We start from the raw sequence: 288,358 nt of genomic DNA, 5'->3' as shown, positions 1-288,358 counted from the left end.
AACTTTGTTTTTCATTACCGCTGAGTAGAACTCCATTGTACAAATGTGCCACATCTTCATTATCCACTCATCAACTGAGGGACATCTAGGTTGGTTCCATTTCCCCACTATTGTGAATTGCGAGGCAATAACCATGGTTGACCAAGTATTTCTAAGGTAATGAGATGAGTCCTTAGGATATATGCCTAGGAGTGCTATAGCTGGGTCATATGGTAGATCAATCTTTAGCTGTTTTAGGAACCTCCACACTGATTTCCACAATGGCTGGACCAGATTGCATTCCCAACAGCAGTGTAGAAGGGTTCCTCTTTTTCCACATCACTGCCAGCATTTACGATCATTTGTTTTCATGACAACAGCCAATCTGACAGGAGTGAGATGGAATCTCAATGTAGTTTAAATCTGCATTTCCCTGATGACTAGTGACGTAGAACATTTTTTTAGATGCTTATATGCCATTTGTATTTCTTCTTTTGAAAGTGCTTTATTTACCCCCATAGCCCATGTTTTGATTAGCTTGTTTGATTCCTTATTATTTAACTTTTTGAGTTCTTTGTATATCCTAGATATTAATCCTTTATCAGATATATAGCTGGTGAAGACTTTTTCTCATTCTGTAGGTTGCCTCTTTGCTTTTTTCACTGTGTCCATTGCAGTGCAAAATCTTTGTAATTTCATGAGGTCCCAGAGATTAATCTGTGGTTTTATTGTCTGAGCAATTGGGGTTATATTCAGAAAGTCTTTGCCAAGACCAATATGTTGAAGGATTTCCCTACTTTTTCCTCTAGCAGTTTCAGAGTTTCAAGTCTGATATTAAGGTCTTTAATCTGTTGGGACTTCATTCTTGTGCATGGTGAGAGAGAAGAATCTATTTTCAGCCTTCTACAGATATATACCCAGTTTTCTCAACACCATTTGCTGAAGAGGCTGTCTTTTCTCCAATGAGTATTTTTGGCATTTTTATCGAATATCAGGTGGCTATAGCTACTTGGGCTTACATCTGGGTCCCCTATTCTGTTCCACTGATCTACATGTCTGTTTTTGTGCCAGTACCATGCTGTTTTTGAAACTATGGCTCTGTAGTATAGGTTCAAATCAGGTATGGTGATACCACCAGCCTTATTTTTTGTTATACAGTATTATTTTAGATACTCGAGGTTTTTTGTGATTCCAAATGAATTTTTGGATTGTTTTTTCTAATTCCATGAAGAATGCCTTTGGAATTTTGATAGGGATTGCATTAAATTTGTAGATTGCTTTAGGTAAGATTGCCATTTTCACAATATTGATTCTTCCAATCCAAGAACAAGGGTTGTTTCTCCACATTCTAGTGTCTTCTGCAATTTGTCACTTGGGTGTTTTACAGTTCTCATTGTAGAGATTCTTTACTTCCTTCATTAGGTTTATTCCAAGATACTTTATTTTTTTTTTGATGCAATTGTGAATGGGAATGATTCTCTGATTTTATCCTCTGTGTGTTTGTTGTTAGCATATATGAAGGCTACTCATTTCTGTGTATTTCGTTTGTATCGTGCTACGTGGCTGTAGGTTTTGATCAGCTCTAACAGTTTGCTAGTAGAGTTTTTAGGGTCCTTTATATGTAGAATTCTGTCATCTGCAAATAATGATAACTTGATCACTTAATTTCCAATATATATCCCTTTTATGTGTATGTCTTGCCTTATTGCTATGGCTAAGACTTCCAAAACTATGTTAAATAAAAGTGGGGACAGTGGACACCCTTGTCCTGTTCCTGATTTGAGTGGAAAAGTTTCCAGTTTTTCCCCATTTAGTAATATGCTGGCTGTAGGCTTGTCATAAATAGCTTTTATTATGTTGAGATATGTTCCTTCTATTCCCAGTCTCTGTAGGACTTTTATCATGAAGGGATGTTGAATTTTGTCAAACACTTTCTCTATATCTAACGAGATGATCATGTGATTTTTGTCCTTCAACCCATATATATAATGTATTACATTTATAGATTTGCATGTATTGAACCATCCCTACATCTCTGGGATAAAGCCTACTTCGTCAGAGTGAGTGATCTTTTTGATTTATTCTTGTGTTCTGTTTGCCAATATTTTGTTGAGAATCTTTGCATCTATGTTCATGAGAGAGATTGGTGTGCAATTTTCTTTTATGGTTTTATCTTTGCGTGGTTTTGGTATCAGGGTGATGCTGGCTTCATAGAAGGAGTTTGGTAGAATTCCTTCTTTTTCTATTTCATGGACAAGCTTAAGAAGCAATGGTGTTAGCTCTTTTTAAAGGTCTGGTAAAATTCAGCAGTGAATCCATCTGGGCCTGGGCTTTTCTTAGTTGGGAAATTCTTGATAACTGTTCAGATCTCCATGCTTGTTATATGTCTCTTTAAGTGATTAATCTCATCTTAGTTTAATTTAGGTAGGTCATATAAATCAAGAAAATCATCCATTTCTTTCAGGTTTTAATACTTTGTGGAGTATATGCTTTTATAGTATGTCCCTATGATTTTTTGAATTTCTCTGGAATCTGTTGTGATGTTACCTTTTTCATCTCTGATTTTATTAATTTGTGTCTCTTCTCTCTTTATTTTGGTCAGATTTGCTAAGAGTTTATCAATCTTGCTTGTCCTTTGAAAGAACCAACTCTTTGTTTCATTAATTCTTCGGATTGTTTTTTTCTTTTTTTTGTTTCTATTTCATTAATTTCTGCCATAATCGTTATTATTTCTTCCCATCTACTGATTTTTGGTTTGCCTTGTTGTTTTTATTCCAAGGCTCTAAGGTGAAGCATTAGGTCATTTACTTGCCACCTTTCTGGTTTCTTAATATAGGCACTAAAGGGTATAAATTTACATCTTAGAACTGCCTTCATTGTGTCCTAGAGATTTGTGATGTTGTGTTCTCATTATCGTTTGACTCTATAAATATTTTGATTTCCTTCTTGATTTCTCCATTGATCCATTCATCATCTAGTAGTGTATTATTTAGTTTCCATGATTTTGTGTATGCTCTATAGCCTTTCTTGCTACTGATTTGTAGTTTGATTCCATTGTTGTCAGATAGAATGCAAGGAATTATTTCAATTTTCCGGAATTTGTTAAGATTTGCTTTGTGTCCTAATATATGGTCTATTTTAGGCAATGTCCCATGTGGTGCTGAAAAGAATGTATATTCTGCAGAATTTGAATGAAATGTCCTGTATATATCTGTTAGGTACATTCCTTCTATGACCTCATTTAGTCCAGATGCCTCTCTGTTTATTTTTTCTCAGGATGACCTGTCAACTGATGAAAGAGGGGTATTAAAGTCACCCACCATCACATTTTTGGTGTTATCTGTGACCTTAGTTCTAATAGCATTTGTTTGTTGAATTTGGGAGCCCCCATATTAGGTGCATATATGTTTAAGATTATAATGTCTTCCTGTTGGAGTGTGCCCTAAATCAATATAAAGTGACCTTCCTTATCTTTCTTGACTAACGTTGGACTGAAGTCTACCTAGTCAGATATTAGGATAGCAACCCCTGCTTGTTTTCTAGGCCCATTTGCTTGAAACACCGTTTTCCATCCATTCACCCTAAGATAATGTCTATCCTTTGTAGAAAGGTGAGTTTCTTGGAGACAACAAATTGTAGGATCCTGCTTTTTAACCCAGTCTTCAAACCTATGTCTTTTGGTTGGGTCATTGAGGCCACTGCTATTAAGATATATTATTGAAAGGTGTGTATTTATGTGTGCCTTTTTTTTTTTTTTTTTGTGTGTGTGTGTGTGTGTGTGTGTGTGGTTTTGGTTCTACCTTTGGTCTCTTGTTTTAACTAGTATTTCAGTATTGCTTGTTTTTTCCAGGTTCCTTATATGTATGCTTTTCCTTTTCTTCAGCATGGAGGATTCTATCAAGTATTTTCTGTAGAGCTGGTTTTGTCTTCAAATACTCCTTTAACCTGCTTTTGTCATGGAATGTCCATATTTCTCCATCTGTTTGAATGGATAGCTTTGCAGTATAAATTAACCTTTGTTGACAGTTGTTATCTTTCAGAATTTGGAATACATCACTCCAAGCCCTTTTGGCTTTTAAAGTTGTGTTGCATAATCTGCTGTAATCCTGATGGGCTTGCCTTTGTAGTTAACTTGTTTTTCTCTTTAACTGCTTTCAATATTTTTTCTTTGATTTGTGTGTTTGGTAGTTTGATTATAATATGACGATGAGAGATTCTTTCCAGGTTTTGTCTGGCTGGGGTTCTAAAGGCTTCCTGTATCTGCATTGGCACCTCTTTCCCAATTTGAGGGAAGTTTTCTTCTATGATTTTGTTGAAGACGCCTACTATGCCTTTTGAGTTCTTTGGAGTTCTTCTCCTTCTACTATGCCCTGAATTCTTATATTGGATCTTTTCATAGTGTCCCGAATATCTTGAAATTCCCACTCATACTTTTCTATAAGTTTGTCTTTCTCTTTGTTGGACTGTATTAGGTCTACATCCTGGTCTTCTAGCTTAGATATTCTGTCCTCTCCTTCATCCATTCTACTGGTGATATTTCTTCAGAGTTTTTTATTTCATTAACTGTGTTCTTCATTGCTAGTAATTCTGACTGGTTTTTTTTTATTATTTCTATTTCCTTATTTATGTCTTCTATTGCATTCTTTATTTCATTAAATTGGTGTCCTGCATTTTCCTTGATTTCCTCTTTGATTCCTGTGATTTCCTCTTTGATTTCTTCTTTGATTCCTTTGCTTTGTTCTTGGACTTCTTTGAACATGTTTACAATCATTCTTTTGAAATCTTTCTCAGGCATTTCCTCTAACTTGTTCTCACTGGAGGTCATTTCTGATGCATTAATACTTTTAGGTGGATTTATATCATCTTGCTTTTTAGTGTTTCTTGTGTTATAATGTATATATTTTTGCACCTTTGATTAAGTTAATTCTTGGATTTTATAGCTAGCTGGGTATTCTTAGCTGTATCAATTGATTTGATGTTATATATCTTCAGGGTTGGAGCTTAATGTGTTAGGTGTGGTTCTTAAGGCTCTCAGAGTATCTACAAAGGCGTTCCTAGGGGTTGAGTTTCCCTGCTATGGGAGTATTCAAGTAGCTCAGTGGAGTAAAATACAGGTAGATTCTAAAATTTAACTAAACACTGTACACATTCAATCAAAAACAGCCCACATATTTATGCAAGAGGAGTTATTATAACAACCAGATCCTCTATCGACAAAGAAGTTAAGATTTCTGGTCTGTTGAGGGATCCAATTCAGCTTGTGACCAAGCGAGACCCTTCCCTGATGCAATCGCAGTTACCTTTTTGGATAATTTTTGTCTTAGTGAAGTTGCTGGCTGGGTTGTTGGCCTGCTGTTCTGATTTCTGGAGCTGGGCACTGGCTTTTCCTGCAGGGCAAACCCAGCCTGGCAACTGTGGCCCTGCAGATCGTCACCCCCACTGCTGGAACTGCTTCTGCTACTGCTGAACCTGCCGCTGCTGGATCTGTCACTGTTGCTGCTAAAGCTGCTACTGCTGGATCTACCGCTGCTGCTACCTCTGCTGCTGCTACTGCCACTTCTGGATCCACCACTGCTGCCACTGAAGCTGCCGCTACTGGATCCGCCGCTGCTGGGGCTGCTGTTTCCAGTGCTGGAGCCACTTGTTCCTGCCAGACTCTGCTCCTGCTTGGGTCCTGCTCTCAGCTCAAGTTGGGGTGGCCAGGTCCCTGGACCACTGCTCTGTTCGCTGGGACTGGGCACAGGTGGTGGGGGAGGGGAGGGAGCTGATGTTGCACTAGTTCTCTTGCTGTTCCCCGTGTTCTTTTACCTTGTGATCTGTTCCTCCATTGTTCACTGCCGCTCTCCCTTCACGTTTCTTGAGTTGTGGAGAGCCTCTGGTGTGAGTGGAAGCTCCCCTCACTGGCTTTTGCTGCGGCTTGAGCCGAGCCTGGTGGCTTTTTGGTGTGCTGCTATCGCCATAGTCAGCAGACCTGCCGGGGCCACTTTTGCCAGCCTGTGCGGGTTCTGGATGCTCTGGATCTCTTCTACTTCTCCACTGCCATTTCAGGTTCCTATACACCTCACCTTTTAGTAAAAGTGTGTATTTTGCTGAGTTATTTTGGACTTTTTCTCCCCTAGGCTGCTTTGGCATGGTACCATGCCATCTTAACCAGAAGTCTCCAAGCTTTCTTCTATCTATTCACATGCCCTTCCCCTGTCAAGATTTCTCTGCTAACCAGATCTTCCTGTTATGCTCCCCCCCCTCCATCCTTCCTCTGTCCTGGCAAGTGTTCCTACTTCCCCACCCACCATTTCTGATTTTGAACCTACAGAAGATCTCCCTTTTTACCCTTCTCCTCAAACCCCAGCCTCTTCAGAATCCACATCTCCCTCCCAGGTAACTCCCTCTCCCAACACATCATCAACCTTCACAACCACCCCCCCCACACCGCCACCAATCCCCTTCCATCTGTCTCCCATACTTGTTCCTGAGTCCAGTACTAACATCGTACACATATGTCCCCTTCATGGGAGGCAGCAGGGCCAGAGGGCCCTACCTGGGTTCATGTCCCTTTGTTCTTCTCTGACATGAGTCAAATTAAGGAAAATCTAGGCTCTTTTTCTAAAACTCTCATTAAGTATCATAAAGAATTCCTCTGTTGCACACAGGTATACCATCTAGCATGGGGTGACATATATTATATCTTCACCTCCACCATAACACCACATGAAAAGGATTGTATATGGCACTCAGCTCAAACCCAACCATATGCTCTGCACAAACAAGATAGGGCCAACACAGTAGCTGAAAAGGTTGTGCCTACCACTGAAACACACCAGACTTACCACCTGGGGATTTGGGAACTGTCAAACTAAACCTGATGATTTCTTGTCTCCTTGAGGGCATGCAGAAAAATGCCCACACTTTTCTAAATTATAAGGTCAGAGAAATAACCCAGGGCCCTAATGAAAATCAAGCCTTCATCCTAGTTTTTCTCACTGAAACTTTTACTGAAAGTACAAATTTAGATATTTCCAGCCAAGCTGGTTCCTTTTCCTACATGTTCAATTCATCAGCCAGTCAGCCCCAGACATTAGGTACAAATTTTAGCAACTGGAAGAGGGACCCAAGGCCTCTCAAAAGGAACTTTTAGATATTGCTTTCAAGGTCTTTAATAATGTGGAAGATGAGGTCAACCTAGAAAAGAATAAAGAGAGGTGAGTAAAGTATCAATTATATACCTCTGTCCTCAATAGCTTCCGGCTTCCAATCTTATCACCCCCTAATAAAAATCACCTGAGATTCTCTCTCTCTCCCTCTATCTGTCTTTCTCTCTGTGTCTGTCGCTCTCAAATAAATAAATAAAATTAAAAAAAAAAACATTTAAAAAAAAATGGGCTGGAGAGATGGCTTAGCGGTTAAGCACTTGCCTGTGAAGCCTAAGGACCCCGGTTCGAGGCTTGGTTCCCCAGGTCCCACGTTAGTCAGATGCACAAGGGGGCGCACGCGTCTGGAGTTCGTTTGCAGAGGCTGGAAGCCCTGGCGCGCCCATTCTCTCTCTCTCCCTCTATCTGTCTTTCTGTGTCTGTCGCTCTCAAATAAATAAATAAAATTAAAAAAAAAAAAAACATTTAAAAATCACCTGAGAAAAGTCACCTGAGATCAGCTACAGATATAACCAGTATAAGCAGTCAGGACTCTGAGTCAAAGCATGCCCTAACCCTAGGCCACCTAAAAAAGCCTGGCCTAAATGTGGGAAATGAGGCCATTGGAAGTGAGACTGCCTTCAGGGATGCTCTGGATTCCTCCCACAGGACACCTATCATGTATCTCTACCTCCACCTTACAGCCAGTACAATGAAGGGGCTTGGTTTCCCTAATCCTGGTTGGGAATCTTGACTCATCAATCAAACTCAGGGTGTTTGGAACAGTTGATGGGCATGAAGTCCCCTGTGTTGAACACAGGGGCTTCTTTTACACTTTTTACTTCTTAGAAGGAAACAACACTAAGGTCCAACATCAGTCATGGGGGTCTGGAGTGTCCTGTCCAGTTCCAAAAGTACAACTCCTTTATTGTATTAGTTTGGGGCCTTAAGCTTTACTTATTGTGGTGGTTTGATTTAGGTGTCCCCCATAAACGTAGTTGTTCTGGATGCTAGGTTCCCCAGCTGATGGATATTTGGGAATTAATGCCTCCTGGAGGGAGTGTATTGTTGGGGGCAGACTTATGGGTATTATAGCCAGTTTCCCCTTGCCAGTGTTTGGCACACTCTCTTGTTGACATTGTCCACCTTATGTTGGCCAGGGGGTGATATCCACTCTCTGTTCATGCCATCATTTTCCCTGCCACCATGGAGCTTCCTCCTTGAGACTATAAGACAAAATAAACCTCTTTTGTCCCCATAAGCTCTCTTGGTTGGGTGATTTCTACCAGCACTGCAAACCTGACTGCAACACTCATTTTTTCTTGGTCATGCCTGGATGCCCTATACCTTTCCTTGGCATAAATATGTCAAAACTCAAAGTCTCAGTCCTCATTCCCTCTCCCAATATAATTACCTTATTTTACCTTCAGCTGAACCTGGATGAGGCTTCCTCTGAAACCCATCCCACCTCCTTTCCCCTGCCATTACCATGAACCCCTCAGTTGGGGACATTGAACACCCCTTAATTGATCAATACCATGATCCTCTCTGTGATGGCTTGATTCAGGTGTCACCCATAAACTTATGTGTTCTGAATTCCAGGTCCCCAGCTGGTGGCAATTTGGGAATTGGAGCTGCCTGGAGGCAGTGCATTGTTGGGGTGAGCTTATGCATGTTATAGGCAGCTTCCACTTGTCAGTATTTGCCATATTCTCCCTCCTCCTACTGTTGTTCATCTGATGTTGGAAATAAGGTGATGTTCACCCTCTGCTTGATGGATCATTCTGGTCAGAGTTGAAAAACCTGAATGCAATAGGAACTGTAGAATGTGGTGTTTGGTTTATGAGGGGTAGAAAGTACTTTGTCTACACTGGGATAGACACAGTTAGGGTGAAAGACTTACTGTTATGTCCATGTCCTGAGAATTCATGCAGGGTTTCATTGTATAGGAAGAAATGAAATGTTTGGGCTGAATCTTCTGCCCATTCAGCTGTAATTGAGAGATTACTACTGTTGAGATTGGGCCAGATGATTTGCATTGGGACAACAGGAAGAATGCAGACTCTTTTGAAAGGGCCTGAATGTTGAAGGAGTATCTTGTTCTTCAAAGTTTATTTTATATCATTACGTTCTTTTTTTGGGGGGGTGTATTATGGCTCAGTTAAAAGACCTTGGACTATGAGAATGTATTAACATCATTGGGATTTATAAAAACTGTAGACCAGGGATGGAATGTGATGATTTGATTCAGGTGTATACCACAGATTTATGCCTTCTAAATGGTTGGAATTTGAAATTGGAGTCTTGTGGTGGTTTGATTCAGATCTCACCCATAAACTTAGGTGTTCTGAAAGCCATGTTCCCAACTGATGGCAATTTGAGAATTAAACCCTTCTGGAGGCAGTGTATTGTTGGGGGAGGGCTTATGGGTGTTATAGCCAGCTTCTTCTTGCCAGTGTTTGACACAATCTCCTGTTGCTGTTGTCTACCCGATGTTGGCAAGGAGGTGATATCCAGCCTCTGCTCATGCTGTCATTTCCCCCTGCTTTCATAGATCTTTCTCTGTAGTCTGTAAGCCAAAATAAATGCCCTCCACAAGCTGCTCTTGATCCATTGTTTTCCACCAGTAATGCGAACCTGACTGCAACGGTAAAGTTGCTTCCAGAGGAGTGGGATAGTTGCTGCTAAAATCCTGATTCTGTGCCTTTGGCCTTTTGGAACTGCTTTGCTGGAAAAATGTGGACAAATTTGAAATCTTGGCCTAAGAATTGCTTTCATTGCTATAAGTACAGCTTTATGGACTATTTTGGTCAGACTTGAAAGACCTGAATGCAGTAGGAACTATGGACTGTGAGGTTTGCCTTTTGAGAATGAGAAAGAGCTTTGTAGGGACTGGGCTAGAAGAAGTTTGTGTGAGAGCCTTGCTGTTATGCCCATGTTCCAAGAACTTGTACAGTGTTGCATTGTATAGAAATGTACTGGTGTGAGCAGAGTGATAGGGCATTAAAAAAAAAAAATCTCTGGGCCCAAACAGCTGCCTATTCAGCTGCAATTGTATGAGAGATTGCAACCATTGTGATTGGGACTACTGACCTGTGTTGTGACAACAGAAAGAATGCAGAGTCTTTTGAAGGGTCTGAATGCTGAAGGAGTGTCCTGTTATTTAAAGTCTGCTTTATTCTCCCCTGGACTAACAAATTGGCAGTCCACTTGGTATTGTGGAGTATAAAAAATGCAGGAAAGAGGGCTGGGGAGATGGCTTAGTAGTTAAGACACTTGCTTTCAAAGCTAAAGGACCCCAGTTCAATTCCCCAGGACCCACGTTAGTCAGATGCAAAAGGTGGCAAGTGCATCTGGAGTTCATTTTCAGTGGCTGGAAGCCCTGATGCATTCATTCTGTCTCTCTCTCTCTCTCTTTCTCTCCCTCTCTTCCTTCCTCCCTCTCTTCTCCTCCCAAATAAACAAACAAAAATAAAAATTTAAAAATGCAGAAAAGAGACACTCATTGAATTTGCAACATGGTCTTGTGTTTTGGAAATGACCATGGACAGTGTGAAGCTGGTGTGTTGGATGCCTTCATGGAGACCCAGTGGAGCCATGAGGATAGACTGTGGGTTTCAGTGTGGACACAGTGGAGATGCTGGGACCACAAGACAGCTGCTAAGCAGAACTGCTGGCTCTGGATGAAGTTTTCCAATACTGTGAGTAGCCTAGCTAGAGGGGCTGAACTAGAACTCCAGATGTGGGAAGCCATGCTGGCTTTATCAGGCTTTGCTGTGTCAGCTACTGTGGGAAGCCATGCTGGCTTTATCAGGCTTTGCTGTGTCAGCTTGTTTACTGCTTTTGTATCCTAATTGTCTGTGCATGAGCACATGATGTTATCCTAACATGGCTGCTCACCTATCCCGATTGGGTGATGCATAGTCAGCTGATGAGACTTAAGCCAATCAGACGACACTGCACAATCATCTGACCACTAGTATATAAGCTTGGGGCTCTGTAGGGTCAGGGTCCTTCTCTCTTTCAGTCTGGAGCTCCCAATAAAGTGTGCTTGAGAAGAATCCTGTTGTTGTTGTTCTTCCTGCTGGCGGGAGGGGCGCAACAAGTGGTGCCGAAACCCGGGAACTTGTCAACAAACGGCCAATTGAGAGGACCCCTGAGGATACTTCCGAGGGAGGATTCAGAACTCAACATACGGAGCGGCGGTACCGGTAAGTTCCCCTGGTGCTATATGATAAGTTTTGGCCTGTAACTGATCTCTAAGTAACATACATAAGGTTACAAAATGGGACAACACCACTCCACCTTTTTGGAGCCACTTCAGGAAGTACTAACACAACGTAGACTTAAGATTTCAGATAAAACTCTTAAAGGGTTTTTGGAAGAAGTGGCTATGATAGCGCCTTGGTTTGAGCTGACTGGAGGTTTAAATTTGACCTGCTGGGATAAATTAGGCAGAGACATTGACCGTGAGTCAGAAACGCGAAAGTTGCGCGCAGGTACACAGCCCTTATGGCGTTTGGTGCGATCCTGTTTGGAGGACAAACATTGTGAAGAAGTGATCAGGGAAGGTCAACGCATATTAGCACATCATCAAGATAGTATGTCAGAGTCTGAAGAAAGTAAAAGGGGAAAACAAAAAAAGGTTAAAATAAAAAGAGAACCTAGGTTTCAAATAGAACAGAATAAAAGTGCGCAGAATAAAAATGAATCACAAAAGGAAGGGCCAAATTCAGGTCCTAAGTTATATCCAGATTTAATGGAACTTGCAAATTTATATATAAAAAGTTCTAGTAAATCTGAGGGAGAAGAATTAACTCCAGAGGAAGAACAGGATTTTGAGGAAGTAGAGACTGAATGTGGTCGGGAGTGTTCTAGACCCAGACAAGATGGTGTCTTTGCTTCTCCTCCAGCTTATGCTTCTATGAGTAAAAAGTGTAAACAACAAGATGGCTCTAAGATGGGTCTTGGAGCTTATGTTATTCAGGGACAACAACCAGTTACTGTACAATTTGAACCGAATACTACTCAACTAGTAGAATGTCAAATTGTGTGTCATGTATTTACACTTTTCAGTGAATCCTTTAATCTAATTTCTGATTCTCAATATGTAGTTAATGCTGTTAAAAATTTAGAAGTAGCAGGTCTTATTAAGGATACTAGTCCTGTTGCTGTACATTTATCACAGCTGCAACGTTTAATTTGGTCTCGAACTAACCCATTTTTTATTCAACATATTAGAGCTCATTCTATGCTTTCTGGTCCCATGGCTGTTGACAATGATCTTGCTGACAAAGCCACCAGAGCCTTTTTTTTATTCTCTTCCGATACATTGTCTAAGGCTCGTGATTTTCATAATTTGTATCATGTATCTTCTGCAGTATTACGCAAAAAATTTCATATCTCTCGGGCCATGGCACGTGACATTGTAGTTAACTGTCCTGCTTGCGTCCCTTTCTTACATTCTCCTCATGTTGGTATTAATCCCCGAGGACTACGTTCAGGAGAAATTTGGCAAATGGATGTTACTCATATCTCATCTTTTGGTAAATTGCAATATGTACATGTATCTATTGATACTTGTTCAGGTATTGTTCATGCTTCTCCCCTTGCTGGTGAACGTACTCACCATGTTATCACTCACTGTCTGGAGGCCTGGGCAGCTTGGGGTAAGCCCCGGGCATTGAAGACGGATAATGGCCCTGCTTATACTGCTAAAAGTTTTCGCCACTTTTGTGATGCTATGAGAGTAGTTCATACTACTGGCCTTCCTTATAATCCACAAGGGCAGGGCATTGTTGAACGAGCCCATCGTTCTCTTAAGGAATACTTACAAAAACAAAAAAGGGGAATAGGCCAAGGCCACACCCCCAAAAATAAATTATCTCTAGTACTTTTTACTTTGAATTTTCTGACAATTGATGCTGCGGGTCTGACGGCAGCTGATCGTCATGTGACCCAATCCCCTCCTTGTTACGAAGATGCAAAATGGAAGGATGTACTTGAAAATGTCTGGAAAGGCCCGGATCCAGTTATAGCCAGATCCAGGGGAGCTGTTTGTGTTTTTCCACAGGGCCAAGCTGATCCTATCTGGGTGCCAGAGCGGTTGACTCGAATCGTGCGTCATGAGACAACAAGGAATGACAACCTCCGTATTACTACTGATGATCCTGAGCCTGTTCCTGCCGATGATGATAAAGGGAATTAAGATACAGTTTTGGGCTGTGGCCAGAACATGGCCTGTCCCTATGCCAGTTCATTCATATTCTAGTGTCTTACCTACTCTATTTTCCACATCTTGCCAAGGGGAAATGCCTTGCATCAGGGATCCTATGCAAACACCAACAATTTATAATCAAACTTCTTTTCATCTGAATGGCACTTTGTGTTTTTTCCAGGGTAATAAGAACCTAGCTCCCCCATGTATTGTATTACAAAAACAAAATCTTAGTGCTTGGCAGGACCCATTAGAAAAGTCTAAAGTTGATATGAGTATAATACTTACAACTTTAACTCAGATTACTAAGGAAAAACAAAATGGGTCAGGAGAGGGAGGTAATGTTACAAATGTTAATATTACCACATTATTGATACAGAGTGAAGTGACTGTCCCTTCTAGACAGCCCAATCTTAAGATATATGCTAGTAATGTAAAAGGTGCTCCCTGGTGTGAACCTAATTATGCATTTCCTCCGATTTTTACTCCATGTCAGAGTTCAGATAAAATCCAGAAACAGATCTTACAGGGATTTCAAATGACCCCTCCATTAAGGCGTTACCAATTTAAAAGTAAAAGAGATGATACTCTTAGTAATAGTGCTGGTTGGCCCTGGTATAAATGGCTTCTGTCCAATGAGGCCGGTGCAATGGCAGATGTGTCAACTTTAGCAGGATTATTGGGAACTAAACATACATTATGGAATGTTTCAACAGTTAGAGTTAATATAAATGATAAAATTTATATTAAAGACATAAATAAAAATCACCAATGGATTAATAGTAGCTTTAATCCAGCCTCAATTTGTGTACAAGCTCCATTCTTTTTTCTGACAGCAAATGTTAACACTAACATCTCTTTGATAGATTGTAGAAATATCACATGTTGGCTTGCAGAGTGCTGGAATGCTAGAGTTAATCTAGCTTTAATAGTAATATTACCTACTTTTGTCCCCATTCCAGTAGAGGCGGATCCAAATACCTTTCCTTTAGTAGGACTTATTCGTCATAAAAGAGATTTTGGTATTACTACAGCAATCATTTCCGCCATCGTCATTTCAACTGCAGCAGCAACTACTGCTGCTATTGCCATGACATCTCAGGCCCAAACTGTGGAAGTTGTTAATAATATAGTAGAAAAGACTTCTACAGCATTAGAAACACAAAAAGCAATTAATACACACCTTCTTGCTGGTATTCATCTAGTCAATCAAAGAGTAGATTTGGTACAGAATCAAGTAGAGAAATTATATAAAATAATACAACTTGGATGTGTGTCTCAGTATCAACATTTGTGTATTACTCCTTTGCAATTTAATTTTACTGCTTCTTTTAATCAGAGTCACAAGCTAGCTAAATTTTTGGCAGGAAACTGGACGCGTGAAGGAGAACAGCTATCTCGGAAGTTACTGTTCCAGATTGTACAGCTGAATGGAACTCATTTGGAGCCAATCTCTTTGGGAGATTTTACTTCTTGGTTATCTTCTGCATTTTCTTTCTTTAAGGAATGGGTGGGGGTGGCTATGTTTGGAGCAGCCCTTTTGTGTGGTATGGTGTTCTGTCTCTGGCTTATCTGTCGAATCAGACGACAACGTCACCAGGATAACATAAAGATTGTTCAGGCACTTATAGCTTTGGATCAAGGAGCATCTCCACAAGTGTGGCTGGCAAGCCTACAAAATGGTTAGTTCCACCCTGCTTACTGTAAGGCCTTTACACACCAAGTGACCTTGTTGTCATTGCACCTTGGAAGGCTTACATTCCTGCATGAGCAGCCTTTGCACCCTGAAGGGATTTTTCCATTACACTCGGGAAGGTGCTGAAGCAGGCTTTTGGTCTTGGGCTCTACCCTTGATCGGACTGGCCATCATGAGGGCTGGTCCTGGATCGGGTATCCTGAGGTTCAAAACAATTTTTAAAGGGGGAACTGTGGGAAGCCATGCTGGCTTTATCAGGCTTTGCTGTGTCAGCTACTGTGGGAAGCCATGCTGGCTTTATCAGGCTTTGCTGTGTCAGCTTGTTTACTGCTTTTGTATCCTAATTGTCTGTGCATGAGCACATGATGTTATCCTAACATGGCTGCTCACCTATCCCGATTGGGTGATGCATAGTCAGCTGATGAGACTTAAGCCAATCAGACGACACTGCACAATCATCTGACCACTAGTATATAAGCTTGGGGCTCTGTAGGGTCAGGGTCCTTCTCTCTTTCAGTCTGGAGCTCCCAATAAAGTGTACTTGAGAAGAATCCTGTTGTTGTTGTTCTTCCTGCTGGCGGGAGGGGCGCAACATCCAGAGACTTGTTGCTGGTTAGAATTATTAGACTTGGAGGTTTGTCACTGACTAGAGATTTTGGACTTGGAGCTACAGAGTTTGATGTTCACCCTGTTTAAATTTTATATGGGTTAAATATTTCTTTCAAATGCCTAGTGCCATCTTTTGCAGTGTGAATGTTTGTTCTGTGCCATTATGAGGGTTTTTTTTTTTTGTTTTTTTTTTTTGTATTATGGCTCAGTTAAAAGATCTTGGACTATGGGGATTTTTGAATATCATTGGGATTGATTAAAAACTATGTGGACTTTTAAGGTTGGATTAATGCATTGCATTTTACATCATGTATGGTTATCAGTTTATGGGGGCCAGGGGCAGAATTTGGTCATTGGATTCAAGTGTTCACATAAACTTAGGTGTTTTGAATGTCATGTTCCCTGCTAATGGCAATTTGGGATTTAAACCCTTCTGGAGGCAGAATATTGTTGGGGGCAGGTTTATGGGTGTTGTAGCTAGCTTCCTCTTGCCAGTGTGTGGCACAGTCTCCTGTTGCTGTTGTCCACCCGATGTTGGCGAGGAGGTGATGTCCACCCTCTGCTCATGGCATCATTTCCCTCTGTCATCATGAAGCTTTCCCTCAAGTCTGTAAGCCAAAATAATGTCCCCCCTCAAACTGCTCTTGGTTCAGTGTTTCCTGACAGCAATGTGATTCTGACTACAACATGCCTCCTGAAGGTGATGTATTGTTAGGGATGGGCTTATGTATGTTATAGCCACCTTCCCCTTGCCAATGTTTGGCACTTTTTCCTGCTATGTTGTCCACCTAATGTTTATCAGGAGGTGATATCTACCCTCTGCTCACACCAACATTTTCCTCTGCCCTCATAGAGATTCCCCTTGAGTCTGTAATCCTAAATAAACCCTTTCCTCCCACAAGCTGCTCTTGGTTTGATGTTTTCTGATAGCAACACAAAGGTCATTGCAGCACTATGTTGTCTTAAAAAAAAAAAAAAAAACAACAAACCAAAAACTCTTATTCCTATGTAACCTAAGGCCAATACACCTTATTCTCATCCACCTGCTTGGGACTTAAGCCTGTAATTACCCACTTCCTAAAAGCCCAACTTCTGGCTGCCATCAACTTCCCCACAATACTCATACTTAGGGTTAAAAAATCCCAAAGGAATCCTTCACTTAGTTCAGAATCTCAGAAAAATCAGTGAGGTAATATATGCAAATACCTGGTCATCTTCAACCCTTACACTCTTCTTTCTTCCATCCTACCTAAACCTAATGCAACCCATTTCATTGTCTTATGCCTTATGTTTTCTTTATCATTCCACTACACCCAGATTCACAACCCATTTTTGCCTTTACCAGGGAGTACCCAGACACCTTTTTAGCCCAACAAATGACTTGGGGAGTTCAAAGCTTTAGGGAAAGCCATTGCTACTTTGGTCAAGCTCTCCAAAAATATCTCTCCTCCTTAATCCTCCACCCCAACCACTTCTTACAATATATACATGACCTCCTTCTATGTAGGCTCTCCTAAGAAATATGCCTTACACATACTGCTGATCCCTTCAGTTGCTTAGCCTCCTGGGTTAAGAAACTCAGCAAGACACCAAATGGCTTCTTGCCTGCCACCTCCATGTGGCAATTGTAACTACCATTTCAATAGTTACAGAAAAAAAAAAAAAGTTACAGGGTTTCAAGAAATAAAGCCCAGGGCTGGAGAGATGGCTTAGTGGTTAAGCACTTGCTTGTGAAGCCTAAGGACCCTGGTTCGAGGCTGGATTCCTCAGGACCCACGTTAGCCAGATGCACAAGTGGGTGCACATGCCTGGAGCTTGTTTGCAGTGACTGAAAACCCTGGTGCACCCATTCTCTCCCTCTTTCTCTCTCTCTCTCTCTCTCTCTCTCTGCCTCTTTCTCTCTCTGTCACTCTCAAATAAATAAAATAAAATGAATAATTTTTTTTAAAGAAATAAAGAAATAAAGCCCAGATGTGTCAAACTGCCATAATGTACCTGGATCTCTCTGTTTCACATCAAACTCCATTCATGCAGACCACATAAAAACTCTCTTACACTGTCCTCTGCCTAGGGAGGAATACTCCTGTTTTTACTTGGCCTTTTTGACTTTCCTGCATATGGATACACAATTTCTGCCTTGTTGCTTAGCCCCTCTGTGATGCCACTAAAGGCCCCCTATGGAGCCCCTCCTTGACCCTTCCACACTGATCTCCCCTATAAAGACCTTAAAACAGACTTTAGCTAGGGCTTCTTTTCAAGGTTATCTGACCTTTCTAAGCCATGTTTCCTATTCCTTCACACTAATCAGAGCTAAACACTAGCACTTCTCTGCCCCTGTAGCTTTTCTATCCAAAAAAATGGACTGAGTCAACAAGGAATGCCCCCCTTTCTACAGGTTATGGTAGCTACTGCTTTAATCATTTAAAACACTGACAAGATCTTGTTACATAGCCCATTAACCATCTGCTCTTCCCATTCTCTTAAAGTCCTCTTCAGCCACACAGCCTTCTTGGCCCTACCACCCTCTTGAGTCCAGATTTTGCATGCATGTCTCCTTGCAACTAATCTGCCCTCCCAGCCTTGCTCAACCCTCAATCCTGCTACCCTACTCCCTACCTCTACCACCACTGCATCCTAAGCTTCTCCATACTCATGTTCTGAGATATTTAATCTTTCTCTCAGCCCCTTTACACACCTCACCAACTATCATCTCCCTGGACCCAAAGCTCCAAACTGGAGTTTACATTTCAGGTTATCTCATCATTCAGGGTCACCCCAAGTTTCCAAAGACATACACCCTTACTGAAGCTAAGCCCTTGACCCTAGGTATTTCCTCCCAACAGGGTTAACTAGCAGCCTTTATTTGGGCTTTAATGCTGGCTAGAGTCCTCTCTGTTAACATTTACATTAATTCAAAATATGCCTATAATATCAGCGATTCAAGTGTTCTAAATTGGAGGGAGAGAAATCTCCCCACTCAAAAGGGAACCCCAATTATCAACATTTATTTGGTCCAGGAACTTCTAAACAACAACTTTTTCCCCTGGAAAGTAGCAATTATCCATTGCAGAAGTCACCAAAAAGGCAAACAATACAATTCCCTCTCAAATAACCATGCTAATAAAATGGACCATGAAGCAACTCTAACACACCTAGATCTTCTTTTACTTTTTGCTGGGTCCTGAAAGGCCCAGGCGTGAGGCCTAGTGGAGCTTCCTGAGCCTAGCTAAACTTTGGTGACCTGTCTCTGGCCAGCTAGGACTCAGCAAGACACCTAATGGCTTCTTGCCTGCCACCTCCACGTGGCAATTGTAACTACCATTTCAATAGTTACAGTTTACTACTGGCCCTTACCTCTCCCCCCATCCTAAAATCCCCATCTATGTCCCCAACATGATATAGGCAATGGCTCATAGCAATAAAGTGAGTTCCAGTGAGTTCCAGTGTGTTCATGCTTCAAAAAGACTCCCAACTCAGTGTGTTTTTTCTCCAGTGGCTAGGAGAGGTTTCTGAGTCACTGTATGCTCATCTTCCTCCTTAACCCCTAGGGAGGAACCAGCAGGCCTGGTACTTCATGCCCGTCGAAGGAGCCTGGCATCTGGCACCCAATGTGGGAGTCTGGGAACCCGGCAGACTATTGCCCCATGAGAGGCAGTTGTTGAAGAGGTAATCAGTGTACATGTGTGGGTGAGCATACCCTCATTAGTTATAAGGCAATCTTCATATTTAATGTGCTAACCTTTGCTTCTGTTGCAGTCAGGTTCGCATTGCTGGTAGAAATCACCCAACCAAGAGCAGTTTGTGGGAAAAAGAGATTTATTTTGGCTTACAGGCTTGAGGGAAAGCTCCATGATGGCAGGGGAAAACGATGGCATGAGCAGAGGGTGGACATCACCCCCTGGCCAACATAAGATAGACCACAGCAACAGGAGGGTGTGCCAAACACTGGCAAGGGGAAACTGGCTTTAAAGCCCATAAGCCCACCCCCAACAATACACTCCCTCCAGGAGGCATTAATTCCCAAATCTCCATCACCTGGGAACCTAGCATTCAGAACACCTAAGTTTATGGGGGACACCTGAATCAAACCACCACATTCCGCCCCTGGCCCCCATAAACTGATATCCATACATGATGTAAAATATAATGAATTCAGTCTGACTTTAAAAGTCCCCATAGTTTTTATCAATCCCAATGATGTTCATATATCCTCATAGTCCAAGATCTTTGAACTGAGCCATAATACCAAAAAATAACCTCAAAAAACCCATAATGGCACAAAATAAATATTCACACTGCAAAAGATGGCACTGGGCATAGCAAAGAAACATTCAACCAATACAAGATTTAAAACAACCAAGGCAAACATCAAAGTCTGTAGCTTCAAGTCCATCAACTCTAGCCAGTGACAAATTTTCAAGTCCAATAACTCTAACCAGCAACAAGTCTCTGGCATTCCAATTCTGCCCCTCCAGCTAGGCTACTCACAGTCCTGGGAAACTTCATCGGGGCTGGCAGCTCCTTGGCAGCCATCTGATGGTCCCGGCATCTCTGCTGGGTCTCCACTGCAAGCTACAGTTCATCCTCATGGCCCCATGGGGTCTCTATGCAGGCATCCAGCAAACCCGCTTCACACTGCCCATGGCCATTTCCAAAACACAAGACCACGTTGCAAACTCAATGACCCTCTTTCCAGCATTTCTTATACTCCACGATATCAGGTAGGTGCCAATTTGTTAATCCAGGGGGGGATTAAAGCAGACTTTGAAGAACAGGACTCCTTGAGCACTCAGGCCCCTTCAAAAGAGTCTACATTCTTCTTGTTGCCCCAGCACAGGTCAGCTAGCCCAGTCTCAAAGGTTGTAATCTCTCAGTTGCAGCTGAACAGGCAACAGTTCACCCAAATATTTTTCTTTCTGTGCCATATCCCTCTGTACACACCAGTTCATTTCTACGCAAAGCAACCCTGCACAACTTCTCAGGACATGGGCATAAGAGCAAGCTTCTCACACAAACTGCTAGCCCAGTTCAAGCAAAGCTTTTTCTCACCCTCATAAGCCAAACCTCACAGTCCATAGTGTTTACCACATTCAGGTCTTGCAGCTCAGACCAGAATAGTCCACCAAGCTGTACTTACAGCACTGCAAGGCATCTCTTAGGTCAAGGTTTCAAATCCTCCCACATTCCTCATGAAAATCAGCTCCAAAAGGCCAAAGCTACACAGTCAGGTGTCTAGCAGCAATCCCACTCCTGGGTACCACTTTACTGTTGCAGTCAGGTTCGCATTGCTGGTAGAAATCACCCAACCAAGAGCAGGTTGTGGGAAAAAGAGATTTATTTTGGCTTACAGGCTCGAGGAGAAGCTCCATGATGGCAGGGGAAAACGATGGCATGAGCAGAGGGTGGACATCACCCCCTGGCCAACATAAGATAGACCACAGCAACAGGAGGGTGTGCCAAGCACTGGCAAGGGGAAACTGGCTTTAAAGCCCATAAGCCCGCCCCCAACAATACACTCCCTCCAGGAGGCATTAATTCCCAAATCTCCATCACCTGGGAACCTAGCATTCAGAACACCTAAGTTTATGGGGGACACCTGAATCAAACCACCACAGCTTCTATAAACTGTACTTACTTGTTGACAGCTCTTTCATTCTCTTTCTCTTTCCTTTCACTTTCAGTTCACAGACAAGCTGCATCTGCAGCTTTTGTACAACATGGTTACCTATCTTTTGGATCCTTGTGGTTGTATTGTACTCATGTGTACATGGGTTGCTATTGCCCTAACTTTATGGACATTTCTCTCTCAACTTTATAATAAGGGACAGTCTACCTCTAAATCTAATCCTGCCTTAGAATCTCTCAGGGCACTCCTAAAGAGTAGAGGGCTTAATTTGACTGATAATCAGGCTCAACAGACCTGGGATTGCCTTCTTAAGCTGGCGCCATGGCTGCCACTGGGACACATGGGATAGGGTAGAGGCCCTTGTTTGTCAGGCACATGTGGAAAAGGGTCAAATATCCCCCTCATGGCCCCTCCCTATGATCTCGACCCTCAAGGACTGCTTCCCTCCAAGGCCAACCAAATATAAACAAAAGACAGAGAAAATAAGATAGTATACAGCCTGATCCAGGTACTCCTCCTGGAGATACACCTTTAACCCCCCCCCCCAAAGGGTACATCTTTATACTTCTCCCTCAATCCCTTTGAGAGTGCTCCCTGGCCTTCTGGGGGACCTCCTCCATCTCCTCCATTGGATTAACCCTTTCTGGACCCCTTCGGCCCCTCCTTCATATTTGGCCGCCAAGACCCCCTTGACCCCTCCTTCATATTCGGCCGCCAAGCCACCAGAAAATAAAGCTACTTTTTTATTTCCCATCAATCTAAATCTTGGGAGCAATAACCCTGCTGCCTGGTATCCATGGAAGCTCAGGACCTTAATGAGCTTAAAAAGGTAGTCTAGGAGGATGGACCCAACTATCCTTGGGCTGAGACCCTATTTCAGGGACTTGCCCATCAACCATGTACAACCCAAGATTAAAAAAGCCTAGCCAGGGCTGTCTTGTCAGGTCCCCTATACATTAAGTGGTGTGCCTTTTTAAAGATGAGTGCCATACACAGGCAAAATGAAACCAAAGTCAACAGCCCCCTGTGCCAATAACTTTTGGGATGCTCTCCAGTACCTCTGATCAATATGTTACAGACACACAACAGGCAGCTATCCCTGACCTGTATAGGGACCAGATTAGGGCACTGGGCTTGGCAGCATGGAAAAAGCTTGATGAGGGATCCTCTAAAACCCCCATTGTGAGTATTACTCAAAAACCATCTGAGGACTTGGCTATGATTATAGATAGGGTGAAAGAAAGTCTCCAAAGAAAATTTCCCCCAGGGGCATTACAGGATCAGTTTACTAAAATGTTGGTCTGGGAAGGGATGATGGCCGATCACCACCTCACCTGTGTGGATCCCAAGTACAACTCCATGAGTAGATCGGTTATAGCCACCAAGGATGTTGGCACTATCTCCCATCAGGCTAGGGCCATGGCTACTGCCCTTAAGGAAAATAAACAGAGAGATTTGGCCACTGTGATCTGCGCATTACAGTTAAATTCTAAGAAATCAACATGTTTCAAATGCAAGGAAGGGGGCCACTTTAAAAAGGAGTGGCCCAACAAGACAAAGCCTCCCCCACCCTCTGTGGGGATAACCAATGCCCCTTGCACCCATTGCCCTAAATGCAATAAGGGGTTTCATTGGGCTAGGGAGTGTCAATCAAATTTTGACATACCAGGAAAGCCTTTAAACTCCTCCTGGGGCTCCACCCAGCCCCATTAAAGAAGGGGAAAGGGACCATCAAAGCCCATTGGACCATCCCCCTGGTCCCCAGCCTTAGACCCAAAATTATTTTAAATATTGACAATAAAAAATTCAAACTTCTCATTGACACTGGAGTGGACTGAATGGTCCTGAGAAAGGAGGAGTGCCCCCTCCTGGGAGCTTGTGCCAGCCCTTCCCTACTGGGAGTTGGCAGGCAGTCCACCTCCTGGGAGACTGCCATATGGCTCCCTTGGACTGACCCAGGTGGGGACAGAAGAAAAGTTCGCCCTCTCGTGGTGACTGGGCTCACTGCTAACTTATTGGGGCAAGACATCCTTGGAGATGCCAAGGCTTTCATCACTACTGACCGTAAGGCCTTTTATAATGATTTGTTAGATAAAAGAAATATCAACAACAGTTTGTGGAAGGGAGGGAATGTCATCCCAATTACTCCAATGAACACCCCCAATTCTAAGGGCCACTGCCCAGCTAACCCCCCAGCACTTAAAATCCAGTGCATCCTATATGGGTTAAGCAGTGGCCTCTATGTTATACCAACTCCACATACTTATTGATCAACAGTTGGAGGCCAGACATATCCATTCCTCCACTAGTCCCTGGAACTCTCCTGTCTTTGTCATAAAAAAGACTAATGGGTCCTGGAGATTTTTACATGATTTAAGGAAGATTAATGAACACATGATACCCCTCGGAACTCCCCAGAGGGGACTCCCATGGATCCCAGCTATTCCCAATATATACCATATTACTATCATTGATATTAAAGATTGCTTCTTCTCTATCCCTCTCCATCCAGGACACATGGAAAAAATTTACATTCTCTGTACACGCCGTTAATTTTTATGGCCCAGATAGGAGATTCGAATGGACTGTCTTATCTCAGGGCATGGCTAATAGCCCACCCATTTGTCAATATTACCTGTCATCCATTTTCTCTTCTCTTATCAATCTCCACAATACCCTGTTTTATATTTATATGGATGATATTATTCTTGGGTGCCTAGATTCCTCCACACTCCAGGACCTTACCCACCAAGTCTAACTATCCTTCATACTCACAGCTTTAAAGTAGCTCCTGAAAAAGTTCAATCTGCCAACCTTTAAGATCTTTGGCTCGATCTTTACCCTAGATACAGTTTCACCTGTTAACCCACAACTTTATATTCAGGATTCTTACACCTTGCCTCAACTCCAGAAGCTCTTTGGAGAAGTTAATTGGATGAGGCCCTCAATACCCATAACTACTGAAGAGCTGTCCCCTTTATTTGACCTCCTAAAGGATCTTAACTTCCCCTCTCATGTAATTTTGTTCCCATGTCATCAACAAATTTTTCATAAGGTACAACAGGCTATAAATGCTGTGACCCTAAAGAGGTTCAATCCTGATTTGCCCATCTCCCTCTAAATTTTCTCTGTGGAAACATTATACACTACATTGTTGGCCCAGGAAGGTGAGCCCATCCAATGGATCTACCTCTCAATTGGTGGGGTTCCCAGAGTTTATTCTATAACCAACCAAGTTGCTGATTGCATTATCAAGGGCAGAGACACCTCTGTCCGGTTGTTTGGCGCAGAACCTCACCTTATTGTCACTCCCTTTAAGATAACAGATTTCACCTGGCTTCAGAGAAATAGTAACAGAGTTGCTATGGCTCTCCAGAGGTTCCTAGGTAAAATTGATTGCCATTATGGCCCCCACAAATGGATGAGTTCTTTCTGCAGGTTAGAATGGAAGTCCCCCAGGCTCTTTCTGTCTCAACCTAACCCTGACTTTCTTACCGTGTTTACCAGTGGAGGGTGCCTGGGGGCTTCCCTAGTTGTTTAACCTCCCTTGAAATAGGAAAAAAAAGCCTATGCCCATAAAATCAGTTTCCCATGAGGTTGAAGGGTCAGCACAATTCAAAGAAGTATTTGATTTCATTCTAGCTTTGGACACTATTCAAGAGCCATTTAATTTATTTCTGACAGCCTTTATGTTGTTAATTTATTACCCAACCTGGTTGAAGCCCATATTAGACTGGACTCCAACCCTATATCTCCTTTGATGATTCAAGCTCGTTCCCTACTCAAACAAAGAACCAACCCCAGTTTTCTTCAACATCTCTGGGGTCCTCAAAACTTACCGGGGTTTCTCTCTTGAGGAAACAATTTGGCTGATAAAATGGCTTCTATGCCTCAGTGTAATACTATTACAGAAGCTATATGCTTCCACTTATTGACCCATGTCAACTGAAGAGGTCTCAAGCACAGGTTTCCACAGGTACCAGTCAAGGACATTAAAAAACTTGTCTGGACTTGTAAGTCCTGTCAGCCTTTCCTCTATGTACCCCCTCCCCTTCAAACTACAGGAAGCAATCCTCGAGGGCTCTGCCCTAATCATCTTTGGCAAATTTATGTTACACACTATTCTCCATTTGGAAAGCTTAAATATATTTTTCTTTCAATGGATACCTTTTCCCGAGCCTGCTGGGCATCGGCACATGCCAGGGAAAAATCTAAACATGCCGTTAGTCATATGCTTCAATGTTTTGCCACTCTTGGGCTGCCTGATCAAATTAAAACAGATAATGGCCCTTGCTTCATAAGCAAGGCCTTTATAAATTTTCTCTAGACCTGGAAAATCTCACATTCTACAGGCATCCCATACAACCCCCAGGGCCAGGCTATCATTAAAAGATATAATCAGACTCTCAAATCTCAATTATAAAAACAAAAGGGGGAATCCTTACCCCCACACGACCAACTAAAAAAGGAATGATTTACCCTAAATATTCTAAACCCTTTTCAAAAACATTGGTCCTCATCCGTAACGTACAGTTCTATCTGGCTAAGAGGGAGGGACCCATTGACTGAGGCCTGGAGAAGGCCTGATCTGCTTCTCACAGCAGGGAGAGGGTTTGGATGTGTCTTCCCTCAAGATGATAAAAGACCCATTTGGGTACCAGCAAGAGGCCTAAAATATTTGTCCCAACAAGTGGACACTGACAATCACTTCTCTAGGGAGTGTCCTGTCCCTGAGGGCTGTTCCTAAAATGCTCCTTCACCCTGCTAAACTAAATAACTCCCTCCCTTGTGGAGGATTGCTGGCTTTGCCTCTGATCTGGGCCTCTCTGGCTGCTTGCAGTACAATTGCCCTTACGACCTTAAAAAGTTGCTCAGCCACCTTCCCCATCCCAGTCCAGCTTTTCCCAATGTTTCCTCTGGGCATTTGGGCCCCGCCTTCCCCTAATAATTCCAATATAGATGTGGGATACATTCATCCTTCCTTCTGTACTTTTAACACAACTGAGCCCAGTGCTCAACGCTGCCTGCCTTCTGGAATGGTTTATGATTGTGGAGGTGGGATGGCCTATAACTTTCTGCCCACCAATTGGATGGGTCCTTGTGCCCCAGCCATCTTCATCCCAGATGTACATATCATTCCTGGAAGCTAGATTCCCTGGATGAGGTAGTACTACAAAACCAGACCTACTAATGGCCAAAAAGGAAGGCGTATGTTTGTTTTTATAGGAAAAATGCCACTTTTACGCCAATAAATCGGGAATCATCCAGGACAAGATTAAGAGGCTACAGGAAGACTTGGAGAAGAGATGACAGGACCCCCAGGACAACCCGCTGCAGATGGGCTTACATGAGTTTTTACCCTACCTCCTCCCTCTACTTGGACCCCTCCCCCTCCTTCTCCTTCTCCTCACTGTCAGGCCTTGTGTAATTAACAAAATCACATAATTTATTCACCAGTGGCTAGAGACAATAAAACTTCATCAGTTTGAGATACATTATCACAGGCTGGCAACTCAGGAATTAAGTTCCTCAGATGACCCACTGCCACCTCCTCTGCCCTCCATGAGACCAATGGTGGGTAAGATCCCCAGAGAGGGACAACCTAAAATAGGGGCCACGGTGACTAATGCTCTTACAAAAACAGAAGGGGGAGATGTTGGGTCTTGAAAGGCCCAGGCATGAAACCTAGTGGAACTTCCTGAGCCTAGCTAAAGTTTGGCGACCTGTCTCTGGCCAGCTAGGACTCAGCAAGACACCTAATGGCTTCTTGCCTGCCACCTCCACATGGCAATTGTAATTACCATTTCAATAGTTACAGTTTACTATTGGCTGTTACCCCTCCCCCCCCACCTCATCCTAAAATCCCTGCCTTCATCCCCAGCATGATATAGGCAATGGCTCATAGCAATAAAGCAAGGTCCTGTGAGTTTCTGCTTCAAAAAGACTCCCAACTCAGTGTGGTTTTCTCTGGTGGCTAGGAGAGGTTTCTGAGTCATCGTCATATGCTCATCTTCCTCCTCAACCCCTAGGGAGGAACCAGCAGGCCTGGTCCTTCCCTCAGTGCTACCTGCCAGTCGAGGAGCCCGGCAACTTTTCCCATTCTTCCTAGTCTGTCAGGCTTCATATACTACTATTCCTCTCATGCAGGACACTTACCTCTAACCCTCTCACTCAGACCCCTTCTACTCCTACTTTTCTCACTCAGAGCCTCTGCTGTTCCTCTCACTCAGACACCCTTTACTCATTCTCATTCAATCCACCTACCCCTCCACCTCTCACTCAGAACCCTACAACTCCTACCCCTCTCACTCAGAACCCCTCTACTCCTGCTCCACCCACTCATATTCTTTCTACTCCTACTCCTCACTATGCTCCTCTAACTCAAGACATTTCTACTCCTGGTCGTCTCACTCAGAACCCCTCTACTCGTACTCCTCTCACTCACTACTCCTGTTCATCTGAATCAGGTTCCCTCTAATCCTGCTTCTCTCACTGAAACCATGTCTAATCCTACAACTTTCACTCAGACACTCTCTACTCCTGCTCCTCTCACTCAGGCCCTACTCCTGCTCTTCCCATTCAGACCACCTCTACATCTACATCTCTCACTCAGAACCCAACTACTCTTACTCCTCTCACCCAGACTTTTTTATATGCCTGCTCATCTCACACAGACCCCTCCATTCCTGTTCCTTTCACTCAGTTTCCCTCTACTCCTGATCCTCTCACTCAGACACACTACACCTGCTCATTTCACTGAGGCCCCTCTACTCCCACTCTTCTCACTTAGAACATGTCTACCCATACACCTGTCACTCAGACACCATCTAATCCTGCTCTTCACAATTGGGTCCTCTGTACTCCTATTCCTCTCACTCAAACCCTCTACTCTGGTGCCTATCACTCAGGCACCCCTCTACTTCAGCTCTCCTCACTCAGATCTGATTCTTCAGGTCCTCTCAATCAGATCATCCACTATAGATCCTTCAACTCAGACCCTGTACTCCATATCCTTTCACTCAGAAACCTCTTCCTGTTCCTCTCAATCAGACCCCCTGTACTCCTGTTTCTCTCACTCAGACACATCTACTCCTGCTCTTCTCACTCAGACACCCTCTACTCCTGCTCCTCTCACTGAGACACATCTACTCTTGCTTTTCTCACTCAGACCCCCTCTACTCCTGTTCCTGTCACTCAGACACATCTACTTCTGCTCCTCTCACTCAGGCCCCATCTGCTTCTGCTTTCCTCACTCAGATTCCATGTACTCCTGACCCTGTCACTCAGACACATCTACTCCCGCTCCTTTCAGTCAGGAGTTCATTTCATATCTACATTCTCTATTCCATCCATCTAATCAGATTCTATTCTGTTTGCTATGAAATCATACCTCCCTCAAACACTCAGATAAGCAGTTCTTTAAAACTCTAATAGATTTCTTTGATATATTTCAGAGGACACACCCCAAGTTTAACATCAGACTTCCTCAATTCCTCATCCACCAGATAAGTAGCCTCTTACCAGCCATAGATTGGTAAGAAGACTACACCCATATGCCCCTGTGAATAATTCCTAGTATCACTTTTAATGCTTATTATTATTATTAACAAGATGTTTCACATTCATCCATCGTGTGTTGGTACCCTCTTTTCCCTCATCCCTGCCCTCATTCCATTGGGAACGCTCCTCAGTGGAGTTCCACGTATTCCCTATGGGGTTGTGGTTTATACATTGTGGGAGCAGTAGTAGTTAGTTAATTTTGGGGGGTGGAAGGAACTGTCACCAGACCTTATGTCTCAACTTGTGGCTCATACAATCTTTCTGCTCTCCGTTCTGCAAAATTCCCTGAGCCATAGTGGGTGAGTTTTAAGTCTACTTCAGTGATAGATTCTTAGGAGCCTCTGGATCTCTGTTTTGGTAGGTGTTGAGTATCCTCAGGGTCTGTCTCCTACACCCTGGTGCTGATTATCAGGTTCAGCATGGAAGCAACAATCATGCTCATCTCCCCATTCTTCTGTGGATTCAGCTGTGGCTTGACTGAAGTACAATGGGTACTTTACCTTCTCCAGTCTCACCACCTTCTGAAAAAGAACAGATTCTCCAATGGAGAGTAAAGCCAACATAGTTTAAGTGGGATAAGCATTATTAATTTAGGAAGAATTTGATGAATGTAGCCCCTCTTTTATCCAAAGACTAGTGAGAGCTTTACACTGGAGGACATCTTTGTCTCCATAGTATTCTGATCTGGTTCCCAATTCCAGATATGGGTCCCTTTACACTGAATGGATCTCTTAGCCAATCAGAAAACTATTAGTTACTCTCTGAGACTGTGTGCACTATTACACTGGTGTGTACATCATGTGTTTCTTTTGAGTGGCTTCGACCTCTGGTTGCTCATACTATTATTGGCCATTTTCTCCCAGTAGCTCATGTAGTGCTTTCCAGCACTAGACAGGCTGTCTGGGGACTGCCTTTATTTTGAACTCCAGCCAGGTCTCTCCATGCTCTGTGTCAGCAGCATATGATATCTTTAGCAATAGGGTCTTACCTTTTGCCTCAGGCAGGTAATAAAGTGACTTGACAGATTTGACAGGAAACTTTCCTGATATAGGGACCATGTAGATCTCTCTGCTAAATAGCTCAACCAATCTCTGGTACTGGCAGTTACAGGTCAGAGACAGAAAACATTTTTTTTTCCTTTTAAGCTTAGGCTTCATCCCACCCTCACCAGAGCCCTACTTTTCAGGTGATTACTCTTATTCCTTTTGAGGTTTATATTTCTTAGGCTATCACCAAGAATAAAGATTTCTATGGTACCAGATCATTTTGTATTTAATTTTGTGTTTGTTTCCCCCCTCTCCTACCTCTCCCTCCAAACATTTCCATCACTATTGCCAGGGCCTTGGGTTGCCTATCAGGTATGTCAACAGGTCCAGGTTAGGAACTTCAGACAAGTAACTCCATATGGCATTTGTCTTTCTGTGATTTTGTGAGTTCACAGAGTATGTTCTGTTCCAAGCCTGTCCATTTTTCTACAAATTTAATTGTATCATTTTGTCTTACTGTTGAGTAGAATTCTATTGTATGAATGTACCACAACTTCATTATTCATTTATCCCATGATGAGCATCTGAGTTGATTCCAGTTCTTAGCTCTAATGAGTTGAGCAGCTATAAACATGGTTGTGCAAATGTCTCTGTATTGATGAATGGAACATTTATGATAAATGCTCAGTAAGGGAAAAACTGAGCCTATTGGTAGCTCTATGTTCATCCTTTTCAGGAATCTCCACATTGATTTCCATAGTGGTTGTACAAGTTTACATTCCCACCAACAGTGGATGAGAGCTCCTCTTTCTCCATATCCTCATCAACATTCATTGTTGCTTAATTTTTTTTTTACTTATTGCCATCCTTTCTGGAGTAAGGTGAAATCTCATAGTTCTTTTAATGTGCATTTCTGTGATGATTAGGGATGTTGGACATTTTCTTAACTATGTGCTAGCCATTTGTGATTCTTCCTCTGAGAACTCTCTATTCAATTCTCTGCCACATTTTTAGAGTGGGTTGTTTGTTTTTTTTGTTGTTTTGTTTTTTAAAGTTCTTTCTAGATTCTAGATATTAGGCTTCTGTCAGTGGTATAGATGCCAAAGATATTTTCCCATTCAGTGGGTAATCTACTGGCTGTGCTTATGCTATATTTGTCTGTGCAGAAGCTTTTTAGTTTCATGAGATTCCTATGGTTGCATGATTGTTTACTGGGGTTTTCTTCAGAAAGTCTTTCCCCACTCTTATGTCATGGAGAGTGCCTCCTATTATTTCTTATATTGTGGTCATTAATGAATTTGGACTTGATTTTTATGTATGGAGAGAAGAGGGGTCTAATTTCATTTTTTTACATCTGGTCATCCAATTTGTCCAACACCACTTTGATGATGATGCTGTCTTTTCTTCAGTCTACATTATTGGCTGGCACCTTTGATAAAGATCAAGTAGCTTTAGTTGCCTGAACTAAGGTCTGAGACTTCAATTCTGTTCGGTTGGCCTATGTTTCTGTTCTTATTCCAGTACCATGCTGTTTTTGCTACTTTGGCTTCATAATATAGCTTTAGATGAGGTATGGTGATTCCTCCAGAGGGTTTTTTTTTTTTTTCTCCTGAAGATATGTTTGGGCATCTGAGGCCTGCTGCCATTCCATATGAATTTTGAGATCATTTTTTTTTTTTTTACCTCTGTGTAGAATGATGTTGGTATTTTTATTGGTATTGCATTAAATCTGTATATTGCTTTTGGTAGAATTGTCATTTTCACAATATTACTTCTACCTGTCCAGGAGCATGGGAGGACCTTCTATCTTCTCAAGTCCTCCTTGATTTCTTTCTTGAGTTTTTTTTTAATGTTTTCATTGCATAGCTCTGTCACATCCTTGGTTAGTATTATTCCAGGTTATTTAAATTTTTTTGTTGCTATTGAAAATGGGACAAGCTCATTCATTTCTTGCTCTGCATATTTGTCCTTTGCACATAGAAAGGCTAGAGATTTTTGTATATTGATTTTGTATCTCACCAACTTACTGAAGGAATTAATCACCTTTAGAAGTTTTGAGATGGAGACATTTGGGTCACTTATGTATAGGATCATGTAATCTGCAAATAGGGCTATCTTCACTTGTTCCTTTCCTATTCAAATCCATTTTATTTCTTTCTCTTAATTTGTTGCTGGGGCTAGTAATTATACTATTATCTGGAGGAGTAGTGGTGAGAATGGGCACCCCTGTCTTGTTCCTGACCTCAATGGAAACTCCTTGAATCTTTCCCCATTATTATTTGGGCTTTGGGTACTTTACATATAGCCTTTATTGTGTTGAGATATGAGCCATCCATGCTGATTCTTTCCAGAGTTTTATTCATGAAATGGTATTGTATTTTGTCAAAGGCTTTCTCTGCATCAATTGGTATGATTATATGGTTATAATAGTTAAGTTTATTTATATGGTATATTACATTATACAATTTCTGTATGTTAAACCATACCTGCATCCCTGGGATGAACCTACTTGATCAAGGCAGATAATGCTTTTGATGTGTTGTTGAATTGTTTATGAGGATTTGTTCAGTATCTTTGCATCTAAATTCATCAGGGATATAGGCCAATAGTTTTCTTTCCTTGTTTCATTTCTGTCTGGTTTTGGCATTAGGAGGATGCAAGCTTCATAAAAGTAGTAGGAGCCAATTCTCTTGTCTCCAATTATGAAAATTAGCTTGAGAAAAATTAGTTTCAGTTATTCATTGAAGGTTTTATAGAATTTGGCTGAGAAGCCATTTAGTCCTGGACTTTTATTTTTCAGAAGGTTTTTTTTTTTTAATATTACCTATTCAATGTCCATGGATGTGATAGGTTTGTTTAGGAGATTAATCTGCTCTGAGTTTAGTTTTGGTATGTAGTATTTGTCTAGGAATTCATCCATTTCTTCCAGATTATCCAATTTTGTGGAGTAGAGGTTTTGGAAGTGTGCCCTGATGATTCTTCCAAAGAAAATTAATGGCCATTGTGACCTCTCCTTTTTCATTTCTGATTTTGTTGATTTGAGACTTTATCAGTTCTATTTTATTTTTGTTTCCTGTTGTGTTATTTTGCATTGTGTCCATCTCCTTTTTGAGGAGATTTTAGTTCAAGTTCTGATTTTCTTGATGCTTCCTGGAATTCATTCTTATATTTGATCAAGTCTTCAGTAAGATGAATCAATTGGTTACTAAGATCTTCCTTTTAGTGACTCACCTTCAATTCATACATATTTCTTTTGAGGGTTCTCATGTTTTCTTCATTTAAGTTAAACCTACTGCCAAAAGATGGACTGTCTAAAAGACAATTGTTTTTCAATTTCTTTGATACAATTATTGGCTATTTTGATGGTTTCCTTCAAGTTCAGCAATTATTTTGATCAGGGTCTTATTGGTTGTTGTGTTTTCATTTTGGGATTGTATTTCTGTTGATTCCTCCATAATTCCACTGGAGACTTCCATTGTGGGAATAGGCATTGTTGGTGGAGATCTCTGTTTTCTGACTTTCATTGGCTTTTTTTGCATTGTGGTTTACCCATTGTGGGGAGACACTTTGTTCTATTGAGGAGGAATATTTTTGTTCTTGTAAGATCTTAAGATGGTGTTCTGTTTTAGACGTGAACTGGATTGGTGTACTGGTAGGGATGCATGGATTGTGGAGATTGTACTTACATCAAAGGGACCTGGCCTACTAACTCTACTTAAATGTACTCTTCAGCATACATGAATCAAGAGCCAGACATCATGAAGCTGAAGAGCCAGAGGCAAGAGGCCTGCTCCTACAATGGCCTGTGCACTCTCTGATTCAGGGTTATACAGATACAGGTACCAAGGGACCAGTTGGGATACCAGAGCAAAAGCCTGTTTCTGTAGCCCCCAGACAGGGACCAGGCCTCCCCAAGCCAGGTTCTGAAGGACTTACCTGTTAGGTCAGGACAAAATGGAGTTACAGCAGGAGGGCAATAGTGAAGTGAAGCATCCACATTCCCCAAGAAATTGCCCAGCCATGATCCTTCCCCTGCCTAACAAGGCTCCTGGTCCAGATTTATTATGCCCTTATCTCTCACTGGGTCACTTCTGGTCTCACCCTAAGGCTAATGTAAAGAAAAGAGATTTACTACCCCAACAAAATTCTTCCTTCCCTTCCTCACCTTCCCCCAACTGAAGAGCCTATAAAGCCCACTATCTGTAACCCCAAGATGACTGCTCCACTCTTGAGAGTCAGTCCTGGCAGCTCATGTTTTTCCCCAAAATTAAAACTTCCCTCTTTGCCTCAGAGTGGTCTCGGTGGTCCTTGGTCACTCCTGAGTCTCACACTACACAGAGGGACCAGGGAAGTGGGAGGATCCAGGGAACATGGATGTGGCCTACTTAGTCCATGCTGCTTGAACCCTCTGGGACAGGGTATCTGGCAATTGGGGACCCACGAGCACTTTGATCAGGAATGTGGAGCAAGGGGCCTACTTCCACAGCAAGCTCCAAGGGTCCAACCAGCCCCAAGCCAGCTGCAGGGGGACCTACCATGAGGGGCCAGGAAACTGGGAGGAGCTGGGGAACATGTATCTTGCCTACTCACTCCGTGCTGCCTACCACAAGTATCTTTTAGTTATTGACACCTTTTCTGAGTGGACTGAGGCCTTACCCGCCACTAATAAAAGAGGTTTCACTGTAGTCTAGTAAATAATTATACAACTCATTCCTTGATTTAGCCTACAATCCATAAATGGCCTGGAATTTATATATTCAATCTCCCAAGATGTTCCTAAGTTCTTACAAACCCTCTGGAAATTCCACATGCCCTATCCCCTTAAATCTTCCAGAAAAGTTGAAAGGGCAAATCACTCCATCAAAGAAATCCTTACAGGACTCACCCTAGAATTAAAATGAGTTTGGGCTAAACTTTTACCCCTGGCATTGCTCAAACTAAGGGTTCTGCCAAAAAAAGAAAAAAAAAAAATCTTTCCAGACTAGTCCTTTTGAACTCTTGTATGGGAGACACATAGTCCCTTTAGGGCTCTGTCTTAAGATACCTTTGCTTCCTTCTTCATATCTAATAGTTTTCTTCCATTCTTCAGGACAAAACTTTGGAAATAAGCTAACACTACCCTCCCTTCCCCCTTCCCAATGCTCCTCTTCCTACCCTAGAAATAGGTGAAATAATCTATATCTCTGACCTTGCCCACCAATCCTTGTCCCCCAAATGGAAGGGACCACACAAGATCATCTTGATAACCCCCATGGCTGCCAAACTCCAGTGCTTCCCACCCTGTGTTCATCTCTTGAATCTAAAAGAGGCACCTTCATCATTTTTCTGGGTGACACCCACAGACCCTACTCCTTGAGGATAACCAAACTTCCTTATATACCTGAAAAGGGCTACCCTGATAAAGATCAATCACATGTGGGCTGTAGATATGACTTAGCAGTTAATGCACTTGCCAGCAAAGCCAAAGGATCCAGGTTGATTCCCCAGTACCCACATAAACCCAAATGCTCAAGGCAGGACATGCATCTGGAGTTCATTTGCGGTGGCTAGAGGCCCTAGCGCATCCATTCTTTTTCTCTATTTGCCTCTGTCTCTCAAAAATAAATAAAATATTTGAAAATTTTCGATCAGATGGCACACACTCCCTCAGTTGCATCTGTTCCTAACTCACATACAGGAGGACCTATTGTTGATGCTCCAACAGCAGTTCATCTCCACGTTTGATCAACTTGTGGGTTCCATGGAAGAATTCTGGCTACAAGGAATCTTTATTCCCTTAACACTGGGACAGATACAGTTCTTTAACATTGTTCCTATTTCCTTATCTTTCCCTGTAAAGGGTGCCCTGTGATCCATTCCTCTTGAGAAGAAATGTTCTCTGTACTTCATTCCTCATGGTGTGACTGATTACTATAACTCCTGAAGATTGGTCCCATACAGAAAGAGTCCTCATAATTATCCTACTCTGGCTAATAATAGTACTCTTACATTGCCACCAATACTTGAACCCTTCTCAGAGAACTACAACATACCTGCTCAGATCATTCTTACTCTCTGCCCCACCATCCTACTAACCTGTTTCTTGTCCTGTATTCAGACAGACCCATGCTTCTCACCTCTAGTCTACCTCCTTAGGCTCACATCCTCACTGGGAAAAATGTTCTCCATCCAGACTTGGACCTCCTCACATCATAAAGAGGTTGCTTTCCAGATAGATTTACTCAATCTTTTTCCTCACCTCTCTCCCTGCAAGACAGGTGAGATCTTCATACAAGACCTAGGGGGAGTAGATGGTGACTAAAGCACCTAAGAGATGACTTCTACATGTCCCCAGGGGACCTTGAAGACAGATACTGTGAACAACTTGACAAGTTATTTTGTTGCATCTGGAAGTGTGCCACCATAGCCACACATGTAGGCAGCCCAAATCATACATGAGCTCATAGTCTATAAGCCACCCCACCACACCACCATAGGTTGTATGGACAAATGTGGTAGTTCTCTAGTCATCACAAGCAACAACCCTACACACTGGAAGTGGATGGTTGGATATACTTGGGACATCTGTTTTTATATTTCAGGATTCAGGGTTCAGTGAGGGCTCCTTATTTATTTTCCAAGGAAAAACCATTAGGGGCTAGATCTGCCAGTCAAAGCCAATCAGCCCAATAGAAACACTGGGGGAACCCTCTTTTGGCCACTCACCCACAACAAGTACCTGCCTTTCACCCACAAGTACCTAACTCCTCACACTCTCCTCCTTTGTCCCATCCCATTGGAACCCCACTACCTCTCAACCTTTTTCCAATGCTACAGTTGCTTAATGCTATGCAACCAGAACTTGCTGAAGACTGCTGGCTTTGCCTCAAACCCAAATCCCCTTACTATGTGGGTCTGGGTGTAGAAAAACCTATTACTATAAGAACAACATAAGTAGCTGATGTTCCTTTAACCTACCCTTAATTTTGGGAGATATTGCCATAAGAGCTTCTTGCCTAATAACTTCTAGTTATGACTTCTACTGCTCCCCTTTGCTGGCAGCCTGTAATAACACTCTGAATTCAACCCTGACTGAATTCAAGGCGTTCCTTGCACCCAGTGGGACCTGGCTGGCTTGCTTCTCTGGACTTACCAGATTTATCATCCTCACAGAGTTAAATAAAGCCCCCACTTTGTGGGTCACAGTCCATGTCATCCCCCAGATATCAATCTACAGTGGAAGTGAGGATGAACACCTCATGCTATATCCCAGCCTTGGGTCATGTAAATAGAGGGCAACTGGTGGGATTTAATGTAGCACGATCAGCAGCCTTAGGTACAATGGCTCTAGTAAAAGGTGAAATTGGAATGTCATGCATGGCACAAAAACTTGACACAGATCTGGAATTCTTATGAGACTCCATTAGAATGCTCCACAATCAGTTTGATTCCCTGGAAGAAATGGTATTACAAAAGTGAAAAGGTCTTGATCTAGTGTTCATGTCACAGGAAGGGTTATGTGTGGCCCTGGGAAAGGCTTGTTGCTTTTATGCCAATAAATTGGGACTCATTAAATACAGTCTACAAAAGGTCAAAGAAAACCTAGAAAAATCCCGGAAGAAATGGGAAGCCAGTAATTCCTGATTCCATCAACTGTTCCACTAGAACTCTTGGTTAACTACCCTGCTTCCAGGTCTTGCTAGTCCTCTAGTCCTTTTACTTTTAGGACTACTAATTGGAACCTACCTAATCTATTGGCCACTTAAGTTTATCAAATAAAGGGTTTCCATTGTTAAACTAATGTATCTAAGAACATAGTACTCCTCCTTGCCACAAGCATACCAAGAATCAGGCTGTTAATAATCAACCTCTAGCCTTTCAGTATCTCCCATCCTTCTTGCAGGGCTAACAGTAAAGCAGGACAACAGGTGACTATATGTCACCAACTCAACAGAGACTCTTGCTCATTGCAAACTCTAGAGACAGGCCGCAAAGCTCCTGTCATCACCCCTAATACAGCAGGAAGTAGCCAGAGACCTGAAGATATGACCACCCATAATCTTACTTGTCCTCTGGGTCTGGAATGAAGGGTTAATATGTCATAAAAAAATGGGATGAACTGACACCAGCGAAGTCTCAGATCAAAAGCCACCCAGAAAGTCCTTAGGCTGAAAATACCTTATCTGATAAGAACATCTGTCACACAGAAATCTCTTCCCCTGAACCATAAAGAAAACAGGCCTAAACCAGGAATGCTGGCACATGCCTTTAATCCTAGCACTCAGGATGCAGAGGTAGGAGGATTGCTGTGAGTTCAAAGCCACCCTGAGTCTCCGTAGAGAATTTCCAGGTCAGCCTGAGCTAGAGTGAGACCCTACCTCAAAAAATAAATGAATAAATAAATAAATAAAAAAGAAAGAAAGAAAAGAAAATAGGCCTGACCACAAAGATAAAAAGGCCTACTGGGTTGAATGACCCCTCTTCCCTTTAATCCCCACCCACCTTACCATTTGTTCCTTTTTCCTGCTCCTGAGCCATAAAACCTAAGTTCAACTGTGCCTGGGCACACAACCTCCATTTCTGCAGTGAGGCTGTTGCCCTTCATTATTCTAATACAGAACAATCTATCACTGTTGAGATCAATCCTTCTTTCCTTTTCACATTGCCCCAGTCAATTCAAAGTCCAACACTACACTTGTTGACTTTTATGCCTTGGAGGACAATTAAAAGGAGACCCAGAAGGGCAGGTGTATCAGTCTGGAATATTTGGCTTTCATAAAACATTTAAATAAAGAAAGCTTAAAGAAAAAAAAACTCAACTGCTTTGAATTATTGTTATATCTTTTATACTGAAAATATAGAAAGTTGTATTTAGAAACACTTTTTAAAAACTTTTCTATTGACAACTTCCATAATTATAGGTAATAAACCATAATTTCTATCTCTTACCTTCCCCTTCACATATACACTCTCCATAATATTCCCTCCCACTCTCAATTAGTTTCTCTTTTTTTTTATTAGTTATGTACACAGTATGTATATAGTAATGTTGATACCATTGTCAGCCTCCTTCCACCTCCACAGGGCCCCTCCTGGTTGGGGAATTTGGGTCATGCATTGTGGGGTTAGCCATCAGTTATGGGTAAGAGGCAACATCTCTGTGCATAATGACCCAATGTGTGGCTCTAACATGCTTTCTGGCCCCTCTTCTTCAAATTTTCCTGAGCCATGTTGCATTCATTTTAAATCTGCTTCAGTGATAAAGTATTGGAAACCTCTGTGTCACTGGATATCTCATTTGGTAGGAGTTGAGTGTTCTCTGGGTCTATCTCCTTCACCCTTGTGCTGGTACCAGGTTCACCAAGAAAGCAGCACTCTTGTTCATTTCCCCAATTGCTCTTAGTTTCATCTGGGGCCCTGTTTAGGTGTGATGGGTTGGTTCTCTCTTTAGGATCTGTGTCCATCTGAAAAATAGAAACAGATTCTCCAATGAAGAGTGAAGTTAACACCAGATAAATGGGATAATCATTGTTATTTTAGAAATAATTTAATAGGCATAGGCTCTGTTGTAGCCTGTGATTAGTGGGAGCTTGACAGTGGAGAGAAGGTTCATTTTTTGATATGATTCTGACTTGTTTCCCAGCATCAGCTATGGGTTCCTTTCCACTAAGAAGATCACTTAGACAAATCAAGAGCAGTTGGTTTCCCACTATGGCTGTATGCCACTAATGCACTTGTACGAGCATCACATCAGGTTGTTTGCTGCTGAGTAGCTTAAACCATGCATTACTTGGACAGATGTTGATCATTTTCCCCCAGTTGCTCATGTAGCACCATCTGGCACTAGACGAGCTTTCTGGTGACTGACTCTCTTTTAGATTCCAGCCATGTCTCCCCATGTTCTGTACCAACAGTATATGGTGTCTTTGGCAGTAAGGATTTACCACTAACCTTTGGTGGGTCATCAAGTACTCTGACAGAAATCTGTCTTCTTTTGGGAAGCCTTGTAGGTCTCTCTGATCAACAGCTGATTGTAGATATTAGCCACAAGCTGGTACTGGGAGTTAGAGACCAGTGCCAAGGAAAAGAAGGAAAAAAACATAGTTAATATAAAAGAGATAGAAGACAGAGAATCAGTAGAAAGAGAGAGAGAGAGAGAATAGGAGAAGATTAAGGTTAAGATTAAGGTCTTCATCATATCTTCTCCAGGGCCCTGTGATTCAGGTGTTCCCACTAAGGACCTGATGAAGGTTCAACCATTTAGTCTATCTTTTAGGATATAGAATTTTATGGTACCATTGCCATTTGGGTCCAGTTTTATGTACCTCACCCCCACCTTTGCCCTCCCCTCTTGCCCCACCCACTCTGTTGTCAGGTCCTCGAGATGGTTATCAGATATGTCAGCATCTCAGGTAGATTCAGGTTAGGAGCCACAGATGAGTGAGACTATGTGATTGGGTAAGTTCACTGAGAATGATCTGTTCCAGATCATGTTTTTCCTTACAGCAGTGTAGAATTCCATTGTGTAGGTATACCACATCTTGGTTATCCATTCATCTAATGATGGACATCTGGGTTGATTCTAGCTCTTAGCTATCATGAATTGATCAGCTATAAACATGGTTGAGCAAATCTCTCTGAACTGAGACATGGAAATTTTAGGATAAATGCCCAGTAAGGGTATAACTGGGGCTGTTGGTAACTCTAGTCAATGTTTTTAGGAGTCTCCATATTACTTTCCAAAATGGTTGTACCATCTTACATTCCCACCAGCAGTGGATGAGGGTTCCTATTTCTCCACATCCTCACCAGCATTTGTTTTCATTTGATTTTTAATATTTGCTATCCTTACTGGGGTAAGGTGGAATCTCATAGTAGTCTTAAATTTTTTTTATTTATTTATTTGAGAGCGACAGATGCAGAGAGAAAGACAGATAGAGGGAGAGAGAGAGAGAATGGGCGCACCAGGGCTTCCAGCCTCTGCAAACGAACTCCAGACACGTGTGCCCCCTTGTGCATCTGGCTAACGTGGGACCTCAAACCGGGGTCCTTAGGCTTCACAGGCAAACGCTTAACTGCTAAGCCATCTCTCCAGCCCTCATAGTAGTTTTAATTTGCATTTCTCTGATGATTAGGGATGATGAACATTTTCTTAAGTGTGTGTTTGCCATTTGTATTTCTTCCTCTAAGAACTGCCTGCCCAGTTCTTTGCCCCATTTTGTAAGTGGGTTGCTTGACTTTTTATTGTTTAGGTTATTGAGTTCTTTGTAGATTCTAGAAATTAGGTTTCTATCAGTTAGATAGCCAATGAAAATTTTCTCCCATTCTTTGGGTAATCTATTGGCTCTATTATTGTATGTTTGTCTGTGAAGAAACTTTTCAGCTTCATTAGATCTCAATGGTTGACTGACTATTTAAGATCCTGAGCTACTGGGGTTTGGTTTAGGATGTATTTTCCCATTCATATATCATGAAAGTTCCTCCTATTTTTTCTTCCAGTAGTAGCTGAGTTTCCAGTTTTATGTTGAGGCCTTTGATCCATTTGGACTTGATTTTTGTGCATGGTGAGATGTGTGGATTGAGTTTCAATTTCCTGCATAGTTATCCAGTTTGTCCAGCACTATTTGTTCAAGATGCTGTCTTTTTCAGCCTATATTGTTAGGGCCTTTGTGCTGAGGATATGCTTGGATATCTGAGGCCTTCCTTTTCATATGAATTTTGAGATCATTTTTCCTATCCCTGCAAAGAACATTGTGGGAATTTTTTTGGTATTGAATTAAATTACCTTTTGTAAGATTGCCACTTTCACAATGTTAATTCTGCCTATCCAGGACCATGGGATGTCTTTCCATATCTTCAAATCCTCCTCAATTTCTTTTTTGAGTGTTTTTATATATTCATTGTATAGGTCTTTCACATATTTGGTTAGTGTTATTACAAGGTATTTTTTTTTGTTGTTGTTGTTGCTTTTGAAAATGGGACAATGTCACTTATTTCTTTCTCTGTATAATTGTCTTTTGCAAATAAAAAGGCTACTGATTTTGTATATTGCTACTTTGCTGAAGGAGTTAATCACCTTTAAGAGTTTTGAGATGGAGGCTGTCAGGTCTCTTATGTATAGAATCATGTTGTCCGTGAATAGAGACAACTTAACTTCTTCCTTTCCAATTTGTATCCATTTTCTTTCTCCCTGTCTTATTGCTTGAGCTAGGACTGGAAGTCCTATGTTGAAGAGAGAGGTGAGAGTGGATACCCCTGTCTTGTTCCTGATCCCAATTAGAATTCCTTAAGTGTCTCTCCCATTAAGTATTATATGGGCTTTAAGAGCTTTATATATAGCCTTTATTATGTTGAGATATGAACCGTCCATGCCAATTCTCTCCAATGTTTTGGCCATGAAGTGATGGTGTATTTTGTCAAAGGCCTTTTTTGCATCTATCAAAATTATCATGTGGTTTTTGTGTTTAACCTCATTTACGTGGTGTATTACCTGGACAGATTTCTGTATGTTGAACCACTCCTGTGTTCCTGGGTTGAAGCCTGCTTGATTAAGGTGGATAATGCTATTGATGTGTTGCTGGATTCAATTTGTGAAGATTTTGCTCACGATGTTTGCATCTAAGATCATCAGGGAAATAGGCCTATAGTTTTCTTTTCTTGTGGCATCTTTGCCTGTTTTTGATACTAGGGTGATACTAGCTTCATAGAAAGAGTTGGGGAGCTTTCTCTGTTCTAATTGTATGGTTCAGTTTGATAAAAATTGGTTTCAGTTCTTCCATGAAGGTTTGATAGAATTCAGCTGAGAAACCATCTGTTCCTGGACTCTTCTTTTTGGGGAGGTTTTTGTTTTAGTTTTTTAAATATATATATTTTTATGGACAACTTCTATACTTAGAGACAACAAACATTGGTATTGTCCTTCCCTCCCCCACTTTCCCCTTCATAACTCTGCTCTCCATCATATCCCTTCCCTCTCTTCATTAGTGTCTCTTTTAATTTGATGTTATCACCTTTCTCTCCTACTATGAGGGTCTTATGTAGGTAATGCTAGGCACTGAAAGGTCTTGGATATTGAGGCCAAGTTCTGTCTAGACAGTTGTATGTAAGGAGTGGTACCCTTCCTTTGGCTCCTACATTCTTTCTGCCACCTGTTCCACAATGGACCCTTAGCTTTGGAGGGTGTGAGATGTGTTTTAGTGCTGGACACTCCTCCATTACTTTTTCTCAGTGCTATGTTGCCTTTTGGGTCATCCCAATGGTCATTGCCATCTGAAAAGAGAAGCTCCTCTAATCAGAAGTAAGAGTAGCATTAATATATGAGTATGAACATTAAGTGTAGTGTTTTCAGGGCAATTTGGTTAGAGTAATGTATGTGTTTATCCAGACAAGGGCAGGCTTTAAACCCCTAAGGCTTATGACATATTTGGGGAGGTTTTTGTTTAACTTTTCAATCTCAATGGGTGTGATAGGTTTGTTTAGGAGATTAATATGCTGTGAGTTTAGGTTTGGTAAGAGGTATTTGTCTAGGAATTGATCCATTTCCTCCATATTATCCAGTTTTGTTGAGTAGAGGTTTTGAAATAAGTCCTGATAATTTTCCCAATCTCACTTATCTCTGCTGTGATCCCTCCTTTGCCATTTTTGATTTTTTGTTAATATGAAGCATCTATTTTTTCTTTTGCTTGACCAAATTGGCCAGGGGTTTATCAATCTTGTTTATTTTTTCAAAGACCCATCTCTTTGTTTCATCAATTTTCTTAGTTTCTAATTCATTAATTTCTGCTCTGACCTTAATTATTTCTTTCTGTCTGGAGCTTTTTGTGTTGGATTCTTCTCTTTTCCAGTTTTATTATTTATTATTAGGTGAATGGTTAGGTTATTGATTTGGGATCTCTTTGTCTTTGTTCTGAATGCATTTAGTGCTATAAAATTTCCCCTGAGGACTGCCTTCATTGTGACCCATAAGTTTTAGTATGATGTGTTCTCACTGTCATCCATTTCTAGAAATTTTGCAATTTAATTTTTTATTTCATCCACTACCCATTTATTGTTTAAAAGTGTGTTGTTCAGTTTTCAGGGGCTGATGGGATTCCTGGTGTAACTTTTTTTGTTAATTTCTAGCAATACAGCATTGTGATCTGATATCATGCAGGGAATTATGTCAATCTTCCTAAATATATGGAGGCAGGCTTTGTGACCCAGTGTATGATCTATTTTAGAGAAGGTTCTATGGGCTGCTGAGAAGAATGTGTAGTCTGTGGATTTTGGGTAGAATATTCTGTAGATGTCCATTAGGTCTAATTGTTCTATGGTTTTGTTGGGTTGCTCACTTCCCTGTTGATCTTCTGGTTGGATGATCTACCTATTGCTGATAGTAGTGGAGTAATGAAGTTCCCAACTATGATGGTGTTGGTGGTTATTTCTGCCTTGTTGTCAAGTAGGTTTTGTTTTATGAATTGTGGTGCCCCTGTGTTTGGTGCATAAAGATTGATGATTGTTATATCCACTTGTTGGACCATTCTCTTGATAAGTAGGAAGTGGCCTTCTTTGTCTTTTTTTTATTAGTTTTGGTTTGAAGTCTATTTTATCCAATATTAGTATAGCTATGCCTGCTTCTTTATTATTCCTGTTTTCTTAGTCTTTAGTCATGATGTGAGTTTCTTGAAGACAACAGATTGAGGGGTCTAATTTTCTTATATACCCTGTTAGCTGATATCTCTTGATGAGTGAATTAAAGGCATTAATATTTAGGGTAATGACTGTGAGATTTGACTTGGTCCCTGCCATATCATGGTGGCTTATGTGGTTTTCTGTTTTCCTGGATTTTTGTAGTTTCTTGTGCCTTGTATGAGTTTGATTATTCTGATCTGCTTTTTGTAGGTACTTAAGGTTGATTATTTGATTCTTCCTTGTGGCCAATTTCCTGAAGTGCTCTCTGCAGATTTGGCTTTGTGTTCATATAGTTGTAAAGCAGAGTTTTTTCATGGGAAGTTTTTCTTTCAACATCTATTATGAGGGATACTTTTGCTGGATAGAGTACTTTGGGTTGGAAGTCATAGGTTATTAGAATTTGTGGTGTGCCATTCCAGGCCCTTCTGGCTTTTCAGGTTTCCATTGAGAAGTCTGAAGTAATTCTGATGGTGTTACCTTTATAATTTTAACTATATTTTTAAAATATTTTATTTATTTATTTGAAAGAGATACAGAGAACCAGACAGAGAGAGAATAGGCATGCCAGACCCTCTATCCTTGACAAAAGAACTCCAGATTTATGTGCCACCTTGTGCATCTGGCTTATGTGGATCCTAAGAAATCAAACCTGGGTCCTTACACTTCATAGGCAAATGCTTTAACTGCTAGACAATCTCTCTAGCTCCCACATATCTATTTAAAATTTTTTATTATTAGATATGGATATATTTTGTATGTAAACATCATATGTTGGTACCATCCTTTCCCTCCTCCTTGCCCCTTTTCTGAAAGCCCTTCCTCACTGGGGATGCAGGTCAACCCCATGGGTATAGTGGGTCATGCATTATGTAGGAAGCAGTCAGTTATGAAGGAGAGGCAATGTCTTTGTGCAAAATGTCCCAACTTGTGGCTCTAACAATCTTTCTGGCCCCCTCTTCTGCAAAATTCCCTGAGCCATGCTGGTAGTATTTTAGGTCCACTTCAGTGATAGGCATTTCTGGTTTGGTAGGTGTTGAGTGTCCTCAGTATCTTTCTCCATCACCTTTGTGCTGATATAAGCTCAATAAAGAGAGTAGCATTCTTGCTCATTTTCACAGTTCCTCTGTGCTTTCAGCTGGGGCTGGGTAGAGTGCACTGGGTTGGTTATCTCCTCAATTCCAGTTCTCATCTGAAAAACAGAATTAGATTTTCCAACAAAGAGTGAAGTCAGGGCTGGAGAGATGGCTTAGCAGTTAAGCGCTTACCTGTGAAGCCTAAGGACCCTGGTTCGAGGCTCAGTTCCCCAGGTCCCACGTTAGCCAGATGCACAAGGGGGCGCATACATCTGGAGTTTGTTTGCAGAGGCTGGAAGCCCTGGTGCGCCCATTCTCTCTCTCTCTCTCCCTCTATCTGTCTTTCTCTCTGTGTCTGTTTCTCTCAAATAAATAAATAAATAATTAATTAAAGAGTGAAGTCAGTGTCAATTAAATGGGATAACCATTATCAATATAGAGAGAATTATAAGGGTTTAGATACTTATATACTGTAAAGTTAGTGGGAACTAGACAATGGAAAGCAGAATCATTATCTGCATATGGTTCTGACTTGTTTCCCAGTTACAGACATGGTTTTCCTTCCACTGAGCAGATCTGTTAGCCAATCCAAGAGAAGTTGGTTACCCATCATGGCTATGTGCCACCATTGCACTTGTGTGAGTATCACATAAGGTTGTTTGCTTCTTAGTTGCTTAGACTTTGAGTTGCTTGGACAGATGTTGGCCACTTTCCCCTGGTAGTTCATGTATCACCTTCCAGAACTAGATGGGCTAATAATCTGAGGACTGGCTCTCCTCTGGATTCCAATCAGATCTCTCCATGGTCACTGTGCCAACAGTGAATGGGTCTTACCATTAACCTCTGGTGGGTAATCAAGTGCTCTGACACAAGTCTGTCTTGTTTGTTTTGGGAGATCTAGTAGGTCTCTCTGATGAACAGCTCATTGTGGATGTACACCACATCCTGGTACAAGGAATTACAGGCCAGTGCTAAGAGAAAAGAAAAAAGAAAAACCCAGAGAAGAAAGAGAAACAGGAGAAATTTGAAGTTAGGTTTTGTCTCACTCTCTCCAGGACCCTTTGATTCATGTGCTCCCCCTAAGGTTTGCTTGAGTGTTCCAACTTTTTGTCTGATTTCCAGGATATAGGATTATATGGTACCAGTTCAATTTGTGTTCAAGTTTTGTGTCCCTCCCACCTTTTCCCTTCCCCCAAACCCCTTCCTCCATACTGTCCAAGCCTCAGGATGCTATTCAGTTACATCAGCAACTTGGGATATTCCAGGATAGGAACTACTATGAGTGAGAGCATGTGACAGTTGTCTTTCTGTGATTGTGTGAGTTCACTTAAAATGATCTGTTCCAAGTTTGGCCACGTTTTCTACAAATTTCAAAGCATATTTTTTTGTTTTGTTTTGTTTTTCCTGCTGCTGAGCACAATTCCATTGTGTAGATATACCACATCTTGGTTATCCATTCACCCACTGATGGGCACCTGGGTTGATGCCAGTTTTTAGCTATTATGAATTGAGCAGCTATAAACATGGTTGGACAAATATTTCTGAACTAAGATGTGGAGTTTTGAGGTAAATGCCCAGTAAGGGAATAACAAGGTTTGCTGGTAAGTCTATATTCATCCTTTTCAGGAGTCTCCAAATTGATTTCCACAGTGGTTCTACCAGCCTACATTCCCACCAACAGTGAATGAGGGTTCTTATTTCTCCACAGCCTTGCCAACATTTGGTTTTTTACTGTTTGCTATCCTTACTGGGGTAAGTTGATTTAATTTGCATTTCCTTAATGGTTAGGGATGTTGAACATTTTCTTAAGTGTGTGTTAGCCATTTGTAATTCTTCCTCTGAGAACTCCCTATTTAGTTCTCTTCCCCAATCTTGGAGTGGGTTGTTTGATTTTTTTATTGTTTAGTTTTTTGAGTTCTTTGTAAATTTTAGATATTAGGCTTCTGTCAGTGTTATAGCTGGCAAATATTTTCTCCCATTCAGTGGGTAATCTACTGGTTCTGCTTATGGCATGCTTGTCTGTGCAAAAGATTTTTAACTTCATGAGATCCCATTGGTTGAGTGCCTGTTTAATTTCCTTGGTTATTGGGGTTTTATTCAGGAAGTCTTTTCCCAGCCCTACAATGTGGAGCATGTTTCCTATCTTTTCTTCCTGTAATTGAAGTGTTTCAGGTCCTATATTGAGGTCGTTAATCCATTTGGACTTGATTTTTATGTATGGTGAAATGATTGGGTCTAATTTCATTTTTCTACTTATGATCATCCAATTTGTCCAGCACCATTTGTTGAAGATACTGTATTTTCTCTAGTCTATGTTATTGGCACCTTTGTCAAAGATCAAGCAGCTGTAGTTTATTACCCTAAAGTCTGGGTCTTCAATTCTGTTACATTGGTCTATGTTTCTGTTTTTATTGCAGTACCATACTGTTTTTGTCCCTATGGCTTTGTAATAAAGCTTGAGGTCAAGTATGGTGATACCACCAGAGATGTTTCTTTTGTTGAAGATATGTTTGGATATCTGAGGCCTTCTGCCATTCCATGTGAATTTTGAGATAATTTTTTCAGTCTCAGTGAAGAATGATGCTGGTATTTTATTTGTATTGCATTAAACCTGTATATTGCTTTTGGTAGAATTGCCATTTTCACAATATTAATTCTATCTATCCAGGAACATAGGAGGCCCTTCCATCTTCTTAAGTCCTCCTCTATTTCTTTCTTGAGTGTTTTTATGTTTTCATTATATAGTTCCTTCACATCTTTTGTTAGTGTTAGTCCAAGGTATTTAAATTTTTTTGTTATTGAAAATGGGACAGTCTCACTGATTTCTTTCTCTGTATATTTGTCCTTTGCATATAGAAAAGCTAATGATTTTTGTGTATTGATTTTGTATCCTGCCACTTTGCTGAAGGAATTCATCACCTTTTTGGGATGGAGACTTTTGAGTCATATATATATATACCTCATATATATATATGAGATCATGTCATCTGCAAATAGGGCTTACTTGATTTCTTTCTTCTTGGGATCTCTTTGTCTTTGTAAAGAAGGCATTTAGGGCTATTAATTTTCTCCTTAGGACTGCCTTCATTGAGTCCCATAAATTTTGGTAGGTTTTGTTTTCATTATCATTCAAATCTAGGACTTTTATAATTTCTTTTTATGACTTCTAGAATGAGTCATTCACTGTTTAAAGGTGTGTCTTTTCATATCCAGGAGTTGGTCGCATTCTTGATGTGTTTCTTGTTGTTAATCTCTAGCTTTAAAGCATTGTGATCTGACATGGTACAAGAAGTTACTTCAGTTTTACTTACTTCATGAAGGCATGCTTTATGGCCTAATATATGTTCATTTTTGGAGAATGTTCCATGGGCTGCTGGGAAAAGCATGTATTCTCTACAGTTGAGGTGGAAAGTTTTGTAGATATCCTTTAGGTCTAGTTGATCTATGATGTTGTTGAGTTCTATTAGTTCCCTGCTGATTTTCTGTCTATTGATGATAGTGGAGTATTGAAGTCTCCAACTATGATGTGTTAGTGTTTATTTGTTTTATTGTTGAGTAAATTTTGTTTTATAAATGGTGGTGCCCCCATGATTGGGGCATATATATTTATGATTGCGATGTGCTCATATTGGATCATTCTCTTGATGAGTAAGAAGTAGCTTTCATTGTCCTTTTTGATTACTTTTGGTTTACAGTCTCTTTTTTTTTTTATCAGATATCAATATAGCAACACCCACCTTGGAATATCATTTTCCAACCTTTCACCCTGAGGAGGTATCTATCTTTAGTGGTGAGGTGGGTTTCTTGAAGACAGCACATAGAAGCATCCAGTGTTTTGATCCATCCTGATAGCCTGTGTCTTTTGATGAGTGAGTTAAGACCATTTTTAAGGTATGATTTCAATTTGAATTCTGATTTTCTTAATGCTTCTTGTAGTTAATTCTTGCATTTGATCAAGTCTTCACTAAGCTTAATCAACTGGTTGTTGAGGTCATCAATGTCTTGACTTACCTTCAATTTATTCATATCTCTTTGGAGGGTTCTAATGTTTTTTTCCATCAAGTTCATCCTCCTGTCAAAAGCTGAATGCTCTAGGAGATGTTTCTGTTCAATTTCATTGATACGATTGTTGGTTCTTTGATAGTTTGCTTTAAGTTCAGCAATTTTTATTATCAGGGTCTCATTTTTGTTGTGTTTTCATTTTGGGAATGATTTTCCGTTGATTTCCCTGGATGCTTCTGTAGTAGGACTAAGCATCCTTGGGGAAGATCTCTTGTATTTCTGACTTTTGGTGTCTTTTTTGCATTGTTGTCTACCCATTTAAGGAAGACTATGTTATTGCAGAGAAGCAAGTTTGTGTCATGTGGCTTGTTCACCCTCTGACTCAGGTGAATAGGGATGGTGGTACTTAGTGTCCAGTCAAAATACCAGAACAAAAGGCCTCATTCTACAGCTCACACAGGGGCCAGGCCTGCCTGAGTAACTTGATGGGCCTTTCTTTTGTGAGACTGGGAAAATTTTCTTCAATAATTTTGTTGAATAAGTTCTCCATGCCTTTGGTCTGAATTTCTTCTTCAGGTATTCCCATGATCCAAATGTTGGGACATTTAAGGATATCCCACAGTTTCCTCATGGTCTCTTCACAGAAAGTTTTGAACTTATTGAAATTCTTGGACTCACAAACTGTTTCTTCTGTTTTGTCTTCCAGTTTGAGTTTTTGTCCTCCACATGGCTGACTGTATTCTTGAGAGCTCCTATAGTGTTTTGCGCTTATACTTGCATTTTCTACTACTTTTTAAATGTATAGATTCCATACCTCTGTTGAGTTACCTTTTCACATCATTTTCTGATTTTCTTAATGCTTCTTGCAGTTCATCCTTGCATTTCTTTTTGTCTTCATTGAGCTTAGCCAGCTGGTTACTTAGCTCCCCCTTTTTTTTTTCTTTCTGGTTTCCTTCAGCTCATTTAACAGTCTTTGGAACCCTTCAAGGTTCTTATCTATTAGGTCTAGTCTAGCGAGGACAGCATTCTTATGATTATTGACCTTTTGTTGATTTTTTGCAAGTTCTGCTATTTGCTTGGTCAGGGTTTCATAGCTTGTATCTTCATTTTGGAGTTCTAATCCTAATGTCTTTTCTATGTTTTGATTAGAGACATACATTGTGGGAATGGGTGATCTTATTTGATTTACTTACATTTGATTTTTCGTGTTATTCCTTTTGTGGTATGGTCTGCCCATCACAGTTTAAGAGTCTTATTTATTTAATTAAAATTATTATTTATTTTATCTAATTTAGAAGAAAGCTGTAGTCTATCCTTGAAGTGTCTTCAGTGGTTATTACCTTTTATGTTTGCTTCCACTAGGTTTCTGGTGGAAATTGGGCCTGCCTACTCAGAGGGAAGGAGCCCATGAGGGCCTGGTGGGGGCCTGAGGACCTGATGTAGATGCTTGTTGTTCTGTGATTTGGGGTATGGGACTGCATGGTCAGGTGGCCCAAAGTGCACTGGGGGATGGATGGTGGTGGGGAGTGGGATGACCTTCCTGAGCCTGGATTCATGGGTGGAGTTAATCTGGCCTGCCTGAGCCTACAAGGGCATGGGGGGGGGGGCAACGGAGAGTGGGATGGTGTTCCCCAGCCTGGAGGCATGGGTGGAGCTATGATGGCTTGCTGGATTGGGTCTGAGCATGGGAATTGTGTGTAGTGGGTAGTGGGATGGTGTTCCTGAGCCTGGATGTGTGGGTGGAACTATGTTGGCCTGTTAGCTTGGGTCTGGGCATGGGGCTAGGCAGCAGCAGCAAGTGGGATGATATTCAAGAGCATGGAGGTGTGGGTGGAGATATACTGGCCTGCTGACCTGGGTCCACATATGGGGATGGGGAACGGTGGTTAGTGGAATAGCATTCAAGCATGTGGAGGTACTGGTGAAGCTACGCTGGCCTGCTGGCCTGGGTGCCCTTACCTGCAGTTAATGCAAGAGGAACCTGCTGCTGGCACTATGGCTAGGACAGCTGCTTGAGGGGATTGGGGGGCTGTTGAGCTACCCCAGAGCACGGGAATCAGCTGATTTCCTTTTTTTGCTCCTCAGCGCCCTCCTTCCCACAAGGGTTCATCGGATCTTCTAGAGTTATATTAGAGTCTGTGCTCCCCCCAGAAGACCCAATGAACCATTAATATCTTGCCTTTCCTTCCCCAGGAGGTGTAGCACAATTAGGCAGATGCCATCTTGACCAGAAGTCTGGTTTCTCTTTTATTTTTATGTCATTATCTTTTCCTCCTATTATGAGGATCTTGGGTAAGAAGTATCAGGCACTGCCAGGTCATGGATATCCAGGCCATTTTGTGTCTGAAAGATTGCACTGTAAGCAATCTACCCTTCCTTTGGCTCTTACATTAGAAACACATTTAAATAATTTTATTTATTTATTTATTTGAAAGAGAAAGGGGAGAGAGAGAGAGAGACAGAGACAGAGAGAGAGAATGGGCATGCCAGGACCTCCAGCCACTGTAAATGAACTCCAGATGCGTGCACCCCCTTTCTCATCTGGATAACGTGGATCCTGGGGAATCAAGCCTTAGACAGTATAACATTAACATATAATGGGAGCACAAGGCCTTTTTCTTTAGATTTTAGTTATATTTTAAATGAAATGGAATTTGAGCTAACTTAACTTTTTTGAGCTGATATAATTATGCAATTATAAGCTCATATAGAGGAATTTATGTTGTCTTAAATATTTTTGGAACCTTAGAAGTAAGCATCAGGAGACAGACGGGGAGAAACAGCCAGGGCTGCTCATTTGCTTTTGGGTGTTCCCTCTGCTTCAGGGTGTCTCTCCCCACGTTTGTGTCTTTTTTAAAAATTTATTTGTTATACGCTTATGGGGGCAGAGAGGATTTTTAGAAAGTTTTGTTAGAGTACAGGTGGGTTATAGGAAAAAATGTCTAGTTGAGAATTGGGAATGTAATTTAATGGGGGAATAGGGTACTTTCTGGAATCCCCAGACCCCCAGTTCATATCTGCAAAGTAACCAAAGAATTGGTAGTTTCAGATTTAAGGAAATGATTTTTAAAATACCATATTTTATTCAGATCTTACAGAGGAGTGGGGAAAGGAGAAAACTGGGAGGTAAAATGGGGAGAAGAGAGGTGTACTACATAGATCCCCAAAGCCCATGCATGTCACATGTATCCCAGGATCCAATGCAAACAAACATGGATCTTAGGGTAAAATAAACATGGAAAGTGATTTTAAAAATGTGTGCTTCCAAAAATATTAGAAGTGAAGATGTTATTATCATCAAGACCCTCAGACTATATCAGATGCTACAGTGCCGTTCGGTGAAGAGCTCTGGGAGGGAATCTCTAGTTTGTCATGGGACTCTTACTACCCCAGCATAGCTGCTGGGGTGGGAAGAGAACTTTTACTTGTCCAAACACCCAAAAAGCATTGCTGCCAGCTCCAGAGAGAGAAGAAAAATGTTCCCTCTCTCTCTCTGTGGATCCCAGGGGGATATAGAATTTTTTGCCATTCTACCTGGACACACCTATACCAACTGTCCCAGCCAATTGATCTGGGCTTAAAGGAGAAATCCACTCATACCTGGGCAGATTGTGCACTTGAGAGAAATATAACTGGGTGAAATGGGCAAACACTAAATCCCACAACTGGTGCAGGCAGGGTAAGCTGAGATATGTGTGGACAACTGGGATAGGCTCGGCAAGGGTGTGATGTTCTAAGATCCCTCCCTTTAAGGGCTGTCATGATCCCACCTAGGCCAGTAAACTAAGTAACTGAACATTATGCCCCCCCCCCCACATTTTCCCCTCTCACAAGAATACACTTTAACTGCTATCAGAGGAAAAGGGTCAAAGACGAGATCTTGAACTACTTTCTGATGAATGGGACAAGGAGATATGACAGCTACAGTGCTTCCCAGAAAGGAGAACTATTCTAAAGGCCTAAGGAAGAACAAACTTAGCAGCCAGACACCCATATTGCTTAGATGTTTTGGGGCTGCTATAAAAAGTATAAACATTAGCAACATTAAGTACTAGGGCTTATCTCAGAGATGAAGGTGGTTAGCATTGTGAGGGATGGGAAGTGAGTAGTCCCGTCAGAAGGGGCAAGTATCCTGCTCTCAGTGGGTGCTCAAGTGGGCATGTATAGATGGAGTTGGATTGCTGTATAACCATCTGGGTATGAGCTGCCTATAAGTAAGCAGAGATAAAACTAAAATAGTAGCTAAGTATGCAAGGGCTAAAGATTAACAAAATTACTGAAAAGATAGATTATAATGGGTATGACTTTCTTCTATCATGAAAAACTTGAGATTCACTTCCAGAATTGTTCACTGAATGGCACAATAGCATATGGTATGGCCTGAATCTGTTTGTGCTGGTCTTGGAAAACAGAAGAGACATTAGCAGAATTATCAGGAATGTGTACACAACATTCAACCTTGATAATGGCACACATGCCACCTTAGGTTGCAGTGAGTATGTCTAGAGCATGCAGTTTTGTATGATGGCTTTCCTCATCATTTGAACCTCAGAATTAAGAAGGAAGATTCCCTCATCTGTGTCATTTTATGCCTTGTCATCTTCCAACCCAATAAATGGAAGAAAGAGTGATACTAAGTGATAATACCATTGAAATATACACCTAGTTCACCAGTGTTTTAAAACTGGTAAATTGGCTGGGCATTATAAGGGTTTTACCTGTTACCCTTGCATCCAGGGAAGAAAACCCCAGGGTTCACCTTCCCATCCATCCTTAAGGTGGTCAGGGCCAAAGGTAGGTACCACAGAACTACTGGTTGTCAGTGGGGGCTGCTCAGCATACATCTGGCCTCAGGGACCATTCTGTAGCAAACCATTCTGATGGTTGGAAGGTAATGATGTTCTGGCACAAGTCTGAAGGAACCCACCCTAGAAAATGAAATGGGATATTTTGAGAGTGAATGGTATTTTTGTTCTCAGTATAAGAATGCCTTTTGACTTAAGCAAGCTTTAGTCAGAGTCATCCACATATATGAATCCCAGATTTGAAAATAACCATCCTGACATAGATGATTATTCCCTTATCATGATGTTTGAACTGTCAGAGAGGGGGCCAACATACCTGCTGAGGACTTTGTCAGTCTCCTCTTTTGAGAAACTTTTTCTGTCTCCTAATTCATTCCTGGTAGAGTTGATAGGTCATTGAAAAACATCCCATCTACTAATCTGGGTTAGGGTAGGAAAGCTAGCTCTTTCCTGGTTAATATATATTTGGAATTGGTTCCAATCATCTCCTTGGAGAGGAGATCTACACCCCGGAAGTCCAGAGCTGCAGGAAGTGAGCAAGAACCCACAAACCCAGCAGTCAGTCTGATTACAATCCTGTGCATATTTTGGGGCCCATTTTAGGAATGATTTTCATCCTGGTATAGGCAGGTATAAAGCAAAGGCTGAACAACAGCAAGGATAGAAAGTGAGGCATGCTTCGTAGTGAAAGAAAGAGTAAACTTATCCATTTGTGTTGTGTTTTACTTTCTGCAGTACCCATTTGTGTTTACCTTTAGGTCTGGGTGTTTAAGACTAAGCAGGTAACTAAAATTTAATTTACAGTGCAATTTTTGTTTTGTTTTGTGAGGTCACTAATGGCTTTCCAAAGTAGACTTTAGGGACTTGGAAGGAGCACTATAGCTTCTCCAATCCTGGTGCTGCCTGTTAGAATGAATCAGGGCTGTGGTGGCCAACAGGTTTTATCCTCAGGAAAGCAAGAGGATTAATTTTGTTTTTCTCAGTTGTGACTCTCCTGTTTCAGAATGGACACAGTTTTTTTTTTTTTTAAATAAACATAACCAAGGAAATAAAGGATCTCTACAATGAAAACTTTAAAACACTCAGGAGAGAAATTGAAGAAGATAGTAGGAAATGAAAAGACATTCCACATTCATGCCCAGCTCTGTTCCCCACAGGTTTCTTATAGAAATTGACAAGTTGTTTTTAAAATGCATAGTAAAGGGCTGGAGAGATGGCTTAGCGGTTAAGCGCTTGCCTGTGAAGCCTAAGGACCTCGGTTCGAGGCTCGGTTCCCCAGGTCCCACGTTAGCCAGATGCACAAGGGGGCGCACGCGTCTGGAGTTCGTTTGCAGAGGCTGGAGGCCCTGGCGCACCCATTCTCTCTCTTTCCCTCTGTCTGTCTTTCTCTCTCTGTCTGTCACTCTCAAATAAATAAATTTAAAAAAATGCATAGTAAATGCAAACAGACTTAGCATGGCCAAAACATGTGAAAGGAAAGAATAGCACTTCCTTTAAACCTACAATAATGAAGACGCTATAGTTTTTATTGTGTATATGTTTATATATTGATTGAAAGAGCAGAATAAAGCCTGGAACAGTTTGCTTAAAAAGGATGAATATATTTTTGGCCAAAATACCAAAGCAATTCAATACATAAAGAATAATGTTTTCCTGAAGCAACACTAGAACATTTGGGCACTCATACACTGTGATCCTTAAACCATTTCATAGCATACACAAAAATTACATGACATGTACCTAAAATTACCTCCTTCTAAAACCAAACTTAACAAAAGAACTCCCTCCCCACATTTTTTTTTTCTTCTGTCTTTGGGGTAGACAAGGTAGCGAAAAAAGCAAAACGAAGCAGAACAACAAAATAAGCCAAAATGAATGAACAGAACTTTATCCAAATTTAAAACTTTCTGGCTTTTGAAGGATAGATTTGAAAAAAACTTATACAGTGGTAGAACATATTTTTAAAAATGCACATCTTATGAATGAACTGTATCCAAAATATTTAGAAAATTCTTACAACTCAGGAAGACAAGCAACCCACTTAAAAGTAGGAAAGAGCATCTGAACTTCACTAAAAACAAAAAAATACAGAGATACTCATAAACACAATGAAATCCAGAGGGAGAGTCTCTGCGACACTCACTGAAATGACCAAAGTTGAAAGAACTAACAATATCAAACGCTGTGGCACAAATGACCCAACTGTGGCTCCATCTCTTTACGAGTACAGAACAGTTCCTTTGGCAAGCAGTTTGGCATGTTGTCATAGCATCAAATATACATATTTGATAAATATTAAGATCCAAAATTACAAGGAGGGGAAAACACATGCTCTCACAAAAAAACCTGTCTATAAATATTCAGGAAGGTTTACTTATAACAGTCCCAAATTGGAAAGAACCTTAATATCCATGAACCAGTAAAAGGCTATATATTCAACATTCACACAATGCAATTCCACTCACCAATGAAGAGAGAAAAGCTATTTCTATATGAAGTACCATAGACAAATCTCAATGCATTGTGGTAAATTAAAGGAGTCAGAAACAAAAGGCAGCATATTGTATGGTTTCACTTACAAGACATCCAGAAAAGGCACTATTACAGAAAGAGAATATAAATCAATTGTTTCAGGGTAGCTGAGTAGAGGGAGAGGTTTGATTTCAAAGGGCAATAAAGGAAATTTGGGGTGAAAGAAGCAAATGTTCTGTCTTCATTGTGGTGGTTGCTGAAACACCTATAAACTCTTGTTAAAATTCATTCAACCATATATTTTGAAATAAACATGAGCAAAAAGAAAATGCTCAGTCAAGACCAAGTTTATGAAAAAAATCAAGACAACAATTTACATTATTCATACAAATCTCTTTACAATTTGCTGTAATACTGTTTACAGAATAGGCTGGTGTGGTGGAATGGTTCAGAGCATTGCTAAAGAAGTCAAGCCAATCACATTCAAGTATGCCTTCTGTCATCTATTAGTGAAATGACTAAGTGGCCAATTCTTTCATTTGTACTTCATAGGATTATGGTGGGGACTAAATGTTTCATTTTAACCATTTCACAATAATCTGACTCATAATAAACATTCGTTAAACACTAATTATTTAAAGAACATTTAGAAATGGCCCAGGTGAGAAGATATTCCTACACCAGTTACATTATTATATAAAATAGCAGAAATTGGGTTTGAAAGATGGTTTAACAGTTAAGGCACCTGCCTGTGAAGCCTAAGGACCAAGGTTCAATTCCCCAGTATTCAGGGAAACCAGATGCACAAGGTGGCACATGCATCTGGAGTTTGTTTGTGGTAGCTAGAGGCCCTAGTGCACCCATTCTTTCTCTATCTGCATCTTCTCTCTCAAATAAATATGATAAAATAAAAATAGCAGAAATAGAAGGATTCAAATAGTATACAATGGAAATCATTTATGTCTGGAGGAGTCAGTGAAGACTTTTGGAAGTAAATGCTTTTTAGACTGATTAGGGGAGTGAAGGACATTAAAATGCCATTGTGTAATTAGTTGAGAATGATGAGAAGGTTGCTATTTGTTTTTTGAGCAAGAAGGAGCTATTATGGAAGGGAGGAGTTAATCAGAACACAAAGGGTTTTGAATGTCAATTGACTGTCTTCTTGCATCTCATTCGTGTAGCAGAGCAATTGGAGACAGCGACACGCTAATTAGATTTGTATTTACAGAGATAATTTCAGTCATCCCAGAGAAAAGTAACAAGAAGAGAAGGAGAAGAGGAACAAGAGGAGCTGGAGGATGAAGGACATATCAGAAGGCTTCTTACAGGTAAAAGACAGTAATATTATGTACTTGGGCTATGAAGACAGAAAAGTAAATTCAAGAGACTTTTAGGATCTAAATGCTGAGGGTGAGTGAGAATGAGTGTTAGATTTCACATTTGTGCAGCTAGGTAGGTGCTGGTACTGCTTGGAAAATAGAAAAAAAGATGTCTATACTGGGGAAATAATGAATTCAGGTGGTCCTTGTGTGTGTTTGAGGTGCTTGTGAAACTGTCCACCAAGTGAAAGGATTATAGTTCAGAATCAAAGTCTGATGGGGTCTAGGTGTATGGAGAACAGTTTGAAGTTGTCCTGGTATAAATCAAATCACTCCAGAAAGTGTTTATATAATGTGAGAAGAGAGCCAAATTCAGCTCACTGAGAAATATCATTATTTTATTATAACATAAAAGACATAAAATGTATATGAATATAGCAGAATCAAGAGCAACTGGCATCATGGAAGTCAGTGAGGAATTTTAAAAATGAATTGACAGGATTAGCCTGTCAGAACCTCACCCAACTTGGGAGATTTCTGCTCTACTTTATTTCCTATAATAAATCTTGCTTAACTTACCTTTCAAAAAATTGAATTGTTATTAAGATTATCTGCTAATGCACAGCAAGGATGTATTAGGTATTTTTCTCAGTTTTGTGAAAAAAACAACTTAAGGATGGGTTTATTTTTGGCTCAGTCAAGGGTACAATCTATTGTGGTGGGAAAGTCATGGTGGCAGAAGCATAATGAAGCTGGTCACCTGCAGTCCAGAAGCTGTGAACTATGGTGATCATATTCATCCAGAATCCTGGCTCAGGAGATGAAGCTTCTGCCAGTTAGGGTGGGTCCTCCCATCTCAATCTAATCTAGAAATTCCCTCACAGACATACCCAGAAATGTTTCCATGGCCAGTGTAAATCCCATTAAGTTGACAAGATTAACTATCACAGAAGACCAAAACTAAAAAAAAAAATAATAATAATAATAATAATAATAATAATTAAAAAAATCCAATGTATTTGGGTAGTTTTAGTGATAGGACAAAAATACATGACTATAGTCTTTTAGAAGAAGAGTTGAATGAGCAATAAACTGTGAAACCATCTAATGTGGGCTACTCTTCTGGAAAGTAATGAGCAGGAGCTAAAAGTGAATACAATGATAGCAAGAAGGAGATATGAGAGTGCTGTGGCTTAAGTGTTCCCTAAAGGCCCAAGTTTGGGTGCCTCACAGAGGACAGTATGACTCTAGCTCTCTTCCTGCCTGGCTTTTTGGCATTGTTTTCCCACACACTCCTTCCATGATGTACTGCTCTGGTTAGAGGTCCAAGGAATGGAACCTCCAGTACCATGATCCAAAATAAATCTATTCTCTTTATAAGCTGACTGTCTCAGATATTTTATTACAGTAAGAAAAAGCAAAGTACCAACCATTGAAGGAAGATTTGTTTGTTTTCTTGTAAGGAGGCACAAGTGACATTTGATTATATACTTAGCAGAAAACACTGGAAGAGAGGAAGAGCCTGAATATTCAAGATAGCATTAGTTAAGGTGCAACCAGAAGTTAGAAATCATGTCAAATATTTGGCCATAAAGACTTAAATATAGAAGTTGTTAAATGTGAATCAAGTTGCCTTCCGATAATTTACAAGATACAAAGAGAACACAGAAATAGATGAAAGCAGTGACTGCAAGCAGCACCTGGCACGTTAGAGTTGAGACACCAATGAGATGCTGTCTGCACAGGTCTGTGGATGTGGTGGTTTGAACATATACGGCCCTACAACCCCAGTGATTTTAGTGATTTTTGATTTAGCATCCTACTTAGTCTCCAGCAGGTGAAGGGAGCCCCCCCCCCCCCCCCCGCCCCGCAGTAAAGGTGTGCCACCAGGGGCAGACTTTGAGTCTAGCTTACTGTTTGTTCAAAGCTAGCTTGAGCCCTAGTATTTAGTTCTTTCTTTGCTCTATGGATGAAGCTTCCCCTGGAAATTTTAAGTCTGAAATAAGCCCTTTCCACCCATAAGCTGCTTCTACTGGGGCATTTGTCCCAGCAATGAGAAGGTGCCTGCAACTGGGGGTGAGAAAGTGGAAGATTGGTATAAAGAACCAAGGATTATTTTTATAATGATTGCATTTGAGCCATGCTTAGTTAATAGAAACAAACAAAGAAACAAAATTTCAGGAGTGCATGCAAGCTAGTAGGTACTTAAATAATTATGGGGAATGACACAAGGAAATAGAGCAAAAATTTAGAGGAAAAATGCATGGGGAAAATGGGGTGCAAGAGAAGTAGAGAATGATGGGGATAGTAAGAAATGAGACTGCAAGAATTAAATAGGGATGGGCACTCAGCCTTTAGTACTGGGCAGTGTGTTAGTTTATCCTGGAAAGCCACTGACACTTCATCAGATAAGCCCAAAACAGTGATTTCTGGAAGGCTGATCTGTATGTGATAACAGAAAGACCTGGAATGAGAAATAAAATTCATCCAGTATAAGGCCAAACGTGATGACCTGGATTGGGTCGACAGTCAGGACGAGTGAGTGAACAAGTGAGGGAAGGAGTCAGCTCATGTCTTAATTGCTTATTGTGTCAGGGGAGGCAGAAATCAAACAGGATCTTCTGTATTTTGGCGATTGTGATGAATATCGAAAGAGACAGAAGGGAGGAAAACGAGGTTTCGAGGTCCAAGATTAGTATGGGGAGAGCAGTTTGTGACTCCTCCAGCCACGATGAATCCGCCGCCATTCCTGGGCAGAAACGCGCAGGCGCAGAGCGGCGTCGCTTAGCAACCAAGGGCAACAGCCGGCTTGCGCGGCCAGAGCAGTTTGCTGTGGGCGGCGCTGCTGAGAGACTCCGTACAGGTAAAGACCGGCCTGCTGCCTAGGGCTGGGTAAGCTTCGGTAATTAGGAGGCCCTGGGTGGGTGGGGGCTGCGGGAACCACTGAGAGAGCACCTTTGAGGGACTGGCTCTGCCCAGTGGGTTTCCTAAGCATCACGGCCATTTCGATTTTAACACATGACAAGACAAAACTGAGGCTCCAAGAGGGACGCGCACGACTAAAGAAGTGGGTCTAGCCCTCTTCTTCCCTTTTAAGTCTGCTCAAAGCCAGTCACCTTGGAAAACGTTTTCGCTTGTAGGTTGAACTTGTGCGAGGAAGTATGTGACCAATAAAACAAACAGAGGGAGTATAGGGAATGTGCCCAAAGTATAAAAATTTAAAGCCAACTCATTTTCATACCCAGTGTCCTGAACTTGGTACTTATTCACCCAGTTATTCATTCCTGCAAATTCATCCTAAAGGAACAGTCGGGGATATGGGTAAAAGTTTTGTCCAAGCATATTCATCAAAGTCTTGCCTATAATTCCAAAACCTTATTTTTTGAAGTAGGTTTCACTCTAGTGCAGACTGACCTGGATCTCACTCTGTAGTCCTAGGCTGACCTCGAACTCACAACAATCCTCCTATCTCTGCCTCATGAGTGCTGGGATGAAAGGTATGTGCCACCACTATGCCTGGCCACAATTCCAGAAACTTTGAAGAGATTAGGTAAATTATGGATTCTAAAGCATTATTGAAATGATACGTTGCTCCATTGGCAATGACTATAGGATAAATGGACTGAGGTGTCATGAACTTGTCCACCAAGTCTTTAGTAGGAAAATGGTCCCAGAATGGAAATTGGGAAATAGAAGTTGAGGTAAGATGCTAAAATCACACTAGCATGCCCACACAAAAAGGAGCTATACTGATGTAGTACTGATCTAGTTGAGTTTATCTTTGGTGGTTTTTATTTTATTCATTTTACTATTCTTTGTTTTCTAAATACTCTAGAATGAAATACTTGCCTTTCAAAAAAAAAAAAAAAAAAAGGCTTTGTGGCTTACCACTTCTGGCCTATAGAGTTGTTTACCCCTCACCCCCCAACTATCATACCCAACATAGTAGTGAATGTAGCCACTTCCCACTACATAACTAATCCTCTGCACTCTTAATTATACAATTACTTTAAAACACTAGCCTGATACTTGATACAGAAACTCACATGACTTAAAACTGGGTGCAGATATAACTTTTTGCTTCCTAAATATTATTCAGATGGAATTATTTGCATGTGAGTATAGTGTGCATTGTGTGTGTGTGTAGTATATTGTCTGTGTGTGGTGTGATGTGTATTTGGAGTGTCTATATATGGTGAATGCATATGTGTGTGCCCCTTGTCCCTATGTGCAGAGGCCAGAGGAGAACACTGTATGTTCTCCACTATCCCTATTTTGTATTTTTACTATTTTGTTTGGTGCTATATTTTTATTTATTTATTTGCAAAGGGAGAGAGAGAGAGAGAGAGAGAGAGAGAGAGAGAGAGAGAGAGAGAGAGAGAGAGAGAGAGAGAGGGAGGGAAGAGAGAGAAGAGAGAAGAGAAGAGAAGAGAAGAGAAGAGAAGAGAAGAGAAGAGAAGAGAAGAGAAGAGAAGAGAAGAGAAGAGAAGAGAAGAGGAGAGGAGAGGAGACAGAGAGAATGGGCATGCCAGGGCCTCCAGCTGCTGCAAACAAACTCCAGATGCATGCACCACTTTAGGCTTCTGGCTTTATATGGGTACTAGGGAATCAAACTCAGATCATTAGGCTTTGTAGGCAAGCCCCCTAACCACTGAACAGTCTCTCCAGCTCTGTTGTTTCCTTGAGATGGAGTCTTTCTCTGGATGTGGAGCCACCATTTTTGGTTAGTTTGGCTGACTAGAAAGCTCCAGTAATTGTCTTATATCCACTTGTTCCTGCTCTGTAACCACAGGTTATAGGTGTGTGTGGCCATGCATAACTGCTGGGGATTGAACTCACATCCTTGTATTTATGTAACAAACACTCCTATCTACTGCCTAGGCAACAAAAAGGAAATCTTGGGCTGGAGAGATGGCGTAGCAGTTAAGCGCTTTCCTGGGAAGCCTAAGGACCCCGGTTTGAGGCTCGGTTCCCCAGGTCCCACGTTAGCCAGATGCACAAGGGGGCGCACGCGTCTGGAGTTCGTTTGCAGAGGCTGGAAGCCCTGGCGCGCCCATTCTCTCTCTCTCTCCCTCTATCTGTCTTTCTCTCTGTGTCTGTCACTCTCAAATTAAAAAAAAAAAAAGGAAATTTTTATAAATAAAATAACTTCCTATAATTTGTAATTTGTTATTAAGACCTATAAACTCATTTTTATCCCCTAGTGATTAAATAAAGGATAACTTACCTTCTAATTTGTTCAGAATTGTTTCTGTGTGTCTTCCACACAAGGTCAAGGGCCCATGTACTTTTCAAGTGTATAAAAATGATATTTGAGATCTAAAAATACATTGACTAATATATGGCATTACATTTTAAAACAAGTTTCTCACTTTACAAAAATTTACAAGTACATAAACTAATTGTTGAGAAAATTCAAAAGCAATTTTTATTATGAAAATTATATTTAAAGGGGAATGGAGTCTTATTTTAGCACTTCAATATATTGGATAAAGTGTAAGGTAGCCCATTATGGGGTCAGCCTACCCAATTTCTCAATACCCTTATGTAGCTTGACATTAGATGTTTTTCAGAACTCTAAGAATTTTTTGAGCATGTGACTTTTTAATGCGTGAAATAAATTCTGCTGACTGTCTCTAATGCGAGGAGTTGCTTTTGACTTTTGACAAGTGATGAACTAAACTTGACATTGCAGTCTCTCTCCAGGGATTTTCTATATCCCAATTTCTCTTGAGACTTTGACAATTTCCTTTTTGTTAAAAATATGTTATTTTTATTTATTTATTTACTGGAGATAGAGAATGAAAAAGGTAGATAGAGAGAAAATGGGCATTCCATGGCCTTCAACCACTGCAAACAAACTTTGTATACATACGCCACCTTGTGCATCTGGTTTATGTGGGTACTGGGTAATTGAACGTGGGTCCTTAGGTTTCAGAAGGAAGTGCCTTAACTGCAATGCCATCTGTCTAGAATTATACACATACACACACACACACACACACACACACACACACACACATATATAACTATATATTTAGATATATGTATCTGCATGTATGTATATATAGTGACATATATATACATATATAGAGAGAATATATATATATATACTCTCTCTATACATATACATACATATATAGAGAGTGTATATAGAGAGAGTGCTGGGATTAAAGGTATGCACCACCACAACACCTGGATTCTTGCATTTTTTATTAGGTAAAAATATAAAGTAGAAAATATACATCCTTTGAAGAACATAGATAACTAAGAGATTTGGAATGTACAAATGACACCGTAGTCATTTTTTTGCATTTTTCCCCAGGATGGGTAAAAAGATCAAAAAGGAAGTTGAACCCCCTCCTAAGGATGTGGTAAGTTTCTGATTTGAATACTGAGCACTTTAGCCACCGGTTGTAAAAATATATTGTTCTAACAGTTTGGCATGTACACTGTATACATGGATACATGGTGGCAAAAGTCCAAAGTCTGACTAATGATAAGATTAGTGAGAGAACTCTGACAGTGTATAAACAAACATTTACAACATTGTAATTACATAATTATACAATTAGAGGGCAATTATTAGCTTTTCCAGTCTGTGGGTGGTATGTTTATCATCTAGCTAATGAATAAATAGTTTTGTTTTTTTAAATAGTCCATATTTATACTCTCTAAACTCCTATTAATATGGATTATTCAATGAGTCTTCAAAAACAATGATAAATTATGTTGTAGCTCATATACACACACACACACACACACACACACACATATATATATATACAGGTTTATATATATACACACATATAGGTTTATATATATATACATATGTATGTGTATACATATACATATACATACACACACACACACACACACACACACACACACATATATATATGTAAGGTGCTGGTGATGACCTTGGGCATAAGAAGCCTTTTATTTTTCAGCTTATTGAAAGTAGTCTGGGGTCACCAGCTCCTTTTGCTCCAAATGGTAAGGAATACATTACTTGTTATAGAAAGCCCTTTTCTCCATTAAACACATGCTTTATCTACTCTCTTTGATAAATGACTGAAATACTGTGTTAAAAATTGCCATTAACAATTTTCACCTTGAAATTTCACTTTAAGACATATGTTTGATATGAATGCCTTTAGATAGAATATGAATAGAAAAAAAAAGGATGTCATGCATAGAATCACAGAATTTGAAGTTTGCAAGGACTTAACACACTGCAGAAATGTCCTCCATAAGGGAGCACCATGGTCAAGACTAAAAGCTTTGGCCCAGCTTGACTTCTCATGAATTATGTTACTACTTTGGCCAACTTGCCAAATTTGATAAAGCTATTTCAGTTTCTTAATCTCTTAACTAGGAGTTGAACTCTCCAATTCTTCTGGATAGTTGTGTTCTTAAACAAAATAAATTAAGTGAAGGTTTTAGTGCTTGGCACAAAATTATTACTTATTAAAATATCTGTTATCATGGGAATCCCTTGGACTCTGCTTCATATGTACTGTACAAAGTCATTATTGTAGATTCCTAATGAAGTTTTATCATTCTTATTCTGGCTGCTTTCCTTTGTACCTCCTCCAAAAATGTGGCAGACTCTGTTTAGTCAACTTATTACTAGTTTGCATTACCCCACATAACACTGTTGACAGCTCCTTAGCAAAAAGTGAACCGATGAGCAGGAGTGTTGGTGCATGCCTTTAATCAAAGTACTCAGGAGATAGAGGTAGGAGGATCACTGTGAGTTTGAGGCCACCCTGAGACTGCATAGTGAATTCCAGGTCAGCCTGGACTAGAGTGAGACCCTACCTTGAAAAACAAAATAAAAAAAAAAAGTGATCTGATGAACAGAGTACTTGGTAGTAAGTACATTTTGATTAATATTTGAATCATAGGACTGGTAGAATTAATAGATAGCCTTATATAATAAATTTTCTATAATTAATAATATCTGGTGTTACTCTATATGCCAATCTTTGGAACTCAACGGAAGACTTAAAAAATGCAGTCCTATTAAGTATATTTCCTCAGCTCACAATTGCCTTCTAGTTATCCGAAGACATATATAACAATCAGGAGCTGGGGAGATGGCTCTGAGGTTAAAGGTGCTTGCTTGCAAAGCCTGCCAGCCCAAATCTGATTACCCAGTACCCACATAAAGGCAGATGCACAAAGGGGCATATGAAACTCAAGTTCATTTGCAGCAGCAAGAGGCTGTAGTCTGCACACTATCTCCTCCCCCTCTCTGTTCTCTCTGCGTGCAAAGGTATTTTAAAAATACTCAAAAAATAAATAAATTTCTGAAATAGCCAGGAGTAGTGGCTCAATATCTATACTATCCATTACTATCCAGTACTATAGAGGCCAAGGTAAGAGGATCACAGTGAGTTTGAGCCCACCCTCAGGTACAAAATGAGTTTTAGATCACCCTGGTCTAGAGGGAAACCTCACTTCTTAAAAAAAGAAAACGGACATATATGACAATTTATAATGATCCCTGTCTGTTTGTTGCTTTTCTCAAGGGCTTTCCATCCTTTAATTACCTTTGTACCTTGTATTTTATTTATTTATTTATTTATTTATTGGTGTTTCGAGGTAGGATCTCGCTCTAGCCCAGACTGACCTGGAATTCAGTACGAAGTCTCAGGGTGGCCTTGAACTCAAGGCAATCCTCCTACCTCTGCCTCCTGAGTGCTGGGATTAAAGTTGTGTGCCACTATGCTCAGCTTATACTTGTAAATTTTAATGCACAGTATACCACAATTTATGGTATCTGGACTTGGAGCCTATTTCATGCTCTACACTTCAAAGTCTGTAAAAATATTGTTCTATAAATTGCAAATGAGAACCAGATTTTAAAAGGGATTTATAACTCTTAAGAAATTAAGCTATTCTCAATTTACTAATGATATTTTTTTATCTCCTAACAGTATTTTAGGATTATGATTTTTAGTAGTCTTTTGTCTGCTGGTTAAAATAGGTTGGTAGAGTTACACTAGGCTTTGGTGACTTAGAGGTGGAATAATGTAAGGACTAATATTAACTTTGAAAAAAGATGGGTCAGGTAGCTGGCAGAGGGAAGTAGAGTACTGTTAGTTTCCACAGCTATTAGAAGTTGAGTCTATGGAAGATTGTTGTTATGGAGAATAAGGAGGGGGAAATGAGGAAAGGGTGTGGATAAGGGGTTGAAAAGAGACAGAAAATAAACAAGTTGTGGGTAGAAAAAGTTGTAGAATGATTTCAACAGTAGGCTGGGTAGAGAAAAATACAGTGCAATTCTAAAATCTAGCTCAGCAATGTACACACACAAACAAAACCAGCATGGAGTATTTATGTATAAGTGGGGATTACAACAAACATGTAAATTAACAAAGCCAAATGCCTTAAACTGGCTGGGCATGTTGGCTCACATCCTTAATCCTGTCAACTGAGAGCGAGAGATTCCTGAGTTGCAATGGGTTCCACATCTTCCTGGGCCACAGAGAGACCCTGCCCCCAAGAAAGACAGAAGAAAAAAGGGGGGCTATAGATCAAGAAATATCAAAAGTGACAAATTCAACCCCCAAGCACAACTTACTGAAGAATGACAAAGCAAACTAAAAGTAGATCAGTCAAATCTAACACATCAGTATTTTTGTCTTGGTGGGCTAGATTTCAAAATCTTTCCCTCTCTGGGATTATTATTTAGCAACCTGCCCTGACATGGAAGGTGCAGTTAGCACTTGCAATGCAGGCCTATATATCTGGCTCTGGGGTAGGTATTGTCCCTGTGTAAAATGGCCCTGTTACCTTTTGGGATGGCTTCTTGTCTCATCTATGCTGAGTGTGAAGCTGGTTCCATCTTTGTTGCACTGTGGGCTTGGCCTGGCTAGTTAGGTCAGCAGATCTGCTCTTAGGTCAGCTATGCTGCATGCTGTGTTTAAAATAGGTTAATAGAGATAGCTAAAGGTGATATGATTAAAACAAGATTTTTCCTTTGTTTTTCTTAATTTCTTCATTAGTCAGAACATATATTAATATATCCATTTCTGGTTTTCAGACCTATATTCCCTTCCTGTGGAAGAAACACAAATTGTGAATGTACTTAGATGTAAAAAGATATACCTTGAAGCCAGGTGTAAGTGGTACATGCCTTTAATCCTAGCACGCGAGAAGCTGAAGTAGGAGGATTGCTGTGAGTTCAAGATTACACAGTGAATTCCAGGTCAACTTGGGTTACAGTGAGGCTTTGCCTCAAAAACAGTAACAAAAACAAAAACAATATATCTTGATTGACCAACCCAACTATATTGTACCTTCCCAAATCATTTCCATGTCTGGATGAAAGATTGCTTTAATGAAAGTCAGACTACATATGGGACAATTACAGAAAAGAATTTCTAACAGAAAGGCATTATTAAGTACAAGGCAAGGAATTTAGTAGGACAATAAACTGTGTGATTAATTGCCTTAATTGAATTCCCAATCCACCAGCTATAATTTAGGCAAATTTCCTAATCTACTATATACAGGGAGGATATAAGGATACTCAGTTTTTAGGAACACCCATTTACAGCAGTGAAGGTTAGATAAGAATCAAATGCGTAGAATAGTGCTAGCACCAATGAGGAATCTATCACATGTAGACATCAAGGATGCTGTGGGAGCTGTTCATTATCTTATAGAACTGAGAACCATGTGCTGTGTAGGGAAGCAGGGATATCAGCTATGGAAGACCAGCTAATCACTAAAGTTCCCTGAAGGATGATGTAGGGCTCCCATGATTCATGGTTAGACCTTTGAGTTTGAAAACATAGAAATTGTGTTCTCTAAATATTTCAGAGGCAGTTGAGTTTCAGTGGATAAATCCACAGTATCTAAATTCTCAAGGGTCTATGACCTTGCCCCAGAATCCAGTGTCAAGTAAAGGGGCCAACTCTGTAAATCGATCACTTTTCCTCCCTAGATAAATTCACAGGGAAGGTAAGCACAGAGATGACTGTGTGACAGCAATAGAGCAGAGTAGAATGTAGCCCCTCAACTGGACTCCAACTCTATTTCAAGAGTGGGATATTTTCTGAAGCTTGTTTTTCCAAGACTTTCTTCATCAACCTCAGAACTTAACATTTCATCATTTGTCACATACAACACTACCATTTTTTAAACAAAGAATCAGAGACTTATCCTCCTACAAATTAATATAACATATCAATCCATAAATAATATGCATGTATAATGATGTATAGATTGTTATCATGTTGCTTGCTTGACTAAACTTTTGCCAGACTATATTCATTTTAGCCTTTAGTTATTTTAACAATTTTTACTGATGTCTATATATTTTCTATTGAAAGTTCATTCGCCTTCCTCTTGCTTATTTATTGATCTCTCCTCTATAATTGGATTTTCATTATATGACACCACTGATGTGATAAATATATCCCAGTAGAAACCAAAAGAACCTTTGATTTGCACTTAGGTCCCCATAATACTCACTCAGTTCTCATACTGTGTATTTTCATTGCATCTGACTTAATATTTTTCTTTAATTTTTTGGCTGGCTATCTAATATATAATATAGTATATATAATGTAACATAATAGTATAGTATAGTATAATATAGTATCTAGTATAGTAGCCAACAGCCACCTATGGTCAAGTTTTACTTTATAATAATTGAAATTAACAACTAAAAATATTAAAAATTCAGTTCTTTAGCTGTATTAGTTACATTGCAAGTGATTAAGAGCCACTTACTTGTGAACCAGATGTGGTTGTATGCATTTTTAATCATAGTTCTCAGGGGACTGAAACAGAAGCTTTCAAGTCCACATTGCTGGGACAAATATAAAAACATGTAGTGTGATAGGAGGAAGGGATTCATTTCAGGCTTACAGATCCAGGGGCTGTTTCATCAATGGTGGAAGAAGCTGGCTCCCATTCATAAATCCAAGCAGAGAGGGAAACCACCAGTAGCCAGCAAACACTAGAAAGTAGCCATTACCTATCTGTAGCAAGCAGAACCACCCCTTTCCCCAAGAGCACAAACATTTCTGTGTACCTTTGGGATAGAATTCAGATCCACCCCCAGTGGCACCTTAGGTCTGGGGATCTGTCCCCAGTGGCAGCCTCCTCCAGCCAGGTGGCTAGAGATCCAAGTTATAAGTTTAACTTTAGCACCTGAGTCAATTGGGGACACACATTCAAACTACCACAACTCTCATTAGTTCAAGGCAGACTGGGCTACATAGAGAGACCCTGTCTCAACCAAAAGTAATCTAAGTTTGGCCTCTGAGTGGCATATTGGAAAACACAAAATTGGAATATTTTCATCACAGAAGTATCATGGGACAACCCTTCTCTTCAGAGTTCTATAACAAAAATATGAAACTTTCTCTATAGGTCTCTGGTCTCTTCAACTGACTGGTATTAAAAAGCAAACTGTAGGGCTGGAGAGATGGCTAGCGGTTAAGCGCTTGCCTGTGAAGCCTAAGGATCCCGGGTCCAGGCTTAATTCCCCAGGACCCATGTTAGCCAGATGCACAAGGGGGCAAATGCATCTGGAGTTTGTTTGCAATGGCTGGAGGCCCTGGCATGCCCATTCTCTCTCTCTCTCTCTTTCTATCTGCCTCTTTCTCTCTCTGTCACTCTCAAATAAATAAATAAAAAATAAACATTTTTTTTTTAAAAAGCAAACTGTAGCCAGAATGATTCCTCTTTTTTCATTCTTTTTTTTAAAAATAAATATTTTATTTATTTATTTACACAGAAAAAGAGCGAGTGAGCGAGAGAGAGAGAGAAAATGGGCATGCTCGGACCTCCAGCCACTACAAACAAACTTCAGATGCATGAGCCACTTTGTGCATCTGACTTTAAGTGGGTGCTGGGGAATTGAAGCCATGTCATTAAGCTTTGCAGACAGGATCCTTAACCACTGAACTATCATCTTTCCAGCCCTTCTTTCTTTTTTTATATAAATAATTTTGATTCATTGTTTATTTTGTGCCAAACATGAAATTATAATTTCACAAGAAGCTTGTTGATGTCTGACTTCCTCATAGAAAAACAGACTGGATATGTAATTACAGCACAGTATTATTTATTTAGTTATGTGGCATTGTGTTATAGCTATCATTTTATTCTCAGTACTGTCTTAAATAAAAAATAACTATAATGGCATGGGCTGGAGAAACAAATGTCATGCCAAATGTCTACTCTTTGCCAAATACTTGTATTTCTAGAGGAATGGAACTCTTTAGATTGTGAGTCTCAGTCTTGCTCTTCCCTTTATACTCCTTATAACTTACATTGCATTTTCCTTAATGAAGATAAAGATATGGATATTGGAATGTGTTCTAAACCTCTATAAGAAATCAAATGATATTTTTTATCATTTTTGTTTCAATATGGATTTTGTGTACCACATTCCTTTGAAAATTGTAGAGAACACACATATCTTTATAATGTTTGGACAAAACACCCCACCAAAAATAGCTGATTGGAGGAAAGAGTTTATTCTGGGTTAAAATCTCAAGGGGAAGTATCATAAGTATCATCATGGCTGGGAAAGGAGAATAGAGAAAGGGCTAGACATCACATTTTGCCATAACAGGTGGAAGATAGATTCAAGATTAAGATACAGCAAGGAAAATCTGGGATATAACATCCCAAAGCCTGTCCCCAGCAACACACCTCCTCCAGCAAGGTTCCACCTCCCAAACTGCCACCAGCTAGGGACCAAGCACTCAAGACACAGGTCATTGGGGATATTTAATATGCAAACCATAGCCATGTATAATCATAGAATATTTAGTCACAGGCTTATAAAACTAACTTTAAAATATTGAATAGTAATTTTGACTGGATAAGATGGCCTGTTACTGTTGTCTTACATTTGACCTAGTAAAGCTTAAAAACAGGCCTAAAGTATACCAAGTCAATCCATTAGTAATTCTGTCTGCTAGTAAAGAATTCAGTAATCTTGAGGACTTCCAGTTAAGATGGTGGAGTAGGTACCACACCAAAGCAGCCTAGGGGGAAAAAAGACCAAAAAACCTCAGCAAAATACACACTTTTACTAAAAAGTGAGGTGTATAGGAAATTCAAGCAGCAGCAGAGAAGTAGAAGAGATCCAGAGCATCCAGAGCCTGCACAGGCCAGCAAAAGCGGCCCCTGCAGCTCTGCTAACCGCGACGGTGGCGCACCAGAAAGCTGCCAGACTCGGCTCTAGCTGCAGGAAAAGCCAGGTGTGGGGAGCTTCCACTCACACCGGTGCTCTCCGCAACTCAAAAACGTGAAGGGAGAGCAGCAGTGAGCAACTGAGGAGCAGACCACGAGGTAGAAGAACACGTGGAACAGCGAGAGAACTAGAGCAGCTGCGGCTCCCTCCTCTCCCCCACCGCCTGTGCCCAGCTCCAGTGAACAGAGCAGCAGTCCTGGGACCTGGCCACGCCAACTTGAGCTGACAGTGGGACCCAAGCAGGAGCAGAGACCAGCAGCAAGATCAGCAGCTCCAACAGCAGCAGATCCAGTAGCGGCAGCAGCGGCAGACCCAGCAGCAGCAGACCCAGTAGCGGCAGCAGCGGCAGACCCAGCAGCAGCAACTTCAGTGGCAGCAGCAGTGGTGGACCCAGTAGCAGCAGCTTCAGCAGCAGTGGTGGCTCCAGCAGTGGCAGCTACAGCAACAGCAATTCCAGCAGTGGGTGTGCTGATCTGCAGGGCCACAGTTGCCAGGCTCAGTTTGCCCTTCAGGAAAAACCGGTGCCCAGCTCCAGAAATCAGAACAGCAGCCCAACAACCCAGGCAGCAACTTGACTGAGACCAAAATCATCCAAGGAAACTGGGATTGCACCAGGGAAGGGTCTCACTTGGTCACAAGCTGACTTGGATCCCTCAACAGACCAGAAATCTTAACCTCTTTGTTGATAGAGGATCTGGTTGTTGTAATAACTACTCTTGCATACATACTTGGGTCTGTTTTTGATTGAATGTGTAAAGTGCTTAGTTAAATTTTAGAATCTACCTGTATTTTATTCCACTCAGCCTACTTGAATACTCCCATAGCAGGGAAACTCAAGCCCTAGGAACACCTTTGTAAATACTCTGAGAGTCTTAAGAGCCACACCTAACACCTTAAGCTCCTACCCTGAAAATATATAACATCAAATCAATTGATACAGCTAAGAATACCCAGCTAGCTAGAAAATACAAGCATTAATTTAATCCAAGATGCAAAAATATATACATTATAACACAAGAAACACTAAAAAGCAAGACGATGTAAATCCACCTAAAAGTATTAATGCATCAGAAATGACCTCCAGTGAGAATGAGTTAGAGGAAATGCCTGAGAAAGATTTCAAAAGAATGATTGTAAATATGTTCAAAGAAGTCAGAGAACAAATCAAAGGAGCCAAAGAGGAAGTCAAAGAGGAAATCAAAGGAATCAAAGAAGACGCAAGACACCAATTTCATAAAATAAAGAAGGCAATACAAGACATAAATAAGGAAATAGAAATAATAAAGAATTCAATAATATTTAAGATCCCTTCTCCTCATTACCAATTGAAAAATCTGTACACTCAATTATATAGTTTTCACAATGTGAAGCAAGTATCCAATCAAATATTATTATGGATGCAAAAAGGTGAAATATGACTCACAACCAAAAAACAATCAGTAAGCCAGTAGAGGAGATAAAATAGAAAGCTTAATGCATTACAATTATTCAAAAGAAAACAGAAAAAAGTAAACAGGAACCAAATGAAGAAAAGTAAACAGCAAGATGGTCAATTAATACTCAACCATAGGCCATATAAATGGTCTAATATTTTTATTTTTTTAAATTTTTTATTTATTTATTTGAGAGCGACAGACACAGAGAGAAAGACAGATAGAGGGAGAGAGAGAGAATGGGCGCGCCAGGGCTTCCAACCTCCGCAAACGAACTCCAGATGCATGCGCCCCCTTGTGCATCTGGATAACATGGGACCTGGGGAACTGAGCCTTGAACCGGGGTCCTTAGGCTTCACAGGCAAGCGCTTAACCGCTAAGCCAGCTCTCCAGCCCGGTCTAATATTTTTAAAGTAAGAGACTACCAAACTGAATAAAAAGGCAAAACTCATAAAGCCATCTTTTAAAAAACACTTTTTAGAGATGGAGAGATGGGTCCATGGTTAAGGTGCTTGCCTGCAAAGCCAAAGAACCTGAGTCTGATTCCCCAGTACCCACATAAATCCAGATGCAGGTGGCACATGCATCTGGAGTTTCTTTGTATTGCTTACAGGCCCTGACACATCCATTCTCTTTCTCTCCTTCTTTACCTGTCTTTTTATTTCTCACTCTCTCTTAAATAAATACAAATATTTTTAAAAATCACAATTCAGGTAGGAACAGTAACCCGCTGGCTATCAGCTGGCTATCAACAATTGAGTGGATTCAAACTATAAACCCAGTGGACTCTTAATTCAACTCACCACAAAAATATTTTAATACCCATGTTCATTGTTCCACTAGTCACAGTTGCCAGAAAATGAAACCAGCCCAGAGGTCCATCAACAGATGAATTGACAAAATCTGGTAAATATGCAGAATGCAATTATATTTAGCCATAAAGAATAAAATTATGACATTTTCAGGAAAATGGATAGAACTGGAGATGAGTACATTAAGTGAAATAAGCTATACTCTGACAAATCTCATGGTTTCTCTCACATATAGAATCTTGACTTACATGTATGTAGGATATGAAAGTTGAAAGAGGACTATGAGAGGAGAAGAGGAGGTCAAAAAGGAAGGGCAGGAGGAACAAGAGAAGATAATAGACTACATGTAACATAAAAGCAGAAAGTGGGAATGTTAGGGCAGGAGAAAGGGGACCAACAAGAGTGGGGAAGGAGCAAGCAGGGACAAATAAGAACAAAGTACAGTATGAATAAATATATATAAATACCAAATTGAAACACAATATTTTTATTGTATATAAATAAATAAATGTAACAATAAAAAGTAACTATTCATAGATGTAGAAACATAGATGAATCTCAGAAACATTCTGCCAAGTAAGAAAAGCCATATATAAATAATTTCATTAGTACCTAATTTTAGACAGACAAAAGTACATATCATGGAAAGCAGCCAATTGATGGTTGCCTGGGGCCAGACATGGGCAGGATATTAGTGCACCAAATGTTTGGTAGTAATGGAAAGTTGCACATATTATTAGGTGTGTTTTGTTATATATATATGTGCAATTCTCAAAATTCAACTGCAACACTTAAAATGGGTGCATTGCATTGAATCTAAATTGACCGTTTGTAAAGTGTATTCAAAGGAAACAATGGAAAGAACTCAATTTGTAGAAGTTGATTATTCATGAGAAAAAGGAATTATTAAAGTATAAAGTAATTGAGAATGTAAAAGTTCTGTGCAGAGACTCTTGGGGCATTTGGCCCGTTTTAGGGTTGAACAAATGTTTAATGAGTAAATGAGTGAGTGAATGTCAATGGGCTAAGATTCCAAAGTGCACATTAGGAACTAACCTTAGATAGTTAGGAAACACATTTTCTCTATCATAACAGAAGAAATACTGCAAATGAAGATAAATATGAATTTATAAATTGGAAATTGTTGCAGTTTCCAGGTGATGGCTTTAGTTTTTTCTTAAAACATTTGCTGGGGCTTGAGAGATTGCTTCATTGTAAAGTTGCTTGCCTGTAAAGCCTAAGGATCCAGGTTTGATTCCCTAGAACCCATGTAAGTCAGATTAACATGGTGGCATATGCATCTAGAAATCGTTTGCAATGGCTGAGGCCTTGGCATACCCATTCTCTCTCTCTCTCTTGAATGAATAAATTAAAATAAAATTAACAAATAAAGTTTGTTGGGTGAGGTGGAAGAAAAGGGAAATGGCAATGTAAAATATTCATGGATATTATAAAGCTTGATATAATTTTTTTTTTTTGAGGTAGAGTATCACTCTCTCCCAGGCTGACCTGGAATTCACTATGGAGTCTCAAGGTGGCCTTGAACTCACAGCAATTCTCCTACCTCTGCCTCCTGAGTGCTGGGATTAAAGGCATGTGCCACCACACCTGGCTTTGAGATAATTTTGAAAGGGGAAATATAAAAGCATGGCTTGTACTGGGGCACATTGGGAACTGTGGATCATCAGGATATGGTGATAGCAATTTTTCTGGCACCTAACCTTATTAAGCAGAGGCAAGGATGCCTGAATGCAGATACAAAGAAAGTAAATAACTAGTGTTCAATGACAAATTTGATGAAAAAAAAACCCAGAAAAGCAAGAAGTCTTAGGGTCACAAAAGGTATAATTAACATAACAGATCTTAAGAGCTAGGCAAGAGAAGAAGTGAAAAAGTGAGAAAATGAGAGAATATAGATGAAATAAATCCATTGAAAATCAGTAGTAGTGGTAGTGGGAACAGCCACTCAATGCGGTAACATCTTTTACAATTGGTTGGTTGCCTACCAGAACCTGAATGTTGTCACTGCTTAAGGGAAACTCCTCTGTGAAGTCAGGAGTAGATAAAAGTTGATGAGATATCAAGAACAATAGCATAGTCCTACTATGGGGAAATCCTAGCAGTCCTGCAGTGGGGAGGCTAAGACAGGAGGATGGAGATAAAAAGTCAACATGGGCTACCTACACAGTGAGAACCTGTGTCAAAAATGAAAGAGAGAATTCAGTGAATGGAGGATGCTACTGAATTAGTAAAAGAGTCACAAAGAAGCATTCAAAGAAAAGAGAAGCAGACTTCCGGTTAAGATGGTGGCTTAGGTACCATGCCAAAGCAGCCAAGGGGGGAAAAGACCAAAAAAACTCAGCAAAATACACACTTTTACTAAAAAGTGAGGTGTATAGGAAATCAAAATGGCAGTGGAAAAGTAGAAGGGATCCAGAGCTTGCACAGGCCGTACAAATAGCCCTGGCAGGTCCAACGACCATGGTGGTGGCAGTGCACCAGAAAGCTGTCTGGCTTGGCTCCAGCCACAGGAAAAGCCAGGTGAGGGGAGTTTACACTCACACTGGCCCTCTCTGCAACTCAAGAAATATGGATGGAGAGTGGCAGTAAGCAACTTGAGCCAACAGTGGGACCCAAGCAGGAGCAGAGTCCAGCAGCAACATCAGCAGCTCCGGAACCAGCAGCAGTGGCCCCAGCAGTGGCAGATCCAGTAGTGGCAGCAGCAGCAGATCCAGCAGTGGTAGCTAAAGCAACAGCAGCAGCGGCAGAAACAGTGGTGGGCCCAACACAGGTGACAGACCCAGCAGCGGCAGCTATAGCAGCAATGGCAACAGATCCAGCAGCAGCAGCTTCGGAAGCAGCAGTGCCAGTTCCAGCAGCGGGGGTGCCAATCTGCAGGGCCACAATTGCCAGGCTCATTTTTCCCCAAAGGAAAAGCCACTGCCCACCTCCAGAAATCAGAAAAGCAGCCCAATGACCCAGCCAGCAATTTGACTGAGACCAAAATCATACAACAAGGTAACTGGGATTGTACCAGGGAAGGTTCTATCTTGATCACAAGCTGACTTGGATCCCTCAACAGACCAGAAATTTTAACCTCTTTGTTGATAAATACTAGGTGCTGTTTTTGATTGAATGTGTACAGTGTCCAGTTAAATTTTAGAATCTACCTGTATTTTATTCTACTCTGCCTACTTGAATACTCCCATAGCAGGGAAACTCGACCCTAGGAACACTTTGTAGATACTCTGTGAGTCTTAAGAGCCACACCTAACACCTTAAGCTCCTACCCTTAAGATATATAACATCAAATCAATTGATACAGCTAAGAATACACAGCTAGCTAGAAAATCCAAGCATTAACTTAATCCAAGATGCAAAAATATATACATTATAACACAAGAAACATTAAAAATAAAGACAATATAAATCCACCTAAAAGTATTAAAGCATCAGGAATGACCTCTAGTGAGAATGGCTTACAGGAAATGCCTGAGAAAGATTTCAAAAGAATGATTGTAACATGTTCAAAGAAGTCAAAGAACAAATCAAAGGAATCAAAGAAGAACTCAAAGAGGAAATCAAAGGAATCAAAGAGAAAATCAAAGAAGATGCAGGACACCAATTTAATGAAATAAAGCAGGCAGTACAAGACATAAATAAGGAAATAGAAATAATAAAGAAAAATCAGTCAGAATTACGAGCAATGAAGAACACAGTTAATGAAATACAAAACTCTGTAGAAAATCTCACCAGTAGAATGGATGAAGGAGAGGACAGATTATCTAAGCTAGAAGACCAGGTGGCAGATCTAATACAGTCCAACAAAGAGAAAGACAAACTTATAGAACAGTATGAGTGGGACACTATGAAATGATCAAATATAAGAATTGAGGGCATAGTAGAAGGAGAAGAATTTCACTCCAAAGGCATAGTAGGCATCTTCAACAAAAATCACAGAAGAAAATTTCCCCCAAATTGGGAAAGAGGTGCCAATACAAATACAGGAAGCTTTTAGAACCCCAGCCAGACTAAACCTGGAAAGAACCTCTGCTCGTCATATTATATCCAAACTACCAAACACACAAAACAAAACAAAATATTGAAAGCAGGTAGAGAGAAAAATCAAGTTACCTACAAAGGCAAGCCCATCAGGATTACAGCAGATTATTCAACACAAACTTTTAAAGCCAGAAGGGCTTGGAGTGATGTATTCCAAGTTCTGAAAGGTAACAACTGTCAACCAAGGTTACTTTATCCTGCAAAGCTGTCCATTCAAATACACGGAGAAATAAGGACATTCCATGACAAAAACAGGTTAAAGGAGTATTTGAAGACAAAACCAGCTCTACAGAAAATACTTGATAGGATCCTCCATGCTGAAGAAAAGGAAAAACACACATGTAAGGAACCTGGAAAAAACAAGTAATACTCAAATACTAGTTAATACAAGAGAGCAAAAGTAGAACCGTAACCAAAAAAACAAAAATGGCAAACATAAATACACACCTTTCAATAATATCTCTTAATAACAATGACCTCAATGCCCCAACCAAAAGACATAGGTTTTCAGACTGAGTTAAAAAGCAGGATCCTACAATTTGTTGTCTCCAAGAAACTCACCTTTCTACATAGGATAGACATTATCTTAGGGTGTAAGGTTGGAAAATGGTGTTTCAAGCAAATGGGCCTAGAAAACAAGCAAGGATTGCTATCCTAATATCTGACTAGGTAGACTTCAGTCCAACTTTGGTCAAGAAAGATAAGAAACGTCACTTTATATTGATTAAGGGCACACTCCAACAGGAGGACATTACAATCCTGAACATATATGCACCAAACATGGGGGGCCCCAAATTCATCAAACAAACACTATTAGAACTAAGGTCACAGATAACACCAAACACAGTGGTAGTGGGTGACTCTAACACCCCACTGTCATCAATTGACAGGTCATCCCGAGAAAAAATAAAGAGAGATGCATCTGGACTAAATGAGGTCATAGAAGGAATGGACCTAACAGATATATACAGGACATTTCATCCAAATGCTGCAGAATATACATTCTTTTCAGCAGCACATGGGACATTGCCTAAAATAGACCATATATTAGGACAAAAAGCAAATCTTAACAAATGCAGGAATATTGAAATAATTCCTTGCATTCTATCTGACCACAATGGAATCAAATGACAATAGCAAGAAAGGCTATAGAGCATATACACAATCATGGAATTTAAATAACACACTACTAAATGATGAATGGGTCAATGAAGAAATCAACAAGGAAATCAAAATATTTATAGAGTCAAACGATCATGAGAATACAACATTCCAAAATCTCTGGGACACGATGAAGGCAGTCCTAAGAAATAAATTTATAGCCTTAAGTGCCTATATTAAGAAATTAGAAAGGATGCAAGTAAACGACCAAATGCTTCACCTTAAAGCCTTGGAAAAAGAAGTACAAGGCAAACCAAAAATCAGTAGACGGGAAGAAATAATAAAGATTAGGGCAGAAATTAATGAAATAGAAACAAAAAAAAAATCCAAAGAATTAAAGAAACCAAGAGTTGGTTCTTTGAAAGGATAAATAAGATTGATAAATCCTTAGCAAATCTGACCAAAAGAAACAGAAGAGACACAAATTAATAAAATTAGCGATGAAAAAGATAACATCACAAAAGATTCCAGGGAAATACAAAAAATCATAGGGACATACTATAAAAGCATGTACTCCACAAAGTATGAAAATCTGAAATAAATGGATGATTTCCTTGATTTATACAACCTACCTAAATTAAATCAAAATGAAATATATCTCCTAAATAGGCCTATAACAAACATGGAGATCAGAACAGTTATAAATAATCTCCTAACTAAAAAAAGCCCAGGCCCAGATGGATTCACTCCTGAATTTTACCAGTCCTTCAAGGACAAGCTAACACCATTGCTTCTTAAGCTTTTCCAGGAAATCAAAAACTAAGGAATTCTACGAAACTCCTTCTATGAGGCCAGCATCACCCTGATACCAAAACCACGCAAAGATAGAACAAAAAAAGAAAATTACAGACAAATCTACCTCATGAACATAGATGCAAAAATTCTCAAGAAAATATTGGCAAACAGAATACAAGAATATATCAAGAAGATAATTCACCCTGACCAAATAGTCTTTATGCCAGAGATGCAGGGATGGTTCCATCTATGCAAATCTATAAATGTAACACATTATATAAACAGGTTGAAGGACAAAAATCACATAATCATCTCATTAGATGCAGAGAAAGCATTTGACAAAATACAACATCCCTTCATGATAAAAGTCCTAGAGACTGGGAATAGAAGGAACATATCTCAATATAATAAAGGCTATTTATGACAAGCCTACAGCCAACATATTACTAAATGGGGAAAAACTGGAAGCTTTTCCATTAAAGTCAGGAACAAGACAAGGGTGTCCACTGTCCCCACTTTTATTTAATATAATTTTGGAAGTCTTAGCCACAGCAATAAGGCAAGAGACACACATAAAAGGGATACAAATTGGAAAGGAAGAGATCAAGTTATCATTATTTGCAGATGACATGATTCTATACATAAAAGACCCTAAAGACTGTACTAGCAAACTGTTAGAGCTGATCAAAACCTACAGTCAAGTAGTGGGATACAAAATAAATACACAGAAATCAGTAGCCTTCATATATGCTAACAAGAAACACACAGAGGGTGGAATCAGAGAATCACTCCCATTCACAATTGCCTCAAAAAAAATAAAGTACCTTGGAATAAACCTAACCAAGGAAGTAAAGAATCTCTACAATGAGAACTGTAAAACACTCGAGTGAGAAATTACAGAAGACACTAGAAAGTGGAGAAACATCCCTTGTTCCTGGATTGGAAGAATCAATATTGTGAAAATGGCAATCTTACCTAAAGCAATCTACACATTGAATGCAATCCCTATCAAAATTCCAAAGGCATTCTTCATGGAATTAGAAAAAAAAAACAATCCAAAAATTAATTTGGAAAAACCACGAATATCTAGAATAATACTAACAAAAATAAGGCTGGTGGCATCACCATACCTGATTTTAACCTATACTACAGAGCCATAGTAACAAAAACAGCGTGGTACTGGTACAAAAACAGACATGTAGATCAGTGGGACAGAATAGAGGACCCAGATGTAAGTCCAGGTAGCTATAGCCACCTGATATTCGATAAAAATGCCAAAAATACTCATTGGAGAAAAGACAGCCTCTTCAGCAAATGGTGTTGGGAAAAATGAATATATATCTGCAGAAGGATGAAAATAGATTCTTCTCTCTCGCCATGCACAGTAATTAAGTCCAAATGGATTAAAGGCCTTAACATTAGACCTGAAACTCTGAAACTGCTAGAGGAAAAAGTAGGGGAAACCCTTCAACACATTGGTCTTGGCAAAGACTTTCTGAATACAACCCCAATTGCTCAGGCAATAAAACCACAGATTAATCACTGGGACCTCATGAAATTACAAAGATTTTGCACTGCAAAGGACACAGTGAAAAGAGCAAAGAGGCAACCTACAGAATGGGAAAAAATCTTCGCCAGCTATATATCTGATAGAGGATTATTATCTAGGATATACAAAGAACTCAAAAAGTTAAATAATGAGGAAGCAAACAAGCCAACAAAAAATGGGCTATGGAGCTAAATAGAGCATTCTCACAGGAAGAAATATGAATGGCATATAAGCATCTAAAAAAATGTTCTACATCACTAGTCATCAGGGAAATGCAGATTAAAACTACATTGAGATTCCATCTCACTCCTGTCAGACTGGCCACCATCTTGAAAACAAATTATCATAAATGTTGGCAGGGATGTGGAAAAAGAGGAGCCCTTCTGCACTGCTAGTGGGAATGCAATCTGGTCCAGCCATTGTGGAAATCAGTGTGGAGGTTCCTAAAACAGCTAAAGATTTATCTACCATGAGACCCAGCTATAGCACTCCTAGGCATATATCCGAGGGAATCATCTCATTTCGTTAGAAGTACATGCTCAACCATGTTTCTTGCTGCTCAATTTATAATAGCTGGGAAATGGAACTAGCCTACATGTCCCTCAACTGTTAAATGGATAATGAAGTTATGGCACATTTATACAATGGATTTCTTTTTTTTTTTAAATTTAATTTATTAGTTTTCTTTTCAGTAAATACAGGCAGCTTGGTACCATTATTTAGGCTCATCTGTGATCTACCCCCTCCCATTAAACCCTCCTTGTTATTGAAAATGGGTCGTGCACTGTGGAGTTAGCCCCCAGTTATTAGTATGATAAATGTCTCTGAAAATCATGACCCAACATGTAACTCTGACATTCTTTCCGCCCCTCTTCCACAAGATTTCCCTGAGCCATGTTGGGTTCATTTTTGGTCTGCTTCAGTGCTGAGGTGTTGGGGGCCTCTGAGGCTCTGGCTCTCTGATTTGGTAGGAGTTGATTTTTCTCTGCATTGATCTCCTTCCCCTTTGTGCTGGTATCCAGTTCACAGGAAAACATCACCCTTGCTTATTTTGCCAGTTGTCCTTAGTTTCAGTTGGGCCCCTTCTGAGGTATGTTGGGGCAGCTCTCTTCTTAGGATCTGCATCTATCTGGAAAAGAGAAGCAGATTCTCCAACGGAGAGTAAGTTAGCACCCAGAAAATTGAGATAACACTTACTTTTTTGATAGACAGTTTGATAGGTGTAGGCCCTCTTATACCCCGTGATTGATGGTAGCTTGATATTGTAGAGTGGGCTTGTGTTTGGGTATGGTTCTGAGTTGTTTCCCAGCTCCAGCTAAGGGTCTAGTACCACTGAGTGGATCAGTTAGCCAAATCAAGAGCAATTGATTCCTCACCATGGCTGTGTACCACTATTGCACTTGTGTGGGTATCACATCCGGTTAATTGTTGCTACTTAGGTTAAACAATGTGTTGCTTGGACAGATCTTGGTCACTTCCCCCAGTCGCCTATGTAGCGCCTTCTGGCACTAGACATGCTGACTGTCTGGGGACTGACTCTCTCCTGGCTTCCAGCCATGTCATTCCATTTTACGTGTCAGCTGCGTATGGAGTCTTCAGCAATAGGGTCTTACCACTGGCCTTTGGTGGGTCATCAATTACTCTGACAGAAGTCTGTCATTGTTTTGGGAAACCTTGTAGGTTTCTCTGATCAAAAGCTCATTGTGGATTGTAGGCCCAAGCTGGAAGTGGGGGTTACAGGTCAGTGTCCACTAAGAAATTGAGGAAAAAGATAACTAATATACAAGAGTTAGAGAGGAGCGAGATAGAGGGGAGAGGGGAAGAGGGAGGGAAGGAAGATGTAGGAGATTTAGGTCAGTCTTGATCCTACCCTCTCCAGTGTCTTGTGGTTCAGGTGTTTCCTGTAAGGGACTAGTGAAGGTTCAGTCATTTGGTCTGTCTTTTAGGAAGTAGAATTTTATGGTACCATTGCCATTTGGGTCCGGATTACTGTTTTCCACCCTTTGATTCCCTCCCCGCCCTCCCATCCATCTTATTGTCTAGTCCATGAGGTACTTGCTGGGTATGTAAGGCATCTTGGGCAAATTCAGGTTAGGTGTTGCAGATGAGTGAGACTATGTGTTGATTTTTTTTCTGTGATTGGGTAAGTTGGCTGAGAATGATCTGTTCCAGGTTCAACCATTTTTCCTCAAATTTCTTTATGTCGTTTTTTCTTACTGCTGTATAGAATTCCATTGTGTAGATATACCACATCTTTGTTTTCCATTCTTCTAATGATGAACATCTGGGTTGATTCCAGCTTTTAGCTATTACGAATTGAGCTGCTAAAAACATGGTTGAGCAAATCTCTCTGGCTTTTGTTTTGAAGGTTTTAGGGTACATGCCCAGTAATGGTATAACTGGGTCTGTGGTATTTCTATAGTCAGCTTTTTCAGGAGTCTCCATATTGCTTTCCAAAGTGGTTGTACCATCCTGCATTCCCACCAACAGTGAATGAGTGTCCCTGCTTCTCCACATCCTCGCCAGCATTTATTTTCATTTGACCTTTTGATGTTGGCTATCCTTATTGGGGTAAGGTGGAATCTCATAGTTGTTTTAATTTGCATTTCTCTGATGATTAGGGATGATGAACATTTTCTTAGGTGTGTGTTTGCCATTTGTATCTCTTCCTCTGTGAATTGCCTGTTTAACTCTGTGCCCCATTTTGTGAGTGGGGTATTTGTCTTCTTATTGTTAAGACTTTTGAGTTCTTTGTAAATTCTAGAGATAAGGCCTCTATCAGTTGGATAACCTGCAAATATTTTCTCCCACTCTGTGGGTATTCTATTGGCTTTGTTTATTATATGCTTATCTGTAAAGAAACTCTTCAGCTTCATATGATCCCAATGGTTGAGTGACTGTTTAAGAACTTGAGCCACTGGGGTTTTATTCAGGAAGTCTTTTTCCATTCGTATATCATGGAAAGTACTTCCTAAATTTTCTTCCAATAGTTTTCTAGTTTCTGGTCTTATGTTGAGGTCTTTGATCCATTTGGATTTGAGTGTAGTGCATGGTGAAATGTGTGGATCAAGTTTTAGTTTCCTGCATGTGGTTATCCAGTTTGTCCAGCACCATTTGTTGAAGATGCTATCTTTTTTCCAGTCTGTATTGTTTGGGCCTTTGTCAAATATCAAGTAGCTATAGTTGCTTGGCCCAAAATCCGGGTCCTCAAGTCTATTCCATTGGTCTATACTCCTGTTTTTATGCCAGTACCATGCTGTTTTTATTACTATGGCTTTGTAGTATAACTTTATATCGGGTATGGTGATGCCACCAGAGGTATTTCTTTTGCTTTGGATATGTTTGGATATGTGAGGCCTTCTGCCTTTCCATATGAAATTTGAGATCATTTTTTCTATGTCTGTGAAGAACATTGTAGGGATTTTAATTGGAATTGCATTAAACCTATATATTGCCTTTGGTAGGATTGTCATCTTCACAATGTTAATTCTGCCTATCCAGGAGCATGGGAGGTCTTTCCATCGTTTCAAGTCCTCCTCAATTTCTTTTTTGAGAGTTTTTATATTTTCGTTGTATAGATCTTTTACTTCCTTGGTTAACGTTATTCCAAGGTATTTTATTTTATTTTTTGCTATTGAAAATGGGACTATGTCCTTTATTTCTTTTTCTGTGTCTTTGTCATTTGCATACAGAAATGCTTTCGATTTTTGTGTGTTGATTTTGTATCCTGCTACTTTGCTATAGAAGTTAATCACCTTCAGGAGTTTTGGGATGGAGTCTCTCGGGTCTCTTACATATACAATCATGTCATCAGCGAATAGAGCTAACTTAACTTCTTCCTTTCCAAATTGTATCCCTTTTATTTCCTTCTCCTGCCTTATTGCTTGGGCTAGGACTTCCAGAACTATATTGAAAAGCAGAGGTGACAGAGGACATCCCTGTCTTGTTCCTGATCTCAATGGGAATTCCTCCAGTCTCTCTCCATTAAGAATTATTTGGGCCTTTGGAGCTTTGTATATTGCCTTTATTATATTAAGATGTGAACCGGCCATGCCGATTCTCTCCAATGTTTTGATCATGAAGTGATGTTGTATCTTGTCAAAGGCCTTCTCTGCATCTATCAAAATGATCATGTGATTTTTATGTTTAAGCTTGTTTATGTGGTTTATTACATTGACAGATTTTCGTATGTTGAACCACCCTTGTGTTCCTGGGATAAATCCCACTTGGTCAAGGTGGATAATGCTTTTGATGTGTTGTTGGATTCGGTTTGCGAGAATTTTGTTGAGGATCTTTGCGTCTATGTTCATTAGGGAAATAGGCCGATAGTTTTCTTTTCTTGTGGCGTCTCTGCCTGGTTTTGGGATTAGGGTGATACTAGCTTCATAGAAGGAGTTGGGTAGTTTTCCCTGTTCTTCAATTGTGTGGCACAGTTTTAGGAAGGTTGGTTTGAGTTCTTCCATGAAGGTTTGATAAAATTCGGCTGGGAAACCATCTGGTCCTGGACTCTTCTTTTTTGGGAGGTTTTTTATTACTTTTTCAATCTCCATGAGCGTGATGGGTTCATTGAGGTGGTTGATCTGCTCTGAGTTTAGCTTTGGTAGATGATATGCATCCAGGAATTTATCCATCTCCTCCACATTTTCCAGTTTTGTGGAGTAGAGGTTTTTGAAATAAGTCCTGATGATTCTGCCGATTTCACTGATGTCTGTTGTAATCTCTCCTTTTTCATTTTGAATTTTGTTAATTTGGAGACTCTCCTTTTTTTGCTTGATCAAATTGGCGAGAGGTTTGTCAATCTCGTTTATTTTTTCAAAGAACCAGCTCTTTGTTTTGTCAATTGCCTTAATTGTTTCCTTGGTTTCCAATTCATTAATTTCTGCTCTGATTTTAATTATTTCCTTCCTTCTGGAGCTCTTTGGGTTGGATTTTTCTTGTTTTTCCAATGCCTTTAGGTGGATGGTTAAGCTATTGATTTGGGATTTTTCTGTCTTTTTTATGAAGGCATTGAGTGCTATGAATTTTCCCCTGAGGACTGCCTTCATTGTGTCCCACAAGTTTTGGTATGATGTGTTCTCATTGTCATTCAATTCCAGGAATTTTGCAATTTCATTTTTTATTTCATCTACTATCCATTTATTGTTTAAGAGTGTGCTATTCAGTTTCCAGTTGCCGTTGGGGCTCTTGTTGGTTTTTTTGTTGTTGATTTCTAGGAATATAGCCTTATGATCTGATATCATGCAGGGAATTATGTCGATTTTCCTAAATATGTGGAGGCTATCTTTGTGACCCAGTATATGGTCTATTTTAGAGAATGTTCCATGGGCTGCTGAGAAGAATGTGTAGTCTGTGGATTTGGGGTGGAAAGTTCTGTAGATGTCTGTTAGGTCTAAGTGCTCTACGGTTTTGTTGAGCTCTCTTACTTCCCTGTTGAGCTTCTGTTTGGATGATCTGTCTATTACTGATAATGGTGTGTTAAAGTCCCCAGCTATGATGGTGTTGGTGGTTATTTCTGTTTTATTGTCAAGTAGGTTTTGTTTTATGAACTGCGGTGCCCCTGTGTTTGGTGCATACAGATTTATGATTGTAATATCCTCTTGATGGGTTGTTTCCTTTACAAGTAGGAAGTAGCCTTCTTTGTCTTTTTTGATTGTTTTTGGTTTGAAGTCAACTTTATCTGATATTAATATAGCTACACCTGCTTGTTTCTTATTCCCATTTGCTTGGAATATTGTTTTCCACTGTTTCACCCTGAGGAGGTTTCTATCTTTAGTGGTAAGGTGGGTTTCTTGAAGGCAGCAGATTGAGGGGTCTAATTTTTTGATCCACCCTGTTAGCCTGTGTTTCTTGATGGGTGAATTAAGGCCATTAATGTTTAGGGTGATGACTGTGAGATTTGATTTGATCCCTGTCATTTTGTGGTGGTAGAGGTGTGTGTTGGCATTTCCATGGAATTTTTTTTTTTTTTTTTTTGTATCTACTCTGGGTTTGATTGCTGTTATCTTCTTCTTTAGGCATTTGTGTTTGGTTATTTGTTTCTTCTCTGTGGAGAATTTCCTGGAGTATTTCTGTAGGTTTGGTTTTGTGTTCATATAATTGTAAAGCTGAGTTTTATCATGGAAAGTTTTCCTTTCACCATCTATTATAAGGGAGACTTTTGCTGGGTAGAGTTGTTTAGGTTGAAAGCCATAGTTTCTTAGAGTTTGGAGAGTATCATTCCAGGCCCTTCTAGCTTTCAGGGTTTCCATTGAGAAGTCCGAAGTAATTCTGATGGGGTTTCCTTTGAAAGTGGTGTGCTGTTTTTCCCTAGCTGCTTTTAGGATTTTTTCCTTGGTGTCAGTGTTTAGAGTCTTAATGATAATATGCCTTGGGGAGTTTCTCCTTTGGTCTAGTCGGTTAGGAGTTCTGTTTGCTTCTTGAATCTTGATGGGCCTTTCTTTTAAGAGACGGGGGAAGTTTTCTTCAATTATTGTGTTAAATAAGTTCTCCATGCCTTTGGTCTGAAATTCTTCTCCTTCTGGTATTCCAATGATTCTGATATTAGGACGTTTAAGTGTATCCCACAATTCTCTCATGTTCTGTTCACAGGAACTTTTGAACTTACTGAAATTTTTGGACTCTCGAACTGTTTCTTCCATCCTGTCTTCCAGATCAGAATTTCTATCTTCCACTTCGCTGACTCTATTCTTGAGAGCCTCTAGTGAGTTTTGGACTTGTTCAATTAAGTTTGCATTTTCTACTACTTTCCTATGTATCACTTCCATCACTTTGTCCAGCTCCCTTTTTGTCTCATTTTCTGAGTTTCTTGATGATTCTTGGAAATCATCCTTGCATTTCTTTATGTTTTCATTTAGTGTGGCCAGCTGATTTTTAAGGTCCTCTTTTTTTTCATTCTCCCTCAACTCTCTTAGCTCTCTTTGAATTCCTTCCAGTGTCTTATCATATTGCTCTAGCTTAGTGATGGTAGCATCCATACGATTATCTATCCTTTGTAGCTTTCCTGTCAGATCTAGCAGTAGTTTGGTCAGGGTTGCATTGTTCATTGCTTCCACTTGATGTTCTGATCCTAAACACTCTTCTATGTTTTGGTTTGTTGTGATCCTTTTGGACTGGGTGATCTGTCTGGATTTTCTTCCATTTTATTTTTCGTGTTATTTCTTTTGCGCTGTGGTCTACCCATGTCAGTGTATGGGCAGGTAGGTGGGTGGAGCAACCTGGGATCTAGCTTAATGCAAATCCAAGGCAGCCTGGGGCAGTTGTAAGCAGCCTGGGTTTTTGCTCACTCTTGCCAAAGCTGCCTACCTATAGCCTGACTGGGGCACCAAAGTTGCCTGAATTCTCACCCAGTAATGCACCTAAGCTGCCTGCCTTTGAGCTTGAAAAGGGACTGAGGTAGCAAGACTTGAAGGTGCCTAGATTCTGGCTGGGTACACTGGGGTCTGTAAACAGTCTGTGCTCTTCCGCCTCAGGGGAGTGGGGGATGGGTGGCGATGTACAGGTAGGGGATGGCACCTGCGCTGGCGCTAGTGACTCAGTGTGGACTTATGTGGCTCTTGCTGTGGGACTGGGCCCACTGCACGTGCAATTGTAGTGCAGAGGCAGATGATGTGGGTACGGAATCAGGACACAGCAGAAACTGACCGGTGGCAAGTGATGTGAGAACAGCAGGGCGTGAAGGGAGGGGGGGCAGCTAGGAGCGTGTGGCGCTGTGGGATACCGTGGGGTGCTCTGGACTCGCAGGGGGGAGGGGGCGGATCGCGTGGGGGAGGGTGGCGAGGGGGTCCAGGGGGTCGCGGTAGCGCAGGGGGCGTGGAGCACGCTGAGGTAAGATGGAATGCTGGATGCTGCGGGACGCTGTGGGGCAGTCTGGACGCGTGGCAGGGGTGGGGTGCATGGGGGGGGGGCTCGAGGAGCACGGGGGTGGGGTGCGGGGAGTCTTGGGGCACGCGGGGGGATCGGGGCACACCTGGGCGCCCGGGCGCTGGATGCTGCGGGGCGCTTTGAGCGCCCCTGTCGCGTGTGGGTAGGGAGCGTTGGGCGCGCTGGGAGGGGAGGCGGGGGCGGGGCGCGCAGGGGGGGCTCGAGGCGCGTGGGGGTGGGGCGTGGGGGTCTCAGGGCGCGCGGGGGGCGCGGGGGTGCGGGGCACGCCTGGGCGCCCGGGGCACGGGGCGCTTGGGGTGTGCCTGCTGTGTGTGGATAGAGAGCATGGAACGCGTGGGGGGTGGGGTGCGCGGGAGGGTGGGGTGGGCGTGGGGTGGTCTCGAAGCACGTGGGGGTGGGGCGCAGGGGTCTTGGGCACGCGGGGGCGCGGGTCAGGCCTGGGTGCCCGGGGCGTGGGAAGCCTTGGTTCGCTTGGGCCGCGTCTGCCGTGTGTGGATAGGGAGCGTGGGGCGCGCTGGGGGGGAGGGGCGTGCTGGGGGGTGCGGGGGTGCGGCGGGTGTGGGGCACGGTGGTTGTGGGGTGCGCTGGGCTGCTGGGGCGCGTGGGGCTTGGTGTGCACGGGGCGCCAGGCCGCTGGGCGCGGGTTCGCGCCCGATGCAGTTATTCGCGGCGGGCGGGGTGGCGGGGCGTGGGTCGCGGGGGTGTGTGCTTCCCTCTTTTATCCCAATCTGTGCCCTCCCTCTTCAGAAAGTTCCTAATTTCCCTTGAATACTTGCCTTATTTCCCTCGTTGTTTGTAGTGCAGCTAGGCGGTCGCCATCTTGACCGGAAGCCTATCTATACAATGGATTTCTACTCAGTGGGAAAGAAAAATGAAGTTATGAAATTTGCAGAAAAATGGATGGATCTGGAAAAGATGATACTAAGTGAGGTAACTCAGGCCCAGAAAGCCATACACCACATGTTCTCCCTCATATTTGTATCCTAGCTAGAGATGACTGGGCTTCTGTGTGAGAAGGAAAATGCTTACTAGCAGAGGCCTGTAAGTTAAAAAGGGGATATAAAGCGAAGAGAAATGAAGGGAGGAGGGTACTTAATATGTTGGTATTGTATATATGTAAGTACAATGATTGAGATGGGGAGGTAATATGATTGAGAATGGAATTTCAAAGGGGAAAGTGTGTGGGGGGGAGATGGAGGATATTACCATGGGATTTTTTTTATAATCATGGAAAATGTTAATAAAAATTTTTTAAAAATCACAAAAAGGAAAAAAAAAAAAGAGAAGCCCTCTGCTTCTGTCTGGGATGTAAAGGTAGTCGGTAATAACAAGGCATTGCTCTAACTTCAGTGGGTATGAAAAGTAGCTGGACTTAAAATATACTTGGATAGTTGTGGAAAGACAAGTTAAAAAGATGGATCGTATCAAGTGTTGGCCATAATGCACAGCTATTGGAACTCTCCATAACTGATAGGAATGTGAGTTGATAAAACTACTTTGAAAGTTTTTACATTTGCTAATTGCATTCCATGGTGTATACCCAAGAGAAGTCAATAATACATTCACAGAAAGACATGTATAAGAATATTCATTGTGGCTCTCTTCATGATTGCCTCAAACTGGAATAAAATATATAGCCATTAGTTATGACTTAGTTATATAAACCAAAATGTCAATCACTGAGCTGGATTGTTGGGTTTCAGAGTTGAACTACTCCATACCTGCCCTGCTGGCATGTAGCTAATATCCAGTAATAGGCACGTTTCTTTGACTTTATATATGCTATCTTCATAATTCTTTGCTGCACTGTTCCTTTTTGAAAAAGTTGAGACATTGGCCATAGTTTCCCTACCATCACTGCTGCAGTTCAGACAGAATCTTTTATAATTCTTCCTTGTCTTCTCTCTAGATAACATAAACTCCTTTGATGAATAACTTTTTGAAGCAATTGCCATGTGTATTCTCTTTAAGCTCCCTGGTTAGTTATCTGCCTCTTGACTACAACATTGACAATAGATAGATATACCTTCCATTGGTTTTACATTTCTTAGTTAGCTATTACTATTTGAACTTCCACCTCTAATCTTGAAAATAGAAGACAAGCACCCCTCTGTGCTGTGGGATTCTCCACCTAGAGTTTCCAACCCTTTGAGGCAGCTCAAAGACAGGTTTGTCTGAGAGATAAGTTGTCTGAGACTCCATCACTGAATGAAGAAGGTTGAATACTTTCATGTGTACTTAAAGAAAGTTAATTGAAACCAGGCATGGTGGCGCACGCCTTTAATCCCAGCACTTGGGAGGCAGAAGTAGGAGGATCATCGTGAGTTTGAGGCCACCCTGAGACTCCATCGTGAATTCAAGGTCAGCCTGGGCTAGAGTGTGACCCTACCTCCAAAAACCAAAACAAATAATAAAGTTAATTGATTACTTTAAAAGTCAGAATAAAGGTCATCATTCACAGGTGATAAGAAAGTCTGGAGAGTGAGTGAATCTTCAGATGTGCTAGAAATCTTCAGAGAGACCTGAATCACTGCCCTCAATGATCAGGGCTGGGAGATGAGTCAATCCATTAAGTGCTTGCTATGTAAGTATGAGGACTCGAGTCTGATCCCCAGCAATCATATAAAAGCCAGGTTCAACAGTATGAGTCTGTAAACCCACTTGGGGAGGCAGAGACAGGAAGACCCTCAGTGCTTCTACTCAAATTGGTGAGCTCCATATTCAGTGAGAGACCCTATCTCAAAAAATAAAGTGGAGGACTGGAGAGTGGATCAGCAGTTAAAGGCACTTGTTTGCAAAGCCTGAGGACACAGGTTCATTTCCCCAGTACCTCCATGAAGCCACACAAAGGAGTGCATATGTCTGGAGTTCATGGAGGAAACCCCCACATGCCCATTCTCTCTCTCCTTCTTTCTGTCTCCCTCTTTCTCTCCTCCCTTCCTTCAATAAATAAAGTGAAGAAAATCTTAGGAAGACGTCTGATGTTGACTTCTATCCTCCACATGCACACACATGTGCCCATGAATCCACACACATATGCATGTATCTACCACATGCATACTGCATGTACTCAAAGATCAAGTAGAGGAAATATCTAATAATACACAAACCAGTATATTTTGTTTGTAAATCCAAGGACAGTTTTAGTTGAGTTTTATTTACCTTTTTGATACTTATTTTGATTACTGACGTTTGATTTTAACCTTATCATTTTAGATGTTGGACTTTTAAAGTATTTTACTTTTTTATTTTCTTATTAGAGAGAGAGAGATTGGGTGTGCTCAGGGCTTCTAGCCATTGTAAATGAACTCCAGATGCATGTGCCACCATGTGCATCTGCCTTATATGGGTACTGGGGAATCAAACCTAGGTCCTTAGGCTTTGCAGGAAAGTGCCTTGCTAAGTCATCTCTTCATCCCAGATGTTGGAGTTTTTATTACAGTATTTTCATGTTGTATTTCTTCTGTATTTTAGTTTTTCTAAATTGAGGTATTTTTCCCAGTAACTTTCATTTCATAATTTGATACTTTTGTTATCTGTCTGTGGTCTATTAAATACACACAGATCTTTTTCCTTCACAGAGCATATTTTTTCTGGGCGTGTCCTTTCAGGTCATTACTTACTGGCATCATTTCCTTCTTCATTATTCTAGTCTCAAACAGTAATGTTTCCTTATATTTCCAAACACAGTAAGATGTTAATAGGAAAAGCCAAAACACACACACACACACACACACACACACACACACACACACACGCACCCCTAATATTTGAAATCCAAAACTTTTCCCTTTATCATAAGCAGAACTCCCTCTTAAACTAGATATTGGAGATGGCAGAAATTAGTATAATAACTTGTTTGTCTCTTAACCACAGAAAGCTCAAGGGGTAATGAGTTCATTAGTGCTCATTTCAGCTACACAAAAATTGCTCATAATCATAGTATGACACAGATTTCCAAGGTTCTGTACATTTTTTATGCTATACTATATTTCCCTTGTTCCTGAACTTACTCATGTTTACATCTGTTCTGTTGCCTTGCTATTAGCAGTGGTTGAGACTCCCAGGGCATCAAATATATATCAGTGCTCAAGGATTCTTTTTTTTTTTTAATTTTTATTTATTTATTTGAGAGCAACAGACACAGAGAGAAAGACAGATAGAGGGAGAGAGAGAGAATGGGCACGCCAGGGCTTCCAGCCTCTGCAAACGAACTCCAGATGCGTGCGCCCCCTTGTGCATCTGGCTAACGTGGGACCTGGGGAACCGAGCCTCGAACCAGGGTCCTTAGGCTTCACAGGCCAGCGCTTAACCACTAAGCCATCTCTCTAGCCCTCAAGGATTCTTAAGTGTTGACTAAGAATAATAGTAATATGTATTATTTTAGTGGCCATGATGCTTAGTGCTTCATATACAAGTTCTCTAATCTTCTCCTGGTCATTGCAGTTAGGTGTTCTTATCACTGTAACATAGAAAAAGAACCTGACATCCTAGAAATTTGAGTAACTTGTTTTATTCCATTTGGCTAAATGAGAATTTATATCTGTCTAACTAAAAGGTGTTTTTTTTTTTCCACTCTACTCTAGGGACTCTAAGGCCTTCAGTGAGGATGATTGTTTCTCTATCATTCCCTTAAAACACATAAGAGCACCTATTAAAAAATGACCACATCCTTTTGAAATACTGTGGTCTCTTATTTTAAGACACCATTCACTGTTTTTAACTATTCATTTTATATGACTTTAAAGATAATATATGAACCTGATTGTCTTTCCTTTATCATTTTAGTTTGATCCACTAATAATTGAAAGCAAAAAGGCTGCAACTGTAGTGTTAATGCTCAATTCTCCAGAAGAAGAAATTTTGGCTAAAGCATGTGAAGCCATCTATAAGTTTGCTTTGAAAGGTTTGGATTATTTTTTTCAATTTATTTTGGTTTCACTGTTTCTTAAAATATTTACTACAGATTTGGCACTTTCTTCTCTAGTCTATTTTATTCTTACTCTTTTTGGGACAGGGTCTTATTGTAACCCAGGCTGGCCTTTAATTCTTCAGCTAAAGATGACCTTGAACTTCTATACCTCCTTAATGATGGAATTACTGGTATGTGCCACCATGCCTGTGTTTTCTTTCTTTGTTTGTTTGTTTTAGTGCTGCAAATTCAACATAGGGCTTTGTGAATGCTAGCCAAGCATTATACTGAGTGAACTTAATCTTTATTCTTCTTCCATAGTCTTCACCTTACTTCCTGATAGAGGACTTTTTTTTTCAAACCACCAGAATATCATTTAATGCACCACACAAAGTCATTGTACTTTCCTAAGTGCTTAATTTTCAGGAGCTAGTACTGGGTAGAATATTTAGAAAATTTCATTGTACTTAAAAAAATCACTGGGGCTGGAGAGAGGGCTTAGTAGTTAAGCACTTGCCTGTAAAGCCTAAGGACCCCGGTTCGAAGCGCGATTCCCCAGGACCCATGTTAGCCAGATGAACAAGGGGGCACACTCATCTGGAGGTCATTTCCAGTGGCTGGAGGCTCTGGCATGCCCATTCTCTTTCTCTCTCTATCTGCCTCTTTCTCTGTCTGTCACTTTCAAATAAATAAAAATAAAAACAAAATAAAAATAAAAATATTTAAAAATCACTGTACTTTTAAAATCTGTAGAGGCTGGGCATAATGGCATGTGCCTGAAATCTCAGTACTTGTGAGGTGGAGGCAGGAGAATTGTGAGTGCAAAGCTAGTCTGAGACCCTTGTCCCCTTCTCCAGTCAATTTTCATTCACTGAATAAGTGTATATGTCATAGGAGCTAAAGGAGACCTTAGTGGTCAAAGGTGGAACAATTTGAGAAAAAAAAATTAAGCCGTATTGGATTATGACCCAAAATATAACATAAATATCCATGAGTACTGCTATAAATAACATAACATAAGTATCCATGAATACTGCTATAAATAAATAAGGGGTTAAATAAATCAATGAGTAGAAGAGAAAAAAATCTCCATAGATAACAGGAAAATGGGCATATATTTCATGTGAAAGCAACTAAAAAAATTACTTAGGTGTTTTATGCCAGCAATATTTTCTGATAAAAGAATTTTAAGGCATTAATGGGAGAAAATTCTCAGGCTGGCAAGACTCTCACACCCCTGCAGTTTATGCAGAGCCTGCCTAGGGCACTTCAATCCCATACCATCAGGGGACTTGTATTGGGCCCAGGGGGCAGGGCTCCTCAGCCCAGAAAACTGACTAGAAATTTACTGCTTGACTCTCTCACCTGAACAACCCACTCACAGGCTTAGTTGGTACATTTTGGAACTACCATTGCAAACTGTAATCCCAGGAAGGAAGAATGGAAGTTTGTCTGTATCCCCTGTGGTTTCCATTGGCTTTTCTTGTTTTTTTTTTTGTTTATTTATTTTTGGTCCTTTTGTTGTTGTTACAGTTGACAGTGTTGGTTATTTTTGCCTCCTGTATTTCTTTAAAGTTTCTTACATTCTTTTCAGGTTTACTGTTTTTGCTGTTGTATGTTTTCTGCTATTGAAAGTGTCTTGTCTGTAGATGTCTCTGCCCCAGCAGTCCAGCCACTCTCATTAATATTGACATCAAAACCTACAAGTATACACATTACCTATTAAGTGTCTACAACCTCCATCCTAGCAAAATAGTCTTTCAAGATTGGAAAAGAGAGAGGGGAGGGTTCCATCTCCACAAATGCCCAGGACAAAACAAAGGAGCACAAAAAGTAAAAGACAACAATCCACCACATCACATTCCCCAAACCTTGCAATGGGAACAGAATACAAGATAGCTGAAATTTTATTAAAAAAATGATGGGCTGGAGAGATGGCTTGGTGGTTAAGCTCTTGCCTATGAAGCCTAAGGACCCCGGTTCGAGGCTCGGTTCCCCAGGTCCCACGTTAGCCAGATGCACAAGGGGGCGCACGCGTCTGTAGTTCGTTTGCAGAGGCTGGAGGCCCTGGCGTGCCCATTCTCTCTCTCCCCCTCTATCTACCTTTCTCTCTGTGTCTGTCGCTCTCAAATAAATAAATAAATAAATAAATAAATAAATAAATAAATAAATAAATAAATAAAATTTAAAAAAATGAAAGTTATACTTCTAAAAACAGCCAAAAACCATATATGGACACTTCAAATAGGTACTTAGGTAAGCTAAAAATGCATATTCTATATGCTGACAAGACCATCTCCAAGGTGAATGAAACAGTGAGTAAACTGGAGGAAAAAGTCATAGACATGAAAAAAATTAGCAGTGAAATTGAAATGCTGAAAAAGAATCAAACAGAAATTATGGAAATAAAAGCAATGATCAATCAAATAAGAACCACATAGTAGGAAGGTAACACTGATGAAGGAATTTTGGGGTTTCTCACCAATGCACCAATACAGTACAATATGCCAATGCACTGATAATTTGGGGGTATCCCAAGATTCTTGTCTTATGAATTTTAAGAATGAAATCCACAGGCAAGAAGGTAAGTTCAGGAAGACTTTATTATAGCTTAGAGCTTTAGGAGGGAGCACTTTAAGAGAAGAGAAACTTAAGGGCAGAAAGGAAGACACTGAAAAGCCCAGAATTTAAAAGAGGAAAGAAGACAGAGCTCTTGCCCATGGAGGTAAGAAGGGATTTGAGAAGCACACCTTGGCAGTCAGGTTTTTGTTTATGAGCTTCATAGGTGGGTGGCTGGTTTAACCAGTCTAATTCTGATGTCATGTGTCTGGAATCAAGATGGATTTGGAAAGAATTATATTAAGGGAAATGACTCAAACATGTTCTCTCTGATATATAGGTCTTACCATGTAACATCTATAAATATGTGGATATAGGGGAGCAAATGGGAATTAAACCTATAAAGTAGAAGCATAACTGAAAGTGCAATCAAGGAGATGAGCTGGAAACTTGAAGAGGGAAGGGCAAAAGTACATATGATGCAGGGGACAGGGGAATTGGTGGGAAAGAGGGTAGGAGGTAGGGAGAGGAATAAAAATACCATACTTAAAAATGCCAGAATGTATGCTACCTAAATCTCTATATTCCAATTAAATATATTTATTTAAAAGTTATAGGAGAAGAAGGATTTAAAAATATCCTTGAAAGATTGTCAAAAAAGAACAAAAAGTTTTAGATAGTTTCAACAAGCTCAACATGTTAAATCTACCTACAAGTTTATGTATAACCTTTAAGTTAACCAATAGTTGGTAAACATAAATAAACATAATAGATCATGTCAATAATCAAATAAAACTTAAATGATTTATGCCCCTCTATTATCAGGGAGAAATTGTTTTATTGAATTAAAAATCAAGACCAAATTGCCTTCAGGAAATTTACTCAGAATATAAAGACACCAATAAATGAATGACAAAAAAATCTCATGCAAGAACTACTTAAAATTAACCCAGAGTGATTATATTAATATCAGAAAAGTAAACAGTGAAAAGAGTTAGGTGTAATAAAGGTCATCTTATAATGATAAAGATGTCAATTAATCAAAAGGCCATGAAAAATATTATGTACTTATAAACCTCAAATTAGACCTTCAAAATACATAAAGGTAGTATTACAAGGGGTAATATACATCCACAAATTTCCCATATGAGGGGGTTTCAATCTCTCAAATGAAGAACTAAGTAGATAGCAAGTCTGAATATAAAAGATTTGACAATAACAATAAATTTACACTAATATTTTAGAACTCTTCAAGAACTAAAGAATATATTACATTAATTTTAAGTGCATACAAGAACATTTATTCCAATAGATTATATTCTGTTCTATAAGGAAAGCTTAAATACAACAAAGCTACAGATGGCAAATAAATATATAAAACCTGCTCCATGTCATAAATCATTAGGGTATTTCAGATTAAAAGAGTGAAAAAACACTTCTTCTTATCTATAGAAGAGTTAGAATTTTAAATTATCCTATTCCTGCCATGCAATTTTTAAATGGCGATTAATGTCTTCAAGTAAATAATTAACTCATTATGAAAGCCTCAGGATGAAAATCTGAAGAGAAAACCTATTTTTATAGAAATCAGATATAAAATATTTTTATTTAAGTATTTAAAATATATGGTGAAACACTTTTACCTAAGAAATTAACTTTACAACTTCAATGAAATGTAAATATTGAAGAGTACTTGAGAAGTAAGTTTTGTTATCCAGTAATACATATTTCAACATATTCTTTAACATATTTTAGACAGTATCTTATGTAGTCCAGGCTGTCTTTGAACTCTCTATGTAGTTAAGGATGACCATGGATTTGTATATTTATTCATTTGCAAGGAGAAAGACAGAGAGAAAGAGAGAGAGAGAGAGAAGAAATAGGCATGTCATGGTCTCATGCCACTTTGTGTGCCTGGCATTACATGGGTACTAAGAAATTAAACCTGTTCTGTCAAGTTCTGCAAGCAAACTGCTTTAACCACTTGACAATCTCTCTAGCCCCTGATCATGAATTTCTGTTCATCCTTCATCCAGTCCCCCAGTTCTGGGATTACTTGCATGCACTACCATGCCCAATTTATGCCTTTATGCAGTGCTGGAGATTGGACCCAGGTTTGTATGCAAGCTTGGCAAGCACTCTGCCAACTAAATGTATTTCAACATATTTTTGTCAGGAGGTAGATCTAGTCATCTAAATACAGGGCTATATGGGGACATATAAGAAGATATATAGTATGTTTTGAGAACTGTAATTTCAGAATATGAACTCAAAAGTGTAAAAACTTGAGTAAAAAATTAGGTAAAAAGAGTAACTTGGGACTGGGAACATTGCTCAGTGGGTAAAAGTGTTTATTATGCAAGCATGAGGGCCTGAGAGGACATAATTCACCAAGTTCTATTTCCCAGAACTCACATAAACAGTTGGGCATGCCTACCCATGCCTGTCACCTTAGTCCTGTGGGAAGTGGAGACTGGAGAATCACTGTGGCTTGTTGATCAGCCAATCTGACTGGAAGTGGTAGTTCCAGGTTCAGTGAGAGAGACTAGTCTCAAAGAAACATGCAGATGAATGATAGTAGAGGATACTGGATGTTATTTTCTGGAATTTGCAAGCATGCACATGGAGTATGCACACATGCATGAACATACTACATCACAAACTACACATACACACACATGAGCTTAAGTACATTATTGTACTCTAAAATGGATTTTGAAACTGCAACCTATGTTTTTAGTCCTGTGAAATTGAAGAGCTGAAATTAATTCTGACTTAAATATTATTTGGAATTTTGCAGTATGATAAACATACTCATTAGGAGACAAATAAACTACTCCTAAGGTTAGAATAACTTCTGGCATCACAAAATTTCTGCTTCTGGCATTTCTTTCTGCAATTCAAGTCCTCAGTGAATCTAGGATGGGCAGTGGTTCTCTGTGTCCTCAGCATCTGGCCTCAGGGTGTTGCTGTAGGTTCATTCACCTTCTAGGACCTGTAACCTCATTGATAAAAAATTAGCCATGTCCCCCAAACTGACTATACACACTTTAACTTGAAGTAGTGTGTAGACATATTAATCTTAGTTAAATAAACAAATGTTTATCAAGTGCCTATTTCATGACTGGCTTTGCACTAGGCACCAAGAATGCAAGAGAATAGGACTACAATATTTGTTCTTGTAGAAAGTTCAGTTACAGTGGAGCAGGCGAGTAAAACTCATTGAGTGGTTTGATAAAAATAGGGCAGGTTTACGAGACATAAGAAAGATATGATAACCACAGACAGTGTAATGAGTAGACACCCTTGTGAGTTGCAGTGTGAGCTCTCTGCTGAAGATGGAAAATCCAGATTTGCAAACATCAGGGGGAATAGAAATATTAGAATACTAGGTCTCTCTGTTTATTCTGAGAGTAGAAGCAAAAAGGAATGAAACCATCACATGAAAAATAAGAAACTAGAATTATGCAAATCAGAATGGAGAAGAGACTAATGACATTCATGTCTGATTTTGTTTTACCAATAATGTCAGGTGAGGAAAATAAAGCAACTCTCCTTGAACTTGGAGCTGTGGAACCTTTAACCAAACTGCTCACCCATGAAGACAAAATTGTAAGAAGAAATGCCATTATGATATTTGGAATCCTGGCATCTAATAGTGAGTATCAACTTTGGAAATTAACAAATTATCCCTCCTATAAATTTAAATTTAAGGTATTTACTTAGATTTTCCTTAAATTATGTTTAAAAAATTATTACAAAAAATAGCACAAATGATTTCACATTTTAAGAAATACTTTAAAATTTAAAAAATTTATGTAGATGAATACATATAAAAGTTTGTCCCAAAGTTGGTGATATATGTAGTATATTCTAGTCTAACATGCTAGAAAAGAAATCATTATTTCTTTAATACTTCATACAAACTTCATAGGGATGAAGCCCAAAGTAGAATTTTGATAACGTTTATTGACATTTCAAAAAGCAAACTTGCTAGCATTTAACAAATTTAGCTGTATATAAGTCAGCTCTATTGGTTGATTGACTATTTTTATATATTTGATAAGATTGGAGGCATGTTTAGGGTGGTATGGTCATATTTTTTGATATATTTGAGATTGTAGCATAATAGTATTGCATACAGAAGTGCTTCTGCTTATTAGAATCAGTCTGGTCTTGAAAACAGGATGCATGTGCCTATGTGTAAAGTCGTTCTTCTGTGTTTTAAGTGTAGTTTTTGAGCCAAACAACAAAAGCTATGTACCTTACAAAAAGTTCACTGATGCTCGCTTTTTTATTTTTACATTTTAGAAAGAGCAAGAGAGAGAGAGGGAGAGAGAGGGAGAGAATTGGCGCCAGGGCCCCAGCCACTGTAGTGGAACTCTAGACGCTTCCACCTCCTGGGCATATGCGACCTTGTGCTTGCCTCACCTTTATGTATCTGGCTTATGTGGGATCTGGAAAGTAGAACATGGGTCCTTAGACTTTGCAGACAAGCATCTTAACTGCTAAGCCATCTCTCCAGCCCAATTCTCCTTTTAAAAAAGTCACTTTTTTGACCACTTTAGTTATAGCCCCTTCCTCACTTTCCCCTTCACAAATTCACTCTCCAGCATAACTCCTCCCTCTCTCCCATTAGCCTCTCTCTCATTTTTTTTTAAATTTATTTATTTACTTATTTGAGAGCGACAGACACAGAGAGAAAGACAGATAGAGGGAGAGAGAGAGAATGGGCACGCCAGGGCTTCCAGCCTCTGCAAACGAACTCCAGACGTGTGTGCCCCCTTGTGCATCTGGCTCACGTGGGACCTGGGGAACTGAGCCTCAACTGGGGTCCTTGGGCTTCACAGGCAAGCGCTTAACCGCTAAGCCATCTCTCCAGCCCCTCTCTCTAATTTTGATGTCATCTTTTTTCTCCTACTCTGAGGGTCTTGTGAAGGTAGTGCTAGGCACTCAGAGGTTATGGATATTGAGGCCAATTTAAGTCTGAATGATTGCATAGTAAGCAGTCCTACCCTTCCTTTGTCTCTTATGTTCTTTCTGTCACCTCTTCCTCAGTGGACCCTGAGCCTTGGAAGATATGATAGAGGTATTTCAGTGCAGAATACTCCTCTGTCACTTCTCAGCACTATGGTGCCTTTTGGGTCACCCCAGTGGTTACATCCATCTGAAAAGAAAAGCTTCTCTAACCAAAAGTGAAAGTAGCATCAATATATGGATATTAATGTTAAGTAAAGTGCTTATAGGGCAGTTTGCATAGCATAATATATGCATTAAACTAGACAAGAGAAGGCATTATACTCCTAGGGCTCATGACCTCCCCCACCATAAGCTTTTGATTATGTTTTCAGTGCCAGGCATGTATTCCCTCTGATGGAGTGGGCCTCCAGTATCATCAGAGAACAGTTGGTTTTTCCCATAACAGACATGCCACTATTGCACACATTCAGTCATTTGGTCTGGTTGGCCAAACTTAAGGCTTGCAATGTCCACTGATTTCACCACTGATAAATTCTGTCCCTACTAGGGCTGCATGCAGTGTGGTTTTTTCCAGCTTTCTGTCAACTGGTCTACAGCGATGAGGGTTTCAGCCCAGCTCCAGCTTGATTTCTCAACGACCTTGTAGTTCAAACATGTGGGATCCTCAGCAGTTGGGTCTTACCACCTTTTTCTGGTGGGAAACTATGAGCTTTGGCAATGGCCTGTAATGTCTTGGGGGCATGAGGGACTGACCTTACCAACAACTCACTGGAAGGTATCCCATCCCTGGCACTGAAATTTTTCTAGTAGTAGTCTATGGCTTCTGGGTATGCCATTATCCAAAAAAGTAGGTTTCCATATGGCTCATTCACAACATCTTGAATTTTTATAAAACCTACCCCACCCTTCTTTTACTAAATCTCTTCCCATGATGTCACTTAGGCCATTGTATCCCCAGTAGTCTGTTCATCTATTTACATATACACAATACCATCCCCTTAAGTCCTTCCCTCTCCTCACTCACTTAAAACCCCTTTCTAGCTTACTGGCCTCTGCTACTGCTTTTTACTCCAACTTATACATAAGTCTAACCATTTGTAGCTAGGATCCACATATGAGAGAGAACATGTGATGTTTGGCTTTCTGGGCCTGGTTACCTCACTTATTATAATCCTTTCCAGATCCATCCATTTCCCTGCAAATTTCATAATTTTATTTTTCTTTACCGCTAAATAGAACTCCGTTGTATAAATGTCCCACATTGTCATTGTCCACTCACTGGTTAAGGGACATCTAGGCTGGTTCCATTTCCTAGGTACTGTGAATACAGTGGCAATAAACATGGTTGAGCAAGTATTTCTAAGCTAGTGAGAAGAGTCCTCATGATATATGCCTAGAAGTGACATAGCTGGGTCATATGGTAAATCTATTTTTAGTGGTCTTAGGAACCTCCACATTGATTTTCATAATGTCTGAGCCAGATTAGATTCCTGCCAGCAGTGTAGCAGGATTCCTCTTTTTCCACATCCTTACCAGAATTTATTATTATTTGTTGTCTGACAAGAGTGAGATAGAATCTCAAAGTATTTTTAATGTGCATTTTCCTGATGGCTAAGGATGTAGAACATTTTTTAGATGTTTATATGCCATCTGCATTTCTTCTTTTGAGAACTCTGTATTTATTTTCTTAGCCCATTTTTTAAAATTGGGTTGTTTGATTTCTTCTTATTGAGTTTTTTGAGTTCTTTGTATATCCTAGATGTTAATCCTCTGTCAGATGTATAGCTGGCAAAGATTTTTTTTCCCATTCTGTATGTTGCCTCTTTGCTCTATTCACAGTATCCTTTGCTATAGAAAAGCTTTTTAATTTTATGAGGTTGAGTGGTTTTGCTTCCTGAGCAACTGGGTTATATTCAGAAAGTCATTGCCTATACCATTATATTGAAGGATTTCCCCTACTTTTTCCTCAACAGTTTTAGTTTTAGGTCTGACATTAAGGTCTTTGATCCATTTTCACTTGATTCTTGTACATAGACAGAGATAAGAATCTATTGTTATCCTTTCACATATAGAAATCCAGTTTTAGGGCTGGAGAGATGGCTTGGTGGTTATGGCATTTGCCTTCAAAGACAAAGGACCTTGGTTTGATTCCCCAGTACCCATATAAACCAGACGCACAAGGTGGTGCATGTGTCTGGAGTTCATTCACGGTGGCTGGAGGCCCTGGCATGCCCATTCTCTTCTCCCCCCAACCCCCCCCACCCCACCTTTTTCTCTCTCACTCTCTCAAATTAAATAAAAATCCAGTTTTAATAGCACCATTTGTTAAAGAGGCTGTCTTTTCTCCAATGAATATTTTTGACATTTTGTCAGAAATAGGATGCCTGGAATAGCAGTCTGGATTTATATCTGGATCCTCTATTCTGTTCCATTGATCTGCATCTCTGTCTTTGTGCCAGTACCATGCTGTTTTTGTTACTCTGGCTTTGTAACATAGCTTAAAATCTGATGTTGTGATACCACCAGCCTTATTTTTATTGCTCAAAATTGTTTTGGCTATTCAAGGATTTTTTTATGCTTCCCAATAAATTTTAGGATTGTTTTTTATATTCCTGTGAACAATGCCATTGGAATTTTGATGGGGATTTCATTAAATGTATGTATTGCTTTTGGTAAGATCGACATTTTCTATCTTAGAGAATGTTCCATTTGTTGACAAGAATAATGTATATTTTGTAGCATTTGGATAGAATACCATAGATACCTGTTAGGTCCATTTGTTCTATGACATCAGTTAATCCAGATGTCTCTCAGTTTATTTTTTTGCCAGGATGACCTGTCAATTGATGAGCGTGGGGTCTTGAAACTGCCCACTACAATTGTGCTTGGTGTTTTCTGTGACCTTAAGTCTAGTAGTGTTTGATGAAACTGGGAGCATCCATTTTAGGTGCATATATGTTTAGAATTATAATGTCTTCTTGATGAATTGTTCCTTTAATCAATATAAAATGACCTTCTTTTCCTTTCCTCACTAATATTGGTTTGAATTCTATCCTGTCAGATATTAGGATAGCAATACTTGCCTGTTTCCTAGATTCACTTGCTTCAAATACCATTTTCCATCCTTTTACCGTTAGACAGCATTTGTCTTTTATGGAAAGGTGAGTTTCTTGGAGGCAACAAACAGAAAGATCCTGCCTTTTAATTCAGCCTGCAAACCTGTGTCTTTTGGTGGGGGCATTGAGGCCATTGATATTATTATTGAAAGGTATGTATTTATTCTCACCATTCTTGTTTTGTCCTTATTTTTCCATCAATTTGGATGGATAGCTTTGCTGGAGAAAGTAGTCTTGGTTGAAGTTGTTATCTTTCAGAATTTGGACTACATAATTCCAAGCCTTTCAGGTTTTTAAAGTTCTTGATGAGTAGTCTGCTGTTATCCTGATGGGCTTACTATTTCTCTCTAAGTGCTTTCAATATATTTTCTTTGGTTTGAGTGTTTAGTAGTTTTATGCCAAGGAGATGTTCTTTCTAAATTTTGTCTTTGTTGTTCTAAAAGCTTCCTCTATCTGCATTGGCATTTCTTTCCCAATTTGGGGAAAATTTTCTTCTATGATTTTGTTGAAAATACCTACTATGCCTGGGAGTGAGATTCTTCTTCTACTATACTCTGAATTCTTATGTTTGATCTTTACATAGTGTCCTGAATATCTTGAAATTCCCATCATACTTTCCTATTAGCTTGTCTTTCCCTTTGTTGGACTATATTAGATCAGCCACCTGGTCTTCTAGTTTAGATATTATGTTCTCTCCTTCATCCATTATATTAGTGAGACTTTGTACAGAGTTTTTAATTCTACTTACTGTGTTTTTCATTTCTAGTATTTTTGATTGGTTTTTCTTCAGTATTTCTATTTCCTTACACATGTCTTGCATTGATCTCCTTATTTATTAGGTTTGTTTCCTGTGTTCCCTTGGGATTTCATCAGGAGTTTGTTTGCTTGTTCAACTCCTTTGATTTCTTTGGACATAGTTATGATCATTCTTCTGAAATCTTTCTCATGTATTTCATCTAAATCAGTCTACTGAAGGTCATTTCTGATGGATTTATAATTTTGTTGGAATTATATTGTCTTTATTTTTTGTGTTTCTTGTATTACAATGTAAAGGTTTTACATCTTGAGTTAATTTTATGCTTGAGTTTTCTAATTATCTGAAGTATCCTTAGATGTATAAATCTGATATATATCTTCAGGGTAATAGCTTAAGGTACCAGGGTTTGGCTCTTAAATGACCCCAAGAGTAACAGCAGAAGTGACCTTAGCTGTTGAGTTTGCCTGCTATGCAAGTATTCTAGTAGGCTGAGTAGAGCAAAATACTGGCAAATTCTAAAATTCAACTGAACAATATATATATTCAATCAAAACCATCATAGAGTGTTTATGTAAGAGTGGCTATTGAAACAAACAGACAGTCTAACAAAGTCAAAGTCCCCATGGATGTGTGTTGCCCCACATACTTAATCCTGTCAACTGGGAGGCTGATATTTCTGGTCTGTAAAGGGATCCAGTGTGGGGTTAAGTGACACTTGCCCCCATGAATGACAGAGGGAGAGACAAAGGCACTATAAGTCAGGAAGCAACAAAGGACAACCCCAAAATATAGCTTATTTAAGAATGGCAAAGTCACCCATCAATCAGATCTAGCACATAATGTATCCTGGCACAGAAAGTGCAATTAGCTTTGTTGACAGGTACTGACCTGGTGAAAGTAGACCTGTTACTTTCTCAGATGGCTTTTATCTCAGCTGTGCTGCATCACTTGAATCCTTCTTTACTGCACTGTGGGCTCAGCTAGGCTGGCTCAGTCAGTAGGTCTGCCAATCTGATCATCTGTGCTGGATACAGTGTAGCTCATCTCTCTTCCTCAGGTCTCCTGTGGTTGTTAGCACTGGCAGTTGGGGGATGGGGGGCTGTGGAATGTGCCTAAAGTTGTGCCAGAGCTTCCTGGGTGGTCCCCAAGATGCTGTTCTTCATGAGACACTCAGCTGGTCCCTGCTGACTTCTCCTTCAGGTTGTGAGGAGGTTGCTGTGAGTGGAAAATCCCTTCACCTGGTTTGTCCTGCAGCTCAGAACAGCCACATGAACTGGCACAACTGCTGGATCCTCTTCTGCTTGGTTCTGTAGCCTCTAGAAGCTCTGGGTCTCTCCCACTTCTTGGCTGAGATTGATAATTTCTTATACACCATTACTTTTCAGTACAAGAGTGTATTTTGATATTTTATGCTTATATCCTCCATAGTCTACTTTGGCATGGCTACTATGCTGCCATCTTACCTTGTAGTCCAATAATACTCTTAGTGGAGCTGAATTCACACATGTATATCAGGATGCTAGGAATAAATCTGTCATGGCACATTACAGTGGTCTTAATAGCACACAAGCACAGATTCTTTACTCTCTTTCTCCTTACACTTTGTCTAGGTAATGTGTGAGATACACAGATACTTATATTTTCTAATTTAATATTTAAGTCTACATGACTTCTTTCCTGCTTGATTTTGTTATTAATTTTTATCATTTAGTCTATTAAGCTATAATTTTCCAGTATATAAAGGATCTATAACAATGAGGCTCTCCAAATTGTTTGTAAAACGTTTCATATTAAGATATACAAACTGAAATGCATGAGTTTCAAAGATCATGTGACTCTAAAAGTATTAAGAATTAGACTTCTGGTCAAGATGGGTGGAGGAGAGGCTCCAGTACTAGTAGTTCTTAAAAGACCTCCACTGCGTGAGCACAGGGATGCATATTCCAGAATCAGCCAATTCCTACATGCTCTCAGGCACAGCTAGGGTGCAACTTCAGGCTGAGGTGGGATGATGCCTAACTTCCCTCTTAGTTTAGGGAGGCAGGGCAGTCTGGTCTTTCTCCACACCCAATGCACTGAGAGATTGACCATCTTCCACACCCAATCCACTCAGATAGGGAACCAACCCACCAATAGCCACAAAATATGCCCTGGAATAACAATAACCAAGGATGTGAAAGACCTATATAATTAAAACATAAAACACTCAGGAAATAAATTGAGGAGGATATGAGAAGATGCAAAGACCTGCCACACTCCTGGATTGGTAGAATTAATATACTGAAAATGGCAATTCTACCAAAAGCAATATAAAGATTCAATACAATGCCAATAAAATTTCAAACATCATTCTTCATAGAGATAGAAATGGTAAACTCAAAATTCATATGGAAAGACAGAAGCCTTCAGATATTCAAAATTATCCTTATCAAAAGAAACACCTCTGTAGGTATCACCATACCTGATCTAAAATTATACTACAAAGCCAAAGTAACAAAAAAGCATGGTACTGGCTTAAAAACAGACATATGGACCAATGGAACAGAACTGATGACCCAGCCTTTAGTTCAAATAACTACAGCTACTTGATCTTTGACAAATGAGCCAACAACATACAATGGGGAAAAGACAGCATCGTCAACTAATGGTGCTAGACAAATTGGATAATCTCATGTGGAAAATGGAAACTAGACCCACTCCTCTCCCATGCACAAAAATCAATTCCAAATAGATTAAAACCTCAGTATAAGATCTGAAACTCTCAAACTACTGGATGAAAAAAATAGGGGTACCTCTCCACAATATAGGAGTGGGGAAAGACTTCCTGAACAATAACCCCAGTGGTACAGGAAATGAAACAATTACTCAACCCTATTGCTGGAGATACCACATACTGACAATGCTAAACACTGAGAGATGCAGCTGAATCTTGAAGGAAGCCAGGTCCCAAATCATTAGCCCACATATTGCTGAAAAGTATTGCATGAGCTCATGGAGGAAATGGCCAATAATGTTGTGAAAAAGTAGGAGACAATGCTATATGAAAAACAACCTGCCTGACAAAATGTACACACTTGTGCAATAGTGGCACACAGCCTCGTTGGGTTACCAGTGGCTCTCTGATTGGCTATAAGACCTGCTCAATGGCAAGGAACCCTTAACTGGAACTGGAAACCAAGTCATAATCCTGTGGAGACCAAAATTATGGACTCCAATTAGAAGTTGCCCAAAAGTGGGGTGATATCCATCAAAGTCTCTAATGAACAAAGTCTAGATGAAAAATGCTTATACCCTTTAAACTACCCTGCTTTCAGTCTCCACTGGAGAATCTGTTTTTCTTTTTTAGAGAGCGGTAAGAACCAAGGACAATGAAAATCTATTAACAAGACAAGAATAAGTAGCTGACTCCTTTGTAGGAGACTAATAACCCTCAAATAGTAGCCAGGGCCTAGGGGAAACCACAGGGGAACTGGTGAGATGAGCAAGAGCGCTGCTTCCACAGTGAGCCAGACAACCTGCACCAGCACTTTCCCATTTGAAATTCCATTCTCTATCATATTACCTCCCCATTACAATCATTGTAATTACATATATACAATATCAACCTATTAAGTATCCTCCTCCCTTCCTTTCTCTACCCTTTATGTCTCCTTTTTACCTTACTGGCCTCTGCTACTAAGTATTTTCATTCTCATGCAGAAGCCCAGTCAATGTAGCTAGGATCCACATATGAGAAAGAACATGTGGCGCTTGGCTTTCTGGGCCTGGGTTACCTCACTTAGTATAATACTTTCCAGGTCCAATCTGCAAATTTCATAACTTCATTTTTCTTTACCGCTGAGTAGAACTCCATTGTATAAATGTGCCACATCTTCATTATCCATTCATCTGTTGAGGGACATCTAGGCTGGTTCCATTTCCCAGCTATTATAAATTGAGCAGCAATAAACATGGTGGAGCACGTACTTCTAAGGGAATGAGATGAGTCCTTAGGATATATGCCTAGGAGTGCTATAGCTGGGTCATATGGTAGATCAATCTCTAGCTGTTTTAGGAACCTCCACACTATTTTCCACAATGGCTGGACCAGATTGCATTCCCACCAGCAGTGCAGAAGGGCTCCTTTCTTTCCACATCCCCGCCAACATTTATGATCATTTGTTTTCATGATGGTGGCCAATCTGACAGCAGTGAGATGGAATCTCAATGTAGTTTTAATCTGCATTTCTCTGATGACTAGTGATGTAGAACATTTTTTTAGATGCTTATATGCCATTCGTATTTCTTCCTTTGAGAACTCTCTATTTAGCTCCATAGCCCATTTTTTGATTGGCTTGTTTGATTCCCTATTATTTAACTTTTTGAGTTCTTTGTATATCCTAGATATTAATCGTCTATCAGATATATAGCTGGCGAAGATTTTTTCCCATTCTGTAGGTTGCCTCTTTGCTTTTTTCACTGTGTCCTTTGCGGTGCAAAATCTTTGTAATTTCATTAGGTCCCAGTGGTTAATCTGTGGCTTTATTGCCTGAGCAATTGGGGTTGTACTCAGAAAGTCTTTGCCAAGACCAATATGTTGAAGGGATTCCCCTACTTTTTCCTCTAGCAGTTTCAAAGTTTCCGGTCTGATGTTAAGGTCTTTAATCCATTTGGACTTAATTCTTATGCATGGCAAGAGAGAAGAATCTATTTTCATTTTTCTGCAGACATATATCCAATTTTCAAAACACCATTTGCTGAAGAGGCTGTCTCTTCTCCAATGAGTATTTTTGGCATTTTTGTCAAATATCAGGTGGCGATAGCTACTTGGGCTTACATCTGGGTCCCCTATTCTGTTCCACTGATCTACATGTCTATTTTTGTGCCAGTACCATGCTGTTTTTGTTACTATGGCTCTGTAGTATAGGTTAAAATCAGGTATGGTGATACCACCAGCCTCTTTTTTGTTGCTCAGTATTATTTTAGATATTCGAGGTTTTTTGTGATTCCAAATGAATTTTTGGATTGTTTTTTCTATTTCCATGAAGAAAGCCTTTGGAATTTTGATAGGGATTGCATTAAATGTGTAGATTGCTTTAGGTAAGATTGCCATTTTCACAATATTGATTCTTCCAATCCAGGAACAGGGAATGTTTCTCCACTTTCTAGTGTCTTCTGTAATTTTTCGCTTGAGTGTTTTAAAGTTCTCATTGTATAGTTCTTTACTTCCTTGGTTAGGTTTATTCCAAGGTACTTTATTTTTTTTTTTGATGCAATTGTGAATGGGAGTGATTCTCTGATTTCATCCTCTGTGTGTTTGTTGTTAGCATATATGAAGGCTACTGATTTCTGTGTATTTATTTTGTATCCTGCTACATTGCTGTAGGTTTTGATCAGCTCTAACAGTTTGCTAGTAGAGTCTTTAGGGTCCTTTATGTATAGAATCATGACATCTGCAAATAATGATAACTTGATCTCTTCCTTTCCAATTTGTATCCCTTTTATGTGTGTCTCTTGCCTTATTGCTGTGGCTAAGACTTCCAAAACTATTTTAAATAAAAGTGAGGACAGTGTACACCCTTTTCTTGTTCCTGATATTAGTGGAAAAGCTACCAGTTTTTCCCCATTTAGTAATATGTTGACTGTAGGCTTGTCATAAATAGCCTTTATTATATTAAGATATGTTCCTTCTATTCCCAGTCTCTGTAGGACTTTTATCATGAAGGGATGTTGGATTTTGTCAAATGCTTTCTCTGTGTCTATTGAGATGATCATGTGATTTTTGTCCATCAACCCGTTTATGTAATGTATTACATTTATAGATTTGCATATGTTGAAACATCCCTGCATCTCTGGGATAAAGCCTACTTGGTCAGGGTGAATGATCTTTTTGATATACTCTTGTATTCTGTTTGCCAATATTTTGTTGAGAACTTTTGCATCTATGTTCATGAGGGAGATTGGTCTGTAATTTTCTTTTTTTGTTCTATCTTTGCCTGGTTTTGGTATCAGGGTGATGGTGGCCTCATAGAAGGAGTTTGATAGAATTCCTTCTTTTTTTTTATTTCCTGGAAAAGCTTAAGAAGCAATGGTGTTAGCTCTTCCTTAAAAGTCAGCAGTGAATCCATCCAGGCCTGGGCTTTTTTTAGTTGGGAGATTATTGATAACTGTTTGGATCTCCATGTTTTTTATAGGTATATTTAAGTGATTAATCTCATTTTGATTTATTTTAGGTAGGTCATATAGATCAAGGAAATCATCCATTTCTTTCAGATTTTCATACTTTGTCGAGTATATGCTTTTATAGTATGTCCCTATGATTTTTTGAATTTCTCTGGAATCTGTTGTGATGTTACCTTGTTCATCTCTGATTTTATTAATTTGTGTCTCTTCTTTCTTTCTTTTGGTCAGATTTGCTAAGGGTTTATCAATCTTGTTTATTCTTTCAAAGAACCAACTCTTTGTTTCATTAATTCTCTGGATTGTTCTTTTTGTTTCTATTTCATTAATTTCTGCCCTAATCTTTATTATTTCTTCCCGCCTACTGATTTTTGGTTTGCCTTGTTCTTCTTTTACCAAGGTTTTAAGGTGAAGCATTAGGTCGTTTACTTGTGACCTTTCTAATTTGTTAATATAGGCACTTAAGGCTATAAATTTACCTCTTAGAACTGCCTTCATTTTGTCCCAGAGATTTTGGTATGTTGGGTTGTCATTATCATTTGACTCTATAAATTTTTTGATTTCATTTTTGATTTCTTCATTGACCTATTCATCATTTAGTAGTGTATTGTTTAGTTTCCATGATTTTGTGTATGCTCTATAGCCTTTCTTGCTACTGATTTGTAGTTTAATTCCATTGTGGTCAGATAGAATGCAAGGAATTACTTCAATTTTCCTGAATTTGTTAAGATTTGCTTTGTGTCCTAATATATAGTCTATTTTAGAGAATGTTCCATGTGCTGCTGAAAAGAATGTATATTCTGCCGCTGTTACAGTCCGGTTCGCATTGCTGGTAGAAATCACCCAACCAAGAGCAGCTTCTGGGAAAAAGAGTTTTATTTGGCTTATAGGCTCGAGGGGAAGCTCCACGATGGCAGGGGAAAACGATGGCATGTGCAGAGGGTGGACATCACCCCCTGGCCGACATAAGGTGGACCACAGCAACAGGAGGGTGTGCCAAACACTGGCATGGGGAAACTGGCTATAAAGCCCTTAAGCCTGCCCCCAACAATACACTCCCTCCAGGAGGCATTAATTCCCAAATCTCCATCAGCTGGGGAGCTAGCATTCACAACACTTAAGTTTATGGGGGACACCTGAATCAAACCACCACATTCCGCCCCTGGCCCCCATAAACTGATATCCATACATGATGTAAAATACAATACATTCAGTCTGACTTTAAAAGTCCCCATAGTTTTTATCAATCTCAATGATGTTCATACATCCCCATAGTTCAAGATCTTTTAACTGAGCCATAATACCAAAATATAACCTCAAAAAACCCAGAATGGCACAGAATAAATATTCACACTGCAATAGATGGCATTGGGCATAGCAAAGAAACATTCAACCAATACAAGATTTAAAACAACCAGGGCAAACATCAAACTCTGTAGCTTCAAGTCCAGCAACTCTAGCCAGTGACAAATCTTCAAGTCTGATAATTCTAATCAGCAACAAGTCTCTGGGATTCCAATTCCACCCCTCCAGCTAGACTACTCACAGTCCTGGGAAACTTCATCGGGCTGGCAGCTCCTCGGCAGCCATCTCATGGTCCCGGCATCTCCACTGGGTCTCCACTGCAAGCCACGGTTCATCTTCATGGCCCCATGGGGTCTCTATGCAGGCAACCAGCAAACCTGCTTCACACTGCCCATGGCCATTTCCAAAACACAAGACCGTGTTGCAAACTCAATGACCCTCTTTCCAGCATTTCTTATACTCCACAATACCAGGTAGGGTGCCAATTTGTTAATCCAGGGGGGAATTATGCAGACTTTGAAGAACAGGACTCCTTGAGCACTCAGGCCCCTTCAAGAGAGTCACTCCTGGTACCACTTTACTGTTACAGTCCGGTTCGCATTGCTGGTAGAAATCACCCAACCAAGAGCAGCTTCTGGGAAAAAGAGTTTTATTTGGCTTACAGGCTCAAGGGGAAGCTCCACGATGGCAGGGGAAAACGATGGCATGAGCAGAGGGTGGACATCACCCCCTGGCCAACATAAGGTGGACCACAGCAACAGGAGGGTGTGCCAAAAACTGGCATGGGGAAACTGGCTATAAAGCCCTTAAGCCTGCCCCCAACAATACACTCCCTCCAGGAGGCATTAATTCCCAAATCTCCATCAGCTGGGGAGCTAGCATTCACAACACTTAAGTTTATGGGGGACACCTGAATCAAACCACCACAGCCGCCTTTGCATGACATGTCCGGTATATATCTGTTAAGTCCAATCCTTCTATGACCTCATTTAGTCCAGATGCCTCTCTGTTTATTCTTTCCCGGGATGACCTGTTTATTGATGAGAGTGGGGTGTTAAAGTCACCCACCACCACTGTGTTTGGTGTTATCTGTGACCTTAGTTCTAATAGTGTTTGTTTGACGAATTTGGGAGCCCCCATGTTAGGTGCATATATGTTTAGGATTGTAATGTCCTCCTGTTGGAGTGTGCCTTTAATCAATATAAAGTGACCTTCCTTATCTTTCTTGACTAACATCGGACTAAAGTCTACCTTGTCACATATTAGGATAGCAATCCCTGCTTGTTTTCTAGGCCCATTTACTTGAAAAACCATCTTCCAACCTTTCACCCTAAGATAATGTCTATACTTTTAGAAAGGTGAGTTTCTTGGAGACAACAAATTGTAGGATCCTGCTTTTTAACCCAGTCTGCGAATCTATGTCTTTTCGTTGGGGCATTGAGGCCGTTGATATTAAGAGATATTATTGAAAGGTGTGTATTTATGTTTGCCAGGTTTTTTTTTGTTTTTTTTTTTTGTGGTTCTGGTTCTACCTGTGCTCTCTTCTGTTAACTAGTATTTGAGTATTGCTTGTTTTTTCTAGGTTCCTTATATGTGCGCTTTTCCTTTTCTTCAGCATGGAGGATTCTATCAAGTATTTTCTGTAGAGCTGGTTTTGTCTTCAAATACTCCTTTAACCTGCTTTTGTCATGGAATGTCCTTATTTCTCCATCTATTTGAATGGATAACTTTGCAGGATAAAGTAACCTTGGTTGACAGTTGTTATCTCTTAGAACTTGGAATATATCACTCCAAGCCCTTCTGGCTTTAAAAGTTTGTGTTGAATAATCTGCTGTAATCCTGATGGGCTTGCTTTTGTAGGTAACTTGATTTTTCTCTCTAACTGCTTTCAATATTTTTTCTTTGGTGTGTGTGTTTGGAAGTTTGATTATAATATGGCGAGGAGAGGTTCTTTCTGGGTTTTGTCTGGCTGGGGTTCTAAAGGCTTCCTGTATCTGCATTGGCACCTCTTTCCCAATTTGGGGGAAATTTTCTTCTATGATTTTGTTGAACATGCCTACTATGCCTCTGGAATGGAGTTCTTCTCCTTCTACTATGCCCTGAATTCTTATATTGGATCTTTTCATAGGGTCCCGAATATCTTGAAATTCCCACTCATACTTTTCTATAAGTTTGTCTTTGTCTTTGTTGGACTGCATTAGGTCTGCCACCTGGTCTTCTAGCTTAGATATTCTGTCCTCTCCCTCATCCATCCTACTGGTGAGATTTTCTACAGAGTTTTTTATTTCATTAACTGTGTTTTTCATTGCTAGTAATTCTGACTGGTTTTTCTTCATTATTTCTATTTCCTTATTTATGTCTTGTATTGCCTTCTTTATTTCATGAAATTGGTGTCCTGCGTCTTCTTTGATTCCTTTGATTTCCTCTTTGATTTCTTCTTTGATTGTTTTGATGTGTTCTTTGACCTCTTTGAACATATTTATAATCATTCTTTTGAACTCTTTCTCAGGCATTTCCTCTAACTCTTTCTCACTGGAGGACATTTCTGATGTATTAATACTTTTAGGTGGATTTATATCATCTTCCTTTTTAGTGTTTCTTGTGTTATAATGTATATATTTTTGCATCTTGGATTAAGTTAATGCTTGGATTTTCTAGCTAGCTGTGTATTCTTAGCTGTATCAATTGATTTGATGTAATATATTTTCAGGGTAGGACCTTAAGGTGTTAGGTGTGGCTCTTAAGACTCTCAGAGGATCTACAAAGATGTTAGTAGGGGTTGAGTTTCCCTGCTATAGGAGTATTCAAACAGGCTGAGTGGAATAAAATACAGGTTTATTCTAAAATTTAACTAAACACTGTACCCATTCAATCGAAAATAGCCCCAAGTATGTATGCAAGAGTAGTTATTATAACGACCAGATCCTCTATCAACAAAGAGGTTAAGATTTCTGGTCTGCTGAGGGATCAAAGTCAGCTTGCGACCAAGTGAGACCCTTCCCTGGTGCAATCCCAGTTACTTTGGATGATTTTGGTCTCAGTCAAGTTGCTGCCTGGTTGTTGGGCTGCTGTTCTGATTTCCAGAGCTGGGCACTTGCTTTTCCTGCGGGGCAAACCAAGCCACTGCTGCTGCCTCTGCTGCTGCTGTAGCTGCCACTGCTGTAGCGACCACTGCTGCTGAAGCTGCTGCTGCTGTGTCCACTGCCACTGCTCCCTCTGAAGCTGCTGCTGCCGAGTCTGCCGCTGCTGCCACTCCTGGGTCTGCTGCTGCTGCAGCCGCTGTTACCGGTGCTGGAGCTGCTGATGTTGCTGCTGAACTCTGCTCCTGCTTGTGTCCCGCTCTTGGCCCAAGTTGGCGTGGCCGGGTCCCGGGCCGCTGCTCTGTTCACCGGAGCTGGGCTCAGGCGGTGGGGGAGGGGATGGAGCTGCAGCTGCTCTGGTTCTCTCTCTGCTCCAAGCGTTCTTCTACCTCGCAGTCTGCTCCTCTGCTGCTCGTTGCCGCTCTCCCCTCACGTTTCCCGAGTTGCGGAGAGCACGGTGTGAGGGAAAGTTCCCGCACCTGGCTTTTCCTGCGGCTGGAGCCGAGCCTGGCAGCTTTCTGGTGCGCCGCGGCCGCGGCGGTTGGCTGAGCTGCTGGAGCCGCTTTTCCCGCCTGTGCAGGCTCTGGATGCTCTGGATCTCTCCTACTTCTCCGCTGTCGCTTCAATTTACTATACATCTCACTTTTTAGTAAAAGTGTGTATTTTGATGAGTTTTTTTGGTCTTTTTCCCCTCTAGGCTGCTTTGGCATGGTACCTACGCCGCCATCTTAACCGGAAGTAGTAGTTTTGGCATTTTTAATAATTAAATGGCATGTAAGCAATCAGGGTCAAAATAAATTACAATAATTCTTTTTTTTTTTCACTTCATTAGTTATACTTTATTTCAAACCAAATTAGTTTTCAGGACCTTGTGTCATTTTCAGCACTGTGCACACACCTTTACTGGCAAGTGAAATCCCCACAGATGATGTTTTCATTCCTGTAGTTGCCTCACATATCCTTGGGCCCATCACTAGTAGGCCTTCATGAGAATTTACTAAGAAACTGTACATGCTCAACGTGCCATCTTCTGGCAATGGGTCGCAATAGGTGACTCTAGGATGCCTATGAGCCGAAAGGTGCCCCCTAGAGGTTGCATGGTGAACAGCAGGATCATTTTCCTGAAAAGAACGTGTTGCCAGCTTTCTGTCCTTGCAGCAGTCTGGGCCAGTCACCTCAGTGTTATTCAGCCTCCATCCACATAGGCATTCTCAACAAGTCACGCTTTTAAATTTCTGCCCTGATAGTCTGTAACTGTCTGTGTTCACGTCAATGAACAGATTTATTATATAATTTTGTGAAGTGATTCATTTGGGCCACATTTCTATAAACCCTATGAAGATGGTCAAAGAACATCACCAAGTTGTAAAACTCACTGTGCACACCTGACAGTCTCGGGCTACATCTTCGCTTCCCTACCTCCCTTATTGCTTTCACAGTGTACAGCTTCACAGTGGGGCTTTCAGCACTGCAAATGAACTCCAGATGTGTGTGCCCCTTGTGCACATGTACCACATTTCACACTTACATCACTGTGTGTTGGGCTTACATGGGACCTGGAGATTAGAATATTAGTTCTTAGGTCTCACAGGCAGGTACCTTAACTGCTAACCCATCTCTCCAGACCAGGAACATTTTTTTTTTTTAACCCTTCTTCAAAGAGGAGGGTTTTATTTTTTTTTTTTTTATTTGACAGCAACAGACACAGAGAGAAAGACAGATAGAGGGAGAGAGAGAGAATGGGCGTGCCAGGGCTTCCAGCCTCTGCAAACAAATTCCAGACGCGTGCGCCCCCTTGTGCATCTGGCTAATGTGGGACCTGGGGAACTGAGCCTTGAACCAGGGTCTTTAGGCTTCACAGGCAAGCGCTTAACTGCTAAGCCATCTCTCCAGCCCCCAGGAACTTTTTTTGTGATAGTTGTAGGGGGTAGAACTTGGAAGCTCCAACGTGCTGCAAAGAAATCTTTGTTATTCCAACAGTTCCCTGGCCTATGATGACAACTAGCTACTAAACGCCTCCCACAGGTGAGGCTCATTCCACCTTTAATCCTCACTTGTGGTTCATTCATCAATCATTGGAGAAATGAAGAAAATTAAGTTGAAAAGGATTCAGTGGTGGAGTAGTGACTTTGCCCAATGTCTCAATGATGCCAAAAGGCATATATTTTTTCCATTCCAGCATTCTAGCCCTCTGATAGGAGCAAAATTGCAGCTGGCTTTTGTGGATGTCAGGTTGGATAAAAGTTTGCAAAATGAACATTCATGAGGAGCTCGAATACAATTCTTTTGTCTCAGAAATAAAATACGGAAAGGTGTACTTCATACCACTTGCTCCTCTGAGCTCCAGAGTTCTTAGGAAAAAGTATGATGAGGATCACAAAAGGCAGATAAGGGGCCTGATGTTCAAAGGAAGAATCTTTTCCTTTTCTTCACATCTTTTTATAGTGATGATAAAATGTACCAAGGAACAAATTTACCATTCCAAGATATGGTTTTGCTAACATGCCTGCATCATCACACCTGGCTTTTCTTTTCTTCCAGACAAGGTTTCACATAGGCCAAATGGGCCTTGAACCTACTATGTAGTTGAGGTTGCTCTTGAATACCTGATCTCTCTGCTTCTATTTCCCAAGTGCTGGGATTACAGATTTGACACCACACCTGGCTCATTTAAACCATTTTTTTAAGTGTCTAATTCAGTGGCATTGAATATATTAAAAATGTAGTCCACATATTTATTTGCAGAATACCTTCAAGCAAAGAGTCTCTACCCATCTATGCTACAGAGGTAAAACAGTAACTCTCTAATTCCTGTCTTCCTGTCTTCACTTCTGCCTGATAGCCTGTCTTTTATGGTTGTCTCTATCTCTGTCTCTGTCTCTGTCTCTCTCTCTCTCTCTCTCTCTTTTGAGGGAAGGTCTAACTCTAGCTCAGGCTGACCAGGAATTCACTCTGTAGTCTCAGGGTGGCCACAAACTCATGATGATCCTCTTACCTCTGCCTCCCTACTGCTGGGATTAAAGGTGTTCATTACCATACCAGGCACCTCTTTTTTTTGTTTGTTTGTTGTTGTTGTGTTTTTGAGGTGGGGTCTTACTCTAGCCCAGGCTGACCTGCTAATTCTGTAGTCCCAGACTGGTCTTGAAGTCATGGTAATTCTTTTTATTTTTTTCTTGCTTTATTTATTTATTTATTTTTATCTTTTCACAATTTTTATTAACATTTTTACAATAATTCTTTTTTTTATTTTTTTGTTTACTTTTTACTTATTTATTTGAAAGTGACAGAGAAAGAGGCAGATAGAGAGAATGGGTGTGCCGGGGCCTCCAGCCACTGTAAATGAACTCTAGACACATGCGCCCCCTTGTGCATCTGGCTAACGTGGGTCCTGGGGAATCAAGCCTTGAACCAGAGTTCTTAGGCTTCACAGGCAAACGCTTAACCACCAAACCATCTTTCCAGCCCAAATTACAATAATTCTTGCTTGCATTCTTTTCAAGTTTATTCTAATCTTTTTGATTTCTTCTAAACAAAACAAAAATGTGAATTATTATCATATGATAAACAATAGGACACCATAACTCAACTCTACTAATATGTTTTATGGGTACCTTTGACACATCTGTTTACAGTTTTTAGTGTTTGAAAGGCCAGATAGCTCAATGATCAAGTAGAAGAGGCTGGATGGAGTCTGGTTGGGGTCAGATGAACCTAGGCATGAAGTCTGGATCCTCTACTTCCTTGCTGTGTGGTTTTGCACCTTATTTTCCTTGTCTGTGAAATTAGACAATATTATACATGTCTTAAGGGACTGCTTAATAGACATTGGCATTATTATTTTAATAAACATCACTGTTCTGTTTTTTCTTTTGTAGGTGATGTTAAAAAACTGTTAAGGGAATTAGATGTCATGAATTCTGTTATTGCTCAGCTTGCTCCAGAAGGTAACTTTGAATCCTACATCATTTTTTTTCCCTTATATCTTTTTAAAAAATGGAACTGACTTCTTCTTCATTTTTCATTTTTTCTTTTTCAAGGTAAGTTTTCACTCTAGCCCAGCCTGATCTAGAAATAAGTCTTACAGTCCCAGGCTGGCCTTGAATTCATAACGATCCTCCTACCTCTGTTTCCCTAGTACTGGGATTAAAGGTATTTGATTTCTTTTTCACATATTATTAAGCTATATATTGAAAAGAGTTTAAGAATCATCAATTGTGAATTTTTATTAAACTCTTACAAATCACAGTTTTATTTTAGCTTTAAAAGAAAGTGCACTGTAAGTGAGATGTGTTTAGGCTTTCAAAGTGTATTTGTGGGTGTGTGGGTGCACAACCAGTACTGGAGATTGAACCAGGGTCTTGGTTTCAGAGATCTTAACCATTGAGTTATTTCCACATTCCTTTTTTATTATTTCGAGACAAGGCCTCACTAGATGCCCAGGTTGGCCAGGAATTTCTGAACCTCATGCCTTTACCTCCTGATTAGCTGGGATCATAGATGTGAGCTGTCAATCCCAGCCTAAAAACCTAATGCAGAAATTGAATAAGCACCTAATATTTGTGTCTTGTTTATTTTTAAAATACAGAAGAAGTGGTAATTCATGAGTTTGCTAGTCTTTGTCTCGCAAACATGTCTGTGGAGTACACTGGTAAAGTGCAAATACTTGAACATGGTGGACTGGAGCCACTCCTCAGACTATTGAGCAGCCCAGACCCAGATGTGAAGAAGAATTCCATTGAATGCATCTACAATTTGGTACAGGTAGCTGAACTTCTAAAAACTGTTTTAATGGCTGAGGCTATAGCTCAGTAGTAGAGCACTTGCCTAGCATGAATGAGGCCCTGTGTTCCATCACCAGCACTGTTTAAAGAAATGTTTTGACATAATCTGATTTTAGAATTTATTTTCTCATTAAAATACATTTAGTACTTATCATTCAGAAAAATATAATAGAAAATTAGTGTCACTGCCTTTCAATTTTCACATTTTATAAATATTTCCCACAGAAAAAAAATGCATTTGCTATAAAAGAAGAGAATGGCCGCTGGGCATGGTGGCACATGCCTTTAATCCCAGCACTCAAGAAGCAGAGGTATTAGAATCACTATGAGTTCTAGGACACCCTGAGACTACATAGTGAATTCCAGATCAGCCTGAGCTAGAGTGAAACCCTACCTAGAAAAACCTAAAAAAAAAAAAAAAAAAAAAAGTCATGCAGAATAAGATGAGACTCAATTAAATTAATTATAATCTGTACTAGGAAGATGCTCTATGGCTAAAGACACTTTCTTACAAGCCTGTGGACCTGAGTTCTGTCCTCCTGAATGGTGCGACATGTGTATCGACATAGTTGGACGCACAAAGTGTTGTACAAGTCGAATCCCAATGTGCCTAAAACAATGAGAAATGAGAGAAGGAAGCTCACAAGCACTATTGGCAAAACAAGAGAGATCCTGTCTCTAAAGAAGGTAGAAGGAGAGAAGAATTACCTGGAGTTGTTACTGATCTCAACACAAGCACCACACATATACATCACATACACATACATGCACATACCAAACACGCATGTATGTTATGCACATATACAGATGCATGCATCATATGCATATACATATCATGCTTATGTTTACATCATGCACATATGCATACACACCCATTAAATAAATACTACGCGCTTTTGCTAAAACAGAAAATCTAACCTAAGATTCAAGTTGAACCTAGAAAGTGATCTGCTCATATAGCCTCATGTACTAACTAAGACCAAGTCTTTGAACCATACTTGTTTATTGGTAGAAACCTAATGATCTGAACATGCCCAACAGAATTTATTATTTCCAATAGCAAGATGATACCTCACTAGACTGTTTATTTGTAATGGAATGAAAGTGAACCAGGAGATCCTTAATTAGACCAGACTGGCTAGTCAACAAGCTCCAGGGGTCTCTGTCTCTGCCTCCCCAGCACACTGCCATGCCTGGCTTTTACATGGATGTGGGGATTCAAGCATAAGTCTTCAAGCTTGTGTGGTAAACACTTTACCAAATGGGTAATCTCCCTAGCCTTTTTAATCTCTGCTGTGTTCCTAAGAAATTACCACATATGTTTTATAAAATCTATGTCAGCTGAAAATCCTAAAATACTATTTAAATAGCCATCAGCCAAGCATGAAAGAGAAATATTAAGTGAGAGGGAGGACAAGAAAAGGATTCATTGAAAGGAAATTGTCTAAGAAAAAAAAAAAAAGAATAGACTAAAAAAAAGTTCTGTACATTTTAGCTGGAACTTATAGATGGATTTCATCAACATTCCTAAGAGACATCCTCAGGAGGAAGCTCCAAGACTTTCTGCCTTCTCTGATTCCTTGGGCTTTCAGTAGGCTTAAATTTTCTTGTCCATGGGTTTGCAATTTTAGTCTCAGGGCTTCTTATAGCTATATTTCTCTCTCTCTCTCTCTCTCTTCGAGGTAGGGTCTTTCTGTAGCCCAGACTGACCTGGAATTTATTATGTAGTCTCAGATTGGCCTTGAACTCATGTCAGTCCCCCTACCACTGCCTCCTGAGTGCTGGTTTAAAGGCATACGCCAACATAACCGACTTATAGCTCTCTCTCTCTCTTTCTGTTTTTAATCAAGCAGAAATAAGAAGCCTTACCTACACAATTCTTCATTACAGAACTTCTGGTGGTAGGAAGACCACAACTTGGGTGATTCCAAAGAGAAAGTCATAGTTCTAAGACAAAAAGTTCAAAATCAAGATATTAGGAGGTTAGGGAGATGGCATGTAGTAAAGCCCTTGCTGTGCAAGCGTGAGGAGGTCCTCAGGTGAGTCAGATCCCTAGAACCCACCTAAATGATATGATATGATAGAACAGGCAGAGGAAGGAAATTCCTGGGGCTCACTGGCCAGCTAGTCTAACCTTATTAGTGAGTTCTAGGTTTAGCAGGAGACATTACCTCAAAGAATAGAGTGACTGAGAAAGAAAACTGACATCAATCTCTGACCTCCACATGCACATGAACCCACGTACTTTCACATAGTGTGCCCATACACATTCAAAGACACACACATATGCACACACATTACACCCATTTAAAAAAAAATGGTGTCAGTAGAGTCACATCCTTTCCTAGCTTTCACCAGCTTCCTTGAATCTGTGGCTTGAATACTGCACCACTCTCATCTCTCCCTGTGCTATTTCTATCCTCACAAGATGTCAGTCTTAAAAGGAAACCATCAAAAGTCCAGCCCACTCCAGATGACCTCATATTGCCTAATTGCATCTCCAGTGACTCTGTTTTCAAATAAGGTCATATTTGGAGTGACTGAGGGACACAATTCAACCCATTAAAACACCACCTGCGGTTGTATGTCTGAAGAAGGCTGAATATTTGAGGTACAGTAAAAAGATGGATCACGAAAGTCTAAGCTAAAAGTGGGGTCTTTTCCACTTTTAGTTGTATTTTTATAATAATCATGTTTGAATTTAAAATATTATGATTTAGTAGCAGTCAGAGTTTGGGGATTTTTATGGTTTCTTGCTTTTTTAAAATGTATTTTTATTAGTTACGGACATACTTAGTATGGAAACAACACGTGTGGGCATCATCCTTTCTCTCATGCCTGCCCCTTTTCTGAAGTGGCCCTCCTTGTTGGGGATGCAGGTTATCCCCCGTGGGGACTTTTCTGCACTGCTCAACACAATCTGCCCCACCCCTGAACCGATTCACAAGTAGAACACCTCAACTTGGCTATAATGACTTCTTGATATCATATATAGCTTATGTAAAGATCAAGTATATGAAATAAACCTGTTCTAAATTTACACAGGCCTGACCACAGTACCGTGTAATATATAACTCTTTCACAAACAATCCATTTAGAGATAATAAGGAATCAATGGTATCATTTCATTTTATTACATACCATTTGAAGCAGCATATTAGTGTGAGAAGATCTGTATTGTGCATAGATTTTATTGTAATGCTGTTTTAAAAACTTGCTGCATAATAGATAAGTGTAAGTCACAAATGGTGTTGATTTCTTGTTGACAGTGTCCCCAGAGTTAAAATAAATATTTTGATATTGTTGATTAAGTTTTCTTTTTGTTTGTCAGTTGTTTTGGAGGAAAATCAGAAATAAAAGATGGGAAAATTATAGCATAATAATTTTGTTCATTAGAAGATAGTTTCTCAATTTGTTCGTTTAATAGTTTTTGTTTATTTTTATTTATTTATTTGAGAGAGAGAGGCAGAGGAAGAGGCAGATAGAGATAATTGGTGCGCTAGGGCCTCTAGCCACTGCAAACAAACTCCAGAAGCATGCGCCCCCCTTGTGCATCTGGCTAACATGGGTCCTGGGGAATCAAACCTCAAACTGGGGTCCTTAGGCTTCACAGGCAAGCTCTTAACCACTAAGTCATCTCTCCAGCCCCTCAATTTGTTTTTGGGGGTAGGGTCTCATTCTAGCCCAGGCTGACCTGGAATTCACTATGTAGTCTCTGGCTGACCTCATACTCATAGTGATCCTTCTAATCACTGTCTTCCAAGTGCTGGGATTAAAGGTGTATGTTACCATACCTGGAAAGTTTATCCATTGTTAAGATTATATTTTGTTGTAGAATTTATAATGTGATAATTTGTATTTCGTGGCAGGATTTTCAGTGCAGAAGCACACTTCAAGAACTAAATGCAATCCCCTCAATGCTAGAACTTCTGAAGTCAGAATATCCAGTTATTCAGTTGTTGGCACTGAAAACCCTAGGCATTATTACAAATGATAAGGAGTCCCGGATGATGCTGCGAGACAACCAAGGTCTGGACTACCTTATTAAGATCCTAGAAACCAAGGTATTGGCAATGTTCATTCCATTGTGTGAGAAATGTCTCTCCTAAATGTTGTTCTAAAATATGAATCTTTTTTGATGTGTGCTTGTATGTGTGTGCATATGGTGTACATATGTATGTGTATGTGAGGATACATATGTCCTGTGTACATGCCTGTGGAGGCCAGAAGAAGACATCAGGTGCCCCTTCTATCTCTTTTCTAACTTGTTTCCTTAAGATATAATCTCTCACTGAGCCTAGAATTGCCATATTTTTCAGCCAGAATTGTTAACCAGTGAGCTCTAGTGATTATCCTCTCTCTCTCCCTCAGCACTGGGGTTACAATTGTGCATGGCCATGCCAGGCTTTCACGTGGTGCTGGAGATTATTTTGGGTCCTCATTCTTGTACAGCAGGTACTCTTAGCTGTTGATCCATCTCCCCAGTCCAGATATATTCTGGAAATGAAATGTTATTTAAGGAAAGTATATAAGACAATGTCATTAATTTCTGCATAAAGTTTATTAGGTTTATTAAAGCAGACCATCTTAAATATTTTAATAGAGACCATTTTAAACAAACAAAAAAATCGGTTTCCCATAATTTTCCATAGGATAACACAAGATGGGTAAGTTGCCTTCTAAACACATTGATATCTAGTGGAATTTAAGTTCTATAGCTCCTATTAAATTCCTCAAAAATTAACCTCACACTTCAAAAACGCTTTCTTCTCACATTTCCTGTCAATACTAACCCATCAGGTTATACCATTTAATTGTGGTTCATATAGTTTCTAAGAGTGTCCCCAATCTCAGCTCCAGAGCAAATCATATCAATATATTATATTACATATTATATAATATATATTATATAATTGATATATAATATCAATATATTATTATATATTATATTTGGTATAATATATTATATTATAATATAATATGTTATATTAAATGTGCTTTTATGACAAAAACTTATTCTTCATGACCCTTAGAAAATATAAAGGCTTCCTGAGTATGAACTTAATATTAACTTTTATACCATCCAGTTTTTAATTTTTAATAAAAATCTAAACCTCACAGCTTAATAAAAAGCTGGGAAAATAAAGTAAAATCTAGAAGGGCAGTACTGACACAAACATATTCCCTAGCCATGTGATCTAGCAAGCTTTTGATTTCACAATCCCCATGTACCAACTCTGTGCCAGGCATATAATATTTTATTTGATTTTTTTAATTGAAAGTGAAATCAGAGAGGTAATTTGCCTTATATCCCACAGGTAGAAAGTGATTAATCACAGCTGAGTATAGCTTTGCCTGATATGTTGTCTTAATCATAAAATGAAATGGAAATATCTGCTATGCCATAAACATTAGATAGTGTTCTGCTTTTATCAGCTTCTAATTATTTTAAGAGTGTGACAATACTTTTTTATAAAATAAGAATGACAATAATTACACTATACATGATAATCCTATATGATGTTCATTATATATAATTATATCAACCCCATTTTATCTCAGCTTTTAAATTTGTCTGAAAAAGTATTCCTTTTGTTCTTAGTTTTGTTTAACACAAATTTCCTAGTTGATATTTTTTTCTGCTTAGCTCTTTGCTATTTCTTTTCAATTTCATTATTTCTGATACAAATGCAACCACTAATTATAACATTTTCTTGACTATAATGTGTATTTTTCTCTTGAGATTGTACTCACTATCTTGGTTTTTCTTCATTTCTGCTCTGCAGAAGAGTTGTATAACTTATGTCTTCTGCTTGTGGTCTATATAGCTTTAGATTTGTGAATGATGTTTTCCACCAAAAATATTAGCAACTTCAGTTACTTATTCAATATTTTTTTCTGTTCTCTTATTCCCTCTAGGATTCAATTGTTCTCATGTTATCTGCATGTTATTAATTTATAAGACTTTATGACACTATTAATTTCTCTTTTATATGTTTTGGATTAAATAATTCTTTTGAGTTTTATTCAAGTTATCTGATGCTTTTGCCATCTTTAGTCTGCTGGTAAGTCCATCTATTGAAGTTTTGGTTTTGTGCTTTCAAGTTAAAAATTTTTATCTTTTTGGTATTGGTATTTGATTTCTTCCAACAATGGAGAGCAGGGTTTTATTGGGTATCTTATTTTTTTTTCAAGTTTGACTTACACTTCTGTTTGAGGGTGTGTGTGCTCCTTGTCTAGTAATTTTTGGTTCAGAATGAACAATATAGGTAATATATACTCACATTCCCGGATTCTGCTACACTTTTCTGAGGATTGTTCCCTCTTGTCCTTGGACACAGTTAACTGCAAAGCTGTTTCTCTAGGTCTCTTTAGGGAATCAGGCTCTGCTTAGCTCTCAGGGTATTTATTTGGTGCTACTTTTAGCTTGATTCTTCTAGGGTCTCCCAGTGCTTCTGTAGCTTGGACTTGTGGCTTACCTTTTCTCTGTGCACCCATTGTTTATGGGATTTAGCTTTGTGCAGCTAAATTGACTATACACTGAAAAATGCTTGGAAAAGCATTGCACTTGGAAAGCAGAACCAAGTTACCTAGCATGGTTTGTCTCTCAGGGATACATGTCTTACTTTCTAGTCCCTGTGTGTTTGTATTTACCAAAGTCCACTCTTCCATGCACATATAGCTGAGTGGTCAGTCAGAGGTCTGGGCATAGTTTAGACTCAGATTTGGGTTACATCATATTTTAATCAGGGTTCTTTAGAGACACAGAACAAAAAAGATACTTAGGGAATGGGTTTGCTTGTTGTGGTATTGTGGCAAGTCAAAAATTAGTAGGGCAAGCCAGCTGTATAGTCTACAGCCCTAAAGAAAAGTAAGGAAGCATTGAAGTCTATGATGAGTCTAAAGATCATCTGCTAGCAGATGTTCCTATTCACAGGGAGGCCATGTTTTCCAATTAAGGCCTTCAACTAATTTGACAAGGACCACCCACAGTATAATATGAGTAATCTGCTTTACACAAAGTCTACTAATTTACATATTAATCACATCTAAAAATATCTTTCCAGAAACATCTAAGACCATGTTAGACTAAATGTCTAATAGAAATACACACACACACACACACACACACACACACACACACACACACACACAGTATGTGCACATGCGTATTTTACTAATATATGCATATATACTACTTGTTTTTCACATAAAAGCAAGAATAATGTCATGTATCCATTTACCATGGTATAATTATTCTGTATCGAGCCCTTTCCTAGAATGAGGCCAAATTAGACCTACTGAATCTTACTTCTAGAGCTTAAATACTATGATTTAAAGTTAACAAACAAAATATCTCAAGTTGCATGAAAGAGAATAGGGAAGGAAAACCAAAGTTCACAATATAAATTTACATGTCAATAGATATGTGCAAAATATTTATAACAAAACAAAGAAGAAAGTTAACAATTATATTTTTAATATCTATAGCTGCCTACATGGTCATAACAGATATTCACAATTCCCTTCTTCCACTACCTATTCCATATTCTGTTGGCCTTCAGGAAGAACCTAAGTGGTCACAGTCCTTTACTCATAGGATGATACAAACTTTCAGTCCTAAAAGTTCTGGGCCATTACAAGTTTATTTATTTATTTATTTGAAAGAGATAGACGGGGCACAGATAGAGAGAGAATGGGCCCACAAGTACCTTTAGCTGCTGCAAATGAACTCCAGAAACATGCACCACCTTGTGCATCTGGGTTATGTGGGCCCTGAAGAATCAAGCCTTGGTCTTTTGGCTTTGCAGGCAAATACCTTACTGCTAAGTCATCTCTCTAGCCCCTATTACAAGTTGTTGAACAGACTAGGTCATTGTCCTTTCCACTGACATTAAACACTTAGTGAGTAATACCAAGAGATACCCAAAAATATCTTTTTTGCTACACTCACTCATCCTTTGGATAAGAAGTTCATCTTCCCTTTCCATGGTAACTCTTCTCTTTGCTTGTTGATTAAGAGGCAGGGGGAAGCCCAGTGTAGCAGATGGCAGTCTTCTAGTTCAATGGCATCATTGTTGTGTCTCCTTGTGGAAATGCTCTTCATTTTGGAATTAAGATATCTAGGCCAGCAGAGTATCAGAACGCAGGCACAAAGTCAGAAACTTTCCCTGCAAGATTAGTGGGGCCAACTCCACTGTCCATGTCTTGTTTCTTTGGCCTATGAATCCTTGTAAGGAGAAAAAATAGGACAAGATGTCAGACCCTAATTTAACACACATAGAGCTTCATTGAGAGAACTATAACCCAACCCTGAAAGCTATTTCCACCTATTTGTGCTATAACTGAGTCTTATAAAGACCATTGCAACATTTTCTCAAGCTATCTGCTTTGAGATGGTGGCAAATGTGGTAGAACCAGTGAATTCTATATGTATGGGCACCTCATTACATTTTTCTGCAGTGAAGTGAGTTCCTTGGTCAGAAACCCCTCTCATTTCCTGGACTGAAAGCTGCAGGTTTATACTGATTGCTGAGGGAAGTCAAGTGATTGCTCCATCAAAAAAGTCAGATTCATAAAACTACTTTTTGTAGATTTTATGAGTTTTCTTTCAGTTTCTGTTCTCTTTCAAAAAACTATCTTCATGGGCTGGAGGTTATAGAACATAGTAAAGTGCTTTTCCTTTCTTTTTCTTTTAATTTAATTTTTTAAAATTTTTATTAGCATTTTCCATGATAATAAAAAAAATCCCATGTTAATTCCCTTCCTCCCCCCCACACTTTCTCCTTTGAAATTCCATTCTCCATCCTAATACCTCCCCATAACAATCATTGTACTTACATATATACAATATCAACCTATTAAGTACCCCCAACCTTCCTTTCTCTTCCCTTTATGTCTCCTTTTTAACTTACTGGCCTCTGCTAATAAGTATTTTCATTCTCATGCAGAAGCCCAGTCATCTGTAGCTAGGATCCACATATGAGAGAGAACATGTGGCGCTTGGCTTTCCGGGCCTGGGTTACCTCGCTTAGTATCATCTTTTCCAGGTCAATCCATTTCTCTGCAAATTTCATAACTTCATTTTTCTTTACCGCTGAGTAGAACTCCATTGTAAAAATGTGCCACATCTTCATTATCCACTCATCAGTTGAGTGACATCTAGGCTGGTTCCAATTCCCAGCTATTATAAATTGAGCAGCAATAAACATGTTGAGCACATACTTTTAAGGAAATGAGATGATTCCTTCGGATATATGCCTAGGTGTGCTATAGCTGGGTCTTATGGTAGATCAATCTTTAGCTGTTTTTGGAACCTCCACACTGATTTCCACAATGGCTGGACCAGATTGCATTCTCACTAGCAGTGTAGAAGGGTTCCTCTTTTTCCACATCCCTGCCAACATTTATGAGCATTTGTTTTCATAATGGTGGCCAATCTGACAGGAGAGAGATGGAATCTCAATATAGTTTTAATCTGCACTTCCCTGATGACTAGTGATGCAGAACATTGTTTTAGATGCTTATATGCCATTCGTATTTCTTCCTTTGAGAATGCTCTACTTAGCACCATAGCCCATTTTTTGATTGGCTTGTTTGATTCCTTATTATTTAACTTTTTGAGTTCTTTGTATATCCTAGATATTACTCCTCTATCAGATATATAGCTGGCGAAGATTTTTTTTCCCATTCTGTAGGTTGCCTCGTTGCTTTTTTCACTGTGTCCTTTGCAGTGCAAAATCTGTATAATTTCATGAGGTCCCAGTGATTAATCTATGGTTTTATTGACTGAGAAATTGGGGTTGTATTCAGAAAGTCTTTGCCAAGACCAATATGTTGGAGGGATTCCCCTACTTTTTCCTCTAGCAGTTTCAGAGTTTCAGGTCTGATGTTCAGGTCTTTAATCCATTTGGACTTAATTCTTGTGCATGGTGAGAGAGAAGAAACTATTTTCATCCTTCTGTAGATATATATCCAGTTTTCCCAACACCATTTGCTGAAGAAGCTGTCTTTTCTCCAATGAGTATTTTTGGCATTTTTATCGAATATCAGGTGGCTATAGCTACTTGGGCTTACATCTGGCTACTGTATTCTGTTCCACTGATCAACATGTCTGTTTTTGTGCCAGTACCACGATGTTTTTGTTACCATGACTCTGTAGTATAGGTTAAAATCAGTTATGGTGATACCACCAGCCTTATTTTTGTTGCTCAATATTATTTTAGATATTCGAGGTTTTTTGCAATTCCAAAAGAATTTTTGGATTGTTTTTTCTTTTTCCATGAAGAATGCTTTTGAAATTTTGATAGGGATTGCATTAAATGTGTAGATTGCTTTAGGTAAGATTGCCATTTTCACAATATTGATTCTTCCAATCCAGGAACAGGGGATGTTTCTCCACTTTCTGCTGTCTTGTGCAATTTCTCGCTTGAGTGTTTTAAAGTTCTCATTGTAGAGATTCTTTACTTCCTTGGTTAGGTTTATCCCAAGGTACTTTATTTTTTTTGATGCAATTGTGAATGGGAGCGATTCTCTGATTTCATCCTCTGTGTGTTTGTTGTTAGCATATATGAAGGCTACTGATTTCTGTGTATTTATTTTGTATCCTGCTACATGGCTGTAAGGTTTTGAACAGCTCTAACAGTTTGCTAGTAGATTCTTTAGGGTCTTTTATGTATAGAATCATGTCATCTGCAAATAATGATAACTTGATCTCTTCCTTTCCAATTTGTATCCCTTTTATGTGTGTCTCTTGCCTTATTGCTATGGCTAAGACTTTCAAAACTATATTAAATAAAAGTGGGGACAGTGGACACCCTTCTCTTGTTCCTGATTTTAGTGGAAAAGCTTCCAGTTTTTCACCTTTTAGAAATATGTTGGCTGGAGGCTTGTTATAAATAGCTTTTATTATATTGAGATATGTTCCTTCTATTCCCAGTCTCTGTAGGACTTTTATCATGAAGGGATGTTGGATTTTGTCAAATGCTTTCTCTGCGTCCAATGAGATGATCATGTGACTTTTGTCCTTCAACCCGTTTATATAATGTATAACATTTATAGATGTGCGTATATTGAACCATCCCTGCATCTCTGGGATAAAGCCTACTTTGTCAGGGTGAACGATCTTTTTGATATACTCTTGTATCTGTGTGCCAATATTTTGTTGAGAATTTTTGCATCTATGTTCATGAGGGAGATTGGTCTTTAATTTTCTTTTTTTGTTCTATCCTTGCCTGGTTTTGGTATCATAGAAGGAGTATGGTAGGATTCCTTCTTTTTTTAATTCCTCAAAAAGCTTAAGAAGCAATGGTGTAAGCTCTTTCTTAAAGGTCTGCTAAAATTCAGCAGTGAATATATCTGGGCCTGGGTTTTTTGTAGATTATTGATAACTGTTCGGATCTCCATGTTTGTTATAGGTCTATTTAAGTGATTAATCTCATTTTGATTTAATTAAGGTAGGTTATATAAATCAAGGAAAGTATCCATTTCTTTCAGATTTTCATATTTTGTGAAGTATATGTTTTTATAGTATGTCCCTATGATTTTTTGAATTTCTCTGGAATCTTTTGTGATGTTATCTTTTTCATCTCTGATTTTATTAATTTGTGTCTCTTCTGTTTCTTTTGGTCAGATTTGCTAAGGGATTATCAATATTATTTATCCTTTCAAAGAACCAACTCTTGGTTTCATTAATTCTTTGGATTGTTTTTGTTTTTTTTTTTTGTTTGTTTGTTTCTATTTCATTAATTTCTGCCCTAATCTTTATTATTTCTTCCCGCCTACTAATATTTGGTTTGCCTTGTTCTTCTTTTTCCAAGGCTTTAAGGTGAAGCATTAGGACATTTACTTGCGACCTTTCTAATTTCTTAATATATGCACTTAAGGCTATAAATTTACCTCTTAGAACTGCCTTCATTGTGTCCCAGAGATTTTGATATGTTATGTTCTCATTATATTTGACTCTATAATGTTTTGATTTCCTTCTTGATTTCTTCTTTGATCCATTCATCATTTAGTAGTGTATTGTTTAGTTTCCATGATTTTGTGTATGCTCTATAGCCTTTCTTGCTACTGATTTGTAGTTTAATTCCATTGTGGTCAGATAGAATGCAAGGAATTATTTCAATTTTCCTGAATTTTTAAGATTTGCTTTGTGTCCTAATATATGGTCTATTTTAGAGAATTTTCCACATGCTGCTGAAAAGAATGTATATTCTGCAGCATTTGGATGAAATGACCTGTATGTATCTGTTTTGTCCATTCCTTCTATGACGTCATTTAGTGCAGATGCCTCTCTGTTTGTTTTTTCCCAAGATGACCTGTCAATTGGTGAGAGTCAGGTGTTAAAGTCACCCACCACCACTGTGTTTGGTGTTATCTGTGACCTTAGTTCTAATAGTGTTTGTTTGTTTGATGAGTTTGGGGCGCCCCATGTTAGGTGCATATATGTTTAGGATTGTAATGTCCTCCTGTTGGAGTGTGCCCTTAATCAATATAAAGTGACCTTCTTTATCTTTCTTGCCTGACATTGGACTAAACTCTACCTTGTCAGATATTAGAATAGCAACTCCTTCTTGTTTTCTAGGCCCATTTGCTTGAACCACCGTCTTCCAACCTTTCACTCTAAGATAATGTCTATCCTGTGTAGAAAAGTGTGTTTCTTGGAGACAACAAATTGTAGGATAGCTGCAAACCTATGTCCTTTCGTTGGGGCATTGAAGCCGTTGATTTTGAAAGATATTATTGAAAGGTGTATATTTATGTTTGCCTCTTTTTTTTGTGTTTCTGGTTCTACCTGTGCTCTCTTCTGTTAACTAGTATTTGAGTATTGCTTGTTTTTTCCAGGTTCCTTATATGTGGGCTTTTCCTTTTTTTCAGCATGGAGGATTCTATCAAGTATTTTCTGTAGAGCTGGTTTTGTCTTCAAATACTCCTTTAACCTGCTTTTGTCATGGAATGTCCTTATTTCTCCATCTATTTGAATGGATAACTTTGCAGGATAAAGTAACCTTGGTTGACAGTTGTTATCTTTCAGAACTTGGAATATATCACTCAAAGACCTTCTGGCTTTAAAAGTTTGTGTTGAATAATCTGCTGTAATCCTGATGGGCTTGCTTTTGTAGGTAACTTGATTTTTCTCTCTAATTGCTTTCAATATTTTTTCTTTGGTGTGTGTGTTTGGAAGTTTGATTATAATATGGTTTTGTCTGGCTGGGGTTCTAAAGGCTTCCTGTATCTGCATTGGCACCTCTTTCCCAGTTTGCGGGAAATTTTCTTCTATGATTTTGTTGAAGACGCCTACTATGCCTTTGGAGTGGAATTCTTTTGATTCTTTTGGTTTGTTCTTTGACCTCTTTGAACATATTTATAATCATTCTTTTGAACTCTTTTTCAGGCATTTCCTCTAACTCGTTCTCACTGGAGGACATTTCTGATGCATTAATACTTTTAGGTGGATTTTTATCATCTTGGTTTTTAGTGCTTCTTGTGTTATAATGTATATATGTTTGCATCTTGGATTAAGTTAATGCTTGGATTTTCTAGCTAGCTGTGTATTCTTAGCTGTATCAATTGATTTGATGTTATATATTTTCAGGGTAGGATCTTCAGGTGTTAGGTGTGGATCTTAAGACTCTCAGAGTATCTACAAAGGTGTTCCTAGGGCTTGAGTTTCCCTGTTATGGGAGTATTCAAATAGGCTGAGTGGAATAAAATACAGGTAGATTCTAAAATTTAACTAAACACTACCCATTCAATCGAAAATAGCCCCAAGTATGTATGCAAGAGTAGTTATTATAACGACCAGATCTTCTATCAACAAAGAGGTTAAGATTTCTGGTCTGTTGAGGGATCCAAGTCAGTTTGCGACCAAGTGAGACCCTTCCCTGGTGCAATCCCAGTTACTTTGGATGATTTTGGTCTCAGTCAAGTTGCTGCCTGGTTGTTGGGCTGCTGTTCTGATTTCTGTAGCTGGGCACTAGCTTTTTTTTTGTGGGGCAATCTGAGGCTGGAAACTGTGGTCCTGCAGATCGGCACCCCTGCTGCTGGAACTGCAGCTGCTAAGGTGCCTCTGCTGGGTCTGTCAGCAGCTGAAGTGCTGCTGCTGGGTCCACTGCTGCTGCTGCCTCTGCTGCTACTGCTGCTATAGCTGCCACCTCTGGAGCCACTGCTGCCACTGAAGCTGCTGCTGCTTGGTCTGCCCCTGTTGCCTCTACTGGATCTACTGCTCTTGGGGCCTCTGTTACCGGTGCTGGAGGCGCTGACATTGCTACTGGTCTCTGCTCCTGCTTGGGTCCCACTGTCGGCCCAAGTTGGTGTAGCTAGGTCCTGGGACCGCTGCTCTGTTCGCTGGAGCTGGGCTCAGGTGGTGGGGGAGGGGAGGGAGCCGCAGCTGCTCTGGTTCTCTCGCTGTTGCACGTGTTCTTCTACCTCGTGGTCTGCTCCTCTGTTGCTCACTGCCGCTCTCCCTTCATGTTTCATGAGTTGCGGAGAGCGCCCCTGTGAGCGGAAAATCCCCGCACCTGGCTTTTCCTGTGGCTGGAGCCGAGTCTGGTGGTTTTCTGGTGCACTGCCACCGCGGTTGGCAGAGCTGCCGGGGCCACATTTGCCGGCCTGTGCGGGCTCTGTATGCTGTGGATCTCTTCTACTTCTCCACTGCCGCTTCAATTTCCTATACACCTCACTTTTTAGTAAAAGTGTGTATTTTGCTGGGTTTTTTTGGTCTTTTTTCCCCCCAGACTGCTTTGGCGTGGTACCTACGCCACCATCTTAACCGGAAATCATAAAGTGCTTTTCTAACATGGACAAGGCTCTGGGTTTATAGGTTCCAGTTCCAGTACTGCTAAAAAAAATATTTTTATATTTGTGTTCCGTGGAAGATTTGTGTTTGGTGGAAGATAAGCAATTTCCCTTGGCTACCATTACTGTAAGCTTCCTTTACAGTGTTATTTTTTTTTAATTTTTATTAACATTTTCCATAATTATACAATATATCCCATGGTAATTCCCTCCCTCCCCATCCCCACACTTTCCCATTTGAAATTCCATTCTCCATCATATTACCTCCCCATTACAATCATTGTAATTACATATATACAATATCAACCTATTAAGTATCCTCCTCCCTTCCTTTCTCCACCATTTATGTCTCCTTTTCAACTTACTGGCCTCTGCTACTAAGTATTTTCATTCTCACACAGAAGCCCAGTCATCTGTAGCTAGGATCCACATATGAGAGAGAACATGTGGCGCTTGGCTTTCTGGGCCTGGGTTACCTGACTTAATATAATACTTTCCAGGTCCATCCATTTTTCTGCAAATTTCATAACTTCATTTTTTTTTTTACCGCTGAGTAGAACTCCATTGTATAATATACCACATCTTCATTATCCACTCATCAGTTGAGGGACATCTAGGCTGGTACCATTTCCCAGCTATTATAAATTGAGCAGCAATAAACATGGTTGAGCATGTACTTCTAAGGAAATGAGATGAGTCCTTTGGATATATGCCTAGGAGTGCTATAGCTGGGTCATATGGTAGATCAATCTCTAGCTGTTTTAGGAACCTCCACACTGTTTTCCACAATGGCTGGACCAGATTGCATTCCCTGCAGAAGGGTTCCTTTTTTTCCACATCCCCGCCAACATTTATGATCATTTGTTTTCATGATGGTGGCCAATCTGACAGCAGTGAGATGGAATCTCAATGTAGTTTTCATCTGCATTTCCCTGATGACTAGTGACGTAGAACATTTTTTTAGATGCTTATATGCCATTCGTATTTCTTCCTTTGAGAACTCTCTATTTAGCTCCATAGCCCATTTTTTGATTGGCTTTTTTGATTCCTTATTATTTAACTTTTTGAGTTCTTTATATATCCTAGATATTAATCCTCTATCAGATATATAGCTGGCGAAGATTTTTTCCCATTCTGTAGGTTGCCTCTTTGCTTTTTTCACTGTGTCCTTTGCGGTGCAAAATCTTTGTAATTTCATTAGGTCCCAGTGGTTAATCTGTGGTTTTATTGCCTGAGCAATTGGGGTTGTATTCAGAAAGTCTTTGCCAAGACCAATATGTTGAAGGGTTTCCCCTACTTTTTCCTCTAGCAGTTTCAAAGTTTCCGGTCTGATGTTAAGGTCTTTAATCCATTTGGACTTAATTCTTGTGCATGGCGAGAGAGAAGAATCTATTTTCATCCTTCTGCAGATATTTATCCAGTTTTCAAAACACCATTTGCTGAAGAGGCTGTCTCTTCTCCAATGAGTATTTTTGGCATTTTTATCGAATATCAGGTGGCTATAGCTACTTGGGCTTACATCTGGGTCCTCTATTCTGTCCACTGATCTACATGTCTGTTTTTGTGCCAGTACCATGCTGTTTTTGTTACTGTAGTATAGGTTAAAATCAGGTATGGTGATACCACCAGGCTCTTTTGTGTTGCTCAGTATTATTTTAGATATTTGAGGTTTTTGTGATTCCAAATGAATTTTTGGATTGTTTTTTCTATTTCCATGAAGAAAGCCTTTGGAAGTTTGATAGGGATTGCATTAAATGTGTAGATTGCTTTAGGTAAGATTGCCATTTTCACAATATTGATTCTTCCAATCCAGGAACAAGGGATGTTTCTCCACTTTCTAGTGTCTTCTGCAATTTCTCACTTGAGTGTTTTAAAGTTCTCATTGTAGAGATTCTTTACTTCCTTGGCTAGGTTTATTCCAAGGTATTTTATTTTTTTTGATGCAATTGTGAATGGGAGCGATTCTCTGATTTCATCCTCTGTGTGTTTGTTGTTAGCATATATGAAGGCTACTGATTTCTGTGTATTTATTTTGTATCCTGCTACATTGCTGTAGGTTTTGATGAGCTCTAACAGCTTGCTAGTAGAGTCTTTATGGTCCTTTATGTATAGAATCATGTCATCTGCAAATAATGATAACTTGATTTCTTCCTTTCCAATTTGTATCCCTTTTATGTGTGTCTCTTGCCTTATTGCTATGGCTAAGACTTCCAAAACTATATTAAATAAAAGTGGGGACAGTGGACACCCTTGTCTTGTTCCTGATTTTAGTGGAAAAGCTACCAGTTTTTCCCCATTTAGTAATATGTTGGCTGTAGGCTTGTCATAAATAGCCTTTATTATATTGAGATATGTTCCTTCTATTCCCAGTCTCTGTAGGACTTTTATCATGAAGGGATGTTGGATTTTGTCAAATGCTTTCTCTGCATCTAATGAGATGATCATGTGATTTTTGTCCTTCAACCCGTTTATGTAATGTATTACATTTATAGATTTGCGTATGTTGAACCATCCCTGCATCTCTGGGATAAAGCCTACTTGGTCAGGGTGAATGATCTTTTTGATATACTCTTGTATTCTGTTTGCCAATATTTAGTTGAGAATTTTTGCATCTATGTTCATGAGGGAGATTGGTCTGTATTTTTCCTTTTTTGTTCTATCTTTGCCTGGTTTTGGTATCAGGGTGATGCTGGCCTCATAGAAGGAGTTTGGTAGAATTCCTTCTTTTTCTATTTCCTGGAAAAGCTTAAGAAGCAATGGTGTTAGCTCTTCCTTAAAAGTCTGGTAAAATTCAGCAGTAAATCCGTCCGGGCCTGGGCTTTTTTTAGTTGGGAGATTATTGATAACCATTCGGATCTCCATGTTTGTTATAGGTATATTTAAGTGATTAATCTCATTTTGATTCATTTTAGGTAGGTCATATAGATCAAGGAAATCATCCATTTCTTTCAGATTTTCATACTTTGTCGAGTATATGCTTTTATAGTATGTCCCTATGATTTTTTGAATTTCTCTGGAATCTGTTGTGATGTTACCTTGTTCATCTCTGATTTTATTAATTTGTGTCTCTTCTCTCTTTCTTTTGGTCAGATTTGCTAAGGGTTTATCAATCTTGTTTATCCTTTCAAAGAACCAACTCTTGGTTTCATTAATTCTTTGGATTGTTCTTTTTGTTTCTATTTCATTAATTTCTGCCCTAATCTTTATTATTTCTTCCCGTCTACTGATTTTTGGTTTGCCTTGTTCTTCTTTTCCCAAGGCTTTAAGGCGAAGCATTAGGTCGTTTACTTGCGACCTTTCTAATTTGTTAATATAGGCACTTAAGGCTATAAATTTACCTCTTAGAACTGCCTTCAATATGTCCCAGAAGTTTGGGTATGTTGTGTTCTCATTATCATTTGACTCTATAAATTTTTTGATTTCCTTTTTGATTTCTTCATTGACCCACTCATCATTTAGTAGTGCATTGTTTAGTTTCCATGATTTTGTGTATGCTCTATAGCCTTTCTTGCTACTGATTTCTAGTTTAATTCCATAGTGGTCAGATAGAATGCAAGGAATTATTTCAATTTTCCTGAATTTGTTAAGATTTGCTTTGTGTCCTAATATATGGTCTATTTTAGAGAATGTTCCATGTGCTGCTGAAAAGAATGTATATTCTGCAGCCTTTGGATGAAATGTCCTGTATATATCTGTTAGGTCCATTCCTTCAATGACCTCATTTAGTGCAGATGCCTCTCTGTTTATTCTTTCCCTGGATGACCTGTCAATTGATGAGAGTGGGGTGTTAAAGTCACCCACCACCACTGTGTTTGGTGTTATCTGTGACCTTAGTTCTAATAGTGTTTGTTTGACGAATTTGGGAGCCCCCATGTTAGGTGCATATATGTTTAGGATTGTAATGTCCTCCTGTTGGAGTGTGCCCTTAATCAATATAAAGTGACCTTCCTTATCTTTCTTGACTAATGTCGGACTAAAGTCTACCCTGTCTGATATTAGGATAGCAACCCCTTCTTGTTTTCTAGGCCCATTTGCTTGAAACACCGTCTTCCAACCTTTCACCCTAAGATAATGTCTATCCTTTGTAGAAAGGTGAGTTTCTTGGAGACAACAAATTGTATGATCCTGCTTTTTAACCCAGTCTGCAAATCTATGTCTTTCCGTTGGGGCATTGAGACCGTTGATATTAATAGATATTATTGAAAGGTGTGTATGTATGTTTGCGATTTTTTTGTGTGTGTGTGTTTCTGGTTCTACCTGTACTCTCTTCTGTTAACTGGTATTTGAGTATAGCTTGTTTTTTCTAGCTTCCTTGTATGTGTGCTTTTCCTTTTGTTCAGCATGGAGGATTCTATCAAGTATTTTCTGTATAGCTGGTTTTGTCTTCAAATACTCCTTTAACCTGCTTTTGTCATGGAATGTCTTTATTTCTCCATCTATTTGAATGGATAACTTTGCAGGATAAAGTAACCTTGGTTGACAGTTGTTATCTTTCAGAAATTGGAATATATCACTCCAAGCTCTTCTGGCTTTAAAAGTTTGCATGGAATAATCTGCTGTAATCCTGATGGGCTTGCTTTTGTAGGTAACTTGATTTTTCTCTCTAACTGCTTTCAATATTTTTTCTTTGGTGTGTGTGTTTGGAAGTTTGATTATAATATGGTTTTGTCTGGCTGGGGTTCTAAAGGCTTCCTGAATCTGTACCTCTTTCCCAATTTGGGGGAAATTTTCCTCTATCATTTTGTTGAAGATGCCTACTATGCCTCTGGAGTGGAGTTCTTGTCCTTCTACTATGCCCTGAATTCTTATATTGGATCTTTTCATAGTGTCCCGAACACCTTGAAATTCCCACTCGTACTTTTCTATAAGTTTGTCTGTCTTTGTTGGACTGCATTAGGTCTGCCACCTGGTCTTCTAGCTTAGATATTCTGTCCTCTCTCTCATCCATCCTACTGGTGAGATTTTCTACAGAGTTTTTTATTTCATTAACTGTGTTCTTCATTGCTAGTAATTCTGACTGGTTTTTCTTTATTATTTCTATTTCCCTATTTATGTCTTGTATTGCCTTCTTTATTTCATTAAATTGGTGTCCTTCCTCTTCTTTGATTCCTTTGATTTCCTCTTTGATTTCCTGTTTGATTTCTTCTTTGAATGTTTTCATGTGTTCTTTGACCTCTTTGAACATATTTATAATTATTCTTTTGAACTCTTTCTCAGGCATTTCCTCTAACTCTTTCTCACTGGAGGACATTTCTGATGCATTAATACTTTTAGGTGGATTTATATCATCTTCCTTTTTAGTGTTTCTTGTGTTATAATGTATATATGTTTGCATCTTGGAGTAAGTTAATGCTTGGATTTTCTAGCTAGCTGTGTATTCTTAGCTGTATCAATTGATTTGATGTAATATATTTTCAGGGTAGGACCTTAAGGTGTTAGGTGTGGCTCTTAAGACTCTCAGAGTATCTATAAAGATGTTCTTAGGGGTTGAGTTTCCCTGCTATAGGAGTATTCAAGCAAGCTGAGTGGAATAAAATACAGGTAGGTTCTAAAAGTTAACTAAACATTGTACACATTCAATCAAAAAAAGCCCCGAGTATGTATGCAAGAGTAGTTATTATAATGACCAGATCCTGTATCAACAAAGAGGTTTAGATTTCTGGTCTGTTGAGGGATCCAAGTCAGCTTGTGACCAAGCGAGACCCTTCCCCGGTGCAATCCCAGTTACCTTGGGTGATTTTGGTCTCAGTCAAGTTGCTGCCTGGGTCGTCGGGCTGCTGTTCTGTTTTCTGGAGCTGGGCACTTGCTTTTCCTACGGGGCAAACTGAGCCGCTGCTGCTGCCTCTGCTGCTGCTGTAGCTGCCACTGCTGGAGCCACCACTGCTGCTGAAGCTGCTGCTGCTGTGTCCACTGCCGCTGCTCCCCCTGAAGCTGCTGCTGCGGGACCTGCCGCTGCTGCCACTCCTAGGTCTGCTGCTGCTTGGGCCGCTGGTACCGGGTCTGGAGCCGCTGATGTTGCTCCCGAACTCTGATCCTACTTGGGTCCTGTTGTCAGCCCTAGTTGGTGTGGCCGGGTCCCGGGCCGCTGCTCTGTTCGTTGGAGCTGGGTTCAGGCGGTGGGGGAAGGGAGGGAGCCGCAGCTGCTCTGGTTGTCTCGCTGTTCCACGTGTTCTTCTACCTCGCGGTCTGCTCCTCCGCTGCTCGCTGCTGCTCTCCCCTCATGTTTCCCGAGTTGCGGAGAGTGCCGGCGTGAGGGGAAAATCCCGCACCTGGCTTTTCCTGCGGCTCGAGCTGAGCCTGGCGGTTTTCTGCTGCGCCGCAGCCGCGGTGGTTGGCCGAGCTGCCAGAGCCACTTTTCCCACCTGTGCAGGCTCTGGATGCTCTATAACTCTTCTACTTCTCTGCTGCCGCTTTAATTTCCTATACACCTCACTTTTTAGTAAAAGTGTGTATTTTGCTGAGTTTTTTTTATCTTTTTCCCCCCTAAGCTGCTTTGGCGTGGTACCTACGCCACCATCTTAACCGGAAGTCCTCTACAGTGTTATTTTTTAATCCATAAAGCATTTTAGAGTAAGAGCAAATGAGAGAAAAATTAGGAATATGTCTAGGCGGCTTGACTTTGATAAGCAAAACTTTCCCTTGGTCTCTGTTACAAAAAAATTAATCACATTAAATTCTGATCAATCTTACTCTTGCAATAAAATTTGAGAAGAGTAATTTTCTTTTAACAGAACTATTAATTGTGTTTATTTTTATGACTAGGAAATGAATGACCTTCACATAGAAGCACTCTTTGTGATAGCTAATTGCCTTGAAGACATGGATACAGTGGTACTGATGCAACAGACAGGCGGGCTTAAAAAACTCCTCTGGTTTGCAGAAAACTCTTCAGTTCCTGATATTCAGAAGAATGCAGCAAAAGCAATCACTAAAGCAGCTTGTGATTGTAGGTCTGCTCTTCTATAAGCCAATTGTTGGTTTTCTCCTTGTATTCTTAATTGTGATTAGTACTTACCAGCTACTACTAAAGAATCTGCCCGTTTGACTAACCATTTGAGAGAAGCCCTATACTATTACTTAAACCAAAATACCTCATTGCCAATGAGGTGTTTGGTCAGGGATATTATAAGTTGAATAATATTTAATGATAGTCCCATTGTTTTAACAATGTATTTATTACTAACTTAAGTTTTAAGCCTTTCTTTCTTATGAACTTGGAATAAATAAGTGTGTGTAGTATTTGTGATCCTGAAATCCTTACTCAGAGAAATCCCTAAATCACAGTCATAGCCAAGGTAATTTCAAGTGTTAACAGGAGGATCATAATGCCATGGGATATAGCCATGAAAATAATGCACTCAAATTATATGCATAATATGTTTTTTCAGTGACAAGCTGTGTTGACATAAATATGTAAAACAGGAGAGATTAATTATATCCCAAACACTGAAGATGAAATTATAGTTTTGATTTAGCTATATATAGAGCATTTTGTTAGTAAAAGATATGGTTTTATTTTTCCCTTTCTGAAACATTACTCTTAGAAATGATGTCAGCTTTGACTGCCTTTGTGGTTCATTTTCTAAGCATATATACCCAGATCTGCATATATATCTGTGAGTATAGTGTAGGAAAAAAATTTTCAGCTCTTACCAGACTCCAGTGCATAGCCAGCACAGAGGGGCTTTATGACTCTCATTGTCAATGCCAGATCTAAAGACAGGCTGTGAAATTAAGATTTGTATTATTGGCAAAAGCTGTCTTATTTCATATTCTATCCAGTGGACTTGGTCATTATCATAGCTAGTCAATTCTACTTTCCTTCAATTCTAGGATTCTTGTAAACCCAAGGAAAGGTGTAATGGATAGGGTTACACCTAAACTGCTTTCCACATGCTGCCTTCTATGGGGTCTAGTGTGGCTGGGTCATTCTAGAGCTGTTACAACTTCTTACAGGTGGTTACTTTCATGTTGACCTACCATGTGACAGCCCTAAAAGACCATCTGATATTAATTCACTAATTAATGATATGTTGAGCCCCCACCTTCCAAACCTGCTCTTTAATAATTCACTAATGATTTGTTGGGTTCCTACTTTCTTTGCATGAAACTAGACTGGCAAGTAGGCAGGCACTCACAGTATTGTGTTAGTGGTTCTTGATGAAGGGAACAGAATCACAAAGGAAGTCCATTGAACACAGATTCCTGTTAGAGAAGTCTTCAAATAAGAGAAGTTGAGACCTATACCAAATAATGGGAATTGCCTGAGCAAAGAAAGACTGGATAGGATGGAGCTGGTCACAGTTCACTAAGAAGGAACAATGTGTGTAAAGGTTGGAGGAGGGATAGAGTATGGCCAAGTTCCAGAACTAAAGTTTTCAGACTGGGTAGTGAATAAAATGCAGCAAAACATTCGTTGTCAAAACTATGGAAGTAGCAAGGAATCAGATGCTAATAGTCACTGTGGCCAAGACATTAAATATCAAAGAAGATCAATGAGGAAACTTGTCACTTTGTACAGATACTCTTACTGCAAAGTGGAGAAGAGATTGGAAGTATGTATAAGGCTGAAAACAGTGGCCCCCAAACAGGTTGCCATGGTGAGGTTGGTGAGGTGTGAAGGGACTGTGATGGAGGCTTAGGGTGTAGCTTAATGGTAAGAGAACTTGCCTTTCATGATGAGGTCCAGCGCCATATACACACAATCAAGAAGGTAGTATAACTGACAAATATCACATGTTCTCATTTGTATGTTTAAGCTATAAAGTTCATTCTACAAAAGTTAGAGAAGAGACAGAGGCTATGAAAGCCTGCAGTCAGCTTGGGAAAAGGGGATGGAGAAATATATTTCAAATGATAGATTTAAAAGAAACCTGAAAATTTCTAATTCTCTTACTTTTCAAGATGTCAGAACAATAATGAGTTTCTCTTTTTCACCCTAAGATTTTTAAAATATTTTATTTTACTTTAAATTGTTTAATGTTTATTTATTTATTTGAGAGCAAGAGAGAGAGAGAGAATGGCCATGCTAGGACTTCTACTGCTGCAGACAAACTCTGCTTTGTGCATCTAGCTTGACTTTGGTACTGGGGAAGTGAACCCCAACTGACAGGTTTTGCAACCAAGTGCCTTTAACTGCTGAGCCATCTCCCAAATGTACTTTTGCATGATTTAACCTAGTATAGCCCCTACTGCTTCTTTTTAAAAAAAATTTGTTTATTTTTATTTATTTATTTGAGAGCAACAGACAGAGTGAGAAAGAGGCAGAGAGAGACAGAGAGGAATGGGCGTGCCAGGGCCTACAGGCACTGCAAATGAACTCCAGATGCATGAGCCCCCTTGTGCATCTGGCTAACATGGGTCCTGGGGAATCGAGCCTCGAACCAGGGTCTTTAGGCTTCACAGGCAAGCGCTTAACCAATAAGCCATATCTCCAGCCCAGCCCCTACTGTTTTAAACATGTTTTCAGTTTCCTTACAGTATACTTTTATGGAGCCCTAAAAACCTGTACAAGACCTAAAGCAATCATATTATGCAGGCACAGCATAAAAGCATACCTCCTCTGCTGAGCAGAACCATGGTTTCCCAATGGGAGAGGATTATATCCACTGTAACATCCCTCAGCCTGCTCTCCCTCTGTATTCTAGTGTCCTCACTGTTGGTCTTTCAGAGTTTATCTCTTAAAATCACTTTACAAACATTTTTTTTTTACAGTGCTGAAGAACAAACCCAAAGTCTTGAGCATACTATACTAGCATTCTACAATATATATAATTTTATTCATTTATTTATTTATTTTGAAAGAGAGAGAGGCAGAAAGAGAGAAAGGGCATGCCAGAGTGTCCAGTCACTGCAAAAAAACTCCAGACACATGCACCACCTTTTGCATCTGGCTTACATGGGTACTAGGGTATCTAACCTGGATCCTTAAGCTTCATAGGCAAGAGTCTTAACAGCTAAGCTACTCTCCAGCCCCACTTATATGTTTATAATTCTGCTTATTCAGTTGATAACTTTTTTTCCATCTATCTGGCATAGTTGCTTCCTGAATTGACTCCACCTTTGATGGCTGCACAGACAGTAGAAATGTATGTCAAATGGATCTTCAAATCCAGTGCAGATTTAGGTGATTTACTTTTCTCAGAGAAGGATCTATGTGATCTGAATGCTTGACTTTGGTTCTTGAAGCTTCTGGAAAGAGGTGTGATTTCATAAAATCCAAACTTTCTGTCTACATATTTTAAAATATCTTTAAGGGCGAACCCACCTCTGGTTGGGAGCACAGGGTGTTGTGAAAATCTCTCCATTTCAAGCCTTAGCTTTATTTGTGAACAGCACTCCTATTCCTGACCAGAGCACACAAGTTCTGGGACAAAGCCAACATCCCTAGGCATTCCTCATTTGCTTATTTGCCTCTGTTTATTACTTTTTTACTTGACCCTCCCTCCATTCCCCATTTTAGATTCTGCCTTGTTTTCACATCTTGTCTCTAATTCTTGTCCACTTTTGCTATCAATTCTTAGTGTTAACTCTATCCAATAACTAAGACATGCCATTTTTAATGTTAGTTACCATGGTAAACCCTAAAATATAAAAATTCTTTTAGATGAAGGTATGTATTCTCATTGTTTCTCAAAAACAATCAAAACACATAAACATATGGCACTGGTTTTGAGTTTTAACATGGATTTCCTACTGTGAAAAACAGGATCCCTGTGTTTGACAGCATCAGTTAGAGGAAGGTGTTAATTGCCACATTGCCAGTGAGGTTCATGAGCTGGTCTCCCAGCAGGAGCAAGGTGGGACAATGTCAAATTCTGAGATGGACACAGAAAATCATCATTACATGCACTTAAAAATAATTTATTTGAGCCGGGTGTGGTGGCGCATGCCTTTAATCCCAGCACTCGGGAGGCAGAGGTAGGAGGATTGCCATGAGTTCAAGGTCACCCTGAGATGACAGAGTTAATTCCAGGTCAGCCTGGACCAGAGTGAGACCCTACCTCGAAAAACCAAAAAAAAAAAAGAAAAAAATATTTTATTTATTTATTTATTTGCAAGGGGAGAGAGAGAAAGAGAGAGAGAGAGAGAGTGAGAGAGAGAGAGAGAGCAAGAGAGCAAGCAAGTGAGTGCCAGGGCTTCCAGCCACTGCAAACAAACTCCAGGATGCATGTGCTACTTTGTGCATCAAGCTTTACATGGGTACTAGGGAATCAAACCTGGGTCCTTGGGCTTTGCAGGCAGATGCCTTAAATGCTGAACCATACCTTCAGCCCTGAATGAACTTTAACTTTCATCAGCAAGCCTCATACATTTTATTAAGTGATACTGAACAAGTGCAGACTGAGCTAGCTGGTAATACTGAACAAATAGCATACCTATGGCCACCTTTGTTATCTGCATAGTTCAAATACAAATAGCAATTTGTAGCAATTCAGTACTTGAAAGCCAATCTTTTTACATTCATTACTGTAGTATCTCAGTGGATTTTCCTGATACATGTTGAGCATTCTGTGTAGAATTTGATTCAGAGGCACCAGGTTGTATTAATGATACATCTGAGAACTTTATTTAGGCCAAAAACTATGAAAAAGTTTCCAAGATTATTTTTTCATGGAAAATTCCATGGACAACATATGTTTTAAAATATCTTACAAGTGCCATCCTTTAGATTAAGTATCAACCATAGCATATAAAGGACAGTTCTAACTGACCTGATTCCTGATGTTAAGTAAAGGAAGGAAGGGATTACAATGACAGGATTTCAGGACATGGTTCATGATTGGGTTAGACTAATGAACAGTAGTATTTTTAGTCTGCACAAGGAACTGCATGGGATATATCTGTATGATATGAACAAAGGCTAGAAAGTATTTGTGAATATGGTGCCATTCATGGTATGCTACTGTTTCTGTTAAGAGACAGTTTTGAGGGGAATCAATATTAAAGGAAAATAAAAAGCATATCTTAACCTTAAAATGGAAATCCAGTTAGCTTCTAATTTCTGAAAATATTTCTGGAAAAAAGTCAATTAAATATAAATAAGTAGTGAGTTAATTCCAAACTTGGAAATTGTAATCTAGAATGTAGGGAATTATTTCAATTTTCCTGTATATGTTAAGATTTGCTTTGTGTCCTAATATATGGTCTATTTTAGAGACTGTTCCATGTGCAGCTGAAAAGAACGAGGATTCTGCAACACTTGAATGAAATGTCCTGTATATATCTGTTAGGTCCATTTGTTCTATCACCTCATTTAATCCAGATGCATCTCTGTTATTTTCTGCCAGGGTGACCTGTCAATTGATGAGAGTGGGGTGTTAAAGTCAACCACTACAACTGTGCTTGGTGTTATCTGTGACCTTAGTTCTAGTAGCACTTGTTTGATGAAGTTGGGAGCTGCCATGTTAGGGACATATATGTTTAGGATTTTAATGTCCTCCTGTTGGAGTGTGCCTTTAATCAATATAAAGTGATCTTCCTTATCTTTCCTAACTAATGTTGGACTCAAGTCTACCTTGTCAGATATTAGAATAGCAACCCCTGCTTGTTTTCTAGGCCCATTTGCTTGAAACACTGTTTTCCAACCTTTCAACCTAAGATAGTGCCGCCCATCCTTTGTAGAAAGGTGAGTTTCTTGGAGGCAACAAATTGAAGGATCCTGCTGTTTAACCCAGTCTGAAAACCTATGTCTTTTGGTTGTGGCATTGAGGCCATTGATATTAAGAGATATTATTGAAAGGTGTGTATTTGTTTTTACCATTTTTTTTTTTGTAGTTCTTCTGGTTTTACCTTTTCTCTCTTGTGTTAACTAGTATTTGAGTATTGCTTGTTTTTTCCTGGTTCCTTTATGTGTGCTTTTCTTTCTCTTAATCATGGAGGATTCTTTCAAGTATTTTCTGTAGAGCTGGTTTTTTCTTCAAATATTCATTTAGCCTGCTTTTGTTGTGTAATGTCCTTATTTCTCCATTGATTTGAATGAATAGCTTTGCAGGATAAAGTAACCTTGGTTGACAGTTGTTATATTTCAGAACTTGGAATATATCACTCCAAGCCCTTCTGGCTTTTAAAGTTTGTGTTGAGTAATCTGCTGTGATCCTTATGGATTTGCCTTTGTATGTAACTTGATTTTTCTCTCTAACTGCTTTAAATATATTTTCTTGGGTTTGTATGTTTGGTAATTTAAGTATAACATGGTGAGGAGAGATTCTCTTTAGGTTTTGTCTGTTTGGTGTTCTAAAGGATTCCTTTATCTGCATTGGCATCTCTTTTCCAATTTGGGGTCCAAACAGTTAAAAGATATAAAGGAAAGAAAAAAAAAAGGACCTAAAAAACCAGCTGGCTATGCTAAATGAAGACCTAAGAAATGCAAGGAAGAATTTCAAGAAGCATGATGAAAATCAGAAAATAATGTGAAAAGGGAACTTTCTAGAGTGATGGGAGCCATACATAGACAAGTAGTAGAAACTGCAAACCTAACTGAACAAGCCAAAAACTCCTTAAAGGCTCTCAAGCATAGAGTCAGCCATGTGGAGGATAGAAACTCAAATTTGGAAGACAAAAGAGAAGAAACAGTTTGACAGTGCAAAAGTTTCAGTAAGTTCACAAATTTCTGTGAACAGAACATGAGGGAAATGTGGGAAACTCTCAAACATCCCAACATTCGGATCATGGGAATACCAGAAGGGGAAGAAATTCAGGCCAAAGGCATGGAGAATTTAAAATTATTTAACAAAATAATTAAAGAAAATTTTCCCACTCTCTCAAAAGAAAGGTCCATCAAGATATAAGAAGCTAACAGAACTCCAAACAGTTTGGACCAAAGTATAAACTCTCCAAGATATATTGTTATTAAGACTCTAACATTGATATCAAAGAAAGTCCTAAAAGCAAGTAGGGAAAAACAACTCATCACATTTAAAGGGAACCTCAACAGAATCACTTTAGACTTCTCAATGGAAACCCTGAAAGCCAGAAAGGCCTGAAATTGAACATTGCAAACTCCAAGAACCTATGGCTTCCAACCCAAACTTCTCTAACCATCAAAAGTATCCCTCATAATAGATGGTGAAATAAAAACCTTCCATGACAAAACTCACCTTTGCAACTATATGAACACAAAACCAAACCTACAGAGAGTATTTCAGGAAATTCTCTACAAAGAAGAATCAAATAATCCACCTCAAGTGCCTACAAGAAGCAGATCACAATAACCAAACTCAAAGGACAAAAATTTTCAAAGTCCATGAGAACACCAAACCACATAAACCAACATATGGCAGGGATCAAATCAAACCTCACTGTCATTACCTTAAATATTAATGGCCTTAATTCACCCATCAAGAGACACAAGATAATAGGGTGGATCAGAAAATTAGACCCCTCAATCTGTTGTCTTCAGGAAACCCACCTCACCACTAAAAACAGACACCTCCTCATGGTGACATAGTGGAAAATGGTAATCCAAGCAAATGGGAATAAGAAGCATGCATAGCCATACTAATATCAGATAAAAACCAAACCAAAAATAATAAAAAAAGACAAAGAAGGCCACTTCTTACTGATCAAGGGAAAAATCCAGCAAGAGGATATCACAATCATCAATATTTATGCACCTAAGACAGGAGCACCTCAATTCATAAAAGAAAACCCACTCATCAATAAAACATAAATAACCACCAATACCATCATAGCTGGGGACTTCAATACACCATTATCACCAATAGATTGATCATCCAAACATAAACTCAATAGGGAAGTAAGAAAGCTCAACAAAACCATAGAACATTTAGACCTAATGGACATCTACAGAACATTCCACCCCAAATCCAGGGACTACACATTCTTTTCAGCAGCCCACAGAACTTTCTCTAAAATAGATCATATACTGGGTCACAAAGCCTGCCTCCATATATTTAGGAAGATTTACATAATCCCCTGCATGATATCAGATCACAATACTAGAAACTAACAATAAAACGCTCACCAAAAATCCCATTGGCTCCTGGAAACTGAACAGCACACTTTTAAACAATAAATGGGTAAAAAATAAAATTGAGAAATTTTTAGAAATGAATGACAATGAGAACACATCATAGCAAAACTTATGGGACACAATGGAGGTGGTCTTCATGGGAAAATTCATAGCACTAAATGCCTTCATAACAAAGACAGAGAGATCCCAAATCAATAACTTCACTATCCACCTAAAGGCATGAGAAAAGCAAGAAGAATCCAATTCACAAAGCTCCAGACAGAAAGAAATAATTAAGATCAGAGCAGAAATTAAGGAATGGGAAATTAAGAAAACAAGAAAATTAATGAAACAAAGAGTTGGTTCATTGAAGAAATTAAAAAGATTGACAAACCCCTGTCCAATTTGATCAAGTGAAAAAAGGGGTACTTCAAATTCTATCAAACCTTCATGGAAGGACTGAAACCAATCTTTCTCGAACTGTGCCACACAATTGGAGAGCAGAGAAAGCTCCCCAACTCCTTCTTTGAAGCTACTATCACCCTAGTACCAAAACCAGGCAGAGATGTCACAAGAAAAGACAAGTACAGGCCTATTTCCTGATGAACTTAGACACATATGTCCTGACCAAAATCCTTGCAAACTGAATTCAACAACACATCAAATGCATTATCCACCTTGATCAAGTGGGGTTCATCCCAGAAATGCAGGGGTGGTTCAACATATGGAAATCTGTCAATGTAATATACAACATAAACAAGGCTAAACATAAAAAACACATAATCATTTTGATAGATGCAGAAAATGCCTTTGACAAAATACAACATCACTTACTGATCAAAACATTGGAGAGAATCAGCATTGTTGGTTTATATCTTAACACAATAAAGGCTATATACAAAGCTTCTAAAGCCCAATAATATTTAATGGAGAGAGATTGAAGGAATTCCCATTGAGATCAGGAACAGAGGTGTCCACTCTCACCTCTGCTATTCAATATAGTACTAGAAGTCCTAGATCAATCAATAAGACAGGAGAAATAAATAAAGTAGACACAATGAAGAAAACAAGAAGTCAAGTAAGTGCTATTCACAGATGACATGATTCTGCATGTAAAAGACTTGAGAGCCTGCATTCCAAAACTCTTAAAGATGATAAACTTCTTCAGCAAAGTAGAAGGATACAAAATCAATGCACAAAAATGTAGCCTTTCTATATGCAAATGACAAGTATACAGAGAAAGAATTAAGTGACATTTTCCCATTTTCAACAGCAACAAAAAAATAAAATACCTTGGAATAACATTAACCAAGGAAGTGAAAGATCTATATAATGAAAACATAAAAACACTCAAAAAAGAAATTGAAGAGGCTTGAGGAAATGGAAAGACTGCCCATGCTCCTGGACATGTAGAAATAATATTGTGGGAATGCCAATCGTACCAAAGGCAATCTACAGATTTAATGCAATCCCCATCAAAATACCAACATTGTTCTTGACAGAGATAAAAAAAAATCTCAAAATTCATATGGAAAAGCAGATGGCCTCAGATATCCAAGCATATGCACAGCAAAGAAACACCTCTGGAGGCATCACCATTCCTGATCTAAAGGTATATTACAAAGCCATAATAAAAACAGCATCGTACTGGCATAAAAACAGGAGGACAGACCAATGGAATAGAATTGAGGACCCAGACTTTGGGTCATGTAACTACAGCTACTTGATATTTGATGAAAGCCCTAAAAACATAGGCTAGAATAAACTCCAAAACTCTTAAAGATGATAAACTCCTTAATACAAGTAGCAGGATACAAAATCAATGCACAAAATTATTAGCCATTCTATATGCAAATGACAAATATACAGAGAAAGAAATTAGTGACATTTTCCCATTTTCAATAAATGATGCTGGACAAACTGGATAATAATATGGAGGAAATTGAAACTTGATCCACACATCTCAGCATGCACAACAATCAAGTCCAAGTGGAACAAAGACCTCAATATAACACCACAAACTTGGAAGAAAAGTTAGGAGGAAGAGGAACATTCCATGATTTAGGAGTTGGAAAAGTCTTCCTAAAGAAAACCCCAGTAGCACAGGATGTTAAACAAGCACCCAACCAATGGGATCTTAGGAAGCTGAAAAGTTTCTTCACAGACAAACATACAACAAGCAGAGACAATAGATTACCTTCAGAATGGGAGAAAATATTTGCTGAATATTTAACTGAAAAAAGTCTAATTTCTAGAATCTACAAAGAACTCAAAAACCTAAACAATACAAAGTCAAACAACCCACTCACAAAATGGGGCAAGGAACTGCACAGGCATTTCACAGAGGAAGAAATACACATGGCAAACACACACCTAAGAAAATGTTCATCATCCCTAATCATCAGGGAAATGCAAATTAAAACAACTATGAGATTCCACGTTACCCCAGTAAGGATAGCAAACATCAAAAATCAAATGCAAATAAATGCTGGCAAGGATGTGGATAAATAGGAACCCTCATCCACTGTTGGGGGAATGTAAGATGGTACAACCACTTTGGAAAGCAATATGGAGATGAAGCTGACTATAGAGTTACTACCAGACCCATTTATTCCCTTACTGGGCATGTACCCTACAAGCTGTATGCCTCAGCTCAGATTTGTTCAAACATCTTTATAGCTGATTTATTCATAATAGCCAAGAGCTGGAATCAAACCAGATGTCCATCATTAGATGAATGGATGACTAAGATGTGGTATATCTACACAATGGAATTCTACACAGCAGTAAGTAAAAATGACACAATGAAATTTGAAGAAAACTGGTCTAACTTGGAACAGATCATTTGCAGTGAACTCACTCAATCACAGAAAGATAATTGCTGCAGAGTCTCAGTCATCTAGAACACCTAACCTTAATCTGTCCAAGTTGCCGACATTCCTAGCAAGCATCTAGAGGACCAGACAATAGGGAGGGTGAGGAGGGAGGTGATGGTAAGGGAGTGGGTGGGGGACACAAAACTATACTCAAAACACAATGGTACCATAAAATTCTACATCCTAAAAGACAGACCAAATGGTTGAACCTTCTCCAGGCCCTTATAGGGAACACTAATTCACAAAGCCCTGGGTATGACAAAAACTTATCATTATCTCCTCCTGTTTCTACTTCTCTCTCTCTCTCTCTCTCTCTCTCTCTCTCTCTCTCTCTCTCTCTCTCTTCTCTCTCCCTCCCTCCCTCCCTCCCTCCCTCTATCTCTTTTATATCACTCATCCTTTTCTTCCTTCTCTTCTTGGGTGCTGACTTGTAACTCCCGGTACCAGCAGGTGGATATCATCCACCATGAGATTTTGATCACAGAGATCTACAAGGTCTCCCAAAAGAAGACAGATGTATGTCAGAGTGCTTGATGACCCACCATAGGTTAGTGGTAAGACCCTACTGAGGAAGACACCATATACTGTTGGCACGTATCATGGAGCGACATGGCTAGAAGCTGGATGAGAGTCAGTCACCAGACAGTATGTCTAGTTGTGGAAGGTGCTGCATGAGTGACTGGGGGATAATGACCAATATCTGTCCAAGCAACGCATGGTCTAATCTACTTAGCAACAAACAACCTGACATGATGCTCATACAAGTGCAATAATGGCACATAGCCATAGTGGGAAACCAACTGCTCTCAATTTGGCTAACTGATTTGCTCAGTGCAATGGAAGTCATAGCTGGAGCTGCGAAACAAGTCAGAACCATGTCCAACAATGAGCCCGCTCTTCATTAAATTCTCACTAAAAAATAATGGTTATCATATTTACCTGGTGCTAACTTTACTCCCTGTTGGAGAATCTGCTTCTCTTTTTCAGATAGACTCAGATCCTAAGGAAAGAACCACCCCATCATACCTCAGAAGGGCCCCCGCTGAAACTAAGAATGATTGGGGAAGCATGCAGGAATGCTGTTTTTCTTCTTTTCTTTTCTTTTTTTTCCTTTTTTTTTCTTTTTGCAAACTGGGAACCAGCACAATGATGAAGGAGATAGATACAGGGAACAGTCAACCCCTACCAAACCAGATATCCAAAGACACAGAGGCTCCCAAGATCTCAACACTAAATCAGACCTAATATGAACCCAACATGGCTCGGGGAAGTTTGCAGAAGAGGGAGCAGAAAGAATGTAAGAGCCACATGTTGGATCATCACATGCAGTCACTTCCTCCTACCCAAAACTAAAGGCTGACCCCACAATGCATGACCCATATATGCCAACAAGAAGGGTCCCTATGGAGGGGAGAGGACACAGAAGAGGCTAACAAGGGTAACAACTTGACTGTATTGACTGAATGCAATAAAATAAAAGACTTACAAAATGGAGGATCAAATCTATGACAAAATTTTCTGAAAAAAAATCAAAAGGATCTATTTATAAACTTTTCATTTGCACAGTAGCCTCTAGTGCCTTTAATGACAGTTTTATGTTATTAGAATTAAGCCTGACATGTTTTTGTTTTTGTAGAAAGTGCCTAAAAAGACAAAAGATAGTAGCATTTAGAATTAACTGTAACATAAGATTGTAAAATATTTAGCTAACAATACAAAACCAAAATAGTTTTATTTTAATTTTTAAAAAATATTTTATAGGGAGCCGAGTGTGGTGGTCCATACCTTTACTCCCAGCACTCAGGAGGCAGAGGTAGGAGGACTGCCGTGAGTTTGAGGCCACCCTGAGACTCCATAGTGAATTCCAGGTCAGCCTGAGCTAGAGTGAGACCCTACTTTGAAAAACCAAAAAAAGTTTTATAGGGCTGGAGAGATGGCTCAGTGGTTAACAGCTTGCCTACAAAGCCTAAGAACCCTGGTTCGAGGCTCAGTTCCCCAGTACCCACGTAAGCCAGTTGTTTAAGTATCTGGAGTTCGTTCGCAGTCTCTGGAGGCCCTGGTGTGCCCATTCTCTCTCACTCTGCCTCTTTTTCTGTCGTTCACTCTCAAATTTAAAAAAAAAAAAAAGGCAAAGAAGAAAATGTTTTACAGACACCTTCCACACATATAGACAGTATAATATGATCATAATTCCCTCCTACTACTCTCCTTTCTTTGGCTCTTATATTCTTTCCTCTTCCTCCTCCTCTTCCTTCTTCTTTCTGGTTTTTTTGTTTGTTTGTTTGTTTATTTTTATTTATTTATTTGATAGTGACAGAGAAAGAGGCAGAGAGAGAGGAGAGTGGGCACGCCAGGGCTTCTAGCCACTGCAAACGAACTTCAGACGCGTGTACCCCTTGTGCATCTGGCTAACGTGGGTCCTGGAGAATCAAGCCTCGAACCGTGGTCCTTAGGCTTCACAGGCAAGCGCTTAACCACTAAGCCATCTCTCCAGCCCTCTTTCTGGTTTTTTGAGACAGGGTCTCACTCTAGTTCAGGCTGACCTGGAATTCACTATGTAGTCTCAGAGTGGCCTTGAACATATGGTGATCCTCCTTCATCAGCTTCCCAAGTGCTGTGATTAAAGGCACGCACCACCACACCTGGCTCTTTTCTTCTTTTTCTATATATGTTCTTTGTTTTGTTAAATGTTTTCTTTTTATTGACAACTTCCATACATATAAACAAAATAGCATGGTCATAATCCCCTCCCAATACCCTCCCTTGCCCCCCTCCCAAATCCCTCCTCCACTGAATCCTTCTTTTATCCAACTAGCATTTTTTCTTCTCCTAATATTCATGTCTTGTGTAGCTACTGTGAGGTCATGAATACCAGGGCCACTTTATGTTTGGAGGATAGTATTGCGAACACTCCTCCCCTTCATTTTTCTACCTCTTCCACAATGGTCCCTGAATTTAGGAGGGTGTGATACAGAAACAATTAGTTCTTTCTGGGTGTGGTGACACACACCTTTAATCCCAGCACTTGGGAGGCAAAGGTAGGAGGATCGCCATGAGTTGTAGACCACCCTGAGACTGCATAGTAAATTCTAGGTTGGCCTGAGCTAGAGTGAAACCCCACCTTGAAAACAAAATAGTTCTTAATGTACTAATTTAATGCATTGAACATTTACATGTATGTAATTTATATATCCCTGCACCCACAGTAAGTCAAGAGAAAAAACTTGTTTAGGGAACAGCAACAAAAATACTTTGGTTTCAAGCTGGTAAAGTACCTCAGTGGTCAGTGCTTGCTTAGCATGCATAAGGTCCTGGGTTCCATCCTTAGCATTGCAAAGAAAGAAAAAAATACATATTGGTTTCAAATTTAGCTTTGTTTATAAGGAGGGTGAGTATCATAATATGAACATAGAATGATTTAAATATCTTCAAATCAAAAACTATTCTAACATATTTCATAATATACTTATGGTCTCACATAGTTGCTTTATTTTATGTTATGCTTTGTTATTTTGAGGTAGAGTCTCACTCTAGCCCAGACTAACCTGGGATTCATTATGTAATCCAGGTTGGTTTTGAACTCCTCCTACCTCAGCCTTTCTTAGTGCTGGGATTATAGGTATGACCCATCATACCCTACTCAAATAATTGCTTTAAATTATGTACTGTAATTTGAGAAAAAGATGTTTTTGGTTTCTTTATGTAAGACCAGAAGAGTCAGGTTCACATTTCACCTTTACTCATACTGCTTCTTTTCTCTTACTCTTTTGAGCTCTTTAGCATCCAGCTCCCCCAATTTTACTTAGTAGGCATGCTTTAAGTATTGCATTTTTGTATTTAAAGTAGCTTAAAATAAATGGCTTTTGTCCTCAGTGCGGAGAAATGTTGTGTGAACACTGGGTGGCTGTCAGCTCATGGTTGGTGTTAAATGATTACTTGTGAAATTTGAAAACTTGCCTCTTTCTTATCTCAGCATTCATTACCATAGTGTTCATATGTAGCATATGAAGGGAAAAGGACATGTAACACCTATCTATGACTCCTTTTGCGTTATTGCTACATTCTGAAGGTTAAATAGGTACAGATTTTGTTCAGTTTAAAGGGCACTGAAGGTGGCTTGTATTCCTGTCATATTTGGGATGGGTAAGTAATAACACTTAACAGTTTTTACAGCTAAATTCTGATTTTTTTCCCTTTTGATTTATGAAAGCTGAAAATAGAAAACTTTTTCACGAACAAGAAGTTGAAAAATGCCTGGTAACCCTTTTGGGTTCTGAAAGTGATGGGACTAAAATTGCTGCTTCCCAAGCTATTTCAGCAATGTGTGAGAATACCAGCAGCAAAGATTATTTCAATACTCAGGGTAAGCAAGCTGAAGAGCAGTATTTTGAATGTTTTTAGATGACTATATTCTAGGGTTTGTGGATTGATTTAAAGTACACTTTGGGGGTTGAAGAGATAGCTTAGCACTTAAGGTGCTTTCCTGAGAAGCCTAAGGACCCATGCTTGACTCTTCAGATCCCAAATAAGCTAGAAGCACAAGGTAAAGCAAGTGGGCAAGGTCACACATATGCACATGGTGGCACATGTCTCTGGAGTTTGGTTACAGTGGCTGGAGGCCCTTGTGTGTCATTTCTCTCTCCCTCCATCTTTCTCTCTCTCTCTCCCTCTCTCTCCATTAAAAAAATAAAAAATAAAAAGGCCAGTCTGTTGGGCTTGCCTCAGAAAAAGTTACATTTTGTATTTCTTTGTCTGCAGGGATCCCACAGATAGTTCAGTTGCTCAAAAGTGACAATGAAGAGGTGAGGGAGGCAGCAGCTCTGGCCCTTGCAAACCTGACCACTTGCAACCCTGCCAATGCCAAGTAAGTGTAGAACCTACACCCTACAACATTCGATAGTCCAACATGTCCCAATTGTGATATTTTAGCTGTTAAGATGGTCACACATGTTTGCAGATCATCTATCTCGGGTTATTCTTCAGGATGACTTATGAAAATAGTCATTTAATTGGATTGTTTCCCAAAACATAATATCTGAACTGTTTGAGTTTGTTGGGAAAATGTGCAGGTCATTTAATCGATTTAACAGTTAAACTCCCTGCAAAAGCTTCTAGTACCAGTAAAAGTGGATAATATCAGAAATAGAGTCAACATTATACAGGTAATTGATAAATCCAGAAAAATATTAAGATTCATTCTGTAAGTACATAACCATTGGAGAAATAGAAACATTTTGCAGTCAATTAAAAGCAACATGCCATGGACAATGAGCATGAATAAAGGTCAAGGGCAGGAATTCCTTCACTAATATTAACATTACAAAATATGTTTTGTAATTGTTATCTAAACTAATTACTGAAATAGTCCATCAATACTGAGAAGACCCAGACTTTGCAAGCTTAACTAATTTCCCAGGGTGTACTCACATTTAAATATCTGAGCTGTAAATTCAACCCACATCTGTCAGACTCCAGAGTCTGGGTTCCTTCATGTCCAGAAGAAAAAGAAGTCTTAGAAGATCTGAAAGGCAAGATTCATAAATAGAATATTTTTTGTCTTCCTTGTGTCCCATTTGGTATGTGAATTAACCATTATTTTTATTGTTTTGTTAAAATCTGTCCCAAATCACCCTTTTCTAACTTGAAGCTCTTTCTCCTCACATACTTAACCTTTCTTATCTCTACTCCCACACAAACATCCTGTAAGAACTTAATAGAATGACGACAGTCTTACAGTGTATAATGAAAACACAAGAGATACATAGTGTCAGAACAGAGCATGCTCCAATCTTTGTCATGATAATTATCTAAGTTAAGGGACATCATTCTCATTATGAAAGCTCACAAATTTTTAAGGAATACTGAGACATTGGAAGTAGCAAATTAAAAATAACATGTTATGTGATTTTCTTTTTGCATAGTCATGTCATTGCAAAAAAAATTTATCAGCAACACTGAAGTCTCTTTCTAGTCCACTTAAAATTATATATTATCTAAGACACTTTTATAGGCCTCTGTGAGCTGCCTGGCTTCTCTCATATGCAGAATTTTATGCAGAATTGGTTAGGAGATAATAGATAATTTTAAGAGAGGCTAGCTTGAGATTTGATCTTAAAAGTTAGTTCTTTAACAAATTTTTGTCATATGTGAATATGGAATTGGGACTAAATTATCCCTGACTTCTCTATCACCATCTACTTATTTCATTTTATTCTTATAAATTTTTTCTGGCATTTTAAAATCTATTATTTGTTACCCCCCCCACACACACACCTTCTAGTTTGCATTTGTTAAGGGGTTTATTGGTGTTCTTTGAAGTCTATATAGTTTTACCTTAACTTTTTGAGATAAAATTTATGTGAGTAATTTTTTTTTTTAAAGTCAGGCAACATATTTATGTCAGATGTTAAAAACTGGGGTTGAAAAAGACTCTATTGGGGCTGGAGGGATGGTGTAGTGGTTAAGACGCTTACCTGCAAAGCCAAAGAACCTAGGTTCGAGTCCCCAGGACTCATGAAAGCCAGATGCAGAAGGTGGCACATGCATCTGGAGTTTGCTTCTCTCTTTCTGTGTCTCTTTCTCTCTCAAATAAATAAATAAATAAATAATAAAACATTTTAAAAATTAAAAGACTATTATAGTCAACCAAAAGTAGTGAGAACAGCTGTGCCAAGCCATTGGTTCTTTTCAAGTGTTCCTTAGTATTAAGTCAAATTCAACAGAAGTGACAACAAAGATGATTGGTTATTTTAATTTTTCCTCCTCATATTGTATTTAAGCATCTCCTAGTTTCTTTCCAAGTATAAGCCATGCTGTGCTCTTCAGGTGGCTGAAGTCAGGGTTTCTAATTGCTTTTCTGTCACATGTTGTGAAGGGAGGAAAAGCCCAAATTTGAAGTGCTCTACGTATATTTGGTGGCTAGCTGTTTGGATACCTCCAATTGTTAACCTAATGCTTAAAATATCAATTATGGTAGTGTTACAGGGTAATTCATCTCCTATAATCATATCTTGACATGTCTGAAATGAATTTCCCATTCTTAAATTCAGGGCATCTTCTGGGTTGGAGGCTTATTTCATTAAATAAGTCATGATAACATGTAATGATGGATCATTGCGAGTTCAAGACCAACCTAGATTACATAGTGAATTCCAGGTTAGTTTGGACTAGAGTGAGAATCTGCCTCAAAATGATAAAAATAAAATAATAAAAATAACAAAATAAAAATGTGAATAACCATAAACATACTATAAAGTATGTTAGAATAGTTCTTGATTTCAATGACCCTCCTACCTTAGCCTCCCTTAGTGCTGGGATTATAGGTGTGAGCCACCATACCCTGTTCAAATAATTGCTTTAAATTATGTACTGTAATTTTGTTTGCAGTGGATAGAGGTCCTGGCATGCCTTCTCTCTCTCTCAGCCTCTCTCTGTCTCTCAAATAAAAATAAATAAGATCTAAAAATATCTTTAAAAAAGGAGAAAATATGTACTGTGTTGTGACTCCTTTTGTAAAACAAATGCTGTTTTTACTAAATGTTTTATAATCCAAAATACAATTTTATATCCTATCTATAAATTATCATGTAATATACATGATTTCAGACTTTCATATATCTTGTTTTTCATAACAAGAAGTCATATTCATATGTCATAATAATGTGACAATGAGCAATTTTATCTGCAGTGATAAATAGACCATTCCCTTCATAGAAAGTTTTCAAGTTCAAGCCATTTTAGTTTTATCTTAATTATTGCTACTGATATTGTTTGTTAGGTATTTTCTATGAATGTAGCCTTATAGGTACTCAAGTTTTCTAGACATTTCAAAATTTATTTCTTCAATTAATAACAGTTTAAGTAATTTGTGATGAATTTGAATTAAAAGCTCTAACCTGCTTCCATTCCACCCTTCTGACTAATTCACACCATTCTCTAGTTTTCAAGATGAGGGTTGTGAATGTTACTGTAAATATTCCTTGATGGTGCTTTCAGGGTCCATTTTAGGGAGTATGGGGCCACTTGACCCCTCACCTAGTGTGAATTCTGGGAGACAGTTCCTTGGGGCTCCAGTGAACTCTGTTGGACCCTTTATTGGAAAACTGTTATTAATCTTCTCTGCTCTGTATGAACTAGGTTCATAGAGCACTGACTTTCTCCATGCCAAAGTTCCCTTCAAATCCCTGCCTGTACTTTTCTAACCAATTAATCACTTCAAAGTTTTACATTATTTATGCAAATACTGAGAGAATGATTAGTGTTTGAAGTCCTTCTCAGTAGTTGATTTCATGCTTAATAGAATATTTTAAACAATTTCTAATATTGCTACTATCTGTTGGATATGATCAGAACTGATGTTTTTAAAGTTACCCAAAGAATGAAAAGTATTTAGTGTTTTTCATTTTCCTTTGCTAGTGCTAACTAAATTTGGCTATTGGTAATCTATGATAAGATTTGAAAACTAGTATAAATAATGGCTAGGTATTCGTTTAAAAGATGTAGTTTTAGCAAATAAGATGCAATGAGTAAAACAAAAATCAAAAAACAATTGCATTCATTTAACTTTAACTGCTGCTGAGCCATCTCTCCAGCCAGAAAACTTGTAATCAGAACTGTATTCTTTACAGCAGGAGTGTGTTAGATCATACTAATTTTAGTTCACAGTTATCTCATGTTATCTCCATGAAGAGCTGGGCAGTTCCCTGAAGTTTTAGAGATCCTTTTATCTCTATTTACTTGTTTACGTTTTTACTTTTCTGTACTGCTTCCTGACTTCTCACAGCAATAGCAACCAAAGAATATTCTAAATGATAGCATATAGTTGGTTACTTAAAAAAAAATAATTGATTGATTGCTAGGCCACTGCCATGCCTTCACAATAGTAGAGAGAAAGCTATTTTCTAGGGACCGACCTGCTTTTGTGTGTAATCTATGCTAGGATCACACAAAGGAAATGGTAAGTAAGGGGCATATCAAAGGGAACTCCAGAAAGATATACCATGTCCCTAAATTATACTGATGTGTGTTTGAGTGCTTTGGTAACTTTTGCATATCTGTATATGAATGTCATTATTGTATATGCATGACCCATCAGTTTGTGTTATCAGTCTTAAGAATTATCTTGACTAATGTAGAGATAAAGAAAAATTCTCACCCAATTGAATAAATATTGGGGAAGCAGGTAATATTATTTTAATGTGTATTAGGATTACTTGTTGTATAGAAAACCATATAATTTGTAGAGAAGAATTTAAAATGTATCCCACATACAGAATTTCATACAATAATGCAAAAGTCAGTACTTCATAGTGATTCAAGAAAAGCCAGGAGGACACTTACTCAATGCTCATGCTTTGCAACAGTCATTTCAGCACTGTCTGGAGGGTGTAATCTTAAGTGAGTGTAGAAAGCTCTTTATCAAGCCTTAAAATAATTCTGACCCACTTAAATAAAGCTGGGGTGGGGAAAAGCAGGTAATATAATATGCATGGTAGTATAATATACATATATATTACCATTTCTTTGCATTTTTGTTTACTTGTAGATTTTAGAATAATGTTTTTCAGTCTTAGAATTGTTCGTATTTTATTGTGAAATGATGGCTATGGTGGAGTGAATGATGATGGTCATTTTGAAAAGAAGGAAATGAAATGCAAAAATACATCTGTTAAAGCTAGAAAAATCCCCAACTTTCTGTTCTCTCTCTTATTCTTTTGTAGGACAGGATTATTTGTGCTCCTCTGAAATGGTTGGAGATGTATACCATCCCTCTCTGAGAAATAACTTCTAATGCCCTGTCCTAGATCCTCCTTCTTGGCCAGTACTCAGATTCTTTTTGGCATACTTAAAGAAACACTGACCATATACATAACCCATGAAACACACAAGCTCATGTTACAGACTAGATGTTCTGGTAGGGCTTACTGTCAGAGCAGTATACTTATTGTCTTTGTCTTGGAGGCAGGGTTTTTCTGAAGAAAAATGTTTTCAGAGTTCTAGTTTTCCTTCAGCCACTGTGACAGAAATAGTGTCTTCATACTGACCCCTAGTGGTAACTCAAAAGGGCATGGGGAAGGGGCAAAAAATAAAAATAAAAATAAAAATGAACAGATTGCTCTGTGTTTTAATGAAACCCACACTAATTTAATTTGAAGCACTCTGGTAAGCCTAAAATAGCATTTTAGAACCTTATTAAGAATTATGATCTGGAAATCATTTCACTGTGATAATATTCTACTGGTACATATGCATTTCACAGATGTTTGTGTTCATCTCGGACCCTTTCTAGGTCATAGTCATTTCAAAACATTTTGACACTGTCATTATATTAGAAGCTGGATATTGGTTATTCTATGTAGTCATATAAAATAAATACATTTGAACACAGACAAATCTCATTGGTATCATAATTTCTTTCAAGATGATTGTTGCTCTTGATTCTGTTGAATAGAAAATAATTTTCATTTAACGTTCTTATTTGTGTGAGTTTATTGTAAAATTATAGTTCCTTTAATTAGCATGCTCACAAAATAAGTATCATGCAAGGTAAAGTGAGCTAGTAAAAGTGATGAAGAGGGCTGGAAAGATTGCTTAGCAGTTAAGGCACTTGCCTGTGTAACCTAAGTACCCATGTTCAGCTCTCCAGATCCCATGTAAGTCAGACTCACAAGGTGATGCAAGTGTACAAGGTTGCACATGCACACAAGATGGCACACATCCAGAATTTGATTGCAGTGGTTGGGGGCCCTTGTATGCCATTTCTCCCTCTCACACACAAGCAAATGAACAAATAAAAGGCGATAAAGAACAAATAATCAACTGATATTTTAAAGGTCCTCTCATTTTAGTAATAAGATAGGAAGAATTTTCATGGTAAACTTAATTATTCCTGTATTTTCCATCCAAATTTGTCGAGAGACTATTTCTCATTTCTACTCCTTAGTGCCTAGAATTCTCTCTGCCTGGTAGATTCTTGTTATTACATTGCTTATATTGGATTGGAAAAGAAAGAATCCTGGATTTGAAAAGCATATAGGATGCAAGCTAAGTGTTGCAATGAAACCACTTAATTCCATGTCTCACCTTATGTTGATGGATGCCTTCCAGATTAACAAACGGTTTGAATATGATTAGCAATGGGTTTTGTGAGGATTGGTGAATCTCATAAAATGTTCAATTAGAAAATAATACATTGTGCTTTTATTGCCTATTGAATAAAGACTGATATTTGCATAACATTGTAAAGTTGCTAGTACTCTCAGATTTCTAGCATTACTGATTTTCAGAGGAAGTTATCAGTTGGGATATTCTTTTTATTATCTAATTCTCTTTTAATTTGAATAAGCTTATATAAGTTTGTTTTATTTACCCTTGACTTTTTATATTATTAATTTCCCATGTTTTTTCTTCATGTGGGAAGATTCCATATAGCAATTACATCTACATCTTCACAGAAAGAGCTGAAGAAACTTCCCCAGCTCTAGCCCTGTAGCTGTTCAAGATTTGACTGTCCAGCTGAAATGTTGTCTAAAGAATGAAATTTTCATGCACACATGCATATTGTGTAAATATGATCATGTTTTTCCATGATTCAAGTGTCTCTAGCTTGGTGGTTCATGATAATAGCATGTAATTATGAGCCAGGTGTTGAGTTAAGTAAGTACTCCAGTGAAATATATCAAGAAATCCTATAACAGTCTTATGGGAAGGTATTCTCTTTATCATGTCTGTTTGTCCATCCTGAAGATGAAGAAGCAGAGGCACAGTACTTTATCAAAGTCCCAGGGGTGGGGTAGATATTACCCCAAGGCAGTAATCTGTTTTCTATTATCCTTTGCCAGTTAGCCAGAATTGAAGTCCTTCTTTCCACTCTTGTTGCTTGTCTCCTGTCAAGCCAATACCTTGAACTTCTCCAAACCTTCCCTATGAGAATATTCTCCCTTTGCCTTCAGGCTCTCTTGGAATTCTTGTGAAATGGAAAGGCAGAGGCTCTTGCTACTCCAGTACTTCTGGATGCATCTTTTGTCCTTTTCTTTTCCTTTCTTTTCTTCCTCCCTACATTTTCCTTCCAGATTCTTCCTTCCCATCCCACCTCTCCTCCTGTCTTCCTCTGGTCCTCTGATCCTCATTTCTCATTCTCTGTGGAATGGTAAAGTGAAGCAAGTAGACACTGCCTTTGATTTTTTGGAGAGGAGTATCCCTTAAAAATATTGTAATTTTTAAAGTTTAAGATCTTAATGATAAGTTGGATATGGTGGCACATGCCTATAGTCCCAGCACTTGGGAGGCAGAGGCAAGAGACTCAGGAATTCAATTTCAAACCCAGCCTGAGTTACATGAGACTCTGTCTTTAAAAAAAGAAAAAAAGAAAAAAGAAAAAAGAAAAAGAAAACAAAACCCTTTAATGATAATGATAAAGGTGGCAATAAAATGAACTAAAAGTGACAATATCATAATTTTAATCCAGTGCCTGTTGTTAACTTCCTTCATGAACAGTTGTATTCTGTCTAAATTTTGTCTTTGTCGGAAATGAAATTAAGTAAAAAGGAATCTAGAGTGATTGCCCTCAACTTTCAATAAGGGTATGAAGGGAACCCTCTATAGAATTTATCATTGTAAAACGCTCCTCTGAGCTTTGGATTCTTTTGCAATCATTTCACCACTCTTTGGGTATTTATTATGTGCTGAGTACTGCTCTAGCTATAGGGACACAGTACATAGGTGACAAAAGTTTTATGAAGCTGCCTTCCTCAAGCTTTTGTCTAGAAGATTTTAGACATATGGTATGGCTATGTAGCCCAGGCTGTCCTTGAACTCATTATCCTCATGCCTAAACCTCCTTTAGTGCTGGAATTACTAGCATGCATCCTTACACTCAGCCTATATCAGCTATCTAGAAAGGTATTATTAAGTGTAATTTAAAAAAATACAAGTAAAATAAACCAGCCAAACTCCATAGAAAGGGACAGGACCCCAAGATCCTGAAAGAGGGCTCAGTCAATGACATGGGATTAATTAAGCAAGGACAGTAGAACTGAGAAAAAGCCCCTAGACTGGGAATCTAGCTTAGTACTAGGATTTTAAAATTCTTTCTGTTACAATATATTCAATATCCTTATTAAAATAGTAAAATTTTGTCTTTAATCCCTTTGGGATCATGCCCATGTCACCTATAGTTATTTAAATAGACTGATTTCCAGGCTAAGAAGAAACATTTGATACCTGCAAAGTCATTTATTATGAATACCTTCACCATCATGGCTCTTTTATTCGGATACATGTCAGCCATGTAAAGTGCAGCATGTTGTTCACTCCCATGGCAGATAGTTAATTACTGGCAGAGGACTCTGGCTTCAGAAGCAGAGGGTAGTGTGGAGGGAGTGAAGAATTGTGATTCAATAGGTAGGTCAATATAGAATTTGCATCATTCAGAGTAAAGAAAATTACATTTGATTTTCCCAGACTTTGATTGACTGCCTCCAAATCAGTAACAAAAACACATGTGCTATTTATAGAAGTGCTGAGTTGGCATGGATGAGTCTGCAATTTTGCAATTATTGAGAAACCATGGTGTCAGAGCAGCTGTAACACATGAACATTCTGGAAGTCTAAAAATCATATAGAGTAAGATATACCAAGATAATGTAAGTGATGTGGTTTCATATACCTCTTATTATTTTTATTAAATTTTTCTTATTTTGCTATGGGAGACAAACACAGTTGTATCTGTAGGTAACTTTTGCTTTGATAGTTATGCTACCTTTAAGTGTTTGTGCACAATTAATTGTGATTTTCTCCCTTAAGAGTAAAATTATCCTTAAATATTTTAAATACTATTTAAAAGGGGGAAAAAAACCCCTCCTCTTAGCTAGTGTTTCCACTCCTGGCAGAATTTGAGGTACATACCTCCCAAAGCTATGGAGCTGCAGGGGGATTACCTCTGTTTTGGACTCTGGAATTGATCAATTTAACAAACATGCTGTACGTCATTGAATAACTGGCTGGAATGAGAGTAAAGAATCTGTTCTCCACTTTCTAGATCTGGCTGTGGGAACAGGAGATAGCTCTACTTGCTGATCAGAGCATCCAGGTTCCCCCTGCATATGTTTTCTCAGCCTGCAAGGCTTTTGAGCACCTCTCTGTAACTCCAGTACAGTCACCTCTCCTCACCCCTGGCAATGTCTCCCACCAGTTAGTTGTCCTTGATGTGACAAAACTCAGAAAGACATATGAAACATGATGCTGGTGGGAATGGTTGTAATCACTGTTAACAATGTTCTTATTTCCAGTATTACCATCTGTTCCATTAGCTTCTACATTTTACCCTGTGTGTGGGCTCTGTTAAACCAATTTATGGACTGCCCAAGGTCACCCTTGATTCATGTAACCAACCTTTACAGATGAGTTGAATATGACTTTCATCCAGACAAAAAAGATTCAATTTTGAGAAATACCAAATGGTATCACCAGTGACATTCAGAATCAGTGTTTGCAAAGATAGAGACACTATCAACACCAGAAATTGATATGCTCCTAAAATATACTTTGTTTAAAGTGAAAATTTTCATTCACTAAATTCCATCTAAACTTGAGTCAATATAATTGGATATGCAGTGCTGTGGGGAGGAAATGTACTGATTTTAAGAGTAATTTACATGCTAGTTTTACATGCTAATTTACATGAAAGTGTAGATCCTAATTTTTTAATATACTGACTACATTTTATTTTGTAGTGTTTAGACTGAAAATAGGATTTAATTAGGCTTTCTCATTTGTTTTATTGAGAACCTTATTATATGAACATATTGCAAAATGGTCATAGAACCATTGGGTTGTACTATTATTCCACCACCATTTGACTGAGGGCTGTCCTCAGTGGGGTTATAGGTATTCATTGTGGGGTCATGCATGCACCAGTCAGCCTCTTGGGGGTGGGGGAGCAATGCATCAAAGTACACCTTCCCACCTGGTGGTTCTTACATTCTTTCTTCCCTCTCTTCAACAATGTTCCCTGTGGCTTAGAGGGTCTGTTACAAGTCTCCTTTAATGTTGAGCTCTCAGCAGCCTCTGATTTTATGTTTTAATGAGTTTTAATTCTCCTCTGTGCTTCTTATCTTGCTGAAGGAGATTCTCGGTCTCGCAGTGAGAGCTGCTGTCATATTTAATCTGTCACTTCCTCTGAAATGTTTCCTGAATCCTGGTCAATGTGATAGAAATGACTTGTCTCATGCTAGACAGTCAGCTTTCTTTTATAATATTAAAAGGTCTTCAGTCTCACAGGTGTTCTCTGCCATCAATAAAAATAAGATTTATTCAGGGTGTGATGGCACATGCCTTTAATCCCAGCACTCGGGAGGCAGAGGTATGAGGTTCACAGTGAGTTCAAGGCCACCCTGAGACTATGTAGATTACGTAGTGAATTCCAGGTCAGCCTGAGCCAGAGTGAGACCCTACCTCGAAAAACCGAATTAAAAAAGACAAACAAACATATTTACTAGGCAAGAGTGAGAGCAGCATGGATCAATGGGAATAAACACAGATGTTTATAAGACTTTTTGATGGACATACCTTCTTCTTTTAGCCAAAGAACAGTGGAAGCTTCTTCCTAGAGTCTATGACCCTCCAAGCCATGGGCAGGCCTCAGATCTAATCAGGAAGCAGTTGATTACTTATAATCTATGTTCCACTGTTGCACAAGTGTGTACATCTTGCCTGGATGGTTGATTTTGTAGCTTGCAGGACCCACAATAGGATTCATGCTCTTGGTAACTTTTATCCTGCAGCAGCCTACACTAGCACTTTCTAGCACTATAAGAGCTTCCAACTCAGTTCCAGCATGATCTCTTGATGTCTTGTAACCATAGCCTGTGACATCTTTAGCAATAGAGTTATACCATTTACTTCTGAATGGTAATTAAGTTCTATGACAATGGCTTGCATTCTTTTGGGCCTCACTGACAGCTCACTGTGGAGGTGAAACAGTTAGGGTGACAATATCAGAGAGAACATGTGGTGCTTGTCTTGTTGAGCCTGGATTCTCCCACTTCTTAGTTCATCAGTTTTCCTGAAAATTTCACAATTTCCATTGTGCATATGTACCACAACTTCATTATGCATTCATCAGTTGATGGGCATCTGGGGTGATTCTATTTCCTAGACACTGTGAACAGAGCAACAACAAAGAAGAGAGTGTTTAGTATATATCCCCTGGAGTCGTATAGATTGGTGGAATTGAAGCTGTATTTTTAGATTTTTGAAGAAACTGAATACTGATTTCCAAAGTGGTTGTATAAGTTTTCACTGCCATAAACAGTTAATGAGGGTTCCTTTCTCCACACCCTTCCCAGCATTTGTGGTCATTTGATTTTTGAGGATAGACTTTCTGAAAGGAGTGAGATAGAATCTCAAAGTCATTTGAATTTTCATTCTCTTGATAACTAAGGATGTTGAACATCTTTTTAGAAGTTTATTTTTTTGTATTTCTTTGAGAATGATATTCAGTTCTTTGTTCCATTTTTTGATGGGGTTGAATCATTTTTTTTTATTTTAATGCATTTATGAGAGAGAGAGGGAGGGAGGGAGAGAGAGAAAGCAAGAGAGAGAGAGAAAATGAGCACACCAGGGCCTCTAGCTATTGCAAATGAACTCCAGATGCATGTGCCACCTTGTGCATCTGGTTTATGTGGGTTCTGCAGAATCAATCCTGGCTTTGTAGGCAAATGCCTTAACAACTAAGCCAGCACTCCAGCCCTAAAATTGTTTTTTTTTTTTTTTTCCCTTGCTTTGTTTTTTGAAGTAGGGTTTCACTCTAGTCCAGGCTGACCTGAAATTTACTATGTAGTCTCAGAGTGGCCTTAAACTCCTGGTGATCATCTTACCTCTGCCTCCTGAGTACTAGGATTAAAGGAGTATGCCACCATGCCTGGCTTTGTTCTCTTTTTGAATTTTATATTTGATTTATTTCTTTGGAAGCAGAGAGACACAGACAGAGAGAGATACAGAGTGAAAAACAGAAGGGGAGAGAGGGAGAGAGAGAGGGAGAGAAAGAAAGAAATATGGGTGTGCCGGGGGCTCTAGCCACTGCAAACAGACTCCAGATGGATGTGCTATGTTGTGCATCTGGGTGTACATGGGTACTGGGGAATTGAACCTGTGTTGTTAGGCTTTGCAGACAAGCACCTTAACTGCTGAACTATCTCTCTATTCTGGGTTGAATAACTTTTGTATTGCTTAGTTTTTTGAGTCCTTTATGTATTCTAGATATTAAGCCTTTGTCAGGTATATAGCTGGTGAAGATTTTTTCCCATTCTGTGGGTTGTGTGTTGGTTCTGTTGATGGTTTACTTGTCTGTACAATAGCTTGTTAGTTTCAGGAGATCCCAATGGTCAAGTGTTTGTCTAATTCTCCCAAGCTTCTGGAGTCTTATATAACTTATATATCTTGTATCTTTGGAGAAGTCTCCCTACTTTATCTTCTAGTCTTTTTAGGGTTTTGGGTCTTATACTGAGGTACTTGATCTATTTAGAGTTGACTTGTTTAGGGTGAGGGAAAGAGGTCTATATTTTTCCACATGTAGTTATTCAATTTCTCAAGCTCCATTTGTTGAAAATGCTGTCTTTTCTCTAGGATTCAGTTTCGACCTCTGTGTCACAGATCAGGTGGCTAGGGTTATTTGAATGTATTACTCTATCTGCTGTTCTAATGTATTGATCTATGTGTCTGGTTTTGTGTCAGTACCATGCTGATTTTGTTAGTATAACTTGAAATCAGGTGTGGTGATACCAACTGTGGCATTCTTTTTGTTAAGGACATTTTTGGCTATCCTAAGGCCTTTTGTAATTCTGTAAGAATTTTGAGACTATTTTTTATATTTCTGTGAAGAATGGTGCTAGAGTTTTGATTGGAATCACATTGAATCTCCATATTGTTTTGGGTAAGGTAACCATTTTCCCAATATTCTTTTATCTATGATCATGAGAAATTGTTTGATCTAAATGTCTTCTTCAGTTTTTTTCTTCAACATCTTAATATTTTCACTGTAGAGGTCTTTCACCTATTTGGTTAGTCATATTCCAAGATATTTAATATTTTTGTGGTCTACTGTAAATGGGACCATTTCCCTGATTTCTTTCCACATATGTTCGTTATTGGTGTATATAAAGGCCACTTATTTTGGAGTATTGATTTTATATCCTGGCATTTTGCTGAAAGAGTTTATTACCTCTAGGAGTTTTTTAGTGGAGTCTTTTGAGTCACTTGTGTATAGAATCATACCATCTGCCATCAATACTAGTTCAACCTCTTCTTTTCTAATTTGTATTCCTTTTATTTCTTTGTCTTGTCTTATTGCTCAAACTAAGACTTCATAAGTACTAAAATAAGTACTATGTTAAAGAGTAATAGGGAGATTTGCCACCCTGTCTTGTTCCAAATTTTAATGGGAATGATTCAAATTTTTCCCCATTTAGTATAATATGGGCTTTATGGCTGTTTTATGCAGCCCTTATTATGTTGAGATATGATCCCTCCATCCCTAGTCTCTTCAGCATGTTTTTGTGTCTTTTTTTGGGTAGGGTCCTACTCTAGCCCAGTCTGACCTCACTCTGTAGTCTCAGGCTACCCTCAAATTCACAATGACCCTTCTACCTCTGCCTCCCGAATGCAATTAAAGGCATGCATCACCATGCCCCTCTTCAGTTTTCTGTTTTTAATCATGAAGGGATGCTGTATTTTGTCAAAGGCCTTTTCTGTATCTATTGAAATGATCATGTGATTTCTATCTGTAAGTCTATTTGTGTGCTGTATTGTGTTTATCCATTTTAGTTTCTATGTGTTGAACCATTCCTGCCTCTCTGGGATGAAACCGACTTGACAAGGGTAGATGATACTTTTGATGTGTTCTTGGATTCAGTTTGAAAATTTTTACTGAGTTTTTCTGTGTTTATATTCATCAGGGGTATTGGTCTATAATTTTATGTTTTAAAAATAATTTCATTTATTGGGCTAGATTGATTGCTTAGTGGTTAAGACACTTGCCTGCAAAGCCAAAGGACCCAGGTTTGATTCCCCGGGACCCACGTAAGATTGATGCACAAGGTGGTGCATGCTTCTGGAGTTTGTTTGCAGTGGCAGGAAGCCTTGGCTCACCCATTGTCTCACTCCCCTCCCCCTCTCTCCCTCTTTTTCTCACTCTATCTCAAATAAATAAGTAAATTTTAAAATTTTCATCATTTTGTGTGCAGGGGAGAGAGAGAATGAGAATATGTACACCAGGTCCTAATGTCACTGTAAATGAATTCTAGACACATGCCCTGCTTTGTGTATCTTGCTTTATGTGGGCTCTGGGGAATCAAACTCAGGCTTCCAGGCTTTACAAGCAAGTTCTTTTAATTACTGACCCATCTCTCCATCCCCCAGTCCATAATTTTTATTTCTTGTTTTGTCTCTGTCTTGTTTTGTTATGAGTGTGATGTTGGCTTCATTGAAGGAGTCAGGGAGCATTCCCTCCTTTTCAATCTTTTGAAATAATTTGAGAAGTCATGGTTTTGGCTCTTCGGTAAAGGTTTTGTCGAATTTGACCGGGAATATATCTTGGCCAGGACCTTTTTTGGTTGGGAGGTTTTAAATTTACTCCTTCAATCACCTTAGATGTTATATCTCTATTGTTTATTTCTTTTTACTTTGTTTTTTTGAGGTATGATCTCACTCTAGCCCAGGCTGACTTGGAATTTACTCTGTAATCTCAGGGAGACCTTGAACTCATGGTCATCCTTCTACCTCCGCCTCCCAAGTGCTGGTATTAAAGGCGTGCACCACTTCATGCACTGGCTTCTATTCGGGTAATTTATATCTTCTGGAGTTAGCTTAGGTAGATCATATACATCAAGAATTTCACCTACCTCTTCTAGTTTTTCCAATTTTGTGCAATATAGGTTTTTGAAACCTGTGCTAATGATTCTTACAATTTCTTGGTATCTCTTATAATATCTCATCTCTAATGTTGATTAGAGTCTTCTATTTCTTTGAATCAATTTAGCCAGAGATTTATAAACCTAATTTATTTTTTTCAAAAGAATCAGCTTTTTGTTTCACCAAATTTTAAATAGTTTCCTTTATTTCTAATTCATTGATTTCTGCCCTGGTCCTGACTATTTTTTCACATCTGGTATTTTTGAGTTTGATTGTTATTTTTTTCCAAAGCCTTGGTATGTTGTGTTTTCATTGTCTTTCAGTTCTAGGAATATTTTTATTTCTTCAATGACCCACTCATTGTTCAATAGTGTGTTGCTCAATCTCCAAGAGTTTGTATGTTTCTGTTATTTTTTCTTGTTATTGATTTATAACTTTATTGCCTTTGTGTTCAGATATAATACAGGAAGTCGTGTCAATTCTCCTGAATTTGTGAAGATTTATTCTGTGACCTAATATATTATCTATTTTAGAATTTCTGTAGAGTTTGGATAGTACATTTTATAGATGTCTGTTAAGTCCATTTGATTTATGGTTTGGTTTAACTCGATCACTTATATTTAGGTTATCTATTTATTGATGATAGTAGGGTATTAAAGTCACCCATTATTATTGTTGTGATTAGTTTCTGATTCAATATCTAATAGATTGTGCTTTGTTGTGTTTGGTGCATATTTGTATATGGTTATCATATCCTCTTGCTGAATTATTCCCTTGCTGTGTATAAAGTTGTCTTCTTTTTATTTACTTTACTGATTTCTGTATTTATTTGAGAGATACAGAAAAAGAAAGAGGAAGAGAGAAAAAAATGGGTGTGCCAGGGCCTCTAGCCACAGCAAACAAACTCCAGATGCATGTACCACATTGTGTATCTGGCTTTACATGGTTATTGGGGAATCAAATCTGAGTCTGTTGGCTTTGCTGGCCAGTGCCTAAACCACTAAGCTATCTTTCCAGCTCTGAAGTAGCCTTCTTCATCCTTTTTAAAAATATGTTTATTTATTTACTTTTAAGGAGAGAAAGAGAGAGAATAAATATAAGAACAGGTGAACCAGGGCCTAGAGCCACTGCAAACACACTCCAGACACATCCACTACTTTGTGCATCTGCCTTTATGTGGGTACTGGGGAGTTGAACCGAAGTGGTCAGGCTTTGCATGAAAAAGCCTTTAGCCACTGAGTCATCTTTCCAATCCCATCATGCATTACTTTTTGTTTTTAGTCTATTTTATCAGATATTAGTATAACAACACCTGCTTGTTTCCTATTTCCATTTGTTTGGAATGTTTTTTTTTCCCATCCATTCTTCTTATATTGGTGTCTGTCTTTAATAGTAAGGTGGGTTTCTTGAAGATGGCAAATGGATGGCTTAAGTTTTCTAATCCAACCTTTAAACTTGTGTGTTTTGATTGGGGAGTTGGGTCCGTTGATGTTTAGAGATATAATTGAGAGGTGTGAGTAAATCCCTATCAAGTTGAAGGCTTTGAGGAGTTTGATGTTTTTTCTTATCTTCATTTGATTTTATGTCTTTTCTAGCTATTATTATTGTTTTTCCCTCCTGTAGCCTCTTGGATATGTTTATTCTTCTCTTTAGTTTGAAACATTCCAAAAAGAACCCTGTGCCAGAGAGTTCATGGCAAGGAGTGAGTAGGCAAAGGCTCCCTGTTCCCTAGCTCCTCCCAGCTAACTGGTCCCCATAGGTCCCCCTACAACTGGCTTGAGGCTGCTTGACCTCTGTGAGCTTGCTGCAGAAGCAGGTTCCTTGCTTGGCCTTCCTGATGGAAGTGCCCCTGGGTCCCCAATTCCTGATTACACTGCACCGGAGGGTGCACGCAGCTCTAAGAGTAGGACAGAGCTTGTGGTTGGTGCCCCAACCCCCAGGCCCCTGGTTCCATTACCCCTGCTGCTGCCTTAAGGATGTGTGGTTCCCTGGGGGTGGGGGTGGCTGTGGAAGCAGGCATTTTGCTCTGGTATCCTGACTTACCCTGGGTTACTCACATCTCTATTCCTCTAAGTCAGAGGGGGCATGGACCACTATAGGAGCTGGCCTCTTGCCCATGAATCTTTAGCTTTATGGCTCCTGGTTCCCCAACCCCTGATTCCCATGTGCTGAAGAGTATGTACAAGTGGAGTGAGTAGGCCAGAGCTCCCAGCTCCCCAGTACCTTTGATGTACCTGCAATCTCCACAATCTGTGCATCTGTGGTTACAACCTCATCTTGCACCAGTACAACAATATGGTTCACATTTAAAACAGAACACTCTCTGAAGATCCTACACAAACAAAAACTTGCTTCCTCCTCAATAGAATAGAGTTTGCCAAAGATGGGTAGATCACAATGCAAAAAAGCCAAGGAAAGTCAGAAAATAAAGATCTCCACCAAGAATGCCTACTTACACAGCTGAAGCCTTCAATAAAATCATAGAAAAATTAACAGAAATTCAATCCCAAAATGTAATTACAACCAGTGAAAGCCTGATTAAAAGAATTGCTGAACTGGAAGCAAACCATCAAAAAACCAAAAATCATATCAATGAAATTGAACAGAATCATCTCTTAGAGTGTTCAGTTTTTGAGAGTTGGCTTACCTTGATTGAAGAAAGTATTATAACCCTCAAAAGAGATATAAATGAGTATGTGCATAAGTAATAAAATTAAATTTTTAAAAATCCCAGAGGAAAAAAGTGAGATATAAGTGAATTGAAGATGAGTCAAGAAATGGCAGTCCTCAAGAACAGATGACTAAACTTAATGAAGACTTGATCAAATGCAAGAATGAATTCTAGGAAGCTTCAAGAAAATCAGAACTTGAACTGAAATTGTATCTCAAAAAAGAGATGGACATGATGCAAAATAACACATCAGAAAACAAAAATGAAATCGAGCTTATAAAATCCTCTCTAGAATCCCTCAGTAACAGAGTTACTCACGTGGAAGACAGAACCTCTGATCTGGAAGATAAGACAGAAGAAATTTATTGGAGAGCAAAAACTTTACTAAGTTTAAAAAAATCAAGTTAACAGAATATGAGGCAATGATGGGATACCCTAAAATGACCAAACGTCTGAATCATGGGTATACCAAGAAAGAAATCCAGGCCAGAAGCATAGAGAACATATTCAATCTGATTAGATGGATGGAATAGAATGTAGAGAAAAGAAACTACTGACTGAAAGGAGCAGGAGTAGAGGGGCCTGAGTGAGAGGAGCAAGAGTACAGAAGGACTGTGTGGCTCTTTTGGAGTCTGAATTGATTGTCCTAGCCAGCCTTGATCCAGGCACATATGAGTTGGTATTTTCTATGCAAGCCTGGGCTGGGCTGTGGATTTGTGGTCCATCTCCAGGTCTGGGCTGGGCACTCTAGAAGCTGAGAGGTTCCTCCTTGTTCCTACCCAGGTCTAGGTGTGACCAGCTCAGGTGTCCCTACTTAGGGCAGTAGAAACATGTGGACTAGGGAGTGGAGTTAGTAATAAATGAACCTGTTCTCCAATCTAGGCCATGGTTGTACCCACAGGACTAAGTGTGCAGTGGGAAGCAAGGGGGTGGGCTGTACTCATTTCAACCTTGTATAGCCTATCCAGTGTCCAGGGCTGGGGAGTGTGATCAGCTCAGGTGTCCCTACTCATCTTTGCACACATGGACATGCTGCAGAGTGAGGTCAGTGCCAAATCATCCTGATCCTCAATCTGAGATTATGGACCAGGGTAGGACTGTAGGACTGAATCGGCCCAGTGAAGGACTCATCTAGACACTGGGCAGCCTACTCAGTCTTGATCCAAATTTTGATGGATGCTGTCTCTTCTTGTAAATTTAAGCTTAAGCACTTTCCCCCATTTTTTCCTTCTTGACTCCTGCAGAAGTTTTCTTAACTCACCTTGAGTGGATTAAAAGCAATTTAACTGGAGATACAAGTAAGACCCTTATTGCCTCTAACAAGCATGTAGCAGGAAAAAGCAGAGGCAAAACTATCTCACCTTGAGATGAGAAAGAACAACAAGGAGAGGTGGAGAGTGCCCATGGAGCAGAGGAGGGAGACAAGCTCCCTTGGGCAGGAGTTTGGAAGCTCTGCGAGAAATGTGGGACTTTATCCTAATCAATGGAAAGGTGTCTTATTTTTTTCATTACTTGGCCTACGGTATGAGTCTTCAATTCTGTTCCATTGGTCTATGTTTATTCTAGTCCCATGCTGTTTTTATTACTATGCCTTTGTAATTTAGCTTTAGATTGAGTATGATGATACTTCCAGATGTGTTTCTTTTGCTGAAGATATATTTGGATATCTGAGGCCTGCTGCCATTCTATATGAATTTTGAGATCATTTTTTTTTCAATTTCTGTGAAGAATGCTGCAGGTGTTTTTATTGGTATTACATTAAATCTGTGTATTACTTTGGTATAATTTCCATTTTCATAAAATTAATTGTACCTATTCAGGAGCATGGAGGCAGGAGGATCTTTCCATCTACTCAAGTCATCCTTGATTTCTTTCTTGAGTTTTTTAAAAATGTTTTAATTTCATAGGTTTTCACATCCTTGGTTAATGTTATTTCAAAGTATTTAATTTTTTATTGCTACTGAAAGTGGGATAGCCTTGCTTATTTCTTTCTCTCTGTATTTGTCCTTTGCAGATAGAAAGGCTAGTGATTTTGTGCATTTATTTTTGTATCCAGCCACTTTACTGAAGGAATTGATCACCTTTGGAAGTTTTGAGATGGAGACTTTCAGGTCACATTTGTATAGGATCATGTCACCTGCAAATAGGGCTAACTTGACTTCTTCCTTTTCAATTTGTACCCCTTTCATTTCTTTTTCCTGTCTTATTGCTTGGGCTAGAATTTCTAGTACTATGTTGAAGAACAGTGGTGAGAGTGGGTGCCCCTGTCCTGTTCCCAATCTCTGTGGGAACTCCTTGACTCTTTCCCCACTAAGTATTATTTGGGCTTTGGGTCCATTATATATAACCTTTATTGTGTTTATCAGAGAATATAAACCCTCCATGCCTATTCTTTCTAGCATTTTGATCATGAAGTGTTGTTGTATTTTATCAAAGGCCTTCTCTGAATCAATTGAAATAATCATGTGGTTCTTATGTCTAAGTTTATGTGGTATATTATGTTGATTGGTTTCCATGTGTTGCATCATTCCTGCATCCCTGGGATTTAGCCTACTTGATCAAGGTGGATAATGCTGTTGATATGTTGTTGAATTCGATTTGCAAGGATTTTGTTCAGGATCTTTGTGCATCTAAATCCACTGGGGATATAGGCCTATAGTTTTATTTTATTGTTCTATCTCTGTCTGGTTTAAGTATTAGAGTGATACTAGCTTCATAAAAGGAGTTGGGGAAGATTTCCTGCTCTCTAAGTATGCAAAATGGTTTGTGAAAAATTGGTTTCAGTTCTTCAATGAAGGTTTGATAGAATCAGCTGAGAAGCCATCCAGTCCTGGACTTTTCTTTTGGGGGAGGTTTTTGATTACCTTTTCAATCTCCATGGATGTGATAGGTTTGTTGAGGACATTAATCTGCTCTGAGTTTAGTTATGGTAGGTGGTGGTATATGTCTAGGAATTCATCCATTTCTTTCAGATTATTCAATTTTGTGGAGTAGAGGTTTTGGGATTGTGCCTTCCTGATTTTTCCAGTTTCATTGATGTCTGTTGTGACCTCTCCCTTTTCATTTCTGATTTTGTTAATTTTAGATCTCTCTCTCTCTCTCTCTCTCTCTCTCTCTCTCTTTTTACTTGATCAAATGGGCCAGGGGTTTATCAATCTTCTTTAATTTTCGAAGAACCAACTCTTTGTTTCATTGATTTTTAAAATTGTTTTCTTAGTTTTCAATTCATTAATTTATTCTCTGATGCCAATTATTTCTTTCCATCTGGTGCTCTTTGGGTTGGATTCTTCTTGTTTTACCAATTCCTTTAGGTGAACAGTTAGGTTATTAATTTGTGATTTCTCTGTCTTTGTTATGGAAGCATTAAGGCTATGGGGTTTCCCCTAAAGACTGCCTTCATTGTGCCCAATAAGTATTGGTAAGTTCTGTTTTTATTATCATTCAATTCTAGGAATTTTACATTTATTTTATTTTTAATTTATATTTTAAAATCTCATGTGATTAAACACCATCTGGATGAAGACTAATGATTATAAATATAACAAAATATGTTCAAATGACTGTAATGACATATGGTCCTAAAATACTGGGTTTCATAATAAAGCAGTTTCACTTCTATCTTAGTAATTTGGATTCTGTTATACCACTTAGGAAACTAAAATGTCCTTTTAGAATATGACAGACTTCAGCTTGTGGAAGACCATATTAGAGGCAGAGGGAAATAAAACAGAGTGTCTTGAAAACATGAAAGCACCTTAACCACCTAGTCTTTTCTCTGCCCCAGAAATCAGTTTTGTTTTAAGGTAGGAATTGATTTTTCATCATGAACTTATTTCAGTAGTTTGGTTAGATATCAAGAGTGACACACATAGCAAGCCAAGGACAGATTCGAATGTGTAGATGTATATTTGATTTCTCTCTGTGCTAGCTTTTATGCTCATTGCAGTAAAAACTATGTTCACTGTGAACTAGAATATTTGGCTTTTTGAACAGGTAAGGTTTTATGTACTTTCCATTATTAAAAAGCAAAAGAAAATGTAGAAGGTAGCAATAAATGGACCAAGCAAAACATGCTGAAAATAAGGTGCAGAGCTCAGTGCACCTGATGAAGATTCCTGTGTCTTGGCCCAGTATTTCCTATTTTTTTAGTTTTCAATATGAACTAAAAGATGATATGTGATTCTATGTACTCCTTTAATTTTTCAAACACTTCCTGATACACATAAATGAGAAAGTCTCTGAGACTTTACTGGCATTTATTTAAAGTACTTCTGACTTCCTTCATAGATGCCATCAAAATGTCTCCTCCATTATATGGTCTTTCTTAGCTCTCTAGGATGTTTTTAAAACTGAAAGTTTCAGAGGAAATATCCCCATTACTTGACCAAGCAATAACAAGGCATGTTTGTGATGATTACAAATATAGGGTTTGACTAAAGGTATTTGACTTTTTGCATTAATTGCTCAAAGAAGAACTGAGAGGAAAAATCATGTTGAAAATATTTAGATATATATCTATTATACAACATATATAATTCACATTTTTAGGAGCTGGGCTATAGCCTAGTGGTAAAGTAAACTCTGGGTTCAGTTCCTAACCCTCACACCTGACAAAAATATCCCACTGACAGTTATTTTAATGTTTATGAATTGTAAATTAGATAAGCTAAAATATGTAAAGTCACATAAACAAATATATATGAAACTTGAATGTTGTCTTTGTTTACTGCTTCTCAGCATTTCAGTTAAAATCCAGTGTAATATTTTTTCTTTTTCATGAAATAAAATGTTTATCTGGTTAGTTAATAGGAATGAAAATCAAAAATGAAATTATCTTAAGTATCTTATCCTCAAGGAAAGGAATGTCAATGCTAGCTCTCAGTTACTATACTCAGATTATACAGGTCATCCAACATATACAACATATACAAGTAAATAATGGTTACACCTCATAATGCCAAAGTTTCATTTTAAAGGGCATCTTCCTATGGAAAGATAGATGGCCTAAGAAGAGTTAACTGTGCCCAAAGGACGTGAAGAAGAAATGAATTGGGCTTCACTTGTACCTTGGAGTCAGTGGATATGCCAGGGTTGCAGTGGTCCTGCAGGGAATGCCTCCTTCCCCGATGTGCCTGTCCAATCTCTGCTCACATTCTTTCCAGGCCAGTCTTCACCACACCTACAAAACCCAAGTCTCCCAGGTTCCACTAGTCATCTGCTTTGTGATGGACAATTTTCATAACTTCTGTTCTTAAGCTCATGAGTCCTCCTTGACAATAAGCAAATTCAGTGACAATATCAAATTAAACGTATTGGGATCTAGAGTGGTAGGCTCAATCACATAGCTTTACTTTTTTCTTCTGTTTTAGTTATTATACAATTTTAAGTGAAAAAAAAGTCAAATGTAAATTTGAGAATTTCAGGTCTTCATGTTATTGGAGTCTCAGTTATTTCACATTGTTTTGATGACCTCTATTATGATAATTTAAGTGGATCATCATTATTATTTTGTACTTCTGGGGATTTGCTGAACCTAGTGCCTCACACATATTATATCCCAATTCTTAGTTTTCCTCCTTCCCTTTTGAAACTTTTTTCTTTTGAGAGAGGCCCTTACTAAGTTGCTACAACTGATCTTGAACTCATTCTATAGCTCAGGCAGGAATTTCCCTGTCTTAGCCTCTTGAGTAACTGGGATTACAGGCCTGAACCACCAGGTCTGGCTTACATGAAGCCTTGAAAGCCAGTTACTCTGTATATCTTATTGATTACATAGCAGTCCCAATAGTAAAGAACTTAATTATTTATTTTAAAATATTTTTATTAATTTATTTGCAAGGAGAGAGAGAGAGAGAGAATGGGCATGCCAGGGTCTCTTGCTGCTGCATATGAACTCCAGATGTATCCACCACTTTGTGCATCTGGCTTTACATGGGTACTGGGACATCAAACCCAGGCCATCAAACTTTGCAAGTAAGTACCTTAACTGCTAAGCTATCTCTCCATTAATTAAGTTTTCTCTCCCTCAATTAAAGCCCTTTCAGTTTTACTATTTTATGAGCTTTTAAAATTATCAAAAAAAAGGACCATAGAAACACATTGTATTCTAAAAAGATTTCAGCTGGACTGGAGAGAGAGAGATTAGTGAGTAAGGGCACTTTCTGTGCAAATAATGACCTAAACTCAGTCTCCAGTGTCCACGTAAAAAGCTGGGCATGGCCACATATGCTTGTAACTCCAGTACTGAGAGAGATGGGACAGGATGATCTCTAGGGTTCTGTTGTGCCCCTCCCGCCAGCAGGAAGAACGACAACAACAGGATTCTTCTCAAGCACACTTTATTGGGAGCTCCAAACTGAAAGAGAGAAGGACCCCGACCCTACGGAGCGCCAAGCTTATATACTTATGGTCATGTGATTGTATAGCATCGTCTGATTGGCTTAAGTCTCATCAGATGATTTTGCATCACCCAATCGGGATGGGTGAGCAACCATATTAGAATAACATCATGTGCTCATGCGCAGACAATTAGGATACAAAAGCAGTAAACAAGCTGACATGGCAAAGCCTGACGAAGCCAGCATGGCTTCCCACAGGGTTCCCTGGTCCGAAAGTCTCACTGAAAATGATGAACTCAAGATTCATGGAGAGACTCTGACTCAAAGAAATAAAACAGAAGAAGGAGGTCATCCAGTGTCTTGCACTGTCTTCCCCACTCATTAGCACAGGGCACACACATCTGCACACACACAAGCATATACACACAACACACACGAGAAAAAGAAATTTAGGCTACCTGTGAAAAACATTTAAGATATAGTGGGGCTGGAAAGATGGATCAGTGGTGGGATTACTTACAGGAGCCCAAGTGAGGGCTTACTTACAGGAGCAAGGGAGAGGGCTTACTTACGGTAGCATGCTTGAGGGTTTACTTACAGGACCATGGATGAGAGTTACATATAGGAGAATTAGTGAGGGCTAACTTACAGAAGCATGGATGACAGCTTACTGATGGTACCATTTGTGAGAGCTTATTTACAGGAACATGAGTGAGGGCTTATTTACAGGATCATGGATGAGCACTTAGACAAAGAAGCATGGGTGAGGGCTTTCTTACAGGAGCACAGATGAGGGCTTACTTACTGGACCACGAGTGAGGATTTACTTACAGGAGCATGGGTGAAGGCTTATTTACAGGAGTATGAGCGAGGGCATACTTACAGGAGCATAAGTGAGGGCTTATAGGAACATGAGTGAGGGGTTACAGGATCATGGTGAGTGCTTACACACAGGAGCATGGGTGAGTGCTTACTAATAGGAACATGGGTGAGGGCTTACATACAGGAGCATGGGTGAGGGCTTACAGAAACATGAGTTTATTATTTATAGGCTTATTTATAGGACCATGGGTGAGCACTTAGATACAGGAGCATAGGTTAGGGCTTACTAACAGGATCATAGGTGAAGGCTTACTTACAAGAGCATGGGTGACGGCTTAAGGAGTATGAGTGAGGGGTTACGTACAGGAAATATGTGAGGGCTGACTTACAGGAGCATGGGTAAGGGCTCACAGGAGCATGGGCAAGGGGTTACAGGAGCATACATGAGGGCTTATTTATAGGACCATGCATAAGGGTTTACAAAAGCATGGGTGAGGGCTTATTTACAGGGGCATGGGTTATCCCCAAGGCAACTACATAACCCAAAAGCCCACTTCATTATGCTCAGCTTGCAGGCAACTCCACTTAGAGAGAGTCTCCTTTCCCAGCATTTTCCCCATTTTGGCTACTTTTATAAGGTGGTGGTGGAGTTTTGTGAATCTTGCACCTTTCTGAGCTTCCTGGGTTATGTGAGTTTTCTTAGCTGCCTGAACCTTATTAGTCTCTTTCCTCTTCTAGGAGGGGATGTGTAAATTCTGAAGAAAGACCTAAATAACATTGGTTTTGTTTCCTTAATAGTTGGGAACATTTTAGGGGACTTTCTTTAAATAGTGTGTCTTGTCTTACAAGTATTACTAAATAAAATAATTAATACTTGTAATACTTTGTGATGGCTGATATTGCCCATTTGACAAGATATAGAAGCAACTAGAAGACAAACATTTGGGGGTGTCTGTAAGGGAGTTTCTACATTGGGTTAATTCAAGTAGGAATACTCATTGTGATTAGGTGTCACATTGTTCCATGATTTGGGGTTCTAGAGTGACTAAAAAGGTGAAAGTGAGCTGAGCACCAGCATTCATAGCTTGATGCTTCTTGATGGAGTGAGCTTAGTGATCCTGCCATCATGTCTTCCCTAACATAATGGACTCAATCTGTATGTTAAAATAAATCCTTCCTTCCTTAAGTTGAGGCATTTTGGCACAGTAACAAGTAACTAATGCAGAATTCTGAAATGTGATCATATATTTTTCTATAATTTAAAGCTGTAGAATTTAGGAAGAATTATTTTAATTCATTCATGCCTGGAAATTTCCCAGACTATTTAAATCACTAGCATGCCACTGTGGTTTAACAAAGTAACCTGTTTCTAAAATTGTATTTCTATGTATATTTGTGTGGACTGGATTGCATGCTCCTGTGATAACTCCTTGACCTGAGATGAATCTTACTTCTTCTTCTTTGATGTATTCAGTGTGGCTGCTGAAGCTGATGCTATTGATCCATTAATAAGCATCCTGTCCAGTAAGCGAGATGGAGCTATTGCCAATGCTGCAACAGTGTTAACAAACATGGCTATGCAGGAGCCACTACGCATTGCCATCCACAGTCATGACATCATGCATGCAATTATCAACCCTCTGCATTCCACCAACACTGTGGTGCAGAGCAAAGCTGCTCTCACTGTTGCTGCCACAGCTTGTGATGTGGAGACTCGCACAGAGGTGAGCTTTGGACAAGGACGCCTGAAGAAATAATGTACACACAGTGCACAAGTGGCAGCTCAGGAGCAAAATAACATATCTCTTAAGTTTAAAGCCCAGGCTTGGCTCTGTACTGTCTGCTCTGACAACTGTGCTGTTTGTCTTAATTTTTAATTATTTACTTATTAGAGAGAGAGAGAATGGACATGGCAGCACTCCAGCTACCGCAAACAAACTCCAGGCACACATGCCACCTTGTGTACCTGGCTTACTTGGATACTGGGAAATCAAATGGAGCAAGCATCTTAACAGCTAAGCAATCTCTCCAGCCCTATCCTATTTTTTTCTGTCTTGTTGGTGCTGATTCTATTGACTCAACTAACTTATACTAATTCATTCTGACAATAACATAGTAACTGGATATTTATTTAGCAAGTACTATATGACAGGCACTATCCTAAGTAAAATTGTCATGGCCATGTCTTCATTAGATTGGAGAGGAGTGGTATGGTATTGGAGAGAAGCTCCTTACTATCAGATGTGAGAGTCTACTTGCAACTATACCTGCCCATCCAAGCAGCCACTTACCAGCTTTTCCTAGAACACAACAGCACAGTAATATGGATCTGTCTTCAGCTCTATCAAAGTGCCCTGTTCCCTCATTTGTATAGCCTCTGTTTCTCTGAATGCAAAGCTAGTTTCCTTTTCATCTACCTATTGTGTTTCCTGTATTTCAAAGCCAACTCTATCATCTCCTCCTCTGTGAGGCCATTCTTCAGTCCTTCAACATGGTTGTGTGTGCCTCTTGAGCTCCAATTACACCTTCATGAAACACCTTTCCCTCTTCCTTTCTCACAATTTATGGTTCATGCAGGAAAGGTTATTAACTCCCTGATGCTTTAGGGAAAGGAACTGCAATTTGTCCTCCCTGTGTCTATGTCATTAATATGAACCTGGAACATAATATTAATTGACTGATTAACAGTGTCTCATTTCATCAACCTCCCTATATAGTCTGGGCTAGCTTTTGGCCTGGAATTCAACCTCCTGAGTGCTTGGATTACAAGTGTGTGTTACTTTGCCTGGATTTTTTTTTTTTTTTTTTTTTTTTGGTTTTTCGAGGTAGGGTCTCACTGTAGCCCAGGCTGACCTGGAATTCACTATGGAGTCTCAGGGTGGCCTCGAACTCATGGCAATCCTCCTATCTCTGCTTCCTGAATTCTGGGATTAAAGGCGTGTGCCACCACGCCCGGCTCTTGCCTGGATATTTAATAAGAAGTTGCTAAATGAATGACAGAATGAGTGAATGAATAAAAAAATTAGCAAGCTTGAGTTATAAAACATGGTGTTATATAATTTCCTTGTTTCATACCTAGAAAGAAAGGTGGTCAGAAATTTATTTTCCTAACATATTTGAGATGACCCCATATGTAAGGTCTATTGCAAGAATAAGGACATCTTTTTGTTGTTGTTGTTTATTTATTTCTTTGAGAGCAACAGACAGAGAGAGAGAGAGAGAGAGAATGGGCGTGCCAGGGCCTCCAGCCACTGCAAGCAAACGTGCACCCCCTTGTGCATCTGGCTAACATGGGTCCTGGGGAGTTGAGCCTCGAACCGGGGTCCTTAGGCTTCACAGGCAAGTGCTTAACCAATAAGCCATCTCTCCAGTGCGTAAGGACATCTTTATGGGACCATTATTGTTCCTGTTGGGACCAAATGAATATTCAGTGCTCAGGACTAAAGTGAGTAAGTTCAGGGCATCCCTCATGTTGTAGGGACAGGCTCCCTTTCAGTCCAGCCAAGATGAAATACTTGTGACCTCTTTGATGACTTTCTCTGGACTTCTGTACTTTGAATGGAAAACTGGGCTCCTGTAAGGGTTTTCAGATTTCCTCCTGAACTCATTAAGTCTAAATAGCTTCATTCTGAAGGGTTTCTATATTGTTGGAACTTTTAAAAATGCATGGGCCACCATGCCTGGTTATTGCTGGAATTTTTTAATTGTCAAATAATGTAATTAAAAAAATATTAATGCTGATAGTTGTCCTACCACCCTTCTGCTGGGGATGGAACCCAGGGCCCTGGGAATGCTAAGCAGTGCTGTACCATTGACATATTGACAGCCCTGGAAGTCTGAGACAGAGTCTCATAGTCCAAGCTGGTCTTGAACTCATGAGCCTCCTTCGTTGGTTTCCAAGCACTGGGATTGCATTGTGGGTTATCATTTCCAGCTAGACTCAATAATACTTTTAACATGTAAAATATTAACTTCTGCTTATAGTTAAGAAACTGTGGTGGACTGGAGCCTCTGATAGAGCTTCTGCGCTCAAAGAACAATGAAGTCCGAAGGCATGCCAGTTGGGCTATTATGGTCTGTGCCAATGATGAGCTGATGGCTGTTGAATTATGTAAACTTGGGTGAGTGGATGTCTTGAGTTTACAGCTTAGATGAGGAGCAGAACATGGAGAAACACCCTTCAGAATATCAAATAAAGTGTCCATCATTGCTTCCATTTAGCCTAGCACTTAGGAGACATGCCTGTCCATAGTCTCAGTTTTAGCTCCGGAAGAGCCTCTGGAGAAAGAGTATACTTCTCTTTTCAGCCCATATGAATGTGCCCTTCCAGAATTTACATATTTATTTTCAATGTTTCCCTTTCAACTTCTTCATCTTGAGAAAAAATTCACTTTGCTGTACTATTGCCAAACACAGCCCTACTCATCTCCCAGCTTCAAGTCTGAAATGAACTGGATGACACATGACCATCATCTTTATTTACCTGCCACCTAACCCTTTTCTTTATATTTTTGCATTTAATTTACATTCTTCACCAAATGAATCTTCTTTACAAACAGCATAGCATCAAATCAGGTTTTAAAGTTCAATAGACAGGTTTCTCAATTAATTTTAGAGCCTTTACTCTTTGTATGTATTGTTTTGTTAGCTAAAGTTCAGGTCCAGAACTATTTTTACATTAAGTGAGCAGTGGTACAATAGCTAGAACCAGACAGATTCACTGTTTAATTCTGCCAAAACTTTAAAGAAAAGATAACACCAATGTTCCCAAACTGTTAATAAAATAAAAAGGGAAGTAACACTACTCAACTCATTCTATGAAGCCAGCCTTACCTTGAATCAAAGCCAGTAAGGACACAATAATCAAAGAAAATTACAAATCAATCTCCCTGATAAACACAGATACAAAAAATTCTCAATGAAATTCTTTCAAACTGAATTCAAGAACACACTAAGAAGATCGTACCCTGCAACTAAGTTGGTTCCATTTCAAGGTTACACTGATGGCTCAACATGAACAAATGAATAAATGTAATAGAGTACATCAAGAAACATTAAGGACAGAAATCACATATAATTGTCACAATTGATGTAGCAAGTCTTTATAAAGTCAGTATCCATTCATGATAAAGTCCTTGAGGAAACTAGGAATAGAAGGAACATATGTCTTCAGAATAAAGGCTATGTATAATAAACATATTGCCAAAATTATACTAAATGGAAAACATATCTTCTAAAATCAGAAATAAGAAAAGGTATCACCTCTCACCACTCTTACTCGATACAGTACTCAAAGACTTGGCAAGAACAAATAAGACAAGAAGAAAATAAAATGCATATAAAGAAGCTAAATTATCCCCATTCAAAAACAACATAATTCTATACTTAAAAGACCATAAATATCCCAGCAGAAAACTCTTAAAACTGATAAATACTTTCAACAGAGTGGCAAAATACAAAACAAGTAGCTTTTCTATATGATAACAACAGATTTGATGAGAAAGAAATCAGAAAGTAGTCAGAATAAACCTAACCCAACAGGTGAAATACATTTAGTGAAAAATTTAAGGCTCTGAAAAAAGAAATTGAAGAAGACACTAGGAAATGAAAACACCTCCTGTGTTTTTAGATCAATTTTGTGAAAATGGCTACAATACCAAAAACCAATCTACAGATTCAATACAATCTCCATCAGAATTCCAGTTACATTCTTCACAGAACTAGAAGAAAAAAGAAGCCCACAAGACACAAATTGCCAAAATAGTGCTAAGCAAAGAATTCAATGTTAGTAGTATCATGATACCTGATCAAAAATTATGCTGCAGGGCTATATATCATACTAACAAAAATTGCATGGTACTGGCACAAAAACATTTAGGAGAAGAAAACTGACAAACCAGAGGGAGAAGAAGATGGGGGAGAGCAGTGGAAGGACAAATTAGCATAAAGTATAATGACACATATGAATGAAAATGTTATATCCATTATTTTGTATTCCAACTTTAAAAATAGTTGAAAATTTAACATTGAATTTTTTCTCTAAGTGTCTATTAGTCAAGTTCTGTTGTTATAGCAACAGGGAAGATAAGTAGTTACAAAGAAGAAACTTATATCTGGGTTCACAGTTTCAGATGTCTCAGTCTGTGGTTGCTAGCTCTGTTGTTTTGGGGTCTGTTAGTAATGCAGAAGAAGAAGAAGAAGCAGAGGAAGCTGTTTGCTAAATAGCAACTAGAAGGCTGAGAGGAGATCTCCCAATATTCCTTTCAAGGATCTTCTTTCAGTGACCTAATGTCCTTCCACTAGACCTGGACTTAGTGCTTTCACCACCTCCCAACAGGGCCACAGGCAAATGACCAAGCCTTAACAAAGGAGCCTTGGAGAGACAAATCTATACCATGATCATGTCTTTCAAAACTATTTGAATATAAGTTACTGTGTGGCATTTATGTTCTCTCAAATGTCTAACTTGTCTTCACAATTCTGTCCCTTTTACTTCATCTACAATGGTGGGAGAGGCACTAAGCATTCTATCTCAATTCTTCATCCAGGATGTTCAGCATACAAATGGGAACTCAATATTTGATGGTCTGTATAAAGCAAACAACTCTTTTATTTTATTAACAGGGCCCTAGATGTCCTTGCAGAAATTAATCTATCAGTAACCCAAAAAAATAAATTCAGTGAGGCAGCTTATAACAAATTGCTCAACAGCAATCTTCCCCTGAAATACAGCCAGACTGGCTGTTTGTCATCAAGCAACATAATTAGTGATGGATTCTATGACTACGGGCGGGTAAGTGGCAGCACTTATTTGTATTTTATTATAGTTTACCTTTAATCATGATGTCATTGCATTTTTTTTTATAAGCACTAAACAAAATTTGTATTTTTATAGGCAGAAATGTTAAAATAAGTACTTTATTCTTAAATTTTCTGGTTATAAGATTTTGCATTCAGTTTGCTAACGCAAATCCGAGTAATACCCCCACACACTTTTAACCACTGAGAGATTCCTTCAAGGAAGCCTATTTCATTCAATGTTAAATAATTTTAAAAGACCAGCAATTAACATCAATAAAAGGAGAACTGAATAAAAGAGCAGAAAACACAGGCAGAATATTCGTTAGGAAAATGTTGTAATAGACAAGATTGTGACATGTATTTATTCTGTGAGTTTCTAAAACATTTTTAACTTAAAACATTATGTATTTGGGGTGTGTGTGTGTGTGTGTTTGTAGCATGCCAGGGTCTCTTGCCATTGCAATCAAATACCTATCTGTTCCATGGATAGCTAGGAATTTGATTCTGGTCAGGCAGGCTTTGCAAAAAAAGTGCATTTAATTATTGAGGCATCTATGCAATCCTGAGTTTTTAAAGCATTTAATGAACAGTATTCTTTATAAAAGAGAAATATGATTTACTCATTCAGGGAATACCAAGTTTCTGATACTGCAAGCTTAGACAACTATATTACTGAACAGGAAAGACCAGGGTTTCTATTTCCATGGTATCATTGGGAAAAGAGAGAGACAACAGTAAACATAATAGATAAGGACAAGGATTATTTCCTATGACAGAAATGATAATAGTTGAATGGGGAACAAGGGAAAGTGAAATAAGAGGCAGAATGAGGGCCGCTACAGAGTTAGGAGGTAATAGGGCTCAAGGGTGACATTTTCAAAATGGTGGTCAGGTAGCCCTTATTGGAGATATCTGAGCAAAAACTTGGAGAAGGTTAGAAACAGCTGCGGAAATCTTGGAAAAGCCTTCTGGGAAGAGGAAACTGCCAATGTAAAGCCATAAAGGGCAAACATGCTTTGCAAGTCTACAGCAGAAAGACCAGTGTAACTGATCTGTCAAAGTGGGATAATAATGGAGACTAAATAAGAAAGGAAAAAGGATCATGAGTCTTGCAGCTCACTAGAAGGACTTAGCCTTTAATCTAAAGTGGGTCTGTGGTAGGGTCCCCAGGAGAAGAATGACAGTTTATCTGTCTCATTTTAAGGGTAATTTGACAGTTACTCTGAAAGGGTCATGAAAGCTCTCTTGGATGAGAAAGGAGAAGTTGATTTGTCTTCTCTCAGGACTCATGTTTAAAATATGACTCATATGGCTGGGGAGATGACTCATTAGATAAAGCACTTGGACTGGTACAAGTGTGAGGATTGGAATTCAGTTTTCCATAATCTATGTTAATGCTGATAGGCAGCCTGACTGTAATCCCAGCACTTAGAAGGCAGAGATAGGGGATTCCCGGGACAAGCTGAATAGCTTGACTAGCCAAACTGGCAAGTTGTGGGCTTAAATGAGATGCCTTGCCTTAGTAAATAAAGAGGAGAGAGACTGAGGAAGATATCTGCCATCAACTTCTAGTCTCCATAAGCACATGCATACATGTTCATGCACACATGTGTGCCCATACAAATGAAAACATGGCAATATATATATATATATGCAAAAATAAAATACAACTTCGGTAAAGAATACATCTCAGTTTTCAAATTATCTTACAGATAAATACTGGCACCAAACTTTTGCCATTAAAGGAGCTCTGCTTGCAAGAACTGAATGATCAACGTGCTGTACTCTTAATCAACAGTAAATCTGATGTGTGAGTCCTTGTGGGGTGGAGGAAATGAAGACAGGAAGCATATATTTACTTCTCCTTCATATGAATATGTAAAATTTCCATTATGCAACCTTTGCTGCTATATCTACAATTACCAGGAAAATCAATGCACTCTATAAATGCATAGCCTGGCATGGAGTAACCTCCATATATCCTTGATATATACATTTTCTAGTGGATTTACAACAGTGGCAAAAGAAAGCTGATAGTATTTGCAAATCTCCAGAACTGTGTGCTAGCATATAACTAGGACCCAACATTCTTCTTTAAGATATGTACATGTGGGGCTGAGAGATGTCTCAGCAGTTAAGGCATCTGCCTGCAAACCCCAAGGACCTGCCTGGGTTTGATTCTCTAGTACCCACACTTTGGCCAGATGCACAAAGCAGCTACTGCATCTGGTATTTGATTGCAGTGGGTAGAGGCCCTGACATGCCTATTCTCTTTTCATCTCTCTCTCACACCTTCTGCATGAAAATTAATTAATTTTTACAATGTTTTTATGATGATGATGATGATAATAGTTCATATGGATACATCATGTGTTGGTCCCCTCTTTTCTTTTTTAATATGGATATGCTATAATTTAATTATTAACTATTTTATTTCTTCTTATTATTATTTTTCTTTCTTAGTTATGTACATACTCAGTGTGTAAACAGCCATGTTGGTACCAACGTTAGCCTCCTCCCTGTCCTTCCCCCCTCCAAAAGGGATCATCCTTGCTGGGGAATGTGGAGCATGCATTATGAGGGTAGCCATTGGTTATGGGGATGAGGCAATGTCTCTGTGCATAATGTCCCAACTTGTGGCTCTAACAGTCTTTTCACCCTATCTTCCACAAATTTTCCTGAGCCGTGTTGGGTTCGTTTTAGGTCTACTTCAGTGATGAGGTATTGGGAGCCTCTTTGTCTCTGGATATCTGATTTAGTAGGAGTTGCATGCTCTCTGTATATCTCCTTCACCCTTGTGCTGATACCAGGTTCACCAAGAAAGCAGCACTCTTGGTTATTTCCCCAGTTACTCTATGGTTTCATCTGGGGATCTTGTGAGGTGTGATGGGCTGACTCTTTCTTCAAGTTCTGCATCCAACTGAAAAAGAAAAGCAGATTCTCCAATGGATAATTAAGTCAGCACTGGATAAATGGCATAACCATTATTATTTTAGAGAGAATTTAATAGGTCTAGACCCTCTTATAGCTCAAGATTGGTGGGAGCTTGATATTGGAGAGCAAACTCATTTTTGGATATGGTTCTGACTTGTTTCCTAGTTCTGGCTATGGGTTCTGTTCCACTGAGTGGATCCGTTAGCCAATTCAAAAGCAGTTGGTTACCCACCATGGCTGTGTGCCACTATTGCACTTGTGTGAGCATCACATCAGGTTGTCTGTTCATGAATAGCTTAAACCGTAAGTTGCTTGGAGAGATGTTGGCCATTTTCCCCCAGTCACTCATGTAGCACCTTCTGGCACTAGACAAGCTAACTTTCTGGGGATTGACTCTTCCAGATTCCAGCCAGGTCTCTTCATGTTCCATACCAACAGCATATGGTGTCTTTGGCAGTAGGTCTAACCTTTGATGGGAAGTTGGTACTGAGGAGTGGGCTGAGATAAACTTTATCATGTGTATGTTGGTCTTTTGGAACTTTTGTTTGGGAGGAATGGGCATGGACTTGCAACTGAAGCTACCTTCTGGAGTGCTAAGCCAAGTTTTATGGACTATTCTGATGAGAGTTTGAGACTGCTAAGTCCAGACAGTATTGAACTTCAAGGTTTATCTTATGAGCTTTCTAAGGGGAAGGAAAGAGTGCAGAAGACTTTGCTGGAACTGGGCTACTGGCATAAGGGCTGGCTGCATTCTTCTGCCCAGGCCCTGAGAGTTTGATCAAGGTTAAATTTGTATGGACTGATGTTCTTGGCTAAAGATAGGTGACTGAAAGATTTAAGATTTTAAGTTGGAAAAACTCAAGTTTAAAATAGGCATAGAGAATGGTTTTAGGTCTGAAGCTGCTATCATGAAACACAGCAATCTTAAGGAAGATGGCCCAACAGCTTTACATTAAACCAATGTAAAGGATGTCTGAGAAAAGACTATCATAGAAATGCAAACTCTTTTGGAAATAGTTGACTGAAGAAGAAACCTGCTTTTCAAGGTTATGATTTACTTCCTCCATGAAATAAGAATATGGCTGTATACTGCACACCTGGTTGGTTTCAGAAGCATGAAAAATGCAAGGAGGGTTCATGAATTGCACACAGTTCCAGGAGCTGCTGCTGAGAAGTGGCATAAGGCAGGACCTGATTCCCTGATAAGCTAAAAGAGCCTTTGGAAGATGGACCATGGTTTGCATGAAGACCTGAAGATGTTTTAGGTATACCAGGACTATGCAAGGGCCACGATGGAGAGCGCTGTTGGCCTGAGATGGAAGTGTTCCCTGGATACTCTGCCCAGATGGAGGGGCAGAATTGGAAAATCTGGAGATTGTCAGTCACTGTTTATATTGAACTTGAACTGCAGAAGTTTGATGTTTGTTTGATGGTGGTTGAGTTTGCACTGTTTTAGTCTCTCCTTGCTATGCATTATACCAGTTAAAAATTTTTGCTCTGTGCCTTTATATGTTGAAAGTATTTAACTTATTTGATTTTACAGTTCTCAGTATCTTAAATTGGTCAAGAATATGGGGACTTTTGAAACTGAACTGAGTACAATTTACAACATGTGATGGTTATGAATCTATTGGGGGCTAGGGATGGAATGTTTGAATAGATTGCCCCCAATATATTCAGTGTTTTATTAGTTTGCAGTTTACATCTACAGCCATGTGGCTGGAGGCAGTGTCACTGGTTGGATCTTAAGGTGTGGTGGTGGGTTTGAGATTCAAATGTAAAGATATGTAAAGTGTGCCTAACTGGAGTTCCAGAAGTGTGCTGTGCTATGTGTCTTTTGGATTTTAGGCTTGTATTTCTCTCTCTTTGTTTGGACCTGTGAAAGTAGGCAAGCTTCTTCTGCCATTATGGAACTTCCCCTGGATCTTTAAGCTTCAGTAAATCCTCCATAACTATGCCTGGCCTGGAAGTTCATTTCAGCAAACCTGAAGCTGTCTGCTACAGTTGGTAACCAAGTGCTTTTGGGAAACCTTTTAGGTCTCTGTGATTAACAGCTCATTGTGGATTTTAACCACATCCTGGGTACTCCCCTTTCCTTTATCTCTGACCCCCTTCCATTGGGGATGCTCCTCAGTGGGGTTGCACGTATTCCCCATGAGGTTGTGTTTCATGAGTTGTGGAAGCAGTAGTCAGTTATTTTGGGGGGAATACCTCTGGGTATAATGTATCAACTGGTGGCTCTGACAATCTTTCTGGCCCCTCTTTCACAAAATTCCCTGAGCCATGGTAGGTAAATTTTAAGTCTACTTCAGTGATGAGCTCTTAGGGGGCTTCTGGATCTCGGCTTTGGTAGGCGTTGAGTATCCTCAGGGTCTGTCTCCTACACCCTGGCACTGATTACCAGGTATAGCATGGAAGCATTGACTTGCCTCTTGTTTGCTTACCCAATTCCTCTGTGATTCAGCTATGACTTGCCTGAAATACAAGGGATAGCTTATCTCCTCCCATCTCACTACATTCTGACAAAGATGAACAATTCTCCAATGGACAGTGAAGTCAGCATAGTTTAAATTGGATACGCATTATTAATTTATGGAGAATGTGGTGTATGTGTGGTGGTTTGATTCAGGTGACCCCCATAAACCTAGGTGTTCTGAATGCTAGGTTCCCAGATGATGGAGATTTGGGAATTAATGCCTTCTGGAGGCAGTGTATTGTTGGGGGTGGCCTTATGGTGTTATAGCCAGTTTCCCCATGCCAGTGTTTGGCACAGTTTCCTGTTGCTATGGTCTGCCTTATGTTGGCCAAGGGGTGATGTCCACCCTCTGCTCATACCGTCATTTTCCTTGCTATCAGGGAGCTTCCCCATTGAGCCTGTAAGCCAAAATAAACCTCATTTTTTCTCACAAGCTGCTCTTGGCCAGATGATTTCTACCAGCAATGTGAACTTGACTGAAAAAGTATGTAAACCCCTCTTTTAGCCAAAGACCACTGAGAGCTTGACACTGGAGAACATAATCTCTGTCTCCACAGGATTATGATCTCATTCCTAATTCCAGATATAGGTTCATGTATGCTGAGCATAACTCTTATCCAATCAAAGAGTCATTGCTTACCTACTGAGGCTGTGTACCACTATTGCACTAGCATGTACATCATGTTCAGTGTGTTTGCTTCTGAGTAGCTTAGACCTCTGGTTTCTCAGATTGTTGTTGGCCATTTTCCCCCAGTAGCTCATGTAACACTTCCCAGTACTAGATAGGCTAACTGTCTGGGGACTGGCTCCCTTCTGAATTCCAGCCAGGTCTCTCCATGCTCTGTGTCAACAGCATATGGTGTATTTAGCTATAGGGCATTTTACCTTCTGACTCAGGTAATCAGGTGCTTGGACAGAAAGTTGTCTTGATTTGGGGACTGTGTAAGTTTTCTTTTAAGCTCAGGCATAGGCTTAGGCTTCCTCTGACGCTCACCAGAGCCCTGCTTTTCAGGTGATCACTCTTATTCCTTTTGAGGTTTATATCTCTTAGGCTATCTCCAAGGATAAAGGTTTCTATGGTACCAGATCATTTTGGATTTAATTTTGTCTTTTACCCCCTCCCCTTCCTCTCCCCCCAAACCTTTCCATCTCTATTTCCTGGGCCTTGAGTTGCCTTTCAGGTATGACAGCAACTTGAGCAGGTCCAGGTTAGGAACAATAGATGAGAGATACCATGTGGCATTTGTCTTTTTGTGATTGTGTGAGTTCACTGAGTCTGCTCTGTTCTAAGTCTGTTCATTTTTCTACAAAATTCATTGTATCATTTTTCTTACTACTGAGTAGAATTGCTTTGTGTAAATGTACCACAATTTCATTATCCATTTATCCAGTGCTGGGAATCTGGGTTGATTCCAGTTCTTAGCTCTAATGAATTGAGCAGCTATAAACATGGTTAAGCAAATGTCTCTATTGATACATGGAACATTTAGGATAAATGCCCATTAACAGAATAACTGGGTCTGTTGGTAGCTCTATGTTCATCATTAAAGGATTTCCACATTGATTTTCATAGTGGTTGTATGGTTGTACAAGTTTACATTCCCACCAACATATCCTCGCCTTTGTTGTTTAGTTAGATTATTTTAATGATTGCCATCATTACTGGAATAAGGTAGAATCTCATGTTTGTTTTAATGTGCATTTCCCTAATGGGTAGGAATGTTGAACATTTTCTTAAGTGTCTTGGCCATTTGTGAGTCTTCCTCTGTGAACTCCCTATTCAGTTCTCTGCCCTCTTTTGGAGTGGGTTCTATGATTTTTTATTGTTTAGTTTCTTTGAGTTCTTTTTAGATTCTAGATATTAGGCTTTTGTCAGTGGTATAGCTGGCAAAGATTTTCTCCCATTCAGTGGGTAATGCATTGGCTCTGCTTATGGTGTGTTTGTATGTGCAAAATCTTTTTAGATTCATGAGATCCTATTGGGTGAGTGATTGTTTAGTTTCCTGGGCTACTGGGATTTTTTTCAGGACCTTTTTCCTAATCCTTTTTCATGGCAAATGCCTCCTATTTTTTCTTGCAGTAGTAGAGTTTTAGGTTGTATATTGAAGTCTTTAATCTATTTGGACTTGATTTTTCTGTATGGAGAGATGAGTGGGCCTAGCTTAAGTTTATACATCTGGTTATCCAATTTGTTCAACACTATTTGTTGAAAATGCTGTCTTTTCTCCAGTGTACATTATTGACACCTTTGTCAAAGATCAAGTAGCTGTAGTTACTTGAACTAAGGTCTGAGTCTTCAATTCTGTTCCATTAGTCTATGTTTCTATTCTTGTGCCAGTACTATGCTGTTTTTGCTACTATGGCTTTGTTGTATAGCTCCTCCGGAGGTGAATTTTTTTTTTTTTTTTTTTTTTTTTTTTTTTTTGCTGAGAATGTGTTTGGATACCTGAAGCCTGCTGCCATTCCATATAAATTTAGAGAGCAATCATTTCTTTCAATCTCAATGAATAATCAAGATGAAGTTTTTATTGATATTGCATTACACCTGTATATTGCTTTTGATAGAGTTTCCATTTTCACAATATTAATTCTACCTATACAGGAGCATGGGAGGTCTTTCTATCTTCTCATGTCCTCCTCAATTTCTTTCTTGAGTTTTTTGTTTTCATTATATATGTCTTTCACATCATTGATTAGTGTTATTCCAAAGTATTTAATTTTTGTTGCTATTGAAAATAGGACAGCTTCACTGATTTCTTTCTTTTCATATTTGTCCTTTGCATATGGAAAGGCTACTAATTTTTGTGCATTGATTTTGTATCCTGCCACTTTGCTAAAAGAATTTATCACCTTTAGAAATTTTGATATGGAGACTTTCAGGTCACTTATATATAGGATCATGTCATGTGCAAATAGGGCTAACTTGACTTCCTCCTTTCCAATTTGAATACCATTTATTTCTTTCTCCTGTCTTATTGCTTGGGCTAATACTATGTTGAACAGCAGTGGTGACAGTGGCATCCTGTCTTTCTCCCAATCTCAGTGGTAACTCCTTGAGTTTTTCCCCACTAAGTACTATTTGGGCTTGAAGTGCTTTTTAATCAGCCTTTATTGTGTTGATATATAAGCCCTCCATGCTTATTCTTTCCAGTGTTTTCATCATGAAATCATGTTGTGTTTTGTCAAAGGCCTACTCTGCAATTGAAATGATCATGTGGTTCTTATGGTTAAGTTTATTTATGTGGTGCATTATGTTGACTAATTTCTGTATGTTGAACCATCCCTGCATCCCTGAGATGAAACCTACTTGCTCAAGGTGGATAATGCTTTTGATGTGGTGTTGAGTTCGGTTGGTAAGGATTTTGTTCAAGATCTTTGCATCTAAGTTCATCAGGGATATAGGCCTATAGTTTTATTGTTGTATCTCTGTCTGGATTTTGTATTCATAAAAGAATCTGCAGAGAACTTCCTGCTCTCTAACTATGTAAAATGGTTTGAGAAAAATTTCTTTCAGTTCTTTAATGAAGGTTTGACAGAACTCAGCTGAGAAGCCATCCAGTCATGGACTTTTCTTTTGGGGTAGGTTTTTGATAACTTTTTCAATCTCCATGGATGTGACAGGTTTGTTTAAGAGATTAATCTACTCTGAGTATAGTTTTGGTAGGTGGTATGTGTCTAGGAATTCATCCATTTCTTCTAGATTATTCAATTTTATGGTATAGAGGTTTTGGAAGTATGCCCTGATGATTCTTCCAATTTCATTGTTGTCTGTTGTGAAAGTTTCTTTTTCATTTCTGATTTTGTTAATTTCTTGCTTGATCACATTTGCTAGGGGTTTATCAATTTTGCTTATTTTTTCAAAGAACTAGCTCTTTGATTCATTGATTATTTAAATTGTTTTTATTAGTTTCCAATTCATTAATTTCTACTTGGATCTTGATTATTTCCTTCTGGATAGAGCTCTTAGGATTGGATTCTTCCTGTTTTTCCAATGTTTTTATGTGGACAGTTAGGTTATTAATTTGAAATCTCTCTGTCTTTGTTATGTAGGCATTTAGACCTATGAGTTTTCTCCTCAGGACTGCCTTCATTGTGTCACAAAATTTTGGTAGATTGTACTTTCATTATCACTCCATTTTAAAAATTTTACAATTTCTCTTTTGATTTCTTCCACCACCTATTTATTGTTTAAAATTGTGTTGTTTAGTCTCTTTAGCTGGTGGAGTTCTTGATGTGTCTCTTGTTGTTGATTTCTAGTTGTAAAACATTGTGAATTTATGGAGGAATGCTTTATGGCCTAATATATGGTCTATCTTGAAGAAGGTTCTGTCAGTTGCTGAGAAGATTGTGTTTTCTGTAGCATTTGGGTGGTAAGTTCTGTAGCTGTCCATTAGGTCTATGGTATTGTTAAGTTCTATTATTTCCCTGTTGATTTTCTGTTTGGATGATCTGTCTGTTGATGATAATGGGACATTGAAATTTCCAACTATGATTTTGTTTGATTTATTATCAAGTAGGTTTTGTGTTATAAACTGTGGTACACTGTGTTTGGTGCATATACATTTATGATTGTGATGTTTTCATAGTAGATTGTTCTTTTTCCTTTTTGACTTTGGTTTGAGGTCTATTTTATCACATGTTTATGTGGCAACACCTTCTTGTTTCTTATTTCCATTTGCTTAGAATATCATTTTCAATCCTTTCACCCTGATGAGGTGTCTATATTTAGTGATGAGGTAGGTTTCTTGGAGACAGAAGATAAAAGGGTCCATTGTTTTGTTTATTTTATTTTATTTTTGTTTTTGTTTTTTGATCCACCCTGCTAATTTGTGTCTTTTTATTGGTGAGTTAAGACCATTTATATTTAAGATTATAACTGTGAGGCTCAACTTAATCCCTGCCATGATGAGGTGCTTTATGTGGTTTTGGTGCTTCCTTATGTTTTGTACTTTTTTGTTTGTTTGTTTTGGTTTTTCAAGGTAGGATCTCACTCTAGCCCAGGCTGACCTGGAATTCACTCTGTATTCTCTGGGTGGCCTTGAACTCACAGTGATCCTCCTACCTCTGACTTCCAAGTTCTGGGATTAAAGGCATGTACCACTATGCCTGGCAATGTTTTGTACTTTTTTGAGACTGGTCTATTTTTTGATACTGTGATCTTCCTCTTCTAGGCTCTAGAAATTGATGGTTTGAATTTTCTGTGTGGAGTATTCCCTGAGATATTCTCTGTAGGTGTAACTTTGTGTTAGTATAGTCTTGGAGTTAACTTTTTTCATGAAAAGTTTTCCTTTCATCATCTATTTATGAAGGATATTTTTGCTGGGTAGAGTAGGTTGGTTTGGAAGCCATAGTTGGACTTTGAAGTGCTCCATTCCAAGCCCTTCTGGCTTTTAGGGTTTCCATTGAGAAATCTCATGTAATTCTAATGGGATTGCCTTATTATATAATGGGTTCTTTCTCTCATTGCTTTTAGAACTCTTTCTTTGTTGTCATTAATAGTTTTAACTATGATGTGCCTTGGAGAATTACTTCTTTGGTCCTGTCTGCTTGGTATTCTGTGGGCTTCTTGTATCTGGATGGGCCTTCTTTTGAGAGGTTGGTAAGCTTTCCTTCAATAGTTTTGCTAAATATGTTCTCTATGCCTTCAGCCTGGATTTCCTCTCCTTCTGCTATACCTATGATCCAGATGTTGGGTCATTTTTAGGGTATCCTACATTTCCCTCATATTCTGTAAACTTGAGTTTTGTCAACTTAGCAAAGTTTTTGACCTCTTGATCAATTTCTTCTGTCTTGTCTTCCAGATCAGAGATTCTACTTTCCACATGAATAAATCTGTTAGTGAGGGGTTCTGGAAGGTTTTTATAAGTTCTGTTTGATTCTTGTTTTTTGTTGTGTTATTCTGCATTGCATCCATCTCTTTTTTGAGGTATGATTTCAATTTGAGTTCTGATTTTCTTGATGCTTCTTGGAATTCATTCTTAAATTTGATCAAGTCTTCATTAAGCTTAATCAATCAGCTATTGAGGTCTTCCATTTATTGACTCACCTTCGGTCATCAGTTCATTCTTATCTCTTTTGAGGGTTCTAACATTGATTTTCAATCAAGTTAAGCCTACTGTTAAAAGTTGAACACTGTAAGAGATGATTCTTTTGAATTTCATTGACATGATTGTTGGTTATTTTGATGGTTTTCTTCCAGTTCAGCAATCCTGTTGATCAGGGTCTCATTGGTTGTTGGGTTTTCATTTTGTTATTGTATTTCTGTTGTTTTCTCTATGATTTTATTGGAGGCTTCCATTGTGGGAGTAGACATCTTTCGTGGAAATCTCTCAGTTTCTGACTTTTGTTGGTTGTTTGCATTGTGGTCTACCCATCTTAGGGAGACATTTTACTCTATTGAGGAAGAAGCAAGATTTTGTCCTTGTAGGATCCTCAGAGGTTGTTCTGTTTTAAATGTGAACTGGATTAGAGTACAGTTACATAATGGGATTGTAACCACAGGTGCGCAGATGGTGGAGATTGTAGGTACATCAAAGGTACCTGAGTACTGGGAGCTCAGGCCTACTCATTTCAGTTGCATGCACTCATTTGTTTCATATGTTAGGGAAACAAGATTCCAGGAAGCTAAAGAGCTGGAGGCAAGATTCCTGTTCATACAGTGGCTTGTGCATCTTCTGACTCAGGGGAATAAGGATGTTAGCATCCAAGGGCCAGTCATGATACCAGAGCAAAAGGTTTGCTTTCTTACCCCATACAGGGACTAGGCCTCCCCAAGCCAGGCACAGAGTATCCTACCTGGAGAAACCAGGGAACTGGGAGGAGCTGAGGAACAGAGATCTGGCCTCCTTACTCCATGCTGCTCACACCCTCCGGCACAGGGTATTGGGGAATTGGAGACCCAGCAGCACTTCAATCAGGAAGGTAGAGCAAGGGGTCTGCTTTTGCCATAAGCTCACAGGGTCCAAGAAGCCCCAAGCCAGCTTCAGGAGTACCTACTGGGAGGGTCCAGGAAACTAGAAGGAGCCACAGAAAAGGGATCTGGCCTACTCACTCCATGCTGCTAGTATCCTCTGGCAGGGTATCCAGAAATTGGGGACCCAGGAACTCTTTGATCAGGAATGTGGAACAAAGGGGCCTGTTTCCACAGTAAGCTAGCAAGGTCCAAGCTGCTTCAAGCCAACCATAGTGGAGCCAACTGGGACCAGGGAACAGGTAAGAGATGGGGAACAGGGATCTGGCTTACTCCATGTCAGCCACACACACCCTCTGACACAGGGTATCCACTTTTTAAAGTATATGGTAGAGGTGAATTAAGGCTTCAGTATTCTTTAACACAGTCATGCTTATCTATGTATTGATAGTACCAATGTGATACATTTTATATTATATCATATTACATTATATTTGGGCTTGTAAAAAGTTTTGGTATTCTTTGTGTCTTAACTTCTCCTTTGTACTTTCAAAATAGTATGTCCCTAGTAAGTCTGATGCAAATATGAATTTCAGAGAAAAATAAGCTATTTAATAGGACAAAGGTAGGTTGACACACTTTAATTTGTACCTAATTTCAAGTTTATGACATTTTAGTTCTCCCCCTCCATCTACGGAAGATAAGTCATCAGATGTTGGCTATGGACGAAGCATTTCTTCTTCATCTTCCTTAAGAAGAGCAAGTAAAGAAAAGACCAAGTAGGAAAAATGTTTTATCCATACCCACTCTCTCTTTTTTACTTATTTTTTAGATTTAAGATTTTTGCATCCTGGTCCTTCTTATGGTAATATAATTTCATAATTTTTCTTTAAAGTACTGTGACTAGAGCTAGGGAGGTGGCTCAGTAGATAAAGCACTTGCACGAGTATAAACATCTAAGTTAAGATGACCAGATGTTAGAACAGGTATAATCTATAATCCCAGCACACTTAAGAAAAGAAGGGAGGTGGAGACAGAAGAATGTTCTGATAGCTTGTACCCCATCTAGTTTGGTAAATTCAGTGGTCAACAACAGCTTGAGAGATCGTGCCTCAAATAAGATAGAAGGCACCTATGCCCAAAGTTTTCCTCTGATGTCCACACACATGCCATGGAATGTGAATGTCCACATTCACAAACATGAACACACACAAACACACACACACACACATCACAGTGTGACAAATGTCTCTGGGAAAGGAGAACCTGGCAACTCAGGTATCATGGATCTGTAGCTATAAGATGTTATATTATGTCTGTCTTCTTCCTTCCCTGTGGAGAAAGAATCAAGATATAATGGAAGTGAAAAGGCCTTGTAAATGATAAAATGTCCTGCAAATATAACTTGTTGCTATTGACAGTATGACTAGAATTGGTTGTTGTATTTTTCAAATGACAAAAAAGAAAAATAGTTTTCGTTTTAGTACTGGACTTGGATCCCCCACAGAAGAGAAATCAGAATCCGCTTCAGGACGAAATACTGGACTTAGCAAAAGTGCCGCCAAAGAAAAGGGGTCTAGGTAAGACACATTATTGTCTTCTTCTCTTAATTGAAACAGTGCCAAAAAATTTTAATTTCTTTTTATGAGAGAGAGAGTGAGGGGGAGAGAGAGAGAGAAAGTGGAGGGGAGGGAATTAGCATGCCAGGTCCTGCAGCCACTGCAATTGAACTCCAGATGTGTGTCCCACCTTGTGCGCATATGTGAACTAGGTAAGCCTCCTGATATGTAACTTAAGTATATAACTACATTTTTAATTCCTCACACTTTTTAAAATTCATTCAGAAAATATTTATTGTTATCTCTGGAGGAGATGACACATTGCTCTGAACTTTTTTTTAATTTTAATTTTAATGTTTTATTGACTTCCTCTGTACATATAGATAATATGATCATAATCATTTTCCACTCTCTTTTCCCCCTCCCAAATCCCCCCTCATTGAATCCCTTCTTTCCTGTGAAGTCATGAATGTCATAGCTATTTTGTGTCTGGAAGACAGTATTGTAACCACTCCTCCCCTTCCTTTGGCTCCAAAAGTTTTTCTACCATTTCTTCTTTAATGGTCCAGACCCTTGGAGGGTGTAATAGAGATGTCTAATTACTGCTGAATATTCCACTGTTACTTCTTCTTGGCATGGTGATAAGTTTTGAGTATCCTTAGTGGTCACTGCCATCTGAAAAGAAAATCTTCTCTAACCAAAAGTGTTAGTGACATACTAATATAGACATAAACATAAGCATTTAGAGGGTGTTATACATCTATTTAGCCAGATAACAGTAATAGTTTCTGTCCTAGGGCTCATGACCTCTCTAGCCATAGGCCTTTATTAGTTCCAGACAAGAATTCCTTCCTTTGAAGCAGACCTCATGTTCAATTACAGAGCAGTGAGTTTTCCCAATAAGACATGCTGCTGTTGCACCAGTTGACACATTTGGCCTGGCTGGCCAGCTGTTAAACTTTCAGGGTCCACTGCTAGTTAAGACCATTGATGACTTTTCTCGTCCAACAGCCTGCATAGCTCTCTCCAGCATCCTGACAGCTAGTCAACAGGAGAGGTGGCTTCCAGCTCAGTTCCAGCTTGATTTCTCAGTGACCTAAAGCCCAAGTGTGTGCTGTCTTCAACAATAGGCTCTTACCATCTAGTTCTGATGGACAACCTCTTGGTTGGCTCTTGCCTTGACCATGACTTGCAATGTTTTGGGGGCATTAAAGGCATGCCTGAACAACAACTCACAGGAAATTATGCCCCTCCATACTGAAATTCTCTTGTAATAATCTGTGGCTTATGGGTACAGCATTATCCACCCCAAAGGGTACAAACTCTCTCTCTCCTTTTAGCATATATAATATTTATCTAGTGAAGAAGTAGGTTTCCATATGGCTCATTCATAGCATCTTTTATTTTGAGTAGTTCTCTTCCCAACCCCTTCTCTCATCCATCTCCCTCCTTCCTCCTTCATCCCTTTTATACCATTTCAGCCCCAGTATGATATTCACACAAAAACATACATGTAGACAAATGGAATAGAACTGAGGACCCAGATGTCTATCTACTTATCTACAGAAATCTAATTTCTGACAAAAAAATGCCAAAAATATTCACTGGAGAAAAGACAGCCTCTTTAAGAAATGGTGCTGGGGACCTGGATATCTATATGTAGGAAGATGAAAATAGATTCTTATCTCTCTGCATGCACAAAACTCAAGTCCAAATGGAGCAAAGAACATAGTATCAACCCTGAAACTCTGAAAATAAAAGTAAGGCAAATACTTCAGCATATAAGCATAGGCAATGACTTTATAAATAGAACCCTAGTTACTCAGAGACTAATTAACTATTGAAGCCTCATAAAATGGAAATTCTTTAAAAAAATATTTACTTATTTAAGAGAGGAGGGGAGAGAGGGTCATATTTAAGGGGATAGTATATATGTAAGTACAGGAGAAATATACTGGGAGGATTGCTGCCTCCCAAATTCTGTGATTAAACTCTGCATCTTTTGATTGGAGTGCTAAGACCATTGATGTTAACAGTTAATATTGAAAGGTGTGTATTTTATTCTTGTTATTCTTGAGTTTAAAGCACTTGCTGTTTTGCTGTTATTCTCTTGCATTAACTGCCACTAAATCATTAAACCTTTCATTTTTCAATGTCAGTTTTTATTGTTGTTTGTATGTTTGTACTCTGGGTTATCCAAATTGAATTATTTTTACTACTCTGTCAAATTTACTATTTTTTCCATTATACTATTTAATCCACTCTAGGAGTTGTACTGTTTCAATGTGGTTATTGAATTTTTCAATCTGAAAATTCTACTTTTATACTTTTCCATTTCTTTCTAAGACTCTTTGAACTGCATTAGCCTTAGCTCTTGATGCACTTTTAAAGGTTTTAGTAGATAAGCATCCTTGTCATAAAGACAATGGTGTCCCTCTACTGGTCATCACTTCCCATAGTAATTGAGATTTGCCTAGCACTTCATGTGCTGAGTAATTTTAGGTTGTAATATTATGTTATAAATCTTACAGATCTTATACTTTTTCCTAGGAAATAACAACAACTCCATGTGATGTAGTTGATTTTCTTCGATCTTCCTTTTTCATGAATGCCCATGTAATTCTGGGTATTTGGAGCTTCTTTTTGGATCCCACAGCAGAACATTTCCTTTACTCTTCTCCAGAATACTCTCTATTGACGTAGCTATACTTATGCCTCCTGCTCAAAGTGTGAGGACTGAGTATAAAGTACATTTAGCTTTTATGAGATCTGGTGCTAACACTGCATTAGGATTTGGGGGGAGGGGGTTGGGTGCACAAGTATGGAGAAAAGTAGAGAAAAAAAAAAATGAAGTCAGGGCTTTGCTTCACTGTCCTGTTTCTTGAGACAGCTTCTTCTTGACTTTCTGGTATTGCTTACATTCCAAAGTCCTCAAAAAGCTCTTGATCTCATCTATTAAAATGACCATGTACAGGCTGGAGAGATGGCTTAGCGGTTAAACATTTGCCTGTGAAGCCTAAGAACCCCAATTGGAGGTTTGACTCCCCAGAACCCACTTTAGCCAGATGCACAAGGGGGAACATATATAATATAATGTCTGAAGTTCGTTTGCGGTGGCTGGGAGCCCTGGTGCACCCATTCTCTCTCTTTCTTTCTCTGTCTGTTTCTCTCAAATAAATAAAAATAAAATTAAAAAATAAATGACCATGTTCCATGAGAAAGACAGGTACAATTTGCTTACTTCATGTTACCAGGAATGAAAACCCCTTAATTGATGGGGGTACCAGTAACATGGTAATACTGGCCCAAAGGAGATGGGATTTTGATTACTAATATTTATTCTCAAAGAAAAGGCAGAGGAAAAAAAGAAGAGGAAAAAGTGAAAGAGGAAGAAGAGGTTCTGACAGTTCCAAAACTGACTGAAGGCAGCCCTGATAAAGAATGGTCCCCTCCCCATGACCCTGAATTCTGCATGTATGTGTATGAGGTGACTAAATCCATTCTGCCTGTAACTAATGTTAAGGAACAGATCGAGACTCTTGCCAAGTAAGTTATCTTTGTGGATGTAGTGATTTTAATTTCTGAATTAAAAAAATATTATAAGGAAGGTTTTTTAAATCTTTTTTTGTCAATTTAACTAAAGCTAACCAAAATAAATTACAGTACTTTAAAGTGCCCTAACTCTGATTCTGAAGAAGAAACATAATGAATTTGAGTTTTTCATTGTGGGTAAGTCATATTTCTGGTGACAAAACAGAGCTTGAACTTTTACCTGGAGAAAAGTGCCTGTTCTTTTTTTCCTAGGTAAACCATTCAAAGTATCAAATGGGAAGTTACAAATGATTCAATCTTTGAAAATTAAATCATCCCTTAAGTGTATGTATGAGGTGTTCATAAATCTGAGAAAGATTATTGTGAATTATCCATAAAAACATACATTATATTTATATATTTATCTATCTGTGCATGTGTATGTATGTGTATTGTATGTAGGCACACCAGAGCTTCTTGCCACTGCACATGAACACAAGGTAATTGCACCACATTTTATGTCTCGCTCTATGTTGGTACTGGGGAATTAAATCCAGGTCAGCAAGCTTTGCAAGCAAGTGCCTTTAACCATTGAGCAATCTTTTTGTTGCAGTCAGGTTTGCATTGCTGGTAGAAATCACCCAACCAAGAGCAAGTGGTGGGAAAAAAGAGGTTTATTTTGGCTTACAGGTTCGAGGGGGAAGCTCCATGACAGCAGGGAAAAACAACATGAGCAGTGGAACACAGCAACAGGAGACTGTGCCAAAAACTGGCATGGGGAAACTAGCTATAATACCCATAAGACCACCCTCAACAATACACCACCTCCAGGAAGTGTTAATTCCCAAATCTCCAGCAGCTGGGAATTTAGCATTCAGAATACCTAAGATTATGGGGTCACCTGAATCAAAACACATTTTGCCCTGGTCCCCATAAACTGATCACAATACATGATGTAAAATGCAATGCATTTATCCAACTATAAAATAGTTTTTGTCAATTCCAATGATGTTCATACATCCCCATAATCCAAAACATTTTTTGTTTGTTTGTTTGTTTTTAAGGTAGGGTCTCATTCTGGCCCAGGCTGACCTGGAATTAATTATGTAGTCTCAGGGTGGCCTTGAACTCATGGCAATGCCCCTATCTCTGCCTCTTGAGTGCTGGGATTTAAGGCATGCACCACCACACCTAGCATCCAAGTTCTTTTAACTGAGCCATAATACCAAAAAATCCCTAACAAAAACCCATAATGGCACAGAATAAACATTCACATTGCAAAAGATGCCACTGGGCATAACAAAGAAACATTCAGCAAATAGAAGATTTAAAACAACCAGGGCAAACATCAAACTCTGTAGCTTCAAGTCCAACAACCCTAGTCCATGACAAATCTCCAAGTCCAATAATTATAACCAGCAACAAATCTCTGGTATTCCAATTCCACCACTCCAGCTAGGCTACTCACAGTCCTGGAAAACTTCATTGGGGTTGGAAGGATTCCTTAGCAGCCAGCTCATGGTCCTGGCATCTCTGCTGGGTCTCCACTGCAATCCACAGTTCATCCTCATGGCACCATGGGGTCTTCATGCAGGCATCCAGCAAACCTGCTTCACACTGTCCAGTGACATTTCCAAAACATAATACTGTGTTATAAACTCAATGACCCTCTCTTCCCTGCATTTCTTATACTCCACAATACCAGGTAGGGTGCCAATTTGTTAATCCAGGGGGAATAAAGCAGACTTTGAAGAACATGACACTTCTTGAGCACTCAGGCCCCATTCAAAAGAGTCTACATTCTTTCTATTGCCCCAGTAAAGGTCAGCTGGACCAATCTCAAAGGTTGAAATCTCTCAAACAATTTGCAGGTGAATGGGCAGCAGTTTAGGTGCAAAGATTTCATTTTTTCTGTGCCATATCCCCTTGCTCACACTAGTCCATTTCTATGCAATGCAACCCTGCACAACTTCTCAGGACAAGGGCATAACAACAAGCCTCTCAAACTGCTTCTGGCCAAGTCCAAACAAAGCTCTTTCTCACCCTCAGAAGCCAACCCTCACAGTCCATTGTTCTTACTGCATTGAGGTCTTTCATCTCTGACCCGAATAGTCCATCAAGCTGTTCTTGCAGCACTGCAAGGCATTTCTTAGGCCAAGGTTTCAAATACTTTCACATTCCTCTTGAAAACCAGCTTTAAAAGACCAAAGTCACACAATCAGGTATCCAGCAGCCACCGCACTCCTTGGTACCACTTTATTGTTACAATCAGTTTCACAATGTGGGTAGAAATCGCTGAACCAAGAGCAGCTTGTGGGGAAAAAGGAGGTTTATTTGGGCTTACAGGCTTGAGGGGGAAGCTCCACAATGGCAGGGGAAAATGATGGCATGAGCAGAGGGTGGACATCACCCCTGGCCAAAATAAGGTAGACAACAGGAACAGGAGAGTGTGCCAAACACTGGCATAGGGAAACTGGCTATAACACCCATAAGCCAGCCCCCAACAATACTCTGCCTCCAGGAGGCATTAATTCCCAAATCTCCATCAGCTGGGAACCTAGCTAGCATTCAGAGTACCTAACTGAATCAAGCCACCACACTTCTCTACTCTCATATGTTTTTTTTTTTTTTTCTGACATCTCTCTAATAGTTTGTATTTACTGATGCTCTGGAGTGTGGGGTGAGCATTCTAAGAACCAGCTGCTATGGCAGGCCATGGCTCTGTATAATCTGGTGAAATTGCTTTTTCTATTATAGTGTTTGATCTGATTCCATTAAGGAAAGGCTGAAAAAGTGTCTGTGTGTCTGTAAGGTATCACCAGAAATAGAGGATATGTTTCTAATTGACACCACCCAGTAAGTGAGCTGCTGGCTGATACAATTACTGTAGGCTCTGAGTCAGACCTATAAGTGACAGCTGCACCTGTCACCACTGACAGATAATTGACTGCTTGTAAGTCAGGACTGGAGGAGAACATTTTTGGTGACCAAAGTTTTTCTGATGTCCTTGATAAATGATGTTTCAAGCAGAACTCTACTTCAGACATTTGTCAAATTTCCTCACACATTATTCCTATCAGGGGCACTTTTTATCACTCCCAAATCACCATGTTTTAAAACCTGAAGCCCACAACAATATATAAAGATGCAGAGGTCTTATCTCAGTGACTTGGTTGGCTGAAATTATAGGGCAGTTTTACAGATTTTCATTCCCTCCCATTCTCTCTCTTTAAATTCTTTTTAAAGTAGCCTGTGTGTATGTACACCAGAATCTCTTGCCACTGCAAATGAATGCACATCTAGTTTTACCTGGGTGGCTGGGAATTGAACCCAGGCCACCAAGCTTTGTAAGCAAGCACGTTTAACAGTTCAGCTATCTTTCTAGCTTTCTTCCTCCTCCTCTCTCTCTCTGCCATTGTTTTTTATAGCACAGCAAGAGGAAATTCTTTCCTTTAAATTTGTGGTTCTTTTTTTTTTTTTTTTTTTTTTTTTTTTTTTTTTTTTTTTTTTTACCCAAAACTGTTGTTGCCTTTATTTACAGAGGGATCTAATGGGAAACTTTTATACTTTCCTTCTGTACAACTTACTTTCTCATTACTGTGAGCAAATATGCAACTAGAAGCAATTTATGGAAGGAAAAGTGAATTAAGCTTACAATGTACAAGCTTCATGGTAGTGAGGCATGGCAGCAGGATCATGAACCTGGCATCTAGCATCACATTGCAATATAGTCAGAAAGCAGAGGGTGAAATGGAAGTGAGACCCACCCCATGACCCACTTCGATTAAGGTTACACCTCTTAAAGTTTCCACAACTTTCCCATACAGCTGAGGGCCAAGTATTTAAACATATGAGCTCATGCAGAAAATTTTACATTCAAATCATAATGCCTTGCCTTTGAGTTTAAATTTCTGGAAATAGCATTCCATATTAGTAAATTTCTTGCGCTTCATATTACAACGTTAAAAATCACTCTCTTAAAATTTATTTTTAACAACTAAAAAATATTCCCTCTCCCCTGTTCTTGTTTCCCTGTGTGGTTATGGGATTTACTGTGGGGTCATGAAGGCCTCAATCAGTCTCAATGGGATAGTGGGTGATCAAAAAAAAAAAAAAAAAAAAAAACCAAACATTGATTTTATTAAGTAGAAACTTTGTATAGATACATCATGTGTTGGTATCATCATTTCCCTCCTCTTTGCCCCCATCCCACTGAGGGCCCTCCTAAGTAGGATTGCTGGTGTTCACCATGGAGTTGTGGGTAATGACCTGTGAGGTCAGTGGTCAGTCCTCGTGTGAGTGAGAGGGATGTCTCTGGATATGCCCTCCCACCCTGTAGTTCTTACATTCTTTCCACCCCTTCTCCCCAAAATTCCCTGAGTCTCAGCGAGTGTGTTTTAAGTCTACTTTAGTGCCTCGGCAGCTTCAGGTTTTTGATTTGCTGTGTTTTGAGTGTCCTCAGTGTCTGTCTCCATCACCCTGGTGCAAGTTGTCAGGCTCACGATGGAAGCAGCATTCGTGCTCCTCAAGCCAGTTCCTCTGGGGTTTCACCTGGGCCCAGCTGCTGCTCCAGGGGTGTCTCATCTTGTTATTAGATTGTAGTTGTCCTTGGTTCTTGCTGCTTTCTAAAAGACAAAAACAGATTCTCCAACGTACAGTGAGACCAGAATAGGTTAAAGGGTTAGTGTTAGGGTGAATTTATACATATTTTGATTGGTGCAGCCTCACTTTTAGACATAGACTAGAGGGAGCATCTCAATGGAGTCCATAATTTTGGTGTCCATAGGATTTTGACTTGGTTTACACTTCCAGTCATGGGTTCCATTCCATTGATTGGATCTCGTGGCCAATCTGAGTGCCACTATTGCACAGGTGTGTACATCTTGTCAGGCTGGTTGCTTGCATGTAGCAGTGTCCCCTGCTTGCTCACAACACTGTTGGCCATTTTCCCCCAGCAGCTCATGTAGCACTTTTCAAGCACTATACAGGCTAACCATCTGAGAACTAGTTTCCTTCCAGATAGAGACAAATTTCTCAAAGTTGTTCTGGGAAGCATGTGGTGTCTTCAGGGATAGGGTCTTACCTTTTACCTCAGGCAGGTAATCAAGTGCTTTGACAGAAAAGTCTGTCCTGTGAGAAACAACTTCTTTTTCAAAAAATTTTTATACCTTCAATTATTTATGGAAAGAGAGAGCGGGGGGAATGGGCATGCCAGGGCCTCCAGTCACTGCAAACTAACTCCAGATGCATGTGCTACCATATGCATCTGGCTTACCTGGGTTCTGGGGAATTGAACCTAGATCCTTAGGCTTCACAGGCAAATGCCATAACTGGGCTGGAGAGATGGCTTAGCGGTTAAGTGCTTGCCTGTGAAGTCTAAGGACCCTGGTTCCAGGCTCGATTCCCCAGGGCCCACGTTAGCCAGATGCACAAGGGGGCACACACGTCTGGAGTTTGTTTGCAGTGGCTGGAGGCCCTGGCACGCCCATTCTCTCTCTCTCTCTCTGCCTCTCTTTCTCTCTGTGTGTGTGTCTGTCTCTCTCAAATAAATAAAAATTAAACAAAATAATTTTTTTAAAGCCATAACTGCTAAGCCATCTCTCCAGCCCCAAAACCACTTTTTAAGATTAAGATAAAAATATAAAACTGAGGGCCAGTGAGATAGCTCAGCTGTTAAAGGTACTTGCTTACAAAGCCTAATGGCTTGGGTTCAATTCCCCAATACCCGTGTACACCCAGATAGATGTACAAAATGCTGCATGCATCTGTAGTTTATTAGCAGTTGCAGTTGGTCCTGTTACACCCATACTCACTCTCTTTCTCTGTCAAATGAATAATTAATACTTGTTTTAAAATTTTTAAACTGCAATTATATTTAATGTGATATTCATCTGTATGTTGTTACATATTGGGAGATTAACATTTATTTTCTACTTTGCATTGAATAAAATTGCAAGAAGTAGAAGTTACCTTCTCATTGTTGGAATAAAGCACTGAACCAGAAGCAGTTTATAGGAGGGAAGAGTTTAAATCAGGTTTACATTTTCAAGGGGAAGTTTCAGTATGGGAGAAAAGCACTTGGCTCACATCTTCATATATCAGAAGCAGAGAGAGAATAGCAAGAGTAAAGTAGCCCTGAATACACAGTAGGGCTAGACTACCCAATCCCAACTCCAGTCCCCAGTATCATTCCTTCTCTAGCAAAGTTCTACCTCCAAAAGTTTTTATCAGCTGAGGACTAAGTAGCAAGATTAATCAAAGACACTTGAAGCTATGGGGGACATTTTACATTCAAACCACTACACCAGAATTTCATTATATGTTTATTATATATTTTTTATTTAATTGTACGGGTATATATTAGTTGATAGTTTCAGTACAGTAAGCATAATGTTTACTAAAAATACATGTAGTTTTTGGTTTTGTGAGGGAGGGTCTCACTCTAGCCCAGGCTGACCTCAAACTCACTATGTAGTCTCAGGCTGGCCTCAAACTCACAGTGATCCTCCTACCTCTGCCTACCAAGTGCTTGGACTAAAGGTGTGTACTACCACACCCAGCCATACAAATACATTTTTGAAGTAAAGTAAGTAATAAAATCTGTGGAACAGTAGGTTTTATGTGTCTAATTGCACATATAATTATTCACATAGTATCCAAAGTGAGATATTAAAATCTATTGATTTGATTTTCATCTCAATGTAATTGACACAGGTATGTAGCAGATAAAATGGGTGGTAAGATTCCAAAAGAGAAACTGTCTGATTTCAGCTGGGAACTTCACATAAGTGAACTGAAATTTCAACTCAAATCTAATGTTATACCAATTGGATACATCAAAAAAGGGATCTTCTACCATCGAGCTTTGCTTTTCAAGGTATTTAAAATATTTTGTCTCATTTGTCATTGGGGCTTCAGAGATGGCTCAGCAGTTAAACTACTTGCCTGAAAAGACTAACAACACAGGTTTAATTCCTTAGTACCCACATGAAGCCAGAGGCACAAAGTGGTACATATATCTGGAGTTTGTTTGCAATGAGTGGCTAGAGACCCTGGGGTGGCCATCCCCCCCCCCGCTCTGCTTGCAAATAAATAAATCAAATATTTAAAAAGTTATGTTTCTATTATATTTGCCTGAATCAGTTATTAGCTAGATAATATTAATGCTTATAAGTTATTTATTTATACTTGACCTACATGTGATTATATATGTGCATATATATGCATACATATGTACACATACACACAGGCATTTGCATATACATTTAACCAAATGGTTGAAAGCATAGTCCATATACCTTATCATATACCTCTGTCAGCCAGAGTCTCTGCTAGGGTCTGGTAACTCAGATATTATCATGCCTGAATTTAAGAGGTGTCTAAGCCTCTGAGGTGTTGTCAGAGAATTATTGAGAGAAGGAAGTGATACATAGTTCAAATATTAGGGGCCACATATCAGGCGTATGAGGCAGGGTTCTCTAGAAGAACAGAACCAATAGAATGAATTTGTATTATAAAGGGGATTTACTGGCTTATTTTACAGGATTTAAGTTGGGCAGTCCAACAATATCTGTCTGCAGGCTTGAGCATCAAGGGAACTGGGTAGCTGCTCAGTCTATCCACAAGGCTGGATGCCTCAGCAGTCCCAATATGGCATTGAAGGCCTAGAGAATTCCAGGAGAGCCACGGGTCTTTAATCCATACTGGAAGGCTGATGGAACTGGGTTAAAGTGTCCATGATAGATAGATAAGACAGAGTAGATGCATGTAGGGATTAATAGCAAGGCCATCCAGGTAAAAAGACACATCAGCCAGTAGCATGAGCAGCCAGGTGAAAAGGGGCCCATGTTCTTTGGGAGCTTCCATGTCCACCACTGGCAGGGCCTCCCACTCTGGAGAGAAAACTGCCTCAGTCAGTGAATCCTTCCTGGAAATGCCCCACAGACTGGCCCAAGGGGAATGTCTCTCAATTCCTAATCAGACCAAGCTGACAACAGAATATAAACATTACATCAGGTAATGAGTATGGTTGCAGGCACTTGTAATCCTAGTACCTGAGCAGCTGAGACAGAAAAATTTTTACCTCAAGTATGGGCTGCTTAGTAAGACCCAGTCTCAAAGCAATAAAAGTTTTATCAGATAAAGAAACACAGCAACTTTCTAAACTGTGCAGGCATCTTTACACAAAATAGCACAGGTATGAGAGTCAGTACTCCATTTGAGGAATGCAGAGGAGGTTGTCTGGATGCAAAAAAAAAAAAAAAAAATGGAAGGTTGGATGAGGTCAAAGTCCTGACCATCAAGCATTATGTATGTTTACCCTTCTTCCTAAAATTTGAGTAGATGTTAATAATTGTCAAGACCATTTTGAAAAGCAATTCAGGAAGTACAATGAGGAATAAATTATGGCAGAAGCAAAACTAGAGACAGTAAAACTGATCAGAATGTGGCTAAGCAAAAGCATGGGTGACCAGTATTAAGGCCATGTTGACAGATATAGAAGAAAGATGAAGTCAGAGGGAGACGTAGAACATACAACCAAAAGGAACTTGTTGCTACCTGATGTTGTAGGGAAATTGCACAAAAGAACAAAATGATGCCCAGGACAATTGGGGAAAACAGCACTGAGATAGGGCACTAACAAAGGGTCAGCTTTAAGGGAGGGAGATTTTTTTCTTTTTGCTCACTTTATCCAATGTCTGACATATAGTAGGAGCTAAGAAAATGCTTGCTGGATTATAATCTAAATGTATAAAATTTCTATAATCTACCAAGTATCTATAAAATATCAATTACTTTTCTCATTTCTGTGATCAAATACCTGACAAGAAGCAAATTAAGGAATAAAGTGTTATTTTGGCTCACAGCTTGAAAGTATAGTCCATTAGCCTGGAGAAGGCATGGTGGCAATAGTGTGGGCAGATGGTCACTTTGTATTCACAATCAGGAAGCAGAAATAGGTTAATGCTGGTGCTCAGCTTGGTTTCTCCTTTTCCCCCAGCCCATGAATGTTACTGCCCATATTCAGGGTGAATCTTCCCTCCTGAGTTAAACCTCTCTGGAAATGCCATCATAGATGCATACAAAGATGTATCTCCTAAGTAATTCTAAATCCAGTCAAGTTGACAATGAGGGTTATCATCACAATTGGCAACATTGCATCCATTTATATCTTACTCATATCTTACCATTATATCTTATTTATTAATTTTATTTTTAACAAATCAAGATACCTCACACCAGATTCCAGATCGTTATATTTGATCACTCCCTCTGAGTATCTCATGGGCACTGTGACAGTTTAACAAATTCACAGGATGGAGACTTAGCTGAAAAATCCAAGGTTAGTGCAGCAGCAGATTCAGCATTTGGAAAAGGCCCTCTGGAGTGTTTGCTGTTTTGATGATTTAAAGTGCTTTGTCAGTCAAGGGACTATGAGACCAACCAGTAAATGCTATTTTCAAGAACATCTTGTAATTGTCCCTGCTTACTAGGCTGTCACAGGTTAGATAGAGTCATGAAATCTACAACCAAGTCTTAATCATCTAGTTTTACCTTAAACTACTTAATGGTGACATTACATAGTTATCTATGCATTCAATTAGGACATGATATGCAAATTATTAAAACAGTGATAGTTTTTTACTTTTCAAGTACTTACTCTTGTTACTTGGCACATAGTCAAGTCATCATATCCATCTTATGAAGTAAGTACCATGAGTCTTCCTGGAAGCCCAAGTGACTGTTTTGTTTGTAAAAATGCTTGGCTCTGAGTGAAACTTAAACCCAGTCTGACCAAGCTCTCTCATTCAATATGGTATGCCTGAGAAGTTTTCAATTTCTTTTAAAGATACTTGAAAAAAAAAAACAAAAAACTTCACATTTAGACAAAAGTCAGAGTAGAGTGAGATAGCAGCAGGTGGTCAAGGAGATATCAGTTTCTTACAGCACAGTTCATACCACACACAATAGGTTGGCTGGGAATGGGTCATTGCCTATCACAACCAAAGAGCAACCTACACATGTGGCAAGATCTATAGATTCACTGTGGATAGAGCCGTGGAATAGCTCCAGCTCCACTGTCCATCTTGTGTGGTCACAATTCATCCTAACCGTGTGAACAATGTTACTTACCAGTAGGACCCAGCTCATACTCTGAGACTACAAAACTTTTTGGACCAGATACTTCCATATTTGTTTAGCTCCTGTCACTACAGTCCACATGTTCAGCCTCCTATATAAGTGTTTCTTTGGAGGAGCTGTCTGTCTCACACTCCTCAAGGGGTGTTTCACACTAAGGACCTTCTCTACCTGCTCGCTGGTGACTCTGGGTGCCCCATTCATGTCTTACTTCTCCCACAGGCGCTGGCTGATAAAATTGGCATTGGTTGTTGCCTGGTGCGAGGGGAGTACAGCCGAGCATGGAATGAAGTGAAGCTGCTGAACGAGGTTCACAAGGGCACGGTCGGAGGTGGCACCGCACCAGAGGTCTACATCGTGGACCTCATGTTCCACCCCGGGGCCCTGATGAAGGTGGGGAGCAGAGACGCCGACCTTTACAGACTCCTCTAAACAATGGACGCAACGCGGCAGTGGTTCACACCAGATACTTGCTAGACAGGTTTTCTAAGAAGTCCACTAGCTGAGCTGATTCCTTTAGATAAAAGTCAGGATGCAGAAACGGCAGAGATGTGGATAGATATGTAGTGGCTGGAGTTCATTCAACTTAAGGTTATTATGGGTGAAATCAACTAAACTCCTTGTGGCTTTGCAGTCATTAGTGAAGGCACACAGCTGATGCTCCCCATGATGGGAGAGCCTTGTCACTGTGAGGAACATTTGGTTAAATAAACTCAGTGGAGTTCCTTTGCAGTGGCAAGACTTCCTGGAGCACCTATCCTCTTCTGTGTGTCTCTCTCCCCCTCTTTCTCTGCTTTCAAATAAATAAATATAAAAAAAGAGGTGTCAATGGTTAGCATATAGATCTACTTTATGATTACAAATTACTACTGTTTGGTTACTCAACAAAAAAAAACCTCGCCAGTAAGAACACCATTTAAATTTACTTCACTGATTCCAAAATAGTTATAGGAGCTCTGGGTGTATGTAGCTCATTACTATAGTACTTGGGTATCATGCAATAAGTCTTGGATTCGTCTGCAGAGAGAGACAGTTGGAAGAGGTGGGGAGGGGCACTACTTTAGAGTTTAGAGCCTAACAAAGGTTCTTTTTGTTTACTTACTTGTATCTTTGAGACAATTCTATATAACGTCCCTCTCAGTTAGGTTCTAAATTATTATTGAACAGGAATGGTTTGCTTTGAATTCTCAGATCTTTTATGTTCATCTTGAACTATAAAATCTAACCATTACCCAAATACAAAAGAAAATAATTTGCAAAAACAGCAAAGGTTATAAAATGCCTACAAACAATACATTCTATGGTGGGGAACTCAGTTGTTCACATATTAATATGTACAATCCCTGTAACTTTTATTGGAATCTTAGCAATCCTTTCTGTACTAGACAGCAAAATCCAGAGCATTGAATGTGTATGAATTCTAAGAATGCTTTGGAAAAGAACAATGTGGAGGAATTGGCTCTATCACATATGACACTATGTACTGAGAAGTAATAAAAAGTAAAGTAGTATGATAGCACAGGCATGAAAACAGAGGAATTAATACACACAGATATGAATATAGTAGGTGGGATTTAGTACTATAAAAGTAGCTTGTTTTTCAAGTGGAAAGGTGATAGCCTAATTCAATAAACATATTTGGAAAGATATAATCTTAGCAAAGGAGATTCTTTCTGTATATGATAGGAAAAACATGGAGCCATTAAAAAACATATTTGAAAACTTTAGTTTTATAAAACTTTTAGGAGCTAGGAGTCAATAAAGTACTCGCCACACAAGCATGATGAGTTGAGTTTGAATTACCCAGCACTCACCTGAAAGCCAGATACTGAGATATATGTTTATAATCCCAGCATTCAAGAAACAGAGACAGGAGGATTGGAGCTGCTTGTTAGGTAGTCTAGAAGAATCAGTAACCTTAAGGTTTAGTGAGAGACATAGTCTTTAAAAGGTGGACTTAAGGTTATATGTACATTTGTGAGGGGAGGGCACACTCTCTGAGCTGTTTGATCATTTGGGAACCTCCAAGCTGCTGGTGAGTTTCCCCTTGGCTTGACCCAGGCCAGACTGAGCTGAGGGAAGAACCCTCACCCAACTCTCCACATGGGCTCTTTACCCCCTCCAACTCCCCACTGGGCCAGAGCTCTTTGAACTTTCTTTTCCCTCTTTTTTGTTTCCATGGTTTTCCCAGGCCCTCCATGTGGGATCTCTAGCCACGTGAGTGCCTTTCCTTGGGTCTGAACTTTCCTCAATAAATATTTAATAATTATCCTTCTCGACTTCTGGTTAAGATGGTGGCATAGGAACCATGCCAAAGCAGCCTAGGGTAGAAAAAGCCAAAGGAAACTCAGCAAAATATGCACTTTTACTAAAAAGTGAGGTGTATGAGAAATTAAAATGGCAGCAGAGAAGTAGGACAGTCCCAGAGCATCCAGAGCCCACACAGGCAGGACGAAGCAGCTCCTGCAGTGGTAGCAGTGGTGGAAGCCGCGACTTAGGCTCCAGCAGCAATAGCAGCAGCTCCAGCAGCAGTGGCTATGGCAGCAGCAGCGGCAGACCCAGCAGCAGCAGCTTCAGCAGCAGCAGCAGCAGCTTCAGCAGCAGTGGTGGACCCAGCAGCAGCTTAAGCAGCAGCAGCAGCAGCAGCAGCTCCAGCAGCAGCGGTGGACCCAGCAGTGGCAGCTTCAGCAGCAGCAGCAGCAGCAGCAGCAGCAGTTCCAGCAGCAGGGATGTCCATCTGCAGGGCCACAGTTGCCAGGTTCAGTTTGCCATGCAGGAAAAGCCAGTGCCCAGCTCCAGAAAACAAAACAGTGCCGCAGCAACCCAGCCAGCCTACTTGACTGAGACCAAAATCATCCAAAAAGGTAACTGGGCTTGTACCAGGGAAGAGTCTCACTTGGTCACAAGCTTACTTGGAACCCTCAACAGACCAGAAATCTTAACCTCTTTGTTGATAGAGGATCTGGTTGTCATAACACCTACTCTTGCATAAATACTCAGTGTTATTGTTGGTTGAATGTGTACAGTGTTTAGTTAAATTTTAGAACCTACCTGTATTTTGTTGCACTCAGCCTACTGGAATACTCCCACAACAGGCAAACTCAACCCCTAGGAACACTTTTCTAGATACACTGAGAGTGTTAAGAGCCACAACTAACATCTTAATCTCCTACACTGAAGACATATAACATCAGATCAATTGATACAGCTAAGAATACCCAGCTAACTAGAAAATCCAAACATTAACTTAATCCAAGATGCAAAAACATATACATTATAACAAAAGAAACACCAAAAATCAAGACAATATATATATATTGTTTAAGGGCAGACTCCAACAGGAGGACATTAGGATCCTAAATTTATATGCACCTAACAACAGGGCTCCCAAATTCATCAAACAAACACTATTAGAACTAAGGTCACAGATGACACCAAACACAGTGGTAGTGGGTGACTTTAACACCCCAGTCTCATCAATTGACAGGTCATCCTGGGGAAAAATAAAGAGAGATGCATCTGGACTAAATGAGGTCATCGAAGGAATGGACCGGACAGATATATACAGGACCTTTCATCCAAATGCTGCAGAATATACATTCTTTTCACCAGCACATGGGCATTCTCTAAAATAGACCATAATTAGGACACAAAGCAAATCTTAACAAATACAGGAATATTGAAATAATTCCTTGCATTCTATCTGACCACAATGGAATCAAATGACAAGTCAATAGCAAGAAAGGCTATAGAGCATATACAAAATCATGGAATTTAAATAACACACTACTAAATGATGAATGGGTCAAGAAGAAACCAACAAGGAAATCAAAATATTTATAGAGTCAAACGATAATGAGAACACAACATTCCAAAATCTCTGGGACACATGAAGGCAGTTCTAAGAGGTAAATTTATAGCTTTAAGTGCCTATTTTGAGAAATTAGAAAGGTCGCATGTAAACAACATAATGCTTCACCTTAAAGCCTTGGAAAAAGAAGAAGAAGACAAACCAAAAATCAGTAGATGGGAAGAAATAATAAAGATTAGGGCAGAAATTAATGAAATAGAAACAAACAAACAAAAAATCCAAAGAATTAATGAAACAAAGAGTTGGTTCTTTGAAAGGATAAACAAGTTTGATAAACCCGTAGCAAATCTGACCAAAAGAAAGAGAGAAGAGACACAAATTAATAAAATTAGAGATGAAAAAGGTAACATCACAACAGATGCCAGAGAAATTCAAAAAATCATAGGGACATACTATAAAAGCATATACTCCACAAAGTATGAAAATCTGAACGAAATGGATGAGTTCCTTGATTTATATGACCTACCTAAATTAAATCAAGATGAGATTAATGACTTAAATAGACCTATAACAAGCATGGAGAACTGAACAGTTACCAAAAATCTCCCAACTAAAAAAAGTCCAGGCCCAGATGGATTCACTGCTGAATGTTATCAGACCTTCAAGGAAGAGCTAACACCATTGCTTCTTAAGCTTTTCCATGAAATAGAAAAAGAAGGAATTCTACAAAACTCTTTCTATGAAGCCAGTATCACCCTGATAGCAAAAACATGCAAAGATAGAACCAAAAAAAAAAAAAGAAAGAAAATTACAGACCATTTTCCCTCATAAACATAGATGCAAAAATTCTCAACAAATAATTAGCAAGCAGAATACAAGAATATATCAGAGAGATCATTCACTGTGACCAAGTAGGCTTTATCCCATAGATGCAGGGATGGTTCAACATATGCAAATCAATGAATGTAATACATTATATAAATGGACTGAAGGACAAAAATCATATGATCATCTCATTTGCTGCAGAGAAAGCATTTGACAATATCCAACATCCCTTCATGATAAAAGTCCTATAGAGACTGGGAGTAGAAGGAACATATCTCAATATAATAAAGGCTATTTATGACAAGCATATAGACAACATATTACTCAATGGGGAATAACTGGAAGCTTTTCCACTAAAATCAGGAACAAGACAAGGGTGTCCACTGTCCCCACTTTTATTGAATATAGTTATGGAAATCTTAGCCATAGCAACAAGGCAAGAGACACACATAAAAGGGATACAAATTGGAAAGGAAGAGATCAAGTTATCATTATTTGCAGATGACATGATTCTATATATAAAGGACCCTAAAGACTCTACTAGCAAACTGTTAGAGCTGATAAAAACCTACAGCCACATAGCAGGATTCAAAATAAGTACACAGAAATCAGTAGCCTTCATATATGCTAACAACAAACACACAGAGGATGAAATCAGAGAATCACTCCCATTCACAATTGCATCAAAAAATCAATCAATAAATAAAGTACCTTGGAATAAACCTAACCAATGAAATAAAGAATCTCTACAATGAGAACTTTAAAACACTCCAGCAAGAAATTACAGAAGATACTAGGAAGTGGAAAACCATCCCTTGTTCCTGGATTGGAAGAATCAATATTGTGAAATGGCAATCTTACCAAAAGCAATCTACAAATTTAATGCAATCCCCATCAAAATTCCAAAGGCATTTTTCATGGAAATAGAAAAAAACAATCCAAAAATTCATTTGGAATCACAAAAAACCTCAAATATCTAAAATAATACTGAGCAACAAAAATAAGTCTGGTGGTATCACCATACCTGATTTTAACCTATACGGCACAGCTATAGTAACAAAAACAGTGTGGTATTGGCACAAAAGCAAACATGTTGATCAATGACACAGAATAGAGGTCCCAGATGTAAGTCCAGGTAGCTATAGCCACCTGATATTGGATAAAATTGCCAAAAATACTCATTGGAGAAAAGACAGCCAATCAGCAAATGGTGTTAGGAAAACTGGATATGTATCTGTAGAAGGATGAAAATAGATGCTTCTATCTCTCCATGCACAAGAATTAAGTCCAAATGGGTTAAAGACCTTAAAATCAGGCTGGTAACTCTAAAACTGCTAGAGAAACAAGTAGGGGAAACCCTTCAACATATTGGTCTTAGCAAAGACTTTCTGAATACAACCCTAATTGCTTAGGCAATGAAACCATAGATTAATCCCTGGGACCTCATGAAATTACAAAGATTTTGCACTGCAAAGGACCTGTGAATAAAGCAAAGAGGCAACCCACAGAATGGGAAAAAATCTTCGCCAGCTCTATATCTGATAGAGGATTAATATCTAGGATATACAAAGAACTTAAAAAGTTAACTAATAAGGAATCAAACAAGCCAATCAAAAAATGGGCTATGGAGATAAATAGAGAGTTCTCAAAGGAAGAAATACGAATGGCATATAAGCATCTAAAAAAATGTTCTACGTCACTAGTCATCAGGGAAATGCAGATTAAAACTACATTGAGATTTTCATCTCACTCCTGTCAGATTGGCCACCATCATGAAAACAAATGATCATAAATGTTGGCGGGGATGTGGAAAAAGACGAACCCTTCTACACTGTTGGTGGGAATGCCATCTGGTCTAGCCATTATGGAAATCAGTGTGGAGGTTCCTAAAACAACTAAAGATTGATCTACCATATGACTCATCTATAGCACTCCTAAGCATATATCCTAAGGACTCATTTCCTTAGAAGTATGTGCTCAACCATGTTTATTGCCTCTAAATTTATAATAGCTTGGAAATGGAACCAGCGTAGATGTCCCTCAACTGATGAGTGGATAATGAAGATATGACACATTTATACAATGGAGTTCTACTCAGCAGTAAAGAAAAATGAACTGATGAAATTTGCAGAAAAATGGATGAACCTGGAAAGGATTATACTAAGTGTGGTAACCCAGGCCCAGAAAGCCAAGGGCCATATGTTCTCCCTCATATGTGGATCTTAGCTACAGATGATTGGGCTTCTGTGTGAGAAGGTAAAAACTCAGTAGCAGAGGCTAGTTAAGTTAAAAAGGAGATATAAAGGGAAGAGAAAGGAAGGGAGGAGGGTACTTAATAGGTTGGTATTGTATATATATTGTATATATGTAAGTACAATGATTGAGATGGGGAGGGGATATGATGGAGAATGGAATTTCAAAGGGGAAAGTCAGGGGAGGGTATTACTACTGGATATTTTTAATAAGCATGGAAAATGTTAATTAAAATTTTGGGAAAAAAAGAAATTGGGGGATGGGAAAATAATTATCCTTCTCAGCCTTATTTTATTCAATTATTTGATTAAAATTAGGCACAACCTAGATTTTAGGGCTCAAGGACTTTCCTGAACCCTGAGTACCTCATCTCACCCTCCTCCTGCCTACCACATGGCCAGAACTTTTCGTACTTTTGTTCTGCTTTTTCTACGTTTCTTCCAGGCCCACCACATAGGCTCTCAAGCTATGTGGGTATATTCATTTTTCCTTCCCTTGGTTTTGTAGCTTTCTAAATAAATACAATAATAATAATATAAAAAGAAGGTGTACAGAGCGACTAAGGTGCTTGCCTGCAATTATTAACAACCCAAGTATGATTCCACAGTATCCATGTAATGCCAGATACACAAAGTGTCACATGCATGTGCAATTCCTTTGCAGTGGCTGAAGGGTATGATGTGCCTATTCTTTCTCTCTCTCTCCCTCCCTCCCTCTCTCTACTTGCAAATAAATAAGTAGAATTGAAAAAAATTTTTAAAAGGTGGACAGTGATTGAGGAGGACTTCTAACATTGACTTCTGACCTCCATACGCATGTGAACAAGTATGTGCACACACACATACATATGGGCTCACATGTACATAAACAGGCATACACACATACACAAACATTTTTGTTTTTCACAGCAAAATACACAAAATTGATGGGGACAAAAATGGCTGAATGTGTAACACACAAAATGATTATATCCTTGATAAGCAAGAGATCTATAAATCACTAAGAAAAAGACAATCTATTTGGGAAATAGACAAAGATAAGTATGTATTTCTACCATAAACCATGGTAACAAACAATCCTCTGATCACAATAGCTTAACTTAAAAGTATGTTATTAGATTGTATTACAAAAACAAATCAGTAGAAAGGGCTCTGCACTATACCTTCCAGGTCTCAGGCTGATAGAATCCAGCTCTTATTTGGGATATGTCTTGACTACCAAATATTCATATACTTGAGTCTTGTCCCCAGTGCAATGATATTAAAAAGTGGTAAGAGGCTGGAGAGATGGCTTAGTGGTTAAACACTTGCCTGTGAAGCCTAAGGACCCCAGTTCAAGGCTTGTTTCCCCAGGACCCACATTAACCAGATGCACAAGGGGGCGGACACGTCTGGAGTTCATTTGCAGTGGCTGGAGGCCCTGGCATGCCCATTCTCTCCTTTCTCTCTCTCTCTCTCTTTCTCTGTCTGTCACTTTCAAATAAATAAACAAAAAAGTTTTAAACGTGGTAAGAACTGTAAGAGGTAAGTTGGTTGTAAAAGTCATAAAAGGATGAATGTTTGTCAGGGGAGTGTGGTAAGTCTCATAGGAGTGGATTAGCTCCACTGAAAACAGCTCATTATAAAACAGCAAGTACCCACCCCAACACACACACACACACACACACACACACACACTCAGGTTTCTACTATGTGATCCCATCCACAATATCATCGTCACACAGCCAGGTGTTTAGACACCAAAATCATGAGCCATCATGATTTATTATCCACCATAATACACATCCAAAACCATATGTACCCAACATCATGTGTTTTGTTACAGCAGCATAGAGCAGACTGATACAAAGCCTTCCATTTTGTGGCTGTGCCTGCTGGGATATGGGACCTAGTCCATTACTGCAGTGAGAAAAGAAAGTCATGAAGATACCTCTAACAATTACTGTATTAGGGTAGCACAGCATGTAATTTAGTCAGAGCTAAACTTAGAAATATAAAGGTATAAATTTGAATTAAGGTATTTACCCAGGCATTCATCACTTCTTACATTTTTGTGTAGAATTTTGGGTTAATGGCTCAAAACCTCACAAATTTTAGCAACTACCATGTTTGAGAGATCTTGAAACCACATGTATAATATAAATTGTAGTGGTTATTCTGTCATAATTAAAAACTGGTTTCACTTTTGTGGATCAAGACACCATAATAAGATTCTTATCTAACTTTAAAAATAGATAGTAAGTAGTAGAGAAATGGATAGTTAAAGGTTGCATGAACATTGTGGCTCACATCTGCAATCCCAGCACTGGAATTATGGTTCACATCTGCACTCCCAGCACTGGACATTGTGGGTCACATCTGCAAGCCCAGCACTGGAAACTGGCTCACATTTGCAACCGCAGAACTGGGCAATTTGGCTCACATCTGCAATCCCAGTGCTGGACACTGGATCCCATCTACAACCCCAGCCTATGTCACTGGCACACATCTACAAGCCCAGCACTGGACACTGGGGCTCACATCTTTAAGGTCAGCTCTGGACACTGTGGCTCATGTCTTCAATCTCAGCACTGGCTACTGTGGCTCACATCTGCAAGCCCAGCACCGGAAACTATGGCTCACATCTATAAGCCCAGCACTGGACAGTATGGCTCACATCTGCAAGCCCAGCACTGGACACTTGCTCACATCTGTACTCAGAGGGTTGTGATGAAATCAAGGCTTCACTAGGTTACAATGTGAGATTCTGTCTCCAAAACCAAAAACAAAAAGAAAAATGAAATGGACAGTTATTCAAATTCTTTGCACCAGTTTTAAACCTTGGGGAAGAAGCCTTACAGGAGGATGTCTGTTTCAGATATGTTTTTTCCTTGCTGAAAAAACTCACTATCATCCATGAGAAATGTATCAGAAATCTTAGAACAATACGTATAATCAAATGGATACTGAGCTTTCCTCTTATTTGAATCAGAACTCTTAATAATTGTTACTTGTTTCTTATCATGGCCCCATTGTGACATTTCTCTGCCAAAACCAGAGAGCTGTAGACAAGCCACAGGGGATTACTGAAAACAATACATTCAGAGCCATTCAGAGCAAGTTTGAAATGCATATACTGTTTGTTTTTAACCTCAGTAGAAAACTGAGGGCTTTGTGAAAACTGTCACTGTTTTTGATGAAAAAACATTGGTAAGAGCAGTGTAATTGTCTTGAGTTACTTGTATAGGTTTTGTTTAGCTTTTGCTTATTTGTTTGATTGATTGAGTAAGTGAGTGAGCACAAGTGTGTTTAAGGCTGGATGTGGAGGCCAGAAGTTAATATTGGGTGGGGTGTTTTCCTCAATTGCTCTTCACTTTATTTACTGAGGTAGAGTCTCTCACATGAACTCATAGCTAGCTTATTGAACTAGTCTGGACAGGTTCTCTGTATTCACCTCCCAAGTGTTAGGATTATAGGCAGTCACCAAACCTACCTGGCACTTACTTGGGTTCTGGTGATCCAAGCCCTAGTTTTCATTCTTATTACTTTTTTTTTAAATTTTTTATTTATTTATTTGAGAGCGACAGACATAGAGAGAAAGACAGATAGAGGGAGAGAGAGAATGGGCGCGCCAGGGCTTCCAGCCTCTGCAAACGAACTCCAGACGCGTGCGCCCCCTTGTGCATCTGGCTAACGTGGGACCTGGAGAACCGAGCCTCGAACCGGGGTCCTTAGGCTTCACAGGCAAGCGCTCAACCACTAAGCCATCTCTCCAGCCCCTAGTTTTCATTCTTATATGGCAATTACTTTATCCATGGATCAGCTTTGGGTTGGATTTTAGAAATAGGGTCTCACTTTGCAGCCCAGGCTGGCCTGGAGTTCATAATTATCCTGCCTCCACCTCCCAAATTCTGAGATTATAGGTATGTATCACCATGACTGACTTAGAATTTTATAAGTTAAAGGCACTTTTAAAAAAATTTAAAACATGTTAAAGGTGGGACTAGGGAGATAGCTCAGTTGGTAAATGCTTTTCAACATGAACGTGATGACCTAAGTTCACTCTCTACAACATATGTCAACATGGTGGGTCCCAGTGCTGGGAAGGTGAAGATAGTGATTCCTGGAGCTCACAGTGCTTTTGCATGACTTGCAAGTAAACTACAAAAGTTTCATGGCTGCTGGCAAAAGACATGAGCTACCTGAGCTGGAGACAAAGGACTCTGTTATTCACAGCAAAGCCAATATCCAGAGTATTAGGCTTGAATGGGAAGCGTTCTCCCAGGCCGGAGTGTTAAAGTCCATATCCCCAGCTGGTGTCACTATGTGGAGAGGTTGTGAAAACTTTAAAGATGTAGGCCTGGCTGGAGAAAGTAAGTCACTGGGAGTAGGTCCCTCTAGGGGATTTCTTGTTCATGGCCACTTCCTATATCATTTTCCATGCTTCCTGCCCACCATGTTACATGCTGTCTCTGCCTTGATGTTCTGCCAAAGTACACATTGACAAATAACTATGGACTGCACCCTCAGAGACCATAATAAAAAAAAAAAAAAAGCTTCCCTCTCTTAAGTTGTTTCCTCAGGTATTTTGGTCATTGTGAATAAACCTGATACAATGAGCTGGCCAATGTGTCAATTCTCTTTGCTCCCCAGTTGTCATGACAGCAATTTGGATCCCAAATGGTGATATCCTCATACAGAAGTTTGCATTATGGGAGAAGTTCCCACACACAGAATCCAGAAGGTTCATAATGCACAGTGAAGGATATGTCTTCCAAGACTGGTCACTGACAACCTTGAAAAGAAGGTTTGCAACCAACAACAAGAAGATGAGCAGAAACATGGAGAACCATGAAGAGTCTCCAAATAGCTTTGTCAATTCTTATAATATACAAGGCTTGAGGGAATTTATCATCTATAAAATAGAACTGGTTGAGTATGGCTATGTGAATTTTTGCTAGCTAGCATCCCCTAAATATAAATGCTCATACATATGCAAATGTCTTGGTTTCCCCTTATCTAAAGTAAGTATACTCATTACTTTTTGCATATCTGTGATAAAAGACCTGACAAGAAGCAACTTATAGGAGGAAGGATTTAGTTTGGCTCATAGTTTGAAATGGTGCCATGTATCATAGGAGGAAGGCATGACAGACTTTGTGGAGGTAAGAAGGGGAAGAGAGAGGGAGAGACAGAGACAGAAAGAGAAACCAAAAATAGATGAAAATGGCAACTTAAGGAAAAGTTTAAGCAGGATTGTTTTAAGAAGGCCTACATTCCATCCTGGTATGGAAGGCACAGAAGCAGAAGCTTAAAGAGCCTGGTGATGCCAGATAAGGAGAAGAGAGAGAGGGAGGGAGAGGGAAGGCTGAGCTATAAACCCTAATAGTCACCTATAACAAACCCTATTTCTGCAGCTAGGTCCTACCATCTAAAGGCTCCATAACTTCCTAGAAGAGTGCCACCAGCAAAAGACCAAGTGTCTGAACACCTAAGTCTGTAGGAGACATTTCATACTCAAACCACAACAGTAGGGATGTAATAACAGCCATTTCACATGGTTGTGCTTGGGAGGAAACAAGACAGAACATTTACAGTGCTAAACAGAATGCCAGAAACAAATTTACAGTATGGCTTATAAAGGAGGCAGTATTTAAAAAATATTTATTTATTTATTTATTTATTTATTTATTTATTTATTTATTTGAGAAAGAGAGAGAAGGAGAGAGAGAATGGGTGCACCAGGGCCTCCAGCCACTGCAAATGAACTCCAGATGCATGTGCTACCATGTGCATCTGGCTTACATGGAACCTGGAGAATCAAACCTGGGTTCTTAAGCTTAGCAAGTATGCTCCATAAACTCTAAGCAATCTCTCCAGCCCAGGAGACAGTATTTTTAACTTCCTTGTGATTAGCTGCCATATTCTTTTTTAAAGGCAAACAGCTATCTTGAGCTGATATGCTTAATTTAATTTCATTGACTCATGATGACAATGTTTCTTCATTTTGTCAGTTTAGTCAGCCTTCTGAGTCTTCTTTATAGGACTATCAGTGTACCTTCTTACAAAATTCAGCTTTAACAAATAACCCTGCTGTACCTTTCTGTATTATTATTTTTTCATTTCTGTGACAAAATAGCTGAAAAGGCAACATAAGGAAGGAAAGGTTTAAGCAAGACTGTTTTAAGAAGGCCCATATCTTACTGTGGAAGGCAGAGCAGCAGAAGCTCAAAGAGCCTGGCAACCTTGTAGTTGCAGTCAGGAAGCAGAATGTAGACAGGAGGCAGGGCCACCCCCAGGGAAACATCTCTACACACCAACAGGGGATCAAGTGTTCAAACAAATGAACTGTGAGGTACATTTCATGTTCAGAGTCCAGAATACTCACAGTTACATAGTCCAGAGTACTCACAATTACATAGTGGAACCCACATATTTCACAGTCAGATCACAATACCTCCTAAGCCACTTTAACAAGAACCTCATCCTGAATATCTTACCATCTTCAATATATGATCAGGCTCCTTACCCAGTACCATCTCAAGTGTCATGTGATCCTGCTGGCCTGCCTTCAGCAATAATTCTGTGTAGTCAGTGATCAGTATTCTTCCTAGTCACTTTCCCTCCTGCTCTTTGGCTACACTCCTCCATAACCTGTTTTGTATTAGGAGCTGCCCATCTCTGTCCTTTCACATTGCAAACCTCACTGCAGCAGTCTCTACCTATCCTTATGTCTCTAAGTAAAATCTTCCTGGTTATGCTTCTATTCTATAATATATTGGATAAATTTTCTCTAACAACGATATTAAGGAAAAACATTTATGTTTATGTTTTGTTTATGATTAGGGTTAGATGATCTGTAATCACCAATTCACACTCACTATAAACTCCATTTTTATTTTTCTTTCTTTTTTCCCTTAAATTTTTTTTATTGGCAACCTCCATAAATGAACACAATACATCATGAACATAATCCCCTCCCACCATCTTCCTCCCCTCCTCCGCTGAGTCCCTTCTTTCCACTGGGTTCCTACTCTGTTTTGATTTCATCTTTTTTTCCTCCTATTATGCATGTCTTGTATAGGTAGCTAATGTCAACCACTGTGAGGTCATGAATACCATGCCCTCTTTGTGTCTGGAAAACAGCTTTTCAAAGCACCTGTCTCCTTCCTTGGTTGTTACATTCTTTTTACCACCTATTCCACTCGAGTTTTATTTTTCTTTGTTAACAGTAAGCATTTAGTGACTATTGGTTACTACGCTTTGGTCTCCCTTAATGAGATGGGATACATTTCTGGTCTGGCTTATACCTTTTTATGTGGAACTCCATCCTCTGGGTATGACACGGCTGTTGCCATCTTGAAATGAGGGTGGTTCTTAGGTCCAGTGATTGAGATTCAAGTTAAATTGACCAAAGACAGATTAGAAGGAAAAAATATGAATTTAACACATAGAAAGCATGAAAGAATATGGCCCAATGTGGTGATTAGAATGTGCGACTTGCATACCTTCTTCACAAGGAAAGGGGATGGAGAGAAGGGCATTAGGAGAAAACTATTTGGAAAGATGAGTGGGCCCAGGCACTTTGATAGACATATGACAGTTTTGTGACAATGTGTGTGTAGATGTGATAGTATTGGCTTTTAGTCTCCAGTGACAAATTAGTCTTCCAAGTTATCCCTGGGAAGAATATTTGTAACATTTGAATTATTTTGAGTTCTTCTGAGAGCCTCTGCTTATAGACAGATAGAGGAGATTTTGAGAATTCACATCCTTCCATTTGAGGACATTCCTATGCCAAGATATCATATTCTGGACCCTTTTAGCCTCAAAATGCTTCCTGGAGTTAGGTTCGCTTGCAAATATTTGCTTGGATTAATATTTATTGTTTGTGTGGTGGATGCAAGTGCAGAGATCAGAGAAAGTCAGGGGTTTTCATCTATTACTAATTCTCATGTTCTTTAAAAATGAGTCTCTCACTTGACTCAAAGCAGACTGGCTGACCTGTGAGCCCAAGTGATTCTCAGATCTCTACTCTGCACAGGACACAGGGCTGGGGATATGGTTGTGCACAGTGTCAATGCAAAAAATATAGCTCTCTGCCGGGAATGGTTGTGCATGCCTTTAATCCAAGCACTCAGGAGCCAGAGGTAGGAGGATTGACGTGAGTTTGAGTCCACTCCGAGACTATATAGTGAATTCCAAGTTAGCTTGGGCTAAAGTGAGACCCTACCTCAAAAAACAAAAACAAACAAAAAAGGCATAGCTCTCTCACCTCCAATAGGTTAAAAGATATATTTATTCTGGAGCCCAAAGATGAGTGAGATGTCCTGGAAACACAGCTTCATGTTATCCCAAATTCTATGTTCTGATATGTTAACAATTCCATGAAGGCTTTATAGTTGCAGAACAAAAGAGTCATAAGCCAAGGTACTTCAAATACACTCATGGAAACATCATGTAGGCAGCTAACAGCAAAGTGAGGACATTTCAGTTAAATGCTTTAGATGTCTGCTATCAGGATGACATTCTCAGCCTTTGGGGTACTGTAAAGTTTTTTAGTACATTCCAAATGGTTTTACCTGATCACTTGATTAATTGCAAGATGTTAGGTCAGGCACCAAGATGGGCAATTAGGGCCTACTGAGAGGCTAATGGTAGACCAAAATAATTTGGCTCTGATTCTGAAACATTCCATTTATCTGTGATCACAGGAGTTCTTCAATTCATTCAGCCTTGTTTGAAGTAGATGCAACACATTTCAGGAATTTGGTTCACAGTTATTCTGTTAATCAAGCATCATATGTTATGCAAGCAGAGGCCAAATGTTACTTAACATCCCACATTGCTAGGAAGGATCATTCCTAGGATCTGATACAGATAGATAAGGCTGAGTCTTAGGCAGGAATGCCATCCTCACAAAAGAGGAACTGCTGCCAACACTGTACAGATTCATCAGCCATCATGACCTGGTATGATTACTTTTCAGTTTTTAACCTTGACATATGATATAGCATTTTTATGTGACATATAGTAAAAGTATAATATTTAAAGTTAAATGTAAACAAAAATATAGTGCAGCCTGGCAAAATTAAAGCAGCAGATGAGGGAAGCAGGTATTTTAACCAAGTAAAAATTATGTGTTTTAAAACTAGATTGAGCCCAATATGTTGGAATATGCCTTTAATCCCAGAATTTAGTAGGCTGAGGTAAGAGGATAGCTGTGAGTTTGAGGCCAGACTGGGGCTACAGAGTGAATTCCAGGTCAGCCTGGGCTATAGTGAGACCCTGCCTCAAAAAAAAAAAAAAAAAAAAAAAAAAACAAACCTAGATTGACCATATATTTCCTACTGTGTTTATAGTTATTTCTACTCCATGAAATACTTTATTATATGGAATACATAAAAGAAGTGATTACCTTTTAATTTTTGTTTTTCTTTTAACCAGTTTGTTTGTATAGCTATGACTTTCTGTGGAGTGGTTAGCTCTAACTCTAGGAATGATTAGTCCTTGGTATACAAATTACTGTAATTCTTATTTATAGATAACTTGATCTATACTATTATTTTACAATTGTACTAAATTCTAGTGTGAGGATAGAAATGGACAATCATATTACAAAATAATTCAGATAACAATACAATATCTTATAACAATTTGTCTTTTCTCTTGGACCATTTTTTTTGTGGCAAGGATAGAAACAAAGGATCAGAAATAATTTATTTTTAAATCACAGCAAACTGAAATATAATATGCATTAAATGCTTATATGAAAAATATCATCTCTTAAAGAAAAAGCTCAGTAGCAGAGGCCAGTAAGTTAAAAAGGAGATATAAAAGGAAGAGAAAGGAAGGGAGGAGGGTACTTACTAGGCTGGTATTGTATATATGTAAGTAGAAGGATTGAGAAGGGGAGGGGATATGATGGAGAATGGAATTTCAAAGGGGAAAGTGGGGGGGAGGGTAGTACCATGGGATATTTTTCATAATCATGGAAAATGTTAATAAAAATTGAGGAAAAAACAGAAAACTAAAAAAAAGAAAAATATCATCTCTTAAGTTATAAAATACCATGAGTATTATTATTATTAGAGATTGAAATTGTCTGTATAATTTGGATAAAAAGAGCTTACCCAAGTCTTTGGGTATCTCTAAGAATAAATGAAGCTAAAATTATGTTAAAGTTGTCAACAGTTTGCATATATTATAGGAGTTTTTATAGACTTTCTTGTCTTTTCACATCTGTAAACATAGTAATCTAATTGGTTGGACCTAAATAATATATATTTAATAGGAAAATGTTTATTTATTTTGGGCTCAAATAGGTTAGGTTTAAAAGTAGAGATACCCCAGAATAAGGCTGCTCTTGGAAGATTTAAAATAAATCTTTGTCAATTTAAATGTGGAATTTTTATTGTATCCAAGTCATACTGAATAATGAGAAAAACTTAAATCCTTTAAAGCATTTTTTTTTGCATAGGTTGTTTGCTTTATTTTATTACTTAGTTTTCTTAGCTCATGGTAGGTTCTAGATATTAAGCATCTGTCAGTGGTGTAGCTGGTGAAAATTCTCTTCCATTCTGTTGATAATCTATTGGTTATGTTTCAGGTATGTTTATGCAAAAGATTTTTAACTTCATGAGATCCCATTGGTTGAGTGATTGTTTCATTTCCTGAGTTACTGGGGTATTGATCAGAAAGTCTTTCTTCACTCCTATATCATGGAGTGTTCCCCTTATTTTTCCTTCTAGTAATTTAAGAATTTCATGTCTTATATTGAGGTCTTTAATCCATTTGGAGTTGATTTTTGTGCATGGTGAGATGAGTGTGTCTAGTTTCATTTTTCTACATGTGGTTATCCAATTAGATCAGCATCATTTGTTGAAGGTCCTGTCTTTTTTCCAGCCCTCTGTTGGTTCATTTGTTCAAGACAAAGAAGCTACAGTTACTTGAACTAAGGCTTGAGTCTTCAATTCTGTTCCATTGGTGTATATGCCTGTTTTTATGCCAGTGCCATACTATTTTTGTTACTATGGATTTATAGTATAGCTTAAGATTGGGTATGATGATATCTCCAGATATGTTTCTTTTGCTGAGGATATGTTCTAATATACAAGGCCTGCTGCATTCAATATGAATTTTGAGATCACTTTTTCTATCTCTATGAAGAATGATGCTGGGAATTGTGTTGGTATTACACTGAATCTATATATTGCTTTTGGTGGGATTGTCATTTTCACAATATGAATTATACCTATTCAGTAGCATAGGTGGCTTTTCCTCTTCTCAAGCCCTCCTCAATTACTTTTTTGAGTGTCTTTATGGTTTCATTATATAGGTCTTTCACATATTTGGTTAGCGTAATCCAAAGTATTTGGGGTTTTTTTTTGTGGCTATTCAAAACTGGACAGACTTGCTAATTTCTTTTTCTTGATATTTGTCTTTGGGGTATAAAAATGCTACTAATTTTTGGTGTTGATTTTGTATTGTGCCAATTTGCTGAATGAATTTATCACCTTTAGAAGATTTATGATAGAGTCTTTTAGGTCACTTATGTGTAGGATCATGTCATCTGCAATTAAGGCCAATTTGACTTCTCCTTTCCTAATTTTTATTCCTTTTATATCTTCATCCTGCCTGTAGCAGACAGCTTCAGGTTCACTGAGATGAAGTTCTAGACCAGGCACAGTTATGGAGGAAGGGATATATATTGAAGCTTATAGATCCAGGGGAAGTTCCATAATGGCAGAAGCTGGCCTGCTTCCACAGGACCAAATACAGAGAGAGAAGCACAAGCCTAAAAGTCAAAAGCCACACAGCACAGCATACTTCAGAAACTCCAGCTAGGCCCACTTTACATATCTTCAGATTGCAGTCTCAAACCCACCACCACAATGTAAGATCTGCCCAGTGACACTGCCTCTATCCAGGTTCCTGCAGATGCAGATGCAAACTACAAACTAATGAAACACTGGATATATGTTGGGGGGCCATCTGTTCAAACTACCACACTGCCTTATGGCTTGGGCTAGGATTCCTAGTACTACGTTGAAAGGTAGTGGTGAGATTGGCACACCTGTCTTGTTTTGGATCTTGATGGGAAGACCTTGAGTCTTTCCCCATTAAGTATGATTTGGGCTTTAGGTGCTTTTTATATAGTCTTTCCTATGATGAGATAAAAACCCTACATGCATAATCTCTCTTTCTTTTCACCATCTATTATGAAGGATATTGTCAGTGGGTGCAGTAGTTTAGGTTGAAAGCCATAATTTTTTAGACTTTGAAGTGCTTCATTCCATGCCTTTCTGGCTTTCATGGTTTCCATAGAGAAATCTGAGGTATAACTATTGGATTGCCTTTGGATGTAATGAGTTGTTTCTCTCTTGCTGCTTTTAGCATTCTCTCTTTGATTTTTAAAAAATTTTTTGTTCATTTTTATTTATTTATTTGAGAGTGACAGAAAGAGAAAGAGGGAGAGAAAGAGAATGGGCATGCTAGGGCCTCCAACCACTGCAAACGAACTCCAGATGCATGCGTCGCCTTGTGCATCTGGCCAACATAGGTCCTGGGTAATCGAACCTCAAACAGGGGTCCTTAGGCTTCAAAGGCAAGCACCTTCACTGATAAGCCACCTCTCCAGCCCCTCTCTTTGATTTTGTTGTTTAGAGTTTTAATGATGATGTACTTTGGAGAGTTTCTTCTTTGGTCCAGTCTGTTTGGAGTTCTGTGATCTTCTTGTGTCTGGATCAATCTCTCTTTTGAGAGAGTAGTAAAGTTTTCTACCATAATTTTGTAGAACTTGATTTTGGCCTGAATTTCTTACCCTTATGGTACACCCTTGATATGAATGTTTAGTCATTTTTATCTCATGCTCTGTTCACATGATATTTTGAATTTATCAAAGATTTTTACTCCAAAATTGTTTCTGTCTTCCAGCTCTGAGGTTCTGTGCTCCACAAGATTAATTGTTAGTGAGAGTTTCTACAGTCTTCTAAAAGCTCTATTTGGTTTGTATTTCTCATTGCTTTTTTTTCTGTATATCCCTTTGTCAAGTTCCAGGTTCAGGTTGTGGTTTGATTTTCTTAATGCTTCATGGAATCCAATCTTGCTTTTAATCATGTCTTAACCAGCTTGTTATTGAGATCCTCAATTTTTTGGCTCACCTTCAGTTCATTTATTTCTATTTTGGGTATTTCTTTAGTTTTACTCAGTTAAATTGAGCCTAGTGAGAAAAAAAAAAAAAACTAGTGTGCATTTCATTTATGCAATTGTTGTGGGTTTTTTAAATTTACTTTATTTTTTTCCTCAATTTTTTAAAACATTATCCATGATTACAAAAAACATCCCATGGTAATACCCTCCCTCCCCCAACCTTCCCCTTTGACATTCCATTCCCCATCATATCCCCTCCCCATCTCCATCAGTCTCTCTTTTATTTTGATGTCATGATCTTTTCCTCCTCTTATGATGGTCTTGTGTAGGTAGTGACAGGCACTGTGAGGTCAGGGATATCCAGGCCATTTTATGTCTGGAGGGAGCACATTGTAAGGAGTCTGACCCTTCCCTTGGGTCTTACATTCTTTCTGTCACCTTTTCTACATTAGACTCTGAGCCATGGAAGGTGTGATCAAGTTGTTACTCAGTACTACGGTCACTTCTTTCCAGCACCATGATACCTTCTGAATCTTCCCAAGGTCACTGCCATCTGAAAAGAGATACCCAAAGTGAGAATAGCATTAATATAAGGGTATAAATATTAAGAGAAGGGCTTACTGGGAAATTTGATATGCATAATATATACATTTATCCAGACATCAGCAGATGTTATACCCCTAGGGCTCATGACTAGCCCTGTGTTAAGTATTCAGTATCAGGGATATATTTCCTCCCATGGAGCAGGCCTACTGTCCAATTGGACAACAGTTGGTTTCCACCATGACAGACGCGCCACTATTGTATCCGTTGGTTCATTTGGCCTGGCTGGCCAATTATAAGGCTTGCAGTGTCCACTACTGAGTATCTTCACTAGTAGCATCTCTTTCTCCAATTGAACTGTATGTAGAATGGCTTCTACCAGCTTTCTGTCAGCTGGTCTACATGGAGGAGGTTATCAGCTCAATTCCAGCAGGATTTCTCAGTGGCCTTGAAGCCCAAGTATGTGGAGTCTTCAGCAATAGGGTCTTACCATCTATTCATGGTAGAAGCCAAGGGCCTCAGCAATGGCCTATAATGTTTTGGGGCATCAGGAACCTCCCTGGCCAACAAATCACTGGAAGGTATCCCATCCCTGGCACTGAATATTTTCTAGCAATGATCTTCGGCTCCTGAATGTTCCATTGTCCAAAATCAAAAGATTCCATATGATTTATTTGTATCCTCTTAGATTTTGAATAGCCCTCCCTCCACCTTTCTTTTACTCAATCACCTGCCCTGACCTCATTTTGGGCCATTTCACCCATGTTAATCTATTCTTCTACATTCATATATACAATACCAACCTACTAAGTACCCTCCTCCCTTCCTTTCCCTTCCCTTTATATCTCTTTTTTAGCTTACTGGCCTCTGCTACTGAGTTGTTTCCTTTTCACACAGAAGCCCAATCATCTGTAGCTATGATACATATATGAGAGAGAACATGCGGCACTTGGATTTCTGGGCCTGGGTTACCTCACTTAGTATAATCCTTTCCAGATCCATCCATTTTTCTGAAAATTTCATAACTTCATTTTTCTTTACCTCTGAGTAGAACTCCATTGTATAAATGTGCCATATCTTCATTACCCACTCATCAGTTGAGAGACATCTAGGCTGGTTCCATTTCCCAGCTATTATAAATTAAGCAGCAATAAACATGGCTGAGCACGTACTTCTAAGTAAATGAGATGAGTCCTTAGAATATATGCCTTGTAGTGCTACAGCTGAGTCATATGTTAGATCAATCTTTAGCTGTTTTAGGAACCTCCACACTGATTTCCACAATGGCTGGACCAAATGGCATTCCCACCAACAGTGTAGAAGGGTTCCTCTTTTTCCACAACCCTGCCAACATTTATGATCATTTGTTTTCATGATGGTAGCCAATCTAACAGGACTGAGATGGAATCTTAATGTAGTTTTAATCTGCATTTCCCTGATGACAGGATGTAGAGCATTTTTTTAGATGCTTATGTGCCACCCATATCTCTTCTTTTGAGAACTGTCTGTTTAGCTCCATAGCCCATATTTTGATTGGCTTGTTTGATTTCTTATTATTTAACTTTTTGGGTTCCTTGTATATCCTAGATATTAATCTTCTATCAGATATATAGCTGGTGAGGATTTTTCCCATTATGTAGGTGGCCTCTTTGCTTTATTCACAGTGTCCTTTGCAGTACAAAATCTTTGTAATTATATGAGGTACCAGTGATTAACCTGTACTTTTATTGCCTGAGCAATTGGGGTTGTATTCAGAAAGTCTTTGCTAAGACCACTATGTTGGAGGGTTTCCCCTACGTTTTCCTCTAGCAGTTTTAGAGTTACCAGTCTGATTTTAAGGTCTTTAATCCATTTGGACTTAATTCCTGTGAGTGGAGAGAGAGAAGAATCTATTTTTGTCCTTCTACCGAAACATATCCAGTTTTCCCAACACCATTTGCTGAAGAGGCTCTTTTCTCCAATGAGTATTTTTGGCATTTTTATCCAATATCAGGTGGCTATAGCTACCTGGACTTATATCTGGGTCCTCTATTCTGTTCCATTGATCTAAAGTCTGCTTTTGTGCTACTATCATTCTGTTTTTGTTACTGTGGCTCTACAATATAGGTTAAAATCAGATATGGTGATACCACTGCCTTATTTTTGTTGTTCAGGTTTTTTTAAGGCTTTTTGTGATTCCAAATGAATTTTTGGATTGTTTTCTACTATTTCCATGAAGAATACCTTTGGAATTTTGATGGAGATTGCATTAAATGAGGAGATTGCTTTTGGTAAGATTACCATTTTCACAATATTCATTCTTACAATCCAGGAACAAAGGATGTTTTTCCATTTCCTAGTGTCTTCTGCAATTTCTCGCTTGAGTGTTTTAAAGTTCTCATTGTAGTAGATTTCATCCTCTGTGTTGTTTGTTGTTAGCATATATGAAGGCTACTTATTTCTGTGTATTTATTTTGTATCCTGCTACATGGCTGTAGGTTTTTATCAGCTCTAACAGTTTGCTAGTAGAGTCTTTAGGGTCCTTTATATATAGAATCATGTCATCTGCAAATGATAACTTGATCTCTTCCTTTCCAACTTGTATCCCTTTTATGTATCTCTCTTGCAGTATTGCTATGGCTAAGACTTCCAGTACTATATTAAATAAAAGTGGGGACAGTGGACACCCTTGTCTTGTTCCTGATTTTAGTGGAAAAACTTCCAGTTTTTTCCCATTGAGTAATATGCTGGCTGTAGACTTGTCATAAATAGCCTTTATTATATTGAGATATGTTCCTTCTATTTCCAGTCTCTGTAGGAATTTTTTCATGAAGGAATGTTGGATTTTCTCAAATGCTTTCTCTACTTCTAATGATATGATCATGTGATTTTGGTCCTTCAGTCCATTTATATAATGTATTATATTTATCAATTTGCATATATTGAACCATCCCTGCATCTCTGGGATAAAGCCTACTTGGTCAGGGTGAATGATCTTTCTGATATATTCTTGTATTCTGTTTGCCAATTATTTGTTGAGAACTTTTGCATCTATGTTCATGAGGGAGAATGGTCTGTAATTTTCTTTTTGGTTCTATCTTTGCCTGCTTTTGGTATTAGGGTGATGCTGGCTTCATAAAAAGAGTTTTGTAGAATTCCTTCTTTTTCTATTTCATGGAAAAGCTTAAGAAGCAATGGTGTTAACTTTTCCCTGAAGGTCTGGTAAAAGTCAGCAGTGAATCCATCTGGGTCTGGTTTTTAGTTGGGAGATTTTTGATAACTGTTCAGATCTCCATGCTTGTTATAGGTCTATTTAAGTCATTAATCTCATCTTGATTTAATTTAGGTAGGTCATATAAATCAAGGAACTCATCCATTTCTTTCAGATTTTCATACTTTGTGGAGTATATGCTTTTATAGTATGTCCTTATGGTTTTTTGAATTTCTCTGGAATCTATTGTGATGTTACCTTTTTCATCTCTAATTTTATTAATTTATGTCTCTTCTCTCTTTCTTTTGGTCAGATTTGCTAAGGGTTTACCAATCCTGTTTATCCTTTCAAGAAACAAACTCTTTGTTTCATTAATTCCTTGGATTGATTTTTTGTTGTTGTTATTGTTTCTATTTCATTAATTCCTGCCCTAATTTTTATTATTTCTTCCTGTGTACTGATTTTTGGTTTGTCTTGTTCTTCTTTTTCCAAGCCTTTAAGGTGAAGCATTAGGTTGTTTACTTGCAACCTTTCTATTTTCTTAATATAGGCACTTAAAGCTATAAATTTTCCTCTTAGGACTGCCTTCATTGTGTCCCAGACATTTTGGTATGTTGTATTCTCATTATCATTTGACTCTATGAATTTTTTGATTTCCTTCTTGATTTCTTCATTGACCCATTCATCATTTAGTAGTGTATTGCTTAGTTTCCATGATTTTGTGTATGATCTATAGCTTTTCTTGTTGTTGATTTGTAGTTTGATTCCATTGTGGTCAGATAGAATGTAAAGAATTATTTCAATTTCCCTTTATTTTTTAAGATTTGCTTTGTGTCCTAATGTATCGTCTATTTTAGAGACTGTTCCATGTGCTGCTGAAAAGAATGTATATTCTGCAGCATTTGGATGAAATGTTCTATGTGTATCTGTTAGGTCCATTCCTTCTATGATCTCATTTAGCTCAGATGCCTGCTTGTTTTTTCCCAGGATGACCTGTCAATTGATGAAAGTGGGGTGTTGAAATCCCCCACTACCACTGTGTTTAGGGTTATTTGTGACCTTAGTTCTAATAGCATTTGTTTGATGAATTTGGGAGCCCGCATGTTAGGTGCATATATGTTTAGGATTGTAATGTCCTCCTGTTGGAGTGTGCCCTTAATCTATATAAAGTGACCTTCCTTATCTTTCTTGACTAACGTTGGACTAAAGTCTACCTAGTCAGATATTAGGATAGCAACTCCTGCTTGTTTTCTAGGTCCATTTGCTTGAAACACCATTTCAAACCTTTCACCCTAAGATAATGTTCATCCTTTGTAGAAAGGAGAGTTTCTTGGAGACAACAAATTGTAGGATCCTGCTTTTTAACCCAGTCTGCAAACCTATGTCTTTTGGTTGGGGAATTGAGGGCGTTATTATTAAGAGATATTATTGAAAGGTGTGTATTTATGTCTGCCAATTTGTTTATGTAGTTCCAGTTCTACCTTAGCTCTCTTGTATTAATTAGTATTTGAGTGTGGTTTGTTTTTTCCAGGTTCCTTATATGTGTGCTTTTCCTTCTTTTTGGCAAGGAGGATTCTTTCAAGTATTTTCTGTAGAACTGGTTTTGTCTTCAAATACTCCTTTAGCCTGCTTTTGTCATGGAATGTCCTTATTTCTCCATTTATTTGAATGGATAACTTTGCAGGATAAGGTAACCTTGGTTGTCAGTTGTTATCTTTCATAACTTGGAATACATCACTCTAAGCCCTTCTGGCTTTTAAAGTTTGTGTTTAGTCGTCTACTGTAATCCTGATGGGCTTGCCTTTGTAGGTAACTTGATTTTTCTCTCTAACTGCTTTCAATATTTTTTCTTTGGATTGTGTGTTTGGTAGTTTGATTATAAGTTGGCGAGGGGAGGTTCTTTCCAGGTTTTATCTGGCTGGTGTTCTAAAGGATTCCTGTATCTGCATTGGCACCTCTTTCCCAATTTGGGGCAAGTTTTTTTCTGTGATTTTGTTGAAGATGCCTACTATGTCTTTGGAGGGAAATTCTTCTCCTTCTACTATGCCCTGAATTCTTATGTTTGATCTTTTCATAGTGTCCCTAATATCTTGAAATCCCACTTATACTTTTCTATAAGTTTGTCTTTCTTTTTGTTGGACTGTATTAGATCTACCACCTCTCCTTCTAGCTTAGATATTCTGTTTTCTCCTTCATCCATTCTACTGGTGAGATTTTCTACAGAGTTTTTTTATTTCCTTAACTGTGTTCTTCATTGCTAGTAATTCTGACTGGTTTTTCTTTATTATTTCTATTTCCTTATTTATCACTGCTATGAGTTTTTTTGGTGGAATTTTTTTGTATCTCCTAAGTATACAATTATGTCATGTGCAAATCAGGATAGTTTGACTTCTTTCTTTCAAATTTGTACCCATTTTATTTTTTTCTTTTGTCTTATTGTTTGAGCTAAGACTTCAAGACAGTGTACTGAAAAACAGTGGTGAGAGTGGGTATTCCTGCTTAGTTCATGACCTTAATGGGAATGCTTGGAGTTTCTCCCCATTTAGTGTGCTATTGCCTTTATGTCTGTTGTATTTTCCCTTTTTATGTTCATATATGGCCCCTCCATCCCTATCTTCTCCAGTGTTTTAATCATGAAGGGATGGCGAATTTTGTCAAGCCTTTTCTACAGCTATTGATATGATCATGTGGTTCGTGAGTGAGTCCATTTACATAATGTATTGTGTTTATTGATTTATGTATATTGAACCAACACTGCATCCCTGGATGAAACCAGTTTGGTTGAGGTGCATGATGCTTTTGATGTGTTCTTGAATTTGGTTCACACGAATTTTATTGAAATTTTTTTCTAACATTTTTTATGAGAGAAAGAGAGAACTTGAGAGAATTGGCATGCCAGGGCCTCCAGCCACTGCAATCACACTCCAGGTGTGTGCGCCACTTTGTGTGCATGTGCAGCCTTGTGTGCTTGGGTCACCTGTACATCGGGCTTACACAGGATCTGAAGAGTCAAACATGGGTCCTTAAGCTTGGCAGGCAAGTGCCTTAACTGCTAAGACATCTATGCAGCCTGAGAAATTATTTTTCTTTTTGTTTTTTCAAAATAGGGAGTCACTTTAGTCCAGGTTAACCTGACCTGGTATTCACTATGTAGTGTCAGGGTGGCCTCAAACTCTCAGTGATCCTCCTACCTCAGCATATCAAGTGCTGGGATTAAAGGCATGTACCACCACACCTGGAATAAAAAAAATTTTTTAAATATTTTTGCATCTAAGTTCATCAGGGATATAGGTCTATAGTTTTCTTTTCCTGTTGTGTCTCTGTCTGCTTTTGGTATTAATACGATGCTGGCTTCATAGAAGGAATCAGGGAGTGTTTCCACCTTTCTAGTTGTATGGAATAACTTGAGGAAAATTGGCTTTAGTTCTTCAATGAAAGTTAGGTAGAATTCAGCAGTGAAACCAGCTGGGCAAGGACCTCTTTGTTGTTGTTCTTGTTGGGAGCCTATTAGTATCAGCTCCAATTTCCTTTGATGTTATGTCTCTATTCAGATAATTTGTCTCTTCTGGGTTTCTTTTTATAGATGGTATGAGTTAAGGAATTCATCCATTTTCTTCCAGGATTTCCAATTCTGTGGAATGCAAATCTTTGAAATATGTTCTGACCATTCTTCTAATTTCATTAGGATCTGTTGTAATAACTCCCTGTACATTTCTGATCTTGTTAATTTGACCTTTCTCTTTCTTCCTTTTGATTAATTTGGTTTTGTTTACTTTTTCAAAGAATGAGCTTTTTGATTTATCATTTTAAAATTGTTTTGGTGATTTCTAATTCATTGATTTCTGCTCTGATCTTATTTCCTTATATCTGGTACTATTTGGTTTGGATTTTTCTTGTTTTACCAATGCCTTCAGTTGGATAGTTAAGTTGTTGACTTGAGATCTCTGTTTTTGTAATGAAGGCATGTCATGCCATAAACTTCCCTCTTTCTACTTTCATTGTGCACCATAAATTTTGATAATGCTGTGTTTCCATTATCATTAAGTTTCATAAAATTTTAATTTCTTTTTTTATGTTGTTGTTGTTGTTTTGTTTTTTACATGGTATTGCCTCACTCTCTCCTAGGCTGACCTGGAATTCACTATGTAATCTCAGGGTGGCCTCAAACTCAGGCAATCTTCCTCTTACTGCCTCCTTAACTCTGGAATCATAGGCATTGGGCACCACATCCTGCTTTATCTCTTTTTTGGTTTCTTCTGCTACCATCATAGTGAACTATTCTACCTCCAAATGTTGATGGATTTTCTGTTGTTTCTCTTGTTGTTTTTACCTTTTGTTATCTTTATCTTTATTGCATTGTGGTCTGATATAGTACATGGAATTATGCTGATTTTCATGAATGTGTTGAGACCATGTTTTATTCTCCAGTATATGATCATTTTAGAGAAGGTCCCCTGAGCTGCTAAGAAGAATGTGTATTATGTGGAATTAGAATGTCTGTTAAGTTCAGTTGATCTGTGGTACTGTTTAAATCCCTTATTCCATTGTTAATTTTCTCCTTGGAAGATTTGTCTAAAATAATAGTGGAGTATTAAAGTCTACTATAATTGTATTGGGGGTTATTTCTGCCAGGCTCTTTCCCAGTCAGGTTGGTAGTGCCGAGGGAAGGACCAGGCCTGCTGGTTCCTCTGTAGGGATTGAGGATAATGATGAGTGTCGGATGACTCAGAAACCTCTCCTGGCCACCAAAGAAAAACCACACTGAGTCGGGAGTCTTTTCAATGCAGGAACTCACAGAAACAACTCTCTTTATTACTCTGAGCAGTTGCCTATATCATGTTGGGGATGAAGGTGGAGATTTTAGGATGGAGGGGAGAGGTAATGGCCAATAGTAAACTGTAACTATTGAAATGGTAATTACAATTGTGACACTGAAGTGGCAGGCCAGAAGCCATTGGGTGTCTTGCTAAGTCCTAGCTGGCCAGAGACAGGTCACCAAACTTTAGCTAGGCTCAGGAAGTTCCACTAGGCCTCATGCCTGGGCCTTTCAGAGCCAAACAATTTCTGCTTTATTTTCCACTGGAATTTGCTTTATAAAATTTTGTGCTCTTTTGTTTGGTACATATAAGTTTATGATTCGAATCTCTTCTTGTATTATTCCTTTGAGGAGTATGAAATAACCTTTTATATCTCTTTTGATTACTTTTGCTTTGCTTTGTCTGGCATCAGTATAGCCACCCCTCCTTGTTTCTCATTTCCATTAGCTTGGAATGCCTTCTTCTATCCTTTCACCTTAAGATGGTGTCTATCTTTATTGATAAGGTGAGTTTCCTATAAACAACAAATGGTCATTTTTATGATCTAGCCTGTGTCTTTTGATTGGAGCATAGGGACTGCTGATGTTTAGAGTTATAACTGTGAGGTGTGATTTATTCCCTCTCAGATTAGAGGCTTTATAGAGTTTTGTGTTTTCTTGATCTTTGTAAGTTTTCATGTCTGTTATACTCATGGTTATTATTTTCCATTCTTTTAGACTGTTGTGTGGGATTGTTAGTCTCTTCAGTTTGAGTAATTCTACATAATATTCTCTGTAGTACTGGCTTAGTGCTCATATAATTGCATAGCTGGCTTTTATCATGGAAAGTTTTTCTTTTACCTTTAATTATGAGGGATAATTTTGCTGGATATAGTATCTTGAGTTGACTGCCAAGGTCTCTTAGAATTTGAAATGCTCCATTCCAATCCCTTCTGGCTTTTTAGAATTTATACTGAAAAATTATAGGTAATTCTGATGAATTTTCCTTTGGATGTTACAATCTCTTTTTCTCTTGCAGCTTATAGAACTCCCCTTTTTTTTCACTGTTGACAATTTTAACTATATGACATGGGGAATTTCTTACCTACTCCTACGTATTTGGTATTCTAAGTACTTTTTGTGCTTTGATGGGGCTCTTTTCTGTGAGGTTTGTAAATTTTTCTTTGATAATTTTGATTGTTATTTCTTCCCCTTCTTGTATGCCAATGATCTGAATATATGGTCTCCTTAAGGTAATGATATATTACTCACATTCTGTGTTCATGTTTTTTGAGATTTATTAATGTTTTTAGATTGCTGGACTATTTTCTTTCTTGTCCTCAAGTTCTAAGACTTATCCTCCGTATGTTTTACTCTGTTGGTGAGGCTTACTTGGGAGCCTGGTTTTTTGAGGCAAGCCCAACCAACTGGCCATTTTTTTATGTAAGAGAGAGATAGAGAGGGAGAGAGAGCGCATGTGAGAAAGAATTTGGTGCACCAGAGTTTCCAGCCACTGAAATTGAACTCCAGATTCATGTGCCCCTTATGCACATGTGCAACTTTGCACTTGTGTCACCATATGTGTCTAGCTTATGTGGGACTTGGAGAGTTGAACATGGGTCCTTAGGATTCTCAGACAAGCACCTTAACCCCTAAGCCATCTCTACAGCCCTCTTGGGAGCCTGTTAAAGGAGTTATTTCATTGTTGCTTTCTATTCCTTTTTACCTCCAGTATCTCCATTTCTTGGTGGAATTTCAATATTATTTCCATATTGGACTTGCTAGTTGTTTGTTGGAGTTCATTCCACAATTTGATTATATCTTCATTGAGCTTATTCCTTTTTCCTTCTCTTAAGGTTTTCTATTATCTTCAATATTTTTAAAAATTTTTTAGTCAGTGAATATATTCAAGTTGGTAACATTGTTAACCTCCTCCCTGTACTCCCCCCTCCACAGGGATCCTCCTTGTTGGGGTATATGGGTCGTTCATTATGGGGATAGCCTTTAGTTTCAGGTAGAAGGAAATGTCTCTGTGTATCATAACCCAATGTGTGGCTCTGACATTCTTTCTGCCCCCTCTTCCACAAATTTCCCTGAGCCATGTTGGGTTCATATTAGGTCTGATTCTGTGTTGAGATCTTGGGCACTTCTGTGTCTCTGGATATCTGGTTTGGTAGGGATTGATTGTTCTCTGTGTCTATCTCCTTCACCATTGTGCAGGTTCCCAGTTCACCAAGGAAACAGCATTCTTGCATGTTTCCCAATTATTCTCAGTTTCAGCTGGGGCCTTTTTGAGGTATAATGGGGTGATTCTCTCCTTAGGATCTGTGTCTATCTGAAGAGAAGCAGATTCTCCAACAGAGAATAAAGTTTGCACCAAGTATATGTGTTAGCCATTTTTTTTTTAAAGATAGATTAGTGGAGAGCAGGTTCATTTTTGGATATGGTTCTGACTTGTTTTTTAGTTCCAGCTATGGGTTCTGTTCCACTGAGCCAAATTGAGAGCAGTTGGTTTCCCACCATGGCTATGTGCCACTATTACACTTGTATGAGCATCATGTCAGGTTGTTTGCTACAAAGTAAGTTATGCCATGCATAGCTTAGACAGATATTGGTCTTTATCTGCCAGTCACTCATGTAGCACCTTCTGGCACTAGATGCACTGTCTGGGGACTGACTTCCTTCCAGCTTCCAGCCATGTCACTCCATGCTACATGCCAACAGTGTCTTCAGCATTAGGGTCTTAGCACTAACCTATGGTGGGCCCTTAAGCACTCTGACATAAATCTGTCTTCTTTTGGGAAATCTTGTAGGTCTCTGTGATCAAAAGCTCATGTGGTTGATTACTACCTGCTCATACCAGGAGTTACCAAGAAGCAGCCAAGAAGAGAAGGAAGAACTGGATAAGTGATATAAAAGAGAGATGAGAGAGAAAAGGGAGGGAGAGAGAGAGACAGAGAGAGAAGCAGAAATAGGAGAAGATAATGAACAGTTTTTTTTCATACCCTCTCCAGGGCCCTGTGAATCTGGTGTTCCTTCTAAGGGCCATGTGGAGGTTCATCCATTTGGTCTGTCTTTTAGGATATAGATTTTTATGGTACCATTGCCTTTTGGGCCCAGTTTGTGTAACCCCTCCCTTCCTTACCCTTCCCTCCCTCTCTATATTGTCTGGTCCTTGAGAGACTTAGTAGGTATGTTGGCCACTTGGGTAGATTCAGGTTAGGAGCTATAGATTAGTGAAACGATGAGGCAATTATCTTTCTGTGATTGGGTGAGTTCACTGAGAATAAGCTGTTCCAGGCTCAACCATTTTTATTCAAATCTCATTGTGTCGTTTTTCCTTACTGCTGTATAGAATTCCATTGTGTAGATATATAACATCTCAGTTGTCCATTTGTCTAGTGATGGATATGTGGATTTGGGGTGGAATGTCCGTTAGGTATAAATGTTCTGTGGTTTTGTTGACCTCTCTCACTTCCCTGTTGAGTTTCTGTTCAGATGATGTATCTAATGCTGAAAATTATGCAGTGAAGTCCCCAACCATGAGAGTGTTTGGTGGTTATTTCTGTTTAATTGTTGAGTAGCTTTTGTTTTATGAATTGTGGTGCACCTTTGTTTGATGCGTAAAGATTGATAATCTTAATAATCCTCTTGCTGGAACACCCTTGATCAGTAGGAAGTGGCCTCTTTGGCATTTTTGATTATTTTTGGTTTGAAGTCTATTTTATCTGATATTAATATGGCTACCCCTGCTTGTTTCTTATTCCCATTTGTTAGGAATATCATTTTCCACCCTTTCACCATGAGGAGGTGTCTGTCTTTAGTTGTGTGGGTTTCTAAAAGAGAGCAAATTGAGGGGTCTAATTTTCTGTTCCACACTGTTAGCTTGTCTCTCTTGATGGGTGACTTAAGGCCATTGATGTTTAGGGTAATGACTATGAGGTTTTATTTGATCCCTGCCATATTATGTTGGTTTATGTGGTTTGGTGTTTTCATGGACTTTGAAGTTTTTTGTGCCTTCTCTGAGTTAGGTTACTATGATCAGATTCTTATAGGTACTTGAGGTTGAATACTTCATTCTTCTGTGTGGAAAATTTCTTGAAATACTCTCTGTAGGTCTGGTTTTGTGTTCATATAGTTGCAAAGATGAGTTTTGTCATGGAAGGTTTTTCTTTTACCATTTATTATGAGTGATACTTTGCTGTATAAAGTAGTTTGGGTTGGAAGCCATAGGTTCTTAGAGTTTGCAGTGTTTCGTTCCATGCCCTTCTGGCTTTTAGGGTTTCCATTGAGAAATCTGAAATAATTCTGATGGGGTTACCTTTAAAAGTGATGTGCAATTTTTCCCTACCTGCTTTTAGGATCTTCTCTTTTTTTTAAATATTTTTTGTCCATTATTTATTTATTTATTTGAGATCAACAGACACAGAGTGAAAGACAGATAGAGGGGGAGAGAGAGAATGGGCGCGCCAGGGCTTCCAGCCACTGCAAGCAAACTCCAGATGTGTGCATCCCCTTGTGCATCTGGCTAACTTGGGACCTGGGGAACTGAGCCTTAAACCCTGGTCCTTAGGCTTCACAGGCAAGTGCTTAACTGCTAAGCCATCTCTCCAGCCCGGGATTTTCTCTTTGGTATCAATGTTTAGAGTCTTTATAACAATATGTCTTGGAGAGTTTCCCCTTTGGTCCAATCTGTTTGGAGTTCTGTTAACTTCTTTTATCTTTTTTTTTTCCAATATTTTTTGTCATTTTTATTTCTTTATTTGAGAGTGACAGAGAGAGAGGGAGAGAAAGAGACAGATAGAAAGGGCATGGGCACGCCAGGGCTTCCAGCCACTGCAAATGAACTCCAGATGCGTGTGCCCCCTTGTGCATCTGGCTAATGTGGGTTCTGGGGAATTGAGCCTCGAACCAGGGTCCTTAGGCTTCACAGGCAAGCGCATAACCGCTAAGCCATCTCTCCAGCCCAGCTTCTTGTATCTTGATGGGGCCTTTCTTTTGAGAGCGTGAGGAAGTTTGTTGTTTTTTTTGAGCTGTTAAGTGTTTTTATTTTTTTAATTTTTATTAACATTTTCCATGATTATTAAAAAATATCCCATAGTAATTCCCTCCCTCCCCTTCATACTATCCCCTTTGAAATTCTATTCTCCATCATATTACCTCCCCATCTCAATCATTGTACTTACATATATACAATATCAATCTACTAAGTACCCTCCTCCCTTCTTTTCTCTCCCTTTATATCTCCTTTTTAACTTACTGGCCTCTGCTACTAAGTATTTTCCTTCTCACGCAGAAGCCCAATCATCAGCAGCTAAGATCCACATAAAAGAGAGAACATGTGGTGCTTGGCTTTCCAGGCCTGGGTTACCTCACTTAGTATCATCCTTTCCAGGTCAATCCATTTTTTATTTTGTTTTAGATGCTTATATGCCATTCGTATTTCTTCCTTTGAGAATGCTCTATTTAGCTCAATAGCCCATTTTTTGATTGGCTTGTTTGATTCCTTATTATTTAACTGTTTGAGTTCTTTGTATATCCTAGATATTACTCCTCTATCAGTTATATAGCTGGCGAAGATTTTTTCCCATTCTGTAGGTTGCCTCTTTGCTTTTTTCACTGTGTCCTTTGAGGTGCAAAATCATTATAATTTCATGAGGTCCCAGTGATTAATCTGTGGTTTTATTGCCTGAGCAATTGGGGCTGTATTCAGAAAGTCTTTGCCAAGACCAATATGTTGGAGGGATTCCCCTACTTTTTCCTCTAGCAGTTTCAGAGTTTCAGGTCTGATGTTAAGGTCTTTAGTCCATTTGGACTTAATTCTTGTGCATGGTGAGAGAGAAGAAACTATTTTCATCCTTCTGTAGATATATATCCAGTTTTCCCAACACCATTTGCTGAAGAGGCTGTCTTTTCTCCAATGAGTATTTTTGGCATTTTTATCGAATATCAGGTGGCTATAGCTACTTGGGCTTACATCTGGCTCCTGTATTCTGTTCCACTGATCTACATTTCTGTTTTTGTGCCAGTACCACACTGTTTTTGTTACCATGACTCTGTAGTATAGGTTAAAATCAGGTATGGTGATACCACCAGCCTTATTTTTGTTGCTCAGTATTATTTTAGATATTATTATTATTTTAGATATTCAAGGTTTTTTATGATTCCAAATGAATTTTTGGATTGTTTTTTCTATTTCCATGAAGAATACCTTTGGAATTTTGATAGGGATTGCATTAAATTTGTAGATTGCTTATAGGTAAGATTGCCATTTTCACAATATTGATTCTTCCAATCCAGGAACAAGGGATGTTTCTCCACTTTCTAGTGTCTTGTGCAATTTCTCGCTTGAGTGTTTTAAAGTTCTCATTGTAGAGATTCTTGGTTAGGTTTATTCCAAGGTGCTTTATTTTTTATGATACAATTGTGAATGAGAGTGATTCTCTGATTTCATCCTCTGTGTGTTTCTTGTTAGCATATATAAAGGCTACTGATTTCTGTGTATTTATTTTGTATCCTGCTACATGGCTATAGGTTTTTATCAGCTCTAAGAGTTTGCTAGAAGAGTCTTTAGAGTCCTTTATGTATAGAATCATGCCATCTGCAAATAATGATAACTTGATCTCTTCCTTTCCAATTTGTATCCCTTTTATGTGTGTCTCTTGCCTTATTGCTATGGCTAAGGCTTCCAAAACTATATTAAAGAAAAGTGGGGACAGTGGATACCCTTGTCTTGTTCCTGATTATAGTCAAAAAACTTCCAGTTTTTCCCCATTTAGTAATATGTTGGCTGTAGACTTGTCATAAATAACCTTTATTATATGGAGATATGTTCCTTCTATTCCCAGTCTCTGTAGGACTTTTATCATGAAGGGATGTTGGATTTTGTCAAATGCTTTCTCTGCATCTAATGAGATGATCATGTAATATTTTCCCTTCAACCCATTTATATAATGTATTACATTTATAGATTTGCGTATATTGAACCATCCCTGCATTTCTGGGATAAAGCCTACTTGGTCAGGGTGAATGACCTTTTTGATATACTCTTGTATTCTGTTTGCAATGTTTTGTTGGGAATTTTTGCATCTATGTTCATGAGGGAGATTAGTCTGTAATTTTCTTTTTTTGTTCTATCTTTGACTGGTTTTGGTATCCGGGTGATGCTGGCCTCATAGAAGGGGTTCGGTAGAATTCCTTCTTTTTCTATTTCCTGAAAAAGCTTGAGAAGCAATGGTGTTAGCTCTTCCTTAAATGTCTGGTAAAATTCAGCAGTGAATCCATCTGGGCCTGGGGATTTTTTAGTTGGGAGATTATTGATAACTGTTCAGATCTCCATTTTTATTATAGGTCAATTTAAGTGATTAATCTCATCTTGATTTAATTTAGTTAGGTCAATAAATCAAGGAAATCATCCATTTCTTTCTGGTATTCATACTTTGTGGAGTATATGCTTTTATAGTATGTCCCTATGGTTTTTTAATTTCTCTGGAATCTGTCCTGTGGGTTACCTTTTTCATCTCTGATTTTATTAATTTGTGTCTCTTCTCTCTTTCTTTTGGTCAGATTTGCTAAGGGTTTATCAAACTTGTTTATCCTTTCAAAGAACCAACTCTTGGTTTCATTAATTCTTTGGATTGGGTTTTTTTTGTTGTTGTTTGTTTGTATTTCATTAATTTCTGCCATAATCTTTATTATTTCTTTCCATCTACTGATTTTTGGTTTGTCTGTTTCTTCTTTTTCCAAGGCTTTAAGGTGAAGCATTATATTGTTTACATGCGACCTTTCTAATTTCTTAATATAGGCACTTAAAGCTATAATTTTACCTCTTAGAACTGCCTTCATTGTGTTCCAGAGGTTTTGGTATGTTGTGTTCTCACTATTGTTTGACTCTATAAATTTTTTTATTTCCTTTTTGATTTCTTCATTGACCCATTCATCATTTAGTAGTGTATTGTTTAGTTTCCATGATTTTGTGTATGCTCTATAGCCTTTCTTGCTACTGCTTTGTAGTTTAATTCCATTGTGGTCAGATAGAATGCAAGGAATTATTTCAATTTTCCAGAATTTGTTAAGATTTGCTTTGTGTCCTAATTATGGTCTATTTTAGAGAATGCTCCATGTGCTGGTGAAAAGAATGTATATTCTGCAGCATTTGGATGAAATGTCCTGTATATATCTGTTTGGTCCATTCCTTCTATGACGTCATTTAGTCCAGAAGTCGCTCTGTTTATTTTTTCTGGGATGACCTGTCAATTGATGAGAGTGGGGTGTTAAAGTCACCCACCACCACTGAGTTTGGTGTTATCTGTGGCCTTAGTTCTAATAGTGTTTGATGAATTTGGGAGCCTGCATGTTAGGTGCATATATGTTTAGGATTGTAATGTCCTCCTGTTGGAGTGTGCCCTTAAGCAATATAAAGTGACCTTCCTTATCTTTCTTGACTAATGTTGGACTAAAGTCTACCTTGTCAGATATTAGGATAGCAACTCCTGCTTGTTTTCTAGGTCCATTTGCTTGAAACACCATCTTCCAACCTTTCACCCTAAGATAATATCTATCCTTTGTAGAAAGGTGAGTTTCTTGGAGACAACAAATTGGAGGATCCTGCTTTTTAACCCAGTCTGCAAACCTATGTTTTTTGGTTAGGGCATTGAGGCCATTAATATTAACAGATATTATTGAAAGGTGTGTATTTATGTTTGCCATTTTGTGTGTGTGTGTGTGTGGATCCAGTTCTACCTATGCTGTCTCATGTTAACTAGTATTTGAGAATTGCTTGTTTTTTCTAGGTTCCTTATATGTGTACTTTTCCTTTTCTTCAGCATGGAGGATTCTATCAAGTATTTTCTGTAGAGCTGGTTTTGTCTTCATATACTCCTTTACCCGCTTTTGTCATGAAATTGCCTTATTTCTCCGTCTATTTGAATGGAAAGCTTTGCAGGATAAAGTAACCTTTGTTGACAGTTGTTATCTTTCAGAACTTGGAATATATCACTCCAAGTCTTTCTGGCTTTTAAAGCTTGTGTTGAATAATCTGCTGTAATCCTGATGGGCTTGCCTTTGTACGTAAGTTGATTTTTTTCTCTAACTGCTTTCAATATTTTTTCTCTGGTTTGTGTGTTTGGAAGTTTGGTTATAATATGGCGAGGAGAGGTTCGTTCCAGGTTTTGTCTGGCTTGGGTTCTAAAGGCTTCCTGTATCTGTATTGGCATCTCTTTCCCAATTTGGGGGAAATTTTCTGTTATGATTTTGTTGAAGGTGCCTACTATGCCTTTGGAGTGGATTTTTTCTCCTTCTACTCTGCCCTGAATTCTTATGTTTGATCTTTTCATAGTGTCCTGGATATCTTGAAATTCCCACTCATACATTTTTATAAGTTTGTCTTTCTCTTTGTTGGCCTGTATTAGATCTGCCACCTGGTCTTCTAGCTTAGATATTCTGTCCTCTCCTTCATCCATTCTACTGGTGAGATTTTCTACAGAGTTTTTGATTTCATTAACTGTGTTCTTCATTGCTAGTAATTCTGACTGGGTTTCCTTTATTATTTCTATTTCCTTCTTTATGTCTTGTATTGCCTTCTTTATTTCATTAAATTGGTGTCCCACGTCTTCTTTGATTTCCTCTTTGATTTCTTTGATTTCCTCTTTGATTTCTTCTTTGATTACTTTGATTTGTTCTTTGACCTCTTTGAACATATTTACAATCATTGTTTTGAAATCTTTCTCAGGCATTTCCTCTAACACGTTCTCACTGGAGGTCATTTCTGATACATTAATACTTTTAGGTGGATTTACATTGTCTTGCTCTTTAGTGTTTCTTGTGTTATAATGTATATATTTTTACATCTTGGATTAAGTTAATGCTTGGATTTTCTAGCTAGCTGGGTATTCTTAGCTGTATCAATTGATTTGATGTTATATATTTTCAGGGTAGGAGCTTAAGGTGTTAGGTGCGGCTCTTAAGACTCTCAGAGTATCTACAAAGGTGTTCCTAGGGGTTGAGTTTCCCTGCTATGGGAGTATTCAAGTAGGCTGAGTGGAATAAAATACAGGTAGGTTCTAAAAGTTAACTAAACACTGTACACATTCAATCAAAAACAGTCTCAAATATGTATGCAAGAGTAGTTATTATAACAACCAGATGCTCTGTCAACAAAGAGCTTAAGTTTTTTGGTCTGTTGTGAGATCCAAGTCAGCTTGTGACCAAGTGAGACTCTTCCCTGGTGCAATCCCAGTTACCTTGGATGAGTTTGGTCTCAGTCAAGTTACTGCCTGGTTTGTTGGGTTGCTGGTCTGATTTCTGGAGCTGTGCACTGGCTTTTCCTGCATGGCAAACTGAGCCTGGCAACTGTGGCCTTGCAGATCAGCACACCCACTACTGGAACTGCTGCTGTTAATGCTGTTGCTGCTGGGTCCACCGCTGCTGCTGCCTCTGCTGCTGCTGCTGTAGCTGCCACTGTTGGAGCCACCGCTGCTGCTGAAGCTGCTGCTGCTGGGTCCACCACTGCTGCTGCCTCTGCTGCCTCTGCTGCTGCTGCTTTAGCTGCCACTGCTGGAGCCGCTTCTGCTGCTGAAGCTGCTGCTGCTGTATCCTCCACCACTGCTGCCACTGAAGCTGCTGCTGTTGGATCTGCCACTGCTGCCTCTGAAGCTGTTGCTATTGGGTCTGCCGCTGGACCACTACTGGATCTGCTGTTGCTGGGGCTGCTGTTACTGGTGCCAGAGCCACTGATGTTGCTGCCAGACTCTGCTCTTGCTTGAGACTTGCTGTTGGCTCAAGTTGGCGTGGCCGGTCATGGGACTGCTGCTCTGTTTGCTGGAGCTGGGCTCAGTTGGTGGGGGAGGGGAGGGAGCTGCAGCTGCTCTAGTTCTCTCACTGTTCTATGTGTTCTTCTACCTCGTGGTCTGTTCCTCTGTTGCTGACTGCCGCTCTCCCTGCACTTTTCTTGAGTTATGTAGAGCTCCAGTGTGAGTGGAAGCTCCCCTCACCTGGTTTTCCCTGTGGCTCAAGCCAAGTCTGGCAGCTTTCTGGTGTGCTGCCACCACAGTCAGCAGAGCTGCCGGGGCCGCTTTTGCTGGCCTGTGCAGGCTCTGTATGCTCTGGATCTCTTCTACTTCTCCACTGCCACTTCAATTTCCTATACACCTCACTTTTTAGTAAAAGTGTGTATTTTGCTGAGTTTTTTTGGTCTTTTTTCCCCCTAGGCTGCTTTGGCGTGGTACCTACAACGCCATCTTAACTGGAAGTCCGAGGAAGTTTGTTAATAAGTTCTCCATGCCCTTGGTCTGAATTTCTTCTCCTTCTGTTATTCCAATGATCTTGATATTAGGACATTTAAGGGTATCCTACAATTTTCTCATTTTCTGTTCACAGAAACTTTTGAACATATTTAAACTTTTGAATTCTTGAACTGTTTCTTCCATCTTGTCTTCCAGATTGGAGTTTCTATCCTCCACATGGCTGACTCTATATTTGAAAGCCCTTAAGGAACTTTCGGCTTGTTCAATTAGGTTTACATTTTCTACTACTATTCTGTGTATGGTTTCCATCCCTCTGTTAAGTACCCTTTCATATCACTTTCTGATTTTCTTGATGCTTTTTGGAATTATTCCTTGCATTTTTCTATGTCTTCATTTAGCATAGCCAGCTGTTTTTTTAGGTCCTTTTTTTTGTTTTTGTTTTTGGTTTTTTTTGCTTTCCTTTATATCCTTTAACTATGTTTGGACCCTTCCATTTTCTTATCTATTAGGTCTAGTTTAGTGATGGCAGTATCCCCATGATTATCCATCCTTTGCTGCTTTTGTGCAAGTTCTACCAATTTCTTGGTCAGGGTTGCATTGCTCAAAACTTCATTCTGGTTTCTGATCCTATTGTCTTTTCTATGATTTATAGTCTTCCATGGTAGTACTGGGAGATCTTATTTGATTTACTTGCACTTCATTTTTTATGTTATTTCTTTTGCATTGTGATCTGCCCATCACAGTGTGGGAGCAGGAATACTGGTTCAGATGGGCAAGGCAGGTGGTACAATTGTGGGCAGCAGAGGTGGGCATGAGGTTAGGGGTGGGGCTTGGAAGCTGGACATATGGGTTCTGGACAGAGTCAAGGGTCAAGACTCCTCCCTGCAGGGAAGGGTGGAGCCTAGTTGTTCTGAAGTCACAGGGGCAGGTACTGGACATAGCAGAGCAGAGCAGAGCAGGTCTGAAGTCCAACTCCTTGGGGGGTGGAGCAAAGCAGAGGGGGTCAGAATTTGTGTTAGTGCAGTGAGTGGTTGGATCTGATGTTACAGCGTTGGGGTGGGGGTGGGGCCAAGAAGAGCCCCTGGAAGGAAGAAGTGGAGCCTAAGGGGTGATGCAGCAGGGTGGATGGAGCTGTCATGGCTGGTGGGAGTGGAACCCGGGGTTTGTAGCTTTGGGGCAGAGTGGAGTGGTGAGGGTCAAGAGTTGCCTGGGGATGGCATGAAGTGGAGCAGACCAGGTCTGAATTCTCAGGGAGGGGGTGCAGGTCTGAGCAGGGCGGAGCAGAGCAGGACTGAAATCCAGTGGGTTTCAGTGCAGCAGAGAGAAAGGGGTCAGAATTCGCATGGGGGCAGGACCAAGCAGTTGAATCTGACACGACCTGGTGGGGGCGGCTCCAAGCAGAGTGGGTAGGAAGGAAGACATGGGACACAGAAGGTGAGTGGAAGCCTAGGGGGTGACAGGGCAAAGTGGAGTGAGCCTCCGAGGTGGGCAGGGTGGAACGTGGGGGCATGTCGCATCAGGACAGAGCAGGAGGGTCAAGACTTGCCAGGGGGTGGGGTGAGGTGGAGCAGAAAAGTTCTGAATCCCCAGTAGGTGGGGCACGGGCGGGGCTGAGCAGAGCAGGTTTGAAGTCAGGTGCTGGAGAAGTTGCACACTGAAGAAGACACGGGCTCCAGGGTGGAGCAGGGCAGAGGGGGTCAGAATTCATGTGGGGGCAGGGCCGAGCAGGTCGATCTGAAGTCCCAGGTCAGGGACTGGCCAATCAGAGTGGGCAGAATTTGAGGGATGGGAAGGGCAGAGTGGAGCAAGTGATTCCAAAGTTGGCTGGGCGGGGGCGGGAGATGGAAAGGTCTGAAGATACATGGTGAGGAATCTGTGATCTGCGGGGTGGGGCGGGGAGTGTGGAGCCTGGCAATGGCCTATGCCTGCAGGCACAGGTGGAACTACTGGCCTGGGTCTCCTTGCCTGCTGCAAGAGTAGCCTGATGCTGGGACACTGGTTAGGACTGCCGCTTGGGGTAATTAGGGGACAGGTGGGTACTCAAGAGCCTGGGAATCCTAGCCGATTCCCTTTTTTGCTCCTCTGTGCCCTCCCACTGGTGATCTATTAGAGATTGCTCTCCCCTGAAAATCCCAGGGACCACTTGATTCCTTGCCTCTCTTTCTCCGGAGTAGCGGAGCAGTTGGGTGGATGCCATCTTCATCGGAAGTCTGCTTGTCTTCAATATTTCTGAGGAGTGTACTGAGTTCTTTTTGCCACCTTGTTTCTGTTTCCTTCAGCCATGCTTTGAATTCATTCTTGACTTCTTTTTGTTGTATTTGTTCATTCAACCATAGTTTAAAATCTTTTGTGAGTTGTTTATTTTGGTTCTCCATGAATTCTTCCATTCTTTTATTCATATCCTCATTAAGTTCGGTGAATATATTTGCCACAGGTTCAATTTTGGGGTTCTGGAGTTTCCTCTATGTGTGCTATAGAGGTTTACATTATGGAGCTAAGTGACCTAGGAAAGTTTAGTTTGGTTTGGTGTCTTGTGTTGTTTGGCATAAGAGTTGCACATCCTGACATCCTTATCTTATTTTTCCAAGACTATGGCAATAAGTGTCTCTTGTGGAATGTGCATTTATTGCCTTGCTCAGGTTTGGTCAAAGAAAGAGTGAGAATGTGTGATATTCACCAGTTTTGCCTGGGTTCTCTTCAGCTGAGTGGGCCTTTCTTGAATAGTCACTCTCCTGGGAATTCTGAGGGGGCCCTGGAGTGCCTTGCCAACTCAATGATCATGAAGGTATTGTTGTATCTTCGGTAATTGCTTCCTGGTCCCTGGTGGTGCACTTGGCTGTGGCAACTGATTGAAGCCAGCGTTAGGGGATAGCAGGATCCCACTTGAGGGATCTGTCACATGGCTTTGGGGCCTGCTTGGGTCACAAGTTTGGAGCTGAGATGATTGCAGGTGGATCCCTGCTTGGCAGCCTGCCACAATGCATCTTGTGTAGAGATCTCGTGGTTTTCCACCTTCCCCACTGGGTTACAGGAAGCTGACATCTACTGTCATTGCATGTATGCAAAATTTCAGCTTCCCCATACCAGTAGCTGAGGAACCAGGAGCCAGGGAATTTGGAGGCAGAGGTGGGGAACTGGGAACCCAGGCCTTCTCAGGCCACACAAGCCACCAGAGAACCCAGAGCCAGGGAACTAGGAGCAGGGAACACCCTGTTGTTTTTAAGAGCCAAATAACAGAGGGGAGATGTCCTGACATAGAAATGCCCATTTAAACATTATTTTTGGTTATAGAGTTTTATTCTTTTATTAAATGTATTGATTTGGGCCTTAAAAGTGAGGGAAACCCCTTCTTCAGAATAACATCTAGTGATCATCCATATTTAAAGAGAGATCTGTCTGATTAAGGATAAAGGCTGGCTAGCAATGTAAGTATGGGGAAGACAGTTATTACAGTCCCCTTAATTGAGGTGGTAAGGCAGACTGATTAAACAGAATTTGTTTGTATGAGAGGGGCTTAGATCTCTTTTCGTAATGCTATAAGTTTCATGGAGCTGGTCAGATAGGAGCAGAAGTGATGGGCAGGGAAATGTTAGGAAGGGAAGTGGTTGGATTTAGAACATGCTACTCTTAGGAGTAGCTCTCCCACTGTATCTCAGGTTGCTCTCGTGGGGGCAAGAGAATGGCTTAGGAGATCTGGACAATCAACATCAGCCTTTATATATATGTCTTCCACCCCAGGAAAGTCATGCACATTGTCATCTGACCTAGAAACAGAGTATGAATATAGACATTCTTATCTTCAGTCCAATGGTACTCATTAAACACTATATCGATAATTGGCCTGGGGTGGGAGGTGGACAGAAACAGAAGCAAAAATTAAATAAATAAATAAATAAACCAAGACACTGATAGAGAATAAGAACAAGGTAACTTTTTTATAATAGGTGATCAGCTAGAGACAGAGGCCCAAGGACATGCTACCTTGTCTGCCCTGGCAGGACTAGAACTCACATCTGACACAATCTCATTCAAGATGGCTGCAAGCAACAACTCAGAAGCTCCCTGCCTCTTCAAGTTTTCCCAGCATGGCACACTCATGGGCTGGCCTCTTCTGTGTCAGCCTCTTGAATCTACCAACTAATTATGTCTTTAACTGTACACCTGAGTTTAGTGATGAAGCTCATCTTAATTGGATGTTTGACCCATATAAAGGAGCCTAATCACATGTGCAAGTCCCTCTCTCATTGTCCTGGCCCCTAAGTCTCCTAGTCCTTGTTTCCTGGCCCCTTTTGGTAATCTCTGTCCCATCCCATCTTGACTAGGAGGGAGGGTATTTCTTTGGGATTTTTTGTTTTTGTTTTTTTTTGGTTTTGGTTTTTCGAGGTAGGATCTTAATGTAGCCAAGGCTGGTATGGAATTCACTATGCAGTCTCAGGGTAGCCTTGTAATCACAGTGATCCTCCTACCTCTGCCTTCTGAGTGCTGGAATTAAAGGTGTGCACCACCATGCCTGGTTTGGGTTTTCTCTTTCTCTGTGCACTTTCCTGCCTTATTTTGTGGAACTTTCCTATTTTACAACATTATGATCTTTCTTTAAGCTCTGAGTCCTTTACTATCTCTGAGTCTTCTTTGACCTGTACATGGCCTCTATGTTATCTTGGGCTCTCCTGCTTTGCTTTTGGTGTGGTGTGGTGTGTGTGTGTGTGTGTGTGTGTGTGTGTGTGTGTGTGTATGAGTGTACTTTTCCCTATGTGAAGGAGACTTTCTCCATATCTCCTTTCCCTTCCCAGCCAGGCTGGTATGGGGAAGAATTTCTTTTGGCTTGGAATTTCCTGTTAACCTTACCTCTGGATCCTAACTGCCCCTAAAATAAACCTTACAATTCATAATTTACTCTTCTGTGAGTCCACATTTTCAATCTTTTGCTCAATTAATTAAAGAGCCAAAAGTTGGGGTCCATAGGCCTTGGATCATCTATATTTTTATGTAATTTAATCCCTCCCGAGGCCCAAAATTCTGTATCAATACAATACAAGCCAGGAATATAATTGATCAGAAGTAGTCATTATGGAAACTTACCCATGTTGGTATGGATCTTGTGTTGACCTTCAAAATGTCAGCAGTGGGCTGGAGAGATGGCTTAGTGGTTAAGCACTTGCCTGTGAAGCCTAAGGACCCTGGTTCGAGGCTTGGTTCCCCAGGTCCCACGTTAGCCAGATGCACAAGGGGGCACACGCGTCTGGAGTTCGTTTGCAGAGGCTGGAAGCCCTGGCGCGCCCATTCTCTCTCTCTCTCTATCTGTCTTTCTCTCTGTGTCTGTTGCTCTCAAAAAAAAAAAAAATGTCAGCAGTGAGGGGACCATGACACAGCTCCACACTGTCACCTTTAGCAGCTTAAAGAGTTACCTAGACCTCAACCCAAGTTAAACCTAAAATTTTTATAATCCCAGGAAGAGATAGCCTAAAGCATAATTAAAAAGTTTATTAGAGGTATTTTAATACAGTCTTAATCATGAGGTTTAGACAAAAGAAGGAGGTGCTCAGGAAAATGAAAACATATCAGAGAACATGGGGTTGGGCTCTTTTAGGATAGAGTTGACTTTATAAATGGGGATTTTTTTATATAGTATTGGATCACTAGGCAAGGATGGCCTTAGATTTGTTTTTAACCTCTTGTCTTCATTTCCCAAGTGTTGGAATTAACATGCATTGGTAGTACAGTGGTGAGAATGGTTGCCTTACAAGTATTAGAATTACAGGTTGTTGTAGTCAACTCCACATTACAGGGATGAACCCCAAACAAGAAAGAGCTAAGCTTACAGATCCAGGGAAGTTCCACCAAATGGTGGAAGAAGCTGGTTCCCATTCATAAGTCCAAGAAGGGAGATACCACAGAACAGCCAGCACCACAAGCAAGCATAGCCAGAGCTCAAAACTTCTGTGTATACCTTTAGGTTCAAATTCAGATCAGCCCCCAGTGATATAGACCCCTGTAGCAGGAGTCTGCCTGCTAGGGGCTGAAGCTGTAACTCAATTTTAATAAAACGTCTGAGTTTAGCCAGGTGTGGTGGTGCAAGCCTTTAATCCCAGCAATATCATTCAGGAGGCAGAGGTAGGAGGTTTGCCATGATTTCGAGGTCACCCTGAGACTTTGTAGTGAATTCTAGGTCAGCCTGAGCTAGAGCGATACCCTACCTCAAAACAACACCAAAAATAAATCTGAGTTTATGGGGAACATATATTCAAACTACCACACAGGTGTTAGGTTGGCAACTTAGAAGACCACTGAAATAGTTTCCTTGACCCCAAAATTTCATTAATGCCAGCAAGGAATGTGGTTCAGATCAAAAACTAGAGGAAAGAGGTCTGAACCATGAAGTATAAGAAGAAAAAGGGAAGAAGTAAGAAGAGGAGGGTTTTTCACTACATTATATGAAGTGTCTGGTTCACACAAGGGGTAGTGTTCCTTGGAGCTACTTTGCCATAACCTGGGATTATATCAAGACATAGGACAGTCTAGGAATTACCATAACCATACCATAGATTCTAAGATCCCAGACTTAGTCTGGGTCTACCCTCAGGTAGGAAGGGGAAATCAGCTCTTTGAATCCTCAGTTTTTATATTAGGTCACCAATTAAAGTAGGACCAAGTGGGAGGATGAGAGAGGATGTTGGAGTCTCCTGAATTCTTACAACAGACATGTACTACTATGCCTGATTTATATAATGTTATGTTTCAAATATAGGTCTTCATGCTTGCCAAGTAAGCACCCCATTAATTAAATTATATCCCAGCTCTAATTTATGTGCTCTAGCTTTCATTTTATAATAGATCACAACAATATTTTCTTTCTGTATGTTGACACAAAAGATACAGCTCTCACTTCACAACGAGTAAGAGATTGTTTATTCTAGAGCCAAATATGAGTGGCCATGGCTAAGGAATACAGATTTAAATTAAATGCCATGTTCTAACGTGTTAACAATTTTATGAATGTTTTATAGTTACAGAACAAAACAAAATCATAAATCAAGGCACCAGATCTTCAGGGAAAAACTAACACCATTGCTTGTTAAGCTTTTCCATAAAATAGAAAAAGAAGGAATCCTACCAAAAAGCTTCTATGAAGCCAGCATCACCCTGAAGCCAAAACCAGGCAAAGATAGAACAAAAAAAGAAACATAAAAAAAGAACATAGATGCAAAAATTCTCAACAAAATACTGGTAAACAGAATACAAGAATATATCAAAAAGATCATTCACCCTGACCAAGTCGGCTTTATCCCAGAGATGCAGATGGTTCAACATACGCAAATCAATAAATGATAAAATCGAAAAAGGATAAATGGACTGAAGGACAAAAATCACATGCTCATCTCATTAAATGCAGAAAAAGATTTTGACAAAATCCAACATCCCTTCATGATAAAAGTCCTACAGAGACTGGGAATAGAAGGAATATATGTCAATATAATAAAAGCTATTTATGACAAGCCTACAGCCAACATATTACTTAATGGGGAAAAACTGGAAGCTTTTCCACTAAAATCAGGAACAATGACATTCTTCACGGGAATAGAAAAAACAATCCAAAAATTCCTTAGGAATCACAAAAAACCTCGGATATCTAAAATAATACTGAGCAACAAAAATAAGGCTGGTGGTACCACCATACCTGATTTTAACCTATACTACAGAGCCTTAGTAACAAAAACAGCATGGTACTGGCACAAAAGCAAACATGTAGATCAATGGAACAGAATGGAGGACCCAGATTTAAGTTAGGTAGCTATAGCCACTGATATTCAATAAAAATGTCCAAAATGCTCATTGGAGAAAAGATAGCCTCTTCAACAAATGGTGCTGGGAAAACTGTATATGTATCTGTAGAAGGATGAAAATAGATTCTTCTCTCTCTCCTTGCACAAGAATTAAGTCCAAATGGATTAAAGACCTTAACATCAGACCTGAAACTCTGAAATTGCTAAAGGAAAAAGTAGGGGAAACCCTTCAACATATTGGTCTTGGCAAAGACTTTCTAAATATAACCCCAATTGCTCAGGCAATAAAGTCACAGATTAATCACTGGGACCTCATGGAATTACCAAGATTTTGTACTGCAAAGGACACAGTGAAAAAAGCAAAGAGGCAACCTAAAGAATGGGAAAAAAATCTTTGCCAGCTAATATCTAAGATATACAAAGAACTCAAAAAATTAAATAATAAGAAATAAAACAAGCCAATTAAAAAATTGGCTATGGAGCTAAATAGTTCTCAAAAGAAGAAATATGGGTGGCACATAAGCATCTAAAAAAATGTTCTACATCCCTAGTCATCAGGAAAATGCAGATTAAAACTACATTGAGATTCCATCTCACTCTTGTCAGATTGGCTGCCATCATGAAAACAAATGATCATAAATGATGGCAGGGTTGTGGAAAAAGAGGAACCCTTCTACACTGTTGGTGGGGTTGCAACCTGGTCCAGCCATTGTGGAAATTAGTGTGGAATTTCTTAAGACAGCTAAAAATTGATCTACCATATGATCCAGCTATAGCACTCCTAGGCATATATCCTAAGGACTCATCTCATTACCTTAGAAATACTTAGTCAACCATGTTTATTGCCTCGCAATTCACAATAGCGGGGAAATGGAACCAGCCTAGATGTCCCTCAACTGATGAGTGGATAATGAAGATATGGCACATTTATACAATAGAGTTCTATTCAGTGGTAAAGAAAAATGAAATTATGAAATTTGCAGGAAAATGGATGGATCTGAAAAGGATTATACTTAAGTGAGGTATCCCAGGCCCAGAAAGCCAAGTGCCACATGTTCTTATATGTGGATCCTTGCTACACATGATTAGGCTTCTGTGTGAGAAGGAAAAAACTCAACAGCTTCTGGGCTCCTCCCGTGTGGGCAGGTAGTGCTGAGGAGGGGCCAGGCCAGCTGGTTCCCCCCAAGGGGTTGAGGAGAAGAGTGGACATAGGACGACTCATAAACCTCTCCTAATCACCAGAGAAAAACCACACTGAGTCGGGAGTCGGGAGTTGTCAAAGCAGGAACTCGCTTTATTGTTATAAGCAGTTGCCTATAAAATGTTGGGGATGAAGGCAGGGTTTTTAAGATGGGGGGGCAGAGGTAAGGGCCAATAGTAAACTGTGACTATTGAAATGATAATTCCAACTCCCACGTGGAGGTGGCAGGCAAGAAGCCATTAGACATCTTGCTGAGTCCTAGTTGGCCAGAGACAGGTCGTCAAACTTTAGCTAGGCGCAGGAAGTTCCACTAGGCCTCATGCCTGGGCCTTTCAGGGTCCAACAAGCAGCAGAGGCCAATAAGCTAAAAAAGACATATTAATGGAAGAGAAAAGAAGGTACTTAATAGGATGGCATTTTATATATGTAAGTAGAAGAATAGATTAATGGGGGTGAAAAGGCCCAAAGTGACATCAGAGGGAGATACTAAGTAAAGGAAAGGTGGAGGGAGGGCTAATCAAAATCTAAGATGATATAAATAAGTCATATGGAATCCTCTGGTTTTGGATAATGGAACACTCAGGAGCCATAGATCGTTGCTAGAAAATTTTCAGTGCCAGAGATGGGATGTCTTTCAGTAAGTTGTTGGCCAGGCAGATCCATGATGCCCCCAAAACATTATAGGCCATTGCCGAGGCCCTTGGTTTCCCACCAGGAATCAATGGTAAGACCCTATTACTGAACACTCCAAATACTTGGGCTGCAAGGCCACTGAGAAGTCCTGCTGGAACTGAGCTGATAACCTCCTTCATGTTGACCATCTGATAGAAAGCTGGAAGAAACCATTCTACATGCAGTTCAATGGGAGAAAGAGATGCCTCCTGTGAAGATACTCAATAGTGGACACTGCAAGCCTTATAATTGGCCAACCAGGCCAAATGAGCCAACGAGTGCAATAGAGGCATGTCTGTCATAGTGGAAACCAACTGCCCTCCAATTGGACTGTAGTCCTGCTCCATGGGAGGAAATACATCCCTGATACTGAATACTTAACACAGGGCTAGTCATGAGACCTAGGAGTATAATATCTGCTGATGTCTGGATAAATGTATATACTATGCATATCAAATTGCCCAGTAAGCACTTCTCTTAATATTCATACCCTTATATTAATGCTATTCTCACTTTGGGTAGCTCTTTTCAGATGGCAGTGACCTTGGGAAGATTCAGAAGGTATCATGGTGCTGGAAAGAAGTGACTGTAGTACTGAGTAACAACTCAATCACACCTTCCAAGGCTCAGGGTCTAATGTAGAAGAGGTGACGGAAAGAATGTAAGACCCAAGGGAAGGGTCAGACTCCTTACAATGTGCTCCCTCCAGACATAAAATGGCCTGGATATCCCTGACCTCACAGTGCCTGACACTACCTACACAAGACCATCATAAGAGGAGGAAAAGATCACGACATCAAAATAAAAGAGAGACTGATTGAGATGGGGAGGGGATATGATGGAGAATGGAATGTCAAAGGGGAAAGTTGGGGGAGGGAGGGTATTACCATGGGATATTTTTTGTAATCATGGAAGATGTTAACAAAAATTGAGGAAAAAAGAATACTGGTTAAAAAAGCAAATGATGTTCATAGCTTGCCATAACATTTGGCTTCCTTAAGATATTAAATCTGTCTTCTTATAAAGTACTGAGTTCCCTATAAACATTATGTATTTTATGTACATATATATTTATGTGTGGTGGTTTGATTCAGGTGCCCCCATAAACATAGGTGTTCTGAATGCTAAGTTCCCAGGTGATGGAGGTTTGGGAATTAACACCCCCTAGTTGGAAGGTATTGTTGGGGGCAGGCTTATGGGTTTATAGCCATTTTCCCATTGCCAGTGTTTGGCACACTCTCCTGTAGCTATTTTCCACTTGATGTTGGCCGGTGGTGATGTCCACCCTCTGCTCACACCATCATTTTCCTGCCATCGTGGAGCTTCCCCCTTGAGCCTGTGAGCCAAAATCAACCTCTTTTTCCCCACAAGCTGATCTTGGCCAGGTTTTTTTCTACTAGCACTGCAAACCTGACTGCAACAGTAAAATGGTACCAAGGAATGGGATTGCTGCTAGACACCTGACTGTGAGGCTTTGGCCATTTGGAGCTGATTTTCAAGAGGAATATGGCAGGATTTGAAACCTTGTCCTAAGAGATGCCTTGAACTACTGTAGGTACAGCTTGATGGACTACTCTGGTCAGAGTTGAAAGACTTGAATGGAGTAAGAACTATGGACTATGAGGTTTGGCTTATGAGGGAGAGAAAACGTCTGGAGTTGGTTAGAAGCAGTTTGAGAGGCTTGCTGTTGTGCCAATGTCCTGAGAAGTTGTGCAGGGTTGCTTTACATAGAAATGAACTGGTGTGATCAGAGGGACATGGAACAGAAAAAAAAAAATCTCTGGGTGAACTGCTGCCCATTCAGCTGCAATTGAGAGATTACAACCTTTGTGACTGGACCAGCTGACCTGCAATGGGACAACAGGAAGAATGTAGACTCTTTTGAAGGGGCCTGAGTGCTGAAGGAGTGTCCTGTTCTTCAATGTCTGTTTTATTCCCCACTGGATTGACAAATTGGCACCTTTCCTGGCATTGTGGAGTATAAGAAATGCAGGGAAGAGAGGGTCATTGAGTTTGCAACACAGTCTTGTGTTTTGGAAATGGCACTGGGCAGTGTGAAGCAGATTTGCTGGTTGCCTGCATGGAGACCCAATGGAGTCATGAGGATGTACTGTACATTGCAGTGGAGACCCAGTGGAGATGCTGGGACCATGATATGGCTGCCAAGGAACACTGCCGGCCCAGATGAAGTTTTCCAGGACTGTAAGTAGCCTATCTGGAGGGGTGGAATTGGCATTCCAGAGACTTGTTGCTGGTTAGAATTTTCAGTCTGATTTGTCACTGACTACACTTGTTGGACTTGGAACTACAGCATTTGATGTTTGCCCTGATTGTTTGAAACCTTGTAATTGCCTGAATATTTCTTTGTTTTGCCCAGTGCCATCTTTTGCAGTGTGAATGTTTATTCTGTGCCATTATGGGTTTGAGGGGGATTTTTTTTTTCTTTGGTATTTTGGCTCAATTAAAAGACCTTGGATTATGGGGATGTATGAACAACATTGGAATAGAAAAAAACTATGGGGACTTTTAAAGTCGTATTGAATGCATTCCATTTTACATCATGGATGGTTACCAGTTTATTGGGGCCAGGGGCAGAATGTGGTGGTTTGATTCAGGTGTCCCCCATAAACATAGGTATTCTGAAAGCTAGGTTCCCAGGTGATGGAAATTTGGGAAGTAATGCCTCCTGGATGGAGTGTATTGTTGGGAGCAGGCTAATGGGTGTATAGCCACTTTCCCCTTGCCAGTGTTTGGCACACCCTCCTTTTGCTATTGTCCACCTGATGTTGGCCAGGAGGTGATGTCCACCCTCTGCTTATGCCATCATTTCCCTGAAATTGTGGAGCTGCCCCCTTGAGCCTGTGAGCCAAAATAAATCTCTCTCTCTCTTTTTTTTCCTACTAGCTGCTCTTGGTTGTGTGATTTCTACCAGCAATGTGAACCTGACTACAATAGTATGTATATGTCTTCTCTAATACAGAGAGTTTTAAAGCAATTTAAAAATAATGACTAAAAGCGCAGAATTACTTACAGCCTTTGTGCAATGAGCTACTGGAATATAAAGAAAAGATATATGATCAAAGACTTCTGCCTACAGAGTCAGGACTCTATCAAATATATTTTTTTATATTTTTTGGTTCATTTTTATTTATTTATTTGAGAGAGAGAGAGAGAGAGAGAGAGAGAGAGAGAAAGAGAGAATGGGTGCGCCAGGGCCTCCAGCCACTGCAAACAAACTCCAGACGTGTGCACCCCCTTGTGCATCTGGCTAACGTGGGTCCTGGGGAATTGAGCCTCAAACTGGGGTCCTTAGGCTTCACAGGCAAGCCCTTAACTGCTAAGCCATCTCTCCAGCCATCTATCAAATATTTTTAACCAATTCTGCCACAGTATTTTAAGGGTTGGACTCTCAGATTTTTATTTCCCTCTTTAAACACCTGTGCACACATGCACATGGATTTCAGATTTTCAATTACATCAACAACTAAGCACCCTTAGTAACTAGATATCTCTAACTATTATTTTTATGTTTTATAAATCCTTTACTTTTAAACATTTAAAAAAACTGTCTAAGCTATTTAAATTTTTCTTTAGTATATTTTAGGGGATGAAGATAATGCTATTAGTTATAGTGCAGCTAAAACTGAGGATGATATTATGTTCTTTCAAAAATCATGTTTTTGTTATGACTATTTCCTTATCTGGACTGCCACTTTACTTGAATCAAGATTTTATAATTAAAGGGATTCATGTTTCTCTCATTATTCTGTATAATTTAGATGCAAAAGAAGTTTCTAACTTTAAATTAACAAATATTACTTTAAATCCAAATTCTTAGAATAAAAATAAAAATATGTTCTATATATATTCCAAGTACTATCTGGGTCTAGCCAATTAGATCTTTATTCAAACTCTGACAACCTTAATGTAATTTTAATTTCATTTATTATTAGAGATAACCAAAGATTTGGGTTAGCTCTTCATATCCAAATTGTACAAAAGACATCAGTCTCTAAAAATGACAGTATTAAGGTTAAATTATTAATAAATTAGTACATTTAAAATAAAAATAAATTAATATTATCAAATATTAAGGGTGTGAGCTGATATTTCTGTTTCTTTTTAGTGTATATTTATTATTATCATCATTCAAAATGTATTTTGTAAGGATATATCATGTGTTGGTACCCTCATCAGAACCACCAGTAATGGGAAGCCAGTAGCAGGTGGATGGGCATATTGTTTTTACAAAGGAAATTCCCTTTTGTGATTAATTAGTTTAAGAAAGACTGTAGTACCTAGAGAGCACCTGTAAGGAATGTGTTATAATTTATAACAACAAATACTGGATCATATAGTAATTTTTGATTTTTTTCTTTATTATTATTTATTAACAAGATATTTTATGTGGATGCATCATGTGTTGGCACCTTCTTTTCACTTGTCCCTATCCCCATTCTGCTGGGGGACCTCTTCCGTGGGGTTGCAGGCATTCTCTATGGGGTTGTAGATTATGCATTGTAGGAGAAGAGTCAGTTGTTTTTTGCGGAGAGGGAATGGCTCTGGGCATGATGTCTCAACCTGTGTCTCTTACAATCTTTCTGACCCCTCTTCCACAAAATTCTTTGAGCTATGTTGAGTGAATTTTAAGTCTAATTCAGTGATGAGCTCTTAGGAGACTCTGAGTCTGTTATTTTGTATGTGTTGAGTATCTTCAGGGTCTGTCTCCTTCACCTTGGCACTGATTATCAGGTTCAGTACAGAAGCAGCACTCTTGCTTGTCTTCCCAATCCCTCTGTGGTTTCAGTTGTGACTTGGCTGAAGTACAAGGGGTAGTTTATCTCCTTGGGTCTTGCTATCTTCTGAAAAATTAGAACAGATTCTCCAATGGAGAGTGAAGTCAGCATAGTTTAAATGGGATAAGCATTAATTTAAGGAGAATATGATATATGTAACCCCTCTTTTAGCCAAAGACTAATGAGATTGACACTAGAGAACATAATCTTTGTCTCTGTAGGATTTTGATCTGGCTCCCAGTTCCAGATATGGGTTCCTTTACATTGAACAAGATCTCTTAGCCAATCAGAAAGCTATTGGTGCCCACTAAGGCTGTGTGCTACTATCACACTGACATGTACATCAGGTCAGTCTTTGCTTCTGAATGGCTTAGAACTCCGGTTGCTCAGACCATTCTTGGCTACTTTCACCCAGTAGGACATACAGTGTTCCAGTACTACATGGGCTAACTGTCTGGGGACTGGCTGTCTTCGTATTCCAGCCCCCCATACTCTGTGTTGGCAGCATATGGTGTCTTCAGCAACAGGGTCTTACCTTTTGCCTCAGGTGGTAATCAAGTGCTTTGACAGAAACCTGTCTTGATTTGGGGACCTCGCAGGTCTCTCTGATCAACAGTCCATTGGGGATAGCAACCAATTTCTGGTACTAGGCCAGAAACAACAACAACAAAAACTTAAGCTTAGGCTTAATCTCACCCTCTCCAGGGTCCTTCTTTTCAGGTGCTTCCCTCTTATTCCTTTTGAGGGTTATATCTTTTAGTCTATTTCTGAGGATAAATTCTATGGTACCAGGGTTTTTTTGTGTTGTTTGTTTGTTTGTTTTTGTTTTTTTGAGGTAGGGTTTCACTCTAGTCCAAGCTGACCTGGAATTCACTATGTAGTCTCAGGGTGGCCTTGAACTCATGGTGATACTCCTACCTCTGCCTTTCGAGTGCTGGGATTAAAGGCATGTGCCACCATGCCCAGCCCAGTTCATTTTGGATTTAGTTTTTTGTTTGTTTTACCCCATGCTCCCTTTCCCCTCCCCCATGCCCTGTCCTCCCTATTATCTGGGCCTTTAGTTACCAATGTCAGCAACTCAAGCTGGTCCAGGTTGGGAGCCGCAGATAAGTGAGACAATGTAGCATTTGTCTTTCTGTGACTGTGTAAATTCGCTGAGCACAATCTGTTCCTAATCTGTCCATTTTTCTGAAAATTTCATTGTATTGCTTTTTTCTAACTGCTGAGTAGAATTCCATGTATAAATGTACCCCAACTTCCTTATGCATTCATCCAATGATGAGCACCTGGGTTGATTCCAGCTTTTAGCAATAATAAATTGAGCAGCTATAAACATGATTGAACAAATGTCTCTGTACTAAAACATGAATCATTTAGGATAATTGCCCATTAAGGGAATAACTGGATCTGTTGGTATATATTCATCCTTTTCAGAAATCTCCATACTGAGTTCCATAATGGTGGTACAAGTTTACATTTTCACCAATAGTGGATGAGGGTACCTCTTTCCCCACATCCTTGCCAACTCTTGTTAGATTTCTTTATTTATTGCCATCCTTACTGGTATAAGGTGGACTCTCATAGTTGTTTTAATTTGCATGTTCCTAATGGTTAGGGATGTTGAACATTTTCTTAAGTATGTATTAGTCATTTGTATTTGTTCTGAGAACTCCCTATTCAGCTATTTGCCCCATTTTTGGAGTGTTTTTAAAATTTTTTATTGGTTAGTTTTTTGAGTTCTTTGTAGATTCTAGATATTAGGCTTTTGTCAGTGGTATAGCTAATGAAGATTTTATTTTATTCAGTGGGTAATCTACTGGCTCTGCTTACAGTATGTTTGTCTGTGCTAAAGCTTTTTAGCTTCATGAGATCCCATGGTTGAGTAATTGTTTAATTTCCTGGGATGCTGGGGTTTCATTGAAGAAGTCTTTACCCATACCTATATAGTGGAAAGTTCCTCCATTTTTTTCTTCCAGTAGAAGAGTTTCAGTATTATATTGCAGTCTTTAATCCATTTGGGCATGATTTTTGTGTATGCTTAGATGAGTGGATCTAGTTTAATTTTGCTACATATGGTTATCCAATTTGTCCAGCACCATTTCACTAATCTATTTTATTTATTTGCACATTTGTCGAAGATCAAGTAGCTGTAGGTACTTGACCTAAGGTGTAGGTCTTCATTTCTGTCCCATTGGTCTATGTTTCTGTTTTTATGGCAGTACCATGCTGTTTTTGTTACTATGGCTTTGTAATATAGCTTTAGATTAGTTATGGTGAAATATCTAGAGGTATTTATTTGCTGAGGATATATTTGGATATCTAAAGCCTACTTCCATGCTAGATAACTTTCTTCCTTTCAAATTTGTATCCCTTTCATCTGTTTTTCCTGTTTTATTGATTGGTTTAGGACTTTGAGTACTATGTTGAAGAGCAGTGGTGAGAGTGGCACCCTTGGCTTGTTCCTGATCTCAAGGGGAACTCCTTGATTCTTTCCCATTAACTATTATTTGGGCTTTAGGTACTTTACATATAGCCTTTATTATGTTGAGATATAAACCCTCTATGCTTTTTCTTTCCAGTGTTTTGATCATGAAGTGGTGTTGTATTTTGTCAAAGGCCTTCTCTGCATAAATTGAGATGATCATGAGGTTATTATGGTTAAGTTGATGTGGTGTATTACATTGACCGATTTCCATACGTTGAACTACCCCTGCATCCATGGGATGAAGCCTACTTAATCAAGGTGGATAATGCTTTTGATATGTTGTTGAATTTGGCTTGTGAGGATTTTGCTTAGGATCTTTGCATCTAAAATCATCAGTCATATAGGCCTATAATTTTCTTTTCTTGTTTTATCTCTATCTGGTTTTGGTATTGATTGAGTCTAGCTTCATAAAAGGCATTGGGGAGGGTTCCCTGCTCTCCAGGTATGAAAAACAGTTTGAGAATAATTGGTTTCAGTTCTTCAATGAAGGTTTAATAAAATTCAGCTGAGAATCCACCTGGTTCTGGACTTTCTTTGTAGGGAGGTTTTTTTGACTACCTTTTCAATCTCCATTGATGTGATAGGCTTGTTTAGGAGATTAATCTGGTCTGAGTTAAATTTTGATAGGTGGTATGTAGCTAGAAATTCATCCATTTCTTCCAGATTATCCAGTTTTGTGGAGCAGAGGTTTTGGAACTATGTCCCGATGATTCTTTCAATTGCATTGATATCTGTTGTGACCTCTCCTTTTTCATTTCTGATTTTGTTAATTTGAAATTTCTTTTTTTTTTTTCTTTATCATATTGGCCAGGGATTTTTCAATCTTGTTTATTTTTTCAAAGAAGCAGCTCTGTATTTCATCAAATTTTGTTTTCTTAGTTTGTAATTCATTGTAATTAATTTCTGCTTTGATCTTAATTATTTCATTCTGTCTGGAGCCCTTAGTTTGGATTATTCTTTTTATGCCATTGCCTTTAGGTGGATATTTGGGTTATTAATTTGGGATCTCCCTGTCTTGGCTATAAAGACATCTAACACTATAGATTTTTGCCTTAGGTCTGCCTTCATTGTGTCCCGTAAGTTTTGTTGTGTTTTCATTATCATTCAATTCTAGAAATTTTATAATTTGTTGTTTTTTTTTTAATTTCTTCTACAACCCATTCATTGTTTTAAAGTTTGTAAAGTCATTTTAAAGTGTGTAGTTCAATGTCCAGGAGCTGGTGGAGTTCCTGAAGTGTCTCTTCTTGTTAACTTCTAGATTAGCATTGTGATCTGATATGATTATGGAAGTTACTTCAATTTTCCTGAATTTATGGAGGCATGCTTTATGCATGTCCCCATGTTGAATCATTCCATTGATAAGTAAGAAGTGGACTTCTTTGACCTTTTTGATAAATTTTGGTTTGAAGTCTATTTTATCAGATATTAACATAGCAACACCTGCTTATTTCTATCCTTTTACCATGAGGAAGTGTCTTTCTTTAGTGATGAAGTGAGTTTCTTGAAGACAGTGGCTAGTAGCATCTTTTTTTTTTTTCTTGATCCACCCTGTTAACTTGTGTCTTTTGATGGATGAGTAGAGATGGTTAATATTTAAGTTTATAGCTATGAGGTTCACTTTAGTCCTAGTCTTGATGACTTACCTATGGGGTTTGGTGCTTTCTTGAGGTTTTTACTTTTTAAGACTGCACTAGTTTTGGTTATTGTGGTCTTCTTCTTGTAGTCTCCTAAAGTTGGTTGTTTGACTCTTCTGTGTGGAGTACTCCCTGAAGTATTATATGTAGGTTTGGCTTTGTGTTAATATAATCATAGAGTTGATTTTTTTTCATGGAAAGTTTTCCTTTCACCATCTATTATTAGTAATGCTTTTTCTGGATACATTAGCTTAGATTGGAAGCCATAGATTTTTAGACTTTGAAGTGTTCTATTCCAGGCCCTTCTGGCTTTCAGGGTTTCCATTAAAAAATCTGAGGCAATTCTGATGGTATTTCTTTTGTATGTAGTGAGTTGTTTCTCTTTTGCTGCTTTTAGAACTCTTCCTTTGTTTTAGTTATTTAGTTTTAATGATGATGTGCCTTGGATAGTTTGTTTTTTGGTCTTGTCTGGTGTTCTTTGGTCTTCTTCTATCTTGATGGGCCCCTCTTTTGAATTTTCTACAATATGTTTTCGATGCGTCTGGCCTGGATTTCCTCTCCTTCTGTTACACCCATGATCTGGTTGTTTGGTCATTTTAGGTTATCTCACAGTTCCCTCTTATTCTTTTCACATGATTTTTAGAACTTAGTATAGTTTTTGGCCTCCCAATCAATTTCTTCTCTCTTGCCTTCCAGGTCAGAGGTTCTGTCTTCCACATGAGTAACTCTGTTAGTGAGGAGTTCTAAAGAGATTTTTATAAGCTCTATTTGATTTTTGTTTTCTGTTGTGTTATTTTTCATTGTGTCCATCTCTTTTTTTTATGGTATGGTTTTAGTTAAAGTTCTGATTTTCTTGATGCTTCCTGTAATTCATTCTTCCATTGATCAACTTAATCAGTTGGTTATGATATCTTGTTTGTTTGTTTGTTTATTGACTCACCTTTAATTCATTTTTATCTCTTTTGAGGCTTATAACATTTTCTTCAATTAAGTTAAGCCTACTGTCAAGAGCTAAGTGCTCTATGAGATGGTTCTGCTCAACTTCATTGATGTGATTTTTTAAAAATGCTTTGCTTCCAGTTCAGCAATTTTTTAAAAATATTTAAAAAATTTTTTTTTTAATTTATTTGTTTGAGAGCGACAGACAGAGAGAGAAAGACAGATAGAGGGAGAGAGAGAGAATGGGCGCGCCAGGGCTTCCAGCCTCTGCAAACGAACTCCAGATGCGTGCGCCCCCTTGTGCATCTGGCTAACGTGGGGCCTGGGGAACTGAGCCTCGAACCGGGGTCCTTAGGCTTCACAGGCAAGTGCTTAACCGCTAAGCCATCTCTCCAGCCCAGTTCAGCAATTTTTTGATCAGTGTCACATTGGTTGCTGTGTTTTCATTTGGGGACTGAATTTCTGTTGATTTCTCTATAATTTTACTGGAAGTTTCCATTGTGGGTCTAGGCATCCTTGGTGGAAATCTCTCATTTTTCTGAGTGTGTGTGTGTGTGTGTATGTTGTGGTCTACCTATCTTGGGAAAATGTTTTATTCTGTTAAGGGGGAAGCAAGCATTCATCCTTGTAGGATCTTCAATGTGTATTTGTTTTAAATGTGAACTGGATTGGTGTACAATGGGGTCATAATCACAGATGTACAGATTGTGGAGTTTGCAAGTGCATCAAAGTTACCTCAGGACCCAAGAGGTGAGGAACTGGGAACTCTGGCCTACTCACATAATTTACCATAGTTCTTCAGATGAGTTGATGGAGATTAAAGGTTGGGGGCACCATGCGCCATGAAGCTGGAGACCCAGTGGCAAGAGGCCAGCTCCTACAGTGTCCTATGCACCCTTTGGCTCAGGGGAAGAGGGATTTGCATATACAGTAGCCAGTCAATAAGGAAACCAGAGCAAAAGGCCTGATTCTGCAGCACACATGAAGGGTCTAGGCTGTCCCAAGACAGTATCACATGTACAAGGACCAGGGAACTCAGAGTTGGGGAACCAATCAGGAGCTCTGACCTAGTCACTCCCACAGCCCACCCTTTGGAGCAGGAGATCTGGGAGTTGGGGACCCAAGGGCCATTCATTCAGGGAGGCAGAGAAAGCTTCTGAAGCAAGCTTGCTGGGTCCAGGAATCCTCAAGCCAGCAGCAGGGGAACCAAGACCAGGGAATTGGGAGGTGGGGAAGGGACTGGGATCTCTGGCCAACTCACTCTGTGTGTACACCCTCTGTAGCAGGGGATCCAGGAATTGGGGACCCAGGGGCCACTCAATCAGGAAGACAAAGTAAGGGATCTGCTTCCTCAGCAAGCTGGCAGGGTCCTGGAAGCCCCAAGCCAGCAAGAGGGTAATCATGATGAGGGAACTGGGAGGAGATGGGAAGGAACAGGGAGATCTGGCATACTCACTCCACAGGATACAGGGTCTAAGCAGCCCCAAGCCAGCAGCAGGGGAACCGACCTGGACCAGGAAACTGGGAGTGAGGGGCAGAGAGATCTGGACTACCCACTCAGGGTCCTTGCACCCTCCCGAGAAGAGAATCTAGGAATTAGGGACCCAGGGGCCATTAAATCAGTAAGCTGATATATCTTAAGTCAATCTTTAAGGGGTTCTTTTTAATTAATTAGTTAATTAATTGCAATTAATAGTAACTCCTATTAGAGTCCCATTTTCTTTTTCTTGCTCTAAAATATTAAATAACAATTAGTTATGTCTACAAAACCTATAAATCTTAATTTGTAACACATCTGACTTTTCACTTCTATTCCAATCACTAAAATACTTGGTCCAAAAAGAAAATGTAATATATTGTAATGCTGTCTGCTTTCTTCTGTGATTTGAATGTCCATTTACTTCCCCATATGGGAAAAAAATCCCCCCTGATAGAATACTAAGATAATAGCATACATCAAATTATTATCTACAAATAAGGGTTATAATAATTTGCATGTTAAAAACTAATTTCTCCTAGAACTAGAGGTAGCCACTTTGGAAAAATGTATAGATATAAAAACAATCTGGCCAAAACAAAAACCAGAATTAAAAGATGATAAATCATTTTGAGCATTATAAACTTCAAATCAAATAAAAGCATTTCACAAAATACAAATAACTGTAAACATAGGGAGAGCATATCGTCAATCTAATTTTAAATATATACTGTCTAGTTGGTTAAAAATATCTACTTCCCTCATCTGCTGTGTTAAATTTGTTAGGGCAGGCTAATTCTTAATTACAACGTCCTCCCCCAAACACAAAATGGCCTGGATATCCATAAGCTCATAGGGCCTGACACTACCTACACAAGACTATCATAAGAGGAGGAGATCATGATATCAAAATAAGAGAGAGACTGATTGAGATGGGGAGGGGATATGATGGAGAATGGAGTTTCAAAGGGTAAAGTGGGGGGAGGGAGGGTATTACCATGGGATATTTTTTATAATCATGGAAAATGTTAATAAAAATTGAGAAAAAAAATTTAAAAAGAAATATAGAACTAACAAGATATTTGGGGAAAATCATACCTTCCCCAGTACTCAGCCAATAGAAAAAAGGGAAAACTACAGGGCAGGGCACTCGGGTATTATAAGAGTTACTTCTAATGCTCAGGTGGCATGCTGCCATTTCTTTGGTTTGCACCTGGTCCTATAGGGTTTAAAATATACTGCATCCCTTTCACTGTTCAGTCTCTCAGTTTCTTCATTAAGAGAGGTGAAAATTTTTGCTGGGGAGATGACTCAGCTTTATTACAAAGCCTGCTGGCCCTACGGCAATTCCCCATTACCTATGTAAAGCATTCATTTTCAGTAGCAAGAGGCCCTGTGATAGGGGACAGCAATTTGGGTAGGCAACTTAGAGGTGATGGTCCCTAAACTTAATATCTTTTTCCTGGCTAAGTTAAGGAATTGTTCTTGGGCCTGTAGAGGATAATCTAGGTCATTAGACTTTACTACAGGCCAGAAATATCAGAATGATCTAGCCTTTCCTTATCTATAGCCACTTAGGAGACTTCCCACTCCATTCCTAGAGAATTCCAAAATTCCTGACCCCATGCTCCTGGAATCAGGAATAAAACTGGCTAAACCAACCACCTATCTATCAATAGAGCTCATTTAAAAAACATTTAAACTTGGTCTTCCTCATGTAGTCACTCCTCATAAAAAACGCAGAACTGAATCTCAAGGTAGGCTTCTCAACCCCCTCTTGCCTCTCAGGGCAAGAGCTCTGCCTTCTCTCATGGGGCTGTTCAAACCCAATCTTGCTTCTGTGGACTAGAGCTCTACTTGTTTCCTTCTCTTGTGTTCTAGGCTTAAGCTTCCCACCCTCTTCTCTTCTTTTTCCTAAGGTTTTAAGCTATAATAAAATCTTTCTGAACCTTATCCCCCAGTCAGTGGATTTTATTCTTTGGATTCATAGAACTAGGATTCAGGAACACTCCAGATTATTGGTGACTTGGTTTACCAAAATTCTTGTAACACTGCCTTGGTGTTTGGGCATTTTTGGAGAGGATATAATATGTGGCTAAAATTTACACAATGCATGAGTCCAGAGGCAAAAAATCTCCAGCATAGGAGGTCTGAACAATTCTAAAAGATGCAGATATAAAGATGTTCTTTATGGGAATGAGTACAAAAGAAAAGGATCAGTCATGGTCTTACTCTGAAAATGGGAAACAGAGGGACAGAACCAAAGTGGCAGGCAGAAAAACAAGATAAGAACTCCAGGTAGATGCTGGGGAAAATGTTAAAGACCAAGGGGAAAGAATCCCCAAACTAATGACAATGATAATACAAAGAGGAATTTTCTAAATGAAATCTTTCCTGCTTTTTCAAGATGCATTATTTAATTCCTTTTGTTATTAAGTTGTTAAATTCTGCTCTCTGGGTGTCAGATCTTTGCATTCTCACCACTCTTATTCCCTAACAGTCAGGAAAAGTTCAACTGCAATTTGGGGTGAATGAGGGAAACAAAAATGGCAGTGGCTAAATGGACTGGGCTGGTATTCAGCCAAGATACAGCCAGGATCACTTCAAAGGCCAAACAGCAGCTGCCTCTTCCACATTATAAGGATTCTCTTAGATACAAAAGCACTTTTCCAATGATCATATCCTTTGAACGTAAAGATTTTAGAATAAGAATTATTTAATGTTATAGAATATGTTTGTCAGTTTCAGGATTCACAATAGAAGACTCAGACAGATAGTTTCTTACTTATAGAGATTTGTTTAATGCCAAGTGAAAGAGAAAAAAAATGATATAAGGTCAAAGCAAGAGGCTAGGCTAGAAACAAAGGGAATGGGAAAGATTTTGTTACTGCACTGCACTGCATGGGATGTAGGGAAAAAGAGCTGACTAAAGCCTACATAGGCCAGCCTTGACTGCACCCTGTGTTGAGCTCTTTTACAGAGATGACACTTAAAGTCTCAATTTCCAATGCTGGCAAATCCCAAGCCTAATTAGAACATGGCTGATTGGGAGGGTAAAAATAGTAATGCACCTCTGAAACTTAGAAGAGTTTAACTTAGTTTTCATGGTAGTTAATAAACACAATTTGTTTTAACTGTTGTTTTTTGTTTGTTTATTTTGTTTTTACTTCTGTTGAGGTGTCTTCTTGGTGGGATATGATCTATTTGAGGTAAGAGTTTTGGAAGATCTGAAAATTTAGACCAGTATGTAAATTGGGGCCATAAAGTGGTAAATGAATACAAGAGGTGACAAAAGGGCTCAGCATACAAAGGGGTCTGTTCCAAACACTGGAAGGGAAGTGTAGCAAAATTTGTGCAGAATTTGTTAACTATAAAGTTTCCAGAAAAGCACTGCATCTGCTCCAAGGCTTAGTAGACTGAGGAAACTATGATCAAAGAGATGGAATGTTGCAAGACTAGAGTCAAATTACCTTGAAAGTAGGCAACTTTATGCCCCTCAATAGTCATTTATTGCCCACTTCTGTCTGACCTAACATCCATGTTACTATCAGTTGATCAGGTGTGATCTTTTTGGAATGTACTATCAGACCACAAGTTTCCACCAACACATGGGCTAACAATGCCATCAGATAACCTTTAAAACCTATGTGGAGGGCTGGAGTGATGACTTAGTGGTTAAGTGCTTGCCTGTGAAGCCTAAGGACCCCGGTTGAAGGCTCCATTCCCCAGGACCCACATTAGCCAGATGCACAAGAGGGCACACGTATCTGGAGATTGCAGTAGCTGGAGGTCCTGGCATGCCCATTCTCTCTCTCTCTTTTTCTCTTTCTCTCTCTGCCTGTTTCTCTCTCTTTCTCTGTCTGTCGCTCTCAAATAAATAAATAAAAATGGTAAACAAAACCTATGTGGAGATTTCCGCATTTTTTTGTAACCCACCTACTTAATGGTCAGCAACTATGTTTGAAAATGTCTTGATTTATGACTTCCTTTTATTCTGTAAGTATAAAACCTTCATGAAATTGTTAACACATTGAAACATGAATTGGGGTGACCTAAATCCGTGTTCCTGGGATGTGACCACTCATATTTTCAAAGAAAAAGAATCATCTAGTCTAAGGCTATCTCACAGTGTGTCTGGTGTGCTAGTGTGGCTGAGGAAGAGATGGTCAAAGCTACAGCTTCAGTGCAGGCCCCTTGTGACAAAGATCAAGAGTAAGGTATCATTTTCTCTAATAGGCAGTTATCTAGAGACTGGCCCAGCAACATGGATATCACCTTGCCTTCTCTGGCAAGGCTAAAACCTACACCTGATCCATCCAAGTTGGCTTATTGTTGTGCCAAGACCCCTGACGAGGAGCCAAGACCCCTAGTCACCCAGGAGTTGCCCAGAGGACCACCACAGAATCTGAGACACTCAAATGTAAAAGCAACAGGTTTCTTTTAATGTCAAGCTTAAGCAGGGTCTCTATCCACACAGACCAACACAGTGGGAGTGGGAGAGAGAGCCCCGACCTTCTAAAAGTAGGGGTTTATAAAGGAAAAAGAGCAGGAAGGGGGCAAAGAGGTTACATCACATTGCATCTTTTAAAATGATTGGTTCCAAGAAGGTACGCACAGGAACATTTCTAGTTGCTTATCTCTGGTCAGCAGATGTTGGGAGCTATGAACCAAACCTCGGCCATGTTAACAGAGACTGCCATATAGCAAGTTAAGTTTCTATTTCCTCACCTAATACTCAACTACCACAAACAAAGACTGCCACATAGCAAGTTAAGTTTCTGCTTCCTCACCTAATATTCAACTACCAGAAACAATGGGATCGTACACCTGGCCAAACACTCCCTGGTAGGCATTGTGGTTTAGCCAGTAACTCTGTGATCTTTGCCCTAACTACGTCCCCTTCCCCTACAACTCCTTGCCCTGACCACGTCCCCTTCCCCCTACAACCATATATAAACCTACATGTAAGAATAAACTCTCGAGGCTGTGACAAACACCTAGCATGGTCTCCTTCTTGTGTCTGTTTGCCTTCTTCACCCAGATTAGCTTCTCCTTGAGTCCTTGTTCAACTCCCTGCTGGTCAGGGCAGCAGACTGCTTGCAGAACCTATCTATTGCAAGAGGCTGGAGGCCCCTACAGTTAAGTATTTCTGGAATGTCCTGTTGAGCAAGCGAGCATGAGTTACAGAAGCAAAGGTCAGTGCGTTAGTCAGCTAGTTCCTTATCTGAGCCGAGCTTGGGCTCCTCTCTTTGTTCACAATGATTTGTCAAACAATGGAAGTGCCATTGTTTAATTATTTATGTGTTATTTCTTTTGGGTCTCTCATAAGCATCAACTGCACTGTGAGCTTCCTTCTTCCCTTTTCCCAGGCTTAACATCTGTGGTCTGGTCCTTCTTGAGACATACTCCTGAGCCCACCAACCAATCAGGTTCCTCCCTACACACCTGCGTCTGGAGATAAGGCTCAGTCTCATTAGATGTTTGATTTATATAAATGAGCTTGAAACACATGTGTAAGCACCTTGGCTCTTTTGGCCCCTCAAATCCCTCTTTTTTAAACCTCTCTCTTAGCTCTCTATGTGAGGGGTATCTTCTTGATCTCCCAACTGGTTGGGAATGGGGGGAGTTTCTTTTTGCCTTAGGACTTTTCTATTTCGTTTTGAGTGTGTACCTGCTTTGTTTTCCACATGTGATAGCTCCTTCCCCAGAGGCTTCTTTCCTTATGTGAGGGAGATTTTTTTTTTACTCCCTCCTCCGCCTTCCCAGTCAGCTGGATAAAAGGACAATCTTTTGGCTTGGGCTTTCCTGCTTTGCTTTCTCTGTTGACTTCTACTAAAATAAATCTTATAATTCATAATTTCTCTTCCTATGAACCTGCATTTTCAATTCTTTGATAACTTGGGCAAGGATCTAAATTTGGGGCTCATGGGCCGAGAGTTGTGGATCTTCATGGAGATATAATCCCTCCCAGGACTCCAACCTTGCATCATGTGGAGCCTGTCAGAGCCAGCCCAAAGGACAGGAACCACAGAAGTCTGGGAAGCAACCTCAATTTTCTTTGGCCCTGTGCCAGGCCAAACAGCTTGAGTTTGCTGTGCTGAGCCTAGGGGCAAAGATATAAAGAGGTCCCATAGAAGCATTCTAGGGTGAGAAATCAGTATAGCTCATGGAAAATGTCCATAGTTTATAGAAAGCTAGATGTGGTAGTACCTCTAATCTATAGTGCTGTCTTCAAAATTGCCCTTTTGAGAGACAGTTGATGCAGGCAATACTAAATAATAAAATAAATAATAAATAATAAAATTAGCAAATAAAAAATTGTGTTGCACTGGACCTTATTAATGTTGTTCATGAGTTTCCCCTTGACCGCTGACTTCTTGTGTTATGGGTCTGATGTTGCACAAGTAAGACCCTTGACTCGCGGAATGTGAGGCAAAGTTTTATTGTGTGAAAAAAGAAGAAAGTCTGGTATACTAGGTCTGAACCCCCAAATCTCAGAGTGCAGCCCCGAACTGTTCAGAATGTCAGCTTTTATTGGAAATAACCACATGATGTTTATGGAAAAGAAAACAGGATGCTAGTTAAACCATAAATCATAGTTTACATGTGACAGTTACAGCCATAAAAGTAATCTTAAACAAGGTGGGGAATTTGGTGTATCTTAGACGATGAAGAAAAGGAACTTGTAAACAGGTCTGTTGGTCAGTTACAGGAAGTGCCTGGGGGGAATGTGAGGTAGGCCTATGATCAGGAATCTCCAGCTTATCTGTCCTTAAGGAGTTTGCTCAACAACACTGTCCCAGGTAATGCTATATAGACCATCAGAGCCTCCTGTTAACCTGCCCTTAGCAGAGACTCCTGTTTATCTGCCATTCCCATCTGCTTAAACAAGTGTTTCATTCCATTCTTTTATGAGCTTCTACGAGGAAGTAACATCTATTTTTTTTTTAGCCTAGCTATAAAGAAATGTAGAGAAATATAACATTTTGCTCACTTTACATTTCCCCCTCTGACTGGCATTGAGTTAAATCTTTGACTCATAAGGGATAATGTCTAGGGTTTTTAGTTTTAGATAGAGGGGTGTCCTTAATAACATAAGCTTAACAGAAGTAACTCTATTGTTAACATATCTGACTAAAGTATTAATAATGCACTGTCCTATGTTGAAGCCTAGAAATACCAACAAAAGTGGGCCAGTGACCACAGAAGAGTAGTTAACCATGGAGCCCAATTACACATAGACTGAAACCAATTATTAGTGGTTTGTTTCTAAATTTCTCTTTCTCTGAGACTTTTTTCTAACTAAAGCTAATGTTTTTGGATTATTCCTGACTGATTGGCACAAAGCAACAAGTTTTACCTAAAGCCATACATAGGCTCCCTTATTTCATAAATAGTAATTCTAATAATTTTTTTTTAAGTATTTTGTCCCCTCCACCTTTATGGCTTCTGGATTGGTTAGAATGACGGGGGGTGGGGGGAGGACTTTCAGCATACCAGTATGTTATCTCTTGATCCAAACTCTCTTGCTGGGCTGAAAGGGATGGAGGTAAATAGGGTGTGTCTGAAAAACAGCCTTGACTGCTAGAACATTGGACTCCTGGACTCTTTGTAAGACTTGGATAGAAAGAAGCTTTTCATTATTAAAGCCAGTTAACTGTTCAAGACCTATTGGGGCAAGATGGGTGGGGTTTCCATACATAATTTTAAATGGAGTAATTCATTTTACACCTGGTCCTTAATAGGGCAAAAGGAAGGAGTCCCACCAATCCTTTGTCAGTCTCTAGGGTTAATTTAAAGTCTCCTTCAAAATCTGATTCATTCTTTCCACTGTCCTGAACTTTGGGGATGGTAGACACAATGTGATTTCCAATTAATCCCCAGTGGCTTAGTCAATTCTCTAGTGATTTTTGACACAAAGGTAGGCCTTCTATCTGATCTTATCCTGAGGTGCAACCCATAGCAGGGAATTATCTCCTCTAACTTTTTTTAAAACTACTATTTGTGCTGTCTCAGCTTCCCTTCATCCTGAAAAGGTATCATCATAAACAAGTAAATAGCTATATCCATATTGGCCTGGCTTTACCTCTATGAAATCATCTTCCCAATATCTACCTGGCTCTGTTTTCCATTTTCTCATCCCCATTGATGGTACCTTACCAGAGGAGGCATTTGTCTGTTGGCAGGCCTGACAGTGGGTGGTGATGTCCTTGATTATTGAGTCCATACCTGGGAAGAAAAAATCTTTCCTTATTAGCTTGACTAGCTTGTTGTTTCCTAAGTGAATTCCTTCATGTAGTTGCTTAGCCAGTCTCCTCCCTAGGGCTTGGGACAGCAATAGTCTTCCATTATCCAGTTGATATCATCTTTGTGGAGTCTATTCATTTATCAGATGAGAGGTGAGCTCTAGGCCCTGTTCTATGTATGTTAATTGCACAGGAAGAATGGGTGCTGGGGGTGACCAGACAATCTGACAGATGCTGAGGGTCAGCACTCTGCTGCTAGGTCTGCCAGTCTGTTCCCTCTTGCTTCTGTAGTCTCCCCTTTCTGATGACCCAGACAACAGATTATAGCCACTTTAGCAAGCATAGAAATGGCAGCCAATAAGTCCAGAATTTCATTTTTTATTTTAAATGTTTTTACCTACTGCTGTTAATAGCTGACCCCATGTACATGTGCCATGCCAAAAGCATAATGGCTATATGTGTAGACATTCACTGTCTTGCCTTTTTCTAATATCAGAGTCTAGGTCAGTGCTATCAGTTCAGCTTTCTGAGCTGATGTACCCCAAGGCAGGGCCTCAGCCCACAGGGTTTCTTCCAAAGTCACCACAGCCACCCCTGTCTACCTGATTTCATCCATGACAAAGCTGTTGTCATCATAATATATCATCATATGAGGGTCCGGCCAAGCCACATCTGTCAGGTTCTGGGGGAGTCCATGGAAGGCAGAGGTCATGCAGAGGGGTTGATGCCTCATCAGTTTCTGGTACCAGGGAGGCTGGGTCCAAAGCCTCAGTTTGGCAAAACTATATGCTTGGTTGATCTAAGAGCAAGGCCTGATAGTGGGTTATGTGAGAGTTGGAGAACCATCAGCCTGGGGGTGGGGGAAGTCTTTTTAAAAGAGTCTCTATCATATGTAGGGCCATTATTGATAAATCTGCCCCATGATTAGTTTGTCAGCATTCTCAGTCAGAATAGCAGCAGCTA

At 39.4% G+C, this 288,358-nt stretch overlaps 1 protein-coding gene across 3 annotated transcripts; it reads left to right on the top strand.

Moving 5' to 3' along the window:
- Positions 1–60,923: 60,923 nt before the first annotated feature.
- Armc3 (armadillo repeat containing 3) lies at positions 60,924–219,147 on the top strand. Of its 3 annotated transcripts, XM_012951147.2 has the most exons (19): positions 60,924–60,983; positions 64,446–64,494; positions 94,775–94,892; positions 100,990–101,115; positions 120,730–120,798; positions 121,440–121,615; positions 125,505–125,699; positions 143,197–143,380; positions 158,495–158,647; positions 159,043–159,148; positions 185,498–185,747; positions 188,008–188,144; positions 190,648–190,816; positions 192,537–192,634; positions 203,822–203,923; positions 204,629–204,724; positions 208,052–208,249; positions 214,949–215,111; positions 218,597–219,147. In XM_012951147.2, exons 2-19 carry the CDS (start codon positions 64,447–64,449, stop codon positions 218,804–218,806), a joined length of 2,598 nt encoding a protein of 865 aa, XP_012806601.2. In that variant the 5' UTR covers positions 60,924–60,983; position 64,446; the 3' UTR covers positions 218,807–219,147. The 3 variants fall into 3 exon arrangements, with proteins under 3 accessions (XP_012806601.2, XP_044991095.1, XP_044991096.1); XM_045135160.1 differs by lacking the exon at positions 94,775–94,892 and having other exon boundaries at positions 60,940–60,983; positions 204,617–204,724; XM_045135161.1 differs by lacking the exons at positions 94,775–94,892; positions 121,440–121,615 and having other exon boundaries at positions 60,940–60,983; positions 204,617–204,724.
- Positions 219,148–288,358: the final 69,211 nt, after the last annotated feature.

The sequence above is a fragment of the Jaculus jaculus genome, chromosome 15, assembly GCF_020740685.1.
Source record: "Jaculus jaculus isolate mJacJac1 chromosome 15, mJacJac1.mat.Y.cur, whole genome shotgun sequence".
Classification (NCBI taxonomy): domain Eukaryota; kingdom Metazoa; phylum Chordata; class Mammalia; order Rodentia; family Dipodidae; genus Jaculus; species Jaculus jaculus.
The sequence above is the reverse complement of the archived record's forward strand: the minus strand, read 5'-3'. Positions and strand labels throughout refer to the sequence as shown.

Bases quoted from the DNA above. Each gene is read 5' to 3' on its own strand.
- Armc3 (XM_012951147.2), top strand. From the start codon at position 64,447: ATGGGTAAAAAGATCAAAAAGGAAGTTGAACCCCCTCCTAAGGATGTG. The intron at 143,381-158,494 runs GTAGGTCTGCTC...GATTTATGAAAG, and splicing joins CACTAAAGCAGCTTGTGATT to CTGAAAATAGAAAACTTTTT. The intron at 159,149-185,497 runs GTAAGTGTAGAA...TGATGTATTCAG, and splicing joins TGCAACCCTGCCAATGCCAA to TGTGGCTGCTGAAGCTGATG.